The 288,358-nt window shown below is 42.7% G+C and overlaps 4 protein-coding genes across 8 annotated transcripts in view; 1 reads left to right on the top strand and 3 right to left on the bottom strand.

The window, feature by feature from the left end:
• Window positions 1–122,017: 122,017 nt before the first annotated feature.
• On the bottom strand, window positions 122,018–214,308 carry RPS6KC1 (ribosomal protein S6 kinase C1). Of its 4 annotated transcripts, XM_075412979.1 has the most exons (17): window positions 214,159–214,308; window positions 209,388–209,423; window positions 205,047–205,167; window positions 195,595–195,710; window positions 193,470–193,563; window positions 189,017–189,076; window positions 187,825–188,187; window positions 172,541–172,659; window positions 164,834–164,926; window positions 153,177–153,224; window positions 151,464–151,596; window positions 140,850–142,427; window positions 140,489–140,578; window positions 128,595–128,677; window positions 127,790–127,885; window positions 124,538–124,644; window positions 122,777–122,892 (listed from the first exon to the last, which is right to left on the bottom strand). In XM_075412979.1, exons 1-17 carry the CDS (start codon window positions 214,261–214,263, stop codon window positions 122,874–122,876), a joined length of 3,261 nt encoding a protein of 1,086 aa, XP_075269094.1. In that variant the 5' UTR covers window positions 214,264–214,308; the 3' UTR covers window positions 122,777–122,873. The 4 variants fall into 4 exon arrangements, with proteins under 4 accessions (XP_075269097.1, XP_075269094.1, XP_075269096.1 ...); XM_075412982.1 differs by lacking the exon at window positions 124,538–124,644 and having other exon boundaries at window positions 122,018–122,892; XM_075412980.1 differs by having other exon boundaries at window positions 122,877–124,644.
• A 140-nt stretch (window positions 214,309–214,448) lies between these two features.
• On the top strand, window positions 214,449–235,650 carry ANGEL2 (angel homolog 2). 2 transcript variants are annotated; one of them, XM_075412975.1, is made up of 10 exons: window positions 214,449–214,864; window positions 218,386–218,596; window positions 220,929–221,356; window positions 223,516–223,769; window positions 226,446–226,515; window positions 228,266–228,687; window positions 229,675–229,801; window positions 230,447–230,507; window positions 232,159–232,322; window positions 235,165–235,650. In XM_075412975.1, exons 2-10 carry the CDS (start codon window positions 218,484–218,486, stop codon window positions 235,317–235,319), a joined length of 1,794 nt encoding a protein of 597 aa, XP_075269090.1. In that variant the 5' UTR covers window positions 214,449–214,864; window positions 218,386–218,483; the 3' UTR covers window positions 235,320–235,650. The 2 variants fall into 2 exon arrangements, with proteins under 2 accessions (XP_075269090.1, XP_075269091.1); XM_075412976.1 differs by lacking the exons at window positions 214,449–214,864; window positions 218,386–218,596 and adding an exon at window positions 219,070–219,177.
• A 1,892-nt stretch (window positions 235,651–237,542) lies between these two features.
• VASH2 (vasohibin 2) lies at window positions 237,543–273,181 on the bottom strand. Its single transcript, XM_075412977.1, has 7 exons — window positions 272,672–273,181; window positions 267,918–268,006; window positions 265,583–265,639; window positions 256,838–256,912; window positions 247,689–248,070; window positions 245,657–245,772; window positions 237,543–240,245 (listed from the first exon to the last, which is right to left on the bottom strand). Exons 1-7 carry the CDS (start codon window positions 272,972–272,974, stop codon window positions 240,176–240,178), a joined length of 1,092 nt encoding a protein of 363 aa, XP_075269092.1. The 5' UTR covers window positions 272,975–273,181; the 3' UTR covers window positions 237,543–240,175.
• Window positions 273,182–282,678: 9,497 nt separating this feature from the next.
• Window positions 282,679–288,358, bottom strand: part of FLVCR1 (FLVCR choline and heme transporter 1) — a 14,579-nt gene continuing 8,899 nt past the window's right edge. The window contains exon 10 of the mRNA XM_075412974.1: window positions 282,679–287,019. Coding sequence (XP_075269089.1) covers window positions 286,957–287,019 — 63 coding nt within the window. The 3' untranslated portion in view covers window positions 282,679–286,956. The remainder of the gene's footprint in view (window positions 287,020–288,358) is intronic.

The raw sequence follows: 288,358 nt of genomic DNA, 5'->3' as shown, positions 1-288,358 counted from the left end.
AAATTGTATTACATTAATTAAGAGACACTAATCTCTTTATGATACGGAGCAGAGTTCTGTACAGTGTTGCTATATACTATGTATGCCATACATTTTTATTTCTGGAAAAAAGAATAATCACAATGAGCAAGTCCTATCACCAGATAACGGATGGATGCTCTGAGATAGTCTTGGAAGAGACATAAAAGAAGGAATGCACCGCATACAGTGATATAGGAAAAGGCACAATAGCAGAGTGTGGATCAGACTTAAGGAGGCCGTTATCTAAGGAACTAACAAACAGGAGCTGCACTTGATAACAACATACAGCTGGATAAGATGCATGGAAAAAACCACCATGAGCTTCCACAAGATATGATGGGCAGACAATGGTGAGTTGTAGCTGTGGGATAGTGTTAAGCAGTTTGAGTAAGCTGTGTGTGTGTTATGGTTCCTGGGCCAGATTCTGGCCCCTTTGTGCTAGGTCTCAGGAGTGCCCTACAAAAGCTGGGGGATTTTCCTCCAAAAAAGGAGCTTTGCCAGGTGGCCGAGTGCCAGAATGACTCACTCTGCACTACCCATTCCTCACAGGAAGACAGAAGTTCCTGAATAGGAAAGGATGAGGCAGGAGGGCACATAAATCCAGCTTCCCTGGACCCCAGAGAACAGGTCTTGCCTCTCTAGCCCTGTTTGGGAATTCACTCTTCGAGCGTTGAGGGAAACCAGGCCAGTCCCTTCCATTCCTCTAGCTTGCAGGACTTCTCTATATTCCTAGACCTAGGGGCATGGGGGAAAATAAGGCCCAGGGCCGTGAAGGAAGCTATACTGATTAATTCTAAAACATGCATAGAGAAAGGGGCCTCTTTCAGTGGCTTCCTGAAACATGAAAGAAAGAATAATAAAATTTGCCTTCGTGTGATGAACAGCAGAAGTTCAGAGGAAAGCTATGTTTGCAGTAGTGAGAAGTCTAACCAGAGAAAACATACTCTGAGTTTGGACCATGGACCCATGCTATCTGTGCATGGTAGAAGGCATTCACAGATGTCCTGTTTGCTTGTTTGACCTCTCTAAGTGTGCAAAATTAGTCGCTTCACCTCCCCTTGCTGTTTGAAAGCAAAGGAAAAAAAAAATTCTTCTTCATCTAACCCACCTTCTGCAGAGGGGCAAAAGCATGAAAGGTGCAAGAAGGGATTAGATGAATTCCAGGCTGCTAATGTCAGGATTAGCAGGGGCAGCTATAAACTACATAGCTTGGATGCAGTCTCCAGCTCTGGAAATTGTTTGCCAGAAGCTCGGTAACAGGGGATGGTCTCTGGGTGTAGATATGGACACGTGTATATAGAAAAAATGGCGAGGCAAATGCCTCCCCAGCCTGTGTGCTTTACACAGCATACACTCTACTGGCATTACTGGCTCTTCGTGTGAGTCAAAGCACTGGGCTACATGGATCTTCAGCCGGACTCAGTATAGCACTTGCTATGTTTTAATACCACCAGCCTAGCTGTGTTTCTCAACGCTGGAATCTCAGAGGTTTACTCATTTAGAGGGAATCATCATACTGAATGAGTACAAGAGGAGAACCTCACTACCATTTGATTTCCCCCAACAAACTCATGATGTTATTTTAAACATATTTTGCCAGACAAACACTTTCAAGTCAAAACATCTTGCTTTTAAGAGTGTCTCAAGAGATATTAGCAACAGAGGGAAAATGACATTTCTTTATCAGTTATAATACATATAATGTGACATTCAAACACAACAAGTGCTACTCAGTAGCTTGTAAGTCACAGAAGGTGAATAAAAACACTTATCTCTTTTGTAAAAAAAAAAAAAAAAAGGAGGTGGAGAATCCTCAACAGAAAGATCCACTTTGACTTAAAATACAAGGTAAGCAGCATTACAAATTTACAAGCACAAAGCCCATCTATTAAGATTCTGAACAAACAGTAAGTCTAGCTAGGAAGAAGTGTTCCCATTAATGTATGGTTAGTTATGTCAAGGACAGTAAATGAAGCTGCCTTTCATATACCAGATTGATCTGTCTAAACTGGGGCAAGCTGTGCCACCAAAAATGCATTTTCATCATGTGTTACAGAAGACAAATGTTAACAAATTCAGAAGAACAATTAAACAATAACTTCCCACTCCACCTGTAGCTGTTTAACTCGCACACGCTGTTTATACGATACTTAGCTCGAATGCTCTAGTAAACAAATTGTACATGTAAAGCTACAGACCTCCAGTGAAGCCAAAGAAAAGAGATTTGCAGTTTTTAAGAAAAGCTTGGGTTGAAAAAACTATTGCTATACAACTGTTACAAAGCAACTACAGGTACTCCGTGAGACCATGCTCCTATCATCTGCAAATGAAAGCTAGGCAAATTCAACTGAGAAATAAGGTGCATAATTTAACTTGAGCACCTCTTCATGTGCAAGTGCTATAGTCATAGGATTTTTGTGAGAAAGTGATACTTCCTCTCATCCTCTCTAAGAGAACAGTGTTCTCTATCTGCAGAAAGATTCTGAATTCCTCATTTCCAGGGGTACCTGCCTGCGGTTCTAAATTTGTTACCATAGTTCATATTTCCAGACAAATTATCTCATCTGCAATTCCCACCAGCTGGTAGAGGTGTCTCAGAAGTTACTTGCAGGTGATTCCCTGTCTAGAATCCTAACTCTCCCTCCTACACTGTTTTTGGACCATAGGTACTGAACTCCGCTCCTGGGACCAACCACTTTACTTTTTGAGCCTGCACATCGAGGTCTGAGGATCTCCACACCTTTCGTGAATCAGAGCTGTAGTTCTTCAATGAAGACTCCAGTCAGTTGCTTTTATGGGCAGAAATGCACCCCAAATTAATCGACTGTATGATCAATGCGAAAAACCTCAGGAACATCCTGTTACCTGATTTGGCCTCTTCATCATCAGTTTAACTCTTACAGATAAGAATTCTCCACAGACTCAAAAAAAACACAAGATTTTCCCACAGCTGGATAAAAAATGGCCTTGCAAGAGGACTGTCATGCAATGGTACCAGCTGCCTGAAAACAAAATGTAGGCTAGGTCAAGAGTAATATATTCTTAGTAAATATACCCAGAAAGTCTGTAAGTCTGTACAGACTCTTAAGCGTACATTTAAGTGCTCTGCTGGGTTACAGCCTTAATTACACATTTCATAACTACAAAAGGGTTCATTTAAAATATAGTTCAGAACAGAAATGTTAAGTGTGCGTTTTCTTTGCCTGGAGCAAAATGCACGCAGAGTCTGTGGAAAGCTGTTTAAATGAATAGCTCAGAAAAAGATGTATGCAATGTCTACTGTAACGAGCCTACCCAAAGGTTAAATACAACAGAAAACAGACTTAAAATAGATTGATTAACATTCACATTGAGACCCGTAGTAGTGTTAATTGCTGTGGCTCCAATGAAATTCCATAGTCCTGTTCTAGTTTGCATCAGGCAATGATCTTAAGATACTTCCCTGTGTACTTTAGAGAAATGCATTGTGTATTTAAATGGAGATGTATGAAAGGAGTATTATGAAAAGGTAAATTAGCTTTGCATTCTGGCAGTCTCTGGGATAATGTTTCTGATGATCTGTTGAGAAAATAAAAGTGGAATGTTACTATTCCCAGCAATCATTTATCTGTTGAGCCAGAACTTACTTTCCAAGAGCTGGTTCTCAGGGTTCCTAATGTGGTTTCCTCTTGTTTATACCACCAGGGAAAATCTGGGTTGCAAAAATCAACTGGAAAATTAATATCATCTCTGGTGTTTTCACAAGCATCACATGCAGCTGTGCCTACTGAAGGCTGTGAAGCACTAACTGAAAACTGTTGCAGCTTGCACAAGACCTGCCTAGGCTGGGCCCGTGGCACAAGTCACAGCATAAAGCACCATCAACACTAGACTGTGGCTTTGTGTCATCAAAGTCCAAGACTCAGGTTTCACCTGGATAAGCTGAAGAGTGGACTTGTTCACTTGACAGATTTGCAGACTTCCAAGTGATCGTTGTTAATGTTTGGGTACCTTCACATAGACATTGCTAATCGAGCTGCACAAAGGGAGTATCAATTTCAGGGGTGAAGTGAAGGTAAACGGAGAACATGAGTGAACTGATGGAATGCAAAGGTCCATAAAGTAATATGAAAATGTCTACATTCATTTTACATTAATGTAAAATAAAAGTAAATATCTTTTATATCACTAAAAGTTGTTAATGGGACATACAGCTTTTGAAATTTTGACACTCTGCATGTGCAGTTTCCATATTTCTCCTTTTTTTTTTTTGCTTTTGCCACAAAGTACACACACTTTTTTATCCTCTGAGAAAACACATCTTGGACATCACTGATTGCATTGCACTTGTTAGCAAAAAAGGTAAATGTTACTGTGGAGAATGGACAAGGGAAAAAACAAAACTCTAAACTGAACATTCACATGCTTTGGTAAATGTTAAGAACTTTTCCATAAAATGAAACTTTCAGGTGAATACTTCCTTTGAAGTAAAACATTTCCTACATTGAAAATGTCTTGTTAGTGGGGAAAAAAAAAAAATCTGCTTTACCTAAGAGGTACTTCTATGGTTGTGATCAATACACTATCCAAAAATATAATAAGCAATGATCAGCTCATCTCCATGCCACCTGTCCCACCTTGCAGGATTGTAACATTTTTCTTATCTTGCAGAGAAGAAATTGAGACACAGGAAGAACAATGTTAAGATTTTTAAAAATTCATTGTGATTTGCACCATCTTGGAGTTTGAATGCTTAGCACAAGACACCTAAATATTATTAATCCAAATTTCCATAAGAAGTCCGAATCCAGATCTCCTGAATCTGCATCCAGTGCCCTCACTAAACACATCGGCATGGATGCTTCCCAGAATGGCTCACTGGGACTGCAGTACTGACTGCGGTGATTTAAAGAAGCCTCAAAACTCCTTTAAATTGCACCATGGTGTCAGCAAAGTTCCCATTTATACCAGGGAGGGCACAAAGTGGAGTACACACACACATAGCCGCACCTTCAGCCCATCTGTGAAGGAGATGTCATACTTTCTTGCAGAATACAGTGAAATGCCTGAAGGAGTTTTCCCTTACAAAAATGCATTTCTTAAAGGTAACATATCAAAATTATTTTGGAATCACCATACTGTGCTGTTCCATTCTTCAGATGCTGTTGTCAGACATGCTTACAATCAGTGCATCCCGTCAGTGCTAGCTGTATGGCAAATTTGAGTGTCATGTAACATTATTAGAAGTCTTGCAAAGACTTGATAAATTTTGTAAATATTTAGCAAGAGAATTATTGTAATATATGTAAAGATCTGCACATATTTGATAATCTTGAACCAATTTAATAAATCCTGTCCAGTTCTAATAAACATTGGATTAGGGTTAAACTTCTTACAAACAATACATCAATAATGAAAATTATTAATGTGGAGTTCATATACAGTACTTTTTAAATTTTAATTGTCTTTCAAAGATCAGGAAAATACCTGCAAGCCATGTACAGTTTTAAAAACTTTGTTATCCAGGAAAATACACACACAATCCATACTGTTAGCAACATGACTATTTCTAACACACTAGAAAAACAGGGTTTTACTTACCTGTACAGCAACAAAACCTTGTTAGAATTGCAGCTGTATTACAGGAAACTAAAATCAACATGATTATAATTTGGGTGAAGAGAGGACAATCCGGGGGGGGACGGGGGGGAGAAATGCTTACTGAATGTGTGAATGTATGAATTAACAGAAGAAAATGCAACTAGAAGCATGTTCTTAAATCTACCTCTGTTTACATGTATAGCCACTTCTCAAGGGCAACACATCTGACATAATTAATTTGTAGTGAGGCACAGCATATGCATAACCTTGTACAGGGCCATCCCAAGCTTCTCCATAATGTTCACCCTGGGGTACCTCCAATCAAATGAGGAACTACTATTGTTGGAAAAATTAGACCATTACATTACTTACAGAAACGTACCAGTTTCAACAAAACTTTAATTGTGGAAGGTTTTCCACACCCCCAGTGGAATGATTAGTGCATGTAAGAGAGCCACAGAAAAGCCACAGTACCTTCCATTTTGAAAATTAACAAATGAAATGCAGTAGAGTGGTGGTTTGGGAGTTTTGAAAAGGGATTTTTTAAATCATATGAAACTTGACTTAAAAGTTCTTGGATTTCTTTTTTTTTTTTTAATCACAGGATTTAAGAAAAAAATATCTAAGTCTCCTGGTACGTCTGAGCCAAGGGTGCTTGGTGCCTGTATTTCTGGGAGGTCCTTCAGAAATAAAAATAAGGGAGGACCTGGGTAAAATCCAAAAGGGCGCTTTAGGCAATAGGGAGTATAAGGTGATAACTGAAAAGAGAAGTAAAATACAAGGTAAGGATCCAGAGAGAATGCAGGAAAGTACCTAATCTATAAAACAGCAAAATATAGATCCAAAGGATCTGGATGTTAGGAAATCTGGGGGCTGGAAAGACCAAAAAGGAGAGTTTTGAAGAATATCTGCCTCTATGGAAAGACAAGGTAAAACACCAAACAGGACACTGAAAGTATCTTGATGACAGCTGAAGACGACTCTCATTCACCCTTTTTTTCCTAAATAACATATTTACCACAGCACATGAAATACTATTGCTGCTCTAACGAGACACACGCCTGCTGCAGAGAGGAGAGAAACGATGAGCTTCATGTCAGACCAGGACAGCTGCAGGGCAAAGTCCATGCTAGTCTTGCAATTTGATTTCCATTTTATACTTCCACAGATAATTTCTTTGTGTTTGGAAACCAAAGGCTTCTTCTGTAAATATATCCCATTATAAAACAGTATCAGGAGAAATGGCTTATCCTATGAGCAGTGACTTGATTCCTTAAGATATTCAGGAGGGAGCTAGCAAGATCAGTCATTGCTTCAGCTGCTTTTCACAGTGGAAGCTGTCCTAGAGATATGGAGAGCTGGCCGCTCATTGGAACTGAGAATTAACCACCTATTATTAAATAATTATAGGAACCAAACCAAGGAAATCACAGTGACTCTGTAAGCAGAAAACCAGGATACATTCTTCTCTGGGCTCTTCTAGTAACTAAACAGTTAAATGATATCATGCATATAAAAGTTGAGTGGAACTAAATATTCACCTTAATTAGGCAGAAAGATGGAGCAATATTGTTTCTGCCTATCTAATTTTCCGCTGGGTAATGTTCTTCTTTTTCATGGCAGAACTAAATATCTGAAACAATTCATTATGAAACTTGGTTTATGAAAGCTAAGAATTATTCTGAGGAATATACAGCAGCGTAAGTGAAGAAATGTCTATTAGAGAAATGAAGAGGAAGACTATTACTAACTTGAGGAAGACTATTACTAAGTTGAATTTGCTGTAAATGAGCCCTTTATTGCCTGAGATTTGAAAGCCCACCAACCATAGCATCTCAATGTAGAAAGAGCCAACAAAGTTTGCAAAAATCTTCCATGGCCTTCCTGCAACAGTGATTTCTCTGGTTCTTCACAGGCTTCCTTAGTCTCAGTAAACTGGCATTCTAACAGAGTTGTTTCAGGCACTTAAATCTGCAATGAAATTATATTGATTTTAACAGTCCCTCAGCAGACCTTTAGAATGTATTCAGTTGTTCTATCCCACAGTGCAATAGCCCTTGTCCACCTTCAGGTATGAAGCAGCAAGAACTGCCTTTTAACAAAACTGCTAATCTGAGCGCCAGCACCATTGTAGGGAGGGTTTTTGCATCAGCATAGCTAAGTTTGCCCTCCATGCTGCTATAGATCAGTGCCTAATAAAACCTTTCCTGAGTAAATACTGACAGTGAAAGTCCTAAACAGATTGTTATAATCCATCAGCTACAATTCTCCGCAGGACAGGCATCCATTCCCCACACTTTCCTTTGTATTTGGCCCTTCCCATACAAACAAACTGGAAATGGCATTTTGCTTGGCAGGAACAGGGTTAACTCTGTGATACACCTTGATCACCAGCAGGTATCAAACTTTGTCAGAAAAGGAGATATCCTCCAAACAGGAAGAGACACAGCATTGCTGAGAATCCCCCATCAAATACAATAGAACATGAAGGTACGGCTCAGTTTTCAGCTCTGGCATCCAATAACGAGTCAGAACCCCGAGGATATTGTCTTACTCAGAGATGTGAAATGCAAATGAACAGTAACATTGACAGCTCACGACCAGGCAGAGAACTAAGGACTTCAAAGCTACCTGCAAAGGTCTTCAGTGAACACACAGCTTTTTGCGCTTTTTTGGGAGGGGGGAGGCGGGCATGGGGAGGGCAGAAGCATTCATTTATGTGACGAAGTTACATGGGCAATTTTACTGATCACTGGAGTCCCTGAGAATGTTTTAGCAGAAAGAAAACCTTGAGATGGTAGCGTACAGAAATCATTTAACAGTGAAAGTCACCAGGAGCTCAGAAAAACTGGTTCAACATAAAAAGTTGTGGTGTGTGAAATAGAATGGACAATTACACTTTCCCAAAACTCAGTCACAGGACTTTCCAAAATATTTTTCTTCTTGAAGATTTATTCTTTAAGGTAAGAAAATCTAAGTAAAACCTTCCTGCCTGCCTCTAGTGCCCTGTTCTAAATTCTCTAAGAAAGCCAGAGTAACACTGTTTCTACCTGTCTGATTCTCCTTCAGCTCATGTGTTTGTGCTCTTTTATAGTAGAACTAAATATCTGAAGAAAAAAAAAAAGTATGAATCTTGGTTTATGAAGGCCAAGAATTATTTTCAGTATGCAGAGGAATATTAGCAAAAGTCACATAGATTGAGATGCAAGTGTTTTGGTGATACCTGTTTGGCTCACTCAGCAAGACCCTCAGCGATGCCACACAGATGCTTCATGAGAGGGATATGTGAGCATGCTGGCTGCCCACGTCAGCCCCCACCATGTCATTGGCAAGGCCAAGGCAGGAGGAGGGACAGCCGCCATGCCGAGCCTTCAGCCCCAAGATATGATCCAGCCTGACGGGACCAGTGACGATTCCCTTCTCCAGCCTGGGAATACAGAGCAGTTTTCCATCAGGGTACATACCAGCCCTCCCTGTCCCCACCGTGGGAGGAAACCTGGGCAGAGAGGGAATCACCGCACAGTGGTCCATCGCAGAGCCATCTACCCACTGTCTAGGGAGAGACCAAGAGAACAAAACAAGTGGATGAACAGCCGCCCCATGCTCAGCACAACACCCGCACTCCTGAAACCTATGAGGAGGGTTTCCAAAAGATCTAAAAAACAGCTGGTTCTGGGTTGGATGTTTGTTACACAATGAAAAGTCGTGTCATGTTTACAAACCTTTAAAGTGGAGCCAAATTTCAGTAATCAAATGTCAAGGCTGAATTTACCTTCTCAAGACAGGGTAGAGGGCAACTTGTGTCTTCAGAAGGAAACAGGACAAAAGTCATCCTGAGACAATACTGCCTGCTATAAGGTGGAGGACATGCAAAAAACAAATGCATTTCACATTATTCCACCCCAGATACGACTGTGTTCCCAGCAACTTGGGGAAAAAGATATTTTATTAGAAACTGAGGCCAGGGTCATTCAAATTCAGCCTATGTTAGCTGAAATGTGAAGTATATAAAAACTCACAGGAAAATTCAGACCTAAGACTAAAAAAAATACAGTCAAAGTTTTCGTGAACCTAAAGACAGGAGTGTATGAGGAACAATAGCTTCAAAGCAAGGGGAAGGGTAATTAATTGCTGTTAAACCGGTAGAAAACGTAGTGGAAGCAGTGGCTGGGGGAAAGATGTCAAAGAGCAGTGAACTAATAAACACGTGGAAAAGAAACAGTGAGAGGCCTTCCTGGACTGCAAGCAGTCTCCTCTTCTTTCCCCAGCAGCTGGAACATTTCCTGCTTTCTTGTCCTGCGTGCGTGTGCAGTCACATCTCTCAGGGTTTTTTCCTTAGCTAGATCGCTCAGAGGTAAATTGGGAAGTTCAAACAAAATGTTTCTTTGTTGAATGTTGGAGGGACAAAAGAGAACAGAAAGTGGTTTTATGGCACAGCAGGCAATTCAGCAGGGTAAAGCACCTGGTATTTGGCAAGTCTAATAGCTGTCTTGCATGCGTCCTAGAGCAAGCATACGGATACTTCTTTATTCCGGTCAAGAGACTTCTTGAAGGTTTTGTCACTCAGTCTCCCTCCTTTTTCCTATTCAAAGAGACAAAATTCCTTTGCTGACACACAGGCTTTAGTCTGAAAGCCAGAGACCCTCAGATGCCCACATGTACCCCTACAACTAGCTCTGTTTTTCACTGATACCCTCCTTCCCACAACAGGAAGACTGAGTTGTGAGCTGCTGAAACTGTCACAGCTCATACAGTGTTTGGCTAGTTTGCACTCTAAGCCTAGCACTTGCTGCTGGTGGCACAGCATCCGAAGAAAGCTGGCTGGTCGGACAAGTCAGATACGTAAAGAATTTTGGGCTGAATGCCTCATCCTAAAACCAACTATCAGAAGTGTCTGACTGATGCCACATGACAAATTGCTCTCTCCTGGCTGCACTGACGATGGAGGGAGTCTAGACACTTGGCTGAAATGCTCTGAAACTCTTTGCAAGGGCCAAACACTTACCTGCCTTGTACTGCAAGGGCAAAGTCAGGCTCTGGATGGGACAGTCAGAATCTGGCCCATTCAGCCTAGTAAGTCTACAAAAACTGTGTCTGTTCCTAGTTCTCTCTTAGGATCTGGTACTCAGAAAAGCATGGCACTATGCAAACAATATATCTGAGTAATTCCATGTGCTCTGCCTACAGAACGTGCCTAAAAGACCCTTGAGAACTGCATGGGGGAAAGCATACACCGTTTAGCAGATACATCACTACACACAAATATATTTCATTCCTTTCACAAGAAGGCCTTTTGAATTTGTTAAAAAGTATTGCAGAGAAAATGAAAGGAGCCCCTGGCATCAGGAGTCCTTGGAGAGTGAGCTATGCACTGGCTAAAGCCTCTGCTGATCACAGTTGGAAGGACAGCCTGACTTTATCAGGAGGATCAAGGAGAAGAAGAGAGGGAATATGGGAAAGGTTGGAGGAAGATAAAAAGAAGGAATTTATCCATCAAGGTCAGCTAATTGGAGAGAGGTTTCTGCATTGGGGTGGCTGGAAGCAGTACTAATCCAAGCCAAAATTTTACCCTTTGGAACCCTGTGCGTTCCTCCTGTAAGGCTTTTTACACTGCCGTAGAAAAGAAGGGTCTATTTTGGTACTGAATCAGTCTGGGGCAGGTTTTTCTCTCCATATGTTTGCATAAATCTACAGAGGGCAATGGAGTTACACCACTGCATGTTGGTGTGAGATCAGAGGCAAGCTCAGTATCTCTCACCTTGTCTGACAGACTCTTTGACCCATTTCACTCTTTTTCACTCTGTCAGCGTTCCAGGGTCAAAGACCGTGCCCAAATCTAAAGCAGATTGTAACTCAGATGCTGTAGTTTAAAGATCTAGGCTGCCTTTTTTTAATAATGCATTATTTAAAATACTCTTTCCTTTGTGTTAGCCTTACTACTACTACGTCCAAATGATCTTGACTTGGGCTAGGGGGCATACGTGTTTCCAGGAGGAGGGATCCCATTTCCTTCACACCAGTTTCCGTGGCATCATCATCATCATCATCCACTTATTTCTGCCCTTGATCACATCCTCTGAAAAGCTGGCAGATGTGAAACCTGAGCTACCCATGGGCCTCCAGACATCCCATGGCAGTAGGTATCCAAAATGATTCAGATCATCTCTAATTTCTCTGTGGATCATATGTCTCCTTCAGAAAAAGGGTGGGGAGCAGATGTGCAAAACAGAGGGACAGAGAGACTACGATAATCGTATTTCTCTTTCACAGAAGGGAGGGGTGAGTATGTATATTGGGGTGGGAAGGGAGAAGGCGAGATTATAGGCAGAAGAAAGGCATAAATTTAAAACACAGGTCAGATTGGACACGCTAACTGTGTGCAAAAGTTTCCTAGTGAGAATATTTCCTTTTGGATGATTTAACAAATGTAAGCTGGATCAAGACTCCATTATGCAAGAAATATGTTAGGTTTCTTCTCTAGCTATGCACAAATGGCTGGGAAAAGCTGGATATAGTCCCATCCTATAAACTGGAATCAGAAATAAATTGAAAGATTTATAAATTGGAGGTGCAATTCTTCAGCTACATTGCTTTAAAGATGGTGAAATGAGTGACTAAAGCATTCACTCACAGTGTTTTATGAAGCAGATCTAATGTGCAGGTTTTGTGACCTGCAGTGACTTTAACTTCTCAGTAAATCAAAAAGCTTAACAAATATTAAGATGGCAAAGATTACCTGTGCGTGCCAGATTTTATCTTTTATCCGTTATCATTTAGGAAATGAAAAGCTTGAGTCGGAAATCAGACAGCCAGTCACATGACTCGGGCGGTCTGGCAGCCCCAGAAGACAAGAACCTGCAGGAGACACAGAAACTACACATTCGCTGATTAGTTTTTAGTCCTTAAGAAATGGCTCTTTTTATTGTTATTATTATTAGCAACCAATGAGCTTTAGAATCAGAGCAATTCCTTCCTATATTCCACAGTGATGAAAATTCATTATCACACGCTAGAGGAAGCAGCTGGGTGTATCGTTCAGCTCATGGTCAGGCTTAGGGGCAGCTCCATAAACAAGTAAGCTTTGGAGGTGTTGAGGGTTGGGGTACAGCAAACCAGCACCCATTTGACAACACAGTGGCCAGAGAATTCTCCTGTTTCGGCCTTGGCCCACAGCAGCAGGAAACTGGCTGCCAGATGGCACCTTGGCTAAGCCACAGGTTCGAGATCCACAGCGCATGGGAGACCAGCCGCAATCCCAGCCCTCGATGTAGCCCATAAGACTGTCTTGCAGTTCCTTCCTGAGAGTACAGCAGGTAGCTCCCCCAGCAGAGATGCCAGCTTGTCACATCTACAGCCCTCCAAATATGCCAGGGACTTTCAAGGTGAAACAAATATTCATATTCTACCCCAGCTCCTAACATCTTCCAAACTAAGGGATGAGGGAGTCAGCATGAGATTAGTATTAGTGCTTGAGTTGGACTTTTTCAACACATTTTTAAAACATTCACAGATTTATTAGATTAACATCAGGTCTATGGATGGGTTATTGAGGTGGAGTGGATAAGGCCTGCTTCAAGACCACAGAATAACGTAAAGACCAAATCACAACAAGAATTATGAGCCTTTCTAAGGTCTGGCCACAAACCCCCCCAAAAATTAACCTCGTCAGCTCTATTAGCTTGTCACAAACACATGCTATTTTCCTTCCTTTTCCACAGAGAAATGAAGATAACCCCAAAGGTTTAGACAACCTCCATAACAAAATCAGACCCGTAACAACCACATCTACTACGGGTGACACTGCAGGCTCTAAGGTATGCATAAGTTGTCTTTGCTCCAAGCAGGTCTTCCCATCCTCCCACAGCTGCAGCCCCTTGTCTCAACTATCAAACGCATTTGTGGCCATCCTTTCCTCTTCCATCACACAGCTGTAAATGAATACATGTTGAACATACATTGAAGCACAGGGAGAAAGAGAATAGAAACAGAAAAAGTTTCATAAAATGGAGTTCCATTTTTTCCTCAGAACGGAAGATCTCAATTTAAAAATGGCATCAGTTTTCTTCAATTCTGAAGTGACACTATAGCTGTTTAATAGCAGGGAGATGTTGATTTAAAGCACAGAAAATAACAACCCATTTCCCCTTTCAGTCGATACAAAAAAGAACAAGAAAGATAAGAAAAGCTTTCAGTGTTGGAAAATAGAGCTGAGTTTACACTGTTATTTCCTATGCAACTGTTCCTCTGTCACAGCCTAAAAAGGACCATCGGCTAGAAGCTGACAAAGTCAAGTGCACCACTGCCATCACTTCTTCTTGATGCGCACTGGTCAGAAAAAAGAAATAATGCCAAGCAACCCTGCAGCTGAGCAAGTCAGCTTCATTCCAACAGCCTAAGCAGTTCATCATCAAGCAATATTTGACCCAAGTGTAATGCAAAAATAATACTACATCCAACATAAATTACCAAGCTGTTTGCAGGTAGATCAACAGAGAAGCTTATATATTAACTAATAAAGGCCAACAACTTATCGCAACAACAAAACAGTTCAAGTAGGAAGAGAATCAAACTTCAAAGAAACCGTGGGAACATATATGTTAAGTAAACTGTTTTTCTACAGGTCTAAATATGTATTAGTCCTCTGTTCCACCAGATCCATGCTAAAACTACAGTGCAAACTCAGTGTTAATGACTAATATTTGTCCTGAAAGTCAGGCCACCTCCTGTGGAAAAGATGGAAATGCAAGTCTCCAGGACTGTGCAGACAGACATCTGTATTATAAAATCCTTTCATATTGTATTATATAATAGATATATTTGATATAATTAATAATAATTACATATTTATGGAATCCTTGCATCTGCCTTGTATTTTTAAACTTCTAGATTTAACTTTAAAGGAAGTTGTGTGCTAATGTCCCTGTATTGCAGTGTGAACACAACAAACTGTCAACAACTAGCAAAGGGCTAAAAGGTAACTGTACAATCTGCTCTGAGCAAGGGGTGCTGTGTATCTCTTTTCTGCCAAAAGCAGATTGCAACTCAGCAAGTCAGTTTTCTACCCTGCTCTCCCTGACTTTGGGAAGTTATTTCACCTCTTCTCACAGCGTGCAGTCACCCTGCCACATGCCTAGCCTGACACCTCTAGCCAATGGAAGGTGTATGGGTATGAGGGCAGCTTGCTTTCTATGTCCTACCCAAATTCTGCCTCCCTCCTACCATGACTACTGTGGCGTAAACCCTTGCTCTGTGCACCAAAAACATGGCATCTGCATCAAACTTAACAGACTCTCTTACTTCACTTACCAGCCCTGGACTCCAAAGGAAGGTAGTAATAACTAAAGCTTAAAAAAAAATTAAAAAACAAGCAAACAAACAAAAAAAAACCACAAAAAAAACCAAAAAACAAAAAACCCACCAAACAACAACAACAAAACCCCACACCTCCCCCCCCGCCCCAAACCCAACAGAAAACCAACCCTGTAGTCTCACGACCACTGCCTGCAAACCTTGCTCCAAGGCCTGTAATTACATGTAAAGACTGACCAGTTATTAAGACACCAGTGTTAGTTTGTGAACAGAGCAGGATGGAGTGAAATCCTCTGTTTCGCCAGGGGGTGGGACAATATTCCTTAAAGAAGCACAGCTGTTTGCATTAGTATATGTTTCTGAGCCCTTACTATCACAATCTTTGTTTAAGCTCATCTAAGAAAGGACACCACCATTTTGCTCTCTGCTCCCACCATTAGCAGAACATGTTTTAAATGGTGTTCACTCACCTGCTGCTGACCTTGTAGAAGCTCGTGAATGAAGCCTTACTGATCAGAATCAGAAGCTGTGGCACAAAAGCAGAGAACCTGCAGAAACAGAGGAAAAGAAGAAACTAAGTTAATAGATACAAGTAGGAAGCTTCCGTCTTCCACGTGGACAAGTCTAAGTCAAGAGTATGGCATGTCCACAAAGACTTTTACACAAACTACATGCAGTGGCGCTGCAGGGTAAGTCACTTTAATTATGAAAGTTCTTCTATTAAATGGGCTTTAATAACTAAATGCATTGCTGTTTCTTCAGCTCTTATTACAATTTACCTATTAATTTTCTGTTCTTGGAGTTCTTAATTAAATGAATAGCTGGCATCTCCTAGGCCTGCTCCCTTTTGTATTTTTGCCAATAGAGTAACATCACAGCATTTTGCAGTAATGCTGTGTGGTCTGTTAGAGATAGAAAATGTCAAGTACCTTTTATATGCAATTCTAATATTTGTTTTACTTTCCATTGTTTCTAATATCCCCTGAGAACCTTGAAAGTAACATTATTTCCTTAACAAGTTTGGCCTTTCTTCCTTCTACTTAGCAAATTATTTTCTTGGGGCCTTATTACTTGTTGTTATAGAACACAAGCAACTGCCACGAAGTATTGCTACTCATGTACGTCTGGGCTAGCAAAAAGAATCTAGACATGTTTTGTTTTCTCTCTAATTTATGGACACTCTGCAAAGGAAACAGACAGAGATCATTTCCCTGGATCCTGTGTTTTTTCCACCTCAAACTTCTATTGCACTTGAGCAATCCCTTAACACTTTGAATCTCCAGCTATAAAAATGCCCTGTGATGATAATCCTGTCCCACCTTGTTTTTAGTTAAAATAAGAGGCGCAATAGCATTTATTAGCAAGTCTTGTGGAAATCTCTTTAAATTTTGAGAAAGGCAGGTCCCAGCAGATAAACTCATACATGGGAGGCCAACATGCAAGATTGAAACTAGGGACTACTACAGAGGCATAATTTAAGTTGATCAAGTGAAGTGGACTCATTTTTTCCTTTTGCTTCATTTTCTTCAGTAGTTTTTTGTTGTTGCCACTTTGTTTTTTTCCAAAACAAAGATTTTCACTTGGAAATATCTTTGTAGTTACCATATGTCTTGTAGTTGTTTGGTGCTAGGGATTACATTCCTCAGAGTAAAACAAGACATATTAAAGCCCTTAATCAAATTCCTTTAGTACATGGCACGTGGGGTTTAAAATCTTTCCATCGGGCTGCATGGGCTTAAACTCTAGCCATTAGGCCCATGAGATACCATAGAGCTGTGCGTCACAGGGACTTCGAGCGTACCAGCCTTTCCGTTCCCTGTAAACCTATTTGCAAAGCATTTAGAGGTCTTGAATCCCCTGGGTCCCCTCTTATCTGTTCCTTTTTTTTTTTTGCCTTCTAGCCTGCCAAAGAGAAACTGTTACCAGACTTTTGCGTCTGCAATATAAGTGGCAAAACAGGCAAAGGTAGTTAACATAGGAATTTACTTGTGATAGCACATCTACATACACAGATTTCTGGACACTATCTTTTTAGCACACAGTAATTTTTAGGACTTGCATGTATTTAAAACCACAGAGACTGGAAGCTGCCAGCTCTTCTTTCTTTCAAGGTTGTGGCTGGGGGAGGGGAGGAAGGAGGCTGAGCTGAAGTGTTTATGGGAGGCAACGCAGGTAATTGAATCTCACTAGCATGCACACACACTGTCCAGGACGCTACTTGCACAGGCAGAGCGACAACAAAGAACAGAACACCCTGTTCGCATTTCACAGACCTTTATTGGTTTGCTTAGAAAGCTGCTTTCTAAAGAAAGGACACAGCATAAGTAACTCATCCGACAGGCCAAAGGAGTCACAATGGCTACTTAATTATGAAACTCTTCTAGGCACTTATATATTAATTCATGGTCTAATGTGGTGTCAAGCTGAGGCGAATAAAGGTTAACATATTCTATTAGTCCCAATTGTCACAAGAATTTCATCGAACAATATGGTTCATTAAATGCTGAATCTAATAATTATGTTCACCATAATAGAAATTATTCATATGAACATGATCTGAATAGTTGTGATTTATTAATTTAGACATAAATTTAATTAGCAATTGATTTCAGTTGAGTCTCACTCTGAACAATAAGTTGTGTTGTAAGCCACGTACTGGAAGCAATACCCAAAATGAAATAGGGAATTCCAAGGCAGGATGCTTGTCGGTATCCTTGATTCCTATCCCTGCCTCTTGCTGCATAAGAACAGCACTCCTGTCCAGCACAGAATTCCATTTTTTCCCCCGCAATACAGATGGGAAAACCTGGCTCCTACTGAATTCCAACAGTTCAAAATCTCTTTTAGAAAGTATTGCCGAGTAGAAGTGGGCTGTCCCAGGACAGAGACCAGAGTAGGACAGCTCGGCCACCCTGGATGGAAACCGCTGTGAGAAGCCCACATTGAGGAGCTGCAGTAAAACACATCACAAGGTAACAAGATGAAAGAAACTGCAAACTCTTAGCCATGAAACGCCAGCGCCAAACTCCTCCTCCTGAGGTTCCCCTTGACTGTATCCCTACAGCTCCCAGCGGCCCGTCCCACTCCCCACAGTCACGCCTGTGCTGCCCTAAAGAGCTGTACTGATCTGGGAGCACCCCGTACAACACCACGCTTTGCTCTTGCAGCAGGGCCACTTAAATTCATCGTGACTCGGTTTTTCCACTCTATGAAACAGGGATAAAACTGCAGTCTTGGCAGAGGTCTGAGAACCTTAATTCACTAATGCCTATAAACCCCTCTGAGGTTCTTATTTGGGAGGCACTGTAAAAACGCGAAGAATTATCACTGATTCAAACTGACCTTCCCCTTGAAATATCACCATTTGAGCTGTAATTCCAAATCCTGACTCTAACCAAGTGCTACGCTGTGGGATTAACCACACTAATGCTTAAAGCTGTTGCTCTTTTTTTTTGTCCACAATCTAATGCTTGTAGGGGTCTAATCTTGGACAATTCCTTAATGATAGATTTTCAGATGAAAATTACTGCTAAATATTCCTGACTTATAACAGATTTTAGTCTCACTGCATGTACAATGTTGAAAGGTTATTTAATTATAAATATAACATTTTCTGGATAGCCCTTCCTAATTTGACTGTATCTATCTGTTGTCTGCACACAAACTGTAAATCATTGTATTAAGAGTGATTACACACCCACTGACACAGAAAATTCATGATCAGGTTGTGAGACATAAGAGGTTTACCAGATTGAATATGGCATGGCCACATATTCTACAGAATTTATTATTATTTCTAATCAACCCTCCTCCCCTAAACCAAGATCCCTTAACTATAAGGCTCTCACTATACTTCAGAAGGACATTTCAAAAAGATGTACTTTTAAAATATACTTACATAGCTACACACAGGAATGCTGCTATCACGTTTTCAAACAGAAGGCTATCATCATTCGGCCAAATCTGGCTTCACTTGTACAGGTCTAGGATCTGGTTTGAGTCTGTGTTGGCCATTTTACACTAGCAAAATACCCCCAGTCACGGGACGCAAGGCAAAGGTGGTATCAAACTTGCTTTTTGAAGGTGGTGATCTGCCATAGGGCTCTGCCCAGGCAGCGATCTGCCACTGCCATTCAGGCTGCCTCCAGTGAGGGGCTGCGAGCCTGTGCAGTTTAACAGCACTCCTCACCCCTGCAATGCCAGGCTGCTGTGATTTTATTAGGTGCCCAAAAATTAGCACAGGGGGGGGTCATTATTATTAAAGGAATAAATAGTCTTGAATCTTGCTAGCCTATGAATCTTGATAAATAATCAGACTAGACACAGGTGGTAAAAGATATAATGCTGATTTTAGCAATGGCAAACATTGCCGAGGAAGAAGGTGCTGCCCAGCCCTGTCCTCACAGGAGCCAGGATGCCATGACAGAAATGTAATTGTTTAAAACAAGCATACTGGTGCCATTACATTAATGCTAGTATAGAAGAGGTCACTCCTGGGAGGGGACAGGCCCAGCCAACCACACTCTCTCCTTGGGATGGGCAGCTACGCGGAGGGCAGGTTTACATCCATTCCTGTGTGCTGGTGAACTTGTTCTGAGGCAGAGATGCTGTTCTGGCCACCAGACTGTTTGGCTGCTGTGAGTGATCAACAGTTGACTGTTCTTAAGGGTCCTCAGGGATCCCTGCAGTGCACAGCAGCACTGCTTTGTGCAGATCAGTGCAAAGCCATCCTACCAGAGATGTGATTCAACATTTAGGGGAAAAAAAGGCAAAGTGGCCCCTGCACCACAAGCAACAAGGTAATCTCTGCAGTGCACTGCATTGTGCTTTCAGGCCTGCCGTCAGGGTGCTCCAGAAATAACTCATGAAGCAGAACTTTCTCTCAAGAGAAATAACTGTAAGAGATTTGGGTTTTCACCCATCTATTAAGTTCACTGGTTTTAGAGTGCCCAGAAACTTGGCATTTCAAGGAATATGCAAAGTACAAAGACGTCTTCATATTTTGTCCCAGAATCCCAGACCACAAAAGTCTGACAAAGGGACAGCAGAGGATGAGCAAGATTAACAGGCCAAGTAGGTCAGAACCAGTGTGATTCTCAGGCCAGTACAACACAGCACATTTAGAAAGCTTCCAAGAAGCGTAAACAGGAATGGATGTTTGAGACAATGAATGCCCTAATTGGATGCCCATTCTCACCGCTTCCCTCAATTAAGGAGAATCATGGATAATTCTGCCAAGATATTGATGGACAATGTAAGCACTGGCTTGAAAACTTTTGCATTTTAATGAACCAAACCCTACCGAGTCGTGAATTACAAGCAATCCAAAAATAAATCCAGCAGAAAACAGTCCGGTGACGGTTAAGTCAAAAAGTTACAAAATGATTAATCACTGAATCTTAATAACTGCTCATCAGAGATAGTACAATACAAAGCCATTGATTTCATGTGTTGGCTTCATCACGTTCTCTCAAACCTTGGAAGACTAGTTATGTTCCAGAAGACAGAATAAGCAGCTGCATTATCACTTTAAATTAAGAAAAAGGAGAGCCAACATTTGCTTGAATTGGAGAGGTGTAATTCTGCTGACAGTCTCACGAAATAGCTTACAACATGAATACTGAGCCGACTGTAACCAGCTTCTCAGCCCTGAAGTGAAAAGGTAACCAATACAAATTCTAGACAGACAGATCTACAGTGACTAGTACATACACTTAAAGAAACAATAGCTGAAGACCTGTTGGAAGAACAGTGTGACATTAACATGGATATGACACATGCTGTAGATGTTTTAGTCTCTTCATCAATCAGCTTGGTGTCCTGCTATGCCATTTTAATGTGAGAACTTCGTGGCCACTTGGGTTTTATCAATGGCTTTGAGGCCAGATTTACTCACTGCCCAGGGTGAAAATCTGGAGCTGGTTCTTTCACAGCTGCACTGGAACTGCTGGAGAAAGTTCTAGGATGGTTCTGGTATTTTAGAGGCACCGAAGAACTCCATCCCTGAGGGGAAAAGGCTCCAGGAAGTCCTCTGTTTCATCTGCCCTTTGAAGGACATAATTACAAAATCAGCCCAGGCCTTGGCATTGCCTACAAACCCCATCTTCCTCTTGCAGCAGGAAGTCTACAAGGGCAATGAGAGCCCAATACCAGGGTTTGGTACAACTATTTTCTTCAGTGCCAAGAGAAAGCTCAGGAACAAAGTAGATATAGGCCGTATGTCTAGTGGAAGAACTTCAATGTGGTACAGTTAGCTGTGCCATCTGTATGATGCACTGGCTGTCAGCAGAAGCAAGAGTGCATTGAGAGATGCTCTTCCACTGGCATAACTCAGTATTACACATTCTAAGACCAAATTAAAAGGCAAAAAAAACCGCTTAAGGTATAAATGTTTGTGCTGACAGGAGCTCAAGCATGGATAAGAGGGAGGAAAAATTAGAGAGCTTCCAGAGTCAAAAGTGACAGCACATTTACTCAAAAATCTGCTGCTCTGATTTCATTGCAGACCAGGCGGTATTTGGCTGTTCCCAATACAGAGTGGTTTTATGCTAGTTGAGAGCAGTCAAACCCCTTGCTTCATAAAAGAGAAAGGAAGATTGGCTCAGCAGCAGCATTTAAACTTGCCCTGAAATGTTTGCAGATAGACCTTGAAAGAAAGGACATATAAACACATGACCTTGTGTAATAATCCCATTCCCCTGGCTTCTCTGCATAAAAACAGACTCACACAGATTTAACAGTATTATATTGAACACATTTCTGCAAAGGTTCTTTTCAGTCTATCAAAACCTTTCACTTCTGAAAGTTGGTGCGCAACGCATCACCGTGAGGTCAAAATGGCAAGAGCAGAGGGTTTGAGTTTCCCAACAGTCAATAATACCACTCCACCACCTGGTACTCTCACTTGCACTGTTGCTTTGTCTGATGTTCACACAGGAGTATTAGAAAAGTACTGGAAGTTCATGACTGCCCTGACTCCTGGGAAGCCTGACAAATCGACAATGATAGGATTGCAGACTGCTGACAGCAGCAATGAGAGATGTATTTTACTGAGCACACCAGGGTGATGAGCCTCTTAAGTTAGAAGAGCTGACCAGAAATATGGGAAGAGGACACAATCAGCAACTTAGGGAGTGCTTACTTAAACAGGAACATCCAGAGAGCACTAATCAATGAGCAGAATAAAGGGGAGCGGGCAAGAGAGAGTCTTAAAGGTGGGGCGCTAGTTCCATGCACCAGCAGGCCTGGCCGGCAGCACAGCAGTCAGAACGAATCTGAGAAGACAAAGCTGGAGGACTCCCCAGCAGCCACAGCTCAGGCAGCTGGTACAAGGTCTAGGTCTATCTTTGCCCTAGGTGATGGAAAGAAGGAGATATCGCACCAAGAGCACCAGTGCTGCAGCAGTCACTGACTGCTTAGTCTGTAAACAAAGAGGAGAGAAAAACAAGATGATCTGGCTCACAAAGATGCCACGAGGTATCCAAAAAATAAAAATAATGGGCTTGTACCTTTGCTAGCATATGCCTTGGTGCAAGCATAATCTTTTGAAATAAAGGACTATATTATTCATGTTTGAACTTTACTAGTATGAAAGACCCGAAATGTATATTATCATTTAGTGTAGCTACATACTTAGGACAGAACTGAACACCATCAAACATTTTAAATCATAAAAAGTGGCTGTTGGGCTGTATGATTTAAAAAACTTGAAAGCGCTCAGAAGCTAAACCACTTCTGGCAGTCATTTCACCCGTATTTTCCTCTACTCGTCAGCACACTAAGGTGTTCATGAATTGGGAGGGGTGAAGTGTTGCAGATTTGGCAAATAGTTCGTGCAAAATATTTCTTCCCATACACAGTGCATTCAGCTAGCCTACTAACTTCCATACCCTATTGCTCAGGGCGCATAAGGGTCTCCTAAAGTAGATGATATCATTACTGTCCCAGACTGGATGATGTCTAACACCACAAAACCAAATTCAGTCAGGTTCTTAAGCCCGTGTCTAAACTAAGTACATAAATAGTCGCTTGAGCCAGACTCATTTATTAGACAAATTACTCATAGGCTACAAGATCTGTGTAAAGGCTCTCTAGAGCCTTTAAGATAGCTTTGCAATAATAGGCAATAATATCTGAATAAAATGTCAATGCAAAATTACAAATGTACATCAAAATACTTCATTTTATTCATATAAAATGTTTCCAAGTGACTGTGTGAGTATTTGTGTGCACACATACACAAAGTCACCATTGTGATTTTAAAAAAAAAAAAAAAAGAAGAAGAAGAAGAAAAAGGAAAAAAATGCTCTGGTGAGTGTTTCCAGAAAATAAAAATCATTACAGATAACAAAGGATAAATTCATATTTTTAATTCACATGAATACTCTCTGTTCTTCCCTTGCCTACATCTGATACTGAGTGTCCTTATCATATGATCATAGAAAAGTTCTTGCTACCAAACATTGCTTTAAATTACTAGGTTTGGAGGGTTTTTTGTTGGTTTTGTTTTGCTTTTTTTAAGTCTCGTACAAATTCTACATGGCTGTATACACTTAGCAGGGCTCCATTTTCACACATGTCTCTCTTTCATAAAAGCTGCTCACTTATTTTAAATATAGCTACAAGCCAAGAGAAAATGATTACAAAGAGAACTATCATTAGTTTAGTACCATCAAGACAATGTTTATATGAGTTTATACTACAGAGGAGCTCATATTTGAATAACACATGCACATTGTCCTCAGACAAGGAAAAAAAAAGATCCAACCAACCATGTAAGCCAAGTCACAAAATTTAATTAGGAAGATAAGCGTTGGGGTTTTATTTTTTTTAGGTTACGGAAAAAGATAATTTTAGGCAGAGAATTAGCATCTTCTAATAATCTTAGACAAAAATGATTTTGTTTTGCTTTGGTTTGTAAATTAGCTCATGATTAAAGTATCTCTCTAGTTGAGCTTCATTGTCTTTTTGTGCCTATTTTCTGAATGCAACCCTGACCTGAATACTCTTGTAGCTCAAGTACAAGATTTGAGAGCATGAGAGGAACAATTATTATAAAGTGAAGTACTTACAGTTTTACTGCAAAATCAATGAACTTTCAAGTGATTTTTATCATATTTTGCAGCTGTTCTGTTTGCTTTGAATGATGTTTATCACGTCAAAAACTGTACTTTTAAAGGATGCTTTCTCTAGAAACTTCCTCCACCTTTATTTTGTCACACCACCCAGTGCTGTAGATGCTGCTTCCCAAGGATATTTTTATTTTGTGATTTTCCCATGCCTCAGAAATTATCGCTCTCAACACTTCGGCCAGTGACTTTGCTCCGTCCCTGCCCTGTTCTTTCTTACAGTTCCTTAAATGAGGAAAAGTTCCAAGTTCCCAACTTAATTCACAGTTTTGCAGCAGTTCAGTTGTGTGTCACCATTCAAGGCTACCTCTCTGACACTTTTACTGTCTAAAGGAATGGCCCCATGTGATCTAGATGTGCAGAAGCTCAGACCATCTGTCAGGAGTCATACAGTGGGAAGCAGGGAGGTGGCACTCCTCCCATGGGACCTGATCCAGAAGGTCACCCATGGACATTAGAGGTAAACGTTCCACTGACTTCATTGGTATAGGGTTAGAAGACCAGCTCATCTTACTCTCAGATATGTCTGTTTCTAAATCCATCCTCCACTTCAAGCAAAGCCATGTCCTTCCCCAAACGGGATTGCAAAAGTCAAGACCTTTATGCGAAGACCTGCTTGGTTACCTTTCCCCACCTTGACCCTTCCAGCCAAAGCTGTATGCTCAGGGCAATATTTACCACGTATCTGCTGCTCCTTCCCAACTGCTATGGATTCTGCTGGATATTAACCAACCTTCTTCCCTGAGCAGAGCTCCATTAGCAGTCCCTCACACTCCAACACGACAGACATAATTATTGTGGTACTCCACTGTATCAGCCACTACACACACACTTACTAAATGGATGGCCTCTTACCTCAGAAAATTTACAATCCAGGTTATAACCAGATGCAACAGGGGCAAAGCAAACATGAGGCGAGGGGCAAGACAAGAGAATGAGGTGACAATAAAAGGCAAACAAACAAAATAAACCTGAAATATGTATCAACTGGCATAGTCTTGTAGGCATTGCAGCAGAAGAGAGTTTATTCATGGTGCTATACCCAGCAGCACTGTATAATAAAATTATATTTCGTACATTTAGCAGTACATAAAATTAATGCAGCTGTGTAATTCCTATTATACTTCTTTATGTAATTCATATCACTCCTATCTCCTTTCTGTTTAAATCAATAGAAATTTAATTTTACTAAAATGCTTACTGATCACCAGTAAAACCTTTGCTTTCTTTTTTTTTTTAAGCCTGAATTATTTGTCTTATCAGAGCTAATGCAAAGATGTACTCGCACTGTTTCACAGTTCAAGTAACTGGCAGTCACACCTACTTTTAAATAACATTCACTGACCTTCTAGACAACATCTTCGCATGCTTCTGACTGAAGCACAGATTATGGAAGTTTTCCAATGCACCATTCCACCGCTTAACTTAGAACAGGAAGAAGTGAGCCTTAGTGTTGCTACTCCATGGTACCTGAGCAGATAGTACCTCTGCTATGGTGAATAAGGTAAAAACACATCAACTGAAACCAAAGTGAAGGTGATGACCACAGCCCATCTAAGACATGGTAAATTGATCGTACATCTGAGCCCAAAGGGAAGAACAGAGAGAGACTTTACATACAAAACATATGAAACACCCTGTAAGTTACATAAATACCTAAAACATGAAGCTCAGAGGAAAGGCGACTTTGAGGATGTGTCTTGGCAGTTATGCCACTACAGGGGCATTCATTTAATAGATCAGAGCCTGGAGCACTTGGTCTATTGCTTGTCTTCTGACCAAGCAGGATGATAACAATTCCCTTAAATCCCTCCCCTAGGGCTGCCTAATTGATCTTTATTTAAATTTACCTGGTTATAGCCTTGCAATCACAGTTTCCAGCCTTTGTCTGATTTCATCTAGAATTTCATCTTTTCACTTCTTTTTTCCTCTTTTTCAAAACTGCTGCTCATTAAATTCAACAATTGACAAACCTGAACAAGAATGTAAGACATCCAAGTGGGATTTTATCTACAGTAGAAGTGATTTCAAGCGGGAAACAACGAAGTTTGAATCCTTGGAATGCATATCTCACCCTTCCAAGTGCAAAAAAAGTCACACTAACAGCTGTTTGAAATTGTAATGTTACATAGTTACTCCTACAAACATAGCCATATTGATGCAAATAGAAAAAATATATGGATTTTGGTGAAAATTTCATCATAAAAAAAGAACAATAAAAATTTAATTTTGAATACATTTAGGAATTCATAGAATCACAGAATCATAGAATGCTTTGGGTTGGAAGGGACCTTTAGAGGTCATCTAGGCCAACTCCCCTGCAGTGAGCAGGGACATCTTTCACTAGATCAGGTTGCTCAAACCCCTATCCCAACCTGGCCTTGAATGCTTCTAGACATGGAGCCCCCATCACCTCTCTGGGCAACTCATTCCAGTGTTTCACCACCCCCACTGTAAAACATTTCTTCCCTATACTCAGTCTAAATCTACCCTCCCTTAGTTTAAAACCATTACTTCTTTCGCTGTCACAACAGGCCTTACTAAAAAGATTGTCCTCATCTTTCCTCTAGGCCCCCTTTATGTACTGAAAGGCTGCAATAAAATCTCCCTGGAGCCTTCTCTTCTCCAGGCTGAACAGCCTCAATTCTCTCAGCCTTTCCTCATAGGAGAGGTGTTCCATCCCTCCGATCATTTTTGTGGCACTCCTCTGGACCCCCTCCAACAGGTCCATGTCTTTCCTGTGCTGAGGGCTCCAGAGCTGGACACAGGACTCCAAGTGGGGTCTCACCAGAGCAGAGCAGAAGGGCAGAATCACCTCCCTCGACCAGCTGGCCATGCTGCTTTTGTTGCAGTCCAGGATACGGTTGGCCTTCTGGGCCATGAATGAACACTGTCAGCTCATGTCCAGCTTTTCACCCACCAGTACCCCCAAGTCCTTCTCCTCAGGGCTACTCTCAAACCCTTCTTTCCCCAGCCTGTATTGATATTGGGGGTTGCCCCAACCCAGATGCAGGACCTTGCACTTGGCCTTGTTGAGCTTCATGATGTTCACACAGGCCAACCTCTCCAGCTTGTCCAGGTCCCTCTGGATGGCATTGCATCATTCTGGCATGTCAACTGCACCACTCAGCTTGGTGTCATCTGCAAACTTGCTGAGAGTGCACTCGATCCCACTGTCTGTCACTGATGAAAATAGTAAACAGTACTAGTCCCAGTACAGACCCCTGAGGGACACCACTTGTCACTGATCTCCACCTGGACACTGACCTGTTGACTACTACCCTCTGGATGTGACCATCCAACCAATTCCTCATCCATTGAACAGTCCACCCATCAAATCCATATCTCCCCAATTTAGAGAGAGGGATGTTGTGGGGAACCCTGTCAAAGGCCTTACAGAAGTCCAGATAGATGACATCCATTGCTTTTCCCCTGTCCACTGATGCAGTCACTCCATCGTAGAAAGCCACTAGGTTGGTCAGGAACTGCTTAATTTCAGAACTGTATTTTGAGTTCTTTTGATGTTACCTTAATCTATTGGTATTTTCTTTAACATGTTAATATTCATAGTGCATTACACATACAAACATAGAATTCTATCTTGGTGGGTTTTGTACTTCACTCTAAAAAGATTCAGACAGTTGCTATTTAAACCTGCCAGAACAGAATCTTCTTCTCTCCAGTTTGGGGTTTTAAAACTCTTTAGCACTAAAACAGGACAGCTCTTTCATGTTTCTTTTAAAAAAAGTTATGTTATTTTAGATTAGTAGAAACTCTGCGTATGTCAATAACGAAATAAAAAATGTAAAAATGTAACAAAACCTGAAGTTTTTGCTTCTCACAATAATTCTAAAAGAAAACATATTTATTGTGCAAATCAGACTTGATTAATTTCATAGATTTTTAATAGTAGACAGGGTTATCACTTATTTTCATCTCTTCCATCGTGTCTGAATCCCTGTTATCTCCTGTTTTGAATCCAAAAACCATGATTAGACTGGAGCACATCTTACAGCACAACTTGCAATATTTTCTAGTGGCAGAGAAACCAGTTCAGCCCTTAAATTGTTCCAAGAGTTAATTATCATCCCTGATAAAAACTTGCCTTATATCTAGTCTGAATTAGTCAAACCTTGCCTTCCAGCCCTGGACTCTGTAACTTTTTGCTCACGTCACTGCTTCTATTTATTTCCCCAGTAGATATTATCACTGTTTAATCTTCTCTTTGATGAACAAAATGTATTAAGATCCTTGACTCCTTCATTCCAAACTAGGTTTCCATTCAGGTGATTCCTTCTGTTGCTCTTCCCTGCACTCTAACCTTTTGAACTTCCTTGTGAAGTGTGGCCCCCCGGAGCAGACACAGTAAGCAGCTGCTCCCCCTTAAAGCTTTTCCCTCTCTCCAAGTCCAGGGATTTGTTCTTCTGGCCACACTCAGCTATTTGCCCACCTGTAATCCAGAATTTCTTTGCCAGGCTTTCAGCAGATTCCCAGTATCACGTAACATGATTTTGGCTTCTAGAAGAGCCAGGTAAAAAGAAACAGAAGGAAAGTTGGGAAAAAAGGCAAGTCTGAGTGCTTGGTTTGTTTCCACTGCTGTCCTGAACTCAGCTGTGCACAGGTGCAGCTTAGAAGCTGCTTTCTGCAGCTTTGAGGCTTATTTCATTTGTATCGCTAATGTTACAGTGGAAGGAGCCACAGCAGACCTGTAAGCACCAAAATCTGAGTACATGCAGCATCTCCTTAGGTAGGCCCCCCATCTCAATTGTTCCCCACAAACTATTTTAGATGAAGAGTATAAGAACTCATGATCAAAATCTGCAGGAAAACGTTCGATATAGATAGTGTACAGCTCTCGTAATGAGAGCACTAAGTTTGGGAAAACCTGTTATCTGGCACAAATTCTAGAGTGGAGTGCTTATTTGAGCTAGTTGCAGCACAAAAGCTTGAAAGAACAGTGAGGATGAAAATGACAATGAAAACAGTTCCCTCTGCAACATTACCTGCTCTCAGCTGAGCTAATACCCTCTGTGGTTTTGTGAAGCATTAGTCAAAAAAAAAAAAAAAAAAAAAAAATCCAACAGCAAGTAAAGAGCCCTCAGGGTCTGGGCCAGAAATTCACACTAAAACAGCATTAGTAGTGACTATGACTGTCTCTGCAGAAGCTTTCAGAAAACAGAAAAATAGTCAAGATGCTTATAATTTTTAATGGGTTGTTTGTCTTTTCTAAGAAATAACTTGCAGGGATGAAAGCAAGCCCTGCAACAGCTGGTGGCATAGGTCTTGCTGGCTAGCTGCTCTGTGTCCTGTCCCTACAGACTCCCTTGTTAGCTTGTGTGTAAACGCAGAACTGAACCAAAGCCTTCATGCGGTGCCAGAGGATGCTGCAACCAGTCTTCTAGAGGAGTTTTAAAAACATACATCTCTCCCAAACCAATTTCTGCATTGAGGAACCAGTGAGGTTTTTTACATAAATGTCCTTGTATAGATCAATGCTGTCATTCACAAACTTTCAAATATCTTGAATTAGGTTCCCTAAAATCATTGTATTGCCTTAAAAAGCTTCTACACTTGATATATTTGATGCTGAAGTAATGTATTTGAATGAAATTTCTATTTAGATGATGAATTCTCAGGTTATGTACGGCTTCTGTTAAAAAAGTATAACTTGAAGGCCTGAACCACTCTGGATCACACAGACCTCATATAAAGGAGTGGGCTCTCCCTTACGCTGTGTAGAAGACGATGCTGGGCTATGATGGTGCACGTTTGAAACGTTAGGGAAGGCAGACTCCAGGTAAGTAATAAATTGCTGAATGTATTGCCTTAGGAGCAGGTTAGAAATTTCCCTTGTTCACTGTCATTTACAACCCCCCTCAAAGGACAACACTTCTGAAAGCACAAAGTTTAACACGGTAATAAAAACACATCTTAAAAGCCCAAACCCCTGCGTTTCAGTGCTTTAAAAAAGTGGCAGCTTGACAGACCTGGAGACTGACAGCAGCAGTGTCAGCCTTCCTCACACTTCTCTGCCAAAGCACCTCAACCTTGACCTGAGGAGAAAACCACGAAGGGTTTGAGTGGGATTTCATGCCCATTCACTCTGGCATCTCTGCTGAGATTGCCGACAAGGGGGCCAATTAGCGCCTGCTGCAGAGGATCATTTTTTTCACCATGTGGAAATGACACCTGTCCACTGGAACTGGGCAGAGACCCACCAATTCCCTGGGTGCCAGCAACGGCACAGCCACTGCACAGGTTACCACTCCTGGTTACTTCCCTTGCACCAGGCGTGCAGCAGCTCTGAGTTGTTGTCCAGGTGGGACCAAATGCATTTTCCTTTCCAAACAAGTAGCCCTTTCTCATTTAAAATAGCAGCCTTATGTTAAAGATTGAACTTAAAAAGGGATTCTCACTATTCAAAGTCCTGGGGCCTCACTGAAGATCAAAAGGCCAGTTTTGCTGTGTAACCAAGTAAAATCCCATCAAGAAATTGCACCAGGGCAGAAGGAGATGAAGAGAGAGGGCTTCAGCCCTTTCTATTAAACAGAGAGAAAATGCCACTTTCCTGCTCGGATCTTTCCCTCCTCACAAGACCTAATTGGTGAAACTCTTGGGTGCTTCCTTGCCCTTCCATACAACAGCAGCTGCCTTATCTGTTCATAGAAGAGAAAGTATTACCAGAAGGCTGTCCCCTTATCAGGAGGTGGACAGGCTTGAATAAGCTGGTACAAAACATGGGACTGTATCATAAAGCAATCAAATTGGTCTAGTGGCTGAGAAGGGAGCAGTTACCACTGTAATTGCGTAGACATAGGTCTCTTCAACTTAGACACTATAAAAGTCATCACACTTATTAATTAGTGACTTAGCAGTGCAGTTTGAATAGGAGCCCATTTGCAGTGTAAACTGTTGAAATATTAATTAATGTAATGGGAAACTTCATTATGGATTAAAATAATTTTATACAAATTATCCTTCATAAATTCCTGTTCATTCAACTTCATTTTGTCAGACAAAAAAATGTTAAAGTCATTCTCTTTGAAATCAGACATCACCCTCCAGTTCATCTGTCACTAAGTCAGGCTTGCTAACCTCTCTAAGGACGTCATCTGACTAGAGTTTTCTATCACTCTTTGGCATTCCAGGTGCACTTCTTGACAATTTTTTTAGATCCCTGTCCAGAGTCTCCTCCAGGAATCTAGAAGGACCATGAAGATTGCATCAAGGACTTGATTAAACAACAGATAACATGTACCCAGCACACTAACCTCATTTGCAAGCTCTCACAGTAAATGATTGACAGCTGATGCCCTAAGCAAAACTGCTGTTTATGAAGTCCTTTTCAGTCCAGCTACATTAGTCTCTCCACACAGCAGAAGTCAGTACACTGCTATCAAAACCAAGTCTGTGACTGATACTATTGAACTCTTCATTACCCCAAGTGTTGCTGCAAGTAATACCACGAGTTTGGACACCACTAGTCAATAAAGGCTCATTATTATAAATATTCAGCTTATGTCATGACGAGAACAAACAGCTTTGGAGCCAAGGTCAAAGTGGTGAATTGCAAATAGGACTAGGTTATGATAGTGACGGTGCCCTATTTTTATGAAGTGACCTTGTAGCCTGGCACCAAACACAAGTTCGGTGGAATACACTGGATCCTGTGTATTCAAACAGAACTAGTTTGATGTTAGCAGTTTAGAAAAACTAAATTATGGAAGGAAAAAGTGCTGTCAAATGATGCAGAGCAGGGGTCTGATATCTTTAACACTTTAGTAAGGTTCAAATCTAAGCAAAGTTTTTTCTTTTGTTTTTTTTTTTTTGTTTTGTGGTTTTTTTTGGTTTTTTTTTAAATCCTGTAACAGTTTCTTGAATTAGATAAGACACAACAGATAAATTGTATCTGGCATTACAGTTCATGTGACTTATAAGAACAGAGACTTGTCCTGGCCTCCTTTCCTAAATTCACGTTCTCTCCACTCCAGAAGTGGCTGCGTGCGGTACTGGCTGTTCAGAGCTGGCCACGCACCAGAATCTCTCAGCAAGAGAGCTGCTAATCTCTCCCTGGGAACAGCACCCAGATTGCTCTGCCTAAAGTCACAACACACCCTTCTGGTTCCTTTGTCCACTCTGTATTTCAGCCTAATTAACCAACAGTTTCTAATGATAAAAATAATAGAAGAAAGAAATGACTTCCCAGAACTATGAATACGTTGATTCACATGTGCTGGGCAATTGCCCTGCCAGCTTTCTTGCAAGAGGAAAAAGGAATAATGAAAAAGACGACTTTCATTTGACCAAGTTCCTTTTTGCACTTGTGTGCTGTGTGAGTCAAATTAACGAAGAACATCACTGGATCTGCTGATATGTTGTTCCCTGAAAATTTGGGAATAAGGGTGCTTGACCATCTAAGCTGGACTGTGGCAATGGTCCATATTTACAAAATGTGCTCAAATCCTGCAGAACCTCTCAGAAGGCAGCAGAGACAAGGGACTCCAGGAATATACACACCATACCCCCATCCCTTTCAGATTATGTCCTTTACATTTATTACCTCTGAAGGGAGCCCATTTTCACTTGCCCCAGGCATATTTAGGGTCCCTCTTACCTCAGCATCTGAAAAATCTCATAACTACATGAAACACGCACCATTCAAAGAAAGTACAAGTGCTATTATGAGACACTAAGTGTTAAGGCGGGGACCCCAGGACAACACCAAGACACTGTGGTCAGACAGATAACAGAACCATACCACCACTGGTGTAACTTTGCAGAGCCATTAGGGAACAGGTCATACATAGCTGAAATACTGATGGCCAACAGGGAACAGAACTCATAGGAAACTCGGAGCCAGAAGAAAGGAGGATGAAGCACTGCCTTGGCTTGCTAAGAAACAACTATAAAGGCCAGCCTATCCCTCATTCATCTGTAAAAGGAGAGCAAAATTAATTTCCTGGAGGAAGCAGGAAAGCAGGCAAAAGAAAGAAATCACTTTTTTTTAGGGAACAGTAAACTCTTGCATAGGAGTACAATGAATATGCAGACAGAATGGAACAATTGAATCCTGCTTCAGCAAGAAAGTCCCATCAATATCAGACATATCTGAGAAAAAAGTTTAGGCATGAAACTGAGATCTTAACTTCTTATAGACTTTTTCTAAAAACCTTAAGCATCTTCCTTCTCAAGAAGGAAGAAAAAATGTGTGCTGAGAATCTTTAAGTAATCCTTTTAAAGACTAAATCCCTCGAATATTTTCCTTTCTACCTCATCAACCATCCCCCCCTTACAGAACTGAAAAAAAAAAATGTCATTCTCCCCAACTGATTCCCCCTACCAAAGTTACTGATCTTACGTGAGTTGCTCAGAATAAGACGAGCATCACCCTTTAGCTGCTGAAATTTGGTGTGGTACCTCTAATGGAAATAGACACTAATACACTCAGTGTGGCTGATGAAGCATGGACATGCGTTTCAGGTGAGTCAGGAGACAGGCATGGGGCTGAAGAATGAGATTTGTGACATTTTAACCTGGTGCAACTCATCAACTAGAGCTCAGTCAGAACCCAAACTCAACAGTCATTTAAAACTAATTGTTTTTCTTTTTATTTAGCCTGACAAACATACAACTCCCAGGTGAGCACAGAGGCTGGTCTAGAAAGACGACTCTTCCATGATACATTCTCTAAGCCAGAGGGAACAAAAGAGGGAGAGGAACATTCCTGTCAGGTTCTCAGTGTAAACCAAGAGCTATTTTCCCTAACCTGATTCAGTACAACTTTTGAAGTCTTCAATAACCACTAGGCCACTATATGTTTTGACCACCTCATGTTATCCTGTTCAGGACCCTCCGGTCTGACAGAAGTCAAAAGACATGGCATGTCCACTCCTGAAATGTCAGTTCCATGTGCATGTACAAAGTTCACTTCCCTGTCAGCACACAGGGTATATGCTCAGCCATAACAGAGGCCATTCATGCAGTTCAAGACACCCAAGACAGTCCCCATCATCAGCTTTCACACTCAATTAGTGCCAGTTAATGTGTATGTATGTCTGAAAAGGGTGGTCATATTCAGCAAGAACATCTGAAGAGTGACTGGGAAGAAACTTTTTGTTGGTCCAACAACATGGTTTTGTCACCTGTAATGTCATTCTCAACTCAGTCTTCGATCTTTTCAAACAACAGGCCCGTGCATGGCCAGCGTAAATCCCCACTGTCACTGGTAGGGGCATAACACAGCCATGGAGCAAAAAACAGAGCAAGTTTGAACTGCACTTGCCTTCAGCTGGGACGGTGCAGTGATTCCTGCCCTATGACACCCGCCTGTCCCTCACCCTGAAATTACCAAGTCTATGACAGAATAACAACCTCCCAGCAGAGAAGGATCAGCTCTTGAACTGCTGCAATTTACAGGCCAATGTATGAAAGAAAACTAGAGCCAATGTCAGTTTACTGTAATATGCTGGGCTATAAATGGTAACAGTTCAAGTGCTGCTGGGCCATCCCTGCTCTGGAGCCAGCAACCGCAAGAGAAGGAAGCATAGGGGAGGACGGGTAGTCGGGAGCAACAGCACTTCAGCCATACCAGTTTAATCTGAAGCCATAAGTGAGTCAACACCTCTGCTGAAGAGATGTGTCTCACCGAAGATTGCACAGCCTTTTCCCCCAAAGAGGTCACTAGAGAGAAGGTGAAGATAAAACACCAAGAGCACAGGCATTTGAAATAACAGTCTCACAGTCCTTATTTATGCAACCATACCCTGAAGAGCGCAGTGCCACCTGAGTGAGGATGACATGCATAAGTAAGAGAGCCAAAGTTGTTTAAGGCACTGTACTCATTTTGATAAACAGGTGAACACTGAAGCAGTTGACAGAGCTACACAGCACTGCCCAAGGCCTTGCCTCCATTTTGCAGTCGATAAAACAGGGACACTATTTCACAGAGACGCAGATGGGAATCCCTTGATGGTATTTGGTGAAGATTTGGGGAGTGTAAAATGCTAGGTGCCTTACAGCTGCAAAATATTATTTAATATGACACAATTAGCAAGCAGCAAAATACACAGGACCTCACGGAATTACCAGAGCTGTTTCTGTGCAAAGGCAATGCAGGCAGTTGTCTGTGTCAACAGACTGCCAGGGTCAGCGAAACAGGCAAACAAGGGTAGCATAGACTTGGCTACGTCAGTTCTCCAGAAAGGCAGACTAGCTGTTTCTGTGTCCAAGAGAAATACCTCAGTGCCCAGGGCATTTGCTGCTGCTGAAGGGAGGAAGACGGTTCCCCTCCCAGGAAGAGCCACCGCTCCTTCCACTCCCGCTGTGAAAGGCCCTGTCGCTGGAACCAACCCTGCACGGCCATTTCTCCTGCCTCTCTCCCTCTGGGGACAGGGGTGGCCTCTCCTGGCTGCTTACACTATGGACATTCAAATTCAGTGCTGCCTATGCTGCTGAGAAACCTTGAACTAACCCTGCATGCAATCATTTCCTATGTGAACGTTACTCATGTGAGCCACCCGTGAAGGTAAATACTGCGATTCACGTGACAAAGAACTATTACCTTGAGTAAGCCTTATCGGATCAGGTTCACAGATCATCCATGATGGCCTAAACATTTAACGTTTATGCGGTATCAGAAATAGTCATGAGAAGAATTTGCAGTTTAGGGCCCCTATCCAGCAATCCATGCTGGCAGACCTGTAAAGGGGTTTGGATATAGTACAATGAGCGATAACAGTAAACAATGGGAGAGAAGAGAGTGAGGGTCATAACTGCAAGACCATCTGGTTGTTTCCATTTGCTGTGTACACATCTTGCTGGTCCTGCAGATAGAAAGACAGAGAGGGTTGTTGGAGTACTGAGTTACTAATGAACAGTTGCATTTGTGTCTTATATACTGTTATTGATAACAACAGTTATGGCAGCTTTTCAGATACTGGCTTCTGAGGAGGCCAAAGCATGAACAATTCTGAATGGAAATATATCAATATGCAAAATAATTTGGTACATGTGACAATTTTGTTACAAGAATTTTTAAGCAATATTTCATGGGTGGGTGTCTTTCCTTATCCTCTAAGATTTTCTTTAAGAGTTCTTAATTCCCTTGCCAGAATCATTAGCACTTGGATAGTGAAGCCCGTAACCGGCATTCTAGGTACCAGGACAAAAAAATAAGTTACAATAAAATAGTGTATGCTCTTTGATAGGACACATGAAGAAAACTCGATTATTTGCAATTAGTCAATATGGATCAATACTGGATTTATCTTTAATAAATCTCCACTAAGCTTCCAAATCAATGAAAAGAAAACAGATTAGGCAGCTGCATCTTGCTCTGTGCTCTACCTGCAACCAGCTGTGGGCTTTACTAAACCACATGTGGGAGTGAAAACAGAGCCAAGGGCCCTTCTCAGAGAATCACCTGCCACTTGACCATATGGTTTCAACCTTGGAGTCAGGTAGCAAGGGCATTCCAGCCTTTTGCAGTCTGCGAGCTGACCGAGTGGGAGGCATGCTCAGATATACTGTGAACTATCCAGGAGGGGCAGAAATACTGTGAACTATCCAGGAGGGGCAGAACCAGGGCTGGAAGTAGAGAATGGCACCTCTCTCTGCTGAAGAGGAAATCTCAGATTTGAACATGTCCTCACTTAAATTAGGATAGTTTGGCAATAGATCCATGAAGGTCAAGAGGGTAAAACTGCAGGAAATAGAAGATTCAAGCCTGAGGTTTGTTTGAACATCCTCCATTTGATTTCTGAAAAGGCTGCTCCCCAGCTTAGGTACCCAGAAAACTTTTTCTAGCCCATGAAAACAAGTGAGGGGAAACTTTGAGCTGCTCAGGAGATAAATCCCACTCTCCATACCACTATTTTAGCAGACAAGAGGATGTAAAGCAAACTGCCACGGGGCTCAAGGGGCTTTCTTTCCTGACGCTCGTTTTTCATCACCAATCCTGAACAGACCCCAAAATGCAGACTAATTAAAGACAAATAATTAAGCACATTCAGACTGGGAAGGTTGGCAGACTCCCACTGTATTGTGAGACCACCTTGGCACTTAAATGGTTAGGGACTATATCCCACAACATCATGCTCATCTCATTGTGGTAGAGAGCTCTTGAGAATGTTATTAGCTGGGTGTTCGCCTTGCCGTTTTTCCACATGAGGCAGATGGGTAATTACGAAGCTAATAGTCTGATTGAGAGAAATCAGATGCAGTGGTTTGCCCAATTAGATGATACATTAGCTTCCTTCTTTGTAAGCAGCTAATGTGTGAAGCAAAGTGGTATTTTTGAGGGTCAGAATCCTTAAACAAGTGCCGAGTTGCAGATTATTGTGTCTCTCTTTTTTTTTTCTAATGGAGGAAAAGTGCTAAGTCTTCATTACTAAAAGCATAGAAAATGCAAATCAGGCTCTGAAACAAAAGAGTGAAGGGACAGGCGAGAATATTTGGTGTCCAATGTGTCAACCTACAACATCAATTACATTGAAATGCAATGCATGGGAGCCTAATCAAGGATAGTATAATTGTAATAATTGCATGCTTTTGTTGGAGAGCTGCTGCCATTGTTATTGTCGACCATTTGTTTTTCTCTATTGTTTAAGGGGAGAGTATTTAAAATATATATATATATGTGTGCATACATAACTGTGTATAAATGACTGGAGAACAGCATAGGTAGAAGGTTGTGTTACTGCACACAGAGTGTATGAAGTCTTTCTTATTCCTGTTCTTCATATGGTGGAAAACCAAGAGCCTGAACTCTGTGAGGGCAGGTAACGCCCAAAACTGAGAAATGGACAATGATTTATAATCTGTGCCAAACAATGAGAGTTACTTTTCCTTTTGCTGACACATCCCCTGGTCCAGGGAGGTGAGTTACTCCCAGGGACTGGCGAGTCATGAAGTGAGCCAGTAGTAAATCATCCAAACAATCCCCAAGGCACCTCCTGTCTGCCTTCTTCAGAATAAAAAGGGAAGAGGTCAAAATAAATAATTTCTGTCTTGTTGTATTTCCTCCAGAGCTGCAATCTGCTTCTGCCATTTAAAAGGATTTTTAAAAATCTACAATCTTGACGAAGGCATTCAAAATAAGTGAACACAAAGGAGAGTATTGCACGGAAAGAGAAGACAGCATGAGTTTACTCAAGATCTTATTAAGGGAGAAAGAGGGAGTAGGAGGCTCCTGTAAATAAACCAACGACATTTTCTGTATCCTGAAGCTGGTCCGGAAATTCTTCTTATAGCAAAGTGCTCAACATTCAGATCAAATGAGAGGTTTATTTTCTCGCATCACTTGGGCTTGCCAATAGGTTGAAATGGAGGCACAATAGAAACGGGCTAAAACATTTAACATAGCTGTTAAATCTCATTCTCCACAGCTAAAAAAGAACAATGCCGTACCGTCTTTACTGAGAATAGACTCTCCTGCCATAGGAGGCTTTTCATGTATCTCTAACAATCCTGTACACACTCCAAAACTCACACTAATTAAAAGCAAATAATCAAATACATTCAATTTGAAAAGTTGGCAAACTCGCTTGTATTATTGTGTTAGCACCTTGGCACCAAAATGATCACATCGTGCTAATCTCATTGTGCAGGAGAGCTCTTGAGCATGTTATTCAGTAGGTCTGCTTCCTGCCCCCCACCTCCCAGACCCATCCCATCCTCCTCCACTGCCAGTACTCTCTTTCTTTAACTAGATAAAGAAATGAAAACGTAAGCAAAGATAAGCAAACCCAGGACAGTATTTTCATCATGTTTCACTTGGAGGCAACCAGAACTTGTGCTACCTTTTACAGAGATTTCCTTTTGTCCTGGTTTCAGTTTGTCTCCACAGATATGGCTGGTAAACCTGAGAGATGCTTTAAAATAAACTAAGCAGACTGCATTTGTTTCTCACTAGCTCTCATATAACATTATTGTGTTATTGTACAGAGTACTTGGCTACCACAGCAATGTGAAGACTGTCAATGCAATAAATAAAAGACTACAAGAGTTAGCAGCTTATGACTGACCAGATGAAGAAACACAGAAGGAAGCATTCTTCCCAGAAGGAAGAAATCTTAGGATTTCTTCTCTTTGGAAGTTTTATTTTGCAGATAAAATTTCTTTTCACTTGCTGTGCAATAAAAGCAAAGCTGTCTTTGCTAGCAGCAACATAATACAAATTTAAAAAAAAAAAAAAAACAACAATGGTTTTTCATACACTGTGCAGAAGAAGGCTTTGTTTTCTTGACAGGCTTAATTTATACAGAGAAAAATGTCTCTGTAATGACACTTGTAAAAACATGCCTGCCCTCTTGGTGAGAGGCCACCACTTTCTGAAGGACATGATATATTGTAAACTTAGAATGGATATTCTAGAAATGCCAGTAGTTTTATGGCTGAAAAAAGTTGCGCAGGACAGCTTGTACATATGGCATTATTGAAGTATTAGCTCTCTCTAGGGACTATGTTTTAAGGTTGTGAAGTCTTTCGTATACAGGCCTGTGCATCCACCTGAAGCTGACTGACACCATATAGATTCCCACTTGTGTGCTATGAAGAAGTATCAGTTTAATTTTCTGCAACTGTCTAGGAGGTATTTTCCCTAGACAGTCCAACATATCAAGACTGAACAAACTCTCATGAATAAAGATTTATTAATTCCAGTGTTTCTAGCCACTGTATTTTTTACAACTGCAATGTCCACCACAGTAGCTATGACCAAGGGCTGAGTATGAACATGGGTCAGGTTAGGTATGACCATTCAGCACTAGATTTTCTGCCTTGATGGAAAGATAGGCTAGAATCTGTATATTTCTCCCAGCATTGTCCTGCTTTGGGCTAAGGGGAGCATTATCCTTTCCCACAAGTTGTTGACTGGTGTCTTGTGTCTGTGCTTGGATACTTATTTGGTTATTAAACATATGATCCTTACAGGTCCCTTCCAACTTGAGACATTCTATGATGTGGCCTGCCATCCTCCATCCAGCACTTGCTGCTCAGTTGGTGTATTTTTGCCTGGGTTCAAGAACCTCTTCTGAGAAAATACAGCCTCTAAAGGACAGTACCTTAAAGGTCAGTGTCAGGAGAAATACATACTTTCTTAATTCCTTAACATTTATTGGATAAAAACACATTAAGGTTAGACAACTGTTCATGCTGCAGAAGTGTAGTGCTGAAGACTGCCACATTTCATGGGGAAGAAAAAAAAAACTAAAAGAGGAAAAAGGGTCACTGAAGGACCTTTCTGACAGTACCGGAAGGGTACCATTCAGCTTTTAACACAAAGACACTCACAGAAGAAGATGGCACAGTAATATAGTCTTTAACTGGAGAGGGTGGTACATAAGAGAGTCCAATTAATTTGTGACCTTCAAGACAGTTAGTTCCTAATTGCACATTTGCACTTCACAGACTAATAATAAAGGAAGCCCATATGGCTAAGCCTCTTACAAAACAAAAACAAAACAAAAACTGTTGGAGAGTCAGTCCCACTGAATAGTCCCTGAACTTCATAGAAGTGACTGTGCTGTGCACTGCACCACCTCATATGCTCCATCCGTTCTAGCAGGGTCTGAGGACAGCCCCAAAGCCTGCAGACACACCTACATCTAGTGGGCCCATGGAAGTAAAGCCAGACTCATTTTAGAGTGAGGCAGCACAGGGTGCCCAAATTGTCCCAGGGCAGCATGGTGAAGAAACACGGCTTCCACAATACGCTGCTCCTCTGACTGGAGGTTTTAGATAACTATAAGCCCGACATCTTAAAAGACACATTAATCTTCCTGTTGACTTCAGCACATTTAAATCAGACACCATATACGGACAACCCAAAAGACATATATTGATGTTATTTACATTAATTACTATTACATATTCATAGTACAACATTTTGTTCATAAAGCTTGCAGTTAAATCTTTCTAAAAGGAAAACTGTGATTCTCAACAAATAAATAGTTATTCGACTAAGCAAGTTTTACTTCGAGTTGTTCCTAAATTTCTGTCTGTCATGAAGAAAAGTTGATTAGCCAACACAAGAAGTATCAACAGCACTGCCCAAGTTTGGAAAGCCCTCAGTCTACACAGGGAGGGCTCCCATTGATACTACCAGGAGAAATGCTTGTAGACATCAGGATAGCATATGGCCTCTGAAATCAATATTGGTTTGCAGCTTGACATATGGATGGATAGATAACCACAGAGAGATTGAAATAAATATGACAAACTCAGTCATACAAAGAAAAACATGTATACATACTCACACTCAAACAGATGCTTTGGCTTAAATAGGCGATTTAGAGGAACACATTGTAGACCTGAGAAGTGGAAAAATTAATCTAAAACTTACAGTAGCATAATGCACTTTTGCAAGCAAAACTGAAGGAGGATTCAGAGAAACTCCTCAGGGATAATGCTGAGAGAAGATACAGGTGAAGAAGTTGCTGATGAACCTGCTGTAGATTTAACAGAAAATCTGACAGAGTATTTTCCTCCCCCAGCTTTCATATCAATTGGAACAGAGAGGTTTCAGAAAAACAGCCCCATAGCATGAAAAAGAATGAGAAGGTGGATTTCTCCTAGGCATTAAAACAGGCTGATGTAAACAATTCAGTTTTGTTTGTGGTTTAACTCATTCCCCCAGGGATCCGAATGTGAAATCTGGACTTCAGGAAGAAAATCCTCATTTAGCAAAGAAAGCACTGCAATAGCTATGTGTGAAAGTTCTTCCAGCACTGTTTTCTGCTTGCCATATGGCCAACTTCACCCACATTAATAACAACTACTGAGCAAAGCCTCAGCATTTTGAAAGAGAGAGAGACAGAGAGAGTTGCAAAAGTCTCAGCAACCAGCATCGCCTAAGGAACACCCACTTGCCTGTTTACACTGATACTTTATCTTTGTCTGATGCTAATAAAACAAAAGCATCAGGAAGTATCAATCCCAGATAATTTGGAATAACTTACATACTTCAATAGTCTTGCAGCCATGTTCTCAGCTTCAAACCATTTATACTATTCCAGCACCTAGTGTTGCAGATCTGGTGACTTTTAGAAGTCCTAGGGTCTTTCTATAGACTCATACGGTTCAGGGGCTAGCAGAAATGCCCTGTTTCTGTTACACACATATATGCCTCACCCCCCCACAAGGAAGAGAATTCCCTCCAGCCTCCCATCCCACAAAAAACACTCCTCACCTGTGCTTAGCCCTGAAATGCAAGGGAAGAGGTGTGTTTCTTGTTTTCAGGGTAAATAGATACACACCCTTCACTCAGACTCAGAATGCCATGAATTTACCCTCACAGGAAAGAATTTTTTACCTCCCTTGTTTCCGGGGATTCAGGGGACTGTTTGCTGTTAGCTGAGCCACAAAACAGGTTAATGCCTCCCTCTAAAATCCAAAAGTCTATATTTACAACAGGTGATACCGTTTACCTGAAACAGGCTGCCTCACACTTTTCCCCACAAACCTCAGCAGCACAGTGCTTGGAAGATCAGCCCCAAGCACAACCCTGCCCAACACAGGAAGGAGTGAGATCAGCACCCACAGCTGCAGGGGCAGCTTCCCTGATACAGACAGAAGTCCCCAAACCTGCTGGCATCATCTGCTCAGCAACATCTATGATTAGCCAGGCTCCTATGTCCTCTTTGTCTTACACACCATCTTTCAGGTGAAAGACTCCTTGGCTAAGGCTTTCAAGGATTGAACTTTCGCGTTGCAACAAGTCCTGAAAGAGGTCTGAAATAAAAGACCTCACGTATGATCTATTGTTTTATATTGCTTTCTTTTTACCATTTGCCAATTATTGAAGCTGCTAACATCTGAGCATGTGCTTTCTTCCCTTGAGCCTCCCTCTCCTGCATTTAGATCTCGCAGCAAAAGCCAGAGTCCTGCCCATGCCACAGTATAGCCTGTTGACACCTTGAACATTACAGCCAGAGAGCACTGCAAGTTCATTGACACATCAGTAGAAAGAGGGGGGCCTGCATCAGTTAAAAAAAAAAGCTTTATTCTGTTTATAAATGAATGCGGTGCTCACAAATGGACTCATAACAAAGAAAATCAAAATCTGATTTATTCAGAGGGCAGGTACTCCAGGAACAAGGCAAGCATGTCTGAAATTGCCCTCCAGAAGCACACCTCAGTCCTGAGCTACAGGAACCAACTTTAATGCCTCCATATCACTGAGATTTTCCTAAAAATTTCCAATTGCTGTTACTGCTGATGGGAGCTCTAGTGTAGACAAGACATTCATCACTGCCAAGATTTTTATGATTATGTCTTCTAGTCTTTCTGTTTTCCGCATTGGATGACATTGCTTTGCTTATTCATCACTTTTACTTCTGGGAGCTGTGCTTGGACCTATTTAGTAACAGTAGGAAATTTTAATGCAGAAAAAGGCTGCTCTGCTGCAATATCTGCTTAGCACTTGGCCTTTCTGGTGAGAGCATCATCAAAGATGGCAGCTAAAGTAATGTGCAGATTAAAAATCGAGCAGAGACCACCCATTCATTCACCTGCCTCAATGAATAACCTTCATACAGTGTAACAAATTTCAGGCTCGCAAGAAGGCTAAACCAGCTATAGTTCCATAATCTATCCCTAACAATCCGGGTCCTGAGAAAAGTAAACAGAAATTCTTTGCATAGGTGGGAATATTCTCGTTAGGAATTAAGCAGAAGGTAAGCTTGTGTGTGAAAATCAAAGAAAACTAACACTGGTACCATTCAAATCCAGATTGTAGTTATATTTTTTATGGTATATGGAGAATTTTTCAGTTTTAAGTTTTGCAAATAAAAAAAGTTTACCAAGGTAAAGAACAGCTATGTTCAGTGAGTGCTGAAGCCTGGTAAATATTCAGTTTTTAATGGCATCCACTTCTATTTTGTTCACTGAATTATTGGGCTGACCTTAAATTAGAGATCTGGATGGAGCTGAATTGAATATTTTGAAGATGAGTGTAATTACCTTGTTTCCCTTTATTCTAATTCATTTTTATTTTTTTTTAATTCTTCATCTGTGTGACAAACTGAATGTCAGAGTGCTTGTGGATTTATACTCACAGTAACAGAGAGCCGAACTGATAGGCCAGATAGTAGCACAAGGAAAGATACATCTGCATTGCGGTCAGGGGTGTGACTGCAGAACCTTCCTGCCTTCCTCTTAGTGAAACAGCTGCCATTGTATATACTGTCCAGGCTTCAACATATGCAAAATAAGACTGCCAGGGTTCTGGCACCTGCAATTAAGGCCCCCGCCTTCCCGGCGCTTTCATCTGAAGCAGCCACACCTAAGGCTAACTCAAGCGTAGCTGCCCATCTCAACCCACAGCACAGGCCTTGCCTTGGGTTGCTTTTGGTCCGCAGTCCCTTCGCCGGCCCTGCAGAGGTGACCCTTGCAAACAAACAAGTGTACTCGGTCGTGCACTGCTCCATAGAGCCAACCCAGCCCACACACACCAGTTATAAGGATGAAGGCACCTATGCTCAGCATCACAAGAGTCATTCTACAGGCCACCTTTATGCTACTACCAGTATGGTAGGCTTGCCTTATGACTGACTAATGGATCTGGAAATCTGGACAAAGAAATCTATATCAGACTTAAGTGTTCTTATCACCCTGTCTTTGAGCCTCGGTTTCACCACTTACAGTCAATATCTCTTTGTACCTTCTAATTTACTTCAAAAACTTTCTAAGGTATTTTTCAGGTATATATTGAAACCTTCAAATGTTTCCTGAGCTCCTCTTACAATTAGTGCTGTCTGGCCTCTCGATATTTGGCCACTGACATCTTCTTTCACAATTATTTCTCTTCAGCCCACATTATTTTGTGGAAATACGACTCAGTATTCTTTGGTAAGCTACCAAGCAACAACAGCCTTCTCTAGTTGGACAGGGAAACTCACATTCACTACTATGTGTACGGATGCCCAGTAGAAGAAGACATAGAAACAGAGAGACTCCAACTGGCTAATGAATATCTATACAGCAGGCAAAAAGGAAGAAGGCCAACAGGAGCTCTTGATAGCCCTAAGAAAATGTGCAATGGCCCTAGCTGTGTTTGATGGTAGATGTCACATCTCATGTCACAGCCTGCCTGGATAAATTACCCCTGAAGAGCATATTGCCTCAGAACTTAAGTATTAGCAGCTGCATGCATGTCATTAACCCCTCACCTGCCACACAACTTTGTACTTGCCCAGGGCCAGATACTTTAAAGAAGGGTTGACTGACTTCAGAGCGTGTGAGTAAGAAAGCTGCAGGACATACAATGTACAGTAAAGAGCACCCATGTACGTGTGCCCTTTTGTAGGACATTTGTGATGATGGCACTGAGTATTCCAGCACTTTCAGCTGATTTGAAGGGTAATAGTCCTATTCAGCTACTCAGCTGAATAACAGGCTGTATTCCATGTTCTCCCAAATATTTTGTAATTAAGTTTAAGTATATTGCTTTATCATAATACTAAAGGTATGGGAAGATTTGTCTACATTGTCTTAATTGTTTCTCGGCTGCATACATTTTTTTATTTAGTAAACTTGAGAAGAGTATCTTGACCCATAGTGATTGAGAGAAGTGTATAGCGACAGTGTCAGTAGGAAGCCTCAATTACAATATAAAAGGCAAATCTGCAGAACAGTTGTACTGTCCACAAAAAGCCATTTGGAAAACAAAGGACTTCATCATCCTAACCCTCAGTGTGAACCCAGGTTTTGTCCACAGACAGCAATTCAGTAGTGAAAGCAGCCTAGAGAAGGGCATTGGACTCATAATGCCTAATGTAAAAATGTAGAAATATCCATATCAACTCCAATCTGAGAAAATGGTGTCATAATTTAATGCCAGCATAATATACTGTGTCCAGGATTTTCTATTTTAGCCTTCCCATGATGTCCAAGACTTCACAACCGTATTTCTAAAAGCATAAGGTCCTCTCTTTTGCCTGCTACTCTACAGAAACTTTTTTAAAGTTGGCTAACTAAGGGCCATGGCCATAAACTTTGATCCACAAATGAATTCACCATAAATGTGAAACAGAATGGGAGGGACGTACACTGTCTAACTTAAAAATCTAACTTCAGGTGCCCACAGTAAGACCCTATATTATCAAAAGAGAGAGGTGAAACAGGCATTTTCAAAAGCAGTGAACTCCAATGTTTCACAATTACCTCTAATTTTTTGAAAGTTTTCGTTCTACTTTTCCTTTTGCCATTTTTAAACTGCATTTAAATAACAAAAAAAAGGGAAAAGCAATAAAGAAAATGGCAAACTATGAAAAAGGTACCTTCTGAAATGAAATTAAAATTTCAATTCCAATGAAGTCAAAGGACATAACCATTAATACTAACTAGTAATTAATTAAAGGTGGTTTCCTATGAGAAATGTTGGTCTTCAGTAAATATATAAATACCTACATATATATGTACATATATGGCTGGAACTTTGTGTTACAGCTTCAAGTAACGCAGAAGACCTTCAAGGAATCAAATGAAACACAGTTCAGTCCTAACTGTCACATGAAACAATCAGAACAACTGATCTCATACCCCGAAATGTGGAACAGTCAACAAAACACAGTGAAATAAGACAGCATTTTCAGACATATTAAACAGAAGAACAATGGGAAATCACAAATCCTGTGGTCATGGAATGTTAGAAAAGGCAGAAGGTAAAAGTTCATTAAAACTGTGCAACAAACCAAAAGTCGTATCTGACAACAGTGATGACATTGGTACATGATTTCTGAAGTCATACAAAAACCACTCCTTCTACAAATCCTACTAAGTAGCCTAGACCTGAAAGCAATGTCCTGAAAGCAATACGTGCTCTCCTATATGTAACATCTAATAACGATCAGCCCATATGGGTAAGATTTGGATTGATACTTCAGAGTTCATGTTTTCAGAACAGCATTCTTGGGCTTGCTGATTCACACTCGTACTTTCCTCTCGTATTATCTCATACAAAGTCCATGTCATCTCTCTCAAGTTTAATGTCCTAGCATGGAATTATTTTGGTGTAGTATGATAGCATCGTTAGATAAGGATGAGTTCAATGTGATAATTTGTTTTATCTCTTCCTAATACTCTGTTTAAATAAAACCACAGCCTGATCTGAACAAGGGGATATAAGTCACTAGACGCAAAATAAATTCTACAGTCAGAGAAGAGAAAGTAAGTGGACCTTCATTGACCTCAGAACACCCAAGACAACAGCGGGCTTCAGAACATTTCCATAGACGGGAAGTGGAAGAACTGTCTGCATAAACTCTAAGCATACTGTTGGGCCCCACTGTTACAGTCAAACACGAATCATCAAAACACACTCTGTCATTGCCCAAGATAGAAACACACCTGCTAGCCTAATGTCTAGAGAACATACTCTGCAAGACAATACAGACAGCACAGACTGAGCTATGGAGGGAAGGGAGAGAGCAGAGAAGAAAGGAGAGAACTGAGAAAGTAGTATTTTATCTAAGCCAATCTTTTTTTGAAAATCCTTGATAGGCACAGCCCATAGAAACTTCATTAGCAAAACCAGAGAGCTGTATTCAGATACAGTGCAGATTTGCCTCTCTCCAGGGATACAATGTCACAGCTCTGCTGAAGCATAGGCAGATGTTGGTCCCAGTGAGCCAGGTGGGAGGGTTGGTGGTGTACACCCACCCAAGATATACACACTGCTTCTCTCTGCGTGGAAACCAGGGCAGTGAGGAAGACGTGATGCCCCAAGGTCTGGCCTCAAGGTGGAGTCAGGAAGTAGTCAAAGCTTCACACCACGAGGGAACTAGCCCCAGGCCTAGCAGAAGAAAACTTGGCTACCATAATGTATCCTACAATTCCATGTCACACATTATTCCTTAACAAGCAGCTCCCTACTTTACTTAAGTGTGGTCAGCTTTGGAAGGACGCACCAGTGCCAACACACTTGTTGCACTTGTGACTTGTTCAGGTGTGACATGCCTAGCAGAGTCTGACTGAAAGATTGTGACCCACAATTTCAATATTCTTCCACTTCTTAGGTTATCACAGAAAGGGGCACAAAGATGCTGCCTTCCTCTATTCTGTTTTAAAGAAATAGCTGGGAAGTGGAAAGTCTTCTTGGGCTGTCCAAATTAAAGCTCTGCTTCTGGGATCTTGCAGAGGGTTCATGGAAGAGAAGAATCAAAGCAGACCTAACTGATGCATCAGTAAATGCTCAAAACTGGTGTGAGAATATCAGAAGCAAATACAATTCAAATAACATGCACGAAAATTATGCATAAAACCTTGTCATTTTGCACCATTATTTCCTTCAAAATCTACTACAAGCTTTTGAAACATAAGATTACTCCATTTAACAGAATAAAACTGCTCCATACTCAAAGCTTTTATTATTAATGGATCCGAACATGTTCAGCTATGTCAAATCTGTAAGCACTCAGTGGAGAAACACCCATTTCCAGCAGCAAGCTCCACAAACAAGAAAATAGTGTCAGATCTAATTCCTCTAAATCAAAGAAGCAAGTGCACAGTTTATCATCTTTTCTAATTCCCATTTAGGAATTAATGGAGAGGCTTTTAATAGATTCTTTTGGGATTTTTCTAGAGCAAAACAGGAAATGACTAATAAACTGGGATTTATTAACAAAACATACAGGAAAACATTAGAAAAGCCATATTTCATATCCTTCATCCTCCTTGAATGGTAGACCTGAGTATGAGCAACAGAACAACTTCTTTTCCAGATGAACAGTGTTCACCAAAACAGAAAAAAATTATTACCTACTGCTTGCCCACAAGATGACCTGCAAGTCTGCAGTCTTGTAGTGTTCAGATACTCAAACGCAAGGATCTACCTCAAGCATCTGAACCAAAATGCATGCTCCATAATTCCAGATACTATTTGAACACAGGATCTAAGTTTTACAACAGAAATTAATTGGCTGACATTTGTACACGGCTGAAGATGCAATCTTAGTTGAAAAGTCTTCCTTCTGAATCCAAGACACAGCAGTTCTCTCCAAGACAAGGTGATGTCCATCTGAGCCCTTCCTGCCTAGACAGCACGTCTGGCCCATCAGTAGATTCAACTAAATATTTTTGGGGGCAGCTTTGTGTAGATGTGAGCTTAAATCGAAAAATCTGGATTCTCAATTAATAGGTCACATCTGTAAGCAAATGTAAGAATCAAATTGTAATGAAGTTTGTTTTGTAAGTCCCTATGAAAATGCAGTCACAAATGCTTCATTGTATATATTGTTGCCTCCACAATTCTCTTCTGTGTTGTTAGTAAACTCAGAAAAAGGGGAGATGCTTCTTCAGTGGATTTCTGGTTTATTTCTACAGTGCCAAGGCAGTAGTTTGTCTTACTACCTTCAGAATTCCCCTCTGGGTATTGGTAAGGTTTTATTACCAAGCAGCAATCTTTAAAAAATAGCTATTGATAACTACTTTGCCAACAGATTTTAATTGAAATGGCTAAAAGATGGTCAACTGCTAAGCAAATTGAGAAACATAGAATGTATTTCTAATACTCCAGTGCATGTACCCATTCAGATCTTCATCATGCAGCTGAAGCCTGGATTGCAACCATCCAGGCTGGCTGTTCTGTGGCCACTGGAACATCCCAAGAGTACACGCGGTCTCTCCACAAGACCAGACTGAAACTTTACAGTATGAAATTTGGGCATTTGCAAAGCTGGCTACAATCTTTATTTCCTTTTCTGCTGTTCCAAGCCACACTGAACATACAGGAAGACAAGTTGAAGATTTGTAGTTGAATCCCAAATTTGTCAGTGGGACAGATTTCTGTCACAGCTACAGATTAAGTGGCGTATTTTTGACTTCTTAAAATACAGCATGATAAACTGAAATGCCTGTAAAGAACTTGCTATGGTCTAGTAGATTCACACAGTGACCTGAATTATTTTCAGCATTAACCTGTGTTACCACAGTGGAATTATTGGGGTGAGAGCAAGTTCACATTTCTGGTTGCCTTTGTTTCCAGTGGTCATTGATATCAAATGCTATCCTGCATGTGCTGTGAAAACAAATGTCATCATTGTATTAGGCACTTTTAAGATATCTAAATAGATATTTTCCCTAATAGACAGAGTCAAAGCCTAAATTCTAGATGGTCCATTTCACTGATTTGGTCAAACAGCAAGTTCTGTGTGTCTGAAAACTTATATATTATTTTCTATTTTATCAGTTCATCTAATACAGGTAAGACCTCTCCCTACAAATCTCTCAGTTCTCTCTAATATTCAGTCCTGTCTCATATTCTTAGACTATAACTCAATACTTCATGTCTTTTCAACTAATATACTCCTCTTGTTTCAAATAAAAGCTAAATAAATAATAGAAAATAAGCTACTCTTGTTGTGCTAATAGACCACATTCTGAACTTGTTAAAAATTTGGTCTAAACTGAATTGCAGGAAAGTTATGTCAAAGAGGGGAATATAGTGTGCTTAACCACGCTTGAGCCAGCAAAGCCAGAAAATGCTGAAAACCTTGGTAGGTGGAAGGGTCAGCTTTAGCCTTCTGATGTTAATTGAGAGATGTCTTTCTATTTATTGGTGGTAACTCACACAATTAAAGCAATGGGAAGAGGAACAGTGCATTAGATACCTTGCCAGAGTCCATTACTTTAGAGTGTAGAAAGCCAAGATCGACAAGCAAAGTTCATTGTGTAGAAGGCAGGTATTTCCATTAATGGGTTTGCACCACCATAGATTTTTGAGTTTGAGAGTAATTTTTCTTGTCAATATTCACCTGGCTTTAAATGTAGCCAGACATATTCTGCTTCTCTGATTTCCTACACTGCATCCAGTCATAAGAACTGCAGCAAAACCTGGCTCTAAATAGAGATATTTAAGAAATCATTGAATCTCTATCTCTGCTTAAAAAACTTCACTATATCTAAAGACATTTGTTTCTGCAGTGAAAGGACAGGGTTGTGCAAGGCTGAACTCCCAGGTTCTCTCAATCACATCTATCTCCTTGTACCTCAGATTATTTCTGCCAGGATGGTTATATTTTTTTCCAAGCAAACCCTAACTATCAGGGAGGTCTAACACACTGTTCCTTTACCATCAGCTTTGTTTTCAAACATACAATGGTTTGGCATGACTCCAGTCACCACCAGGTGATTTCTGGCCCTTGCCCTTTTTATTATCTGGTATCTCTTAGGGAACCACAGATGAAACCGATAGAAAAGGAGAGAAAAAGAAAAAGCAGGAAAAAGAAAGAGCTTCTCCTTTGCTTTCCTGGTAATGTGACATCTTGCCCTCTTGCATTATATTTTTTTGTCCAGCTGATGCTTTGTCCTAGTGGAATCATGGTTCTAGTATTAGCTCCAAATGGTAGGCAGGCATTTTCATTAAAAACAATTACTATTTCCAAACAGGAGCTGGTTCCTCAGTTCCAGCCATTCTTGCTGTAAAATGTTCAGCTGAGAGGAGCAGATTGTTCCTGCTGAAAATGAATGGAATCTGGCAGGAAAACCTCATGTTTTTCCAATCCTAGTTTTTTACAAAGAAAACACTGGGATCTTGTTGAAAAATTACAATTGTTTTGGTGGCCACATTATTTTTCTCAGTTGAACTGTTTCCAGGTACAGGAGACAAATTTTGTGCATACGTGTATATATCTACCCATACACACAAGTTTTTTTATATAATTGCTATGTAGAAAATCATTAATAAGTCAAGGAAGAGTAAATATTTTTTTGTTATTAAAAAGCATTTATGCAAATTGTTTTTTTCAAATGGCTTCCACATTATGAACCTTCAAATGAAAGTCAATGAGTAAAATACTATATCATAATAACAGCTAGCCTCATTTTTAATACTAGGAGAAGAATGAGGCCAAGGTGACTGAACTGTTTATCCCTTGGTTTTTCTCACTAACTTAAAAACATTGTCAGATTGAATTATTCTGATAAAAATATCAAAGGAGAGAAAACAGAAGACACTATTACATTCATGAGAGGAACAAGCCACAGAGGTCCTCATATTGATCACCCTTATGGATGCTGCCATTTGGTAATAAGCAACTTTGTTTAACTCAGACAGAAGTAGATAATAGGTCAGGCTGAGGTGGAGGTGGAAACACCTCTTTCTACTAGTTGCTTTTCTTTCTTCCATATGAAGCATTCATGACAGAGCCAGAAGACAGTGAGTGAGATGGGATGCTGATGTGTCTTGTGCCTGCTGCTTGTTGAGAGTCTAAGGGCACTCCCTAGGCAAAGTTCAGCCGCCGAATTAGCAACAACGCATTGCAACATTCAAGTCCCCCTCCTCTGTCAGGTCCCTCTGCACCAACAAACAGGCAGGATCCAGACACCTTAGCTGTGGCATCTCCATCCACAACCTTCAAGCCAATTCAACTGCCTTGACCTGCACCTGACAATCAAATCCAGAACTGGATGGGAAAGGGAAAGCAATAAAACTTTTTCTACCAAAAATGTGCAGTAACCTAGTACGGTAGCATAGACCAGCCCAAAAGCTTATCACCTCAAGCATGTGCTTCCCAGCCTTCCGATGCACTCAGATCACGGCTGCAAAAATGTATCAAGTAATACAAAACCCCCTTGAATTTCCTGAGGCTGAGAAGTTCAGTGCCCAGTGAAGCCAACTGTAAGTCACTGACTTTCACTAGCCTTTTGGGTCACTTTTTTTACCTAACACCAAGAAGTGACAAAGAAAATCATAATGGAAAGGATGCCAGTATTACAGCAACTGTTCATTGTAAGAGAGATCATCTGATAGAAAAAGGAAAAACGAGAAGCATTTCCCTTTTCTGTTATTGACCAGCTAATAGAATTTCTTGTCTCCCTTTCAGTTGTTCTTGCCCAGAATTTCATCATTATAATAATAAATTTAGATAAGTTTACAGCCAAAAAAGAACCTCAAGAGATCTGCTGCCCCAGCTTCTTGCAGCCAGGCAGGATCAACTACACCTAGACCTTCTCTGATGGATAGCTGTTCAACTTGGACTTAAAAACCTTCACAGAAGAGTCCAAAACATCCCTTGTGAGTTTTCAGTTTCAATTGTTTGTCCTGGAAATTAGCCTGCAGATCTACCCACTCAGCACAAAAGCTACAGCAAAACTAAGTGTAGCATCTCTTCTGCCCTCTCTGCTGTCTTCCGGCCTCAGCACACTGCTTTGTCTAAGCCCTAAAACCTCTCTGGGTGAGGAGGGGTCAGCAGCCTCACACTGTAGGGCTCCGGCACACTTACTGCCATCCCAGCCCTAAGATCCCAGCTGTCTTGCATTGCACAAGGGACATGGTTTCATTGCTCTGATAGAATACAGGACTTCACAGTCAGAATTTGAATGGCACAAAGTACTTCGAACAAGTTCACTACTCTTCTCATTTCTTAACATAATTTAAAATCAGACATTAAATAAGGTGTCAGCAGGCTTCCCACAAGGATCCAGCAGTTAAATCTTTATTGTTGTGCTTGCTTTGAAGTCGAGAGGAAAAAAATTCTTGTTTGCCAACTTATAATTCAAAAAATGCCAGAAGAGCCTTCTTACAAACAAACAAGATGCAAAAGAAATGCTGGCACTGAAGTGGCACAGTCTGTGAATTATAGAGTTATGGATTCATTTTGAAAGTAAGTTGTATGATACATAAATGTTCATAAATTCTTTCTTTGTATAAGATTAGATTTCTTCCATAGAGCTATCAAATGCTGTTTATGGTCAACCATCAAGGACTCTTCACTTTGTACATAGGTATGCAGCACACAAAAAACAGGACATGTTAGCATTGAAGAACTATACAATAAAAATGAGGGAAAACCTCTTTTTGTGAAACACGCTGAAGGCCAAAGTCCTGCAACTCATACTGTATAACAAAACTACTCCTGTGACTTGCAAATCAAGAAGTCTATGTTTGTCAGCCATTTGTACATGTAAGAGATCCAGTCAGTGTATTCCTCAAATGAGACAGTCATTTTCTTGTGAAATAATTTAATGCTCTGATCACTGCTGAAGGAGTCCTTTTGTGTTGTTCCAGCAACTTCTTTATATTTTCTATTTGTTTTGGTTTTGTCTGTTCTCCAATGATTTTTGTTCTCCAGTGATATTGATCTCCAATGATTTAGCCAGCAGCATCCATTTTACAGAAAATCAGAATATGACAGGGGCACTAAAATGGCAGACACCTGATACCAACCCTTCAGTTCAGTTACATGCGCCAGAGCATTCACCAGCACCTGAACTCAGCTATGCCCACCAGAGCCTTGCACTTACTTGTGGAAAACACTTCATTGTAAGTGCTGTTTCTGTTTTCATTGTGCGTCTGTAACCACACACACACATTTTTCTGCAAGCACCTAGTAGGCCTGAGGGTGGCTCTTAAATGTAAATGTGGAAAGCTGTATTGCAGGTTGCTCTTTGAAATGTCCTTTTGGAACATTATGAAAAACAAGCAGAAAACAAAAGCTACATTATGGTAGATAGAAAGAGCTTGACATGGCTGTTGCAACACAGCTGTTGTGAGGTATCTCTCATCCTCTGAAGGTTGGCTGTGCCTGAAGCACAAGAAAGTATCACTGGCTGACCACCCAACCCACCAGCAGACCTCACAGCTTGAGAGCCTCAGCCTATGGCAGCAGCTCTGTGGGACCACCAGGACCAGCACAGAAGGAACACAAGGAATCACAGAATCACAGAATCACAGAATAGTAGGGGTTGGAAGGGACCTCTGTGGGTCATCTAGTCCAACCCTCCTGTCAAAGCAGGTTCACCTAGACTAGGTTGCACAGGACTGTGTCCCAGCGGGTTTTGAATATCTCCAGAGAAGGAGACTCCACAACCTCCCTGGGCAGCCTGTTCCAGTGCTCCGTCACCCTCAGAGAGAAGAAGTTCCTCCTCATGTTCAGACGGAACTTCCTGTGCCTCAGTTTGTGCCCATTGCCCCTTGTCCTGTCACTGGGCACCACTGAAAAGAGCTTGGCCCCATCCTCCTGACACCCACCCTTCAGATATTTGTAGGCATTTATAAGGTCCCCTCGCAGCCTTCTCTTCTTCAGGCTGAACAAGCCCAGTTCCCTCAACCTCTCCTCGTAGTGGAGATGCTCCAGTCCCCTCACCATCCTTGTAGCCCTCCGCTGGACTCTCTCCAGTAGCTCTTCATCCTTCTTGAACTGGGGAGCCCAGAACTGGACACAGTACTCCAGATGAGGCCTCACCAGGGCAGTGTAGAGGGGAAGGAGAACCTCCCTTGTCCTGCTGGCCACACTCTTCTTGATGCACCCCAGGATCCCATTGGCTTTCTTGGCAGCCAGGGCACACTGCTGGCTCATGGTTAACCTGTCATCCACCAGGACACCCAGGTCCCTCTCCGCAGAGCTGCTCTCCAGCAGGTCCGTCCCAAGCCTGTACTGGTGCATGGGGTTGTTCCTCCCCAGGTGCAGAACCCTGCATTTGCCCTTGTTGAACCTCATCAGGTTCCTCTCTGCCCAACTTTCCAGCCTATCCAGGTCACGCTGAATGGCAGCACAGCCTTCTGGTGTATCTACCACACCTCCCAGTTTGGTGTCATCAGAAAACTTGCTGAGGGTACATTCTAACTCTTCATCCAGGTCGTTGATGAAGAAGTTAAACAAGACTGGGCCCAGTACTGACCCCTGAGGGACACCACTTGTCACCAGCCTCCAATTAGACTCAGCGCCGCTGATGACAACCCTCTGAGTTCTGCCATTCAGCCAGTTCTCTATCCACTTCACCGACCACTCATCCAGCCCACACTTCCTCAGCTTCCCCAGGAGGATATCATGGGAGACTGTGTCGAAAGCCTTGCTGAAGTCAAGGTAGATAACATCCACAGCTCTCCCTTCGTCTACCCAGCCAGTCATGTCATCGTAGAAAGCTATCAGATTGGTCAGGCATGATTTCCCCTTGGTGAATCCATGCTGACTACTCCTGATAACCTTCTTTTCTTCCACTTGCTTGATGATGGCCTCCAGGATAAGCTGCTCCATCACCTTTCCCGGGATGGAGGTGAGGCTGACCGGCCTGTAGTTCGCTGGGTCCTCCTTCTTGCCCTTTTTGAAGATTGGAGTGACATTGGCCTTTCTCCAGTCCTCGGGCACCTCTCCTGTCCTCCAGGACCTCTCAAAGATGATGGAGAGTGGCTCAGCAATGACATCCGCCAGCTCCCTCAGCACTCGTGGGTGCATTCCATCGGGGCCCATGGATTTGTGGACGTCCAGATCGCTTAAGCGATCCCTCACACAGTCCTCCTTGACCAAGGGAAAGTCGTTCTCTTTGTAGGCTTCATCTCTTACCTCCGGGGCCTGGGATTCCTGAGGGCCAGTCTTAGCACTGAAGACTGAAGCAAAGAAGGCATTCAGTAGCTCTGCCTTCTCCGCATCCTCCGTCACCAGGACACCCTCCTCATTCAGCAGCGGCCCCACGTTGTCCCTAGCCTTCCTTTTGCTGCTGATGTAGTTGAAAAAGCTTTTACACCATGAAAGTCAGACCCAGAAGTCAAAGTTCTTCACTTAGCCCTAGGAAAAAGACTTGATTCAGGCAAGCTGTCCAACCCCATATAGCCCTCTATCATTGTAAGGCTCTTCCCGAGAGTAATTAGACCATTATACCTCCATGTGCATACAGCTCTGGTAAGTAGTGGTCTTCGGCCATATCAAGCACACGATGGAGCAGTGTGGCCGTGGCACTCTTCTAATGACCTAAACTATGGGCACATGTCCTTTCCGTGACCCAGAGTCTCACAGCCAACTCTGCACCTCCTGTTTCTCACCTTATCTTGATCAGTGAACTACGTAGCATGTGTAAGCACTCCCCAATTCACTCCAGGTCAAATATGCCAGCTGAAACCACAATTTCCAGTTATGTAAACTAACCTGGCTAATTTTCCCTTAAAAAATTTAAAGAATCAGGAAGCAGTAACCTCTGAGAAGGAGGGCTGTAATTTCTCCTATTGGCACACCTGGATTCAGAGGACAATAAACCCTCTTTGGTCATAAAGGTGAAAGATCTGCAAATCCATGGAGCTCTTCCATCCCCCAAGTAGGAATCTGAGTTGTTTTCCTGCAAGATATCTCCAATCCTAAGCTCGAATGGAAATCAGACATCACCAGTCCTGACCCCATTGAAGTCAAAGACAGTTTTGTCATTGACTTTAACGAAACTAGGATTCACCCTAGGGTAAGGGGCATTGTGTTTTTCAGCAGCCACCCATGTGGAAATTTTGCTTAGATGACTGACTGCCTGGAAGGTAGCAGTGCCAGGCCACAAAATACCAGAAATATGTGTGTTAACCCACATACTCCAGCATTTGAAACTGCAGCTAACAGAGTACACTTTTGTCCTCTAGAAAGAGTATGTTCTTATACCCTTGGCTTCTTTACTTCACCTGAAGCTGGTTATGCACCTGATGTATCTAACCTGTTGTTCAGCTGTGCTACTGGATCTGACTGTTTATCAGGAAACATCAGAGAGGTTTTATGTTCTCACATTGTAAATAATGTGACAGACCTTGAAAATATAATATGTCTTTTTATAGCTACTGTATGCATTGTGAATGAAAACAGCTCCTGAAAATACAGTTGAAAAATAGGCTATTACATTCATGCTTCATGTTCAATCAAATTCTGATTAAAAAATGCACTTACAATGTATGTTTAGAGCATAGGAAAACGAATAAAAATATATGAATCAGGAAGCTAAAACATAATCTAAAAGCATGCCTAAGAAATTCCGAAATTAATTTCAGGAATTCATCTGGTACTTAGGCTTCATGCTGAATACTCTCCTGAGCCCAAAAGAACCAACATACATATACAAAGGTATTAAAAAAATGCATTTCTGAGCTGTGAATCTGAACCAGAGTGCTTGTTATTACAGAAATGCATTAAAACTTGGCAAGTTCGCATGCTTGTGTGTTGGCTTTTCAGTGTAAAGAATTGCACACATGGTAACAGATGCATTTAAATTTGTACATATGCAGATTTAGTTTGGTATTAAAACTGCCATGAAAATGCATACTGAGAAAAGTTAAAAACCACACTGTAGTACAATAGATCTTGTGCTTTGCAGACTGTTTTTACCTGCTCTATTTAGAGAGGGCTTCACAAAAATAAAAAATTAAAATCAGAGGTTGAAGCAAACAATCAGATAATGCAGAAGGGTTGTGAAAAAGGAGGAAAGACAGAGAGAGATCCAAATTTCAGGCTTGGCGTCTTGGACTTCTTTCTAGTTCAGAAGCATCCACAAAATCTTCCACAAGGTAGGTTGCTTCTTTCGGTTTCTTCAGTCTAGAAATTAAAGCAGGTATCTATCCACAGGAGAAAGAATGCCTCACAAAATTTCACCGTTTCCTGCTTCTCCCATCTGCAATGGACTCCTTCAAAGCCCTTCTGTGCTTTCACTTTCGGGCCAAGCCACCACAAGGCGGTTCAGCCATCTAAAAAATTAAATCTATTGTAGCAGCTAGAGGTGAGCATCCCTTTCTGCATAAGATGCAGTGGACGCTACATTTTATGGTTCTGAAGTGAGCTAAAAAGGAGTTTGGGGATAGAAAATGAGTCAACCTCCTTCGCCGCACCTGGCTGCGGGCACTGATCTGAAGGGCAGAATTCATGGCTGTGACTGCATCTGTGCAATTTACGCAAAAAGGAGGAGAAACTTTCCGCAGCTACACACAGGCCAGTCGCGGTCTTGCCCAGTGGAACTATCATTGACACCAACTATACCAGTGCCTTGCACTCCCCCAGCATCATCCATCAATGGATCTCAGAGAGCGTTAGAGTTCCCAAAGAATGAAGGGATGAAGAATGACTCAGTAGCTTTTCAAACAGCAAAGTGTTATTTTCGTTTTAAAGACATAAGGCTGAGATTAAAGGAACCTGAGTGACTTTGGCCCACACAACAGGGCCAGACATAACCTTGATTTTCCTGAACACCATTCCTAAAGCACAGGAAGGGCCACTTGGCTCCTTCACTTTCCTCACCCCCACAAAGAATTTTTCCATCACTATGCAAATCAGGGAAGATATTCTCACACATCCATTTCCCCACTTACACACTGCCTCTCTTCAAGATATATTTTGTTTCCATCCTCTCTTTAGCTGCCACAGAGCTTTCTACCTCACTACTAAAGCCTTACAGAGCAATCGCAAAATCCTGCAGTACAGCAGAGCAGAGGTTATACGGCCAAGACAACTGCTATTTTCATCAATTCTTCAGCAAACCAGCTGATCATAAAAGCTATTCTTGACTAGCCTGCCTTTGTAACACCAGTCGCCAGGAGAACACAGCACATACTATTGGCTGTGGCCCTCACTAAAAATACACTGCATTCTTGCACAACAACAAAAGCTTCCACTAGGGCCAATGGACAGCAGACTAAAAACAGTAACCAAAGGCTTTAAATTGCACAAATTACAAAGGTAGAAGAACCGAAAGCAGCATGCCACTAAAAGCCATCTGCCATCTTGGCCCGCCCATGTGTCCCTTCTCCCCAGCAGTGTTTTATATTAGTAATGATGTCTCTGTATTATGTATGACAGAGTCTCTGCTGCTTTGAGCAAGCAGCAATATAGATGCTCCTTCAGTCTGGTGCTTTGCATATACACACTAGCTGGAGGAGCAGAAGATCTGACTTCCAGTCTCTCTCTCTGAAGAGAAGTTCAGTTGGAAGGCAATATTCACATTCATATTTTCTTCAAATCACATGTACATACTGTATTGTCAGGACTCCCATGTGCATTAATAATACATAAAAATACACAGAAATAAGCATGGTTTCAGCCACGATGTGAATTAGATGAGATAAGAATGGACTACATAGAAATAAGGAAGAAAATCAGCAAATGGTTAGTCTGATTATGGGCCTGTTTCCAGGACATATAAAAAATGTGGTGGGTTTTTTTTTTATGAGTTGCTTTCATTAGTAGGTTAACAACTTTACTTGTCACTGAAACTGTCACTTACAAGGGTCTTTGAAGTGAAGTCTCAGAAGAGTTTTGAAGGAAGAGGAAGATGAAGCCAGCGCCTGGGATAGCCTGAAAGAAGCTGCAGAGATGGATGTGGAGAGCAGGCTGGGACACAGCAGTTCTTCACAGAGAACTACCTGAGGTAACTCTCAGTGGTCAAGTGCAGGTACAGGAAACAGACTTCCCAGCTTAGCACACCCTGTGAAGAAAGAAAAAAAAGAAGAGAATTTGTTCTGTAAAAACTGCTTTCACTACCTGAGCTAACAAGCTAACTCCGGTGTCTTCACGCTGCCCTGCAGATAACACCGAGGCCAACAGACTGTACTGAGAAAAGAGAAAGACCAGAAACCATAGAAAAAACAGAGGAAAAAGTGAGATTAAAACAGGCAGACTGTATTATGCAATGAACAGGCAGACCGTACTATGAATCAGAGAAAATAGCTTATCAGGATCTGGTTTAAGTGCAATGACTACTTTTGCAGCTAACCTCAGAAACCATTGGAGGGAAATGAAGTCGGTTATTGGAAAGTTGGTGGAAAAGTTTATTTGCTAGTTATACAAGTGCATTTCTTCTGAGCATTTTGTTAAATACTCTGCATAATGCATTTTGGGCTGATGCACATTGAAAGTATGCGAATACAAAACAGTTTAGCTTGGGTTCAGTGGGTGTTCTCACAATTTACAGTGCTTGTAGCACTCCATTACCACATGACTACAGGCATTAGTTGACCTCAGACTATCTGCTCATAGAGATCTTTCCCTGCTCCAGTTACTTCCTCAACTTTCCTGGGGACACTTATAGAGACCCTGAAAGGCATCAGAGTAACTAGGAGGTCCAGAGTAAAGGGATGTCCCATCACCACAGTTCAGCCCTTTGACAGGCTGAAGGCGCAGGATATAAGGGGAGATACCTAGGGTGAAGGCAGGAAGGATTGAAGAGGTGCCTAGCACACAGAGGAGGTGAAAAGATGAAAAAGCAAAGGAAGGAGAAGACAAGGAAACCATGCAGAGAGAAAGATGGAGGGAGAGGAACAAGCAGAGAAGGAGGAAAACAGCAAACCAAAGCATGACAGGTAGACTCAAATGTAATTGTGGATAACCAGCAGATTAGGGAAAAGCAAAGTCTGCAAACAATAGGAGGAAGAGATGGCCCCATGGAATAGCTGAGCCCATGAGGAATAGGACAGTAGAATGAGCTCTCCAGGTTCAGAAAGACAACAGCAAAGGATATGTAGTAAACATACTTTTCTTTCTCCCTGTTACAGCATTTATCACTGTTAGAGCAGACAGATGATAGGACCCGAGAAATATTCCACAGCTGAGCTGGGGATCCCAAGCCAGCGCAATCTGTAATTCAGCACAGGATGTTTTATATTAGCAGACATTCTGATTTTTAGAGGTCCTGAGCTCCCAAGCGTAAGTCTCACAGCTATCAAAGGCAGCTGCTTTCCCCTAAAAATCTGTCCTGCAACACTGCATCTGAAAGTTATTTTGCTGGACTTTTACTCCTGATTTGGATGCATCAGGCCTCAGCTCAGAGGGCTGCTGGACGGGAACAGCTATTTGGCTAGCACACAGTATGGGAATAAGGAGAAGTGAATCCATTCTTGGAGGTAACGTGTTTCAGGTATTCTCCTAGGCAAGCTGATCAACTGTGTGGTGCCTCATATATGTGAGATGAGAACATCTAATTCCATAATTCACAGGAATATTGGCCTGGGTGTATAAAGTGCAATGAGATCCTCAGAAGAAAGGACTAATTTTAAGTCCAGAGAGTTGACATTTACTTGTTTTTCCCAATCTGCTGTTTCTTAGAACTGCAAATCTAAAGGGATGGGATGGTGCAGGCAACTGGCGATATCATTGTCATAACAGCGACATCATGGCACAGACAGCCCCGGCTCATAAGGCGGTAGGAAGCACACGAGTTGGTATATAAAAAAGGACTGGCAGCACAATGCTGTGTGCGGATGCCAGATTCATTGCTCATTGAAAGCTGCATTTTCAAATCCAGCATTTGCCTCATGTCTGAGTTTAAGCTGTTATAGGGGGAAAAAAATACAAAAAAAAATTCTAAACTCGAGACTTTGCGCTGCTCTTGATTCTTGCAGCACAAGGAGGAAAGCAGAATTTCTGTGCTGAAATACCATTGAAGTGTTTGTCATAACTGAGCTTTCTCTTGGCATTCTGGCTGTTCCTGCCTTTGTAAAAACTATCAGACAGGGTTTGTTTCTTTGTGAGAGATTTAATGAAGCTGCAGACACCCATTTTAGCCAAAGTGACTACATCTCTTTTTCCTCCAAGGCTGCCCAGCTGAAGAGTTATCATCAGAATTTTTGTCTTCACGATTGCTAATGTCACTGGTTGGTACCAACCTACTATTCACTTCTTCCAGCTCCTCCCTAGACTTGCAAACATCTAACAGTTCAGACATTGATCAGAAAAAACAGTATAACTAAAAACTAGTAGAGAAAATAAAAGCTCAAGCTACTCTTCATTCAGCAGAATGCATTCTGCTTCACACAATGTATTTAAGAGAGAACCCACAGACCACTTCCTGACTGCTGGGAATGCTGAGATTCAGAATCACTGTTTGGCCTCATTTTTAGCCAGGCTAGCACAACTACAGGATGGAAGAAAAATTGCCTAAGAATCTGATTACAGGACTGAGAGCTAGGAAACCATGAACATCAACATTATCACCAGAATTTTCCTTCATACATCACTTAATTTCAATGCCTCCTCATTCCTCTCTCTCTATGAAGACAGACAGGCTTGCTTACTCTTAGATAAGTCTCAGAGTTACTGGCAGAGAAATCCTGATGCCAAAGTGCACATTTGATTCTTGGACACTTGTCAGGAGTTCAGTATGTAGAGTACTGAGATCAGAAAGAGGAATTTCAGGCAAAAGGGGACCTGTTTGCAGGCTCTGAAGATCTGTCATGGAAGCCTGAACAAGTTCAAACTTTGTAGGCAGGAAAGTCCTTCTATTACCAGCTTGAGATTTATGTTCTTGCTTGGATGACTGGACCAAAGCTGGGAGCATTTCCTTTCTGCCATTTGGGCATGCAAAGATGATTTCATGGAAAATTATTCACTCAACCGTCAAAAAATTTTTTGGCACTGAGAAATATAAGAAATGTTTGGTGATTAAGTCCCAAGAAACAGAAATATTTCACTTCTTTACATAGGGCTTTATTTCTGACCAGAAAAAATTAAATAAGGCTCAATATTGGATTATTCACTCTTGTTCTTTAGCTCTCGTGGGGTATTACAAAGAGTTAATGCAAGAGTTGTGATATTACAAGCTGTGCAACCTTAACTTGAGATTGAAAAATTTGCAGAATAAAACAAAGAAGAAGAATGAAAATTTTTTTATTTTTTTTTAAAGAAAGCCTGTCAACCATCATTTATATCTGGTCAAAGACTGGCCCAAGAGATGTTAACTTTACTTGACAAACTCAGTGCAGAATGTCTTAACTTGTAATCAAAAGAAGTGAAAAGTAGGGGAAATCTATATAAATTCATAATAACACAAAATTATTTGGCAAGATTCATCACATTTTTTAATGATATGTTATGAAGTAACTTTGCTCAATGTAAGTTACAGTTATAAGCAGATATTTGAACAACGTAAAAACATGGATCATCGATCCACCAGCATCAGAGACATCATGATTTACTTAAATCAGTTGCACTGCCAAAAGACGGGTCTTCAAAATTTGGAATGATTAGGTGCTGTCCATACGCAAGAGGAGCAGCCAGCTGCATGCATTTTCATGAAGATCGCTAAATGAAGCAGGAAGATCAAGATGATGGTGCTGAAAACTGTGTACAACTGATTTAAATCCTAGTAGCATTTGCTAAGGACTGAAAATAATTGTAGAAACTGATTTGAAACTAATGGAGAGTTTGTTTCAAAAATTTACTTTTCAACACATTATGTTAAATTTGCAAAGATACAGTCCAAGCGTGAAATACTGCTGGGGTGTAAAAATACCCCTTGCGCACTTGGAGAGGGATCCATCTTACATCAATGCAATGTAAACAAATATAAAACATGTAACATTGCAGGTCTCTTGCTCATTTAAATGAGCAGTGTTCCAAACCACAGAGAAGTAGTTAATAATTCTGTAAATACAGACTAGAGAAGCAACTGAATTAAACTCCAAAACAAGATATACTCATTATTTATTGGAGAAATGTTTGCTGAAAACGAAAGACTGGTTTCTCCAGCAGTGTTGGAAAAGGACACGGGCATTGAAATAAAAAGCAATATTCAACATGATGAAAAATGTAAGCAAAAGCAAGAGGTTATCACAGAATCACAGAATCACAGAATCACAGAATAGTAGGGGTTGGAAGGGACCTCTGTGGGTCATCTAGTCCAACCCCCCCGCCGAAGCAGGGTCACCTACAGCAGGCTGCACAGGACCTTGTCCAGGCGGGTCTTGAATATCTCCAGAGAAGGAGACTCCACAACCTCCCTGGGCAGCCTGTTCCAGTGCTCCGTCACCCTCAGAGGGAAGAAGTTCCTCCTCATGTTCAGACGGAAAATGAATAAGGCTAGTTATGTTCTAGCTTGAGATGAAGTGTTTAGATAACAGACAAAATAGCACTTTGTGATATATGTAATTGCTCCTGAAAAGCACAAGCAGAATGTGAGGTTATGAAATCCCCCTAGAAATATGGAAAGGCTAACAAGAGACGTTGCTGAGCATAATAAAGTATTTGCACTAATCACTACTCTTCAAACATGGATGTCCAGAAAGAGTGAAAACATACCCAGTTTATCGAGGATAACGCCTCTTGTTTTCTTCAAAGGACCCCCAGCAGCTACTGCCCCAGCCAAACTCATGTAAAACAATTAAAGAAAGTAAAATTGAAAATGAAAGGTGAGTCGATAAGTCCTTAGAAAAAATCAATAAAAGAATAATAGCCAGTCACTGGGATTAGAAAGTACATATTCAAAAGCTTTAAACAATGACATTACTGAATTACTGATGGAGGGCTGTAACAAGTCCTCATTTCTGCCTCAGTATCTCAAGAAAGAAAAGATGAAAAATGTGAAAACACTGGGGTTTTTCCAAAGGACTCCATAGAAGAGTGAGGGAACAATGGATCAGTAAACCTGATCTCTGCAGCAGACAAATTGCTAGAAACCAAAATAAAGAATAAAATTAGTATACACATATAACTATAATATGCTGGGGAAAGATTCAACTGTTTCTGCAAAAAGAAGTCACATCTCACTAATTTGTTATATATTCAATAAGCATATGGCCTAGGACGCTACGTGGTCAATACAGTGTGAAGATCCCTTCTTGCAATGAAGCTAAGCATTCCCAGAATAAGAAGATCTCAGTAGCAAGAAATAAATTATACAATTAGTTTTCCCAATGGAAAAAGGTTTCAAATATGTTGTCCACTGTACTCATAAACAACCTGCAAAAGCAGTGCAAGTGCGGTGACAAAGTTTGCTGATGATACGGCATTGCTCAGAACAGTCAAAGCTGAAGGTAATTGTGAAGAGCTGCAGAAGGATGTCGTGCACTAAGATGAAACTCAGTGGTGGTGAATGCCAACTAATGCATATGGGGAAAAATAACACTAGCTATAGGTACACGATGATCAGCACTGCTCAGGAGAGAAATCTTGGAGTCACTTTGAATAATTAGAAAAGGTCACCTCAGTGTTCAGCTGCTGTCTGAAATGCCCAGAGGGGCTTTTAGGTACTGCTAGGAAAGAAGATGAGAGAAAAGCAGAATGGAAAAAAAAAAATACCGTCTTGCTGGATAAATCCACAGTGCACTTGCATCTTGAATACTTCTAGTCTCTATCTCAAAGCACAGAATGCACAGAAATGTTACAAAGCGGGGTGGAAAAGCTGACCATAGGCACAAAAGAGCTCTTTTCCAGTGAGGAACAAGACTGTAACTCAGGAGATTGGAAAAAAGACAGCAAAAGAGGGATGTGATAGAGTTTACAAAAGCATGGATGGTATTAAGAAGGTGAACAGAGAATGATTATGTTAATACACAGAGTTGAAGGCACTCAATGAAATTATCAGGTAGAAAAATTTAAATAAACGAAAGGAAACTCTTCTTCATGCAACACAATTAAATTGTGATATTTGCTGCCACGGGATTTTGTGAAATCCAGAAGCATAAATGGGTTCAAAAAGGGATTAGATAAATTAATTGAGAGATAAGTCTATTGTGGATTATTAAATAAAACGTAGCCAGCAGTTCAGAAAGTTTCTAAAGGCCTGATTTCTGAAAGCTTGGAGAGTAAATCTTTGGGGTGCCTCTTAGAGGTTTCAGAAGGTGATGCTGTTATTGCTTTATATTATGGTTGCTCCTCGAAGGTCACAAGTAGATGTGGGATATCTATTATGCTAAGCATGTACTCATATAACACAGAGGTATTCTCTGCCCTCAGAAATACATGCTCTGCATTCTAAATACTGGGACCAAAGATCTAAAATCAGGATACTCAGTTCCTACTTGCTGCTGAATCTGAGAAAGCACAACCATGGATTTACATACACTTTACACTCTGAATTTCTCCATTGGCACTGAGGGAGTTACAATGACTGAACACAAACTCCAAATTAGCCGAAAGGTTAAAATAAGCAGAAACCAAAAAGGGAAAGGGCTTATATTTTGGCAACACTTTTTAAGTTCTGCCTTTAAAATACAAACAAAGCACTACTCATTGGAAACTTCCCGTCTCTATTAAGACAGTCTAACATCATCATCCTTAATTCTAAATGGCAACTTTAGTTATAATACTCTGAACAATCTCCTGTATGGGCCAGAGACAACTTCAACAATATTGCTATAGTATATAGGCTAATAATGTTCAGTGTGGTTGCTTGCACTAGGTAATTGGAAATGGTGGGACTAGATAAAGGATAGCAAGATCTTGCAAAGGGGATGACTGTCAGAAGTATCAAGAAGCTGCATTTAGCTTGGACTTACTTTAAGAAATAAGAGAGAAGATCAACCTATAGGAATACTTCCACACCACAATAAAATGTGAAGCAGCAAACTTGTAGTTCAACAGTGTGAATGAAGGAACGGGCTCAGGTCAGGACTGGTTGGCGCTGAGTGACCCATGTTTTAGTACATAGCACACAAAGTGGCCTGAACTGTGTTAATACTGCAGTAAGGATGTTATGAAGTGCCTCATATGCTGCTTCTGTTGTGCACAGGAAAACCATGCAAAGCCAAAAGCTCTCGGTTCAGGGACCAGGATCTGAGCTGAGCATCTTCCAGCAGGGACACTCCCACCTGCCATCACCTAACACTGGACAGGCTTCACAGAGGGTAGGTGTTTTCTCTCAATGACTACACCTGAGTGAAGGCTCAGTGCTGCTAAGGATAGGAGCAGGCACTCTTTTCCCAGAGAGATAATAGACCCAAGCTTGAGTGTACCTCCAGGCTGCAGTACCACAGGCACTTACTGACAAAGGACTGCAGGCATGATTTGACGCAAAGGAAATGGGGAAGCAGCCTGGTATTGGGACCTCTCTTATTGGCAGCTTGCCGTGGGAGGTAAGGCACCTGCAGAAGTTAAATTTAACATAAGCGGCTGTTTCAGTCATCATTCACGTGTACAGTTGCTGCACATCCAGAGAGATGCTCTGTTCCCCTCTCTCAGGGAGGGTTTTCTGGTTTTGTAGCCAGGAGTAAGACGATCAGCATGTTTCAAACAGACCACAGGTGATGCACAGAGAAATAAGCAACTTAGGAACTGATCTGAAAGGAATCTAAACAGTGTAAGCAACCCAGCGACAGATGGGGAAGTAGAAGACCCTCCTGCTCTACGTCACATCTTCTGTCACCTTTCGCCCTCCTCTATTAATCGTTTCCCACGCACGTGATCCTCTTAGTTCCTTGCTCAGTATCTGATATCACTTCTCCCTTACTGACAGGTAAACACTCACCACCTTAAATTCCCCAGGGTGGATTCCAACTACTGACCTGGAGAAAAAGGTTTCTAAGTGTGTTAAAAATGCCCTAAGCTACTTTGCCCTTCCTCTATTTAATTCATCTGCACTGCAGGGCAGTACTTGTTCTATTCCCAAACACGGATATCATTCAAGGCAACAAACAAATAAATCACGATAGATGACAAAAAAAAAATCAAAATCTTTCTTCGGTCTCAGGACCATTTCCGTTTTCAAGAGAAACAACGTCATGTGGATTAAAGCAATGTATTGACAGAAATTGCATCTGAAACAAAGCGTCAGTAATGAGCAGGAGAACTTGTATTGCCACGCTGCCTTTCATCCCCTGTGAGCACAGACTGTCTTATAAGGAAAAAAATCAATTTCCCTTCTACTGATGTGCTGCTGCTTCTGGGGTGGGCTGAATACGGGCCTCAGTTATTTGCAACAGCACTAGAAATTGGTTTTGGTACAAAATGCAAGAAGCATCCATTCAGCTCAAATTGCAGTTACCCTACATTGACTTGGCCCAAAATATATGTGACATCTGCCAGAAATGCCACAGGGACTGAAATAACTACCAACAACACTTGAGTCTTACTGAAAGAAAAGCCCAAGGTGTACTGTGAGAAGGGAAAAGAAAGCAGTTGAGTTCCTCCACCGGAGGAAGCTGTGTCCTGCCATCCTGTATTCCCTCCCAGTCCATGATTCAGCTGGCACCCCTAACATCTTCTGTAGTGGCACCACAGCTTCCTCTTTCACTCTGCTTCCCCATTCACCCCAGATCTCATACTAAGCAGAGATCCCCTTTCTAACTCTCTCATATATGGATGAATGGAAAATATCTGTACTTATTTCTTGTGCACAAACAGAGCATTTCAAAAATATTCATACAGGATCGATCTAGGAATATTCACAATATAGATTTGATGTATGGGTATAAGTATTTCAACGCATTTTTCAATAGCTTCACCTGGACAATCATTACAAGCACCTGAAGGTTTTGGTTGCGGATTTCAGAGCTGTGTATTAGCATTTTGGAAGCGTACAGCCAAATCACAGACACACCACAGCACAAAACAGGCTACAGAGTCCCAGCTGCAGCCGGAGAGCAACTAGAAATGGATAAGAGAATACTTCTTACTGCACATAGGCATGGAGTTCCCAAGGGAGCTGCCAGAAATATTTCCACCATAAGATTTTGACCCTTGTATTTTTGCACCTTTTGGGGTGAGCATAGCCACAAAATGCATTGAAAAAAAATGACATTTTGGCAATGAAAGCATAAGGAAGTCAGATTTAGAGTGTTACATTTCAAAAGCACATTTTCTGTCAGGATAGGTCTCCTCTCATTAGGGAAAAGGAACCCATTTTACAGAGAAAAGCTCACAAGCCGTGCCAGTGTGTGTGGTAGAGAAAAAGAAAGAGGCCTATTTTAAAGTTCAAAACATCATACAAAAGTAAGGTCATGTTTCCAGTAGTTTTGTTGGGGTTGGGTTACATCCAGTTGCAGCAATGCTATACAAGGCATATCAGACATTAAAATGATACCTCACTTGATCTTTCTCAACAGAAAAGGCAAATCATATAAAACAGGTGCTAGACAGCGATGCAGCCTCCCCATAGTTATCTGGTTTACAAACAGCAAACTCTTTAGCCCTATTATTGTTTCTCTCATTTGCCACATTTTAGCTCCAAAAGGCACTCTAGTTCTCTAAATTGTTAGCAGCTTTTATAGCCAAAGATAAGTATCCATCACTTTTAATTTTCATCGTTGCATCTGTTTTGTCATTTAGCTGCAGCAGGTTGTATTACAATGATTAATGAGGAAATGGATACAAACATTTTTATTTCAAATAGCAGCTCTCGGACAAGATCTGGAAAACAGGACCAAGCCATATGATTGTAAAATAAATAAACAAATAAATAAATACACACATACGCAAACCTAAACAAGTGGGCATTGTGCCACTATGTGTGAACACCCTAGAAATACAAATATCTCTAGCAAGGAAGAAAAAGGTACATTTGCCCATGTGGTGGTTTGTTCAGATTTTTTGTTGGGGGGGGGGGGGTGTTTTGTTTTACAATTAATTTGGCCCTTTTTATTTCTCATAAATGTCCAGCTCAAGTGTGGCACATCAACAAATATGTCCATTTATCTTTCAGGGAAAAGACAAACACTACATTTCTATTCAGAAAAGGCAGTATATATAAAATATACTGCTAATAACGAGCTCTTTAGAATGAAAAATAATAATTTTTATTGCTCTCTCTAGGACATTGTTGTAAACAGTGTTCATCTGTAATTACATTCAAAAGAAGTACTATTTAGTATTGTAGTTACCTACAGACCTAGAAGCCAAAACAAAAAATGTTTTACAGTTCCTGCTGGATGAAAAGAATGCGAGCACTTTCTGCAGAAAGCAGAGAAGTCTTTCAGATGAAACACCCTTCAGAACAATCCCTCAATTCAGAAGAATTAATTCAATTTCTTTAATATTAGTATTATATTCACTTAGTTATAAGATTTTTCTAGGAAAACAAGAAAATTTATAATATAGTCACAAGAAAAAACTATTCATCTAATGAACAGAACATGAAAAACACAGATGAAGACTATAATATTAGGCTGAGATAAATAATCTAGCTGGAGACCTATTGGATTCTGCACTTTCATGTCAATGAAGCATTTGGCCTACCGATGTATTTTTGCCTACTCTGCCAGGCAGGGCTCAGGCTCTGCAGGAGAATACAGCCGTGGATCTCTGCAGGAAGAGAAGACCTCTTTTTTCCAAGTAAAATGTTCCCTAACTCTGCAAGGGAGGTTGGCAGTAGATCTCAAACTCTGGCCTGTCTTTTTAATACCCCTACAATAGCTCAGTTGGATTGAGACCAGCTGTTGGTACATTACCATTTGTAAATGCTTAAAGCAACTACTCCTTGTTTTCTTGGCAACATGTAGTGTGGAGGGAAAAAAAAAAAAACACTTTCATTCAGACATTAAGAATTGCTGGATGCCAGCTTTGGCTTACACAAGCTATTGTTTGCACAGCTCCCTTCAACAAGTTTTCACCAAAAAAAAAATCCTGTATGACTAAATTGAACCCCTAAAATTCTGATTTATACCATCCACTCGGCCTTCATTGGAAACAAGATTCTTTTTTTAATCCAACCATTTCAGGTCACAGGTCCTTCTGGGTTTCAATTTCTGCAACACCCCCACAAAATCACACAGATTGTCTTAGGAATGACAATTATAACTTCTTAACTCACTGTTTAAAAATAACAATGACTTTTTTTTTGCCTGCTAATCTAAACATAAGAAAGAGATCTGAGCTTTCAGTACCATGTTCTAAAATCAGAGTTTCAGCATCGAAATCTTGGGAAAACAAAAAGAAAACAAAATTACGTTAGGATTATACTTAGCATTTGAGAAATACTAAGAGTCTCAAAATACCAGAAAGATCCCTGATTTGGTTGCTACGGTAAAAAGAGCCTAGTAATAGCAGAGAACATACACCAACATTTTTTATTGTTATTATTCAGACAAAAACAGCTCCAGTGACCTTTCATTGCCTCATCCTTTCCAACCACCCCTACTAGAGCTTGGTGTACTGGAAGTGTCTAAGTATGAATGCTAGCATCTCCGTGGTTGCAGCTGCTAGTACAATAGGATTAATTTGCCATCTACCAACTCTAATGCCCTTCTGTTTCATCTTCTTTCCCCACCAGGGGCAGTGGTGACAGCATCTGTTCCACTGCTATTTTAGTGGCGCCTCTCGTGCTGTTATAGTTAAGGGTCTGTCAGCATTTCCATTACACACACACACACACACACACACACACACACACGCATTTCTTCAGGGAAGGGACAGCTCAAATCAACCTCCACTTAAAATAAAGAATGAACGCATTTGGGCTGAAAATGGTATTAGAATCTTAGAAGAAAGCTTTTATATAGTGGATTTTATGGTATTATTTGAGGAAAAAAAATGGAAATATGAGAGATTCCAAGTAACATGTTTCACATTTATTAATGAAAAATAATTGTGAAAGTTGATTCAGCTTGTTCTGTGAACTTAGAGAAAGCAACCGTGCCAAAAAGAAAACAGAGAGAGGAAAAAAAACCAAAACAGGTAATTGTTCCCTACAAAACACCTTTTATTAGTTTCTAGGTAAATGATTTAGATAATAGGCTATTACTTTAAAAGCATCCCAGACAAGATTTGATGAACAGGCCCTTGATTGTGGGTGACCAACTCTAAATACAAAACAGTAGTCCCAGATCTCTTAAGTTGAGGGTGGAACCTGGTTTTCTGCAGGCACTCAAGCATACCAAGAGGTAAAGAACATATCCACTACCAGAAGTGGTTTGGGAGCCTACAGGTGGGTGGTCCCAGCCCCACTGATATGTATGGGATACAAAGAGTAACACTTGCTGCAGCCTGCAAGATATGGGCTCATCCCACTGTTGCTCTGTGGGAACTGTTGCCCACGAGCAAGTCCGACTCATGAGCACTGCTTTCTGTCCACAAAAGCAGAGAGAAAAAAAGCAAGTGCAGAGGCAGTCAGAGAACTGGTCAACTTGTTTCAGCAATGAAAACCCCCTGGAAGATAACCGGTATCAGGCTAACAAACACAGGGCTGCTTCACAGACCCCACAGGTGTTTTGACTCCTCAAGCTTTACCAGCCTTTCCACATGAAATGATTATGAACGTGCAGGTCCCAGTCCAAGAGAACTTTGAACTACCATAATTTCATCTGCATTCTCAAAATAAACTCCCTCTTGCATGGTATGCTTCACCACTGCAGAGAGGTATGACTTCTGCAACCGAAGGAAAGAATTACATTTTTTCCAGAAATCTCTTCTTACAGAGAGAAATTCATTGGCAATTTAGAGGGCCAGCACGGGCCTGTCCTAGCACCGGAGTACTCACCGCAGGATTGACATAATCTGTAATGCCAGACGTGAGCCTTCTATGGATGAATTAAAATTTGCCTCCAGTCCTACCAACACACTACCATTTACAGCACTTTCTGTAAATCTCTTCAACATTCTGACATAATTATGCATTTGTTTTCTTGAAAAATACACAAACAAGGAGATTCAGAGGTAACTGGGGATTTTCAAATGCACAGCATATTAGGAAAAAAAACCAACAAACAGCTAAGCAATAAATTTGGAGGCAAGGCTCCGAAGCCATGCAAATTTCTTTAGTCACATTGATGGTAAGCACAGTCTGGTGACTATGATGGGAAACAGATTAATAACATGCTGTTTCTTTTTCAAGTTACAATATCAAATACCTAGGTGTCCTTTGTCACATCACTTAACTGCTCTGCATTTCAGCATCCTCATCTGTGAAATGGAATAGGTAATTAAACACTCATGAATGCTTTGGGACTCTTTGGTGGAAAGAATTATTATGGTGTCTTATTACTGTGAGACAACATGCAATTGTCTCAGGTCTCTGTAACAGCTGAGCCTAAATGGTAAAGAAAAAAACAATCTACAAGCTCAACAGAGATCTTCTGACCTATCCTCTGCAAGATGCAACTAGTACTTCAGTCCATTTTCCATGCTGGGGAAATCATTTCGAGGCTGATCATGCTGCCAAAATATTATCATGTTACAGTACTTTCAAAACTAGGCTGGATTAGAAATGAGGAAGAGAAAGGAGAAAACAAGAAACGTATCTCCCAGAAATATTATATTCATGAACTGTAGGAATTATTTAAGAGATGACTGAAAAGAGGAAACTCTAAAGAAGAGCACAAAATATAAAGCCTTCCCTTCACAAAAAAACCCACCCTAAAACCAGCAGAAATCCACCCCCCACAGTGCAGACAATTTCCCAAAAGCCCATAGCAGTGAAAAACATTTTATATTGCCCTAAAACTTGCCAGCAGAGAGATCTAGGTGGCTATTGCCCACCTCACAGCACTGAAAAAGCAAGTGCCCAGTGAGTATCATTCTCCATTATCTCCCAAACCTTTGCCACCAGCGTACAGATAGAAGCGACGGAAAAATGAAAAGTGTGTATATTGTAAGCGTTGGTTAAACAACCCCACAGTAATTCTTATTTGCTGGAGGTTTTAGAGAGCAGATGTAGGATTGGCAGGGGCTGGGAGCTGGCTATATTGTTCTAGCACATTTAGAGCCAACACGGAAAGCACACGGAAAGCTGCATTTTTTTTGTGTGTGTGCATGTGAGTGTGTTTGTGTACGTGCATGTGTGTGTGTTTGCCTTTTGCCATCAACTCATCTAAGGTTTCTTGGATTCACACTGACACATAACAAAAAACCCACTAGGCTGGTTCTCTTCCAAAAGAAATATGACTTATATCAGCTGCTGCATGAGAGTCTCTCAATTGCCACTACTAAGCTGCCTATTTTGCAGTAGCAAGTGGCCATGTGCTGTAACACACTGATTGCCTGCTTTGGTGGTATCGGTTGCTAGAATAAGGGCAAACAAATGGGGAACCAAATATAAAAACCAGCCAGCAGCGCTGAAGAAGCATTACAGCTGCCAGGCAATAACTTAGATAGTTACAGCTGCCATCACCTAGTTCACGCAAGCTTTTTAATATCTTTTGGCAGCGCTTGGTGTCACAGCACAAAAGGAAAGTTGGCACTTCCTAGCATACTTTGTTTGACATAACTGTAGGCAGAACCCAGCTGATACCTTCATCAATGTGTATGCTTTTGCTCTTAAGGTACGTTATAGCAGATCAAACATTGTTTTTCTCTTTCTGTTGCACACACCACTGTTAAATCATAGGTTGGGAACAACACCAGATAAATGGGAAAGAGCTCAGTAAGCTGGAGCACAGGGCCAGTCCCAGCAGCACCTCAGATAAGGAACACAAAAAAAATCCTAAAAAAAAGAAAAATATAGTACGGCAGGAGGGGCTGTGGAGGGAGGTTTAAAAAAATAAATATACTGCTTTGCCAAAATGTTCTCCTGCCTCGCCAGTAGCAGCAGCAGCCTCAGAGCCAGGCCAGATTCTCTTCTCCATTTACCGTACTTATAAAAAACCCACAAGCACAAACACATAGCCCATCACATACACATAATTAAAGCATCGACATCCCTTACTGTGATTTACAATCCACACCACCAGAAGTACACAGGCGCTCCCAGGATTTCATCAATGTCTCATCTGGTGCTCTTGGCAAATCCAACCTCTTCCTTAGACACAGCGCATGCTGCACCTCATTCTCTCAGAAATGGGGATGCAGAGCTCTTTCCCTTATGTGAACTAGGGAAGATGAGCACTAAATGTGTCAGCTCTGTGATTTGCTGCTGTGGGACCTCATTTTGCAGGAGATTAATAAAAGACTAGCCTGCAGCATCGACTCTTGAGACCGCTTTCTATCACCACGAGCCTTCTCTGTGGCCCACGAATTTGGGTTACAATATTGTACAAGGAACTGGACAGCCTCTGCATAATGATACTATTTTACGGCTCTTACAAGCAAATATACAGAGAGAGAAGACTCTGCCCCCAGGACCCTCCATTGGCTATGAACAAAGCAAGCCTGTAAACCTCTACATGAAGTCAGCCCAGGGTTCTAATAATGTATTGAGTTTACTTGTAATTCTCCCCACAAAACAAATGCACTCATCTCTTAGGCCTCTGGCACTTTAACAGTCATCAGAAAGCTACAGAATTGAAACAAACAGCTCTACAAGGTTTTTCAGGTGTAACACCACCAGGAAGAGTAGTAACTAAATTAATAGGAGGAAAAAAGGAAACAGCAAATATCATTATCTTCATTATAGAAATGGGAAACTGAGGCACATGGACATAAGATGGTTGTTCCAAGCCTGGCCCAGACAACAGGGCCAGGGCGAGGGTTCACGCTCAACACCTCACCTTGCAGGCCAGTTGCACCGCTGAACCCCAGCGTGAAGTGGGCTCCCCTCCAGGGAGCAGAAACGGCTTCCTGATCTAACCTTCCTGCGGCTCCACAGGAGCTCAGGGCTTGAGCTGAACGTGGAATCCAACTCCACAAGCACCAAAGGGACTCTAGGGAGGTGCTTGCATATTTTTGTAACACATATTATCTATAATTGACATTCTTTAGGTAGGTCAGATATTGACAAATAAATGTAAAGGCATGTCAAGATTCACATGGATCTGAATTTTTATTTGAAGTTGATTTTGGACCAAACTGTTTTCCATGGCAGCATACAGTATAAGGGAACTGGCAGTGGCCAGGAATGGAGAAAATGGATATGCTGGGCCTAGATAAAAGGTGCCCCATGGGAAGGACAAGAAGTTTTTACTTTGCAACCCCAGGTGATCCTTTTGCTGTGGCAGAAAAGGAAAGCTGATCCACAGAACCTGCATGTGTCCCCCTAGGATGGTCCAGGCTATGAATACATTTCAGAAGCTCCTAATATGATGTATAAAGAAACAATCATTCATGTACATGCACACAAAAGGACAATTTCGGATTTACAGCCACCCACCAAGGTAGAACAGGTGGCTGTAATGTAGTAAAAATTCATTTCAAGAAACTTGTCATGAATTTTAAAAACAAAGACGCCTACAGACATAATAAAATTGACATGACATTCAGTTAAAGCTAAAGTTTTCACTTATCTTAAAATGACAATGCAGGGGAATTCAAGGAAACGGACTGTTCCCTTCATCGCTCACGCAACAGATTGTTTCACTCAGTTTGTGCAAGTAATCTGATTGATCTCAGCAATGAATGTCATGGCTTACACCTGCCACACAGGTAGGAAATCAGGACCAACGACACCCAGCAAAATCACCTCCAGACAATTGCTGTAGAAAAGAAACACTTCAAGGTCCTGGCAAAGAAAGCCAAGTCCTTTCCTTCCTCTACCGCAGGATATGACATCTTTTCCTTGATTATTTGAAACATTTCAGGGGAGCTAATTCCAGCTGTTAGCCCAGAATTGCTTCCTCTTTCCTCCAGTATGTTTTTAGTGGCAGCATACAAATTTGGAAATACTATAAATCCAAGTCTCTTCTCAATAGTATGGGCACAATAAACTGACAGACCTCTCCGCTAGCCCCAAAAACTAAACAGGGAAAAGAAGGAAAATCTTGATTTAAACTTTGCAGGCAAGATACATCCATCTCTTTTGAGATGTGGATCAACAAGTTAGTCAGCCTGACAGTAGTTTACCGTATCTTCTAACTGGAAAAAGAAAAGCTCAGTTGCAGTGGGATAGAGAACAGAAACTGGGATAAAGAATGAAACAGGGATAAATAGTCAATTATGATAAACTGGTTTCCTTGGTAGCTATATTTATAACTGTAATGACGTGGCTATTCTTTTAGTAATGAACAGAAAGGTTTGATACAAAGTTATATAATTCAGGCATACAAACCAGCATCTGTTCCATTGCTAAAGCTGAATCCATGTCTTAATGGAAGATGACAAACTTCAATAGATTTGTAAATGCTTTGAAACAGCTTCTAAATGTTTGTAAACTTCCTCCTAAGGACAGGTGAGCTCATAGTGCTGCATTTCTACCCTCCACATCTGTGTTTGGCTGTATGTAATCACCTCATAATCATTGTGCCTGGAATAATGTTCCAGCTCGGAGAGACAGTAGGCGTAGGAGCAAAGGACAGAAAGAAAAAAAAAAATCAAACGAGAAAATCTTGGGGATGATATTTGAGTCATTGAGCACATTAGTGCATGTGACCTTTACCAAATACATGTGCACAGTTGCCATTATTGTACATCGCATCCTGACTGCTTCCAGAAATTATTGTGCTGGTAAACAGCCCCTTCTTTTTCAAAATTCACTTGAATTTCCACTACTGACACCTGAAAATGAGGTCTACAGATACCTTTCTCTGCCATTTTGACTGTTTTGGGGAGTCTATTGAAATCCAGGTATAAATTACACTCCATCCCATAAAGGGTGCCCCCAAGGCGTCACATTAAAGAAGCAACTGGGGGCAGCACCTAAATGAAGGGTATGTCCACCCTGTTCAGCATGAATCTCTGATTCTGAGAGCAGGCCATGCACAGGATCTGGCTTCCTCCCTCCCCATGTTCCCAGATTTTCCCCCAAAGAATGCCAGGGTTTGGGGATGAGGGGGGAATGAAACCCTCCAGGCTTCACCTGGACTTGCCATCAGGATGCAGCTGGGCAACACCCCTGGGTCCCACAGTACAGATACTTTGGCTAGCACCAGGGCTGAACCCCAGCAGTGACGATCCCCACAGGAGCTCTGGAGGGTGACAGAGCTGCTTCGGCATTGCCTCTCCACACTCCTGCAGTCTGACATCCCCCGAGACCTGGTGCATATCGCATATTCCTACTCTGCAACACCCTTAATCAGGTTTTTGGGCAGTTGGTGTTATTGCTGCCCTCCATTCACATGAAAAAAGGAATGGAAACGGGAAGAACAAAGCAAACCAAATCTTCCAGCAAAACACAGTCGATGCTCAGTTTGCATTTGGAAGGAAATAACCCTTCTAATGAACTACAGTCTGAGATGTGGGCTGCCTGTGTGTCTGAGTGTGTGAAATACAAGCCTTCCTTGCCTGACTGAGGCAGGCTTTTCAGTTAGATGCTCAGTACTGATTAATGGAAGTACTACAGCTACAGCGCTATAATGCTCACAAATTTTACCCTCTGCTGTCTCTTTAGGCCATTGCCCCAAAGGCTTTCATGTTCCTAAAGCTGTCATTTAAACGTTTGTGAATCAGGATGTGTGGACAATGGAAGAAGCTGGTAGAGCCAGGGAGTGCAGATGTGAAATAATTTAATCAACAGCAATTTTTCCATTTACTTCAATGGGCTTTGGATCACCCGCCTTATGAGTGGAACATGTATTGAGGAGGAAGCAACCCGAGCCAGATAAAGAGCCAAGATACCAAAGTAACAGAATTCCACCAAACAGGAGGGTCCACAGCAGCTGCAGCCTGAGATGTATGATGTAAACATGGACTTACACTCAGCTAGCAGACTGGGAAAAGGATGCAAGGGAAAATTGAAAATAAGCGAGGAGTTAGCCCTTCAAAAGAGTGCCACATGAGTCACTATTAAGAAAATTTTTGTGGGAGGAAACATTTTACATAAAGTACTAGTAATTTTCAAAAAGATTTGCAGAATTTATCTGAGGATGAAATGAAGGTACAAAGCAACAACATGAAAACTTCAGAGCACAGACTTCTTGGCCAAATCAGAAGAAAAAAATCCTGAAAGGTTTTATTCCCTATATGGCATAAGTATCAGGCTATGATGCTCACTGTAATAGTTAAATCACACAGTGGTGCTGATATCATTGTGTGCTAGTTGACAATGCTTGCCCTAATTGGTGCCATTAAGTAATAAAATAATAATTGTACCTCAGATCATTGGCACTTCAGAAGTGGCCATTTCTAAGTACAAGCCGCTGTGTGTCCCTGGTGCACAGTTCGGGTCTGAAATGGTTAACACCATATATTATATGTCAGTAATGAAAACTAGCACTCAAGCAAGGAAATTCAAAGCTAAGGCTGACACACCATCGTTAACGCAGCCCTTTGTGCTTAGCTACCACGGGAGTCTTGGAGCAGCACATGGTGTTGTACCCCACACAATATGTGCTACTACAATACCACATTCACAACACAATGAATTGAGGTCAAGTGAGTGACCTTAAAAAGAGCTTTCTTTTAATTCTTTAAAGAAACACCCCATGATATGTTGGAGCCCATTAAACAAAGCTGCAAGAAGATACAGTAAACTTTAATTAGCAGTGAAGGCAATAACCTCACTTTATACTTCATAATTTCTCCCACCATGTTTTATTACATGGAACAGTCATTTTAGTACCTTTGTACCTAAGGCAGCATCCATGTGGTGTGGAAAGGGATGTGTTGTTGGATATTTATTGTAATGGGGCTTCATGTGGTTGGAGGTCAAAGTGTAGGACTTTCATTTGTACATCACTGCTCTACTATCTGCTCACGTCTCTGGGTAACCTGATGTTCAAACCTTTTGTAAGGCAATTGCTGAGGAGGTTGTTCTTATTGTTATGAGAACTTGGAGAAAGGATGCTGGGCCCTGGCTTCGGCACAAGCCTACTGTGTGACATAGGGTACTCCGCCAAAATTCTTCTTATGCTGATCTCAAGACACTTCCATTTTTAGGGGACTCAGACGCAGCTCCTAGGGTCTGCTCGCAGAAAGCCTGGGAATCAGTAGCTCCTATTGGCTTCTCAGGATCACTTGGAACCAAGGTTGGAAAAAACGCAAATTTGTCTCCCCACGAATTTCCTGCAGTTTTGAAATGCTAGCCTTTTACCTCTCTGCCCTTCAAAACATCCCACATCAAGTTGGAATGGTATTTGCCCACCAGTTTGCAGACTGAAACTATTAACACTACTAACTTTTCTCTGTCCTTTTTATGCTAGATGTTTATCTGATAATGGGGCATAACACCTGAACTCCTTGGGTAGACAAGGACACTATCTGCACTTTTCTGGTGGAAAACTCCAATACGCGCAGAGGTTCTGGACCAGACCCACAGCAGGGCTTGGGCAGTTCTATTCAGCTTGCATGGAAAAGATATAATCCTCAGAACACCCAGGAGTCTTTTGGCACATCAATCAATTGCATTACATTTTCCCCAGTTTCTACAATTTTGTTTCTGTGCATGCCTAGAAAATGCTGTCTTGAAAAGGCTCAATCACTCGGTGGTGGATCAAGTACTTATGCCCCAGCAGGCATCCACACACCTCCACCTATCTCAGAAGAACGGCCTGGCCTTATAGCTGCCTTTGGAACTTGTCTTCTGGAAGGAGCTCCACACAAAACCATCATTGCTCTCCGTTTCCTGTACACCATGGCTACACGACGGAGGCATGTCTAGCAGTAACCACAGCATTTGATTTCTGTTACCTACTTCACACTCTTTGCTGCAAAAGCTTCCTTTCCCAAAAGGGTGTGCTAATTACTATGCTACAGAGTCAGGTTGTTCTTTCGACACCGTCTCCCATAACATCCTCATAGGAAAGCTCAGGAAGTGTGGGCTGGATGGGGGGACAGCAAGGAGGGACTGAGAACTGGCCAAATGGCAGAGCTCAGAGGGTTGTCATCAGCAGTGCTGAGTCTAGTTGGAGGCCTGTAACTAGTGGCATTCCCCAGGGGTCAGTACTTGGTCCAGTCTTGTTCAGCTTTTCATTGGTGACCTGGATGAAGGGACAGAGTGTACCCTCAGCAAGTTTGCTGATGACACAAAACTGGGAGGAGTGGTGGATACACCAGAAGGCTGTGCTGCCATTCAGCAAGATCTGGACAGGCTGGAGAGTTGGGTGCAGAGGAACCTGATGAAGTTCAACAAGGATAAGTGTAGGGACCTGCACCTGGGGAGGAATAACCTCATGCACCAGTACAGGCGAGAGGCTGACCTGCTGGAGAGCAGCTCTGTGGAGAAGGACCTGGGTGATCCTGGTAGATGACAAGTTGACCATGAGCCAGCAGTGTGCCCTGGTTGCCAAGAAGGCCAGTGGTCTCCTGGAGTATACTAAGAAGAGTGTGGCCAGCAGGTCGAGGCAGGTTCTTCTCTCCCTCTGCCCTAGTGAGGCCTCATCTGGAGTACTCTGTCCAGTTCTGGGCTCCCCAGTGCAAGAAAGACAAGGAACTGCTGGACACAGTCCAGCGGAGGGCTACAAGGATGGTGAGGGGACTGGAGCATCTCTCTTACAAGGAAAGGTTGAGGGAGCTGGGCTTGTTTAGCCTGGAGAAGACTGAGAGGGGACCTTATAAACGCTTATAAATATCTTAAGGGTGGGTGTCAAGAGGATGGGACAAGACTCTTTTCAGTGGTGCCCAGCAACAGGTCAAGGGGCAATGGGCATAAACTGAAGCATAAGAAGTTCCAGCTGAACACAAGGAAGAATTTCATTACATTGAGGGTGACAGAGCTCTGCAACAGGCTTCCCAGAGGCATTGTGGAGTCTCCTTCTCTGGAGATATTCAAAACCCGCCGGGACACAGTCCTGTGCAACCTAGTCTAGGTGAACCTGCTTTGGCAGGGGGGTTGGACTAGATGATCCCCAGAGGTCTCTTCCAACCCCTACCATTTTGTGATTCTGCAAGATGCAGGAATTACAGTAGGAGAAAAGCAAAGTGAATTCAGGATTCTTGGATGAATGTGCTAACCAGTAAAGTATCAGATAAGGTACTGCTGTCTCCTTGTTGGTTCTTGAGAGAAAAGTCAGACATGGAGCTTCACGAGAGACTTTGAGGCTGCAAAGCCCAAGTACAGAGAGGCGACAAATAGTGCTGTGCCTGGAGGGAAGCACCTTGCAATGGTCGCTCACTGGCCAGCTTCTGAACTCCAGATAGATTTTGTAACAAATCTGTGTATCTACCTCCAGGCTGCTAATTTTGTTGTGGACACCAGGCCACTGAAGATAGGTTTTGTGACACTTGGTGTTGTGGCACTCAGTGTTGTTGTATCTGTGCAGTGGGGCCAAAAGACCTTGCCAAAACTAGTACAGAAATTGTTCCTGAGGGGTGAGGGATCTGAACCCAAATGTCCCAGTGCCATGGCTGAGACTTAAATACTAGATCAATCTTTCCTTCTTGGAGCTTATTACTTTTTCTTGTACACACGGTTGCAAATAAAATTTTTCTCATAAGAGTGGGAAGTGGCTAACTTGTTCTTCTCTAAATATGTGTTTACTTTCTGCATTTCATGGACAAGTTCCTGGTCCACTTAATGCTTTCGCTTTATATAACTGCTTTTTCCAGGTGCTTTTCACACAACAAGGAAAACTACTTAAAGACAAGAGAAGTTGGCAACCATAATACCCAAAATTTACTGGGAGGCCTAAGCAGCAAGTCTAGGAACTGAACCTGTTTTAATTAACTTATTTATACTGAACAGATTTCGAGCTGATGGTGCCATTTAGCATTCACTTCTGTTTTTAAGAAAATAAAGATTCCACTTAAGTACAAAATGTCAATATTACTTCTACTTCTTCAAAACACACGTATGATGTATCTGAAGTAAAAGGGCTCCCAATGCACTTATGTCTGACTGAAAACAGCAACATATGCAGTATCAATATCAAATAACGTACCACAAGGCTGGATTCCCTTCCCCCACCTTTACCCCTGCTGTTTAGCACCTTATTCCAGAAGGATATCCCACAGAAAGCCTCATTGGCTGAGAGGGACTAAGAACCTCAAAGACAGACACGTTACTTACCACCAATCATTTGAGTTTGCTGATGTTTTGGCCCTTGTGGAAGAGGAGAACTAGTCCTGTCCAGGTTCATAGCAATAAGGAACAACACCTCTTGTGTATCCGAGCCTACATTCACAGTCCTTTAGAAGTCTAGAAGAGCACGGCCCTCGTGAAATAACAGGAGATGTGTACTCCATGCCATCCAAGATCATCTTTCTCAACAGCTGTATCTACACCATCTGAAGGCCAGAATTTACAGAGCCCAAGCATGGACACATGTGGTTCTACACAGCAACACATCAGTAGCTTCAACCAGCTGGTAGGCACACACACAGAGCTTGCAGAATATCCAGAGATACGATGCAGATGGCTGGGAGCAGGACACAGGGGTTTCTGCGTGTAGAGTCCCTCTAAAGACTGTTTGCTCTTAGCAGGGCTGATACAATCACTGAATCCACTCACAGGTCTGCCCTGGTACAGAAGCTTGAGTGATACCTTGCAATTTCAGGTTTTCGCATGAGTTAAGAATAACACATTTAGGACAATATTATGATGTGTGTGAAAAGCAGAAAGGCACTTTTAATAATGTGCTGTCCATCACTCCAGCTGGTGTTACTTAGCACAAGTACAGTAACATACCTCAAACTGTAATATATTCCCACCAGTCCTGGACTGAAAAGGAGAATGCCTACCAGAGCACTATGATTAATTAAATGAAAGGCACAGTCAGCATTATACGAGGGGAGCCTAGAGGTTTAGAGAAGAAAACAAGCAATATAACCTGTAGATGCTGTTTATATCTTTTTGTTTTTAAACAACTTCATTCTTAGAACTCCTCAAATCTTTTTGCTGCAAGTCATGCAAGGATTAAAACAGTAAGGGAGGAGAAAATACGGAAATACATACAATGTTCCTTTGCCTTTTTTCATTCTTCATGACAAAACATAGTCGAAACCCTCAGTAATTAGAATGGGTGAAATATTAACGGTTTTTCTTTTCAGTTCAGGCAATGCTAGTGCTGCGGTGCTGTTTGGCTCCACCTGACAGAAACATTGCAAGCAGCACCTGGAATAAAACTGGAAGATTAATACAATTCTCTCAACACAGTCCTTCAAGAGGCAACGCATCTTTATTTCGCTTTGACTTAGAAAAGACTCCTGAGCATCTGGAAGGCTACACACTGCAACTAGCACGTCCACAGCATGTAGACCTGCATTAACAGCAAGTGCAGAACACAGGTGCAGCATGCTCCCGGCAGCACGCCCTCAGTGAACGCTGGGCATGATGCTCTGCTCCAGCACAGGCTTCTGAATTGCCTTTAAATGTAGCTCTTCTTTGAGTATGTTACAGCAGCCTAGCTACACAGTGACAAACAAGTAGATAAGTGTCACAGCTTTACCTTACAGGAGAGGGCCAAATCCAGACAACCCAACACAGACACAACAGGCATGTTGATATCAAAGCAAGTGAGAAAATTCAGCAGAATTAACACAAGATGTATGAGCACTTCTTCCTTCATAGGTTTGGCAAAAGGAGGAATGATGATTAACGGTAGTTTTATTTATCTGGTTTATTTTTCCCACTTTATGAAAGGCAGCACAGTGACTCATTAGGTGCCAAGTGAGAGTTCCATTGCGAGAGTCTTTTCAAAATCTGTGTAGTGTGCCTAAATCTTTGTTGCAATCCCAGCAGGCCAAGTACCCAGACAGTACTGTTATCTCGCTGTACAAAAAATATCAGCAGAACTCTGTAAGTGTTCTAAAATCACCAAACAAATTCCACTATAAAACAACACCATTAATAACTCCCTTTCACACAACACCTTTATTCCTAGAAATTATTAAAATATACTCATTTAGATTCATCCTTGATGCAACACTACCAAATTTGGCTGTGACAAATTTATATCAGGTGTGATTTTGGCCCTTAGGCAGCATTCAAGAAAATTTCAGTGCACTGAGGCTTAAATACACCAAGAGGAGAAACAACCAATCAGCTTCAGGAATTCCAGGGGTGCCTTCATCTCTGTGTTTTCCCTGTGTTTTTATAGTATATTGTTGCATATGAGTTACAAATGTGTGAAAACATTAAAGTTGAGCCAACTACAAAATAAGCTAATATCTTGTGTTTTCTGAAAAATGCAAGCCTAATTAGAGTTTAGGTAATTAAAGCTTTCACAGTTATAAAAAATACAATACATTCATTTATGCAAATCTGCCACTGAGTGCGATTTCAGTAAAATACCATGTAATGCGCATAACGTCAGAATTTTGCTTACAATTGAAACGTATGCAAAGCAAGTTCTCTTCCTAAATTTCGGGCACATGCACTGTAATTCTCTTGCATTATGGATTTAAAATTCAGATTGCTTTGTCTTCATTTAAAAATGATTAGCACTTTACATAGGATTTATGTGCTGGCATAGCCTTTGTATCATTGAACAACTACAAGCTGATTTACAAAAGCCCAGATACACTATGTGTATATCTATGTAACTACAAAGTAATAAGTGATGGCAGGCATACCCAGCACACATAATTTATAATTAAGTGATTAGCAATATAAGCCACTATTATTAATTAATGTGTAATGCTGACATTGTGCTTGGGGCTGTATAAACTACAAGCATAAGGCAATCTCTGCCTTGGAGTGGCAATAGGCTAAAATGACAGGCTCTGCCTCCCGGCCCCACAGCTTGTGGGGAGCCGGGAGGAGAAAGCACCCAGCGGGAGTCCTGAATCTGGCGCTGTGCAGCCAGAGCAGCACAGCCAGGCACAGGCCACTACAGGCTGCCACAGCCACTGACCCCTCTGAAATGACAGCAATGGGAAAAGCTAAGAATCCTTTTCTCTAGTCAGAAAGCAACAGAGCAATACCAAATACACAGAGGTTCTCCAGCCTCTATAAACCTGAGGCAAAGACCCAGTGAATCTTCTAAATACAGAGCAAAGGTAGGCCTAGCGCCTTTGCCCCTGCTCATTGAGGAGCAAGTGGAGACCAGTCTCCCTGGGGGCTGCGCAGATCACTTTTGCTCCTCTCTGCCACTCTGCAGATTTCAGATCAATTCTTGGGACCACAAAACCTGACTGTGCTTCCTGAGGGGTCAAGAAGGATTCACAGAATATGAGGTCCCCGAGCACCATCATGGCAAGTTTCATGGAACAGCACCCAAGTCACATTTGGACAGCAAAAGTGGAGTGAGGAAGGTGGTTCAGAAACATTGCCCCGAACGTGAGGTGCCACAGCCAGAGTAGCTGAATAACCAGGGTATGTAGGAGTGCGAGAACAGCCACTAAATGTTTGAGGGAGAGGACATTTTCCAGACAGTGCATGCATTTGAGTTTGATCATTTCTTTCCAACATACACTGAGATTTTAACAGAAGCAGCACATAGAAAAGCAAGTTCTAGTTCACAGCGCCCGCAGTGTTGTTCTGCCACTCATCACATTTCCTTGAATACGCAGAAGGACAAGAGGTATGAAACTTCTTGACATGAAAGTAGTACAGCTCCACCAGTGGTTAACTCCCAAGAAGGAATAAATATCCACTTCCACATAAAGGAGGGTGGGGAGAGTTTTTAATATCTGCCCTACAAATTAGCCAGGCGAAATTTACAGTAACTAAAATTGGGTTTAAAGCTTTCTTGGGGTAATTAGGCTTTGGAAAAATGCTCTAACAGATACTGTCATTAGTTTTGAATATCCTCTGCTTCTTTAATGCTCAGCAGCCTAAACGGGAAAAAATCCAACCTGGAAGCGTCCTTCATTATTATTTACATAGAGCCTTACCTGCTCTTCTGTTGATAAATCGAAAAGCTGTATTTGCAGCAAAATAATGATAATATACAGCTACATGGACAGATTATGAAAAGCAAAGCAACCAGACAATTATTTACTATGCTGCAACAAGACAAGTACTAACTTTCTTTACATCAACAAGTTTTAAAACTGTCACGCAGCTTTTAATTGCCATTAATAAGGTAGAGATAAAGCCCTCTGGGTCTTAATCCCATCATCATGGAGTTGCAAGTTAATGATATGTTAGCCAGTGCTGTATATCACTAGCTTACAGAAGGGTCAGAAGGAACATTTCATCCTAGGCCATCAAGGCTGTATTCCATGGGTAACCTCTAACCTGCTGGGGCTGTCAATCAATGAGCAGTATGCATGAATATCATATTTCAGGTAAACTTCCTTTCACACCTATGATTTTTGCCAGTTATCATCCATTATTAACAATTCTTTCAGTTGCTACAGCTAGACTGGGTTGTCAGATCTTTTCAGGATAGCAGAGGGCAATTTGCTGTTGATCTTATGCAGAATTAGTGATCTATTCATGGTTTTGGGTAGCTGATGGCACTGTGGAAGGCAGAAGATTGTTTGGGTTGCTGTGAAGGACCTCAGAAGATTACAAGAATACAAGAACTGTAAGAAACGTGTAAAATATTAAAGACACTATCAAGGAAACACAGCTTCAGATGGATTTAGTTAAGAGAAGAACTGGGATCATAAAAGTCAGGTCATGGAAAGTAGCTGGGCCCCAGTAATGAGCAGGACTTCCGAGAGGTATTGTCATACAGATAACAGAGATCTACATCCAACCTACCACAAGATTCATTGGCACTTTGATCAGATCTATGTCTCCTGTATAGATGAGGGCAAACTAAGAATCCAAAGGAAAGGCCATTTTCCCTCGCTTGCTATTGAAGTCTTTTCACAGAATGATACTCTGGAGACTCTATAGGGGCTCTATTGAATAGTTTTACATAGGAAATAGGACTGGAAGAGTCCTCCCAGGTCATTCCCTGCTACGTCTGATACATCATATCTCAATGATATCACAACACCACAATCTCATTGACAAATTTCTCAAATTTTTTCCTGAAACCAGGTAGTTTTCTTGCCCCTGTGACTCCTGTCGGAAAGCTGTTCCAAAACTTCATATTATTAAAAATCTTCATCCCTTTCCAAAAAACATTTACTCAGTTGGCTCCAATCAGTTGTTCCTATGGCATTCAGTACACTCCTAATTTAATCAGTTCTCTCTCACCCTTACCCTAATGATATGTTTATAGGCAGCGATATACCCGTACTCACTTTTAGTTTTTCTAAACTAAAGACACAGTCTTTTATTCCCCATTTCCTATCTCAGTTTAATAGCCCTTCTTCTGGACTCGGTCTTTTTCTGGATCTCCCCAGTGCCTTGTACAAAAGTAGTCAGGAATCCCACGTTTCCTGGATATGCTTCCCCTGATGCAACATCCAGGGGAACATCTCAGGGAATATTTCCCTTCCCTGCTGTTGCAGAGCTCCAGCAGTTGTCAGTCATTGTGAGATTCAGCAAAACACTTCTCTGTTACTTCCAGCTGATGAGCCTCCTGCTCAGAGCAAAAAAAAAAAAAAACCCATCTGCACGACCTTGTGGCTTATTAGTACTTAATTTTACCCGTTTTCCATCTCTCCTGTTGTCAGGGTCAGTCTTTCTCTGAATTGTCAAGGCCTCTCAGCTTTCTTTCTCTTACAGACTTTGTATTTGCACACTTTTTCTGCTGTGGCCACAATTAAAAATGTTCAGATAGATCACAAGACTGATTATTAATAAACTCTGCTAGTTACTGTTCTTGTCCCTTGACGGTTCTTTCAGCTCAGTTCTCAGCAATCTTCCTGTAGCCGTATATTTACATTTCTTGTGCCCTATGTTCTCCAGCCCAAAATATTTTCTTTCACGTAGCACTGCATTAAACATTTTACAGAAATCTTCATGAATTTGAGCTACTATATTTCTCTTGGTCACAAATCCAGAGAAAGATATCACAGCAATCTGACAACAATTTATCTTTGGTAGCCTATCAACTATTACAGTATTCACTAATTAATCTTTCTTCCAACAGATCTAAGCAAAGTTCAGTGTCCATGTATTACAATGATAACAAAGGTCAGATCCCCTCAATCTCACACTGCTAGAAATGAAGAGCTTAAAAAGTTAGTGGAATTACTTCAGTACAAAAAGGATTTAAGACCTGATGTGCCTTGGAACATGAGTGACAGTGTAAACTCATAACAATAAGATCATTTATACAGATGCAAAGGATTAACCATTTCAGAATTATGACACTATCTATCTAGAATCTAAGTAATTTGAAAGGTCCCAACAGCCCTCGACAGGTTTTGAAGTTTATGGCAAGAAGCATCATTGGCTGCTGTTGTTGGGCTGAGAAAATTCGGTTCAGTTGCATGCAACTACTTGCCCTGGAGTCTGCAATGAGAGTATTGCAAAATTTGTTGTATTGTCCTAAATCATCCTTAGCTTTTATACCTTAGTGTAGATGTCTTAATGGAAATGGGATTTAGCAGGGAAAGATTTGCCTTCAGTCTTTCTTTAGCATGGCAGGACGTGCAAGCCTGCAGAATTCCCAGGTGCCAGCCCAGCTCTAATTACAACCTTGTTCTGCAGGACGGTGACTTCAGTATTGCAAACGTGCACAGAGCCCATGGTGCTGTGGGCCCTTCCAGACAGCTAGTCATGATGTCTGATGGAAACGTAACAACATGGACAACTGACTGAAAATTAAATTACTTTCTGAACTCCATTGTCTCACTAGGTCAATTTAATTATTCAGAGAAGATTACCAAAGAGAGAGAAGAGAACCATCGCTAGACCCCAAACCATGTGCCACGTCCCTCTGGCAGAAGAGAGGATGACTTTGTGATAAAAACAAAGCAGAGAGAGTTACAGTGGGACTCTCAATGTTCTTCATGACATTGGACAAGTCACTTGAGCTCTTTGTGCCTCAGTTTTCCCACCAGTAAATTCTCCATCATCATAGTTCACAAAATCAAGGTCTCATTTTGATACCTTACCTATCAGATCTTTTGAGACACTTTTAGATCCTTAGATGAGAGTTACTAGAAACTATCTTTGATTCAGTAACTATGTTTGGAAGCAATAATTCTCTATTTCAGCTGAGTCAGTAGGGCTGCTTCTCATATAAAGCTCTTAGCTTAGTGGTTCTTATGCGGTTAGAGAGCCTGAGTTTCAGTCTTGTTGAGGTAGCATAAGAAAAGGATAGCAACGTGCAGAGCACATTAAATGTTGCCACACTCTTGTCATTGGAACCTGGTGGATTTAGGGGAACATGAAGATGATAGCAGATAGATAACCCAAACCCTGACAGAAATAAATGTTAGGAAATGCTTTAGCAAGGATCAAGCATTTGCCCATGGGTCCAACACTGTGAAATGCAGGGCCCAGTTTCAATGAGAGCCATTCCCCTAACCCACAGCATCAATTCACTCAAAGCTGCCTAAACAGTCTAAATCATTGTCTTAGCAGTTATACAATTTCTTCATTAAGATTATCAGACCTGGGCTTGTCTGAAATCCAAGGGTAGCCACCAAAACCTCCATATGTAACTTGCGGATATCTGCTGCATGCTCAACTGTCTTCCTGCTAGGTATGCGTAACTCCAGTTGTCTGGCCTTCTCTAAAGAAAAAGAACAAGAGGAAAGTTCATTGTTTTCCCAACAATTTGCAAGAATATCCGAATTAAAAATGGAAGTTTTGTCATTTGCATGGCAAAGAGAGCAGGGAAAGAGAGGAAGTATTGTTAGGTATTGGTAATGTAAAAACATAAGTATGCTGTTATTTATGTAATTAGTTATTGCTTTCATTATGGGTGCAGTCTTAATGGTTATAGTATTTATGTATAATTACCTTAATATTCACTGAAATTTCCAAGTAGCTCCCTAATTAACTGTCTCAAATATATAATTACATTGCATCTTTACGCAAGACTTGCCTAATTAATGTAGTTACACCACTTCTTTGTGAATGTGCATTATTAAATGCTCCTCACATCATTCTTCTGACTTCTTGTAATTCACGCTTTACAAAAATTAAGACCCTGAATTAGAAACCTTCATGAGCAACCAGCTCCAAAAGCAAGCGCCAGATGATCTTTTCTTAACAAAAAAACAAATCTTACTAAGCCTCATTACCACTCCCTTTAACAAAAGCTTTCCATCTGGATCTGAAAGAAATCCCAGGTACCATTGTCTCTTAAGAGGGCATACAAAATATATTATACATTTAAAAAGAAGAAGACTTTGCTGCCATCAACGGTCCAAACTCCTGGACTTCCTACCTCACCTGCCAACATGACCATCCAGCAAAGGAATCAGGTGGCTGTATGATAGCACCCCAATCACTTGACAATGTCAGGTGGCATTTTCAAAATACGGAAAGTAATAAGGGAATTAGGAAGACTATCCTCCAAAATCATGTGGGCCGTGAAATCCTTTTTGCCAAGGGTTCCATCTCTGCGCTTGCCACTCTACCTGCCACTCTGAGGTGCCTTGCATGTCACAAGTTACCATTGTGTCACAACTCGGGAGCTCTTGCTCCAGCATGCAGCTCCTCGCTCCACTGGCAAAGGACTGAATGCCAACCATCGATCAGCAAGACACGCAAAGGGAAAGTTTCAGCTCTGAAGAATTTAACTGCATTTGTAGACTGAATTCCTCTGATCCTCAGCATCCTGGACCACTCAGGTGGAGGACCTGAGAAGAAAGGGAGTAGGAAGAAATTCTTGGGTCTTGTCTTGTCGCAAAGCTTTTTTCAGGGGCCATTTATGCCCATCTTCAGCTGCCATTGAGGACATTACAAAGCTACTGAAGTGGCAGAGAGGTTAGGCCAGAGGCAGTTTCTCTAAACAGGAGCAGCTGCACTGAAAATTAGCAGAGCTAAGGAAAACTCCACAGAGATTTTACATAACAGAACTAAATCTGAATTCACTGAAAGGTAAGGATAAGATTTACCAGAGTGCAGCTAGGCCAGATGCCAATGAGGAATTTGATTCTGCTGATTTCATAGGTCAAACTTCCTTTACATTGAACCCACTCAGCGAATCCTGTTGGCCATGTGGGCATGACAAGCCTAATAGTGCATTCCAGCAGCACTGAACTCACCATTTATATGTGGTCAGCTTGTTCAAAGGCAGTATGTTTTTCACATCCTGGGGTTTTTTAAACAGTTGGGTATGCCCCACATTTTCTGAGGATTTATGTACTGGTTAAACGGTTACCCCAACAGTCAGGATTTGGAGAAAATTTTGCCCGGTGCTATGATAAATATAGTTACTGTCTGTTCCAAACAGCCTGTGTTTTAAATTAGTTATCTATTTCCAATGTGAAATTTTGCTTGACACTTCTGCATGGCAACTAAATCTCAGTGGTAAATGGACAAAATCTCTGGAGCTTAGGACCCAGAGGTATCTCTATTTACCATTGCTAAGTTTTCAGCAATGAGCTATCAAAGACAGGCAATACAGACATGTAAAACTAAGGATATCATCCCATTTCAGCTCCCACAGGAATCACCACATACTAGTACAATGGTATATTACACATAAACTATGCCATACAAATAAAGACCCTAACCCTGACAACTCTGCATGGATATAGGTAGAGTTACTTCGGTAAGCAAAGAGTTGGCATGACTGAGCTTTACTATGCAGGCTGACACTTTCAAGTGTAGAAATGTGCAGTTAGGCACCTCAATAAATAGCCTGACTTTCAGAAGTGCCAAATATCAGGAGGTTAGAATAAGAGCTACTGTGTGCATCTTCCAATATCCTGCCCTACGTCCATACATTTTGGCCGTTTAAGAAGTACCTCATGTTTTTCCACAGAAGTTCATAGTACTAAACTACCTATATCAAACAAACCTGTGCTTAAACAGGTTCAAGCACTGAACAAATATCAAATCTGTCATTGCAAGCAAATCATCGTTATTTTAAAAGAGCCTCTTGCTTTTTGAAATAACAGATACCAACTCATATACTGAATGCATACACTAATTAAGCCCTTTGTACTGCAGTATTTTAGGTGGATGTTTAACCTGTCAGTTCAACGTGTTTCGCCCAACATGTGACATGTGCATGGAAAATACACTATCATTCCAACGCGGGATTTTTCCACTTGCATTTTTTTTCAATCTCGTAGTACGCAAAGAGTTACTGAAATAGCTGGCCAGACAACATCTGGGAGACAAAAAACACACACAGGAAAATACAGCAGAAGGGGAAGATTCATGAAAACAGGAAACATTAAGAGGAGAGTGAAAATATGTCAAAACAAAGGAGATAATAGACTGTCAGGACGAATGAGTTCACCATTCGGCAGAAGTTCCTCAAGAGCCTTCAGAGACCAGCAAGGTGACGTATTGCCACTCCTGACACAAAAGGACAGCAACCTTTTTAACCTCCATTTTGCACACACATGAGGTGTGGTGGTCTACCCATAGACATGCTAGTTCCACACAGAAAGACTATCTCCATTTTCCAAGCCTGCACCTTACTCTGATAGGAAAAGCCAGCATTTAAAGAATGCTGCTAATAGCAAATGCAGATACTTGTGGCCACTGGTGCCCAGCGTAGGTGCTTAGACCTAGTTAAAGCATAATTTGCAAACATGCACGTTGCAGAGACTTTTTGCTTCAACTGTGTCCATAGCCTTTTTACTAATGTTTGCACATACAGCCTTTTATTTGCCCAAAGCTTTGACAGTGCTCCTGTATTTCCAGGCATAAAAGAGTATTCATTTGCATCCTTCACCTTCCCTTGTGCTTCCATTCAGAACAGTTTAGTCACTCACTCAGATGCTAGCGATAATATTCTGTGCATTGGGATAGCTAGTTTCACAACAGAATAAAAAATGGTAAATATCCAAAGTGAGCAGCCCTCAGACCGAGCGCCGTTCACCCAAGCTGCTCAGGCAATGTTTCAGTGATACACAGCCATAGAAACCAGGACATGGTGCAACATGAGGAGCTGTGAAAGCAAAGGCCATTCTGCGAGAGATTACACAGACTTTAAAGCCTGTCAAAGCAAAGCTTCCCCCGCCTTTCTGAGGGGACCCTCAGATAGAGGGAGCCTTTGTAAGACATCATCAGCTCTGGAATCTCTATAACTTTAGACGGAAAAGCAGCCTGGTATCATCTGTACAAAGACAGATTCCTTGTGTGGATTTTCTCAGTCTTCTTATCACAAAATAATCTAGGAGGATTTTGACTGAGGAGATGAGGTATCGCAACGCTTTGTAACAAACCAAACCCCAGCCTGTGAGAAATGAAGGATCTGAGGGCATTTAAAAAAAAAAAAAAAAAAAAGCCAACAAAAAAAAAAATAACAGTTCAGTGTAGCCTCACCCATTGGCTTTCTTATCACTAGCAGCAGATATGTGGGCTCTCCCAATTTCACAGTGAATCTTTCCCTCAGACACAAAGGCCATTTAGATGTGTAACTCCCGTTGACTTTCAAAAGAGAGGTAGGCACTTAAATGCGTTTGTGCCTTCAAAAATCTCCCCCTAGCGACACAGTAGTAAAATTAAGTTTCCAAGACTTGCAATAAAACGCATTCACCGGTGCCCTATGAAACACCCCAAATAAAAATCACACTTACTCATGGGAATGAAAGCAGTGCACAGATCAGGGTGCTACTTTTGCTTTTTCAGCGGGCCCAGCCCTCGTTTCTGTTCACTGACAGTAAGGAGGAGATGCTCCTGGTACCAGATTTGCCCCCCCAAGGCAAGGGGATCCATCGGACGGGCCCCGCTGCTCCCCAGGGACATGACACTCTTTCCCCTCCTGCCCACGCAAAGGAGCAGGGAAACCTTGGGACCAAAGCCGCAGCGGGCCACAGGCACCATGGAGGAGCTGAGGGGAGGACAAGGAGGACAAGACAGCCACTGCAGGCTGTGCAACAGGGGTTCTGGCCAGAAATTTCCATCAGCTCCAGTCCCAAAAGTAAAGTTGTCACCTGAAGGGCTCACCATCTTCATGAACCTGTATCAGCGCATGGCCTCTAAAAAGACCACAGGAAGTATCTCAAGCTCCTTGGGATGGCTGCACCTAAAGGGCAATGCAAACAGTTGTTAGATGCCAGCCTTGGCAAGAGGTGGGACTCCAGCATATCTCCTTGTCTCACAAGTCTCCAAGAAGTTAGGACATTTGGGGTTTGCAGCTCTGATGCTAGAAATTGTGATCTTGAGCTCTCCCTCCAGCATTGAAACTGCACTGCTATACCCAAGAGTGTTTAATTTTATTTGAAAAAAATATTAACGCCTTTTACAAACTCCAATTTTGGCTTCAAAGGCATCCAAAATGCCTGCATTTTGCACTCAAGACCTAAACATGATCGCAGAGTGAAGCAGCATTCCTGGACGTCTGTCATGCTACAACAGATGTTGGGCCAAAAGAGGAATGAATACAGACCCTAAAAGTTCATTGTAACCCAGGACCACGTCATATTACATAAAGACCTGCCCTCTTTGACCACAGATCCCCACAATAACCAGACAAACGAGGAATGCCCCAGCTTTCCCAGCTGAAAGACCCATAGCAGGTGTCAAGGCTCTCCTATGAATACACACAGAGCAACATGCACTTCAGACCCAGCGATCAGAAAGTGTGCGTGACTCCGCTCCAGCCCCCGTGAGTGAGTGGTGCTGCGGAGCAGCACTGTGTTCAGAGGGACACCCGGAAGGTGAATCCTGAACCACACATCTCATTTTTAAAAAGTTAATGTTAACCTTTACCTGAAAGGCAGCTCTTCCACAAAGTGTTGATCATTCACAACAATAATGAAGTTAGGAAACATAGAGGCGTTTCGGGGAAAAAAAAAAAAAAAAAACCACTTAATTACATACAGTGCTGCATGACTTCACAGAGCAAAGCTTTTCTTTAAGATCTTAAGACCACCCACAAGCATAACACATGGCCTGGAACCTGAAGAGAATATCTGAACAGGGGTCTCGGCATAAGGATGGGAGGCGGGCAGTTTTGCTTAGGCATATGCAAATGTTTGTTTCTATGGGATCAAATAAAAATTAACTATTTGTTCTGTCTGGTTATCATTTGTCGGAGCTGGGGGCTGCTTGGTAAAACAGGGAGAAATAAGCCTTTAAAACCTGCGACACAGGAGGATTATTTGTCTGTTGCAAGGCTTCAGTCACGGGTTTTGGTGTTTTATGTATGGATAATGTGCGGGAACAGGACAACAAGGGCTTTGTTCAACTTGATCATCTCATCAAACAAGGCTAAAAGAATAAAAGTTGGGATGCAAGACTAAATGGATATGATCTGAATGCATATTTGTGTTACATCTAATACAACTAGCATCATAGATGAACAAGATCAAATAAATGGTAAAACCTGACAAAGAGAAGAATAGATGGTGTGTGGAGCCATCTGTTTTGGAGGACACCCAAATCTGTCTGAATCAGGAAGGCCAAACTACCAGCTATTCTAAGATCCTCCATTCCAAGAGTGGCCTAATACGCAACTACACAATCAGCTTCTCTCACCATCACTTTGGCTGCAACTTTTTTGTGCAATTAAGTAATTTATTCCTTTCTTCATCCTCCTGATTCTAATGAATCCAAGCCACAAACAAGCCCCAGTTGCTCCTATTCAAGGAGTCTGATTGCATCTGGCAGTAATTGCTGAAAATCCTGAAGAGGAAACAGGGAAGGAAAGCATATTGTTTGTGGGGGTAATAGGTGAAGACCTGCCTCTCTTGACCTATAATACATTAGTGTCAGTGAACATTTGGCAGCCTTCAGATGATTAGCAATGAAGATGAATCAAGCAAAAAAAGAGGTAGAAATCTGCCTCATCTGAATCGCCAGAACTGCATAAATTTGCATGTTGATTAGCTGTTCTTTTGTCTGTGTTCCTAATTATTATGACACATTATGTCTTCATCATGCAAGATTCTGATCTGTCTTGTTCAAAATGCATGTAGAAAAAAGTGCTGTTTATTGATTCAACATGTAACTTTAATTTTTATGTTTGCTTTAATTAAATACATATTTGATTGCCTTTGACTGGTGTCTCAGATTTTTTTAACTCTTATTTACTTCATCTTGTTGACAAACAAACAGGTAACCTTTCTTTATTCTCAGATCACTTGCTGATTAAAATCCTCCCCACCCCCATCCTTGTGTTCGCTCACAACAACCTTTGCTTCCTTGTTAGAGCAAAGATTACCAAAAAAAAAAAGTCCTTAGGTAACAAAAGAGTGGTGAAGCGTGGTACCTACTGCACTGAGCAGGATTGCAAGGACCTTAATGATGTTAACGATGGCAAAGAAGTGCATGTAGTAAAGGGTCAAGGTAACTTTCTTATACCATAGATTCATTAGCAATAAGACCAGTAAAGCACCTGGATATGCAGATCTTCTGATTCACAGGATTAGTGACAAAGGGCCAGATCCTGTCCACACATTTTTCCACTGACTTTCACGGCAGCAATATTAAACTCCAAAGTTCCCAATCCCAGAGGAAGCAAAGGCCCCACCATCCCATTGACTCTCCTACCTGGTTCCAACAACCAGGACGTTTTATCCGTTTCTGGGAACTGGGAAACATGAAATTGACATTTCTTCCTGCAAGATTTGCTCAAGTAGCTATAAGAAGCAAAATCAAATCAAAGTCAAATCAAAAAATAAAATGTAATCATTCATTGCATTGACCTAAAACAAGTTTCCAGAAGGTTTTCTTCGTAAAAAAAACACAGAAAAATGTAGCAAAGAAAGACTGACAAATTATACTCGTGACTTATGTTGTTTGACAGAAAACTGCAGGTTTTAATGAAGAATTCAGTTTCAGATTAAACATTTGACCCTCTCCTCTGCCTGCTAATATTAGTTTACCTTCCTCACACCTATACTGATTATGAACACTGACCTGTTTGTAGTGGGGCAAACAATACTTTGCTGGAACTTTTGTTTGTTAAATAAAAATAAACATGGTCAGTGCTGTAATTTGGAAAACTAAATAGCTCACAGAACTTTGCAAATAATTCTGCAGATTGTGGGTCAAATACGAGGATCATCAACTTTGATGGACTTCCTCTAAACATAAAAATTAGGTAAACTATTTTATCTAAAATCTACTCCTTTGAGAAAAGTAGTGAACAGCCTATTAAATTTTCTCTAATGGCAACAGGAACATGCCAGTCAGTGTACAGATATTAATGAAAACTGTGCTGATAAAGATGCCTGAGGGTGAAAAAACCTGTATATCCAAGCAATCAATTCAGCTGTTATTTTTTTACCATTGTACCCTTGCCAAACCAAACGAGATTTGAAACAACAATGCCTGCCGTTTTTCACTGTTAATGGCACATGATTGGCTGCAAGTGTGATCAGTTGCTTGGTACCCACTAATCATCTTGAAACACAGGTAAATATAAATCCGTATTTGTAAGAATATAAACACGTAATTAACACGTAGCTACAGAAAAGCTACCTGAACATAAAGACTTAAAGGTTTTGACATAAAACCACAAGGCAGGAAGGAAAAAGTAGCTGCATATTCAGGCTATTCATGTTTATTTTCCTTCAGTGCCAAGAGCATTTGGTCCCAATCTAGCAGTAAATAGTAACCACCACCCTGGACTTCCATTACAGTATTGACATCCAGAAGTAACGAAGGAGCCAAAAGAAATCTCACCCATGGAAATAAATAACCATAAGGGAACTAAACCGGGGCAGCTAATAGACTTTCCTTTTTCTGTAATACTCTTCCCACGGTGCTTCAGCACACACTGCTCTGCACAGAAGCACACCACCTTTGGGTTCCCGCAGCCTCCGCAGCAAGTGAGCACAGCCGGAGTCGGACGAGCGTGCTGCAAGTCAGGGCACAGCACAATGGAAAAGCGGGTCCTGCTGGCGTGGGTGATGTGGTGCAGGGCAACACGCCTCGCCCCTGCTCTGGCAGCACTGGCCAGAGGACTGGGTGCCCGCACAGTTACCATCACAACCCTGGGGCCAGGACCACCGCTGTGCGCTGCCACCACCGGTATCAGCACAGACACCTACGCAAGTATCAGAGCGGGCACCTGGGTTTCATTGATCTCTCACAGGAGAGATCGCACTGGTGAACGGATGCAATGCTGTCCCCTCTCACAGTCCTTCCCTACACCTTCATTAACAGGAGGGAGCTGGCACTTCCTCTAAAGTGGAACTCAACTCGACTTCTTTGATCTGAAGACCAAACAGTTATATCTTCTGTAAATGCTTCCCATTCCCTCCTCCCCATCCTGAGAAAAAGCAAAGGCATTCTTTTACGTCTGGACAACTTATCTTCATTTTAAAAATCCTAGCAAGTGCTCTCACCCAGCTGATCGGAGGAACAGGCATTTACCAATGTGTTGACAGGACAGGGCTTCTGGCTGCAGTGGTTGCACCTCAGAACTCGTGTTTCAGTATCCGTTTGTCCTGGATTTAACCCAGAGACACTGTCTGGCTTCCTGATGGTGCCATCTGTCCAGGATTGCTCCACAGCCCAACCCAGAAGGCGGAAGTCTTGAAAGAGAGGAGTCAGAGTACACCAACCGAGAATTATCAGCATGCTGGGAATTCACTGTCACCCAGCCTTGAGGAGATCTACCCTGCAGAGATGAGTTCTTCCTAACCAACATCCAAGAGGGTTTCCAGTTCCCAAGAAAGCTCCTACAGCTGCTAGCCAAAGGGCTGCTTGGACTAAACCCGCTAGAAATGAATCTCTTAGGTCTGGCACGGTCTGGATTCAAGCCAGGGTGTGGAACTGGAACTATTCGAGTGGCATTGATGGATGACACCCTCCTGTCAGTGGGGAAAGGGCAGACATCCATCCTCATCCTCCTTGACTTCAGCATTAACCATGAGATATTGCTGTCTCTCCTGATGGGTGGCAGGAGTCCAGGGTAATGTACTAAAATTATTTTGACTCATTCCTGTTAGACACACCCTATGACTTGTGAAAATACATTATCTCCAGCTCTATGCTCCTCTCTCCTGTGGACTGCTGATCTGTATTCTTTGTGGTGCTTCCCTGTGTCTATCCAGAGCTGCTAGCTGATATGGCATGGACTGAATTGCCAGGAACAGGCAGATGAAATACAGCTATACCTAAATTTCTTTGTGTATACGCACACTGCTACTGCCAACATGGCAGTGGAAGAAAAGCAGTTGGTTAAATCCAGGCAAAACAGAGGTAAGACAAATGGGAGATGGGAAAGCATCTTTAAGAGCTTGTCAGTTGAGCGCACTATGCCTGGCATGAGGGTGCTTTTCCACAATTGGTGTGTTTGTTTCACAATTTAGGAGTGCTCTTCGATTTGCTACTGATGCGAAGTTTTCTCATAGCAGCCGCTGCAAGCAACACTTCTACTCTCTTCCATTGGCTAGCAGGCTCGCTGCCACCCTGGCAGTTGATGACCTTGTCTCCATTATTCATGGCTGTGCCACTTCTCAGCTGGACTATAGTCATTTGAAATATGCAAGCATGCAGCATTCATGCTTAGAAAACTTCATTTACTGCTGCAATGCATCTCTTCAGTGACAAAGGCACATCAAACCCAGCATTGGGCCTGGAACCAGCTTCCCATGGAATTCCTAATTGAGTTGAGGTCTTGGTTGTTATCATCCTTGTCACATCTAACACTTTGTATAAAGCTGCAGAGAAGGAAACATTTGACAGATTCGCTCCACTAGCCCTGTGAGCTCTCTGCAGAAAGAATCGTACACACCTGCTCAGAGCCCTCAGCGTGTGGATTGGGCATCTTCAGGGAATACAAACCTTCACCAAGCTTCCCCTCCATCATAAGGCACATTTCTCTGACTTGCATGAATAGTAACATCAGAAACACAAAACCAAGACACTCCATTACATCCACATCTCCCTTGGCAGTAAGGTGGGAGAGGGAATCAATGCGTGACTGATGCACGGGGTACAAGGCTCATCATAGGGTGCAGGGAGCTGGCTATTATGGGGATCAGCCATGTGAGCTCACTCCCCAACAGCTCACTACTGACCTCAGCCACCAATGACCCTTTCCTAGGCATCTCTCCATGTAAAAATCTCCATGTTTTGCTGCATGATCCCATCAGAAGGCTCTGACAAAGGGTGCAGGGTCCCTTCCTGGAGGACTTTTTCCACAACGTCTGTTCCCCATGACAGAACCTCCCTCTCCAGGTAGCACCAGTCCCACCAGCAAAGCCAAAGCCTGGTCGGCATGGTACAGCTGGCTTGGCATGGCCCTGGCACCAACTGTGCTCTGCCTCCCAGGGCAAGGTGGGTGCCCGGGGGGTGAAAACACGCAGGGCACATGCTCGGGTCAGCAGTCCATGTCAGACCTGTCATGCCTGGGAGTTAACCTGGATCTGATGGGAAGGGGACCAAATCTGTCTCACTCAGATATTAAAGTGCATTCACTGTCTCTATTTTTATTGTGTATGTTGTCCCTGTTCGGATAAGGAATTTGCATTCATTCTATACCTTGCCAGCTTCTCAGTGTAGATATTATTGTAAATGTTGAAACTGAGAGTTTATATATTCTTCTCAGCATAGTAAATGTGGCTTTAAAGGATGCTGACAGGTCATTTGGCCTTTAAAGTCACATGTTCTTCTCTGAAATATGAACCCTAATCCAAATAAGACTTTTTTTTAATTGATTTTTCAAGTGCTGCAGTATTTTCAAAGTGTTATTGTAAATCCCATCTTCACATAGTGAGCTATCTCTGAGTCCTGCAGTCTGAAAAGATCACAGCAGATTATAGTAAGGTCACGCTACCAGGAAGCACATGGAAATTATTTACTGTATAAAAACTAGGTAATATGATGAAGATCTGCATAAGGGATGAAAGCACTTTGCTTAAGAGCAGTGTTTACTGAAGTTCCAACTGATTAAATTATTGTGGCAAGAGTCACTTGTTAGAGGCTTCCTTACCTGAGGCTAACTTACAAGCTGCTCATAATGCAGCTGTTCCTAAATATGTCTGTATCTTGGGAATTGAGTGTTGTATTGCACCTAATTATTTGCTGTAAATACTCTTTATGTTCAGGAAAGACCGACGCTTGTTCCATACTCAGATTTCTAACAACATAATGGTCAGTTAGAGCTATAGGTTTTTTCAGTGTATTCAAACTGGTACAACTCCTAACGTACACCAGAATAAAAGTATTTATACAGCACAGCTCTACTTGTCTTGATTCTGTACTTGCAGTAAGAAATCACTAACATAGAGCATCTTTCTATCAGCTGAATTGCATCCACACAGCGGAGGTTGTGTTAATTTAATCAGGCTTGTGTGGTCTAAGACAGATTAGGCAAAGCTTGATTAAAGTGACTGCAGCTACCTGCTCGTGATTTTCCTTGGGGAGAGGGATATCACCAAAGCCACCACCAGTACCCATGGCACAGGCCTCTGCTATGAAAACCAAAGGAGAAGCAGATAGTCTTTGAACAGACCCAGCAAAAGAAGTTGGCAGAGAAGCTAGAAGTCACAACAGGTTCTGTTTGACCACACATGTTTTCCAACCCTAACAGCCTTTCTAAGATTTTGGTGAACTAATTTTTTTTAAAGTTCAGGTTAGCCAGAGCATTTTCAACTATTTTTGTTAATGTGACTCTAAAATTTCAAAATCAAATGAGAGGAAAAAAAAGTACCTTTCTTTGCAAAGGTGATGAGAGTCACATTGAAACTTTTGAAAGCAGGACTTGGCCATAAAGTTTTCCAGATATGAGCTACCCACTCAATAGAAGAAAGTGCAGGACCTGGGGGAAATGGTGGTTCCTGATGTTCCCGTATTCCTGCGCAGGGTCCTTACCCAGCTTCATCGTCCGTCAGGCTGTCAAAATCGCACTACCGCCCACTCTTCTCTTTTTCCCAAAGCCTGGAAGAGATCGGAGACCATGCGGCTGCTTCATTCTCACGATAATCATTATTACTCTGTTCCCGAGGTGAGGAGAGACCTCTGAAAACAGCTGGCACAGGCCGTGCCCTGCTGCCCTGGCCCTGAGGCAGCCGGAGCGGCCGTCACCTCTGCTAGGGGACCCACGGGGCGAACACAAGCCAGTGGGCTCACCCCCACCCACCCTCCTTGTCCAAAGTCTTCAGAGGAAAGGGAAAAACACAAACCTGAAACTACCTCAGGAGCTGATGAGCATAAAAGCTGCAGGGAGCTGTGCGGACGTCGGCCATTACAGCTTCAAACATGGACTCTAACAGGGGGCAGATATAACACTCCAAGGATCAGAGTTACTGATGAAAACGTACAGATAAGAAGCTGGCAAATTCCTTGGAATCATAGAATTTTGGGGGCACTTCAGCATTTCTGCTCTCGCGGGTCCTCAGCGGCCCCAGCGGGAGGGTTCCCTCAGTGGGCCGCCGCCATGTCCCCTGGGCAGGAGGGCGAGGCGCAGCACCAGCACGGCTCCTGCCCTCGGCGCCGGGGCCGTCTCGGAGAGAAACACTGCTTTTGGGTACAGATTATTGTTCCTCATATTCCTTTGTTTGCCATTGTAATCTCCATAGTCATTCTCCTTGATAAACAAACAAGTGAAAAGATGCAATGAGGTGTAAGAATAGATTTGCACAGGGCAGACAACTGAACATTTAATTTATTTACCTCTCCTAACAGATACCTGGGGTGACATTTATTAATAAACGGCATTATCAGGTGTCTGATATGTAGCTCAGAGAAATTAATTACCCAGCCCATGGTAAAACCATAACAAGCCTGCAGTGCTGTAACATTTGTGCTAATTGAAAATGAGATAAGTGCTGTGGGTGCAATTTGCATTCAATGCAGTGTATTAATTATCTTCAGTTCTCTTCATGATAAATATACCTGACTGAACCACTCTGCTAATTTACCGGGTAATAGAGTCATAAGTGGATTCCCTTAGGTGACCAGCTACAGGCACTGGGCTCTTTGCAACATCAAGGCCTTCCTCTTTTCCAAGCACTTAAATGAGTTAGCAAACACCGTACGCCTTTCTCGTGAGCTGCGTTGGAAGCACACAGCGGCAAACTCTTTCTGTGACTGCATGGCAGCTCACTATGAAATTAGGAAAGCACACCCCCTCCCCCCAAGACTTCTGTACTTTGTAAGGTTGAAGAGGAGGCAGCTCGCCTCCGTTGACGGCACGCCGCGATGTTGGATGGCAGCTCCACAGCGAAAGAGCTCTCCCCGCCCCACTCCTCATCCCCCCCCCCCCCTCCATTCATTTCACAGTTAGGTTATCGTGGGATTTAATTACATTTTGTGTGAAATATAAATTAATTGACTCTTGTAATACCCGTAATGATCAGGAAAATTCAGATTTAAAGATACTGTGTAGTTCCAGCAGATTAAGGCACTAATTGTTCCACTCTCACCGACTATGATTTGTGTGGGGATCAGGTTACAAAACCAATATGTGCTCGAGTTAAAGCTCTGTGGTACCATACAATTAGGACTAAAGCTTTTTGTAAATGGGCCCAATAATGCAAAAAGCTCTTCGCTAATCCTGGTCTTTTTAATTCAGAGGTCACGCATTGTCTAAGGCAACCGCTCATACTGTATGCAACCACTGTCCTTTATTCACCCTCCTCCTCCTCTGCTGCTTGGGTATCTGAATTTGCCACTAACCTTGGACGTGCTGTTACTAATTTCAGGGTAGGTGATGGCAATGCAAGGAGATCAGGGCCAGCGCTTTGCTGTGCTGCCCCCGGAGCAGCCTGGGCACACTGTGACTGAGAGGTGATATCTGCCTCCCCCGGCTCCCCTTCAGTTTGCAGGCTGCGGATGGGGTCAGCTTTTGGGCTGCGCTGTCAAGTAAGCAGACATCCAGGGCGGCAGACGGATGGAGGTGACAGTCACTCTTGCAGCTGAAGGGGCCAGGAGGTGGTGAGCAAACACCTCAGCCCCAGGAACAGGCAGTCACGGCCCGGCTGGCTGCATGGCAGTCCTGCAGGCAGCGAGAAGGGGCAGCAGCAGAGGAGGGGGAACACATTTTTCTCCCCTTCATCCCATCTACACCACAGCCAGAGGCTCTTTGTTATCTTCATGAGGCCAGTTTTTGGTTTTTTTTTTTTCCATCATTTTGTCCTTGTCCATGGGGTGCTAAAATTCAGCTTAGCTTTCCCCGCTGAGTATTATCAGGACAGCTCTCCATCTCCCTCCATCACGTATGGGATACCCAGCGTATCCCACACATCATGAACGTGTGCTCACAGGGCAGGAGGCGGCATTGGGTGGGAATGCAGTCAGTGTGCCAGAGCAACAAAAAGGTAAGAAAGATCAATATGATGCCAGAAGAATCGGTTCACTTTTTCAGAAGAGCATCTAAGTGCAAAAGAGCTGAAGGGAAAGTGCACGTCTGCCAAAGACAAGTTCACGTGTCCCCTTCTAAAACAGCGAAGGATCTCCAAGCTCTTACCATGTCTGTTTCTAAACATATCAACTGCAAATACAAGTTGGTTTTCCAAAACATTTTGTGTGGCTACCCAAATACTTTGCTTCTTGAGTTTGGTCAGTTTAATATGAAAGAAGCACTGTAACATTTCAGAGCTATTTTTAACGTGGTGATATGATCTGTGCCAGAGACCGTAGCAGTGACATCTACAAAGGCATCAATTATATCTCCCCATCCCTTTTCTTATTCTCTGGTAAGCAATTCTTTGGAACTATAAAACCAAAGAAATCTTGTTTCTTAGAAAACTGAGGGGGTTAGCTTAATAGTATCATTTGGTTCAGATGATAGCCAAACATCAGAATTCTTCTTTTTCCCATTTAATGGGCAAAGGTGATGAAGAGGGATCTTACAGCATTCTGCAGTGGCTCCTCAGCCCAGAGCAAGGGCAGGGTGGCTATCCCACCCAAACCAGAGCTGTCTGACCTCACTGACTTGTGGAAACAGGCATGGGGCAAGGCCAACATGTACCACAGCCACCTTTACTTTACCATCCACTCCTTTTCAGCCCCCAGGCCCAAGCTGGGCTTCTCTTAGCTGTAACTCCCCATACGGGCTATAAATTCTTTTCAAAAGGAAGAAAAAGCCCAGTGGGGCAGGGGAGCCACAGCACATCTGCTGTGCCCAAGGAGCCCCAGCGCAGACGACCAAGCCGCATCCCAAGCAAAAGGTGCTGCAACGCCTGCATCTCTTACCACCATGCAGCCCACCAGCAGCTTCAGCAGTGTCGCAGCCCATCCCGGTGCGAGCTGGACGGCTGCTGCGTCGCACTGCATGGCCGTCAGTGTCCCCATCCCTTGGGCAAACAGGACACAGCAGAGCACAAACACACAGCTTGCCCAGGGGTGCCCAGCAGGCTGTGGCAGGACTACAGCAAAACCCTGCTCTCCTGCATCCCAGTTTTGTGCTCGATGTGCTAGGCCCCACTGCCTTTGCATGACTGAGGTGGCTAAAACACTTTCCTGCTCTTTCAGGAAAGCCAGCGCTGCATAGCGTAGGACGTGAGGTGCAATAGGAAAATTGGGGGGGAAAACATGAACAAAAAAGTCTTAACTTTTTGCGTGAAGCACACATTTACTAAATAGAATCCTAATGGCATTATTGTAGCTAAAAACAGAGACTTGAAAATGCTGTATACATTATTATGCTCATTATCTACCAACTGCAAGAATGCTGTGCTAAAACTAACTCAAAACACCTCAGGTAAGGTAATTGCTACTAATGGATTTGAAGTGTGCAAAATTGAGCGTTATTACACAGACATCACATTCTCGACTTGGTGAAGCCGTTGGATATTGTAGTCACTGGCTCACTCATCTCTCGATCAGGGAGAGATTTGAGGAAAAGGGCAAGCTCTCTTTCGTTCGCCACTGGAAGGAAAATTCAACAACACAATATTACAGCAGCCTGTTTGCACCTCTGTGGTTAAGATGGGGTCAGTGCTTGCTTTCTAAACCACTGCTTCAGAAAAACATCTGCAAAAATTCGCTCCAGAAGTAAATCTCTCAGGGAAGATCTGAGAGTAAACTTTGCCTTTGTAAACTTTTGCAACTTGTAGGTCTAAAGGAAAGAATGGGACAGAGACCTGCAAAATTATTCTGAATGAGGGGAGCCATGAGTCCAAGTGACATTCTGATGCAAATTAAGGCCTGGCTCTTCAACATATCCTAAGCCACTATAGAGCCCTGCTGCCTAAAGACAGAAGACAGAAAGTGATCTTAATAGACCCCCTCCTATGTAGGGGGGCATCTGCAGGTCAACGACTGCAAATCTGAACTTTGCCAAAGCCCAGGTGTGTTTGAAACAAGATACTCGATTCACCGGCTTGAAAAATCCCATAAAACAAAATATATCTAACACATATAGTTTGTTTGATATCTTTATTTTCAGGAAGGGTGGGATTTATTTTTTAAATGAATGAGTCTGGGTAAAGATCCAAGCATCCAAACACCAATTTAACTATTCGTAGCTACCTCAGCAGCCTCCAGGCAAACCTCAAAACAAGTGACTCCCAGGAGTTTTGTTCCTTTTCGTGAAAACTAACATTAAACTCCACTAAAACAATGCTTTTCTAATCTTTGAGAAGCTAGGATAAAGTAATTTCTTATTTTAGTTATAACACCAAAGCTCTGAATTGATGTTTTGATAAAATTATGTAACCTATTGTCATTTCAGTTAATATGTAGAAAGAATATGTGACCAGTGCCTAATAAGTTTCTGTTCCTTCTGATTATCTTCCAGGAAAGAAATTAAAAAGGCCATGTATGAACAGGATTAAAGCAGTTTCTATCCAAGTAAAGAAAGCGCAAAGAAATTTGAACTCACAGCTGCAACCAAAGGCAATGGGAGCTGTGCTTTGAACAGATAACAAGTTAAGTCCTCTGAAAAATCAGACCATGCATCTCAGATTGGGAACTTAAAATTAGTGAATACTTTTGTACTTAATCTCTTTCTGCCTCAGTTCTTCATCATGAAATGGGGATAATACTACCACCCAATGCTTCACTGCAGTGCAGTGAAAATAAGTTCATTAATGTTTATGAAACATTCAGTTACCATAGTGATGAGTTCTATAGAAAAGCCCATGTGGAAATTAATATTTCTGTCTTCAGAGCAGGGTTTGAATAGAACACATTTAGTAAGGCCTGGGACCACACAATGAGGAAAAAAGAAAACAGTAAATAAATTGCCATTGAAAAAAAAAAACAATAATCAAATCAAAATGGCCTGTTAAAATCAATTTTTTACAGAATTTTTTTATTTTGGTAAAAGTTACTTGGTAAAAAATCCAAGGTTTTTTGCTTTTAACTTTCTCTCCTCTAGCTTTTAGCTTTTGTCTTCCTAGCACCAGGGACAGGATTTTTTTAAGGAGACTGTTTAAAGAATCTGGAAACTACTGTCTTCCAGTTTTCAGAGAACAAGATTTTTACCAGTTTGGTTTCCTAAAAATCTGAAAAATTGGTGACCCCAAGATTTCCAAATTGTGTTCCTGAACAATCCTGACCCATTCAACCCAGCAAATCCTCTCACTATATGTTCGCAAGTCAGTTTGCAGAGGGAACGATGCGGGGTTTTTATTGGGTTGGTTGCTTGCATATCAGGCTGGAGCTGCAATAACATCATGGCATCAACACAACTAATCTCTCAAGTTAAGTCATTAAGATCTCAAGAACAAGTAAATCACAGGCAAACATAAACTTACTTTGTGTAATGTGTGCAGATAAGTAGGAAGATGGGAAGGCACCTGGTTTTAGGAAGAGAGATGGCTTTGGCATCAGAATGGTCTTACCAACAAACCACTCCCTCAGCCGATGGCAGGTTCCTATGACAGGTTATCCACAGCAAGCACAGGTCAAGGACAAGCTCTCCCAGGACTACGCTTTCCACCATTTCAGGAGCCACTGTCAAAACTAGAACTCCATTGTTTCACAGTCAAAAATGTGGTCTTTCCTTTAGGAGGGAACTTTTGTCAAAAAACAAGCAAGGAAGAAAAATCTGAATTCCCCATGAGAATATGCCTACCTTTCATTGAAATTGATTATTCAGGTCTTTCTCCCTCTTCTCAGCTTTAGTCTCTGCTCTCTTACACATGTCTGCCATCATATCCCATAGAAATACAATGGGAGACTCTTTTGTAACAGCTTTGTTTTCATTTGGGAACCATGCTGGTTTTTGAAAAATGCAGTTTTGAAATGTTACAAAATGACAAGGTTGAGGTGGGGAGAATAAATTGCTGGAAATATTTATTGTGTTCATTTATTAAATTTGATCCCAAGCTGGGTTGCTTACCTGCTTTTTGTTTCTGATGTAACACTGTTGTCCTGTTAGTATAACAGTTATTTTAAAACTAAGGTCGATAGAGCGTATTTCTAATGTTCCTATAATAGGAAGCAGAGGAACCTGTCTCCTCATGCTGAACTTCCACAAACCAGAAACCCAAAGGTGTGTGGCTACAACTGCTACAAAACCCTGGTTAGCCTGACTTGGGCAGGAGGTGCCTCTGCCCTCTTCGTTAGCCTCATTAGCTTGGTGCTTCTCCCAACGAAATGCTGTACACATGAACTGCTGTGGAGCTTAGCCCTGGAGCCAGCGCTCCAGGCAAAAGTTAGCATTTCTAGTTAAGCACAGCGTTAAATGGGCTTGTGCAATCCGCAATCACAAAATCCTGTTAAAACTAAGACATTAACAGGATTTTAAAAGCAATAAATAAATATTTTAAAACAAATAAATTTTAACAACAGGTCAAGCAGATCTAGTTAAAGCCATTCAACTAAACAAAGGTAAGATGGGTATAATCTTTCACATTTCAAAGCGAAGTGTGAAACTATATGGACTTTGTAGGTGGAGTTTCCTGCAAGAAAATTATTTCGTAGTTCTTTATTATACAGATACAATTCTCAGGCAGGCCTAGTGCTGAAAAACAGTGAAGACGCTAAGTTCAGCGAATACTGATTCTATTTCAGAATTCCTATGCTTCTGTATGGTGTCACAAGCTAAGGAAGCAGCAGCATCGCTAGTGCGGTGTGCTTGCTGGGAGTGCTGGGCAGAGGAAGAGCAGCTGTGCCTGGAGCCTTCAGCACCCTATTGTGCGGGTGGCCCTGCCTCACAGGCAAGGACCAAACCAGCCCACAGCTATAAACTTGCCCCTTCGCAGCAGAAAATAATGCTAGCCTTTTTCACAAACTTCAGGAAACTTCACCAGGACTACAGAAGCTTTAACGTTTTCCATTTGGAAAAGCTCTTCTAAACCAAGGAAGCCTAATTATGAAACCTGCAGTCAGCTACACAGAGCACTTGTACCCAGAAATGACGTGAGGGCCAATTGCCAGGACTAAACATTTAATGCATCAACAGGTGTTAGATGTTATGCATCAATGAGGTGTACATCACTGAAACATAAAGACCCGGCAAGCCGGCAGCACAACTATCAACCAGAACAACACAGCCATAAAATCCTAATTAGCCTCATACACTTGTTATGGACATTTTTTATTTATTGACATGGTCAAATTAACAGGCAGCAGCATTTTATTTTAATGACAGCCTTGAAATCAGCCCAGGAAAAAAGTTAGCATTAATGATCAGATATTGCATGCCATTCACATTTAGCCACATGAATGTGTATTTTAAAAAAATAATTAAGTATTGTCATCCTAATTAAGTTACCTTGAGCAGGTGAGAGAAACCAAGTTCTTAACCAACGCATATCCTGTTTGTTCTGTTCCCAAGCTATACCAAAAAACTACCCAGCAGCAGAAACTCAGCAAGCTTCATGGTTTTAAGTGTGCACAGCTACGGGCCTGATCCCTGCCTGCAGGAAGGAGCAAATTCAGGCAAGCGGGAACGAGTGCCAGGAATAAACAGTCTTTGTCTGAACACCACCAGCCAGGGGGGTATCTGAAAAGTGCCTGCAAGTTGGTGAACAAGATTAGCTGCCCCCAGAGGAATAGTATACTTACTTATATACTTCCAAAAAGCAGGTGCTTTACTGAATGGCAAGCTCCGGCTATAAAGATTTGCGTCCGTCACCACAGAGTGGCAAAGACACAAGATGCAATGGCCATTAAATATCGGTGCTAGCTCAGCCATGCAGCAGTTTACAAAGCAGGAAGGAATACCTTGGCGTGTTTATTATTGCAGTGGAGAATACAGACGGTCAGCCTAGTCGCTCCTTGAGACAGGTCAAGAGAAAGGAACTGGGCAACAGTATGGTTATCAACTGGATTAGAGAAAGCATAGAGTGTAAAGTAGAATGAAGAACATTTTACAAAGTATATTAAGCAAGTTTACATTTCACTGAAGATAGTACAAGTTTTTGGAAATTAAGCACTTTTGGAAATTAAATCATTGCTTCATGCATTTAAAACATACTCAGTACAGGTGCCTTCGCAAACCAGATTCCTCATTTTAAAATTTCTGGTTTATCCACCTTAAACAAGAATATTCCAGAAATTGCAAAGGAAAACTGGGAAATGATCTGTGTGTAATAGATGAACCAAGCAAATTGCATATTTTGCATGAATTACTATACTGTGTTCTACTTGGTAATTTCCATTGTATACAAAGGATCACAGTTGCAAAAAGTACCAACATCCCACATTCAAAAGTGATTCAGGAGTTCAGTTTTATAGTCCAAAATGCTGAGACATTTAAAAAATACAGCTTGATATCACCATTCACTTCACCGCACTAGAAAGTTTTATGCTAAATCCTGCTCCACGGCTTAGATGTGTGCTGAAAATTAGAAGAAAAGAAAAGCACTTTTAGAGGTTCCTTGGTTCTTTTGACTTGGCACTTACATATACGCGTGGATAAAACCACCTGAATCTATTTTTTCAAAAAAAACAGCAAAAGAACCAGAAAATCAATTTTCACTTCAATTTTCACGGAAAGATACTGTTTTTTCAGGGAAGAGCAGGGCTGCAGACTTACTTGAGAAAAAGTTTCACACAGCACTTTTTATAAAAACGAAGAAAAGGCAGTCACAACACACAGTGAAGATAGGAGAAGGATCTGGTTTCTGGCCATGAGGGAGAAGGGTGAGGGCAGGGTGGGCGTCTCGGGCTGCAACCGCAAGCATGGGGCAGGGCACAGGCGGGCAGGGCAGCTGCCCGTAGCTCCTGGCTGCTCTGCCAGCTTCTGCGGGGGCTCTGCGAGGAGCTGAATGACTGTCCCCAGAGCGCTTCCCTGTCCTGGCCAAGTCAGCATACATTTCTGTAGCCTTTCTTCAAGTGATAGCAATATCCGGGGAGGAGGGCCAAAAATGAGGGGTAGGGGACAACAGTTTCCAGTATTTGTCATTATTATAGGTTATATATACAGGAAGAAAGTTAATTAAGCTTTAAAAAATCCATCACACATCAATGGGTGCATTTTAATGAGTACAAAAAGTTGAGGTGTTTACTGCCAATTAAAGTGGTTTTTAAATAAGCATTAATTAACACAGAAATTCAGAAGAAAGTTATACCTTGTCAAAGAAAGGCCAGTGCAGGCTATGCCCACTTCTGCTCCCATTCATACTCAGATAGTAATTACCACCAACCCTATATTTTCCATAATAATGAGGAGAGGCTGTCATGACTGTCAAACAAAAACAAAACAAAACAAAAAAAAAAGGTAGTGCACAAAAATACCCTCAAACTGAAGTAAACTTTTTTCCAGAGCCGAAGCCATAGGAGCCAGCAGCGTGGAGCAAGGCAGTGAGCGGGGCAGTCAGATGGCTGCGCCGTGGGCAGCTGCCCACACACAGCCCCTTCCCAGTGAGCAGAGGCTTTGCCGTATGGGGGGAAGCCTCCCCGAATTGGAGTTATAGCCTCCATCCAACTGAAGAAAGACTGAGGAAAGGCCAAGGAATCCCTAGTACTTCACCTCATGGAGGAACTGGTTCCCCTGTGAAAGCCCGAGGAGTTGTTTTATTGCACAGGCAAGCACCAATAAAGTCAGGCCAAAGCAACCACTGAAAATAAGTTCAGGTTGAACGTGTACTTCCAGCTGGTGCAACTGGTGACGTGGAAAGCAGTATGGGCGTCACTTCTCCATTCTTTAAGGTTTTCTTAACAATTGTCAGGACTTCAGCTAGTGTCTGTCCCTGAGCGGGGAGCAAAGGAAGCGAATTCTCCCATCATTAGTCAGGTACATGTTTAAACATCCTAGGAAAAAACTTCCCTCCCCCAAAGTGCACCCTGGGCGCTAAATCAGGTTTTTAAACTGCCTTACTGAGAACGGTTTCTCTCCTCAGTTCCCCAGCTGTGGACAGACAAGAACCACACTGCCTTTTCAGACCACAGGAGAGGCAGGTCCCGTTCCCAGTACCCTAACAAGTTTTAGACAAATCTCCAGTGTAGTATTTTTAAAGTTAGTAATATAAAACAGAGAGAAAAAGGATGTAGACATGCACAGACTCCTGTTCATCGTGTCCCTGTCCCTTAGCAGGTCGCTCATGTGAGTTGTGTCACTCAGGCAGTGTGCAGCTCTAACTAAAGAGTATCTTGCTTACGCCTGTTGGGGAGTATCTGGGTGCCTTTTTCCTACACCATGTCCTCAGGCGATATCTGCAGTGAAATAAAAGCAGAACATTAAAGCCCAGGGAAGTTTTGTTGAACTTAGCTGGACAGGGCCTTCAGATCTTGCACTAATCTTTCTAACATATCCGATGGGACTGGAGAGGAATATTTTATTGCTAGAAATAGTTGAACGATTACTTCAGAGAAAGGACGGACGTAACACAAAAGAGTTTCCAAGTACCGACAGGAAAGAGTGTTGCTCATGTGAAATTCCACATTAGGCACTACAATAATAATAAAAAGACCCACCGGCCCTTGTGATGTCTGAACTCCCCGACACTGATATATGGAGAGGGGAACAGAGGAGGAAAACGACAGAGCAAGCAAAGCAAATACACCGGGATGCTTATGAGCAGAATACAGGAGCCAAGTGCCGCAAGTTGACCCTTTGTGTTTGCACTGAAATTTGACCACTCCAGGCAAAATTCCTTTAGCGGTTCCTACCTGGTTTGATTCTTTGTTAATAATGGCTATTTCTCACAGCATTGTGACATTTAATGCTGTTTAATCAAGACTTCAGAGAAGGACTTACAATTTTAATTACTAAAAAATCCATTGTAACACATTTGTGTTTTCCTTAGATGGAACTGACCCAGCTCTGATTAAGGGCTGTAATAAATAAGTGTTGTACATAGACACACAGCGGGAACGCAGCTTGCTTTGCAACAAATGAGCAGAACAAATCCAAGGCAAACGCTTGCTCCCCTATGACTGCAGCAGAGCCCCGTCGCGTCCTGTGCTAGAAAACCCCTCAGACCTCCTGAGAGCAGAGGTGCCCATGGCGGAAACCTCGGTGGCTTCCCCAGGGTGCTTGTCGTTGTGATCACCCACTGCTGAGGGTAGACCTGCTGTACATCGTCCCCTGAGACTCCCGGACACCAGCATATTCGGGTTTTTCATCATTCAGGAACAAGCAAAGCAAGTGGGAAAATTGTGGTGGGTATAAATCATCTACGCCTTTCTTTTTAGGGTAAGCACGGCACTGGGTTGGGAAGCCTCTGGTAAATATCGAGCACCTAAAGGAGGGATTGAAGTGCCCAGTCCCAGCATGATCAATAGTACCAAACGCTGTGGCTTCAGTTCCATTTTTTCAGGCCCTCTGATGTGAGGCTATTTGATCTGTCAGTTCTCTGAGGCTGGGGATGATCCTTCCCTCGGGCTTGCACAGGGGCTGTACAAGACCACAACATGAACACAAAACAGCGGTATCTCTCTGAACACAGAACAGATTCTTTCTCTCATCCACCAGCCTTTTGGCTTGGTGTCCTTCTCCAGCAGGTCCATTTCATGCTTGGTTGGGATGGGGACCACACCAGCCCCACTACTGGCAGGAATCCTTGGTGCTTTGGTTTTTACACCAAAAAAAAGTTAGCCTACAGCCAAAAATCCTGTTTAAAAAAACAGCAGGGACAACAGCCATGTTACCAATAGCAGGGTTGAAATGTGGAAACCTGAAGAAACCTGACCTGCTTTCAGCCATCCTCTAGAAGCTCTACAGACTCTGCTCTGAAGGTGGACTGCAAATTCAATCGACTACGCCAGATCTCTGCGATCACCTTTCCTCAGTCCCCCCCAAAAAAGGCTAACTTGTCTGTTGGGCTTTTTGGCTGTCGTGCACTTAATTATTTAAGTGGCCACTTGAGCTATTTTATTAATGATATGTAAAGATAGGTTGTTATTCCTCTTATAATGGTGAAAGATGAAGGACAGAAGGAAAGTTTTTGTTTAAAAAGACCTCTAGCTGAAGTCTGACTTACGTCCTGAGCCAAAAGTGTTTGTACTACTTCTGAAGCTCCTAATTGTTTTCAGGGTGTTGTGGGTTTTTTAATATTTCTCATTGATCTGGAAATATTTTCATTAGCCACATAAACTTGTACAGCTCTTGGGCCTCAATATATAACCTATGGGGATGCACTAAAAAGAAGTGAACACGCTTTTAAAATGCTTGCATGGAATGAAAACAAAAATCTCTACAGCAAACCACCCTTTCGGTGGTTAGGAGGCATGTAAGAAACAAATCCCCTCAGAAAAAGACTAAGAGTCAAAATTGACATCACATTAATGATAAAAACAACATTCAATAAATTACTTGGTTAATAATTGGAAAAGCCCCAAGAAGCATACGTACAGGGAGAGGAGGAGGAGGATGTAATTCCCTTGAAAGTAACGTAGGAGCTGTCAAGGCTCCGAAGGCTTTGAATGAGGCTGCCTGGCCTGGTCAATAAGCACAACTGTGCCATACTCTTAAGACTGTATATTTACAGTGGGTTTTTTTTTTGTGAAATCAGTGCAAAAAAGTACCTGTATGCTCTGAAATCAATGGAAACCTGATTTCTTCTGCATGCTGATCTCTGCAGGTTCACCAGAGATAGCTGTCCAGGCTAAGCTTCCTTACACAGGTTACACAGGATTTTTCACAAGTGTGCATCACACAGGTGTAAATCTGCATTATAACTAATGTCTTGCACTGACATTTGTACTTAAACAATTAAAAAGTCAGATAACATTGGCTTTCCCTGCACTTACTAGGAAACTGATAAAAAGTCTCAAAAACCAGCAGCAGCATCAGGTTCAGCTCCATCAGTAGTTACAGCCATAGGATAGACAGCTTGTCGCTTGCCAATGGCTTAAAGCATCCACAGCCTTATATGAGATCCTGAAAGAAATGTCCATCTCATTCACTGCCACATCAACATACAGTGATCGATCTCTCTAAATACTGACGTTTTAGTTATAAGTTTTTGTCTGACTGAACAACAGGTTCCCATTTCAGTGAGGCCTTCTCTTTTGGTCACCCCCCAGTAATGTACCTTTTGATTAGAAAATTACTCACACACCAGAAACATTTTGAAAGGACCACAGAGATACTACAGGTCTGCAGAAAGTCTCAAAAGATATTTCTTTTTTTTCGTCATTGACTGTCTGGCAGAAGCCCTGACTTACACCACTCTTCCCCCATTTAAGTGACAAAGGTCTATTTGAAATTTCCAAAACGGAAACAAATCTTTAATTTTAGATACTATATTTCCAGAGATGAAGCCAACAATGTGACAAGATAGTATGCTGGTATGAAGGTGGATATTATTGTGAAATGGGAGGGAGGTCAAAAAGCCACCCCCTGAGCTATGGACAGGAGGCGACTGGTAGCACAGGTTCCATAACCCCGTGCCAGAAAAGCCAAACCAAAACACACGCCCTCACGTGCCTCCGCGCACGTGCTGCAAACCAAGGTGTGGGACTCCTAGAGGGGCTGTGCCAGTGCTGGTGCCGTAGCGCAGACAGGACCTCGGTTCAGCCAGGACATCTCTACCTGTACTGTAAAGCCAGCTTGTCAGATTTTTCATTTGAAAAACAAAAATTACACCTTTTTTAGAGAACAAAAGAAAAAAGAGAAACTGAATTAAGCATAGTAAAAAAAATAGAGTACTATATTTCTAAGAATCTGAGTAAAAAGACACCCTGAAAACCTCACATGCAACAACTCTGAGCATTTACAGATATCTCATGCATCGTATTATAAAACAGCAGCTCATTCTTTTCAGAGCTGCAGAGGTAAGAGCACACAAATGATTAAACAAGCAGGTTTAACTATCTTGCGCGAAGAGGAATTTGTCAACATGGGCTCAGTATTTATGCGGATCTGCAGCAAATACTGTACGGCTGCAGGAGTCAAACAGCTGTCTGTCAATAAAGCCATTCTCCTCACTGGAACATAATAGCACAGACTCAACATGACCCTCAGAGGCCTCTTTAAGCTGCCTGGCTGTCTCCTCCTTCCCCATCCCTCCCGAGTCCTTCACCAGCAAGCTCAGAATTAAACGGGAGGAAAAAAACCATAAACCCACGTATTGGAATCCTTTCTATCCATCTTAATATTAAAACTGACTTAACCCTGGGCAAGTCTGTCTGCACGGGCGAGCCTGAGCTAAAGCAAAGTTAGGGAAAGACAGCTTTGATGCACTGCACGTGAAAGGCTACCAACAATCCCTTTTAATAGAGCTTGCAACATTAACATAGCCGGAGCCACATGCGACACCCATTAGGGCCAGGGAGAGCTCCCACGCATATATTTCAAGGAAGCAGTAGACTCCCCAGTCCCAGAAGCTGTCTTCATTACAAAAGTCTAATATATCAGAAGAGAGAGAAAAGCTCGGCTTTTAGAATGCATTTTTTATTATTCAGCCTTCAGTGGAAATGTCACCTTTCTAAAGCAAGCTGTTATCATGTGTTTCCCATGCCAAACACATGGCCTCTAAGGAGAGGGTTTTATCTCTACATTTTTAGTGATTTGTATTTCTCTTTCAAGGAGCTCCATGCCTTAAGGCACCCAAAACGCTCACAGCACAAGAAGGTAAGGTTACCCGAGATGCTGCTGAAGCGGACAAAAAAGAACCCGGGCCGGGAATCGGCGCAGCTTCTGACAGCAGCCGCCTTACCCGATAATTCACCTCCTTTAGTAGATTAAATTATTCTCCGTTTCCTTGGTTGGGACCATATTCTCAAAGAAGCAGGGCGCCCATCAAGCGCCGCCACCACATGACAGGCTGCGGCGCAGCCAGCACCACTGCCCCGGCGCCTGCCAACCAGCCAGATGCTGCCACATATTGGCATCTGGGGCCTGGAAACGCAACCGCAGTCTCTGTTTGGCGGCGGATCCTGACCCCGACGACTGAAGGAGACAAAAGAAGGATAGACGGGAGAGGGGGGGTGGAAATCTCTCCTGACGATTTCACTGGTAAAGATTTAGACAAAAACCTATTGTTTACAAGCTCTCCAAATGAATAAGTTTCGGGGGGGGGGGGGGCAGGAATACCACACCCGGCACGTTGTAAATGCGGTCAGAGTCCAGGGTGCAAGGACAAGGGATTATTTATGAAAAGAAATAATAAGGAAACCAGATGCCTGCCTTTCTCAGCTCTCTGTGCTCCAGTCATCCTAACGGGGCACATGCAGCACTGCTCATCAGAGACTGCTCAGCCTTAGAACGCAGGGCAGGCACTAACTCGCTCTGCCCATCTCTGCCCCTCAGCAATATGCCCTCCCTGTTTTACTGGGAGGCTCACACAATGCATCAGCGGCACAGCGAAGGCTGAGGGAGAAGAGTTGCAGACCTCGGCCCAACCAGGGACAGTAACTGGACAGCCATGTCAACCGCACCCACCAGAACAGCAAGCAAATTGGAGGAAAAAAAAAAAAAAAAAGCTTATTTCTCTAACACTGAGGCTGAAACTACACGGGTATGCTTAAAGTAGGAAAGCAAATAAGCTCTCTACACCTGTTTTCATGAAACTGGCTTCTCTCTGTAATTGAAGGGTGAGTTCCTGACCCCAGCAAAGTTAATGGGAAAACTCCCAGTGATGTTAATGGGGCTGGGACTTCACACTGTGCTCTCACTTTACCCCAGAAAGCCCATTAGCTCAGGTCTCTCTGCAGCATCACAGAGCACCTGCTGAGGAGCCTGCAAGGAGCCGGAGCAGCCAAGGAACTCATCTCTCACTTCACCTTACTGGGTCTCAATTTTGGTGGGCCTGGCAGGACATCGTGAGAGACCAGGGGCTGGTCGCGGGGCACTTCTCTGAGGTCAAAGCAGGCGTGAGGCTGGAAAGAAAGGAGCCCAAGGAGGCAGAGTAGTGGGGAAGGATGCAAAAAAAAAATAATTAAATCTGGAGAAAGGATATATGCCACTTGGGTCATGGTGTACACTGTCGAAGTAGCTCTTCTCCATGCCTGGTTCGTAAAGGAAGATTGTGAGCTGGCAAATATCAGACCACAGCGCACAAGCAAAACCACAAGCAGAGCAGAGCTAGCCAGCACCATGCTCTAAATCACAGCGCAGCACCGGCCTCTCTCGCGGAGGCTCCTTCCTCGTTATCCCACCACTGCGCGAGGTACTATAAAACTCATTACTCACACGCTGCTGGGGTAAGCAATTCCCTAACGCTTTTACAACCCTCACGCTTTCATTTTGTGGGAGTAATCCTCTCTTTTCTTTTTTCATTGGTACGTGAGGATAACAGCTGCATCTAATCACTCCTGGGTCCCAGCATTTTGGGGCAACATTTCAGAACCAAATGCACAGAAAGGGCAAGAACATCCATGACCACGGCCAAAGGATGTAACACAGGACATGGATGGAGGCAGCTGGGCAAACCTAGAACATACCCTGGGGACAAATGGCTCAGGTCATGGAAGGGGATGGGAGAAACTGGTCGAGGTGAGGTTGTGCCGAGGCAAAACAGCTCTGTCTTCAGCGCAAAGTAAAATGAGGTTAGCAAGGCTTTGCTGAGGTGGACCACTGACCCCCACAACATCTGCTCTTTCCCTAGCTGGCCCATCTTTATCCACCTCCACCACTTGCCAGTTGGCTTGTCTAGCTTATTGCCCCCAGAAGGACTTTTCCCAAACTTGCCAACCTCAGGATCTGAACAGCGAAGTATCAAGGTGGCTGCCCACAGCCTTCCCAAGAGGACACTAATTCCCCGCTGCTTGGCGCTGCACGCTCCCCCAGCACTCCTGCCCATCACAGTACCACCGCAGCCCTCCGGCAGCAGCTCTAATCCCTCGTGACAGGTCCCTGGACCAAGAAGATGGAGACAGAGCTGCTTTTGCAGGAGAAGAGCCTCCGGTCTGCCAAGAGGCAGCGAGGTCCTGTCGGGGCAGTGCGCTAAGCTGTCACCTGCTGCCGGGAGTCTGGAGCATCCTCTCTGCTGCGCCCCGATTAGCCACCGCTGCCCAGCAGCAGCAGATCTCACCGCACAGCCCTAGCAGGAGGTGGGACCGCTTCGCCACCCAGACGTTGGGATTTTGCTGAGGACACTTCACCTTCAGGCCAGGGCTCCCCGGCTCTGCTTCTGCAGATGGTTCAGGCAGCGACCAGCCCTCCACCGGTCCTGAGGCGCAGGAGATGGCCGTTGGCTGACAGTCTGACCCACCGCTGCCAGTAGCAGCTTCTCGGCACCTTTTCAGCAAGTCCCGTTCCCCCTCCGGGAGTTGGCTCTGCCTCCCCTTTCACAATGGCAGCTGGAGCTGGGCAAGGGACCCTGTCCCCAGGGCTGCCGGAGCCCCTCACGCATGCCCCACATGGTTGCCACCGTCCCGGCTGCTGCTTGGCCAAGTCCCTCGCTCCGCCATCTCACCCCCGCACGCGTTCACGACACCCTCACCACTGAGATCTCGGGGCAGCCCTCAGGCGCGCGGGGTGGCCAAAGCCCTCGCCGTGCCCCAGCCCGCCCTGCGTCGGGGGGCACGCGCCAAGCAGCGAGCGCACACGGTGCCACGCAGCGCTGCAGAGCGAGGGCCCACCCCGCCGCGCGGGAGGCTGTGAAGCAGAAGCATGGCGGAAGGAAACAAGAGGCAGCGGTCACACGAAGAGCCTCTCCAGCGGCATCCACCTGGGCAAGGTCTCCTCAGCCGCAGACGCTATTGGGGGGAAGAGGAGGCCGGGGCACAGAGGGAGTGGGCCGCAGGCCCAGGTAAGGGCCCCTCACGCAGAGCGCGGGGCCGGGCAGCAGCTGGGAACCACGGAGTTCACCTCACAGCACAGCCCACGCAGAGAGCACAAACCCAAAGAAATCAACAAACGTACTTTCTCATTTTACTGCTAAAATCCCTGCCATAAATCTCACCGGAGAGGAAGTTTCTGTTTCTCCAGCTTCCTACTAAGTGTCCTTGAGAAAACAAATGACACCACATTAAAAAAAAAAACACCCCACCCCGTAGCGGTTTACTTCGCACTTCCCTGTACCTTGTTATGCTGAGTGCTTCATTTCGAGCAGGCTGACCTCCCCCGCCGCCTTCATCCCAGTGCCCTTCGCTGCGGGGACACACCAAGGAACAGGTTTAGCACCAGCGAGGGGAGCCGGGTGGATGTTCCGGCGCAGGTAACCCTGCCGACTCAGCATCCCAGAGGGGCTCGGAGAGTCAGCGTGACAGCGACTGCTGTCTGAGAGGTGATATAGGAGCTGTGCTACAAGCACAGAAGCTGTGAGTACAGCCATTAAAAGTGAACAAAGTTATGCCCTTTGTATTTCATGAGATGCAATTTTTTCTGTAGGTCTGGGCAGGGCTCCTGGCTTGCCTCGCAGCAATTCTACGCAACGCAAGCTGTCAAAGGTTTTGTCTCCCAGTTTTTCTTAGTAAGGCACAAAAAACATCACAGAGTGGTTCAACAGGGTGCAATGAATTACCACTTTGAGATGTCCTAAGTGTGTTCTCTCTCTGCCTTACCTGAGCACCCACAGGAGAATAGGGAAATCTATCAGCTCATTTTACTGTTTTACATAGACTCTCACCAATTCCTGTGAACAAAATGGCACTGATTTGTTTTGCTATCAGCCATCAGGTGTAACAGAAGGAAGGTGGAATGGACTTTGCACCGCCTAACAGTCAGCAAAATAAAGGTGTGCACCACACGGTTTCAGAAGAGCCACCAATACCTAGGACATTTTCAAGTCACGAAAGCCAAGGACAAAAAGCACTGATTAGGTAGGAAGGATCGTTTTCAAGAACTAAATGTAAAGTTCAGAAACTCAAGGTCTGAATCAGGCTTGAAAGGTTTTGTTTATTAAAGGAATACATGTAAACACCAATACAACATAATACATGTTAAAGGGAAAAAACAAGATAGAAGCGGGATTTTTTTGCGCAATTAACTCCAGACTGTGCTTCCTTTAGCAAAATCATTACTGGAGTCAGCGGTAAGGTTACAAAAACCAGCAGCATCTCAAAGGCTTGTTTCTGGCAAGCCATCTTGCCAAATGCCCCATTCCTTCCAGTCTCCATGATCTAGATTTCCTCACTACTAATGTACTTGAAAAATAAATCTTTATGTGTCACTAACTAAACCAAATGCTTTTCAGTGAGAGTGACTGGTCATCTGATTTCTCTGCAAGAACAGCATTTTCCTGCTGCTGCTCACAGAAACCAGCTTGTGCTCCTGTGCTATCTTATCCTGTCTTTACCTGCAACCAGCACACGGGCACAACCTGAACAAGAGCATTTTAATGTAACATTGAAAATACTCCTTTTACAGTTGTGGCCAGGCAAATGCAATGGGACAGATCAACACTGGCAACGACACGATCTGGTGGCCGGGCTAGAGAGCCCCAGGGATGCAGTCAGGTGGCCAAGGGAAGAGAGGCTTCCCTTGAGCAACAAGCCCTCTCCAGAGTCACAGCCAGGGCAGGGCTGGAAGGAAGCTCCAGATCAGCTTGGTCTTTGCATCAGAGATTTCCGATCCGCTCGGTGCAGGAAGTTGTTCCTGTGGCTCACCTGAGGGAGTTCCTGTTATGAAGCCAGAGGGCGGTGGGTTGAAACACAGTTTCTGAGAGTGATGTAATCTTGGACAGCACTCCGTAGGCAGTGATACTAGTGACCTGGTTACAACCTGCGGTGTTGTTACAGCCCCTCTGCTGCCCTGGTGATCACAAGAAAGGGAAGAAAAAAAAAAAGAGGGGAGTGGAATAATTTTAAAAGGAAAAAAAAGTTTCCAGATTTCCTTTGTTTAAGTGAAGCATTTTCCTTTTCCACTTTATTTGAATACACCGACCCGGTGTCTAACAGATGGAGACTGTGCAGATGCACTTTTGGGAGTGCCCATAAAATACACTGCTAAAATACAAATGGAGGGATATTTTGTGTGTGTGTGTCTGTTGTAAATTCAATAATCATTGCTGTCACCTCACTTTCCCAAAGGAATTTGCCCTTTGTTCTCCGGATAAAGCTGGGGAGAAGAAGAAAAAAAGGGGAAAAAAAAAAGTGAGAGCAAAGGAAACATTTTGGAAAAAACCTACAGATCCATAATCTGCACAAGCATCACAGCGTACAGCATTTGTACACCAGGCACCCATACAAGTATGGCTGCTTAGCAGCAACAGCAGTGCACAGCGAAATACTCTGCATGTCTTCTATTCTTCTCCCATTCTCCAGACCTTTCCAACAAACAAACAGGTCAGCTAATTGGCTCATGCCCAAGTCTTACCCACTAGGGTTTGCTCAGAGATGTCACTTAGTCATTTGGCATGAGCAAATCCCAGGCTTCTTCCTGTTCAAGCAGCAGAGTGGGCGAAGGCTTTCTTTGATTTATTAAGACTATTAGCAAACAAACAGGAGAGTTCAGAAGCTTCCTCAAGCAGAAGAGCATGAGCAGAAAGGTTTTTTCCTGAAGTAGCAGCTAAAAATAGGACACTTAGAGGAAGTAAAGTTCATTAAGTGATAAAGTGGTGGCTGCAGTGATGAGAGAAGAGTTTTTCCTTTTTTAACCTATACTTGTATTTAGTATTCTCTTTTCTTGCTCCTTATTAGAGTGCTAAAGCTGTGTTTATCCAGCTGAGGAAAAGAAGATTTCCCCTTCTGTAGTGACTGTAACATGTAGCTCATCAAATACAATGGAGCCAAGAGTTTTAAACAGAGATTGCCAGCCAACAAAGTACAACATTTGACAGCATTATTTGCCTTTCATGTGCTCTTTCCACAGTGGGAAATGATATGCCATTTTCAAGACACATTCCACAGTATTATGCAACAGCTTTCTTAATTTTTAATAGATATATTATTTTTAACGTGTCAACTTTTGCATAAAGCATTTTCGTATTTTATTCAGCTTATACCATTAATAAATTATTCGCTCCTTCCACCCCCCGTCCCCCCAGAGCTGCACTTAGCATAGGGAAATGGTCTATTGACGCTACAAAAGACACTTTCAGCTGGCACAGCCTATAGACACTTCTATCATCAGACAAAGCACCAGAAGCGCATTCCTGTCTACTGAGCTGACAAGCTGGCAGTGCTAAACACGCTGCCCGGGAGTTTCACCACAAGCCACCCTTTGGTGAAAACACCTACACAGACACAGCAACCAGTGGCCACAAAAATAAGCTAGCACCCCATACAACCAGTGATTCCTGTTAAAAGTGTTCGCTTTTGGCCCAATTGCTCCAGCGTCCTTTAGTCATCCCGTCCAAATGGTTTGGAACATCCAAAGAAAACAAGTCAGGGTGCTTCTGTGCCAGAGAAACTTGTCCACTTGACCTGAGTGTGTTCAGAGGGCACGAATCTCTCACCTCAGCAGATCTGCCCATTCTATAAGGGCAAAAAACGGATGAGATTTGATGTCTTCGACACCAGCAACACCAGCACCAAGACGTTCCGCAGGATTGAACTGCAAAAGCTGGATATAAAAAGAAAAATATATATGTGATTCAGTGAGTAAGAACAAAAACAACTGCTTAAAAGTTCCAGAAAGGTCTAAGGTAAGGGACATCCTACCGTTTTCCTGCTCTATGAATTACTTTCAAGAGTGTGAAAGCATACTTGAAATTCCTAAAATCCAGTAAATGGAAGAACACTCTCCGTTCCTTGAGTCTCAGCGTTACAGTCTTCAGAGACTACTGATCACAGCATGCAATTCCCTGAAGCACTGCACATTGGGACTTCACTGTAAGTGTAACCTCATGTTAAAAAAAAAAAAAAAAAAAAAAAAAAGAGAGCAGCAGCCAGAGCCTGCATCAGTAGAACTCTGGACACTGCATTTGCTTCATGTTAACCTTTGCTCACACCACTGCATTACAGCAACATCAGGTACAGTGGTCTGTAACTTTCCGTTTCATAAATTGTGAGCTGGTCTAAAATACCAGGATATTACAGACAGTTCTCTATTTCCTAAAAAAAAGTTTTAAAGAGTCTTACAAATGGGCCAAAACTGAAGAATCAAAACCCCAGTGAAAGAAACAAAACAGTATAATGGAAATTTCCTGAAACTCAGCACCTCGTTTGCTTTTTAGTTGTACATCACATGCTGAATTCATGTGAAAAGGAAATCACAATATTTACATCTGTTTAAAGATACCAATCCATATAAAATGGAATGCAAAGGTAATACTCCAAAGAGACTAATAAAGACACACAAAAATATTTTGCAGTTTTAGAGAACTGTTTATACTCTATTCAATTACAGCCAGTACAAAGGCATGATTTCTTTCTTGCTTTTTCTGCAACAGCTAATAGGATAACTTCTCCCAGTTGTCACTTGAAACAATGTGTATTCATATCTTAATGCACTCAACATCTAAGTGAGTCTACATCCATAAACACAGGAATTTACACATTTTAAGATGGCTCTGCTATTTCCAGTCATAATGTCATGTAGTAAAGGTAGCTCGGTGACAGTGAATAGCGCTGCTCTGGTACCTTCCACAGGCCAGTAGAAAGATGAAGCCTGGGTCTCCCTGCCTTCTGCTGAAATACAGTCAGCACCAGCAGGGAGAAAGTAGGCACGGACAGCCCTCCTTCCAGAAGAACTTCAAGCTTAGAAAGCGGATACAACACAAACTGCAACAGATACCTACTGAAAAGTTGCATATTTTGCTGGTAGTAAAGCCTGGAGGTGCCTGAAAAAAATACTGGGTGCAAAATACCAAACCAACATAAAAATCACAACTTCATCTTTCACCAGAAACAAACAGATCTCTGTTTTCCTAGAAGCTGGCTAAATGAAGGAGGTGTTTACAATGAAGTCACCTGCACTGGAAGCCACAGCAGGAGACAACATCTGACAGTTTTCTGTATAGCTGAACATTGATCCTGGAGAGTTTTTCTGTGATGCTTTGACCTGCTTACCCTTGGCAGTGGGGGGAAGGAAAGTTGCAATGACAAATTGCTATCCATGCCAAGAGAGCTTTCTTCCTTTTCCTGACAAGGCTTCCTCAACAATGAATGGCAGCTTCCTCGGATAGTCACACAACAAAAATGTGATTTACTAGCTCCTATAGCCGAACCTCCACCAGATCAGTCACCACTCTACAGTAGAAGGCTCAATCTAACAGGCACTGGGGTGACTGTTCTCGGGACAGATATGGCCTTGTAACATGTCTGCAAGTGGCAGAGATGTATTTGTCACTTAAACCACAAGTGGCAAAAGAGCCACTCTTCAGCATATTTGAAAACAAGCAATACACTAGTCTACAGCAAAGACCAATCCTACATTGGCAGGGATAAGTGGACCAGACAACTTCATTTGTGTTTATTACTAGTCTTAAAGGGAATTCTTCCCATTATCAAGTGTAGTTTTGCTTTCCTTTAGCCATTTGAGTCTTGTAGCACCTGTGTGTGAGGGCAACAATTCGCTACCATCTAACAATATATATGTAGATTATACAAAAATGGGATTTTTCTTCAGTCCCTTCCCTTTCAACCTTTGCCAGAAACACACAGACACATGCTTTCACCTTCAGTAAATTCCTGTCACCTAGTGAAAGCAGGATGCCCAGACATCTAGTTCCATCTCCGTTAATCGTTTCACAGTAATGGCACAGACATACATCTGTCACTGGGTCTTCTGACTCACTGAGTTTTCAAAGTCTCTTTCCTTCGTTTTCTTCAAGAACAATTTTTGCCACTCTGCTCTGTTCAAATCTACATCTAAGTGATGTCATTATTTACACATCCACTAGCAAGATACTCCTCAAATCAAAGAACACAGTTCACACATATCACTTGCTCTACTCAAATGGAATAGGTCAGATCCAGGCTCCACTTCCTCAGCTGGGTCAAAATTAACTAGGAGGGGGAAGATAGCATTACCTGGCATTCAAGACCCTGTACTACAAGTTTATTCTCTCAGTCATGACTACCCAAAGCTAAGAGTAAACTAAAACTAGCAGTCAATACTATTCCCATTAGTTTGAAAACAGCGTATCAGTCTGGAAGGTTGTCTGTATTTCAAGGTTTCCCACTGTCCTGGTTTGTCTATTCGGCCTTCTGTACAACCTACCAGTTATCTTCTTTTTACGAATGTCATTATATTCACAATTTAAAGTACTTTTCTTAACAAATGGCATCCAGCAGCCTTCCTGGAGGACAGCTACAGATTTTCAGCCACAGCAAGGTCGTAACTTCTCATCAGCGTGTTACAGGTTTCATAGTACTTAGAGATGCCTTGCTGAATATGCATCAACATTTTTGAGTTTAATTCAATTCATTACAAATGTTTCCATGAACATTTAGGGCAGAATTCCTAAAACGGTCATACATCATAAGCAGGCATTTCCAAAGCACTCAGCGTTGGCCAGACTTGCTCTCTGAAGAAATGGCAAAGCACTCCAGTTTTCTACAGAGACACCTGGCAGCAGAAGTCAATGTTTCCAGATGCAACAAGACAGCTGGGCAAAATTCAACAGTGCTGACAAGAGACCCATCCATGTTCCTATCAGCAGCTTTCTGGTTTTACACTTAACTTCACCAGAGCAACTTATGTACCTAAGTATTTGTCCAGTTTACACACATACCTATGGACAACAAATTTTCCCCTCAATTACCTGCTGAATCAGCGACCTGGCCTCCTTTGATACATGGTCTGGTATACTCAAAGAAGTGTGAGTGTTTATTCCTGATGGATGGCATTCAACCAGAGTCTGGAGGGAAAGAAAGAAAGGAAAAAAAAAAAAAAATCAAAGCAGGCAGATACACTTATTAATTGAAAAATTGTAGTGTTGGATTATCTCTTAGTACACGTGCAAATTAGCACACACAGCTAAAATTTCAGTGCTTCCTAGCATGAAGTACTGATTCTGGGAGGAATGTCTGCAGGTACTGATATCCCCTTGGAGACATGGTTTTAGAACATTTACATCTTAGTGCTTGTGCTCTATTACCCAAACTTCAAAAGTCCGGGAATTTGGTGAACTGTGCTTTCTTCATGCAGAACTGTCAACTAATCACCAGTTTGATTTGGCTGAGCACTCTGTCTTAAAATACCAAATTAATGTGTAACAGCAACATACAGCTTCTACACTGTACCACGAAATGACACTGAAACTATTAGTGCAAAAAATTCTGTAAATGTACAGAAGGAATGCTAGAGAACTTTTATTTCACTGTGGTTAAGAGGGAAGCATGGTTTTTGGCTATTTTTTCAGTCTTGAGTTTGACATGGCTTTATCAAGTTGTTCTGCTGAAGCTTGAGCATGGTTAGTCCCATGCAGACCAGGCAAATTGAGGCTACTCAGGCTGGCAAAGCACATCTGAGAAAGACAAGCAAGGAAATCACAACTGAGCGCACCACTTACGAGAAACTACTGGTCAAGCTGCCAGTTTTACCGAGTAACTTGCCCCCAGCCTTACCTTCCCGGTGAGGAGTTCAAAAAGAATGGCACCCAGGCTCCACCAGTCACAGGCTTCTGTCTCTTCTAGGATAGCGCCAACCTCTAAACACAAGACATTTCAATTAATATTAAAAAGGTCAGTTACACCTTCAAAATTAACATATATTTACAAGGTGACTGTTTAATGCTGACAGAACATATACTAAACACCACAGAGCTTTCGTTATGCCTGCAATTTAGTTAGCCCTTTAGCCACCCACAGATTGCATTGTTCAAACACAGCAACACTATACATTTCGTGCATAATTTTCCTTTTCTGTGCATACACAGGCATTTTCAAGACTTGCAGGCATTACAGTTAGGATTCTTCTACACTGGACTAAAACTGGACAGTGACAAAAGCAAAACGTATTTAGAGAATTTACCCTGGTCAGAAGAGCTGGACTGAGCAGAGCGGCCTGAAACATCCATAAAAGCAGCACAAGGGAGGTTACATTTGTCTACTGCATGCTTTAATCTTGTCATAGAGGGCAGGATTTGTCTCGTGGCTAACCCACACCCTTTACTGGGATCACCACGGGAGGCTTATCACGACAGCCCCTCCTGTCTGTTGGGAACCAGGCAGAGATGCTAAAACTACTTCACAGACCCTAACCACAGCCAGCAGCTGCGCATTGCTGCAGCTCAGCCCAAACTGTACCTGGCCACAAAAAGTTGTTTTCCCTAGCACCCAGCCAGCACCCAACACTCTCTTATTTCTGTCCGTGCACAAGAGACCACAGAGAGGTGAGATGGGCGTTACAGAGTCCCTTGCCATACACATTCAGGCATTCAATAGCGTGATGCATGCAGAAAGCTTGGCTTTCACTGACTCAGGCTTTAAACTATAAAAATGATTAAATACAAACATACCACGCTGTCTGATCTAAAACAGGCAGAAAAACAGATTGCAATGAAGATTAAGTCTTCATTTTGATTGTCAAAAAAAAAAATGCAGAAGCTGCATTAAAACAGCTTTAGTGGCAAAAGCCACACCAGCTTCCCAGCAGAGGACAACAATTAGCATACAGTCACACAGTCATTGCTGTGAAAAGCATTGTGGCATGTTCAAAAAAAAAATCTTGCTCATCATTTTATGGAGCTTAGCATGAGCATGGCCAAGGAGAACTACAGGTGAGCCACACTCCAGGGTCAGGGGAAGGAAGGCGGTAGCCCCAGCCCTCCCGAGATGCGGACATGCACACACACGCCGAGCACGGGGATGCGCAGCCCCCCCGGGCAGCCACCGCACAAACTGGAAGATGCTCAGCACCTTTCAGGACTAGGCCGAGGGTGCTGTTCCAAGAGCAACAAGGAAGGATGGCTCAGATGTCGCTTCTTTAGGCAGGACATCCCTCACATTGAAAAGTTGATTACAGTTAATGGCGTTTGAATGCCCAATACATCACAATAAGGGTGCCACACATTAGAATTTATTCCATTCCTTACAGATTAATACTTCTATCAGTATTAAGAAACTTTTACAAAGATATAACTGCAGCCACATGAGGAACTGTATCAGCATAATTACATGTATTTTTGAAATGTTTCAAGATCCCAGGCAAGCATCTAGATGAAGTCAAAATTATGGTAAATTGAGAGAATTTATGTAAACAAAAAACAAACACAACATCTGCTCTTCCAATTTAATTTTACATCCTTTTAGAAAGACAGACCTATATAACTGTCACTTAAAAAAAGAAAAAAAAAAAAAAAAAAACAACAAAACAACCCCCCACACAATCCAAAACACAAACTTGGGCCTTTCCACATGAACCAGCTGGCAAAAGGTTTTCATAGCATCTCTCAGTGAAACCTACTGCATAGAAATGCCTTTCCAGTCTGACTGCAATTTCCTAGTGCTGTGTGTTCCAATTATGTACATTCAAAAACAAGGTAATATGAAAATGGAAAGTAAAATCTAAAAACAAATACTTTAGGCTTCTTTAGAGCAGTTTTCTTCCCTGTGTGGCTTTAATCCTGTGGATATTCTAGACTAAGAGAGCTTTCTTCCAAACAAGTGAAGATTTTTATTTTTAAATTAAATTGCACACTTATTCAAGAATAAGGACCACAAAGCCAAGAATTAATTAGGATTGACTGCTACATTCTCACTTTCTGTACTACCATTAACTTCTCTACATTGACACGTCTTAAATTTTAGAATAATGCTACAAAAGGAGATAACCCATTCTTCCCCAAAGACATTCATAGTGGGGATGGGTCTTTTGAGTTACAGCCCAATACAAAAAAAATATTCTGAAGATGAAAAAATCATCATTCTGAGCACAGGGAAAATAAATATTACAAAACATTCATTTCTGAGTTTTGGTATTATTTCCTTTTATGTTGGCAATCACAGATGCTGGCCCGGTTCTTACACTGCCTTCTTTCACAGAATCACACACTGTTCACTATGGGAAGTTGACGTAACCACACTTGCCCTGATGAAGAAAATGGACACAGAGTTAGAGTCAAAAGAGTCAAAAAGTTAATTAGAGTCCACTTCTCCAAAACCCAATACTTTCAATGTATGCCAGGTCAAAACAAATGTCATTGCAGATCTCTTACAAGGGCAGCTCTGAACTTTTCTATCCACTTCTGACCGGGACCAAAAGGACACAAGTGGGATAAAATAAGAACAGTCAAGTAATGCAGATTTCTCCCTGGCTGGAGGGCTCTGGCTGGCTTCTCGTGCACACAGCAGCAACTGTGTGACAAGTCATCTGAACCAACACAACAGAAAATGGAAACTCAGCTGAGGGGAACATCTGAGTATCCTCTTTCACAAAAACCAAATTTTAGCTCAACTTTTCTATTACCGAATGTCTGCGTTCCTGCTGCTCTCCCTAGGTCCCAAAGTTTCCTTAATTCAGATTAGAATAAATGTTTTCCTTAAAAAAAGCCAAACATTGTGAATACTAGAAATAAACATGTGTTGTTTACATTCCCTCACTTTGAACAGGTCACATTACTTCTGATACAATACACTGATCATAGTAAGTTCAGGATATCACATCAATATTACTGCATTTTATCTTGACTACACATCATGGAAAAATTTAGAAACTATAGATTATGAAGTGCTTTCAAGTGATACAGAGTAGCTAGCTAATATACCACACAGGGCATATGCTTTTTTTTAAGCTTTAATATTGCAATAAATCTGAACTACAATATCTGCCTTCACTAAGAAAACATTTTCATCTCAATCCATCAGCAAAGTAATTTAGACTATAAACGGTAGCGACCCATAAGCTTAAGTGAATACCATGGGGATATTTGTGTCAATTCTTTACTTCATGAACCTTGAAATCAAAGACCTTATCCCCATTTGTACAAACATAAATGTGCACACACATGTGCACGGTGTTGGTGTTTCTAGGACTAGCAGTACAAAATTTGCAGAAAAAGTATATAATTTTCAAAAACAAAATCCTTTTAAATCAGAGAAATAAAAAAACAGGGTGAAAAAAAAAAATTCAGTGGCTCTTCTAACTCTACTGCAACTCCATTAAAAGGGAGAGCTTTCTTCTTTCTCCTTTCCTGATGCAGGCCCATACAACACCCAGCATCAAGTCACACACGTCAGCAGCAATGCTAAATTCCTGCACAGAAGCAATATCTACAGCAGCCGTTGCGGTAACCAAAGGGAAGGAGATTTGTACAATGCTATCAGGTCCAGAGACAGATGGTACAGGTAAACACCTTCGCTATCCAGTGCTGTCCTCCTTCCAGAGCAGCTGGTCTCAACTGAAAGGCCATTTCTTTATGGTTTCCATACTTATCTCAATATTTGCATTACACACAGCAATGCCTTACTTCCTGATAAGGGATACGTAGCTGACAACGCTCTGTATTTTTAAACAGAAGTGCCAGTTCTAAAGTAAAAAAAGCAGAACTTCACCTCTCTAACACAGATCCTTGATAAATTTATTAACTGTAACACCAAGGCTGATTTTCTCATTCCTTCTACAGCACCTTAACCTGAAATACACCCTTCATGCTGAAGGATTTCAAAGGCTTTTACTACCACACCTCAAACATTTTCTCCCAAATACAGTTTCTTCAATAAGGCCTCCCACCCAGCGCACAAAAACACCAGTTAAAGAAGCCAGGCTTAAAGGTGGACTTACATATTCACCGTGCAACGCGGGCCAGATGGCTTGCGAACCACCAAGAACAAAAACTTTGTAGGATAAACTGTAACATCCAAAAAAATGCACCTGAAGTCACCTCACAAGAAAATACGCTCTAGGTGGAAGCACTGCTTCTCCAAACACCTAAGAGTCAGGAAGGGCTTTGCATTGAGGTGGTTTTCTGGACTTAAGAAGGGAATCATTTCACTCTTGGTGGATTGGTAAGAATTTCACAGCCTGAGGAGGCCCCTTCCCTTACTCCATGTTTCAAGCAGAGACAGCATACCTTCAAGTATCATTTCTGCACTGAGAAGAAAACAAGGAGACCCCTCTGAACTACCATCAGGTGTCTGAAACCATTCAGGAAGAAACAGACTTGTCCAACATCCTGAAAACATCAGACACAATGTTTTCCCCTTCTGCAGCCATTAAGGTAAACAGTATTGCACACAAAAAAACACATTAGAGTCCCTTCGGAAATTCTATTTACTTTACACTCATTTAATTTTAAAAGCTTACTATTTTATCATATTTTAATATCTATATATGTAAAGAAGCGTTTCCAGAGAACCAAGTAAAATGAGTCCAAGCTAATTTACTGTAGGCAGACTCAGTCAGCCACGGTATCGTAAGATACAGTCACTAAATATCACATCACACAAGCAATCTGGCCATAATGCTTTGCCTAAAATGCTTTAGCAATTTATAAAACAGAGTACTGAACCATCTATAGTTAAGTATAAAAAGTTTATCATGGTCTTTAAACAATAAAGTAGTGAGGCAAGTGTAAAGAACATCTGCTAAGATCAAATGGAGTATGAAAATAGGAAGTTTCATCTTAAAGGTATTCAAAAATATATGAGCATCTATGTTCCTCTTTGGAAGAAATTTCCTCATTTCACTAAAAGAGAAAAAACTTAGAGGGAACTGTATTTTTTCTTCCTTTTAGCAGCCCAAGACTGAATTAAAACTTCCTCTAGAATAATCAGGTGACAAAAGAGACAAAGAAACTTTTTACTGCTCTGTTATCAAAACAAAGCAAACACTAATTAACCTTTCAGCTATCTCCATTTACTTTCAAAAGGCATCTTATCTTCTATGCTATCTTCACTTTTTAGTTCCATCTGTTATTTAAAAAAAACCAAAAACACAAAAAAACACCCAAAAAAACCCCCACCAAAACACACAACCACCCACCTCATAGGTAATTTAGTTTCTTCCAGAAATTATTAACTGGCCTTTATGTCAGACAAACTAATACCAGATTTTTACAAATCAACAGCTTCAGTACATCTTCCTGCTTATTCTAGTTACAGAGCCTACAAAACCCACAAGAACGTGTACGTCACCTGAAGCATATAGTGTACTTGCAACAAGCCTGACTGCCAAACCACATCAGATTATTTTCAGAAAATACCTGATTCTCTCCCCAAACCTATGCTTTCAATTACCTACTCCAGGTTCATGACAGCTTGCTATTTCGGTAGCAGCCAGTTGTCGTTGTGCTCTTTGGGACACTCGGGTGTTTTTGGAGAGCTGTAACTGTACTCCAGGTGTACAGTTGTTACTGCCAGCTTCACCATAATCAGTACTTTTTCTGCAGGCCCAGACCTTTCCTTGTGACTCACACCAGCCATGTATTTTTCATGTTAATGTTCAGTCCTGTTTCCTATTGCCAGGGCTTTTCAAATCAAGCCAGCCCATCCTTCTATCTTTACTGCTCAAAGCCTATTCACCTGTCCTGTTTTTTCCTTTCCTTTTTAGGATCATCTTGAGACATTAATGCTACATAAAAGGCTAGGACAGAGTCGGAGATAAAATCTAGGAAGTCCAGTTTTACACTATAACCATGAGACCAGCCCACCCCTCGACACCTCTCAGGGTCAATGGCACTTTAATCTACCACAGTTATTTTGCTTCTTAAACAATCTACTCAAATTAAATTACTATAATACAAAATAGCAGATTTAATGAGTGCCTGCAAACTCCTACTGAAAAACACATGCACAAATAATACGCAGGTTTTTCCAGCATCAAATATCTATTTGGTAAACAGAGGCAGACCATTTTTCCTCATTCAGTAAATAAAAATTATAGCACACAGGCTAATAATAGCAACCTAGCAATTTTTATTTTTATGCCACATGCTTTAGGTTATCAGTTGCAGTTCACATCTATATTTTCAACTGTCTGAGAGCAGAAGTGACGTCTTCATTTGCGAGCATGAAAATCAGGTTTCACATTCAAACATTTTGGACTTTCTTAGGACAAAATCCTTTAAACACAAAGCCTTCTTTTTGCTTAGGTTTTGCATTGTGCACAATTAGTAGCAGGATAGATAAAACCAAATATACCATATATTTATGTGCGGGTTTCTGTGAACGCTAGTTTGTGTAAATACAGCTTGATCATAGCACACAGCTTATGAAAGCAGCAGAATAAGATGATGCATTACTGATGGCCAGTTTCCTACTTACATTTTCTATGAAGCTAAGGTCCCTTTGCCTTTATGGTCTCAACAAGCAAAACTTCAGTTTTTAGTAAACACAGTCTAGTGAAAACTCTTTGTCTGGACAAGAAAGAAGAAAGACTCCAAAGACAGCCCAGTTCTGGTATCTTGCCCTCCAGTAACACTACAGGTATGTGACAGAACGCATCCCCCCTGCTGCTGGAAGGAGAACTCAGAGAGTAAACAAAGCATCTCATTCACACATCGTATTTACATGAGATATTAGACCAGCAAGCCACTTCTACAATATGACACTTCACAGGTTAGATCGAAAAAGTACCGAAAAGATTTCTCTTTATGAGTAAATCCTCAACTTAATCTGCTTTAGTTGAAGACAGTCTTGACTAGGCTGTGGCTGTAGACAATTTTGTCTTTCTCACAGGTGTATTCAGCATACTATGCAGGGGCTTTTTAAAAAAAAAGTTGCCAATTCGATTTTAAAATTCATGACTATCAAGAACAGAGTATCATTATTACTCCATTTAAAAGGTAATGACTCTTTATATTTAAGATCACAAAGTTGGCAAAACCAATACTTAAATAACAGAAGGTGATCATTTGCATTTCAAAATTCATCTATCTTGCTTTTCCCTCAATTAGACCAAAACATGTTGATTCACAGGTTTGTGTGTGTGTTTGTTTCTTTTTTAAACTTATTTATAGAGCAGAATAATGGCCCCCCTGCTAGGCTGGCATTTGCTCAAGTTTCTGTCCATGTAAATTGAATCCGTTACTGGAATTTTCCCCCCTTCAGAATACCAAGGCACGTTAACCAAGAGATAAAGAGATACATTGCTGATACCATCAGCCACTGGGCAGGTGGATAACGCAAGGGATTTTTTGTTAGTTTTTGTGGGGTTTTTTGGACAAATATGTGATAAGAGTTCTCAGGGGGCATGGAGAGCAAAGGGCTGTTTAAACAGAAGTGAATCATTCTCATCTGATCTGCTAATAACTTTGTATTCAGACATCAGCTGCTTAACGCACTTTAAAACATTCAGAAAACAAAATCACTACGAAGAGGAGGAAAGTTAAAGAAAAGAAAAAAACCACATAAACCTCACATTAGTCACCTTAACCATATTAACGCAGCAGAAATTCTCAGTTACGAGTGCTTAATTTCTTTTAAAAGCAGACGGGTTATTCTTGGCCAAACCCCCCACAGTTTTACTTGAAGTGGTGTTGAGTTTATAGAGGATGATTTATAATCCATCATTTCCCTTGTGGGTTAGAGAAACAACATTTGACTTATCATAGGTGAACAGCAAAGATTTAGTCTGGCCATTAATCAAAGTGTAGCACAGGCGCTACTTTTAAGCATCAGCAGCTAGCTTTGTTGCCGCCGTAGTTGGTTCAGCGTGAACTTTTTTAAATTGAGTAGAGCTATGCAGGAGCACGGAGAGTTACCCAGCTTTACCCACAGATTCTACAGCACTACAACACACCACGACTCTGAGCGCGCGAGTATGATTCTTGACACGCAAATCATTGCAAACAAACCGCATCTTCCGTCTCCAGTTCCTCGCGGAGTCAGGCAAATCAGAGCCAGCAAGTGCAGCAGCAAAATCCATTAATGGTACAATGCCACCTGCCGCCAGCAGTGGAGAAGTGCCACTTCTTGCCGCAGATCCAGCCCTGCTCTTCATTTATGCACAATATAAAATGACAGTTGCTATTTCACACAAAATTAATTATATTGCTAGCAGGGAATGACATGCAGCTTTTTTAGCTATCTCTTCCCTCATCTTTCTGACACTTCTCCATTTATAATGTTTGCATTTGTTCTATTATTTTATATATATACCGCATAATCTCTTTCCTACATACGCAGTCACATTGCCTCTCCGCTTTTTGTAGGATAACAAGAGTGGAGCAAGTCCTTGCTATTCACCATGGGAAGGATCTGATCACCACTTCTGTACCAATACTACCTTGCTTTGCTCTACTACAAGGTTACAACACAGGGTAATAAAAGTCTCAAACACAAAATCCTAGATCCTGCAAACAAGCTCCAAGCAGCTGGATGTCTATTCTCCCCTGGGTCTGAAAAGCTTCAACATTAACACATTCTCATCCCTAGCCCCTCCAGGAATTAGATTCTGACTATAGATTCTAGAATCTGGATTTTGTATTTTCCTTGAACCAATAAAGCAACTTAAAATTTAAATGTGTCCACAGGCACTTCACTGTTACACACTTCGTACCTTGTGCTGTAAAAAAGTAACACCTGAAACCCTACCAACTGAAAAGATAAAATGGTTTCAAATCCATTTTAAATATCTTTTCTAAAACTCTGCAATATGATTTCCTACCTATTAATTTAAAATTGAAGACATCCTGCAATCTGTTTAACTTCCGCATTCATCCTCTCCTTTTTCTGCCTACAAAATTTGGTCCTCAAAAACCAGTGCAGAAAAAGAATTGTAGCCTAACACTCATCATCTGCTCTCAGTCTCTAACACCAGATCCTAAAAGACAGTGTTTGATAAAGACATCTTCCCTTTCTTGCATACTTTTAACGAATGCATTTAAATAACAAAACGTTGAAACCACACAACGTGTTAAGTTATCATATTCACATCCTGTTCTATCCTGAACTCTGATGAGGACACACACCAAGCTAAACACGTGGAGAGAAAATTTTACAAGCCAAATTTCACTACATTCTTCAGAGAGGGAAGGCTGAGTACCCAGAGGCAGGGCAACACAGCACACAACAGTGGAAACACCAGGAAAATTCAGAACAAGATAAAGACTCACTTTGAGTCACTTCTTTTAGTTACTGTGTTGTAGTATAAGAAATCAAAAGACCTGATTAAATTTTGTGACGATCACTTGATCATCTCTACAGAACTGCAGCCCTTCCTTCAGCAAGAAAAAAGCAAGCTGTGAAAAAGTTACCATCAGTTTTAAAAAGCAACTTAAAAAGAATAAAAAACAAAACAGAACATGTCAATTTCTCTTAGTGTACTGAACTGAAATGCAAGTATAACTTCAAAATCCTTACTCCAAGAAGCAGCTTGAGGAGCAATGCTACCATGACAAAGGGGAAACATGGGTTCCAAGGACATGGCACACTCCTTAAATAAAAAATGGTCATCCAAATAAGGTTTGTGGGTTTTTTCCTGTAACATTAGTAGGTCTAAAGGAATCCCACTGACACGATTATTTTTTAATACTGATCAAAAGTTCTAGAGCAAGATTTACCAGCAGCAGTAGCCCTAAGAAAGCTGCTTTGGACTCAGCTATACACCATTATTGAAGGCACAGGTATTAAATCATTGTTCAGAATAGAGTGGCACTTGGCTCCAAAATATATTGTGTACTGATAAGTTATATCAAGTATTACGCTGGTACACAAAAATTAGTATGAAATAGCTTCACTAAAATAAGAGTACACTTTGTACAGATAACATTAAGACCAAGAAATATGGCAGGTAAGAATCATATAGCAGTATCAATCCAGCCATCGTGCATGTATCGAATATTTGCATTTGCAAATCTTCATCTTGTAGCTCGCCTGTTACAGACACAAAGCAAACTGCAGCTTAGGGTAGTGCAGAGAGGGCAGAGAGGAGAGGGCAACTTGGCCAAGAAAAGCCCGGATGGATACCCCACCTGTGCTGTGAGGTGGAAATAACGACACTGCAGAAAACTTTATTCTTGCATTTGGGGACTTCTAAATATTATTTCAACTGCTCCCTAAACACTTAATTACTGCAGGAGTTGGCTGCTTGGGGCTTAGGGGGCAAAAAAGCCTCTCTTTGTATCCTCATTAAAATACAGAAAAATTAAGCTTTGACTTTCACAGCTCATTAATGGTGACAGGGTGGGAAAAGGCTGCACTTCCATCTTTGCTACTACTCAGCTAGGGAGAGCTTTGTACGAGGCTGGGTTAGGCAGGCAGGAAAACCCCTCTTTCTAACACGACGGCACACACATCGGCAACCAGGACACATTTCTCTTTCACAATCACAAGAACTGCCAGGATTCTCAAACACAGGGATTCCCCAGTTTTCTTGTTCTTGAATTAAAAGTGGGGTGAGGGTAGAACAAAGGTGTTGAGTCTTGCTTTAACAGGTAAAAATAATTTCTTTCCTGTTTCTCTGTGATATCTGCCATTTGCCTTCTGACTTGCACCTGGATAGCAAAGATTATTATTTATTATTAATCTCAAGAGGCTGGCATTGAAATTTTTGTTGAGATCCTGCCACCTTTCTTCACAGAGAGCACTTCCTTACTTTACTTCAGGCAGGGGACTAAGTCACAGTTTGGCAGCAGGTGTTTCGTCTAAGCTCTGAACTTCTGTCTTCCATTGCCAATAACTCTTCTTCTTTAACTATATTTTTTTGAGCGTATTTGCAGACTCTGACCTTAAGGACTACTTGCGTGCCAAGTTGCAACACCTAGCCAAACCATGTGCTCAGCAGAAAGACTACACTGGCATTTCAAATTCAGAATAAAACAGAGAAACTGAAAATCTGAATAGCTTCCCAGTAGTCATTTCAACTGTAAAAGTAGAGGGTTTTAAGCTAGCTATGAAATTATTAAAATGTGAAGTTACAAGTAAAACACCTGATTTTTGGCTGTCACTACCCCTTGACCACTATATTAGTAGAAAATAAATTGGAAAAAGGGAGAGGGAGGGCTCGGTTTCAGGTGCCATCCTTGCTATAAAAACCCAAGAGATATAGATTTTATCACCCTTGTGATTGATGAAAGCAGTTCGAAGAAAAGAGCTCTCTAAACTATTTCAAAGCCCACTGTAGCTCATAAAAAATGTCAGAGGCATCTCTGAGCCTATTAGGGTTGTATTTTTCAAATTTCTGTGGGGTTTTTTCCCCATGTTCTTTGCATGTATAAATTTTTATATCTTTAAGGTTCTTAGTGTCAGCTTTTCAGTCTGACCTTTCCCTTACTTGCTCTTTTCACTTATCACGATGGACTCACACATAGCAAATAACTGCAAGAAAAAAACAAGATTCCTTAAATTTGCTTAAACAAGACATTCAATACAATTACACTTTATGGAAATGATGTAACAAACACCACCACAGCTCAACAATAAAGCAGTTATGAGCCCTCTAGCTTTTCAAGTCATTCAGGAAAAAGCAAAGCAAATTCAGATATTGCGTGATCTCAAGCTCTGTGCTATAGAGGCTCTGTGAGAAAATGAAAGCTGCTCATCTACTTTCCAAGTGAAACATTGTAGGTGATTGCTCTAACCTGGGGCACAGTACATTCTCTCTACGGCATCGTTGTCACAGGAATCTTCAACCTCCCTCCACCTGCTAAAATACGTTAGCTGAATGTGTCCTAAAAACAAAACGACAGGAGAAATCAAAACATTTTTCCCTTCCATTTTCTGCAGAAGTGAACTGTAATTACTCCTTTTGTAGCTAAAAACAGTATCATTAAGAATAATGGCATCATTAAGTACTAGAAGCTATTACTGGGGGTGAATTTGCTGCACTGATAATGAAGCTCTAGACAGGAAATGAAGATACTAATTACAAGATAAAACGCCTACTCAGTTAATTGGAAGCAACAGCGAATAAAAAGAAATGCATTTGCAAAAGTTCCTGACCTCTATCATTCAATAAGATGTTGTTTGGGTTCAAATCGCGGCACACAATTCCTTCTCTATGTAAAGCATCAAGGGCTACAACCATTTCAGCTGCCCATCTTTGAATGCAGTCCTCTGGGATATAAAACCTGGAGGTTATCGCTAATCTTTCGTCGAGGTCCTGAAAAATTTGATGTATTTCCTTCTCCCCTGCTGCTGCTATTTTGTCTTCCCTCTTTGGTGCCGTCTTTTTACTTTCAGCTACTGGTAACAAAGCTGGGTCTGTTTCCTCTTTCCCAAAGTCTTGAGTTTGATCGGAAAACAGCAACACTGCGTCATTTTTTAACATGTCTCCATCCAAGCTAACATCTTGAGCACCTGAGAGTGGGTTGGAAACAAATAAACTTTCTTCTTTGCTCGTCACTTTTAAGGAGCAGGCTCCAAGCCCTTGAAACAGAGCCCCATCTTCTGAACTACCTACCTCTTGGTCAGATGTAAAGAGGTTCCCAAGAGCTCCCTGAGTGACACCGCTTTGTCCATTTGCTTCCTCGTGGGAAGGATCACCCACTTCTGGTGCCACATGATTTGGCTCTTGATCAAATGCTTTGCATGGCTCTGCAGAATTATTTAATTGTAAGACATCAGGTGTTTCCAATAACTTTACTTCCAACATGTCCCTATCAGTTTTTGTAAACTTTGCTGGCCTTGACACTGCTGCCTCTTCTGTATCATCAGACATACCAGGTAAGTTTATTAGGAGATCAGGTCTTCCTTCATCAACACTATTTACATCATCAAAAGCAGCATCCTTAAAGGAGATAACTGGCACAGAGTCATTTGAACCCCTGCTGATGGTGTCATGAGCTCTCACACCCATTTTATTCTCTAGGGCATCCAAGCTTCTGTCATGATCTGGGACAGAAAACAATGGCTTCAAAGGCTCCGATTTCAGGTTATATAATTTTTCTCCAAAATCAAGCCCCAGGAGCTCACTAGCACTATCTTTGCTATCTATCCTGAAGAGTTCCATGGGGCTGTTCTTTGATTTAGTTAATGAGTCCAATATCCTAGTAGGGCTAGCTATTTCCGACTCAGCATCGTCAATGAAAAGCTTTCGTTCCTGAGATGCAATCTGAGAGGTGAAGCTATCACTGCCAACGACACTGCATTTCTGTAAGCAACTTCTCTCTTTGGTATTCAGACCTTCGCTCTCCAGTTTAACCACTGGTTCCTCATTTAGACAGCCAGAATCAATTTTTTCTTGCCCATATTCATTGCATAACGTTAAATAACTAGTAGTGCACTCTTCTTCTGAGCTGGATCCTGAGTCCATCCACTTCGAACTCTCTTGGCCATCTTCCTGGTTGCTGCTGTCATCCTGAGAGCTCGGAGTTAGGCTGCTCTTCAGCGGAACCACCTTCAGTGTGCTCTCCCCGTAGCTTTCTCTGGAATCAATGCTGCTACTGATTTCTTTCGGACTAGGTGTCGGCCGCTCCAGGTAAATTTTAGTTGAACCGGATGTTCTGGGTTCAGGAATTTCAAAACTCTCTTCAGGACTTCTGTTTAAGAACTTACTGACGTAAGACCACAGTTTTCCTCCTGCAAGAAGAGAGGGGCGGGGGGGGGGGGGGGGAAATCTCTTAATTTCACTGAAAACAGGATCAGTTTCATTATTAAACAGGAAAACACCCTCATTGTCACAATACACTACCTCCTTATGCCCACAGAGCAAGTTGGATCTGCTGCCTCAGGAGGAAATAACTACAGGGACCATAACCTGCTTTTGAAGCAGATTTGTATTAATACATAAATATTTAAAGAGCTGCATCTGAGATTAAGCTTACTTTTTTTTTTAAACCTCTGTAACGTCTCATTTCAGAGTCTGTCTCAAGTTGCATAGTGGTGACTACTCTCCATCTGCTGTCTCAAAAGAAAGCAAGAACTAGGGAAGATCAAATGCTTTAGTGCCCATCACCACTTCTGCCTGTACTGAATACTTCTGTATCACAGCTCCAAGCTCATCAGCGGCATTAGGGGAGATGGACTAAAAGCTACTAATTAGCAAGTTTGGTAAGGGGAAGGGAATTACCCATATGAGTATGGTATTTTAAGGATCTGTTTCTCTGTTTCAAGAAGTGTTTTTTGTTAGTTAAATCTGGATTTATTTCTCCCTCTAACTTCAGAACTCAAGAAAGTTTTTTACGCCTTACTGCATTACACAAAGATTTATCAATACTCGAAGTCCTTTCACATCAAAGACTCTAAGAAAGTTACAGCTCCAAAAGTAATCATTAAATTTAAAAAACACAAAATAGAACTCTTCATGTTTCCAAATACCACACATATAAAAAAGCTTACATCTTAAAAAACGTAAGTTGCACAAAACAAATCAAGAAGTTACTGCATCTCTTGCACATGCCAAAGAATTTTGCTTAAAGGTAGAAAGCCACCGTTGCTAACATAAGGAAAAATGCAAAGTCCAGACATTTCAATTTAAAAGATTGTACAGAAATTCTAGAAAATGCAGGAGTTCTAACAAAAGCTTTGTAGAAGAAAAAAAATAAGTATCCAGCCCACTGGGCATCTACAAAGTTTTGACTGTTTTTTTTTTGGTTCTGTCTTTTTTTACTTACTTGGGTAAAACAGAGTTTTACATTTTTCCAAAATACAGCTTTAATAGTTATTTTTAAACACTCCTCATATCAGGCAAAATTCCTTTAAAAAGTACAACAAAAGAAGAAAGTGTTTTTCATTGCCTAGGAACAGGTTTCATATATTCCCTGGTATTTCAAAAATAACTTATCAAAGTCAGAAAAACCTTGATACTTTAAAAACGAATTTGAATAATATAATGTGGAGTTTTCTTGCTCTCCATCAAGTCAGAAAAACCTTGATACTTTAAAAACAAATTTGAATAATATAACGTGGAGTTTTCTTGCTCTCCATCCCCCTGGCTAAGACAGGACTTGTTTTTGAAAGGAAAAAAAAAACCTCATAGGTTTTGGTAAAACTAAGTATATTGAAAAATGAAGAGGGAATTCTAACAGCTTAAGTTCAGTGGTAAATTTGGATCTATTAATCCACGTGGTTTCTGCCTGTAAGCTACAAACTGATGTGGTAGGTCAGGATGACACTTGTCACCTTCTAGAAGATGATGAGATAGGATGCCAGGTAAACGAACAGGAGCAAACAGAAGCCATGGTTGCAGAAAAGGGAACAAGAACTCCTATACTGGCCACTGCATAGCACAAAGCACTTTAAATACTTACCCAAAGATTTATTCAGAACACCTACAGGCATGCTGTGCCACAGCAGCCAGACACGGCTCACCAGTCACTCCCAGCAGCACTGCAGCCCTCAGCCCAGTGAAGCCAGCTGCCTCCCTGGGCAGTGACCAACACTGAGCTTGCCAGGACACAAGCGACCTGCCGCCCTGCGTCGGCGAGACCAAGGGCCCTGGTCCTGCCTGGTGCCTGACGAGCAGGACCTTGCCTCCGTGAGAAGCAGTGGGTCCATTCAGACTCTTAAGATGAAGCCACTTGCCTTAAATACGACGCGTTACACAGCTGTTCAGCAGGGCAAAGACAGAGACAGGGCACTGACGTGCCTTCTGAACCCTGAAGCTCGCACAGGACTTCGGAATTGCTGGTTCTAAACTGATTTGGTAAAAAATTGGTCATCCCATAATCACCAATAATTCCTTTTCTAATATTACATTTATTTATGCTTTTGCTATGGATTGACAGGGAGAGAAAAGAACAGAAAAGAGAATGAGAAAGAGAGCGAGAACACACATATTTTTATATATGGGTGAAAGACTTTCTTCTCTTTTCCACACTTTCATCCATGACAAAAGAAGTAACACAAAAGTTTAATTTTACCCCAAGGTTCTAATGGAATAGTATTTTTATAACAATTAATTTTCTTGAAAAATTCAATTAAATTGCTTTAAGTAAACAGTGCCTGCCAAATAACTTTGCCCAGTTCATTAACTAGGCATGGAATTATTCAGGGTTGTTTCATACAAAACAATAAAATGTCATTTGACAGCCACGCCCCTGCTGCATTTAATAAAACACAAAGTTTCCCCACCCCACCTGCATTATATTAATTAGTACAAGCACATGCTAAATACTTCTGTCTTCACATTACTAGTGTTTATTAATTGTGCCTCACAAATTTCTTACAAAAATCACAAAGCTCAGGTTTCAAAGGGCATTCACAGAACATGACCCACGTTACATTTTTGCCGCTTTGGACAGTGCCTGGCACAGCAGCACCTCAGCCTCCAGGTACGGCTGTAATGCAAATATTAGCACCATCAGTCCTTCCTCAGATGCAAGTAGAAAGAAAAGGTCTTTCTAACAGAGGCTTGGGTTGAGCTTTGACCCAGAGATGTAAAAAGCTCAAAACCTTATCTCTCTGATCTATTGTCACGTTATTCTCCTGTGTCATTACCGGGCACCAGGTGTGCTTTTACGTGTGACACCTGAACGGTTCTCACCGACCTAAATGTTCCACACCTCTATATTAAGGTAGAAAGGGGCTGAGCTGCCCGACAGTATGCAAAGTGCAAGAGTTCTCCTTACATAACTTCACTTTTCGTCTATAGACAAGTCAAGCTGCTCTTGGGACAACTTGTCTTCTGCTCCTGCCACCTCACTTCATGCAGCCTCCACTAGATCTGAGCCTTTACTCAGAGCTTTAGTGTAGCTTAAGAAAGGAGACCCAAGAAGGATTAAGGAAGGAAAACAGACATGTTGAGATCAATCCTTCAAAACCCCACAGAAAAATCACTGCAAGAGTCGAGATGTTTAAGTGTTCAATTTCAAATGCTTTCAGCAAATCTAAAATTTGCAAAAGACAAAAAAAAAAAATCTCTCTTCATCCTCACAGGATTCAGCAATTCACCACTGTTCACCTGTGAAAACAGACAATACTGCAACAATGACTCAATTTCTATTTGTAAATGTGTTATCTTACCTTTTTAAGAAAAAGGTTGCTCATTAATAATCACTTGGACTTAGAAATCACAGTGGAAATGACTACTTACTGCAACTCTAATTTAGAGTTAAATGCAAGTAAATACTAAAAAAAAAAATTATTATGTCCAAATATGTTTACATACAAGGATTTCAAGACTGGCCTCCTGGTCAAGTGGAAATACGTAAATAAATGCTATTCAATAATTGTGTTCTATACTGAAAAACAACAATTTTGTTCCTTTCTGAAAATGTCCAATCCAGGGTCAAACAAGAGTGATATTTGTATCTGGGTATATAATTATGCCTTTATGAATGACATACTAATAATCTTTCCCCCTCTCCCCATGTGTTGTGTAAGATCAAGAAAACCCATTAGCAAGCCATGCTAATACAGTATCAGGAATCTATAAAAACTAAAATTACAGAAATCAATCCAAACAAGTAAGGTTCAGTCATTGGCATAGAGTCTAATATACTAACTAACTATAAAAACTACTATTTTAAGCTAAAGTTTATTAGTGTTTAACACAATTTCAGAAGTACAGTATTAACATAACTAATTATTAATATTATTTTCTTCTACCACACATTGACTCTACAACCAGTCTAGCTCACTCTTTGGTTTTATTAGCACATGAAAATCACCATGCTCTATATTCTCTGCAGTTATTCGATATAAAATTAGATGTGCCTTACTCAACCACATTTCCAGCACTCTGGAGGTTACCTCTGCTTGAAGAGGCAGAATCTAAAAAGATAGTATCCAAAATAATCAACAGGAAATTTCAGCATAAAGCGACCAAGTGATGAATCTAGCTAGGCATCTTGTTAGTTCTATAATTTTTTTTACATTCTTTCAATCGTTTCTGCATTTGACTCTGGACCATCAGCAAGAAGATACAGAGACTATATAGTACATTTCATACAATAAAATGAAACCTAACAGGCCAGCAAGTCTAGTCTCCTAAACATGTTTTTGTTCTATCCAACAAGAAAAATTCATGGCCTGTTTGATCTTTCCTTACTGGTGCTCAAACATTTACCACTTTGGCTTCACATTGTGAAAGACTGGCTGACTAAGGAGACATTCCAAAATACATCAATGGCTTTTGCTAGCTTGGCCCATGAGTTTACTCTGAAGGACAATACACTCCAATTCCTGCAGAACTAGAATGCAGCTAAGAATGCAGTAAATCACTGTATTTAGGAAATCCCAAACAAAGTCAAAGTGAACAATCCAGGCTTCCAAATAATTGTGATCACACAGGGAAGAAAAACAGCGTACTGAAAGACATCTGCTTGAATTATTCTCCAAAACCGGGCCCAACTCCCTACATCACTGCATAAGAATTTGTTTATGGCCAGAAGTACCAATCATAAGTCATGCACCTCATGCAAATCAATATTCTTCCTTGTTGGAAAAAGAAAAACCTTACAGTTTTCTTAAAATCATTGTACTCCTTTTCAGTAAAGACATGTCTACCAGTAAACATCATCATGTTAACATACAATGACTACATAAAATTATGCTTGTACAGTTTCTAGGCCAAAAGGGAATCAGACATATAGGCACTACCAGGATACAACAACAATGTTTCACAGCATCCCAATGGCAGCCACGGTTGAGTTGCAGCGTACACATGAACTGGAAGCTAATCTCCAACCTAATCTCTAACATGACATTAGTTACAAACACCAGAGCCTTATAACACGGCTGCTTCCACTGCTGCTGGTGAATCTCTGCTACAAGGTTTGCTAGTTTAGGCAAAGCTCCCACTTCCCGATGCACTTTGAGCAACAGCTATTATTTCAAAGCAGCCTCCTGAAAAAGTCACTTGCCAAGGACCGTATCACCTTTCCTGCATTTTCCGATTGCTGTCGAATCTTTACCGCTCGTACTATCTCCTTTCCTAATGACAAATCTCCAGCTTTGCAGCGCAGAATGCTACCGTGTTGCTGTCTATCAATTCCTGCGTGCAGCAAGCCTCTTCAGCATGAAGTTTCTTGAGTGCTCTCCAGATTGATAGGAACTGCAGCTTGTTTACGCTTAAAGAGATTTGACAGCTTCTAACAGCCACTTAAACTTTGATGTCCCATGGAAGCCCCCCAGCCTATTTTTGAAGCATCTGTTTCTAAAATTTCTGGAGTTAGTAGTGCCAAGAAGCAGCGAGGCCTTATTACCATCAGATTGGCTCTCTACCACACTAGAAATTGCCAAGTGCTTTCCAACAAAGCTACAAGACAACTTCATGGACTTTTGTGCTTCTGAGATGCCCTCGAAGCCTCCAACCACAGTCATAAGAAAAGCCTGTAAGAGAACCCAAGACCCCACTCACAAAATTGAGCATGTACTGGCATCATGATTTACCAAAAGAAAAAAAAAGCCTTCATCCTAAGCGAGAGTCTGCAGTCAAGTTTGCAGAATTCTATACAAAACCCAATAGTGCTGCACTTGATAATATAGTTAAAATCTACTACCAATAGGAAATAGCCAGCTGCTTAGCAAATACATAGTGTCCTTACATAACACTAAAACCTCCTCTGAATTTGCTGTAATTCAAGCCACTGTCCACTTAATATTTTACCATTGAACTTCCCAGTGGTGTAGCTAATATACCTAACACAGTAAATCACCACCGCTTATAAATTTGACTGGCAGAATCTTCTTTACTATTGGAATAGAACTACTTGTAGTATGACTGTTAACAGCATTCATAAAGTCATGGAATAAAATTTCAGAGACTATCACTTTGAAAGTACTGTCCTAGAAATTTTTATCCTTTCCCAAAACTAATTACAAGCACCTTATCTATTATATTTGGTCTGAGATGGCCAAAGTCTTAAGATAACTTTATCTATAGAGATTCCCGATATTACTATCCTTGTAATTTAAAGGGTGAGTGCTACTAACATGACTGACATGATCAAGATCATCATCAGCTGGGTGAGCAAGACTAGTCTCTGCACATAGTACAGCATAACTTCAGCCCTATTTTTATTCATGTTTTATTCATGTAGAGCTAGAAAATGAAGCCCTTCTCCTGAATCGCTTTCCAGCGTCAGTCTCCTGGGACAGGGTAAGGTGCACAGCCCATGCAGTTCTAGCAGCAACACAAAATTATTGCCCCAGTTACAGATTTGGGATCAGACCCTACACTTGCAATGTGCTTTTTATATGCATTTGTATTTTCAGGCAATTTACTTATCCCTTTGCACCGTAGCTATCCCTCTTTCGAACAGAATATATCGCTCCTCTCCCTCTCCCTTTGCCTGTTCTGAGCCCAGACAGCAAGTTGAGGAAAGTTCAGGAAAGCAGGGGGACTACCCTTAAAGAAATTAACCTTGTTAACTCTCTGATTATCAGGGAAAGTCCTTATAGCACATTGTCATTTTTCGTTTGCAAACAAGGATAGTGGTGAATTCATTTCTAAACTACTTGCTGCTTTATCAGAAAATGAGGGAAAACCCTATGCAGTTTATAACTTACATCCACAAGTGTCCAAGTCAAGTGAATCCATGTATCATGTATTACCAACAACAGCCTTCACCCACATTAAAATCCCTCCTGGTCCCCACAGCTCTCCCCCCACCTCCCCAGCACAGCCTACCAGTCCTCCATCCTCTCTGCAACCCTCCCTAGTTCTTCCCACGCTCCCTACCCCCTGCTCCGATTCAGAGTTCTCCCTGCAGAAAGCACTCGTATCTCATCAGCATCTCCTCTCCCAACTTCACCTCAAAATAACCCATCTCCCTCCCACCTCTCCTACTTGCAAGGCTTTGACCCACAGCTGGGAGAAATGCAACACGAGCTGTGGCTGCCTCCCAGTACATCTTTACTGCCTGGCCAGCCAAAAGGAGGATGCTTGACAGACACCATCTTCACTGCTGGCAGACCGAACAAACGGTGTGGGGGGCTGCACAGGGCTGTGTTGCACAAACTTGATTTAGAAAGGACTTAGTAAACTAAAAATCCTTCCCCCACAGAACTCAAAACATGTTACAGCCAATGTTGGTAAGAGCAAGACATTCAGGCCAAGCACATTTCACTGCATTTGTGACCATCTCAAAGATGACCAGGAGAGAGTGATTCCTTTTTAAGGACACCACCCCATCCATCCCAAATGTTAAGCTAAGCTTTCTGTTCTTAAATGAAAGAGGTCTGATCATGCAATATCTCCATTTTCTCCCCGTTGTCGCAATAAAATTATCACTTCCAGGGGATTATTTTGTCAACTGGTCACATTAAGCGTACCTTAAAATTTTTGTTCTCTCCATCTGACCACTAACTCCCCTAAACTCCATTACTTCCTCACCCAGTTTTCCATCTGTCTTGAGAAGAAATGGTCTTCCTGAAGAGAAGAGCAAAACTGTAGGTCTTCAGAATTTGCAAATATATCAGGAACAGGTTTTTTTAACTATTATTGTATATGGTCTCCAATTCTTTGATTATGCTAGCCTTGAGGGCAGTTGGTATGTGCAAAAGGTTGTGGGTGAGTTGTTTTTTTTTTTCTGTTTCGGGGTTTGTTTGGCGTTTTTTTTTTTTAAATATTATTTCTCCAAACAAAATGTACCAGCTTACGTGGAGGTTACAGTTCAGGTGAGAGTCTTCAAGTTATTCTGCTGAATTACACACCTCAAGAAAAGTAGCATTGTACAGAGCAGCACAGTAAACCCTTGAGATCACCATCAGGCAGTACTGTAATGTGAGGCTTTTCTTCATGCATCGCTACTCACGGCAAAATTAAGTCACACACAGCAGAAACAGTCATTCGTGTTGTAAAGTTAACTTTAACTGGCCTCATGTGACAAATTGTTCATGAAAAAAGCCAAAATCTAAGTTATTAGGAAAAAAAATAATAATCAATGTAATAAAATTATCTTTTCTCAGTTAGCTTAGTTTCTTCACATCATCCATTCTGACTGAAACATTAACACTTCCTAAAAAGAGAACTATTAGCAATCCCAAAATTTATATTCTGCACTCATTCTAAACAAATATGGGTAATTACATTTAGGGAATATTTAAATCCAGGTGTTAGATGAAAAAATCAAAATGTAATTATTTTGTGCCACCTGTTCCCTGTATTTAACAGGAATTTCATAAATAGTTTGAAGGCACAACTCTGTGGTTCTGCTTTGAACTCCTGTGTGATGCCACTAGCTATTTTCTTAAAAATCCAGATCAGAGTAACTATGCAATATTAACCAATAGGCAAATGTTCATGATTTTTAGCAGAGTTACTAAATTCTTTGTAAACACTTGTCATTTTAACTATAAGATGCTAAAAAGATTTACTAGCCAAAGACTTCCTCTCTGAGAGATGACTGTAAATACTGCAGATAGTTGTTGCAGGCAAAGCACTCATTTTCCTGTAGAAAATAAACAGTTGGAAGCTTTCAATATTGCTACAATTCAAGTAACCCATCAGGATTTAAGGCCATTTGAAACAGGAATCGGATCCACTGCAGAATGAGGGAGAAAAAGGGGGAGGGACAGAGGATAGGAGTGGGGTCTCTTACATGTCCTCTTAGGCACACTAAAAATATTCTAATTAGATGTATAAGAGATGAATTTGACAACAAAATGTACCATTGATTAAAACTTAAACCTGTGACTCTTTTCAACAATATACTTAAACCAGAGACAAACCTTCTGCGTGCTGTAACACGAGAAAGACAGACTCCTCAGAGATGATGTACTTGTGCAGACACACCATGTTGGGCACACAGCGGGGGATGATGGTCGTTCTGCTCCTGCTGTACTCACTACTTTTCCTTAGACCCTGACAGAGAACAAAAAGGTCAGTTGTACCCTCAGTTGCCTTTGGAGCCTGCTGTGCTCTGTGTTTATCAACCAAACTAATCTATCCGAGTTACTCTGGGCTTCAGAGAAACCACTCATCTGCTGCTCTATGCCCCTCGGTCCCCCGAGGCTGTGCTGATGGCATCTGGCGCATTTCCAGAGAACAGAAGATGGCACAAAGCTGCCATTAAAATCAATTACATGGGTCAATGTTTTTATTAGAATCTCTCTCAAACTAAGTCATCAGGATGACACTCAGTTATTTCCCCGTGACCTTTTCTTAAAATTTTATTTTTGTGTGTGACCAAAAGACACTATTAAAAAAATTCCATTCAAGTTCTAAAGACAAAAGAATGCCTTAGCCTTACAGGTAATCCTCACATTTCCATTGTACTTCAGTAAAGACAACAACCACCACAACAAAAAGGAAAGGATAGGATTAGTCTCCTTGAGAGGTAATGATTTTTGGGAGGCAGCACAGAGATGAAGTTGCCAGAAGTGAAAAAATTGATGTGGGAGGGAGGAAGGGAGGGGAGAGAGAAAGAGAAAAAAAAATTATGTCAATAGTGTGACCTATTACAATATTGATAAACATAAGCAGTTAAATGGGAAATTCAATGTTACCCTATCTGCCAGTAGATGAAGCGAGGTTCTAATATACAACATCCACAAATAATCCTTCCTGAGGAACAAACAGGTTTTCTGTACCCTGCACATACTTAACACAAACAATTTCAAAGGCCAGATGCACAAAGTCAAGGCAGGGTTGTAAGCCAGACCTGAAGCGAAGTTACAAAATGTTAACAACTAATTAGAGCTCCAAGTTTGGGACACAGTTTTTCAGCCCTTCCTCCCATCAGCAGTGGAATTCATATCCAGGGGAGCCTCAAATGATGGCCACAATAACAAAACTCATACTAAACTAATTCTCAGCATCACAGCATACTGGGATCTTGATTTGAGCACTTCCTGAAACACAAGAGAGTAACGAGAAAAATTTTATTCTGACCAATTAACTACTCGTTAATTCACTCATTTAGTAACATTAAGCTCGGTTTTCACAGTCTATTGATGTAAAACATACAAAGGCAATTTTGAATAAGACCAGTCGTCCATTTCATTCAGAATCCACTTCTGGCCAACACCATATGCTTCAGCTAAGGGAAGACGAAACAAAGTGTTGTGGATGTACTCGGGCTAAGGAGAACTTTCACCTTCAGCAGCAGTCTGCGCATATCCTGAGCCATCACGGTTTTACAGATGTTTTAAGCAGCACATTGAAACTGTGATTCTTTAACCAAGCCTGCTAAGGTGTTGGCCTCTGCAACCAGTGGCAACTCAAGTGAGTAAACCAGCCCATTAGAGCACTAGAGACATTACAGAGAAAGGAAGGGAAAGCACCTGAATACCAATAAAAAGAATTCCAGTGCACTTAATAGGGATATATGTATTAACAATATATCGCAGAGATAACTCTGTACATTAGATGAAAATTGATCTTTGTTGTGGTAGAATTCAGAAAGTCAAACTGTTTAGAGAAGTAATAAGGACTTTACTCACCTTCAGTATAAAAGTCTGCTGTGTTCTAGTGTCCATTACAAGCAAAACCTAAGCAAAAAGTATTCACAGAAATATTCAAGATTCACATAAGTTAACAAAACATGGTTCTTAAATCTAATGTTGAATATTCTTACAAAGAATATGATATAAGTAATGATTAAAAAAAAATTAAAGCCCTGCAGCACACCTTTCAAACAAGACTTTTTTTAGGAAAGAAATATGACTGAGGATATAGATCTCTAGAGAACTACCAGAATGTCAACTGATTCCCGATCAGCTAACTTAAAGAATGAATCCTAAGTTGCTAACAGAAATAAACAGTACTTTATAATTACAGCAATAAACTAGCAGAACTCAATTTACAGAAATGCAATGCAACACAATAAAGCAAAAAAAGTAACCTTCACATAGCATTACCTTCCCATGTCACTTCAATTCTCACCGTATCTACCTTCCTAGTGCAACACTTTTCCCCATCAAGCTTCCTATACACCAAACATGTCACCTATCAGTGGGTTGCCAGAGGGGTCTTTTTGCAGGGTGGCTAAAGAGCTTCTTTCCAGGAAGCTAAACTAAAAACTGGCCACACATATGCCCAGGACAAGAAAAAATATTTTACCAACTGTATAGTCACTGCCGCCTCCTTCCTCCACTGCCACTTCTGTTTTGCAGCACTCATAAGCCACAACAGAAGTGGCTGCAGGGAAGTCCCTTTGTGCCACTGTAAGCTAGTATTAAGGTAACAACAAAAACAACAAAAAAAAGGATTTATTTAGGAAGAAGAAAGTGGATGGGTTCACTGCTGAGGAGAACACCTACAGCTGCAGAGAGCATCTCTGCCAGGAGTGCATCACCTCTACTGAAAGCACTTTAAACACAGCACAGCAATGAGAGAAGTACTAAATAACGTCCTCCCTCTTAGCAAGCTCCATTTATTTATGTGTTAAAAACAAACCACACAAAAATATGTATGCATATATATATTTGGGAAACTGCATCTTTAGGGAGCTGGAACCCTCCGCATCTCCATCCTCAAATCGCCCTGCTCAGGAATTAATTGTTTTCAAACTCCAAGAACACAGATGTACTTCAAAAGCACCAGCTGAAAGACAGCCACATGAGCAGCACAAGCTCAGCCCTCCTCTAGGAACAACAAGAAGAGTGTGCACTCATTATTTACAACAGACATTTCCAGTATAAATATTCACATACAGCTATACAAAAATAATTAGGCAGCAAAATCAAACACCTAAAGGGCTGCGAATGCCAGCACTGGGGTTACCAGACTTTGAGTTCAATAGACAAGATGCAACAACTCCAAGTCAATAGACAAGATACAGTGAAGACCGAGCCAGCTTGCATCAGAAAAGACTTCTTGCAGAGGAATGACCGCCAGGAGCAACACAGTGTTGGATTCATCAGGCGACCGGAGAAGGACAACGCAGCAAACAGCATCCCTTACCTCCCCGCTGTGCGGGGCAGCCAGGCAGTCATGCCTGCTGTCCCTGCAAGGGTGAAGCCTACCAGGCTGACATGCTGGCTCTCCCCATGCGACGGAAACTGAGGGAACAGCCGGCCCACGCAAGCCAGAGACGTGCAAAAGGCCCAGGTGGCCGGGCCAGGAGGGGATGTCTCAGGGCAGGGTTGCGCTGGCTTCCCCAAAACAGCAGCTAGAGCAAAGCAAGCTTTGCTCTTTGGGATGGCCACGTTCCGAACACTGCCCTCTATCTCTCCCCATCACACCCTTCAGCATCTCCAATAAGAGGAGGAGAACTGGAGTCTTCTCTGATCTTTTCTCTCTTACCAAATTCCACCAAAAGAAATAAAGTGACAGACACCTCTCCATCTCAAAGACCTCCTCTTTTACTCGGGTTGCACTCAATTTTAAAAGCTGTTCTATATCTTCTAGCAAAAAAAAAAAAATATCCACAGAAGTTGGTGTTACTGAGATTTGTTTTGAATGACACAGTTTCCATGTCAAAGGCATGGTAAGGAAAGGCAAATGTCCCCAGGCCACCGAGTTTGCCGAACAACTTTTCAGACCACTTACCTGGGCCTTCCAGAAACAGTGGAAACAGCTGAATAAATAACAACTGTAAAACCGGTTTTGTTATCCTTGCTTAAACAAAAGGCATAAAATTAAAATTAAAACAGACAAACAATACAGAAAACCAAAAGAACATGAGAAAAATAAGAGCCACTTCACAAGAAGTGCCAAAAGATAAAAATGGTTTGGAAACAACTATGTGTTTACAGTCACTCTCCTCCATCTTCTCCCAAGTTTGTTTGTAGCTAGACACTGTTCACATTGAGGCAATAAATACGAGAACATATGTGATTTTTTTTTAAATGTGCCCTTTGACTGTCAATATCTCCCAAACAGGTGTTGGCTAAATGATTATAAATTGGCCTCTGGATACACCTCTTCAACTGAGCCGTACAGGACTGGCGATAATATAATTAGACCTAAAAACATCAGGCTGGTGAATGCTTTCCATCTGTTTGGCAATAATGTTTAGTTAACAATAGTCTTTAAAAGAAGCACCTTCAACTTCAGTTCTTAAAGTTATTTATAGGGCCATTCTGAACACACCAGCACTCTTGCTAACAAGAGCTTTAGCCACTTGGAAATTATTAGCCATACGGCTGTACATGAAAAGGAATGGCAGCATTTAACATCTGTATCTCTCCAGATTTACAAGCATCAACCTCATTTAAAGTCACTTCTTAATGAACAGTTCCGTGGTCTGTATTAATATTATAGTTGCATGCACAAAGATCATAAGGAGCCAAACATTTTTTTAATACCAACAGTAGGCCAATCAGTAATGAAGCTGTCAGCATAAAGGACAGAATAATAGCTTCTTTAACCCTCAAACGGGATTTGTTCATTTGTAGAGTAGAAGACACCAATTTAAAAACTGCTCATGGGTTTGCTCACCTTTATAAAGACAAAAATCTAATTTGGTACTAATTTGATACAATTGTCTTTCCAATAAAACACTCCTAAAGCCATCTTTTATTCCATGATAAAACAACTGCTATAACTAAAACTGTCATGAAATAATTACCTTTGATAGCATACCTTATTGCACAAATACAATTAATGTATTCCTCCCTTTCATTTTTCACACTTGCTTATCAGGACTGTATTAGCATATGGTGTAACAGAACAGATTACTGAGCCCTCGCCCTATAAGACGACATATAGAATGACTACTACTAACAAGAATAAAGCAGACAACGGGTCCCTTTAGGGCTAGCTTCATCTGTTGTTATATTACAACATCAAAATGAAAGTAGCAGCTACAGTTTTATAACTGTAATAACAAATAATATATGTGTGCCTTTGAGGTTAACTACCTAGATGGACTAACCACTCTTACTAACCAGCTTCTTTCTTCTTCCTTCCCATGGAGCATCATACCTTCCCCCAGTGATGCTCATCTACAGCTTCACTTCATTTCATCGAAAATTATTTCCTTGCCGATTCCATACCAACCTCTCTGCAAGACTATTTACTTCACAAGGGACTCCAAGAAGCCCAGGAAGAACCATAAATGTAACTTTAGAAATTCACCTAGTGATGCTCCCTTTGGCCCTGGCAGACTACCTTACATGGACCCACCAAACCAAAAATCTGCTTCAAGGAGCAGTAGCCTGCATGCATATTGCAAAAATGTGATTTAACCAGATTCACCCAAATCATTAAAGGACTACACAAATGAATAAATTACAGTCAGAAAACTGGCATTTCAGGAAGGAATGAGACCAGGAAAAGAGACTGTCACGAGCATATTTGCTTGACTTATCATCACACATTCAGAGCAGAAAAAAGGTGAGCAGCTCTTGGATGCATCACCAGTCTGCCGCAGAAGTGCATAACAGTCAGCCTGCCAATGACACAAGTGTCAACTCATTCTCCTCACCTCATGCTTTACAGCCAATTTGTGGACAGTAGTGCTAGTCCAACAAAAGTCCTTCCTGTTTGGACTCCTTCACACTTCTCCCCCACTGCAAAAGGAGCGCTTGCAACTTCTTCAGCAACTCTTTCTAAGATTTCTTTTTAAAATGCAAAGTGAAAAGCTTCCACCCTAACGGCTCAATGGGACAGAACAGGATTCCACATAGCATTCCCCACTGCGTAACTCTGTCCTTCTCCAGAGAAAATCACACAGAGATGCCCGTGTTAGACTGGGCTGTTCCTCGCTTGCATGAGCTGATGGAACCTGTTTCACTGATGATGACTACTGTGTAACTCGTAATATTTAATACCTCCTAACAACGAGCTGTCGGCTGTAACATTCAGCATCCTGTCTGAGGGGAGGGAGAAAAATGCACAGCAGGGCATTCCTGGGCACTGAGCAACTAGGCTGTGACACAAAAGGAGACAAGGCAAAATCCTATTTGTATTACTAATGTACGAACAGAGTCAAGGTCTACATATCATGCTGGCTTTTGCAGCACTGTTGCTTACTGGTTCTTTCCCTATTTTTCTGCATTGATGGCAACCTCAATGTGGCCAAAACCACTGACAGGCAAATAGCAATTGCTATAAATAAATTTATAACGTAAATGAGTGTATTCAGCAGCACAGACATCCCTTTTTTGTAGAAGCACTTCGGCTTCCAGGCACGTCACAAAACACAAGTGAACACAGCAGCATTGCACAGCAGCATCTCAGTAAAGTGCAGATAGCAATAACCCTTCGTGATGCCAAATAGGATTTTCTACTTGTGATTTTTACTTTTTTTTCCTCTCTAAGTCAAGGGTTAATTCTGATGCTGACAGCAGCTACTTAAAAAAATTAGCTTCTTAGATTTGATTTACAGTCTATCCAACAGCTTAGTGGAAAATAAATTAAATTCAATTCAATATAGTAGGTACAATTAATTGGACAAAAATAAAATAAAACCTGCCTGGTAAATAACCACAGTCTAGCTTTAAGAAAACAGTTAAATTTAGGACCCTTTAAATGCACAGAAATTAGCAAATGTTTCAGTATGCTAATTTTTTTTAATTAAAAGATATTTCTGCAGTAAAAGCTCTTTCATATGCACTACTGATTCTTCATCAAACGTTAAGTTTCCAACTTAACACCAGTATAGCCGGTGGCAGCCTGAAGGTTTACCATCTGCTGCCACCCAAAGTCACAGTGGCCACCTTCAGAACATATGCATCAAAGCCCTGAGATAAGAGACTGAAGGAATACTGCAGAAGTCAGCATAAGGGGAAATCACAAACCCAGAGGCAGGCAACAGGCAAGTCACCAGGCAAAAAGAATGTGGTGAACCATTAGTCATCCTACCGAGCACCCAACCAAGGTCGCAGGGGACAGCACTGGAAGAACTAAGGACTGCTCTAAATGCAGTGTTCTCCTGCCGGTGGCTTTAACACAAATGCAGTCCTCAACTACACGGCAGACACTTGCTTACCCAGACCCCATTTCTTTTCGGAGGTTTTTTTTTTTCCCCTTCCTTCCCCACTACCCAGCATCCAATACTGATTTTTTTTCCAGACTCCACACTTTCAGAACACTAGCACAGAACATACTTAAGCATTTTATTTACCTGAACAAGGTTTAACACTGATCAAAATAAACACCTTAAAATGCATTTGCTTACAACAACATGGATTTAAGGTCACTGACATAGGTTAAAAAATAGCTTGTGTCTGATCAAAGAAAATGGAATAGCATCTCCTCCTGCAGTACCAGACACCTGAAGGGTATTGAAGACACACCAAAGCTAAGGGATTACTTTAAAACCAGCTCTATGTTGTTATTAAATTGCTGTTATACACTGAAAATGCATCATGTAATAATGCCACAGCGGACCATCCATTAATTCTTAATCTCCTCTTTTAAACAAACGCAGTCTTATCATATACCAGGTTCTCTAGCAAAAGTCCTACAAACTCAAAGATGTATCAGATGACCACCTTGGATTTTTCTCCTCGCATTTGCCTCACTAGTTGGAATATCCCATTACAGGTAGTGACAGACAACCAGGAACAAGACAAGTTGGTCACCTGTTCCTAGCATGAGTACTTTGGACTGCAAGAAAACCTTAGCAGGGGCTGGCGCAGGGCTGGGTGCCACATTCAGAGTGCGGTTGCGGTGATGAAGCAGAAGCAGGCATGCAGTTCCCCCCACTCTCCTCAGCTGTGCCGGCTGTCAAGGCTACCAGGATTAAAAGATCTACTTAACATAGATTTATTCTTGTCATTTTTCAGATTACACCACCCTGACTCTTGCTCGTCTCCCTCTGTCGTTATAAAAAGAGATAACATTTGGCTAATATGTATGAAAAATGTGATTCTTGCTTATCCTTGTACCTGTGCAGTATGCATGATCTTCAGTTTGCAATTATTCCTCCTTTCAAACCATTATTCTAAGGAACTTATGGCTGGTATATTCTATGACTTGCAATAATAGTGTACTTAAAAGACAAACTGTGCAGCTTTAAATAATGCAAATGCTAAGAAAGCAGCATATATTCAAATTCAAGTTTTTAAATACTTTTAGTTAGTCAGACAGGAAAGTGCACTTTTTTAAAGCAAACTACAAACTGGCCAGTAAATGACAAATGGTGAAACATTAACCTAGAAAATATATCTGGTAGGTTATACTAGAGAATATAGTTTACAATATGAAATGCTACTAGGCATCACAGAGTAATTGCTAAGAGTAATTACTAAGCAACTTAGTCTATTTAGGAAGACAAACTTAACTTCAGTTTAAAAGAAAACATCTCTAAATTATTTCTTTCTGGATGCTGGAAGATACATATAGTTCAGGTTGCACTGGAATATTCAACAATTTAATTTCTATTTTATAGAGGGAAGGGCAAAATCTGTGTTACTTCACTCAATCTTAGGATGGTTTTATGTCAGATAAAACAAAACATTCACTAAAGTCAAAAGAAATTTTAGCGAGACAAACAAGAAAGAAGGTAGAGAAAGACAAAGGGTTATAACAACAAAATACCCAGAAATATTCAGACTGGCATACATGGATAAATGGAAAGACTTCAGGAAAACAACTGGCAGGTGTTCGAGGGCAGGGAAGAAGGGACAGTACTCCTTCTAGCTGGGAGAGAGACTGGGTTTTAAAGCTGAGCAAGCTTTGTTACTTGGGGTTTCAAACCCGACAGTACCTTAGGAATAATCCCACAGCAGTAGCCAAAGGAAGGTAGTGAGCCAAGAAATCAGTTTCGATGACAACGCTGTAGTTCATCTGACTTTGTAGGACTTGGCAAGTCGCGTAGATTTTTAACCATTTTTGCCCCTGCTATTTTCCATCATGCCACGTTCAGATGATGAAAATTTGCTAGTTGAATTCATTATAACATGTTTTCAGCCAGTTTCTCTTTCTAAGTGTCGTAACGAAACAAGAATGAATGTCTGAACTCAACCATGCTGTTTATTACAGCTCCCTTTTCCCCACACCTCTTACGGGCACACAGCTACTCATACAAACCCGTAAGACGTCTAAAGACACTTGGCAGTGTGCACCTGAGAGTCACGTCAGAGAAAACATCTGCTGCACTCAACTCAGTTTCACAACTGCAACAGTCTCTAACCTCACCTAATGATAAAATGTCAAATATTAACACTAACAGGACATAGTTACCTGTGTCCTGTTACTCATGCACAGCACACACACTGCCATAAAAAGTGCCCATTTCTCCTACCCTCTGATTATAAATTCACTAAAACTAACCATAACCTGTTTGAATTCAACTATGGGTCTGCAGATTATGCATGCAAACTCTACATACATTCTATATACTTCTGCTTTTTGGCACTTTCACTTACCAAGTAGACAAGTAGCAATCACACTTTCTAAATAATTAATTATACTGATCTGGTTCTTCTGCATATTTCTACGGTCAATTCATTCAAACGTACCACCATCAGTTACGACCTCATGATAGCATGACAGCCACAAGAAATAACCTCTACTCAAGATTAACAGAATTGCTTCCAGTTCTTCACAAAAGAAGTCACTCCTCTTCCAGAATCCTCTTCAGAAACTCCCAAAATAATTTTAGCAAGGCCCTGATGAAAGTATTTTATTTTATAAGGTTTCAAATTGTATAATAACGCTTAACAAACAGCGTAGTGAACAACAAGCTCAAACACACAGACATCTGTGGAAGATCTGATCACAGACACACCAGTGCCAATACAGACAATGTGGCCTGATGGGGGACCAGGGGAGGGGACAGAAAAGACATAAAAGACAGTCATTGGTTAGAGAGGCATAGTTATTACTTAATGCACTCTGCTTTCAAGATGACTCTTTAAATTGAATGAATCTAAATAACAGAGGGTTCTAACGAATAAGAAATTGGGTTTGAAACAGCATTGTGAAGGTATCCAGCAGCACCGTAACAAAGTCGTTTCTTTAGGGGCCAGCTGTAGCTTCAAATGAAAGATTTGCCTAGGGCAGAAACTCAGTACAGAATCTGCAACCCTGATTTTTAATTAGGAAAATTTTGAAAGCAAAAACCTTTGCTATTCCAAAAAGAAATTTTCTACTTTAAGGTAGATGAACTGATAAAATAATTGATCATTCTCGGCTGGTGATAACAGTAGCTAAAATATTTAGATATTGGCCTGTTTTCAAAGCAATACCTCTGGTAACACTAACAAGAGCTATGCTTGCCAATCAGCAGCACCTTGGAGTCCACAACACTGGCAGGACAAAAGCCATCTTTACAATTAAACCTCTACTTTCAGAAAGCTACTTACAGGTAGACTCTTCCCATAATAAACACATAAAATACCTGCAAACACCACCTAGTTAACCTTTGACATCATGAAATGAGCAAACACAGCAGCAACAGAATTCAACAAACCTGGTTTCTTCAAGCAAAGTGTACGTCCTCTTGGGTCCATTAACATAGTCAGATTTATACCACAGCCTTGCACAAGAACAGCAGCAGAAGGATGGGAAGAGAGGCACAGCTACAGTCATTCTGTGAATTTTCACAATATTTTAAGGAGTTTAATAACACTAAGATCTCTAACTCTCTCAAGATTCAGCAGAAAAGGGTCTATACAGCAAAAACCATTCAGGTGACAAGGAAGGTGGAAACGCAGACAGACAGGGAAAGACGGCACATTGGGAATAAACTAGGCTAAACTTAAATGTCTAATCATTTTGCCTAGCCTAAAACAGTTTAAAAAATCCAGAATATCGGGTAGTAACAAGAATTTTGTCTGTGAAAAGGAAGGCAACTCAAAACACTTCAAGAGGCTTCAAAAGAAGCACAAAGACTGACATTACTCTAAGGGAAGCCACCGAACCCTTCAGCATTTGATGGAGTGCAGGTTAACAGCTGGTTTTCTCCACGCAGCACTGCAGCAGGCAGACACCACTCTGGGCTTCAAGCAGCAGTGGGAGAACAAGTCTGCAAACCAACCACCACCATTTTTAAGCCAGTGTGTTTAAGCCAGTCTGGCACAGGATTAGGCAAGACAGCAGTGAAAATGCCAGTGGCTCATTATTATCCACAAGTCCATATTCTGCTGAAACCAAAGCAGCTACCTCAGAGTTAGGAGAAGAGTATTTTCAGGCAAAACTTTGCGTGATGCTGAATCAGACTTGTGCCCAAAAGCACGCTATCTTCAATGCTGGCCCTGAAAATCAGAATCCATTTTCAAGAACAAACACACTATGTCATCCACTTGGCTCCAGCGAGGATACTTACACATCTTTTTTGGATTTCTCCATGATGTGAGCTTTAGAGAGCTTGCAAGCAGAGGAGATGGCAAAGAACACTGATGGTGAGGAAGGAAGTGAGACGGTGTTTTAAACTAAAGGCAGCGGCATCATCTCCGGCACACAGATACATGTGCACACTTTTGCTTCGTATTCACACATATTTTGTGTATGCATTACAAAACCATATAAAACTTGCTCTAAACATTGGGTTTAGAGCAGCTTTTCATATGCCTCAGAACTTCTTTTGTATAATTTTGAAAGTTCATAAAGACAGCACACTCAGAACATGATTAAGTGCATAATAAGGAGAATCTGGAAGCAGGTACAGGGAGTACAAAGACAACTGAAAGAATATTGCTCCCTTTTTCATACAATAATTGGGTATTAACTCTGATCCCTATGATATAGTTTAGACATGAGCACGCCAGCTGTATACACAGGCCTGTTACTCCTCAAACACTTTTGCAACACTAAGATCTTGTATTTCTGTCATCACTAGAACTCTGTGTCCAGATCTCTGAGGTAGAGCTGCAAAGAATCATTCAGCTCGCACCTGGAACGCTTACTAGAGCTGTGGTCAGAGAGATCTACGAGATCTGACAACACCAAGGACTGCAAAAGTTCCATTCTCATCAAGCATCTTCTCCTGTTGCTGTTCATTAATTTTATACAAGAATGAAGGTACCAAAAAGGTCTTTCTTGGTTCATGTCCAACACTTCTGCAGCCTCACATTATCAGACTAATTCACAAAGTCCATACCTACTGCATCCATTTAGTGGCTATTAATTTCATTAGTGGCTACTAATCCAACAGACAGGTGCTCTTTCCAACCCTTTTGATACCTATCCAAAGAGGAACACAGGCTAAATTCTGTATGTACAACTGAGGAAAGAAGATACAATGAATATGAAGTCAGAGCTGATAAATCCTTCTGTGCTATAAAAACAACCATAATACCTAATGTATCTAGCCCTCTGAGGAGAAGTTATCAACTTATGCACATAATTACAACAAAACAGGCAAAGAAAACCAAGAATCAGTCCCCACAGCTAGGTTCAGTCCAACAAGAAAAAGAAACCGAGAAATACAGACCTTAAGAGACCAGCTACAGGTTTTCTGATGCATGTTACAAATGCATAAATTGATCATGCATCAGTACATCATGCACAAACCAGGTACTACATAAGGAACTATCAAAAGGCACAAGGGAATTGGCACCACAAAAAGGAAATGAGCCTTTAAAGTCTGCATTAGCCACCGCCACACTGCTGAATAATACATCATCTTAGAAGTATTTGGTAAGGTGGTAACTAATCAGCGTTATCAAAACAATGCAGCAATTCTTCTGGTCTCTTAATTAGGCTTGCAAAACATCCGTATGGTCCTTTACTGTTTACAGAGGAGTATTACCCTGGGATTTTGGAAGACATTATTCGCACAAGGCAAAAATAAGCTTGGCTTCATTGCTGAATCTCTGTCTTGGATGAGGATTTCAATTCCACATTCTCAGGGAAGAAGAACAGTCGTCACCCCCCCAGCCCCAATTTCAAGTGATAGTTCAAAAGCTGGAATTTCCACCGTTTTGTATATCACGTATCCACCAGTTTATTCAACTGAAAATACATCAACTCGTCCTTACCCTAGTATTGTAACCAGGACTTCATTTTTGAAAAACAGGCCTCATTCTATTGAATGCCACCAAACATGTACCTTATCCTTTAGCTCAAATATATTTTGCATGACCTTACATGAATTGCTTAGATAAAAGCCTTTTTTCTTCTACTTTTGTTATTTTAAAGTGCAGATGCATTTGAGTCATTTTCCTCTTTTGTTTCATATCCTTAAGATCCACAGCTTCAAAGACAAAATGTCAGCATGCAGTCGATTTATGACTGAACTCTTGAAGAGACACTGAAGAATTACCTTGTCAATCACCCCAAGGACTCTGAAGGCCTTCAGTTCCTCGGCAGGGCTCCTTAGGTTCCAAGAGGGCCTTGAACTTAGTGATCCTGGAGGCTAATGGAAGATATCAAAGATTATACATCAATCAGGGTGGTACTTGAAGGAAGACTGCCTGCTGAAGCAAATGCCAGGCCGAAGGAAACTAAATTTATCATAAATCAGAGAGAGTGAAGATGAAAGGAGAAGTTTTCTGTTTGTCCTTAGTGGGGAGAAAAAAACAACTTGCAAGTAAATAAAAATTGAGATAACACTGAAAACAAAAATATTAAAAATAAAAAATAATGAATTCTTATACTTTCTATGCTTAATGGAACTTGGAAATCGATTACTTAATTCTTACCCCATCACAATAATCAATCAAAGCCTTACAGGTATTCTGGATACAAAATAATTCAGAGATCACTGAGGAGGAGAAAGCAAATTAGAGGCTTTTTAAGGCTGAAGAACATAAAGTACAGAATTATAAACACAGTTCTCTTGCTCTCTGGTGAGCTTTATGAAATCCTTTTAATAACAAGGTGCACAACAGAAACAATTCCTAAAACTGCCTTTTGTCCGTGCTACGTTTTGTAGTTTCTCAGGGCAGACACAAAGCTTGCATGTCAGAGGAGGGAACAACGTTTCAACTGGAAGTCTTCTGGGACAAAGATCAACCTCTTAAGCATCATATATACCTCTGGCACGCTAACAAACATTTTCAGAAGTTTCTAGCTGCCAACTGAGAGAATTCATTAGATCCTCCTCCAAAAATTCAACATGCAGCTTCTACTAGAACCACAGACCTGGATCTCTTCCTCACAAATAAGGCAACTTCATTTGCAGAGTTGTTGATTGCCAAACTCCTTTCAAGCATAACCCGGCCTCCTCAAGTACACTTCTATTGCACAAAGGTAGAGGAAGGTGAAACTCCTCGATTTTTAAGCTTCTAAGAGGCAAAAGCTGTTTATCTAATTTGTCAGCATCCTGAGGCAATATTTAACAAATATGTCACAAAGGAAAACTGCTGGTAAGCACTTATGCTGTGGATGAAATGTTTCAGTATCAGGAAAAAGAAAGAAGTTTTCCCTTATGATCAGAAACTCCTAGAAAAACTGAAGATCCTGAACTAGGTAATTCTATTTGCTTCCCTCCCTATTGTTTCCCCTCTGGCATCCTTACTGTGCTATCCTCAAAGTCCAGAGGGCCTCCCCAAAACTGGTTCTCCTTCTTGTTGCCAGTCAACCACCTTCTCTCCTTCCAAATTACTTCCCAAAAAATCAACACTTATTTAAGCATTGCCTGCAAAATTCAACAGAAAGGGTCACAAACACATGTTCAAAAAGCACGGAGAAAAGCATGCCTCTTTTGTGTTCACCTGCGGGGCTCAGTGTTTAACAGTTTATTATTTATCTTTATTTGTCTGGGTCTTACAATTGTCTTGTCATGTAAATGCTGCTGAGCAAGAGTATCAACAGCCGTTAAGAGAAAACAGCCCAGATTCTACAAATCACTAAACATTTTAGCATGAAGAAGAAAAACCCCTACATGCAGTTTTTTCCTCCAAACCTAATTTAGGTTCCACATTCTAGCACGCTGTTGGAAGGTCGAAGGAGTTCTTTTGTTCACTTCTATTTTAAGAGTGTGCAATTTTTCTGCAATAATGAAATACTTGCTTTGAAACAAAGATTTGTGCTAACACAGAGTTTATTCGTGACAAGATTTCAAAAGCATTCTAAGGAATACATTTAATGAAAGAGAGTAGTTCCAAATCCTCTAGACTACTATAGAAGATTTCCACTTCTATTTGCATGCTATTATGTTTTATAACCAGTCCTCCATAATCAAGCTTTTAAAATTTTCTCTTATGCATAACATTTCAACCATTAATTAAGTTCATACATCTCTACAGAAGTTAGTAATTGTCTAACAATGCTACAGAATCAGAATTCTGCACCCATCATGTCTGAAGATCCCAGAAAAACAGTACATATTTTTGGGTCCCTCTCTAAAATATCACCAATCGTGGCACAGTCAGTAATACTGTGTACATGCACTGTTTTCCACATACACGTTCTATTGTCACTTCTTACCTTAAAACAATTAACAATCACTACCACATCTCCACAGCTCCCAATAGCTTCTCCATTTTTGTCAGTTGCAGGTTATTTTTTGCTCTTTATAGTACTTTAGTTTCACTGTTGCAAAGTCTAATAGTGGAGCCTGGTGATGGGGAGGCTTCACATTCTGTTCTGAAGCAAGCCGGAAGCAAACTCTAAATACCCAATTCCCAGAACTACGGCAATTACGCACTCTATGAAGCCGCCTGCTCCTCTGAATAGAGTGAAAATCCAAACTCAGCATCTAGCCAGCAATAAAAAAATAACTGAAAAACAGCGCTCTCATCAAACATAGAGGAATAAAAAAAAATACAGGAAGGAAGGTAACAAAAACTCAAAGGCTTAATGTGCCTTTACAAATAAGGCATTTATATTCTAAAGAAAGTGGCAGACTACCTCTGCCTGCAGAAGGCCTTCAACAGCCTGTCCAAATGCTCCCGCGTGCTGGTCGGGTATCCCAGGATCTTCTCTCCTGCAGCTAGGCCCTATGTGTTTTGAAACTGTTTCCAGACTACACTCTGGGCTGCACAGCTGGAGTTATCCGACTTGGTATTGGTGTCACCAATTCCTACAGTTCATTTCCCCCCCATCAACTTTTGGCTAGCCTGTGGTAATATGAAGTGGAGAAGGATGATGCCGGTTGCGATACTGACCTCTGCAAAGACCCAGCAGCTTGGGGCCACCACTTGCCTTCAGAAGGCTCTTGTCTTGCAAGCTACACAGTGAAATACTTGCCTCAGCTTTGGCATTACTGCTGGCAGTTGTAAGAGCAGGGGTAGAAAGAGAAGCACACCACCAGCCAAGCAAGCAAGAGGACAAGCCTCTCATGTTAACCTCTTTTAGGGCAACAGCACTATCCCTAGCCCAGTGACACAAGCACCATTGGACGGGAAGTGATTCCAATGCTGATGCTGCCACCTTTGACACCAGTCACCTGAAAACCTCAGGGTAAAAAAAAAAAAGCACTTTCACAAACATCAGTGCAGAGCTGCACATCAAAGCGTGATCTTCCCTTCCCATTTTGAGGTCTGTGCCTGATGACTTCAGCAAGCATCCCCCTGAAGCACGGCCAGATCCTTGATTGCAGCAAGGAGATGCCTTGTTTTGAAGCAGGTACTGCTGGCCTGGAGATGCAAGGCTCCACACCATAGGTGTGAAAGAGCTTCCAGCTCTCCTGGTCTGGCAAAACATCCTGGTCCCTTCTTCATTATGCACCACAGGAAAACAAGGTTGCACCTCTGCACGCATCTGAATGCAGACAGAGCAATGGTGTGCTTCAGCAGGCCTCCAGGGAACACCACTTTGGGACTGCATCTTCCCTGAAGCTGGGACACGTCTAGGGTCACGCACATCTGGAATCAGCAGCAGACAGAATGTGATCTTGGAAGCCTTGAGACTGAAGTTCTTATTTTATGCTAAATTTACATCTCACGGAACTACAGCAATGTATTTTCTTTATGCTTCATGTAGTTTTCATGCACATTTAATGAGAATTTTAGGAAGTAAGACACTGTATGGAAACCACAAAACATGAAGACTGCTTTTCTTGTTTGGGCATCTAGCTTGCATGTACCTCTTGTTACTAAATTGCTTTGAAAACAAAAAACAATTGACATTTTAAAAGACAACAGCTATTATAATGGTGCAAAACCAGACAATTTTGAATATAAAAAATTAGGCATAAGTAGAATCAGAAATAATTTCAAAAATTGAAGAAAAGCCATGCATTATCAAAGTACCAACAAAGCTTAAACGGACCCACACCCTGCACATGTAGCTGGGCTGGGCCTTGCAGCTGACAGCTATGTAAGACTGCAGCTTTCTGACAGTCAATCCAGGGTGATTCAAAGGCTGTCGTTCCAACTCCCACTCCGACTTGGAGGGGCAAAGGAGAAAATACAGCTTGAGAATCTGCAAAACGGCCTGCTGCTGCCGTTAGACAGCATTCTTGAGCGTTTGCTGTCGAGAAGGCTCTTGAGACCGCTGTGCTGTGCCAGAGCAGAAAGAGAAGGACAGTGTTTGCCGCAGCTTGTTTTTCCAGAAGGTCTACATGCCTGTTTACAATCTCCAGAAGCTATCTACACTTCTCCTACTGGTCACAGCAAGGCTTTTCTCAATGTTTACAAGAGCCTGTCAAGTGAGTTCCCAGTTCACGGGCAGTCACAGTTGCATCAGTTCCCTGTGCTTCTTATCAGCCTTAAGAAATTTTCTGTCAGTCCTTAAGCCCTCTATCTATAACCTTTTTTTAACAGTGCCAAGGGTTCTCCAAACACCTCCTCTTGAGCTCACCTTCACCACTCAGACTTGCCAGCAGCAGGGTGGTTGCTAAGGATGCTATCCTTGAGGGCTACACTGCTGGCTTTTTGTTGAGGCAAGAAAAGTAACAAACTACTATTGTTCTTTGGTTTCCATGGCATCAAAGATAATTTTTGATTCTCAGCTCTGAAATGCCAGGCCTTTGCCTCTAGGCAAATCTGGGCCTGGAATTTCGAGCCGTATAAGAATGGCTCACTTCCTTCTGCCCCAGGCTCCCAGAGAAAAGCCACCATGGTTTAACTTCACATAATGGGTGGCTTGGGGTGCATTTAGCAGGCATAGTCTTTTGCGATTGCAGCACATGGCTCAGCATATGGCTGGCACCCCGACCCTCCGGGAGATATGAGAGGCCAAGGGGTGCAGGACAATAATGGAACCTGCACTTCTGAGCTTACCTCTTCCCTTGCTGGCCTGGTAGAGGAGAAAGAGGTAAAATGTCATGTCTAAGAAGGACAGGTGAGCCTAGTTATGATGCTGATCACTGTGGTTGTTCCTTATAACGGCACAATAAGAAATACAAAGCTATCTACACCAGACATGGGTGACAAAACAATTCTGCACTGCAACATCAGGACACGAACAAGAACTCTGCCTTAAATGCCCACGCCTGCTTACTAGTCAGGCCTCTCCCTCCAAGGTGCAAACAGTCTCAGCATCCCCACTGCCCATGAAGTTTCCTGCACTGAACTGTGCTTCCCATACCAAAACTGCACTCTGCCAATCATAATATAGGCACAGGTACTGCTAGGGCACAGTGTTTGTCGATCATGTTCTTGCAAACCAATTTCAGTTGTATAGTTCAAACTGTGCTGGGCTACCACGTGTAGCAGCACTTGGCCACACTTCTAGGAAAGGCTTCCTACATGTGCAGCGGTTCTTCTCAAAGACTTAAGTGTCCCTCCAGCACAGAAGAGTTGATGAAAGACCTCCTTACAGATCCGTGTGGGCAAAGCAGGTATTGCACAGCGTTATTTAAACCTTCGCATACATATATCGTGTCCAACCACCAGTATTTGAACAAGAGATCATATCAGCATGACCTACAGCAGCAGGAGGTGCTAGTGCTAACAGACCAGCCTTGCCCCAGCATGGCCAATGGCATGTAAATAGCAGTTAGAGGAACATCAAACTGGTGCAAAGTGGTGGTGCAAGGAGGCATACGTACTAACCTTGTACACTATAGTCTGAATTTCTTTAGAAGGACACAAAATATGTGCATGTTTGCACTAGTATCTCCCAAGACTCACACTGTATAGTCATTTCAGTGCACTGTCTGCATGGGGTGGAATAATTCATGGAAACTCCAACATGAATCATCTTGGGCAGTAAAAATAATAAGCAGTAACTAAGGTGCAAGAATTCAGGTCTACTATGCAACCAGCGAGCAGGGAGAGTCACATTCCTCACTTTCCTCAAGACACTAAGCCAAAGCGCAGAGCATGGCAATTCTTAGTGGTTCCTACCACTACCCTTACAATAACTTTGGGAGAGAAGTCCTTCTCCCAATTAACTCTCAGCTATCAACTCAGAGACAAGCTGTTCCACACTGCAACTTCATGACCCACCAGCAGCATCTGTCCTTGACACCAGCAAATTCCAAAGCTCTAAGATAAAAGTCAGATTTATGCATTATGAAGAGCAGCAAAAAAAGGATATCAAAACACACATACAGACGTACACAAAACAAAGCCAAATCATGGAAACATGACTCTTTTTTGTGAAAAGAAGAATAAGTCAGGTGCAACTTTTTGCTTGTGCAAAGTCAGATTTGCTCCAACTTGTCAATTTTGAGTTTCAACAGAGAATGAGAATGGTTTTTATTCTCACCACTTTCTTTTTTTTCTTGTCTTATCCCAATTAATCCTGCTTTCCTTTGGATCAGCAAAGTAGGCATGCGCGTTATTCAGTACAGCATAAAAGAGGAAATACTTTACCTCTCAAGTTCACATACAAAAATGCAACCTACTTCTTCCTCCTTCCCAACCACAGTTACTTTTTAAACTTACAAAAAAGGCAAAAATAGGTTGTTCATGGTTTTTTTTCTTGTTCTGTGGTTTCCAAACACACTGAGGTTTTCATTCACTATAGATTCTTCCCCATTTTCAGGGGTGTTTGACCCAAAGAAAGACTACCTAGTAGGAGTTCATATCAGTCCAAAATATTAAATTGTTCAAAGTACAATACATAGCAGCAGCAAGACTCCAGATCTCACAAAATATATCCCATTCGGAACATCCTCAAAATTATACTTCTGGGCTCTCAAGATAAAAAAAAAGCTACCCTTCAAAACCCGTTTTTTTTGCTTTTTTAATTTACTTATTAGGTAGACAGATTTTATAAGGCTTCCTGTTTTTTGGAGCAGTGGCCTTCCTAAAGCATTTTTAGAACTGTGCAAAATAAGAAGCAATAATCTTCTGCCCCTTTTGTCCTCACTTGATATAAATGTAGAGAGATAGGAAACTGATAACTGTTATATTTACTACAATAGGGCAGTCATTGACAATCACACACAGTTTAGCATGACTGCAGAAAAAGTCTAAAGTAAGGACAGAAGTCCCAAAGGAACTGTTTGGGGAAGGGCAAAGTAGAAATTTATTGAGGGTATCTTGGAACAAGCTTTATTTGTCTTTTGTAGAAGTATAGATAAGGGTGTTTCTGCTTAAGAAGGTGGGAATTACTACAGAAATTCCTCATAAATCAAGAAGCAGCTGATCACTCAAGCATATCCAAAACAGACATTCGAAGGGATCAGGAAGAATCTTTGCTCAATTAAGTAGTTATTTTGCAGGAAATTCATCTCATCCCCCTCGCCACATGTTTGACTCACTTCTGATACACTATTATGTGCTAGGAATAAAGAAACTAACAGCCTTCTCCGTCTCTACAGGGCCAAGCAACATTCTCAAGGGAAAGTGAAAAGAAATGTTACGTTCTAATGTGTTTTTTTGCTTTACCTTTAAATTATTTTGCATGATTAAAAATGTTTACATCATCAACTGTGAGTAGAAGGAAAGTATGTGAAAAAAACAGGCCTGTATTAAATCAAGCATTCTTTGTAATGCTATGAAATGCAACCAACAAGAATCAAAAAAGAATGGCAACTTAACAGAAACATAACATCAAAATACTCCTCAGGCCTCCTGAAAGAAAAATTCTAGACAGTTTGTGAACCTCAAGCTCAAATATGCTTTGCTAAAACACAGGACAATTTAATTATACCAAATTCTGGTTCAGGAAAAAAGAAATTAAAGCCTACCATAGAAACAGATGTATCTTCAGAGGACTTATGGTAGAGAGTGGAAATTTTTTCAGCACGCATAAGGTATTCTGCAGTCTTCCTTTTCACTGCTTCTCGACGAGTTGGACTTGATTCACCTCAATGGAGAAAAGGAAAGTTGTTTTTTTCTACAGAGAGAGGGGTACTAAGTAATCAAAGCACATGACTGCTTTGATTCTACCTTTTTGATTTCCTTTGGGTTATTCATAATCAAACCTACAGATATGCATCTTATAAAAAGCAAGTATTATAATCCCAGAGTTCTACGAAAATAACAATTTAAGCCTTGCTACAGATCAAGGTAAATAAAAAGTCTTACCTCATTTTTCTGTGATCTGGTATATGTTCCTATGGTAACTTAAGTAAGAACTGAAACAAACCACTGATCCGAACATTGTACTCCAAAAAAAACTCCATTAGCGAAGACACGATAAGACGTTTACAACAAAACAATAAAGAAACTTGTTTTTTTCCTCATGTTTGTAGTATGGGCTTTCCTAAGTATAAAGGAAAGCCAGAAATGCTATTAATAGCCAGAAGGCAACATGAGAGACACCAAGAACTCTCGCTCACAGCTTTGCGATGCTAGCTGCTCCTTGGCTGCTAGCTTGGGGTGACACAGGAAGAAAGTAAGAAGCACTTGCACCAACTACTTCACTTCTCAGATGTTTGAACCACCACTGTGTTGTGTCTGATCTACCCAAGCTCTTTCAAGAGGTGAGAATCCTTTGATACCGCGCAAATTCTTTATTCACTCTAAATCTTACAGTTTATGTTTAGGCATTTACATCATGAGCAGTACATTGTTGAAACAGACTCAACTTGTGATGACAACACCCAACCAGCCAAACACCAAGCAAAGATAAAGAGACTCTGAGCCACAATTGTTACAACAGCAAATTGAGATTATTATGCTGAAAAATAGCTAGAGACAACTGTCCCAGAAGAAGTCTGAAGAATATCAGAGACTTACTATGCCCCTGACAGTCTCTTCCAGCCCAACCGAGGCCATCCAAGACTTGCAGAAACTCAACCTTGGCTGTGACAGGCTTCTGCACCGCCAGGGGCAAGCCAGCACCCCTCACAAACTGATGCTCCAACAGGGCAAGGAACTGTAAGGATATCTGCCTAACAGCTACCCAACATGAAAGCCAAGGCAAGGAACAGCAGAAGTAATAAATTAAACACAAATACACAAACCCTAACCAACAGCAGATAACAGAGACAATAACAAAGAGCAGAACTCATAAGACACTGATCAATAGGCCACAAAAGGAACCTCTGAGTGTAACCTTGAAGAAGTTCAACCTGAAACTTGGTAACTGATAAGAAAAAAAAAAGTGGGGGGATTATTGCAGTTAATCAAGAATGAGTCTCAAAGAGCAAACTTATTATGGGATGTCTGAGGGAGATTGGGGGAGAATTTACTGTGTAAACACGTGTGTAAAACATCGTGGGATGTTTTTAGTGGGATTGTAGGAATGCGTAAGTCACCAAGATTTTTAGGGGCAGGATTTTACAGGCAAGGAAAAGGAAGGGTCAAGCTGAAAGGAAGGCACAAGCATGAGAGAACAGATGGGAATTACACAGGTCAGCTATGCATAAGCAAGCTGCTGGTCAGTGCATTTGTCTGACTGAGCCCTGTACCTGACCACCATTGTCTGTCTTACCTTCTTATTAAACTCTGTTTCTCACTATTTTCTGCGTCAGTGTGCTCATTAGTGTCTGTGCCTAAGATACACCAACAAACTTCAAGCCAGATAAGCAAAGGCAAGTCAGACAAAATGTCTTGAGAGCTGCATCATGGAGCTGGGGGGCAGCTACCAGACAGACCTGAACAGCAGGTCTTTCCCTGACCAGCAACAGAGATTGGGCTGTTCATACTGCCTGTCGTTACATAGGTGTCTGCAAAGGCAATATCCTTCTGCCTGTGTCAACCTGTTTGTGGTCAGTCATGTCCATACAAAGTACACGTGCACACATGCAAGGTCCTCCCAGCAATGTGCATTCAGTTTCAGTACCGGTAGGACCCAAAGAAGGGGTAAGCTGCAGCTACATCTCTCCAGCAGCTCAGGGCAAGAAGAATTACTCCGATCCCTCAGTCAGGCAAATCTGACTAGCTGGAACACTGACTCCCTAATAAAGGAGAAGGAGCAGGTTGTCTGACTGTTTAGCTTTCCCAAAACACTTTGAAGACAGCAGAGAATAATGAAAACTCAGTACGAGGTCTCTTCAGAAAGTTCGTGAAGAGTTCCTCTGCTGTAGGCTCTCAGAGCTGCTGTTTTCCCCCCACTCCATGCAACAGGCTTTTAGCAATCCTTAAGACTCAGAGAGCGAAGAAGGCAGAGGCTCTTTTCCACTTCACATTGCCACGGTTTACTACTAGTCATTTGGACCCTGTTAAAACAAAGGTGCCCCCTCCATTTTATATCATGACTACAAACTCCCTAAACACACAGAACCATCACACAGACTCCATCAAGAATTAGTACAAAAGATCTGCTTCAAGCTCTGCTGCAAGTGAAATACTGTAAGTCTTATTATCCACCTCACAGAAGGACTTCCTTGGACAGAGACACACAGCCCGGCTCTGCAGACACCTTAGACTACACTTCATTTGGGAAGAAGCTGGACAGTCAGAAATTCAGTGCACTTTCAGCATATAGTATTATGGATATGTACCAATTTCTCAGTAATTTCTCTCATTTTAAAGGCACTTTGTACCAGGTCCAGCACCTCTAATACCAGCCTCCACTTGGTAGGACTCTCCGGGTGAAATTCACTCTCTGGGTGAAATTCCCCTAGATGAGACTGCCAGTCTTGTTCCCATCTAGGATAAAAAAACCAACACGACTCAATTATTTGAATTTGGCTTTATCAGAAGAGAACCGACACACGGTATTTTATAAATGTGTGTTGCAATTTCTTAAAACATGACTAACGCTCTTGCTTTCATCTTTACATTTAATCTTAGGGCACCATAAAACTTTCTTGTGCCGACTCACTGGTGATCACCTACATTCTCTCAGACACACCAAGTGGCATTCGCTCAAGGAAAACAAGAAATCTGCACAGCAACAATAAACTCTTCAGCCAGCACTTTCTTCAATCGGACTGGTAGAAAACTGCTAGGTTAGTGTCTAAGGTTATCATAAAAGTCAAGCTTACTGCTTAACTGTTAGTTATGTGTATTTAGTTTGGATGTTTATTGCCTTTTTGCAATGCTTCAGTAATTTTACAGTAATTAACGCAAACAAGCTAGGATGTCCCCTTAAAGTTGTCTTTGTTCTCCCTACTTTCACAAGACATTAATTTCAGTTTTCCTTCTACTCTTCCTTCCTCAGTAATTTGTTAGATAACATTTGCAAACTGTTTACTCCTTAAAATCTTCAGCCATAAAAGAGAGTGTGGATTCACAAAGCAACATTTACTCAACAAGATCTTGCACCCTATTTGTGAGTAATATCATTAACAGTTCAGTCTCTGAATAACAGGTGGATGTTTGAGAAGTGGATTATGGAAGTAGGATTTTGGCTTTCTATTCTTTGTATCAGTTTAACCAAGAAAATGTAAAAAGCTGTATTACAATACAAATTCCCATTTAAACAGCCAATGTCTCAGAAAAATCTGTAAAGAAATACAGGATATTAATTTAAATAAATAAAAAATAAATGTTGCTTAAAAAGCCTTAAACATGGGGTGATGACTAATAATAAAGACTTCATTAAACTAAAAATAATCTTTAGCATTTACGTCAAATTTCAGGTCATAGAACTGTACATTTAAAACCAAATAAATCACTAAAACACAGTACTAGAACAAACCCTTATATGTGACAGCTGTGATGCTGACTTTATGCTTTTTTTTTTTAAGTGCAGTATTACATTTTGTTATGGGACAGTGTTTTTACTTACAAAAAATGTATACTCTCAAAAGAATCGACTAATTTATTCCTAGTTAAGAACTTCTGATTTAAACATTCTGTGAGCATATTGAGCTCCTATTTCCATTTTGTGGTTAGCCCACAACAATCTAAAGAGGTATCTCTCTCTAATTACAATTTAAACTTGAAAGGCATTTTTCTTTAAATGGCAGCAAACAGGAAATATTTTAACTGTGTCAAAGCCTTTGATGAATCTTTACAACTGCTCATAAAAGATCATCCTGCTTAAAATAATATTGATTTTTCATTTATTTTCCTAGATACTAGAAGATTTATGTTTCATCTGATCAGGATCAAAGCTTCTCCCCTCTCCTGATCACTGGGATTAAATCAGCAATGTCATTTTACATGTTTAAAAACTACACTGCTAAAGCAAGATATAAAAGTGTAGCAAGGCTGATCATAGAGACCTTAGAATAAAACCCCCTCAAGATTCCCCATCTCTCTCTCTCTCTCTCCCCCTCTGCATTTGCTACAGAGCAGCTGTGCCTCACACAGATTCACATGAATGAAAATATTAAGGCAAGAAACCACCCACTTAGTTTATTTTCCATATGACTTTCCTGTAATTATTTTGTAAACTGTTCACACAACAATATATAAAAACATCTGCAAAAACAGGTAATTAATGTGTCAAGCCAAACTAATGCATTTTTTATGGTGTCCATGCTTCGTCAACTGTAATTATAACTCTTTTTAAGCAAATGATGATGTGTTTGTTGCAATGTGCAAGTGGTTATTTTAGATGCTCTGTTTACTATTACTGCAAACAGAATATAAAAACTCTACAGCTACTTTGTCGCACATACAAGCCTTCATCTACACAAGCACGAGCAGGCTGCTCCCTGCTTTTCCAAAGGCTTTGCCTATTTCAAAGAAATAAAAATATCTTAAAATGAAAATTGGCTTTGGAAAGGCTGACTAGGCCACCCGCTGACCAAAGTAACAGTAGCCAGGACATTAGGACAGCAGCCAATGATTTAAAATTTGTTCTTTAATTTTTATTTCTAAGGATGGTTCAGCTACAATACATTTACAAAAACAGACATTCCTAACAACATTCAAATGATCTTGAGGGTTTGATAGAGGAAAACCACAAATATCACAAATAACTGTGCTATTGAGTTCATCTGTGACTTGCCTGCTTGTTTGCCCACAGTCCATTGGTTTGAATGAAAAATACAGAGAAGCAGCATTTCCACACAACAGGTATGTGGTAGTAGCATCTGGGAAAAATAGCAACATTTTTGCTTGCTTTCTACTCAAAAGAGTCTTCTACTCACACCTCATACAACCTCAGAAGATTACACACCTTTGAAAGATCACCTAACTCAATGCTGAAGTGTTAAGTGCTCAGACCAGTTTGATTCAGGCATCAAATCTTCTGTAATTCTGTTGTGTAAGAAAATTACTTAAGTTCAGGTATTAATAGCTATCAAAAGCAGGCCATACCCATAAATTAAAAATAACAAAAAAAAAGATCTGGGCAGTAAGGGCCATGGAAAAATCTGTTCTTTTTCCCGAAATAATCTGGGGTACTAACAGAACACGTCTCAGATGCATAGAAGTGCTCTCAAACTTGCTCTGACCCTTAACTATTCTCCTCCACAGATCCAGGATGAACTCGCATGGAAGACGTGTATCTTGCTAGATGGTAACAAAGATAGCTCTAGCCACCATTTGCCACTAACATATACAATATCCCACATTCAGTAAATCACAGTATATAAGCACCCACCCATGAATTCTAGATACTCCTTCCTTTGTGTCTGAGCACCTCCAAACTATCCCCTACCAGGCATTACAGATTTTCCTAAGGAAGAGCCAATCTGTCAGGACAACAGCAGTGCACTCCCTGCCTAACTAGCTTCTTGACCAGGATCTGGGTATTTCCACAGAAAAGGTAAGGCTAAAAAGTTAGCATCACCTTTCCCAATCCTCTGTAACCTCCATATTCCAAATCTTCCTGCTTTTCTCTCAGAGTTACTAAAATTATACGTGGGCTGCCTTTATTTAAGAAGATATCAGAAGAGATTTGCTCCAGGAAGGAATGTCCTCTTGCAGAACAGGCTACAAGGAACTTGTGGGAGACTGCCTATTGTGCTAACCCCAAACTCCATGTTCTTAACAATTTAAACAGTAAAACTTTCTCTAAATACTGAAATCTTCAATGAAACATTTATAATTGCCAAATCTAACAGCTATAATACCATTTTTTATTTTTAAAAGTTTCTTTATCTTCTTCACAGTCTTCCTGCACATATCACCCAGCTGGACTGCTGAATTTTTCAAAGAATTGCTCTCTATAAAAATGCAAGGGAGTAAGCCTTAAAAGATTTATTTCTTCTCACAATGAAAAGAGGTTTAGCAGCACCTTCCTTATTAGTGGGTAGCCCAGCTGTTATTTTTGCCTAATTGGTTCAAGAGGACCTCTGTTCTTCTTAGGGCAAACACTTCTTAGATCATGTGAAGCAGACTCCTTTGTCCATATTAGCCAAACAAAAGCTCAGGCACACCGTAAGTGACAATGCGACTCATAATCCAGCACAGGTTTGTGACCACTTTGGACACAGTTTTATAACCCCGAAATTCATTTCAGGAAGGGAAAGAGCTGCTGAATTAGGAACGAGTTTCTACCAACTTCCACAGGAGAGTGGGTAACCTTTAATTTTCAAACAATTACTTAAGCGAAACATGGCAGGTGCTGAGGTAGATGGACACTTCAGCATCAAGGAATGATGCTACAGATTTTAGCAGCAGGTGGCAGTTCAGAATTGTGAAATAAGCCTGCTAGCTCATCATGTCTAGTATGCTATCAATTATATTAAAGGTGAATTACTTGGGGTGGTGGGCAAATTCTGCTGCTGAAAAAAGACTGTAAATATTAAAAAATAAGACCAATGTTGAGCCTATTACGGTAAAACAGTTTGAAGTGATCTCCCCCCACAACTTTTTTCTTTTTTTAAAAAAAAAAGACCCACACATTTTGAGAATGTCAAAAATTTATTAAGATGCACCACATTTATCAGAACTATTCTTTCTTGCTTTTTGAAGATTCAGGACAGTACTGTACTCTAGCAGCCAAGAAGAAAGACCACTTAAAAATTAAAGCTCTCATGCTGAAGCTCAAATGTGCAACAGTGAGTGAACACCTAAGAATTCTTCCTCCAACTTTCCAGCGTTACCATAACTATTATGTCTATATTTTATACATCATCTTCACTGCAGGTTGCTTGAGACACAGATCTAGACTTCCTGTGAAGTTTACCAATTCTGCACCCTGTAGAAAACCTAAGGTTACACACCAGTGGTATAAACGTCTAGGTAAACACCTCTCTGGAAAAAAAATGTTGGCATATGCGCCAAAGTTAAGATTACATGGAAGAATGGTGTGGGTGAAATGTGTTTGAGTGACCAGTAAGGCAGGAGTCAATAACACTCACGACAATAAAAAAACATAACTTTCCAGAAACACAAATCAACAAACAACTGTTTATAGAGAAACTCTCATGTTAAACCCACAAGGTGGTGGTAGCTTTTCATGTCCGTGTGTGACCATCTGGAAAAAACTAAAATGAATGGTCACGCAGCACACAGTATTTCAGGGAAGAAAAGCCTAACTTCCCATCCATCTGCTAAAACTTGTAGTCCTCAACTGCAAGGTATTTCACCAAAGTAAGACTTCATAATGTGAGAAATATTCTTGAACATTTTCCTGTAAAACTACATAAGGAGGGGAAAAAAAACCCCACCCTGTGAGTGTTGCAAGACAGAATAACAAGCAGTGGCACCTTAGCACGGATGAGGAAACAAAAGGGCGAGAGCAGCAGCAGGTCCTCCAACACAAGCACCATGGTGCAGAAGGAGAGCACCAACAGTCAGAGCAAGGAAAGAAGGCCGCCACCACCACAGGAGAGAGGAAAAGGATTTCCAAGTTCTCTGCACTCTTCCTTCTTAACTAAAAGGACAAGTCCAAATTCAAATTAGCAACCACAAACATTCCTTGTTTCAGAGCAGAGGAAACCCAGGCGCACAGACACCTACACCTTCAAGTAAGAACAAGTTACTGCAGTTGGAAGCACAAAGTATTACAGAAAGAAAAAAAGAAAAAAAAGACAGATGAAAAAACAATTATGAGATTCATCAATCCTGACAGTCTAATAGTACTCCTATCTATGTATTAAATAAAATTCATATGTACTTTTATGCAGTACTATGGGAAATGGTATCTTTCCATGAGCAATCACTAAAATCTCTAAAACAGAAGAGCCAGCGGCAGGCCGTGTAGAGATCAAACCTATGCTAGTTCTTCTACGCAGCTCTGAAGGTGGAGAAGCTATTTTAAGATACTTAAAGGGAAAAGAGGGAAAGAGGACAGGAAAAGAGAAAATGAGGACGTGAAAAGAGAGTAGCCGTACGTGTAAGAACTGCTGGGGGGGGGGGAAGAGGGGGAGAAATCAGAGCACTGATTATCATGCAGCATCATGCCCTTAAATATATCTACGCAATTTTTCTATTCCAGCTAGTAATTTCCCTCAGTTCACCTACACCGCCTGAGGCATTTAATTCTGCAGCCAGAGACTTCAATTTTCTCACCTAAGGACAGAAGCAGCACTGTAACCTAGATCAGTCTGTTCTGCCTACACTGTATGCTGGAAGAAGTGTGGCAACCCTACTATGTCTTCTAGTGGGAGGTAGAAACCCCACATAGCAACAGTCAAAAAAAGATTAATGCACTTAGCTGCAGCTAAGTGCTGGCTAACAACAGCGGAGATAAAAGGCAGTGCAGGCAGTAAGAGATGTCTGTCAGAGAGGCTGGGCACAAGCAGCAACCTGGAAAGGAGCTGCTATGAGGACAGACTCGGAAATCTTAGAAAGGTCAGGTCAACACCAAGCCAATGCAGCTAGCTGTGTCCCCCAGAAGAGGGAAGAACGAACAGATTTTTAAGGCCCACCTCATCACATATTTAGTCATTCTTTAACAGCCACATGCTAAGCAATGGCATTGCGAGTCATCTCTGCATCATGCCCTACATGTTGGCTTAAGAGTATTGCTACAATTCACCTTTACATGTATTGTAAGGCTCCAACCTCTGCAGCAGGTGCTATAGCCCAGACCTTCATCAGCCTCTCGGTGCACAGAAGTCTTGCAGCTTAAGTGGAACTTTGCCTTGAGTATTTCTTCACATAGCTGAATCTGGCTGTATTTATAGATTAACCAACTTCACCGTACTTTACTGGCAGATGCTGCACTTCACTGCTTCGCCACGATTAAGTGTCTAAATCCAGTACTTTTGCACAGGGAATGACACCACTTAGGGTGATCCATCCAGCATCTACTGCACAGTGATGGATCCTATAGCACTAATCTGCTCTGAAAGTCTATACAGTCTGCAATGGGCTTGGAAGCCAATACATTTCAGTTCCAAACAGCTCGTAGCCTGTATTAGCATGGGTTTCAGCATCACAGGCAGCACAGTGGGATTGGGTCACTTTTCTTTTTTTTTTTTTTTAAGCAAACTAGTACTTCCAACATCCCTTCTTAATCTAGCTGCTTGTCAATAGACAAGTCCCTCTCACAAACATCTAATCTTCTGAAACAGCAGCTGTGATTTCAAGGTTGTATGAAGTACTAGGAGAGAGGGAGCACTTTGTGTGGTTGCTTAGAAAGCCCAGCCCGAACAGTGCTACAGCATCCGAACAGTCCAACAGCAGGAAACAGAGATGGTTTCCACCTCCTTTGCAAGGAACCAGGACAGGAAGTTTTCATCTTGACTGGTTTCAGCCCAGTGGAAGCATAAAGCAACAACAGCACGTAAGGTGAGTGACGATACACCATAGGAGCACAGAGGTCTGAGATCAGGGTGGGGAGAATTACAGTTCCGTCAGTCATCCTGTCATTAACCTTTCCCTGTGCGGACCAGCACAACTCTAAGGTTTCCCTGCAGACATCAGCTCACACCCCAATACATGTCTCTCAGAGAACAGGGCTGTTGTTGCTCCAGTCAGGTACAGCTGCTCGGTAGATCAGAAACTGCCTAAGAGATTGTTACTCTCACTCAGAAACACTACTCAGAGGACTTAACAAGTGAAAGGAATGTAAAATAGCTACTGTGTTGTAACAGAAGTTGTCTTCATAAGTGCCATTCAACAAACAAAGCAAAGGTGCTTTTCACTCTGGAAACTAGAAACATGCTAGTGGAACAGCCATGGCTCCTCTTCCCTTTACATTAAGCACTGTCGTCTTGGCAGTCGGTCAAGCGTGCTCCTGTTTGCATCCCTGGCTCCATCACAAGTTCAAATCATAGCCCATCATAATCCTAGTAATTAGACACAAGTTGGTTTGTTTTCAGTATATCCAAAAACATCATCTAGTTGTCCAAAGTATTCCCAGCATTTCATTGCATATGCATTTCTGGGTTAAAAGTCAAAGTCATTTTAGCAAGGTTCCAGTAATTTGTGTTATTTTTGTTCCAGCTTTGTTTACTGGACAAACATTAAAGTAGCACAGAGCGGTGTAAAACTGACATTCGCAGCCTACTTTCAAAGACACCAGCAGCTTCTCTAGAAGTTATAGATGCTTCATGCAAAAACCAGATACCTAGAAAACTGCTTGTGGCTGCTAAGCTGGCTTAAGAGGCACCATATACTTCATGCAACAAGGTCCATGCTGCCTAGCTGAACCAGTCCTCTAAAACAAATAAATATTCATTGTGCCCAGCCACAGCTGCTACACATGTGAAAACAAACACCCCAAATGTCTGACAGAGTAAAAGGAACATCTCCCTTAAGATGTTAAATTGTAACATGGAGCCTTGTATGTAACAGACCAGCAATGAACAGATTTGCTTTCTAAACCACATGGAACAGATCCTGTACTTTTCTACATGAATTAGACTGACCACATTGTGAAGAATTCTTGCTTCATCATGTGCCTGAAGTTACTGAAACCAAGCAATAATCAATAGTGTTAACTCTGTTTATCACACAGCTCAGACTGCCCAGATCCATAATGGACAGAACGTGAGAAGAACTGGAGTTGGAAAAAGAGGAGCAGTTTATACAGACAAGACTCCCTTCTTTATTGCAAAAAAACCCTCTTTCCATAATTTTAGCCTCCCTATCTATTTTTTCCTAACACAAACTACGTCCTACACCAAAGTCAGGGAAAGCACTACTTCACACAAAACACAGTTAACTTCCAGCCTAGAAGTTGGTGGCTTGCTATCAGTAAGCGCATTTTTTCCCACCACTAGGCCTGAAGCAACGCATTGATCTCAAAGTGCTCTGGCATGCTAACAAAACAAAGGAACAGCTATAATTGTGAGCCATAGTTTTTACCAATTAATATACTTACCTTCTAGTATGCTTGAAAAGGCCGAAGATTTGAATTCCAGAAGGTTTCAGCTTCTGGAGAAATGTTTAACCAGCCTATACAACCCTTACAGACCTGCTTTCCAAAAGCTCCGAAATCCTGTACACAACAGTACCCAGAAAACACAAGAGGGCCAGCAGAATCATGGAATGGTTTGGGGTGGATATGTATTCAGAGGAAGAAGGAAATGATGGCAGCCATTCCATCTCACCGCATGCAAGGGAGCTCTGGTATAAATGAAGTGGGGAGGTACAAGAGGTACAAGTAGTTCAATAGATAGTCCAAGGGCTCTGCTGCCAGTCCAATAATGTGTTCTCCTTCCTGCTGACAAACTTCTTTAATATTAAATGCATGCACGGAGCAGAACTAGGCCCAAGATGTACAAAGAGCAGATGCCCAGAGTCCAAGGTATACACCAGCCCCTCGGAGCACAGATGGGAGTTCATTCCCCAAGTGATGTGCAGGTCAGGCCTTTTGGGAGGACTGTGAACAGGACATTTTAAGATTTAGTACTAAAACTCTACAAGAGACTAGCAGAGGAAAACACATATGCACCTTGCACCCCACTATACTTGTGAGAGCATGCACACGCAGCTGAAAATGAAGTCAAGATGTACATTTCTTTGGTGTAAGCATACGCAACGCCTGCCTTGTCCCGCGCTGGTGCCATCAGCTCAGAGAAAAGGACAGTCATCAGGAAAGTAACGCACCCAGGTGTGCTCTGACTGCCTTTACAAAGCCAGCTACTTCAAAATAAACAACACAGGCCTATAAACTTACAGTAATAAACTTACTTGTACACGATTTTGATGAGGCGGCCTTAAGAAGTAAATGAATCTTATTGAACCAAGCCTAACACAGCAGCTGGCAACAGAGACACCCTTATCTTTCAGATACATCTAACCCACTTGTAGAGGCAGTACATTTCCAAGGTAATTCTAAGACAAGTTTCAAACACAGAGGATGGATGATGTTTCTTTTCCCCCCTCCCCGTACACCGGTTACATTTCCCGATCGCAAGTCTTCAGCGTCAATTTTTATTTCCTTGGTGCCACCAAGTGGCAAAAATATGCGTTACCATTCTACATGCAAAAGCCACTTCCAGTCCATTCTCAAGAGAGGCCACACATTCTGCAATGGCTGCACACTGAAAGGCAAGGTCACTTTATACCTGTATGTAACCATATATGAATGCTGTGTTTCACTTTGAGACACTACAAAGGCTAATTTACACAAAATAGTCCAAAAATAATCAATGGCAGAAGATCATAGGCATTCTGTAACAATTGCACCATCCTTATCTTTGAAAGGAGCACATTGTTAGCCATGTGAAATATATAACCAGGAGTGTTTAAGTAGCTGACGTGATTAAAATTGGGGGTTTTTTTATTGCAACACACAGTGAATATTTACATACCAACATTGAACATATCATCCTCAAAGTACCTAGATTAAAAAGCGTAATACACAGATACTGAGGGTTTGGGGGGGGAAGGTGGGGGAGGTGTTTTGGGGGTTTTTTGTTGTTGTTGTGGTTTGGTGGGGTTTTTGTTTGTTTTACTGTCCTCATTGGTCCTGAGTAGGCACATATTTTTAGGAAGGCATTTGAAGCAGACCTATCATTATAGAGAAGGACATCAGCATCTCCTTGCTAGCTTGCAGAAGCTCCAAAGAGAAAGGACACAAGATGAACTGGATCTAGTCAAACCTAGTGTACATACCCAGCAGAGAACAAACATTCGTTTCCGTTCCACCTCCACAGCCATGCAGGGTAACACAGAGAAAGAAGAAAGAAGAGCTGACTGCTAAGAACTAGCCTGTGCACATTTCTGTTCCCAAGGGATAAGATGCCAGCTGAAAAGCAACTCACTCCTGTTACTCCCTGTGCTCTACAGATGCAATGTTAGAGATTGCACAGAAAGAGTTGCAGGTGCTGCCTACACATCTCTTCATCCATCAGGAATAGATGAAGACCCACACACACACACAGAGGTACTAACACTATAAATTTATTAATGACCCCCACTGTATTATCTGAGTGGCATCAGGCAAACAGGGCAGAATATTATACTTTCCTAAGACTCTCTGAATTTTCTCCTAGCCTGAAAAGCATGGACACCAGCGGGCAAGAGAAAATGATTAGCAGTCATCTGAGGTAGCTGGATGAGCAGCTAGTCAAAGAAGCAAAAGTCCTTATTGGAAATGTTAGCAAATATAAGTAAAAAGCTCACTCCACTCTAGTTTAAGTTATTATGCATCAGTTGAGCAAATCACCTGCAACACATGCAAGAATGGCCTTTCACAACTTCAAGATAAACATATTACCATAAGGATTACCACTGATTCAAAGCCAACATGTTTCAACTCTGCACAAGTCAAGTACACATGCATAGTTACCACAGCTCAACTGATGTGCAATAGCTTGACTTGTGTTCACGCCCTAACGGTTTGCAAATGTTTAATAAAGAAAGCTTTTTGAAGCTGAAACTCAAACTGTCAGTTTGAAGCCACATCATGGCAGCCTTGCATCACGGTGAGAAGACAGAGGTTGTTATGATGAAACAGGATATTCTTCAGAAGACCATAACCGAATGCCACACAGGTCTATGAAGTAGCGTGTTAGTAAAAGAATATCTGGGCTCTTCAACTGTAGGATTGCCAGCACATTCAATTATCACGAATGAAAAGAATTTTGATAACATAGGCAAGGAAAGATAGGATGCTATTGAAAAGCCACAACAAGCAGCAAAGCAGTAACCCTACTGACATCACTGGGACTTGAAAAGAAAGAGGGAGATTTACTTTTGCCGAAAAGTAAAAAGACACTTTAAGCAAAGGCTATGCACGTATCTTGGCCCGTACCTCTAGCTTTCCTCACTAACCTATCCATTATTTTTTTTCCGGCCCTGTTAAAACAGCTCAGCAGGTAACTTTTATTTCTAAAACTGGTTCAGAGGGTCTGGACCACTGCTGTGCATCCTACTGAGACGCAGCAAAGGCTGCTGCTTGTATGTGCTTTGCTACATTAGCATTTAAGTTCAGCTCTGCAGCAGCATAATGCATCTGTGCTGTATACTGTCAAACAAAGCCACAATTCTAATCTTACTCATTTGATCAGTGTGGGACAGAAGCACAATACACAGACCCTGAATTCACTCCAGGAAAGAACAGATCTTTTCCTGTGCTTTATAGTTTTAAGCCATTGTCCGACAAAATGCAAATATATGAGGTTATCACTGTAGATTCTCAAGAACTAGAGACGGAAGGGGAAAAAATTGTTCCCTGGCTGACAAGGTGCAAGGAGACTCCACAGAAATTCACATGTAGTTGCATCTGGTCAGTTAACAACAGCTTTTGCAGACATATATTCACACACCAAAGCCTTTTAAAAAAAAAAATACTATAATCCTGTTCTCCAGCAGTGCAGGCATGTAAGATTCTATGCATCCTTTAGCTAGAACAGGAGAACAGTTTAGTGGAAGAAGCAAGAGGCCGTGAGCCAAGAATAGTACTAATCCTGTTGTGACTGGGAAGTTAACCTGAGTCTGCCTCTCCCCATGCGTAAAATGGGGATAATTAATCCTCACTTAACCATGTAAATTAAATAATGTTTCAACAGTGCTGCAAGTGCCACATATTAATTACTGCCTAGGTAATAAAAAGGAAAGAGGGAAAAGTGGAGCACTTTGCTACTTACCTGCAACTCAGAGGTTGTGCTGCAATTTTATAAGAGAAGATATTGGGCACTTGGAAGATGAGACCCTAAATTATCATCCAGTCTTAGAGAGAAAGATTTCTCTCTCTCATATGCACAGCAGCTATCAAGCACATGAAAGCCAGGCACGCATCATTCTGCATTTCCTATCACCTCTTTGTAACACACTAAGGTAACACCATAAATACCCAGAACCAAAGGTAAGGCAAACAAAATGGGAAGATCCATACCTTGAACACCTTCCAGAAGCAGATCAACCCCCTTTCTATAAAAGCTGAAGGCGGTTTCATAATCTTCTTCCTCCTCCTTCTTCAAGGCCAGTTTTATCAACTCGCCTGCTTTTTCCAAGTAATCTTGTTTGCCAGGCTTGGTTTTTAAGCTTCCAGTAAACAAACTATGGCTTTCCCTTTCTCCTTCGGGTTTGCTCCGCTCATGCTCAGGTGCCAGCGTGCTTTGTACTGGGGGTTCAGAAGTAAGGCAAAGGCCAACAGCCCTACTGGGAGAACTTTGGTTGGATGCCATTCCATCGTCTAACTCAGCAAGAGAGTCTACATCAACTGTCAGAGAGATCAGGTCACTGTCACTGGAGAAGCCTGAAAGCACAGTCAGAAAGACATCCATTACTCTAGATTTCTCATACACCTTAGGAATCTCCAAAGTTCTTTACCCCATCCCAAGATTTTAGTTTTCTTCTCACTTATGCAGCTTCCCGAGACTTAGTGCACAGAAATTCCCTGCATGCAAAAGCTGTCTTAGAAATTATTTTTTAGTACCTACAGAAACCTGTACAGAAATTTGCTACAAACTCCACAGAGCAACTGGTCTTCATTTTAATACTGGGAATGAAGAGACCAACATCTAACACTTAACTTCAACTTTCAAAGCCTGCTCACCATTTTGCTCCAGGAAATTAGAAAACTAACCTCCTCTGAGTGAGTTCTGCTAGAAAAGTCAATCAGCAGAAGCCAGATTACTGTTGCAAAAAATCCCAACGTACTATTTTAAATCAGTAAAATGGAGCATCCCAAAAACATTAAATTAGAAGTTTGGATTAATACAGAGTTACTGTCAGCTTACATATCACACAGCACTCTAACCTACATCTACCATATATATTCTTCTTTCATTGCTAACACATGGTGAAATGAATTAGCTTACATCTCTTTCATTGAAATTTGAGCTAACACATTTTATTTTACATTTGCCACAAACTAAAAGCATATAAACTCCCTGCAAGCTTACCTTCAGTAACTAAACCACAGTAACTTAGCAGGGTTATTCAGAAATAAATGGCAAAGATAATTTACACGTACACATTTCATTCTGTATGCATTATCATCCATGAGAATCGTTCACTCAGAATTATGACTTTCTAATAATTTAAGATCCACAAATGTAGTGCAAACAACTTCTAGATCTCACCTCCGCATTCCGATTGGCTTGTAAGTGTCACGTCATCAAGCCCACTTAAATCCTTTCGAACTGAAAAGGACAAGAATGACAAAAATGTTTCTGACATCCTTTTGTACAACAGATTAGATTTCACTTGCTATCAAAATGAAAGGGCATGACCCTACTACAGGTAAAAGTACATTATACAAAACTGCTCTTTGACCGGCTATCAGAGATATCCATCTGGTAACACACCATTAAAACTGTGACAGTGGTATTAGATTTGCCATTTCTCATTGCCTCTGAGGTTAAAAAACAAAACACAGGTGCTCGTATAGAGGGGGCTAATTCAAACCTCAGCACTCCAACTCACCTAATTTCAATAGCAGCAGCGCTTTAATCCCTATCTCTCACTGCTCTGATGATTTACAGCTAAGGAGACTTAAAACAGAAGAGCCTTCAAAGCTGGGACCTACACACCAAGAGGAAGAAAAAAGCCAGCTTTCAGTCTCAAAAATGTCATTTCAGAACAGTACCCTGCATGAGACATATGGAGCAAGCCACGAATTTGGCAGTGCCACCTGGATATCAAGCAGCAGTTTGTTTTATCACCTTGGCACATGTACCCACTGAAGCAATAAAATAGGCAACAAGGTCAAGACATTTAGCTGTTTGTACTCACCGAGAAAGTAAATTCTGAACTAAAACCTGTTGTCTGCTTTCTTCCGTATTATCAACAGAGTCAAGAGTTTATCCACATTATCAGGTAAAGTGTTCTGACCTCTGTTCAAAAAGTAATGTGGCAGTAGCAAGGAGCTGACTCAAAGGCAACTAACTCAAACTTTCTTTTTGATTTTGCAACTCTAGAGTTAGAGTTTACAATTTATGGAAAAGGAGTAAGAAGGCACTGTAGAAATACTGCTTTTCTGAAAGCTAGCAGGTCCTTTAATGTGAGTTAGAGGAAAAAGACAGGAAAGAGAACAGATTACCAGCCACTCTCTCTGAAAAGCAAGGAACAGTGATACTCAGTGCCACAAGACTACTTGAGAGGAGGGGACAGCACACACAAAAAAGACAATGCTCCTGATCTTTTCAGGAGAGGAACATAAAGAAAAGTGTCTGTGCAGAGAAGAAAACTGCCTGTGTAACCCCAAGTTCTGCAAGAAAGAAGGCAACCTCACAACAAAACAGTCAGAAGAAGGCAGAAGATTCATTAATTAGTGTATTAATAGTGGGCCATTCACCTGCCCATTTTAGGGACAGCAACATCAAATTTGGCTGCAGAGGACTGAGAATTTGTGAAACAACATTTAGAGGAGGCGTCAAGTTATTTTGTTCAGTGAAGACAAATTGCTAGCTAAAGAACGTATAGGTAGAAGCAAAGCTGACTGAGGGACAAAGGGTGCAGATAATGAATGGAAAAGCTGGGGGTCTGGGGGAAGGGTGCACTGGCCACTTACACTAGATGGATCAGAGCACATCCACACTTCAGATTTCAGATAGACCCAAGTCCCCCTTCCTACAGCCCAAACAAAACTACGTTTGCTCTCCTCCTGCAGCCAACTTGAACAGAAGCTGTATGAACACAGCTAGCATGGCACAGAGCCTGACCTAATACACTTTGCTTAAGGTCAGGTTTAGAGCCTAGGTCTGGCACCACAACCACAGTCATGGGGCTTCCAGTCAGCCCAAGGGGTAGGAAAAGTCTGAACCGCATATGTTTATTTCTGGGAAGATAATGTTAAGGTGGTAAAAGAGAAAGAGGTGGAAGAAAAGAACGAAAAAAAAAAAAAGATGAGCTTCCTGGTGAATTTCTTTAAAAAATTTAGCATTTGGTATAGAAAGACTTTTGGAGATGAGGTTAGACAGACTATCATTATCTCACGTGCCAAGAAAAAAAGATCGTTTGTCAGGAATATTAGATATATTGATGCTGAAACTGAGCATAACTTCCTGTACTTGTCTCTGCCTTGTGCAATTTCACCAGGCATATGAGGAGTAAACAGAGTTTCCAAAAACAGAAGGATAGCTGAGGTAACCTGGCCTCCTGAAAAGCAGGTTCCTGTGAAAGCATGAACCGTCAAACTGTTTTTACGAGCAAGATACTTATTGCTTATTTTGGTACAAAAGCATTTCTACTACCATCAGTTTGCATCTTCTACCATTAATGTGCACACCTTCTACAGAGTGAACTTTGTCTGAAAAGGATAGATAAAAGTGAGAAAACACAACCCACCCTTATAAGCAAACACCAGCACCTGTTATGGAACGGGTTTGATACTTCACAGACCAACGGCCTGAAGGAGCAGTGCCCACGTGGAGGCCCTTGAATGTTCACAAAAAAATAACACAGTGAAAGTCACAGTTAACTACGATCATCAGACTGGGAAAAATGAGATGTAGGCAGGATGCCCTGAGGAGAGGCAGGGAGAAGACTCGGAGCCGAGTATTGCCACTGCCATCTAGAGGCCTTAAAGACAGATTTTTCTTTCTCTCCCTAGTCTCCTCCCCATCCAAAATGTGGTTTTGAACATAAGAAAATATGAACTGGAAGACTTACAGGTTTTTAGAAGAGATAACTCCACAAGTCACACTCGGCATCTGGGAATCCTGTGCTCATAGTTGCTGCAAGTATCCCCTAAAAACACTCCAGCCAATTCAGAAGAAGTGTATCAAAGAATTTCTCTACAGCATTTTTTTTCTTTTCAGCATTTTATCTCACATAAAGGAAGTGTTTTTCTTCTTCTAAAAATGAGGCCCATGTGAATAAAGAATATAAATGTTCACAGTAAGCATTTTTAGAAGCATTTTTTCCTTTATACGGCACAGCATAAAGTGAGTGCATTGTCAGAACGTGGAATGTCAAATTTCATAGAAATAGTGCCCCTTTAAAACCAGTTGCTGGTATTTATCATAACTACCCTCTGTAGTTAAACAGCTCTATACCTTTCCCTTCACAGAGTGAAATATTTTGGGAGCACTAGTTCATTAACACCACAGAAGAAAACGCAAAACTCACTGCTCATGTAGAATGTATTATACAACTAAGCACAAAAGTTATTGACATAGACAGATCCCAGTGGCAAGTCACACAACTTCAAGCAGAAAATAAACAAACAAACCAACCACTTAGAAAACACGAGCACTTCTTGTTATTCAAACAGAGTTTTACCAAAGCAAGTTCTATGCCAGCAAAAACAGAGGAAATTAAGTAGTTAAGAAAAAAAAAAAGCCTTCCAAATTAGCTTAATAAATGTTTGTATAATAACATGTACTTATACATGAGTGTAAAATAGTCCCAAAGGAAAAGCTGAAGGGTTGGAAAATAATTTCTTAGAAGTCACAAAGATCCAAACATAACTCAAAAATACATAAATATCTAAAAGACTGCACGGCACTTGGCAGATGATTATACACAGAGATGCTTAAGCTAACTCAGCCTCCAGAGGCAGGCAAGAAGCCCTAGCATAGTATTTATTTGGGCTGACCAACCCTACTTTACAGCTATACTATTATTTAGTGCAAGTGAAGTGCCACTGAAATTACTTTACACGTGGTATCCAAGTCAGCACGTACATCTCTACATTGTGTTAAGGAACTGCAATCACAGGAAAAAGGACATACCCTCCATTGGCACAGCACAACCAGAAAACATTAGCAAGTTATGGCAAGTATTGCCGGTTTTCAACTGAACATAGCACACACTGGCTCTGACACACAACCTCTCAGACTTTCAAGAATAGGGAGTTCTTTTCAGCAAAGAAAAACTGCCAGCATTTTTTCTCAAGAGACTTAAACAACTTGCTTATCTCCCTGAGCCCTGCAGTAGGCTTTAACATTCACCATTCCCATATGCTCAATCCAGAAGACGTACTAATACTCTTAAAATACGATACCAACTCTCTTCTGGGTTTTTACTAAGCACTGAAAGCATGGTGACACCCAGAGCATGAACAGCTGAACGGGAATCCTGTGAAGCATATGAGGCAGTTCAAATCTTAGACCTATTTTTCACGCTCCAGGCAATTTCAGACAGTCATCTTTATTTATTGATCAATCTCAAAATGGTTTTAAAAGTTCTCTGCAAATTTTTACAGCTTGAGACTTGGGTCATGATTAGTAGTGAACACTACCAGACTGTTTGCCCAACCTTTTGGAAGCAGGCAGGATTATGTACACTTAAACCAGAGGGTTCAGTTCAGCTAGCACCAAAAGCAGTTCTTTTTCGGCAATAGAGCACTAGGACTTCTAGTATGGACTAGACAAACTCCCAGCAAACTTCCTGCTAGAAGCAAGCTTCCAGCACTGCAGACAGAGCTCTGCTAAGCCCCACTTCTCTTTTGTCAACCCCAGCTCTGGCATTTCTGTCATACCAAGCAAACAGAAACTGGATGCCAATGCTCCTACAAATATGGCACTTGTCATTTACGTGCTGCTTTGAAACAGATCACGCTGTAAGGTTACATGAGAAAAGACAGCAAACCTTCAGAGCTGCAGTCAGACAGGTTGTCAGTCAGAGAGTCGGACAGAGGCTCAACAGGACCAATCAGTTCAGACCCATCATGCACCTCTCCACCCTGAAAAGAGAGAAAAGAATTATTTAACTGCAGTCTCTATGGAAAGTGTCATTGTATAGAAGTGACAGTCAATATTAAATTTCCTAACCAGTGAACGCTCCATTACTTTAGAGTTAATGCATTTAGTTAAATTATATAGGCCTGCAAAATTAAACAAGGGTTTTCAATTAAGCCACGCTCGGTTGCCACAGACTGCCTAGGTATCTGAACAGTTAGTCTACTGCAGCTTCAGAGTCCTGAACCATACAGGCTGCAGCAGGTCTGCCTGCAGACGCCAGAGTTTAACAGGGAGAGAACAGTGATACTCCTGCTCTCTTGTGGTACATAGAGCCTGTGCCCTTCAGTGGCATTCCCAAGCTCAGCAGGTCCCTCACGCAGGAGTGTTTGTCCCTCAAGCTAAATCCTACCCATGACCCACCATCTCGAGTTCAGTCGTAGTCAAGACTGGACACACAGGGAAGACAAGACCATCCCAGCATATAATGAGGACACTATTCCCTCACAGCCCTGGAAGGAATCAAAGGTAAGTGAAGTGACAACAGGAACAATTGCACTAGAAACCACCTAAATGTTTGGGGTTTTTTTAATTTCTGATTCACATCTCAGGTGAGCATCTTCCATGCATCTTTAATAGAAATGGCACTGTTTCCAAGGCAGTGTTACAAATGGGCATCGATAATCTGTCTTGAACTAGCCCAGCGCATTTTCACACTAGCCAGCCCATTTTTCCGGAGTCTGTAGTACACAGATACACACAGCACTCCCTTCAGTTGTTTCTAAGGCTTCATTGTTGAAGTCTACCTCTCCATGGCTATTTGCACAAAAACCTGAGACGGAACAAAACTGCCCATGAGCAGAGCTAAAGGACACGGGCTGAGCTGGTGACTGATCAAAACCTATGGCTTTCTTACAGCAAAACACAACACAACATCAGCTAATAAATAAGCCTGAAATATTACACTTGCATAACTCCCCTTGTAGATGTACTTGCTCCTATAAAAATTAACGTCTTTCTAGTTTTATTCATTCCCTCGCAAAGCCAGAAAAGGTCCATTGGAAGGCTAAAACTAATACTTTTGTTAAACAAAGGAGGGGAAGAGAGCTCTGAACAAATACCCTAAAACACGGAAGTATTTCCAAAGAACTGAAAAAGTGCAAACGCGAATAAACTGAAAAGTAAAATATTCCAACTCAGTCTCACACTCATTGTTGCCACCAAAGCGTGAAGAAAATAATTTGAAATATTTTAAAGAACTCTGCAATAACTACATCATGAAACAAGTGAATATTTTTCAGCTTCACTATAATTTTGCTTTTGTGTATGTATCATTTAAATATACTTAACACATTTATACACTTGGGTCCCATCTCAGCCAGATCAACATTTCCTTAGTTCCAGGGAGCTACTATCATGTTTACATGTAAATTTATGCTTATGCATTTCCAGAATGTTGGACTAAGCTACAAAAAATAAAGAGGTTTGAAGGAACTACTGAAAACAAACTCCTTCAGATGTAATAAAGAGGAAGTCTGGATGAATGTAGTGTCCTAAAATATGTTTTGGAGACTGGTTCTCACAACATTGTACAAGCAGCACATTTGACTAGTTCTATGCCAAATTTCTCGTCACAGACCTGAATCCATAACAGGCCACAAGAAAACAGTCTAGACAATCTTCCTTCCTTTGCTTTGAAACTATAAACACCTACATAAAATACAGAAACAGTGACAGTATTTTTATTACTTTCCCACTGAACACCTGGATTTAACATCACGGGTTTTGCTCATCATTCAATAAACAAAAATTCCAAATCCCTTCACCTGAAGTTCTTGTAAAACTTTCCACCTTGTAGAGGTGTAGCATGGGGTTTTTTTTAAAGCTACATCTCTAGAGTGAATGGAAAACTCCTAGTCACTTCACAAAGCATGTCAGATCAGCTCACTGTCACTCGGCAATTTACAAAGTAAAGCAGAATCAGCACTGTACTTTATTCGTATCAGTAAGAAGTACTTCTGCAAATACTAACAAACCTTAAAAAACTCTTCAAGCTGCTTGCTGTTATAGAGAGCAGGGATATTGGCAGAAAACTGCAACAGGTCTTCAGCACATTGCCTTCTTTCTTCAATCACGGTTTCATCAAATCGCCCTGGAACAGACACACGGATTGACAGGCTTAGAAATAACTACACATTTATTTTGCAATAATAACTACCACCAAAAAAAAAAAAAACACGACAAAAAACACAAAAAAAAACAAACCAAAAAAACAACCAAGGCAAAAGCAACCTTCTGGAGACAATGCCCTGAGTCTATGAAAATCATTCCAGTGCTTCAGGAGAACACAGCAAATCTTCAAACTTTCTGTTCTCAATTATCCCTAGAGTCCCGTCTTCTGCAGTCCATGCGGATGAAAGCTGGCAGTTACGACAAGAATCCTTCGCCCTCTCATCGTAAGAATATGCGAGGCAACACTCTTGATTAGCCAAGAGACACTAACGGATGTCCAGTGTTATCCAACAATAAATGATACAGGGACAATTTGACAATACGCCAGTCAGCGTCAGCCTTGATTATGGCCCAAATCCTGCAAGGAGCCGAGCAATCTTCACATATTCTCAAGAACAACGCACAATACGAGCGGAGAGTAAACAAAGTATTGCTAAAAGCCCCCAAACAGATCATCAATTCCAAGGTGCCATTTGTGGAGGAGACAAAGTGTAGGGGAGATGGTGAAGCCCTGCTACCAGGCATGGAAGCTTTCCTCTGAAGTAGCTCCATGCAGACGGGGTCTCATCTCCTCCTGCATTCAAGAGGTAAGCAGAGCTGGAAAGCAGCTCTTTTACTAAAACATATGATCCTTCCCTTTTCCCTACCCAGCACCCAAGCCATTCCAATTAGGAAAAAAAACATATTTAAAAAATAATCCCACAGTTCACCTGAAGAGATTTGCTTCTCAGAAGAAAACCCTTGGATTGCTACCTTAAATTCACATTCTTCACAATTGCGCACAACTTATTTTAGCTTTTTATATCAACATCACTTTGTTGTTGAAATAGTTACAAGTTTACAAAAGGAAAAGGGCAGAGGTTAACAGTAATAATTGGAGGAGAACAGAACAGATATTGGAAGAGCTACACAGAGGGGAAAAAAGGACTGGGAAGACAAGTTCAAGAAACAGTATTGCTATAACAGCATGACCAGAAAAATAAGAACCACCTGTGACAGCTCTGTGGCATTAACCTTTGAAAAGGACAAAAGAAACACTGAATACAGAAGCAAAATTCATTTATACTCAGAGCAAGCAAAAACATAATCCCAGAAGAAAGTATCAAAGCAGGATTCTTTCCAGAAATTCTTCAAGTAAATAGCTCCTGCCCATGCGGTACCAGAAAAAAAGAAAATCAAACTAGAAAGACACACACATACTCACAAGATCACAAACAAAGCTTTTGGGGGCTATTTTTCTACGAAAGGAAAAGAAAGACATCATTGGAGTTATTTTCAGCTGAATCGGTTCCGTGACTTGTTCACCCTGCCCTTTCAGCTGTACAAACATTAGCAGCTGTACAAAAGAGCGAGCAACAAGCAAGCAGCAAGAAGGCAAAGGCAATGCTACCACGTTGAGTGGCAACACTGAAATCAGGCTCTATTAAACTGCTCATCAAACTTCCTACGTCTTCACAGCAACACTGCATCAGGGCTTTTGTTTCATTCCATGGAAAATAGGACATCATGAATAAACTTCTCTTAGTAATGCACAGCAGCATGGGCCAGTTAAGTGAATCTATAAAATAACACGAACACTGTTACAATGCAACAGAAAATCAATCGCAAAGCAGTAAACACCTAACAAGGCCAGAAACAGGTAACTTTTGCAAGAAAGTAATTCTATAAGATATTTTTCCTCATCTCCCAGGGATCTTTCCCTGTTCTACCTCATCATCAAACCCAATAAAAGCTAGTTTTCCTCATCCACATCTTCTCAGTGCTTCCACTGGGAACCAGTCAGGACGTGTCAGGACCAGCAGCGCCAGGGTGACCAGCGCATGTTCACCGATTGCCCCGGCAGCTGCAAACCTCACGGCTACGAGTTGAGCCTGCCCAGCCTTTGGCAGCACCACAGCACACGCTCTCTTCTTACTCAGCTGCCATTTCACAGACTTTGCAGACACAGAATTACATTTGCAGCCGCCTTCCCTCTCAAATCTAGCTGATGCTAGCCACATGAGTAACAGGTTTGACTTTTTGACAACACAATTACATAAGCCTTATTTGTTTAGGAAGCTGGAGCTAAAAAAAATAAAGTTCATGTTTGAACAGAGCCGTTGAAATATTAGTCACTGTCACATTTTCCAGCTCATTAGCATCATGATACACTATCAGGACAATGACTTACAGAACAAGAGGAGTTTGGGGGAAGGAAGAACATTAATTCAGTATCAGTTTGTTCACAGACTATCTGGCATCTTGCTGGCAGTTTCATTCCCAGCGAATCTCTCCTAACTCCTTCCCCCCTCCCTTTCTTCATACTTTCAATCAATCTTGTATTGCTCAACACTTTCATTATCACCCTTCACGATCAGATGTTCAAAGATGCTTAGATGCCCAGCTGACTCTTCAAACATTTCTATCAGAAAGTCTTTCTGCATCTAAATCAGTGTTATTTCCGCTATTCTTCACATCTCTCAGACACACGGAAACTTTATTATAGGGATCATGTATTTCCAGGGTTTTGGGAAGTGTCAACTACAGTCTCAGCATGTAACAAATGCACTAGCACAGTTCTGTTATTCCTCCAGCAATGATCCATTCAAAATTTGCAATATACATGGAAGGCAAATGTAAATACCTGTGAAGAGAATCCACAATTCATTTTGTGAAAAAGATCTGAACAACAAAGCACCTAGAAGGTTTGTGTTCATGTTTCATTAAGTTTTTCACGAGACTTTCAACTGTACATGATACCCAATTCTTAAATATGCTACTTCGTTTGGTATTTTCAAATCCAAAAAGTACCCTGATCTGAGCTTTATAATGTGAATCATCTTTCTGACTCACTGCTAACAAGTTACCAATATCTGGGGTTTTTTTTGCATTCTTTTTGTTGGGGAGTGGGAGGTGGAGAGAGTATTTTTTATGGTAGAGTCCATTTCTGCATTTGTTAGATACAAGACATGCTGAGCACAGCTTTACCATGATTTGATAAAATGCCATGTATAGCAAAAATATGGGAATCCTTAAAGTATCCAACAAAAAAAGTAGTTTGAAAATACTGAAGAAATGATGTTGATGCATATTAGGGTAGGAGAGTAACCACTTCCCAGAAACAGGTACGACAATTACTGCATAACAATTCAGAGGAGTTTTAACAGCTAGATTTGTTAGGACATTTTAGATTCCCATTCTTGGGTTCATTATGTTTTCTCCATAAGATGGGTGGAAAAGGTTCAAGTGAAGTATAGAAAACGCAAGATGATTTCTCCCCCCCATAACAAGTTTCATATTTTGATGTGAGCAGCTCCATTGTAACAGCATAAAAAGACCTGCATTTGCACTTTATAATTATCAAAAGCTGTGGTGTAAAATATGCAACGTAGTTCAGTTCTGCAGATGTGGCATGTCCTTGGTTGCATGAAATATGGAAGCACAGCATGACTCATTCATTTATCAATACATCTCAGTTCTCCACATCATCTCCTGAAACTCTGAATGCAGAGCCTGAGATTCTGCTCAGGTTTAATGTTTCTACTACAAGTAAGTTTGACTGTCAGAACTACCAATGCTTACTGTGTAAAGTGCACTCTCCACAAAACAATATGTATACATCATTTAAAGCACATATATCCAAAAAGAAAAGAAAAAAAAATAAAAAAAAACCCAACCAGTAAGTTGGCAGCAACTACTGGCAATGACAATGAGTAACTAGTCTAAATGCTGCAACAAGTAAAACATCACCACAGGGAAAAAACACTGCAGAAATACTCCATTAAAGCAGCCTGAAGACAAAAGATCTTAACAGAGATGGACCTTGCAGCTCTCCGCTAACTGAATGAGACTGAAAACAAGTTTGTTAAAAACTCAAAATCCACTAACATCAGATTTTTTTCTCTAGTACAGAAAACACTATTCCTGATCTGAAGATAAATGCTTTAAATAAAACAAAACACACAGCAGTTACATGTAGAAGTCAGATGGAAGGACACATAGTAAAATTTCATGCTTTAAATAGAAAAATAATTCTTAAATTGAAGAGTCGGACATTTCTGTTCCTTTCAGCTACGTACCAATCATTTAAACTTTGTTTTTACACAGCCTCCTCTTTCCAGTATTCTCCTGTGGTTCAGTTTCATTTAAATGTAGTGGGGTTTGTTTTGGTTTAGTTTTAATTTCAAAGAACTTTTTTGTAAGTAACTACGACATTGAATATTTCTGTAGATTTCCTTCTCTTACAATGTACATTGCAGTCACTTTTGTTCACCAAATACAATAGGAGGAGGATGCCTTTCAGAAGGGATTTCACTCAGTTCTTCCCTCGCTTACAGAGCTAGTGTAAAACCAGCTAATTTGCATTTCTGGCAATTTAAAATTATAAAAGATATTAGAAGCCTGTACCCTCTTCCACCCTGATTTTCTTTTCTTTCTACCCCTCTCTTTCCTTCCCTATGCGTAGCTACCATATCTTCTACCTGAAATTCACTCAACGCTTTGCAAATACTAGCTTTTTAAACAATTTGTCCAGTGAGCACTCTACTCTGTAAATCACATATACAGTCCTCTCAGGATAAAACTAATACTACATCCTCTATTTAACCATTAGTGCACAAGTTCTGACACAGCACCGAAACTTATCCCACTTCCAACTTTTTAAATAAGCAAAAATAAAATTATGTAAGAGTTGGATACAATTTAGCTGATGTGAAAGACAATTTAAACCAGGAATTTTACCCAGCTGCGCAGAGAACCATGAAATCTGCATTAGAGTTCAGCTTCCTTGCCTCTCACTTAGCTGGTCCACACAACAAGGGGTTAAGTCACAGGCTCCTCCAAAGCCATAGGGGTCGATTGGACTTGGGTTATAAGCTAACTTCAACTTGTTCTAAGTTGTTCATGTTAGCATTGTTCATGTTAGTATATTCTTTAAAGCATCTCAGTGCCACGCCTACATGCAGGAGTCATAAAAAATGAACACTCAGTGACAAAAATCACAAGTCTGTGGCAGTATTTGGTCCCCAAACATCAAAAGGAAAATCTGTGCTTTCCAGGCTGAGGTTTTGCCTGCAGGGGAGTTTCATACAGTTTCTCCTGCAAACAAGGCAAAGGAGGGCCAGCAAATACAGAACCATAAACCCCCGCAGTATTATAGTGCTGTCACACAAAGTGGTGGAAAAAAGGCTGAATAAACCACCTCAGTTTTGGCACTTTGAAACTGACAGGCTTGACAATCCCAGAGCAATAGTAAACTCCAAAAAAAAAAACCATTCCAAAAAGCATAATACACCAAAAAAAACAGAATATTAAAAAAAACCCACCCACACAACAAACTCTATCACCACACAACAAAAAAAAACCTAAAAATGCAGACAAAAATGCAAAAAAACAGTGCTAGGGCACAAAGAAGCACACAAAAGCTTATGCTAAAAGCATGCAAAAGCTCTAAAAATGTTTTTGCATATTGTTCCACATGAAGCATGTAGTAGACACATGCCAAAACTGGCCAAAAGCATACCGGACGCTAAAACGCACTAAAATCATGAGACAGGGAAAAAATGTGCAAAAACATGCAATAGATGCATGCCAAAAAACGTGAAACACATGCTGGATGCTAAAACATGCTAATATGAGACACAGAGAAAAAAAATGTGAGAAAATATGCTCTAAATGCATGCCCAACACTGCTAAAAATGCTACACACAAAAAACCTGCAAACATTGCTGCTCGATGCATGTCAAAGGACACCAAACACTGGCTGGATGCTAAAATGTGCACAACACAAAAAAAAATGCAAAAACATGTATGACAATAAACATGGAAAACAGGCACAATGCATGGAAAACACCTGCAAATACACACAAAAGCACGCACTACACGCATGCCAAAAAAAATGCCAAACATGCTGAATGCTAAAAATGCTAAAACCTTATGGAAAAAACACGAAAATATATGCGGTAGCCAGGAGGGGAAAAAAAAAAGCCAAAACCCATTCTGGGTGCTAAAAACACTTAACAGCACATTATATACAGGCACATCAAAAAAATGCCGTGAGCTGTATGTTTAAAAACCCACTAAAGCATATTAGAAACAACATGGCAATGGAAAATAACATTGCAGCAATGCCTCAGAAATAAAAAAAAAAATTCCAAAAAAACCTGTGCAAAAACCTTGGGCAGGAAGGAGATGCATGCCGAAAACCACCAAACATGCTGGACGTCCAAATTACCGCTGCAGCAATGCCAAACATGCTGTGGCAACACTTTAGAAACCAAACCCCACACACAAAAAAAGGCAAAATCCACACCAGAAACCTTGCCAAAAAAAGAGCACATGGTAAACGCATGCAAAAAAATGCCAAGCAGGCCTGACTCTGAACACCACACAAGGTGCATACAAAAGCTATAAACACAGGCTGAATGCTTAAACAAAAAACTTAAAAACAAACAAACAAAAAAACCCCAACCCAAAAACCACAACCACCACACTAAAAACAACGCATAAACACCACAGAAAGGCCTTAGTAACCCGAAAAGGCCTCAGATGCTAAAAAGCCTGCCCAAAAACACCTCAGAAACTGAAAATCCTGCCGAAAACCACATCAAAAGAGCACACGGTAGACTCATGCAAAAAAAAAAAAAAAAAAAGCCAAACCCATGCTGTAAGCTTAAAAACCCATTAAAAAGCCCAATAATTGCACGTGGTAGATGTATGCTAAAAAAACACTAAATGTACTGGACACACAAAAAAATGCTGAATAACTCTTAAAAACCCACTGAAAATAATGCAGTATATGCATGCAAAAAAAACAAACCACCAAACAAATCCTGGACAGAAACAACATCACAGCCATGCCCCAGGAACCAAAACCACATATAAAACCACCCCAAGTCCACATCAGAAACCTTGCCAAAAAAGAGAGCACATGGTAGATGAGTGCCAAAAAAACACCAAACATGCTGGACACTAAACACCACACAAAGTCCATACAAAAAAAAAAAAAAGTAACAAAGGCTGGATGCTGGGGAGAAAAAAAAAAAACCAAACACCCAACCAACCACAAAACAACTTGTAAAATCCATGGAAATGCCTTACTAACCCCCAAAACACCTCACAAACCGAAAAATCCACCAAAAATGCCTTAGAACCCAAAAAACACATCAAAAAGACCATGTGGTAGAGTCATGGAAAAAAAAATAATCAAACATGTTGGATGCTTAAAAGCCCTTTAAAATGCCCAATAATTGCATGTGTTAGATGCATGCAAAAAACTGCCAAACACATTGGACACGAAAAAAAAAACCCAATACTGAAAAGCAGCACCAAACCTGTTCTGCAGTTAGCAATGTCTTAGAAATGCCTCATAAACACTGACAAAGCATATGGTAGATACATGCCAAAAAAAAAAAAAAAAAAAGCCAAACATGCTGGATACATTAAAAAATGTTCAAAAATGCTTAAAAGCCCACTGAAAATGATGCAGTATATGCATGGGAAAAAGGTACGAATGTGAAATGCTGGACGCCATAAAAAAACCAACCCACCAAATGCCATGGTAATGCCTTAGGAACCAAAAAACATATCCAAAAAAGTGCTGAATGAACACCAGAAACATTGCCAAAGAAGACAGCACATAGTACATGTTTGCCAAAAAATGCCAAACATGCTGGATGCTCAAAACCATGCAAGGTACATAGGAGGTTTAAAAAGAAAGACCAAAAAAAAAAACAAAAAAAAACAAACCACAACATACACCACAACCAAGCACGGGCTGAATGCTTAAAAAAATGAAAACATACTAAACTAACTTGTAAACGCCATGAAAATGCCTTGGTAACCCCAAATCCACTTTAGAAACTGAAAAGCTTGCCAAAAACCTCACCAAAAAAGGGCACATGGTAGATGCACACCAAAAAAAACCACCAAACATATTTTGGACTGTCAGCAACGCCTTAGGGATGCCTTCGAAACACTCAAAAAATAAGTGGCAGAGGCATGCCAACAAAAGGCCAAACATGCTGGACACTTAAAAACCTGCAGAGAACTGTGTGGTACGTGCATGCCAAAAACACCACCAAAGAAAGCCTGGACACAAAGAACGCCACAGCCATGCCTTAGGAACCAAAAACACGACAAAATAATGCCCAAAATCCACATGAGAAACCTTGTCAAAAAAAATAGCATGCATAGGAGCTGCATGCCAAAAACACCAAACACCACAGTAGGTTCATACCAGAAAAAAGTATAAACACAGGCTAGGTGCTTTAAAAAAATAATATACTAGAACAACTTGTAAATGCCATGGAAATGCCTTAGTAACCCCAAAAGCACTTTAGAAACCACAAAGCTCACCCAAAACCCAACCAAATGCACATGGCAAATGCATGCAAAGAAATCCCAAACACTTGTTGGACACCCAAAAAAAACATTACAGTGCTTAGAAAAAAAGGCTTGAAAGCCCATGGTTGATGCACACCAAAAAGTACCAAACCCACTCCAGAGAGCCAGCAACACCTTAGCAAGGCCTCAGAAATGCTCACAAAGCACGTGGCAGATGCGTGCAAAAAAAAGACGCCAAACATGCTGGAGGCATTAAAGAATGCTGAAAAACACTTTAAAACCCACTGGATATTGTGTGATATACACATGTAAAAATACAGCAACAGTTTGTGCTGAACACAACGAACACCTGATAAATAAAACAAACAAAAAAACACAACACACTGCTAAGAAAACATGTGGTAGGTGGAGCTCTACACGGAGTCACACCCTTCACTGAAAATCCACCTATAGCTCATTCATGATGACATACACATCAGGACTAAGTTAAGACCTTTGCCTTTTAAGAGTTAATTACTTATTGCCATGTGTTTCTCATGTAGAGTCACAACCCTCTTACAGGTTGTTTTGGTGAACTGGTTAACCAAATACGTGAAAAATCTTTGTTCATTGTTCAAGTGCTGTTCACAAAGCTAATACAAACTTTGTGCTCCTGAAAACAGGGAATGGATTTTGTAAAGATACAGAACATACACATCGGTAAATATATGAGCTAATATCTGTAACATGCAAGCAAGGGCATAACTACCCCTGTTAAAAAAATAAATAAAAGTATCAAGCTATAATACCAGCATGCATACAAGACACAACAAACCAAAAAGCTGAGCAGTGAAAGCACACAGAAAAGAGTTCCACGCAGCTGCAAAACAAGATGTATTTACAGACATAGAGTTAACCAAATAATTTCAGCAAGTCAGGAACAAATTGTGCTTACCAAATACTATCGCTTTGGCAAAAGGTGGAAAGAGCTCTGTGTGCCTGCATAGGTTTTTATGAATTTGCCAGAGATCTTTGTGCAGTTTCTTAAAGTCACTGTATCTCTTCCAAACAACTATCTGAAGTAGAAAAAGGGGAGAGGAGAGAAGTATTAGTGAGGTTCGTTGTTCACATTGCATCACACCACAGATACATTTTTTAAGCAAATCAGACCACTACCTTCAGCAAATACGTTTAACAAAAATACAGCCTGAACTGCCAACTGTAACAAAATACAAAAACGTAAAAAAAATGGTCATTATCTGTCCCCAACCCCCATTTTGGCTAAAAAGACTACAGTGAATAGAAAAAAAAATATTAATTAAAAGCTGGAAGAAGGAAATGGAGAGGGCAACGGCAGCATTGTTTCAGTTACACCGAGATCCAGAGCTACACAGGGAACCAGTAAGCGAGGAAAAAATGCCGAATGGTAATGTTGCACTATCCAAGTAACAGCATGCTATGCTTGGCGCAGCTGCAGGTATAGGGAAGAGACAACAGCAAAGGAGAAAACGAGGGAAAAGAAATCAATACAAGTAAGGGATTCTTGAGGACAGCACATTAAGCACCCAGGACTATAAACCAGCTTCTAATTTGTTTATGTAAAATGCTGACTAGGTGTTAATGCAAGCCCACATTTTAAATGGTTTACTACTAATAACTCTGATCAAAAAATGAATATGTTTCTTTTGTAATCTAGACATAATCTCCAGCTTCCAGAATGCAAAGACAGCACTGGTTCATTACACCAGCTTTTCTTGATCCATCCTTTCCAGAAAGCAGTATCCATCTCCCAGCCAGGTATCTACGTTATCCTTCTTCCATCCCATTCTTTTTATTCCTTCCATTCAAGCAAGGAGCAGAATCCAACAGGAAAATCAGATGAGGGAAAGAACTGAGCAGTAAAATTTACACTTGACTGCTAACAGATTCACTATCAGGATGAAAAAAAACACCAATCTAATACAAAGACATTTTATATCTTGGCCTCATTTTTGGTCAGACTCACTAAACCATCATAATAAACCTCAACACCGATGCAAAGTGATTAAAGTAGAACAGGAGGGAGGAAAAAAAATAAAAGAGACTGCAATGCATTCAGCAGTTGATTTCAGTGTTCCTTCAGTCAAATGTCTCAATTAGTTTAATACAACTAACCACAGATTAAAAGATTCCAAATTTTTCTGACTGATTTAACAGGTTGCCTTCTCATGAGCGATCATAATTGAAAACTACTTTTTTCAAGCAAACCAGATTTAGAGCTAAAGAAAAGGTTTAATTTTAGAGGATTTATTGCTGTTTTATTGGAGTTTTGGAGGGGTTTTGTTTGCTTTTTTAAAACACTAAGGTCAGAGGCCTTCTAAGTTTCAGCAGACGCAAGTCCTGCCTATAGAACAATGCAAATAGAAGGTAACATGACTGTTAACAGTGGATATGCAAAGCTTTAATGTGGCAACACTCTATCCACCTCACACTTCACTATACCGAAACCAGCAGTCCTGATTCAACCCCACCTATTGTGCACACATGTCCAGGACTCAGTTGCAACTAGTACTTGGTGGAGCTCAACAGACAAGGGAAGAACAATGAGAATTTCTCAAGAATGCCAACTAGTTATTTTGCTATAAGAAACAATAAACTTTCAATGCTGTATTTCCATCTAATCCAATATCCAGGAAATGGATGATCAGCACTTCTTGAAAAGTGTGTGTGCAGAACATAAAATTGCTTAAGATGGTGAAGTCGTGAAACATAAAGTTACTGTATTGTCAGTACTTGGAGACAACATGAAAAGCTGCCAGAAAATAAAAGCATGAGCCTCCATTCCACTAGAATAGTATCGTTTTTTACTGCTATAAGTGATCTCCCAATAGCCAAGAAGAAAAAAATAAATATCCATATGTAGCTTGCATAGCAAAGGCAGTCAAGGTCACCCTAAAACCTCTCACAAGCTCATGGAAGTCATGCCGTTGCATGCATGTGGCTCAAAGTTAGCAAAATACCCACACTAACATACTCATTAGAGATCAGATGTGGAGGAAGGATACACTGTACTTTGAGACCCAGCAAAGCACAGCAAGTATATCATAAAACATATGTTAGACTTGTAATGCAATAAGATGCTTGTCATGTCTAGAGCCAGCAGATCGCTATTAACTCATGTGACTCATCTTGTTCCACAATGAACAACCCCTTCTCCTCCATGAACAAGTAAGACAAAAAACTCACAAGACTACCCTAGTTAAAACTGCCTCACACGCCACGTTGCCACCATCAAACCCCAGAAGCAAGGAAACCAAAGGAAAGTCCACTAGCCTTTCTGTACCTATTAACTCCTCCACACACAACTACACACTAACTTCTTTCATTGTTTTGAGAAGAGACTTCTGAATGAGTAGGCAGGCACAGCTACGTGGTCCTACATGGGTGCGGAAAGCGGGTTGCACAAGACAGATCGTAAAGCAACAGGGTGGTTGCACGCACAAAATTTTGTCTATTGGACTTCTAATTGAGCATTCTAGAAACCTGAGGTAAATTTATTTTCAGCGGGAACAGGTCAGGAGCATATTATTTCTCTTTCAAAGGCTGCCCACAACCTTTTTTTTTATCATAAGAAGCCCGTGTAACAGAAAAGCTTCCAACATATGTGGTTCTCTGACTACGACTCACCCTTCTGGCAACTACTATCTAGGATATTTATTTTAAAAACTAGCTACTTTCAGATGCTTGCTTATAACAGAATCACACCACACCTAACATGCTATCACATGCAAAATAATTAATTTGGTCCAATGAAGGGTGGAAAGGGGCACTCATCAGCAAGTTCATGGCACATTTATGTCTTCTTATCGTCTAGAGTATGTGGAACTCTGCACGGCTATCCTACAGCCACAGATCAAAGCAATGACCAAAGCAATGACTAAAATACATGGTTTTGCTATAGTCTCAAAACTACTTCACATATACTCACGCAATACTCTAGCTGAAAGACACTTACAATATTTTTCTGATGAATGGCTCATCAACAGCTGCTATAAAGTGTTTTTCCCACAAATGAAGATTAAGGCAATGGCAGAATGTGCTCATGGATAGGTTCAACTCAGGAGTCTCCCTGGAAAAGGTGAACATCAAGCTACAAACTACAGTAATGCAGTTCTAAAACTAGATCCATGATCATCTATGATTCTGATAGGCTATTCTAATCTTCTAGAGATTAAAAAAAAAATGCAAAAAGCATAGATGCTCGTGTTTGTCTGATTCTCAAGATTTCAAAGAAGGATGCAACAACGGGGTGTTAGGTGTATTAGCCAGTTCTCACCTCTGCCAAGCCACTAATCAGTAACTCATGTTTGACCACACAGAGATGCAATGAATTCATTTACGGGCTCTTCTTTCATCAACTATCCATGTTCTCCTCAAATGTAGTAACATACTGCATCAGAAATTGAACATATGCATATGTTACACAATGTCTGAAAAGCCATGAGGTTGTGCTTTGGAAGGAAGATTTTGCATGTACATAGTATAATAGTATCAATGTCAAGACATTAGTCCAGAAGAAAACAAGAGGGGAAAAAAGTTTTCTAATCTAAAAAAAAAATCAAAAAAACAACACCACAACCCACACACTTGTGATGTATATTTTTTTGTCTTAGTAAAATGGTTCCTGACAGTCTTTTGAGGTATTAAAGAGGCACGAGAATACAGCAGACCCTTATTTCAGAAGGGGAAAACAGAAAGCAATTTTAAAGTTTTATCAAAGTATATCACTGGAAAATACTCAAGGAGCCTCAGAGAGATAGGCATAATAAATGACTTGCAGTCTAATCTCTCTCAACTACTCCTATGCTCCTCCATTTTCCCTCTTCACTAATAGACAGTAATGATGTAGGCTTTTCAGTGAAGTATTGGTTAAAGAGGAAAAGAATACCTACAGCTGAGACCTAAGACTTGGATTGCGGACTGATCTCTAATTTTACCAGTAGGAGTTAAGTAACCATCAGTTTGCCAATTCCAACCCTGAGAAAGAGCTTGCAAAATTATCAAAGCAGTTTTGTCATCAAAAGACACTTTACTCCCTGAGACTTTGTTTCAAGGCATGATTCATCACTGAGGGATGAATTGCAACATGTTACACTAGCTACTGTTTTCAACTGTGAAAGCTAAAGACAAATGGAAACACACAAAAAACTGCTCAATTACAATGACAAAACATACAGAAATTGCTAAAATACATCAAAGATGCTTCAAAAGGGATAGTGCGATACACAAAGACATTTGCACAAGTTTAAACTGTTACCTCCTGGACATCCTCTGGATTTTTCCTTGAAACAATCTGAAAAGCAAAACAAACAAAAAAAACATGTATAAGCACTCGGATTTTCAATTTGGAAGTTGGAGAGAGTAACACAATGATTTGTTGCTCAAGAGAAAAATCTGGAAAAAAGCACACAGCTGCGTTTTCCTCCTAAATGGAAACACTCAGAAGTTTTCAGGAAGTCTAACACCCAAACACAACAGGGTGAGGTGTTTTAGCAGCAGAGCCAGTTGCTGTGATTACAAATGCAGACATGCATTCTGGGCAAAATGGCACAGAAGGCATCTCCCAGAAGAAAGCTATTGTAGAGCACATCCCCCATCATCTTTCCAGTCTCTTCCTTTTAATTCATATTAGGGCCACATTATTCCCAATAAGCAGAGCTAACTAGGGCTACTTGGCTTAATATAAGCTGCACACAACCTCACCGTGAATGCGAGACTTTGCATCTACTAAGACAGTATTTCCACTTTACTTACAGCCATCAACGCGCACACACGTCTGACTCTATCCTTGTGTATTTGTTTCTCCTTAAACACTCTTTGCCTAATTAATTATAAATGACCGTGTCCAGAGGAAAACAGCAGTGAAAACGAGTCTTGGCTACACACCATAAAGAAGCCTGTATTTAGCCAGGATTTTTTTCTTTACATAAATATTGATCACAAAAGCCTCTGTAATCCAAGTTCTGTATTGGTCTTATAAACAGCAGTAAGAGAATATCCACACAAACAAACAAATTGAAGGCATCTTTAATTCATAACTTCAATTATCTCGTGCAAGTCAGTATATCCTTCATTATAACTCAGCCAAAGCTGTTTAACAAAATAATTAGCCTATTGTTAGCTAAAGCAAAATAAGGCATTCTGAATCCCAACTGACACTATCCACAGACTGACACACCCCAGAACAATTAATGCTGGGAATAGGCAATGCATACAGGCAAGCTCAAGGAGTCCACACTACCTGCACCCCACAGACCTAAAACACCATCCCACTGTACTGCAAGCACCACGCAGATATTGCTAAAATGGAAATCACTGAATCTACACTTCCCACTTGCTAAGCGACAATAACATACCCCTCACTCTCCCCACAAACTAGCTCTCTTCCTCCCTTTCATTTTTCAAGAATCCTTGCCAAAGCCTCTCAGATTTCGCAACATCAGTCTACTACACAGCCCAGCCACCGTAATCCTTCAAACATTTTGGAGGAGACAAGATAGAAAAGACAAGTGTTACCTTCTCTAGCAACCTCCCCAAAGACCGAAAACATTATCCTTCTCAAGTCTAAGATCTTCCTCTCGCCTTGCACGTCAAAGTCCTCTGCCTGCAGCATAGTCTACATTGATAAAACCTTCCTCAACTTTTCCTCACTCTTGAATAATCTAACGTCTGACAACTTTACCAAATCGGCGTCTCTTGCTCCTTCATTTGCTACCAGAGAGTTCATATGTAAAATTGGCGAAATATTTCCAACCTTCTTTTCTAATAGCTGGAGTACTTGGTGTAAGAAGCCTGTAGAGCTGGGGGAAGAAGATATCATAGGCATGGCTACTCATCACAGAAGAACGCCAAAGGGAGCGCACCAACTGCTTTGCTTTGCAGTTCACCTTTAGTTAAAGCCTTGCAACAGTTTTGGCAGCTAGATAAGTTACCAGATGGGCAGAAAGAGACCCAGAGAGATGAGTAATTACCCAGCCAGTTAGTAAGAATCTGGAATAAAACCCAGAGGCCCTGTTTCACACTTGTTCTAATGTTACATCACCTTCTATATCTACCAGCCCTGCCAACTTTAAGTCAGTACATAATAATTTATGTGTAGTCCTACATTGTTCTTCACACCCTATTCTGAAGGTCAACCTCAGAAAAGGTCTGCCCCTTCAATCTGACCTATAATCAACCTAGAGACTTGGCAAGGATGATCCAGTCCCCCAAATTTTCAGTGCACTTTTTTAATCTTCCCACAAGGATCAACGCAGTCAGCTCCTTCTGCAAATCTGTAATGCAAGCAACATTAACCTATTTTTAAAAATATCACTACAATACCCACCAATAAGCTAAGAAATGCATAATTACTGTGTTAGGCTCTGAAAACAGAGATCCTACAAGGATCCTTACCACAGAACAAAGTATTTCAGATTATCCTGTTCCTTGTCTAACCTGCAGATATCCAACATGTCTCATCAGAATTTTAATTGACATTAATAATTGTAATCTTCTAAATTATCTGAACTTTTATTAATGGCCTATATTTTCAGATATCATTAAAAAGCACTTCTAGTACCACAACTTGCTGATACCTCTTTCTGTTCCTTACCCTTTGGAAATGGATACAGAAAAGCCAATATTAATTTAATCATGTCTGTACTAGTAATTATTTCACAGTTTACAAGTAAATAACATACATATTCTCTGCTGTAGAAACAAAACCTTTAAAAAAAGCTGCAGTAAGGCTACACCACTTCAGCTCTCAGAGGAGACCGCACGGGTAGTTGTGCCTTTGGGTCAGATGGTTAGGACACATTGAACAACTGCTTTCTCATTCATGACTATTGATCTATCATGATACTGGAACTGCAAGTTCCTTCAACTTAACTTTGTTTCACAAAGGATTCACTGAGTGGAACCAGAAACCTCCACTAGCACGTTGTGAGTACCATAGATCTCAGTCAGAAGGGTATCCAATACAATAGGAAGATCCACCTCACTTTTCTCCTGGCGGTCCCCCAAAGCTGCTGAGCATCAGTTCAGCACATACAGCTGTAGTGCTGTGATATCAGCCGTGCAGCCAGATCGCTGCAGGAACAGGAGGAAGGAACAGAAGGAGAGAAAAAGGGAAGGTAACAGATATGTACCTTGAATTATTTTTATATCATTTTGTTCAGCATGTAACTCCCCAAATCCTCACTTCAAGTACTACGCAACAGATTACCAGATAGAGCCCTACTGAAACAAAGGTTATTTATACTTCTACATTTGTGAATCCAAAGCACCCTTTGCTGCACAAAAGAGAAATATTTTTTCACTTTGATGATTTTAGATATCAAAACACATTGAGGAACTAATGATCTCCGGGTAGCTCAGTGTCATTTGGACAGCTCAAAGACTGATCATCTCCTTGTTCTGTACCAGATCACGCACAGTCAGTACACTGCCTGATTTTGCACCACCTCTCGCTTGGAAAAGCTCCAGCACATCTACACCTTATGGGACACGAAGAAAGAGTGACATTCCTCACCAGTCAGCCACCTCTTGCTTTTGAACAATTCTGCATAAATGGAAATACTGCAGACTATTTTAATTGGCTTTAGCCAGTAGGAACAAAGTCACCAGAGTAAAAGAAGCAGAAGTCTTGGCTCATTCCTACTATTCCCTGTTGCACCGACACAACCTTTTAAAACACACATGCACACACACACACTCTTAACCCATCATGAGCTACTGCAGAAAGATGTGATGGCACTATTTCCTCCTTGCCCCTACCTCAGAAAAAGCTTTTTAGATTAAAACATCGCAGGAAAAAACAACTTTTTTTTTTCCCTACTCTTAATTAATACTACATTTTATTGGACTATAAAGAATGTTTTCAACATATGCCATATTTGTGTTTGGTGGACTTGTACACACACATAATTGACAAAAAAGAATAAAAAAAATATTTTTAATTTCACAGGTCACACAAAGTGATCACACTCAAACAAGTTTAGTGCTACAATATATACATACACGCAGAACGCTGTATTCCGTGAATTAAGGGAAGGGTGCATATAAACACACGTTGCTCTCATGGGCAGAATGTCTACAACTGCAGTAACCACAAGATCACAGGTCATTGAAATAAACCCTGTCCCTCTGTGACACTTTCTGAAGCTCTCAATATATCCCACCATATCTGTCACCCGAACCCCCACTCCTCTTGCACCTATCTCCACATACTTTCTCGCCCACTCTGTCTTTCGCTGAACTGGAAAAGCGGAGGAGAAAAGAAAGCAAGGAATACCCCTAGGGAAATAGAAGGAGCTTTCAGCAAAACTAGCACCAAGCCAGCCCTCTCCATATCCAGTTATCTGCTTCCACTTTCCTCCTTCTCCTGCTAGGCCTCTCTAACGCACCCAGACCCTCTTCTGCCCCAGCGGCGCTGAACCCTAGGCACAGGCTGCCCTTAAGCAAGGGGCTGTCCAAATACTCCGCGACAGCCCGGCGCTCCCCGTGCAGCCGTGCCGTGCACACGTCCTCTGCTCCCTCACCCTTCCTCCGGAGCGGACTGCGCCGGGGGCTGGCAGGAAGGCAGCGCACAGCTGTGACCCACCCCACAGCTTGTGGGGATAAATGGCGGGGGGGGGGGAGGCAGAGCTTTCTGGCTCTGAGCTACGCTCGCAGGCCCTGCAATAAACAGGAACGAAGCCGACAGCTCACTCCAAAGCGCGTCTGAGGCAATTCCGACGCTACGCGAAGCTGCAAGTTTGCAGGAGAGGACCGCGGTTCAGCCCAGGAGAGGCCGCCGCGCCCCTGCCTTCCCCCGCCCCCCCCCCCCCCCCCCCCCCCCCGTGTCCGTGAGGGGGGGTTTCACTTCGCGACCGGCATGGTCCGCCCGCATCCCCACCGGCAGCGCAGCCGCGGGCTCCACCAAGGACCGGGCGGCGGGCGGGCCGGGAGCGGGGAGCTGAGGCGGCGAGCGGCAGGGCGCCGGCCCGCGGCTCCCCGGGCAGACGGCGCGGAGGAGGCCGGGGCCCGGGCGGGCGCTGACTCACCCGCGCCGTGACCTTGTAGACGGTGTGCCCGCGGGGGTGCCGCCGCGGCTCCGTCACCGTGTAGAACCGGGCCAGGTCCCCGCCGCGCTCCCGCGGACTCAGCATGCTGCCCCGCCGCAACGCCGCCGCGGGCCCCGGCCGAGGCGGAAGCGGCTCCCGGGAACGCCCCGCCCGGGCGGGTGGTGCCGGGGGCCCGGCCGGGCCCGCCCCGGCGCCGCGGAGAGCGGCGGGCGGGAGGGGGGTCTTTAGTCGGGCTTGGCGGGTGGGCCGAGGCCGTACTGCCGCCGGGTTCGAGTACCCCCGGTTCCGCCTTGGATGTGGCCGCCTTTGCCGGAGCCTGACCGCCTTCGTGGCGCGGCTGAGGCCGAGGGGTCGCGGCCAAACCGCGGAGGCGCGGCCCGGCGGCAGCCCAGCCCCACTCAGCGTGTCCTGCTGCGAGGGATTCGCCCTCGGCGGAGACCAGCGGTGCCCCGTGGTGCGGTGAGACCTTCAGCTGGCAGAGCTGGCACGCCGCTTCCAGCGCTTGCTGCCGGCCGTCCCGAGGCGCGCCGCCCTGAATGGAAAGGCCCGTAACGCAGAAATGGCCCGCGGGTTCCAGAGGAATGCTAACGGCAAGGCAGGCTTGGCGGTGGCTGAACCGCCGTGTGTCTTCTCCGGATTCTCTCTGCGAAACGCTGCGGTGTGAGGAAACCCGCCGGGGCGCGAGGTGCGTGGCATCAGTCCAGTGCAGCCCAGCTTCACGCCGCATGGCGTTCTCCGTTCCTGGCTTCGGCAGGTCCCCAGTACCACCGCCCACCCAGCTGTAGTGGGACCTGTACCAACGTAGATCTGTACAAGTACAGACCACGCTTCAGATTATATGAACTGTTAAGATTATTTTTTTATCGCTGAGTTTTCATTCATTTAATAGCAGGTGTTAGAAAATCAGCTTTTCATTACCAGGTTATCAATATCTCTGATCTCACGCAATACTGAATTGCGTTTCTTCGTGAAAGATGAGAGACTCTTGTCCCGAAGCTCATAGTAAGCAAGCGTCTCCTTTGAGGATGACTGAACATACCTTTCACAAATCTCTACAACATTCCCAATTGTAGCCATGTAAATGGAAGCTCTTCTTCTACAAACACATTCCTTTTCTGAGTTCCTGATCAGACTCCCCTCTGCGGATCTGGAAGCACAAGGTCACCTTTGAGTCCTTCTAAACATTTTCAGTGTGGCACTGTTTGGCAGCACTGCTGCAGTTTCACCTCTTCCTAATCCTAGTGATTAGAAGATTATTGTTACTCTTAATTTGGACACTGCCCTCACTCAACTCTTACCTCCAGCCTGCGTAGCAGAGGCAAGTAGGCCCTGCAAGCATGCAGAGTCAGGGAAACAGGCATGAGTGGGCCAGCTGTTCCTCTCCCAGGGCTGCTCTGACAGCAAACAGTTGATTTGACAACCCTGGAGAGCCCAGTAAAGTCACGTCAGGGGAGCTCCAAACAGACGTGTGCTAGCATGCAGACACAGCTGCTCCTTTGAATAGTGCTATCCCAGAGAAAGGTCATTTTCCATGGGAGAACACAATGACTGCTCTTAACGTGTCCTAGGGCAGAAACAGTCCAAATGTGAGTTTTATAGTATCTTCCCTCTCATTTTTTTTTATTACTTTTACATTCCCAGCTATCAAGTTACTAGAAAGATTCTTCATCTTTTTTACTTCTAAGAATTGCTTGATAGGTCTAGTCTATTTTGCATGGGGAACATTTTCTTAAGGAATGGGGAAGAGAGAGGACTGATTCTTAGAAGCTTACTTGCCACTCTCACGTTCTGAAAGAGGAAGAGTGTCTCTTTTAACATCTTTTGACAAGGTGTTGGTACATCTAACTTCATGGAAGTAACTATCAAAAGGAGTGCCTCAGGGATAATTTGGTCTTGATCATCATTCTTCCAAAGCAAGTTTCTAAGTCCCAAAGATCAAATACTCATCAAACTCCATTAGATAGCGACTGTTTTCTTATACCAATGATGACGTGGTTGAAGTTTCATTGAAAGAGACTTTCTGAGAAGAGATCTTCTGTTTGGAGTAATTTTAATGTACAAATGAGGGAACCTAATCTGAGGTTTGTCTAGATACGAAATGAAGGGGTTGGACAGAATGATCTCAAAGACACTTTTTTATTCTCATCTTCTCTAATTTTAGCTATTGGAAGCTTGGAGCTACTCAGATGTCGTGGCACCACATCCAAAAAAAATGAACAGCCGGTTGAAAATACACTTGCTCAAGTAAACAAGGAACATTTTCTAGCATGGTATACTAATTACTTGCTACATCATGCAGGTCATATAACCCTTTAGTGTAACAACATTAGACAACCATAAATTTGCTCATGAAGCAGCACTTGCTTGTAAAGTCTCATAAGATGTAGTAGTTTTGAGGTTTCAATGGTATTAACAGAAATCAAAGGGATCGAAGCCGTCATTGACTAATCTCTGATGAATTATATAATAGATCTTATTTCAGTAGCCAACTGATGCACCTTCTGAGAAAAAAAATCCATCTTGAAATGCTGTCTAGCTCAAAAGTTAGCAATTTGGTGGGCGGAGGAAGGGAAAAGAAGCAGTAGGAGTAGAGAACAAGACAGAGAAGGGTATATTTCAACTGTATAACTCCATGGCTGCACCAAGGACAATAAAAATCATCGGATATATGGAATAGCTTCTTCTGGTGGAACAATGGAGTAGTCTGAGATTTTTCAGCATGGAAGAAGGAATAATGTGAGGGGAACATGACAGTGGTTGGTGAAATCACAAATAGCATGGAGAAGGTGGATTGGGAGGGACTGTTCAGCCTCTCTTAACACAAGAATCAGAGGCCAGTGAGGCTGGTATGAATGAGGTCATAAAATTAATAATAATAAAACAGTTCTTGACATGAGTGCTAGACCTGTAGGACTCTGGTCAAAGGATGTTGCTGATGTAGAAGGTTTGCCAATTCAAGTACTTGGGGGAGAGAGCCACTGAGAGTAGTGAGAGAGAAACACATCAGGCTTAGGAAATCTACTGAGCTCAAATCAACTAAAGACAGGGAGAGTATTAATTTGAAGCTTGCCCAGCCCCTGCACATCTCTAGGCATCTGCTGCTAACCACTTTGAGAAAGCAAGAAACTGAGCTCAGTGGACCATTGATCTGAACAACCACGGCTGTTCTCATGTGCCTTATAATCAATAAAAACGTTCCTCAGTGAGTCAGTAGCCTGCATTCAGAAGGGAGTATTGAAAGCTCAAATGACTCATAAAATAATTTGGCTACTAGTTACAAATCAGAATTTGGAGATACCTATTTTGAAAATTATCTCTTGAGATGGTACAGCCAACCTAGATACACAAAATAATAAGTAAACAATCCATAATTGTTACTGGCTTATTAAGACTTTCCTAGGTCAAGACAAGAAATAATAGCAACACTGAGATAAGAAACAATTGGCATCATATTAGCAGGTTAATCTTTTCTTATCTTCTGTTTTGTCTGTTACACAATTAACTTTTATGCTTATCAGCATATCTTCCTTTTCATTAAGGCTTAACTTAAAAAAACCCCACAGCTTCACCTGCTACCTTTTTCCAGCTGACAGTCTCACTACTGAGACTACTATTATGTAAATGCCTTTGAAGTGACAGGGTAACTTGGGTGTCTTATGCAGGTCAAAATCCACAAAATAGCTGCATTCCATGGGAGGATTCCCTCTGCTCCTAAAAATAACAGCAGTTGTTGTTGTTGCTACAGCAATGGCTTCCTTAGAAATATATCTAATACATAAGAATACTTCAAAAAATATAGACAGGAACAAATTACCAAAATAACGTAGGCCTGGAAAATGTGATTGGGAGATCTTTTAGTAGCCATGTATTATGGAGCTAGTAGCTTTGCTCTCTTATTATACCGTGAAGAAACTTACAGAAAATGGATGGGTATTTTTACCTTTTGCCAGTAAGTAACTTGTGTCCAAGAAGTAAAAAACACAAAGTGGATTTGACACATTGCCTAACTAGCACACTCTTAATGCAACTGTATTATTCCAGTTCCAGTCTTCACTCCTGGGAAAAATGTAAAATTATTGTTATTTAAAGTCACTTTTATGACACAAGTAAAAGGAATGCAGAGAAACGGTATTTTACTTGATTACAGTTCCTGCACAGCATCTGCACTATCGTATTTCATACGCTTTGTACTACGTTTCCTGACAGGACACGGAGCCAGCATTTACTCTGTCCTCAGAAGACCTCAAAAAAGCGTTTTATCTGCTTCTTCAAGCAACGTCGAGAGGAGACAGAGAGGATTGCTGATGCAGCTGGTGGGTAGCGGTGGGCCCGTCTCCCACCGTCCCTCAGGCCAGGGCTCCTCAGCAGAGCGTCTTCAGGTGCATTTTAACCCGAGAATGTTAAAATATTGCCTCAGGTGAGTGGGTTTTGGTTTTTCTGCAAACAGTAAACATGAGGCTGCCGCCCTGAAATGGCACCTTGAAACACACGGCAGCGATTCCTCGAGACGCTTTAGACCCCAGAGGGACACATAGTACATCATCTTCTCAGGGAGAAGACCGCGTACGGAACCTGCTGCCTTAGGGCAGCGTCACAGCCATTTAACAGGATGGCCAGTCTTAAATCAAGCCGCCTGCAACCCGCTGTGCTGCGCTCCGGAGCTGGCGCGGCCGGGGGACGGCTCCCTCCCGGCCGCCAAGGGCCCGGGCAGGCCGCCCGCCGCTACCCTGCCCTGCCCCAAGATGGCGGCGTTGGCTTCGGCGCCGGCCTCCCGCAACAAACATGGCTCCGGGGCGCGGCGCCGGCCCTCGGACTACAAGTCCCAGGAGCGAGCGAGCGGGCGGGCGCGGCGGCCGCCCGTGCCGGGTAGCGGCGGGCAGCGCGGCGGCGGGCGGAGCTGGCGCTGCCCTGGGATGACCCCCTCTGGGGGCGCTGGGCCTGCGCGGAGCCGGTAGCGGGGCCCCCCTGGGCCGGGCCCGCGCCCGGGCCCGCCGGGAGGTAAACGGCGGCGCGGGGGTTGGGGGGGGGGGGGGCGCTGGGCCTGGGCCGGCGGCCGCCTGGGCGCCGTCGTGCGCGGAGCCGTCGGCCCTCCTCCCCACCGCCAGCGGAGGCCGAGGCGGGCGGCGCGGGGGCTCCCGGCGGCATTGGAACCGCCCGCTGACGGTCCCGGCCGGGTGGCGGCCTGGCCGCTGCCGCGGGAGCGGAGTGTCCGGCCGGCTGTAGGTGGTTGCGGGGGAGTCCTCTCCCGGGGCTGGGCTCCTGGGGACGGAGCCCCTCTCGGCGCTGCCCCGCGGCGCGGGTGTCGCAGGAGTCTCCGCGAAGGAGAGGTGCCTCCGGCTGCCGGCCCCGCCGGGGTGCCCGGGGCCGCGCCGGGCCTGCGCCTGCCGAGCCGCCCCTGGCGCGCCGGGGCGGGAAGGGCGAGTTGCCGGAGGCGGTGCGCGGGCTTGCTCGTTGGGCCGGGTGGCGCTGGGGAGCTCTCGCTTGGGTTCGGCGCCAGGCGGACCAAGCGTTGGTGGCTTTTGCTTGTAAGCTCAGCATACGCCTCCTTACTTAAACAAGGAGGAAGCTGAGGCAGATTGATGTCACTCAGCCTTCCTTCCTGCGCTTTTGCTGAGACACAGTCCTTATTTTACTTTTGGGGAAAAAAAAATTTAAAAAAACACTTTTTCATGGCTTTAATTGCTAAGCTGTGGTTTTCCCACCTGGAAAAGAAATTAAGAATACAAATTTAGTCTATAAGCTGGTGCCGGAGGTGACGTGAGAGTCTGTAGCTGTTTCCCTGTCTTCTTGGCATTGTGGTTTGAGCCAAGTCAGCGGCTCTTCAAACAAATTTCTGACTGCTTGAAGGAAAGTGGCTTTCTGATCCTTTCAAATAGCCTTTGCATAAAGTTATGACATGAATGTGTTGGAGCAGGTCCAGAGGAGGCCACGAAGATAATCAGGGGGCTGGAGTACCTCTCCTATGAGGACAGGCTGAGGGAGTTGGGGCTGTTCAGCCTGGAGAAGAGAAGGCTGCGGGGAGACCTTGTTGCAGCCTTCCAGTACCTGAAGGAGGGGGCCTACAGGAAGGGTGGAGAGGGACTTTTCACAAGAGTGTGTAGTGATAGGACAAGGAGGAACAGCTGTAAACTAAAGGAGGGCAGATTTAGATTAGATATGAGGAAGAAATTCTTCACCATGAGGGTGGTGAGGCACTGGAACAGGCTGCCCAGAGAAGCTGTGGATGCCCCCTCCCTGGAAGTGTTCAAGGCCAGGTTGGATGGAGCTCTGAGCAACCTGGTCTAGTGGAAGATGTCCCTGCTCATGGCAGGGGGGTTGGAACCAGAGGACCTTTAAGGTCCCTTGCAACCCAAACCACTCTATGATTCTATTGCAGCATGCAAAAAATGAACTTTTGCAAAGGTCATTCCACTGAGCACTTGAAAGATCTGACAGTTGAATTCAACAAGGCAGAAAAGAAGCTGTAAATAGTTACTCGGATTGATAGAGCTTGAAAGTTAGATGGCATTTGTAAATCTGAAAGGGAAAAAAGATACAAGATCGTCTTGTAAAGTCTCATTTTGTATATCATTTCTATGTAGGTTTAATTATCTTGTATGTATCTAAAAAGGTTTGAATAACTTGTGTGTGTTAACTTGTAGAGAAAGAATATCTTGTAAAAGCCATGACTAGGGTGACTTGCGTCTACACCCTTCTACAAGCAGACGTAGTTGCGTGTGAGTTAATGAAACCTGTGCTTTCTTTGATAGACACTCCATGCTGCCCCGTCACGTGCAGAGGCTGGGCAGAGACTGGGTCGCCCACTGGAATGGTTCTCAGGTGCTCGCCTCGAACAGCCCAGTTTCCAGCTGTGTGAGATGGGCTGGACACTATCCCTGGGCCTCGTTTCCACTTCCAGTTCATTTCTCATCAAACTGGAGATTCCCTCCATTTTTTGGACCTTGGAGACAATTTCAGAACTCTAATTGGCAGCTTGATAACTTCATGCAAAGTTCTTGCTTTCACCTGCCGAACCCCAGTATGAAATCTGAGGGAGAAGAACCGCTGACAAAGAGGAGAAGACTCAGTGGCCAGCATGATGCTTCAACTCCTGCAGAAGAAACAAGCTTCTCTAATCAGCAGGAAGCATTGTGTATTTCTGCAGCGCACAATGAAGAAAAACATAGCAGCAAGAAAGGTAAAAGATGCTCTTTTCTCATTTTCCTGCTTCATTTATAATGCTAAACGTGTTTGACAAGTTATAAGCAGTATTGCCTGCAGCTTGTGAATTGCTGCTTTTCTTGGCACCTCTCTCAAGAAAACATCTGTCTTAAAAATGTTACAGCTTTGTAACACTGTGGAGTCTGTAAACTGGTATTTTGTGCTGTCAAACAGTCCGCCCACCCTCGGTTCACTGTGCTTGGTGGTAGAACACAGTCAATTCTGTGAGGGCTTGCCCAGCTGGTGAGTCCTGAGCTCAGGTCAGACAACTCACTCGGGTGTCTGTCGCCAGCTCGGGTCTGTTGACTTGAGAACTCTTTTAAAGCAAAAGGATGTTGCTAACTTGCTGTGGGGCTGAGCTGGCTGGCAGTTGTACAGCTGCATTGCTTGTACCATACCTGAGCTCATAAGCCCTGTTGGACCTGAATTGGCTTCTTTCTGAGCCAGTTGAGTTGTCTGTGACCTAGATAATTGACAATTAATGGACTGAGATGTCATGGCGTTTGCTTCCAGTGTGATTGTACGGTTTTGTTTTTATGACTGTATTCTGCCACTGGTGTGTTAGCAAGTTTTGTGTCAGACCGTGACTGGCAGAGCAAACAGCAAATCCAGTTACCCAGATAAGTACACTAAAAAGTGCAGAGAAGTCTGCCCATCTCAGAAACAGACTTTCATGAAACTTCAAAGTGTCTGTGTTAGCTTATTACAGATATAATCTTCTGTATAGCATCCAAACGTTTTACTGCGTATTGTGGATATGAACGGTTTTGTCTACTGTGAAACAGAGGGGCACGGTCAAAATTAATGCCCTCTTGCATAAATCACTTCCTTAACAAAATAAACTAGAAGTTGTATTATGACTGAGAAGGGGCAATGGATGCCATCAGCATCGCAAAGGGATTTTTGGATGCAAATATCCATAAGGCTTAGAAAACTCGTATCCATCTTCAGGAGCTGAAGGAAGGGAATTTGCTTTGTCCGTTTATTGCTGAGTCCTCTCTTAACCCCCCCTGGCCTTTATCTGAGAGCGTGGTTAGCATTGTGGTCCTTCCTGTTACCTTTTGCTCACATATTGTGAGGTGACAGTAATTAAAGATACCCGCTGAGGAGCAGTGCGGCCTCTTTCCCACTATAGAAACAGTACTTAAAGCCTTGCTGTATTCATTGCAAATACCAGGTAAAGTCCTGAGTAATGTAAGCACAGTGATGCAATTTACTACCCAAATAGGGCAGATACTAACAGCTGTAGCTGCCATCTGCCACTGGTTGATAGCACAGATGACTGGACCTCGGCAAGCTCTCAGATGAGTTCGGACATAAAGGCTGGAAGGCATCTTTGTTCATGAGTTTTGTAGGTGGAGAAATACATATCTGAAAAATAAATGGATGCTGAATGACGGGCAGATATATTCTTATAAAATTTCGTATAATGATACTACTAATAAGTATGAAACTAGGAATGGCAGAAAGGCAAAGTAAGCCTGTTCAGAAGTTTTTGATGATTCTGAGGCTTACTGATTTTTTTAATTCCTCACCCTCACTGAGGGAAATCGGGTTTGCTATCTGTTTTGGGACCCCTGTAATGGACCCTGTCGCGGCTTAGTTTTTTAGAGACTGCCCAAGCTAGAGGTGAACCCTTTGTCTGATTCCTAACCCTTGGTTAGTCACAGATAGAGAGATCAACAAGATGCCCCTATGCTGCTCTGGAGGGTGTATCCCAGACTGACATACCTCACCTCCACCGAGGAGGTAGTGGCAGAAGGCAACGTAAGACTGTCAGCAGACTGGATTTGGCTTACCAGTTTGACAGCCTTTCTGCAGGGTGGTGTAGTCTGGCTGCAACCATCTCCTTGGGAAACTGCATGTCCTAATGTCAAAGCAGTTTGAAATCCGTGGCATAGAATGGTTTTGTGCTGTATTTTGGGGTTGGTTTTTTTTGTTTGTTTTGTTTTTTACAGATGCTTATATAAAGTTCATCTTAAACAGAGGGTCAAAATCACCACTAACCAAATAAGCTTTTAGCATTGCTTAAGCAATTTGAAAGACAAGTAGTTGTCAGTAGAATTGATTTCTAAGAGCAGTATGAAGTCATATGGTGTATTACATAACTTTTTCTGCTTCATGTGCTTTTAACAGGAACCGTCAAAAGACACTGGGAATATTTCTGTCAGCACAGTAGAACAATGAAAATCTTTGAAAATAAAGAAACTGACCAAAGCATTACAGAAAGTGAGGCAAAGTTTGATTTTACGGTCATGTCCTACAATATCCTCTCACAGCATTTGTTAGAAGGTAACTCCCACCTGTACAAACACTGCAGGCAATGCTTGTTAATCTGGACCTACAGATTTCCCAATATCCTACAAGAAATCAAACAGCTGGATGCAGATGTGAGTAGAAAATGAGCATGTGGATATATCTTAAGAACTGATAAACTGGAGCAGCAATTCAAATTGTTGCTGTTCTTTATTTTGATAGGTGGGCTGTCCACTGAATCCAACTGAGCTTTCAGTTATTTGATGCTTAACAGTGGTTTTGATTTATGCTTATGCAATTAGCGTATTCTGTGTGGTATGAACTTACAGCAGAGGCAAACTCTGCAGTACACGTTGCTCATAGCTGCCTCTCTTGTCCATAATTTCCTGGAATGGTCTTTTTGACGTGACTTTGATGTTCTGCTGAGATGCTGTGATTTTTTTTTTATAATTCCAAAACCTTTTTTCTTCACATAAATTTCTCTGTGTCTAGAGCACACCTGAGTGCTGTAAATAAGACATTGAACATAAGAACAGCTATACTTGCATAGGCCAAAGGTCCACATAGTCTAGTGTCACGTTTGTGACAGTAGCTGATGATAGATGCTCTGAGTAGGAGAACAGGGCACCCTTCTCCAGGATAGCCTCAGCTTCTGGGACTGTATGGTTTAGGAAGCTCCAGAGCTGAAGGCTCTTTCTTTAATTGTGCCGTTATTTAGCGTGAAGGATGTGCAAGACTGAATCGTTGGTCATTATTCTCAAACACTTAATCTGGCATGCCAGGCTTTGGTGCAGGAAAAATAGTATGCATGCACACAGGAGGGTCAAATTAAGGCAACCTCCAGGACTGGGATTTTCTAACTTTCAGGTGTGTGACTTTGACTTCATATTAATGGTTTAGGTAGCAGTTACACCAGGTGTCTGTATACTCAGTAAATCAAAAGTCCCTTTCTAAAACTGGCTGCTTATCCTTCAGAGCCATTTGTTAGACCAGGTAATGGGGAACTTACGTCTGAATCCTTTCTTTAGAAGGCAGACTCAGATGTTTTACTTTGTGATTGTACGAGGACTGGAGTGATGAGACTGCTATGTGGATCTCCATTTTCTGGAGATTAATGTTCAAGGTTGAGAGAGAGATGCAGGTGTTAGTAGCGTTCCTGTGAGACTGATCCAAAAGTATTCCTCTCAGGCATTCATTTCTCTCTTCGTCTGGTACTCTGCACCATTTGGCTTGTGAGCAAGCTTGCTGCTCTTTACTGAGACATAACTCTGAACTTCTGTTTACATTGGGGTTTGAAAAAATACCTTACTGTGTTCTTGGTTGGTTGTGGGGTTTTCTGTTTGTTTCTGAGGACACTTATCACTTAGTATTAATCTTTATCAGGAAGTCAAGTCAGTAAGCTTTTTGCTTCAGTCATTGTTCAGGCCAATAAAAGTTCAGTGATAGAATCCAACCTGTTTGTGTCAGAAAACAGTATTGAAAAAATCAAAGTAGTTCTACTGGGGAAGCCACAGAAAAACTGCCTTGTACCATTTGAAAAATGCAGTTATGTTAGTATGTAGCCAGGAAGCTGGAGGTTAAAGTTCCCTGCAAGCTCTTTCTTTCCTCCTTATAAAATTGTATATACTGTATGTATGTGTCTTTACAGTGAGATACATTGGTGGGCTTTCTGGGAGGAGCACTGGGCATAGGGAACTCTGGTGAGGATCTGCCTGGTGCTGTGAGTGGTAACAGACAGTTCTCCAGCATGGCAGGTTTGGAGCCAAAGCCAGCCTCTCTAGCAAAGAGCAGTTCAGTTCAGGGTACTTGCTGAGGTCTGCAGAGCCACACAACACAGCACTGGCGTAAAGAGGAGATGCCTTGTATCATGCTCCTGACAGAGCACTGGAACAGGCTGCCCAGGGAGGTTGTGGAGTCTCCTTCTCTGGAGATATTCAAGACCCGTCTGGACGCGGTCCTGTGCAGCCTGCTGTAGGTGACCCTGCTTTGGCAGGAGCGTTGGACTAGATGACCCACAGAGGTCCCTTCCAACCCCGAACATTCTGTGATATGTGCGTGGAGTCATGATGGGCAGCTGCTCACAGACCCTAGTAAATGCAGGTGCCCTTTGTGCAGAGGAAGTTCTTGCTGAAGGACGTAGACTTTTAACCGATTCACTGTTTTGAACTGTAACGTTAAAGTGAAGCAGAGACTTCAGAATGTTGCTTGAGAGTTGGTTCTCCTTTGAGACTTTGAATGAGCTAGTGTCAGCTGGGTAAGGGACGTATGTTGCTGCAGGTCAGCAGGCAGTGCTAACTCATTCCCCTGCAGGAACTCAGTCCTTGTTCAGAGCCCCAGGGTGTTTGTAAAGCTGTGTGTTACTGCAGCGTGCAGGGAGAAGGCTCCAAGATACTCCATTAAGAGAGTTCTGAGTATTTTGAGGTTGGTCTTTTGTTCAAGTTGTAATAATATGGAAACTTGTCCACGCTATAGCTAATGAAAAGCATGCCCTTGACCTCTTCATCCCACTGCTCTGGCATTTAGTCTTCTCCTAAACTGCTGAGAATGTATAAGCAAGTCACTATTTGGATGAAATTTAACTTCACATCTGAAAATGTATGTCTGCCTAAGAAAGGGTGGGAGAAATTGGGGCCCATTTCACAGTCTTAGGGAACATTTTCTATAGGAGAGTGAATCCTTTCGTGAGATTATGGAGGCAAAAAGCATCTGAATTTTTTTTTAATACCTGTACAGACTGGCCAACAGAGAGATGATACGGTAGTATTTTGATGGACTTACTAATATCTTTTAATTGTAAACTTTTGCCTTAGGTACTCTGTTTACAAGAAGTCCAAGAAGACCACTATAGAACAGAGATCAAGTCAAGTTTGGAATCCCTGGGTATGATGAAACGCTTATGACCAATACATTGTCTTCTCCCCGTCCCAGTACTATTTTCCTCAAAAAAACTCTCTTAGATCATAGAATCAAGTTTCCTGTCATCACATGGAACAATGTTGTATACCTCCTTTTATAAATTCATGAAGTGCTCTCTTGAAACTACGTTGGTGTTTTCTGCCAGTTGGTAGAACAGTTTATCCTGTTGGATAGCTTTTTTAGGGTATGTTTTTTCTTGCTTGAAATCTTCCAAATATCAGCACTAAATTTTATCCACTGTCAGTTTATATTCACTAGTTTTTATACTGGTACTGTCAGTCAGCCTAAATAGCACTGTCTTATCACTCTGCCGTGTGAATTTGTGGTAAGGAACATGCTGCTAGGGATGTGATTCCACGGTGGTTTAAACTCGTCTGACTCTTTTGTGCCCTACGCCTCTTTCCAGTCCCAGGGCCCACTCTCTTCCTGACACTGGTATTTGTCTGATGCCAGGAGGAGCCCATTCAAGGAGCAGCACTGGACTGATACTTTTTCCTTTCTTGATTAGTTGGTGAAAGTCTAGCTCCCAGAATTGAGTGTTTGTAAAGAAGGTAGAGTAACAGCAGTACTAATTTAAATCCATTTCAAATGTGAAACAGCGTGGTAAGGCCAGACTCGTGTGGGCAACTGAGCTTCCTGCTGCTATACATGAGGATCTGAAGCTTGCTGTAGCTCTTCCTCGTCCCCTCCTACTCACAAATGCATGTCCTACCCCTTCTCCTATGCCAGTCCTGGCACTCACTAGACGTTCACCCTGGTGAGATCCACCAGTCCAGCAGAATGCTCTCCAGACTAATTTTATTTTCCTGGATTCGTTTTCTTTTGCCTTACTGAGATAACAGTAAGTGCCACAAGAAGTGGCAGGAGCGCGTGGCCTGCAGCCGGGAGAGAGGAGTGGCAGTCCCCTCTTCCAGCACTGGTGTGAGCTCAGGGGTCGACTCACACAGCTTCCTGAGGCTGTACTTCTTGAATTCATATGGCGTGGGCTGGGTAGAGAAGCATTTTAAAATGGCAAAAACTAGATACTGTTTCAAGGTCATTAGGGTTTTTTCTTACATAGGTAAGGTCTTGTTAAAATCTGCATTTCATCTCTATGTAAAATAAAGAACTTGGCAAATTACTATTTTCAGGTGGACTTGTGTGAACTGTGATGCTGTCATTTGATAAGTGTCTCAGTTTCCCTGTTGAAAGCTTGCCTCTTGCTGCTAACCGCGTCATTAAATAATTGTGTAATTATGTATGAGACCTTTGTTCTATGAATCATTTTAGACAATGATTTATGACTTAGTGATTATTGCTTTTGATTAGAATGCTTCACTGGTATTATTCCTAAACCATTGTGGTAACATCCAGAAAAAACTTCAGTACACAAGTCCACTTTTGTGTGACTTGTGGGGGTTTCCCTGTTGTTTTGGTTTTGGGTTTTTTTTTCCACGTGAGGAGAGAAGAACATGCCTGGTATCTTAAACTATGTCGATGCTTACACATCACAAAATGTACTAGACCAGGTTTCCTATAGTAGCTAAACTGAAGCTAGACAGGACAGAAAGTTTCACGCGTTCACTCTTCTATGTGAACTTTACGTGGTCTTTGATACTTCAGACTGGGCGTTGGCTGCCATGTGAGAAAAGTAGTGTAAGGCTTTTCTAATTTTTTTTTTAATAATCTCTATTTTTACAATAGTATTTTATGTTTTTAATTGCATTTCTTTCAGGGTATCACTGTGAGTATAAAATGAGGACAGGGAGAAAACCTGATGGCTGTGCTATTTGCTTCAAAACTTCCAAATTTAGCCTGATCTCATCAAACCCCGTGGAATTTTTTCGCCGTGATATTCCACTCTTGGACAGGGACAACGTTGGACTGGTGTTGCTTTTGCAGCCTAGATTTCACTGTAAAACTAATGCTGCAATCTGTATAGCCAATACACATTTACTGTATAACCCAAGGCGAGGGGACATCAAACTGACCCAGCTTGCAATGCTCCTGGCAGAGATTGCTAGTGTTGCTCCTCAGAAGGATGGTACCTTCGGTCCAGTTATCATCTGTGGTGACTTCAATTCTGTTCCTGGCTCTCCATTGTACAGATTTATAAAGGAAGGAAAGTTAAATTATGAAGGACTTGCTATAGGGAAGGTAGGCTATGCTCTTCACTTCTTACAAAAAAAAAAAAAAGTTAATGCAGATTAAAAAGCAGTATTCAGTTGAATGGTGCTAATATGCCATAGCTAGGCTTGTGATTATTTCCATTGCAGTACCAATCTTAGTGCCCCTTACGCAGTCTGCAAAGCGAAAGTTACTGTGGAGTTCCTAAAATGAGCTTGGGTGTATTAGCTATGCCTTACAGAATATTGTATCCGCTTCTAGCATTCTGAAATCAAAAACTTGCAAACAAATTAATTGTTCTTGGAAGGTAGTTATCCACAGGATGATTGTATCACTGTGTTTAAGTGTCCCGGTCTTTAAGTAGGATGAAATAACTACTTAAATACCTACTGTGCCCTTTATGGAAAGATGACTCTTATTTTAGATAAACTTTGAATTGGAGTGGCTAGGATAATTGTAAAAGGAAAAATGCAATTAGATGCTGAACCCAAACTGTTTCAGGTCAGATGGGTTTTGTTGTAAGCTCTTGTATGTAGCTGTTGGATGTGTCAAATGCTATTTAATGGAAAGTAACTGGAATATAGACAATGAGAAAACATGAAAAAATAACCCCACTGGTATTTTTTGCTAGTGGGTAGTTGTTTCAAGCCCTGCTTTGACTTGCTCTCAGAAGAATAAGCATCGTGAAGATAAAGGAAGTTTCTGCTAGGGAGCTGTATATACTCAGTCCTGTCACACTGCTAAAAGTGTTCTTGGTAGTCTCTCAGCATCACCAGAACTATCCTGAAAAATGGGGTAGCTGCAGAAAACTTGGTAAGAGTAGACAAAGCAGGTTTACATATGGGGTATTATTTTTAGAGAGATTTGTCAAGCCATTATAAAAGACTTACTCAAGGGGGCTGGGGGCTTTTTTGCTTAAACTTCAAACTTCACAAAAAATGTCTGCTCGTGTCAACTTTTTAAAAATTCTTTAAAATCAGATTTCTGTGTGAAAAAAGCTCATGTTGTCTTTCTTAGGTTTCTGGACAAGAAGAGTTTCCAAGGGGACAAAGAATCTTATCTATTCCAATTTGGCCAAAAAAATTAGGTATTTCACAGAACTGTGTATATGAAATAAAACAGCAACAAAAAGAAGAAAATGCAGGTCAGTTTCTAGGTTGATGAATTTTGTGGTCCTTTGAAAATACCATTCGGGTAGCACGGAAAACCAGATGATCTGTTCTAGGAGGGGAAAAACAGTGAGTCTTGAGCTTGCCAAAGTTCCTTGTGGGGCTCATATTCGTTCATGTAATCATTTGCAAATTTGAATCTTTAGAAGACAGTAGTTAGAAATTGCCACTCAGGAGCTGATGCATAATATTTAAACTACTGTGTTTGCATCATGAAAGCCAGTTATGCTGTGACTGGGAAAAGAGAGATGGAGGAACGCAGCACAGACATGTAGCCTGGGCCTACATTCTGCTTCAGTGTTTATGTATTATAGTGCAAGCACTTTATGGAGCAAGTGGGAAAAGCAAGTGATTCCTTGCAGAGTATTATTACATCTTTCATCCACTGTTTTTTCTTTGACAGAAAAAGCAATTTTAAATGAATGGGATGTAATTTAAAAGATTCTTTGGAGGGGATCTTGCTAATGGAACAAAAGAATTGTATCCAGCTTTGTGAATTGCATCTTGCCTGCTGCAAAAAATAAATGTACTTAAGGATATGTTTTTTCTGTAGCTTTTCAATATTGGTCTCGCCTACATCCTATTTTTAAATGTAAATTTAATGTATTTTTATTTTGCAGGAGAAAAATTGGAAGCGGCAAAACTGGACAACACTCAGGAGATTGTAATAGCATCTGAAAAGTATGTGTTGGGGGGTGGGGAAATAGAAGCGCTAGATTGGTTCCTAGTTTTGGGGATTTGTTCTGTTTTTAGACCAAACTTGTATCTGAGTCCAGACATGGATACAAGGTGCTCACCCAACCCAGTCTGCCCCATCTGGCAAAAAGTCACCTTCCATTTAAACATGAAAAGGCTGATCAGATAGCAGAAGACTAGAACTGGAAATAATGAAGGGGTGTGTGTTCCTGCGGGAACCTGCCGATACTGTTTCAGGGTGCAGAGCTTGGTGAGGTGTCAGTGCTGTTTAGAGGGTGCTTTCTGTCTGCCTATTAACAGAATGCTGTTGACATTTATTGTCACTTCTTGACAGACACAGGACATTTTGCTGTGTAGTGGCATCATAGGAAAGCTGTGAGCTTCAGTCCAGGTGCAGAAACGGTGTTTTTGAGAGGAAAAAACCCAAACCAACAAAGACCCCAGTGTTGTCCATCTGCTTAAGTATTGGCACTTCTCTCTTTTTACTGTTTTTGAGGTACTGGTTTATGGGTGCTAATAAAATCCTATAATACAGTGTGAAACTGGGATAAAGGAGGGAAGGGAACTGGAAAGATCGTAAAATCTTTGTTGTCAAGAGTTCTGCGGGAGAACTTCTTTGAGACCCAGAAACTTGGAGTATTAAGGATTTGGTAGTACAACTCTTACTTGGATCAAAACATTTGCTTGTAAAACTGAAGAGAGAAACCACCAGTGGGCTGCTGAGAAGGAAAACATAACTGCTTTTTGAAAGGAAAAATATATTTGCATTTACCAAAGTGGTAAAGGCATATAAAGTAAGGCGTAGAAGAGGGAAATTGCCCTAACTGTGTGTGCATGATGTGATGTCAGGCTCCAGGTCATCCACTTCTTACCAGAAATGAGATGTTGGTATCACTACAAATAGTTACATTAAAACACTTGGTGATTCTTGGTCATCAAAAAGCCAAGTAATGGCACTTCTGAGAAAAGTAGTAGATAACAAGTCAGGAAGCCCTATTCCACGGTGTAAATCCACTGCGTGCCAAGTGTTGAACCCTGCTTGCAGGGGGTTTTGCCTCATCTTAAAAAGGATGTCATGTAACAAAGGCTCTTCTGTGTTGTACTAAGTGGCATGTTTGTCAGTCTTCTCTAAATCAGGCAGGTGACATGCTGATTTTTTTTAACTGGGTATTAACCAGAACACATTGCAGCTCAGGTTTAAAATGCAGCTGTGCAAGATGAGGCAAAAAAGAGCCCTAAAAATCTTAATTTCTCTATATACTGATGGGCCTGGTTAGATGAATTCATAGTTTATTGCTTTCTTATAAGCTGCTCTCATGGACCCTTCTACCCATGTGTCAGGGAGACATTGCGTAAATGGAGGTGAAAGCTGTGTATATTGAAAGTGTCAGTTAAGCCAGTTTTGATAGGCTCTTAGGTTTCTGCCTTTTACTTGAAAAAGCTGCCTGCATTTTGCCTTCGGAGGTTTAGGCCACTAACACAAAAGGCTGTGGGACTGATTGCGTGAGAGAAATGCTAGTTTGCATATTCAGATAATTAATTTTGTGTGTAACCGGGAACTATGTGGTATTTCTTCATTGCTTATTCTTTCTAGGAAAGACAAAAAAAAAAAGTCTTTTCTTTGATTCCTGTTTAGGTTGTCTTCAAAATTGCAGCACCATTTTAAATTGTCTTCAGTCTATTCTCATTACTTTCCTGAAACTGGGATACCAGAAGTAACAACTTGTCACTCCCGAAGTGCTGTCACTGTGGATTATATTTTCTATTCTGCAGCAAACGATGATACTGCTGCCCCGCCAGGTAAAGAAACCATCTTTTAATTATTTTTCACAAATGCTAAATGGGAACATTTGGATGCTGTTCTAAGGGAAAGATAGTGATCACTTAATCCGTATGAGGTACCTCATGGACTCACCACAGCTGGACTTGTAGTGCCACAGAGGGCAAGCCTTTTCGCCTAACTGAGCATTCCTGTAGTTGCCACCGCAGCGTGGAGACAAGAGCTGAGGCTACAGAAAAGCAGCAATGTAAGTAGCACCTGAGAAACACTGCTGTCGGCAACTCACGCAGGCCCTTGGTGTCCGGACCTACAGCAAAGCAGCATTTCCAATCCTCCGATCAACAAAATGGTGAATGGCAATTTATGATGTGCATTAAAACTGATGAACGAGCTGTTTCTTAGGAAGTTACTTTTCAGATAGTCCTGATGGAATGCCTGTCAAACAAATGACCTTGGCCTGTGCTCTACGAGCAGTCCCTTGCACATGCCCAGCTGTCACTCTCTCGAGTGCAGTTGCAGCTAAACCTCAGCAGATGGTGCAAGGTAGACGTGGTACCTCTGCGGGTGCGTGTCCTGGTGGGCAGCACCGTGCTGGCCTTCGCTGCGTTGGTGCTCTTACCGGGGATGCTGCCGAGCACAGGGCGTTTTCCACGTCATCGTTAGGTCTGTGGTTTAGGCGCCGTCGTCAGAGGTCATTGCACAGTGCAGTGCTGTCAGATAAATGGCTCTGCAGAACTTGGAACAAAGAAACCTGGATTCCACACCTGCTCCCACTGTAGATTGCAACTGACTTTCATAAATGAGCATTGTTTTCAGTACGTGAAATGAAAATACCACCTTCATCTCTCATCCCTTGAGACTAGATTGTTAAAATTCATTGAGTCAATGCACAAAAGTCTCATTTGTCATAACGTGCACAGTAAATGCTATCTTAATGTAAAATATCAAATACAAAAGCTTGACAATACAGAAATAAAAGCTTTGACTGAAAAACTAGGATATGAGAAGTATCTAAACGGCTTCTGAATGCTGTGTGATTTCAGAGTGCATCCCTGTGCAAAATTTCATCCTAATTTGCCTGCTTATATATTTTGTTGCACCATCATTGCCCCAGCAGAGCTATAGCACTTTTTTCTTTCTGCAGTTGTTTTTCAAATAGATTCTTCACCCCACATCAGAGTACGGAATGGGACAAAACTTGAATTCTCCAAGTAGTTTAAACTGGTGTAGCTTTTATTCATTAGTTTGTAGAAGCTAAGTAATAGTCTGGATTTTCAGTTTTCTCATGACCTGGGCCTCTGTATGGAAGGCTGTCAAAGTCTGAACAAGTGAGTATGAAATGTGGTCTAGGCTGACTGATTTTTTTTTTTTTTTTTTTTTTTCCCCCCTCATTTAAAGGGTGTTTTTTTGAAAGTTTTCGTGCTTTAGTCTGTGGCATGCTTAGCCAAGTATTTGGTTTGGTATTCAGGATTTGCTGTGAAAGCAGGGTTCAGTACCTACCCGAGTCCTGCAGGACTCCGTTTTGCTGGTTCCAGAGTGCTCTGAGCTGACATGAATCGCTGCGTGCAGACCAGGCTCTGTGTAGCAACAGACTGCTCCTTTGTAGGCATGCAGGTGCGGTGCCAAATGGTGAGTGTGGCTCGAGAGCTGGGCAGGCCTGTGCTCTAGGGCTGCTGAGACATCTTTGCAGTAAAAAAAAAACCCTTCAGCAATAAGCAGCTGCTGCGTTGTCAGAGAACTGGAAAGCTGGCAGATGGCAAAGGAGTGAAGCTGTTGAACTGTCCGAGGAGTTTAACAGTCCTTTAAAACACACCTACTGGTAAGCCAGTACCAGGTTCAGCCAGGAAGTTCTGAAATTGCTTACCACTTTCCTACAGAAAACACTCTTGTCAAAGTTACAGCTGCTGTTTGGTGGTCCTGAAAGCACTCAGCCTGCTCAGAATCATCTCTGTGCTCTCAAAGCAATAGCCAGGGTTGCTGAATAGTTCTCATTCAAGTAAATAGCTCAAGAAGCCTAAAGGTTTGACACATCATTGAAAGGATATTGTTCTCGATGAAATTTCTTTACTTGAGTTGGGAAAAGCTTGTTACTCTTTACTGATGATGGTTTTCTGGGGTTTGTTTTTTTTATGACACAAACATGTTAAGTATAGTGTAGTAATAAGATGTAATAATAGCAAGGCTGTGAGTCATCTTCCCCTCTTCCATGAGAAGTGTTCTTGGGGCATGAGCAGGTGGTTCTTGGGGGGTGGATTTTTTTCTGGTGTGTTGTTTGTTTTGGGGGTTATTTAGGCAATTATAGGGATGGGTAGCAGGAAATAATGGAGGAAGGTCCCTTTCTTATGCTGAACACTTCGGAAGGGCAGTGCCAGAAGGCTTTCATCCTTATGAGCAAGAGTTCCTGTATGACTTGCCTGCTGGATAACGGTGTGCTTGAGGATACAGAAATAAAATGTTATGTGAACCAGTACCTTGCAAAAGATGCTTCATTTTGCAAGTGTCAGCTCTGCTGAGCAATGTTGTTGTGCTGGAGTATAGGACTGGATTGTGTGAGGCTTTTTTAGGGGAGTTACAATGAACAATTAAATCCCTTACCCTTCCGATATCAATTTATGCCTCCCCAAAATAGAGGGGTAGTCTCTTCCCAAGTACTTTAAGCTCTACCGATTATAATTTCTACTATGAGAGTAATAGTAAACAAGAAGAATTTCTGAACTGCCTTATTGGTGATTTTGCATGGAACTAATTACTTCTGCCATACTGTTTTCCTCCTCCTGCGTACGTATGAATGTATGATTTTTAGCCCACACTGATGAAAGTTTCCACCTTTTTTTTTTTTTTTTTTCTTTTTTTCCTAATCAGGAGCGGAGGATTCTTTTCATGGAGGTCTGAAACTTCTTGGCAGGCTGGCACTTCTAACAGAGAAAGATCTTTGGACTGTTAATGGTCTTCCCAATGAAAATAACCCTTCTGACCACCTGCCATTGCTAGCAGAGTTCAGGCTTATTGAACGGTAATATCCAAAGGACTTTTTGTGTAGGTAAAAGTTGCCTTCACCTTCTCTCTTCATGTGGTTATTTTTTTAAAGGTTAATTCAAGCACTGCTGGTCCAGTTTAAATAAGTTTGCATGCATGCTGATTTGTTAGTGTTGTTTAAAGTAGGCTTTTTAAACAGACTTTTTAAAAAATGTTCAAATTACTTTATGAAGTCTTTAAGGCAAAAAGATTTTAAAGTAGCTTCCTCTGATAATGGAAAACATCTGTGCCAGTCTCAAAATGGCAATATTTTTCAGAGATGCTGTAAATGGTTTTTATTGTAAATCACAGTAAAACTGATTATTCTGAGAACTATGTGCTTCTTCAAGTAAAGGGGAATGAGTTTGTGTGTATGCTACACTTCATATAAAGAGCTGAGGATAATGTTTTACTACAAAGTTGCTCTGTAGACACTTCTGTCTAAATACTTCCACAAAGGAATTTCCTCAGTTACCCAGAGTGCAGTCAGTGCAGAGGCTGCAAGATTGAACTTCCAAAGGAAGAAGATAGCTTTGCAGTAAGGCAAGTATTTATGTTCTAAAAAATTACTTCAACTTCTAAAAGCTTAAATATAGGTAGCATTCAATGGAATTTTTTTAAAAGTATCTGAAATAAAACCCCGTTTAATGAGCATGAAAACTTCTAGCAAAATTAAAAAATTTTAGGGGGAAAAAGTCAGTCCTCAACACTTGAGGCTTCATATGTATTGAACAGATGTTTTTATTCTATTTAGTTATTAAAAATGTCAAGTTGTATATTGAAATAACAGCTCCTGAGGTATTAAATGATCAAGATTTTATATTTACTCGCATAATGCACTGATAAACATTCTGTGCAAAATACCATTTACAAAATAAAAAACCCCAAAGAATGTCTGAATAGGAAACTTGCAGGGAGCCAGGGGGCCTGGAAACAAGTCTTGTAACTTGGTCAAACTAGAGATGGGATATGTATGTACGTAAAACTGACTTAAAAGGGGCACTTGGAAAACTGCCTTTCAGTGTAGTGCTGGAAAACCAGCACCCACATTCCTGAAATCACATTCAGATGCATTTGTCTCTCAGAAACATTTGTTCTTCTCCAACCTAATTTTTGGAATTGTTGTCTGGGTTTCCTTTTGCTGACGGCAGAATTACAACTGTGATTACTTCATGCTTTGAGAATAATGCAGGAAGTACAGTGGTAGTAATTGCAAACCCGTTGACTTGAGAAAGTATTTCAGTGTTACACTGAAAAATAGGACTACCTACCAAAACATTCAGCTTAAATTGCTTGGAAGTTGGAAGGGGCCTATTTTTCTCATAAGTAATTGTGACTGAGGAGCTTTCTTCTACTTGTTGCTAACAGGCAAGTTAATGCTGTAGATGACTACCTCTTCAATACTGTGCTCTACTTGGATACTTAAAAATCACATTCTCAAAGCTGGAGCTGATAGATGCAAACATACTTAACCAGCTGCAACAGATTTCTGGTAGATCCTGGTTACAGCTAAAAATGTTCAGCTGTAGCAGCCTGTGTAGCCTGTGTTAAGAACAAGGAGGCTTGCTAGCCTCGAGGACTGTGTGTTGTCTCCATTGTGGGGAGCAGCACAAGACCTCAACAGTGCTGCTCTAGAGCACTGCTGGCAAAGGGGCTGCTGAACAGGGCAGGGTGGGTTACAGAGAAGTTCTGCTATTTAGAATAAGCCTTAACTTGAGCATCACTTTTCAGGCTTGTCTAAAGCCTGAGGTTTCACATCAATTCCTTTCTCTTTTACATAGAAGCAGTTACTTAGGCCAGGCCAAACACCCTGATTATTTACAATGCTGGTTTGAATCTTAAGTTTTGTGCTCATGTAAAAGCAGCTGCTTTGGACTTGCTCATCCATGGTTTCCATATTGGGTTTGTATTCAGATACTGTGCATTGCTGTGACACTTTAAAATGGCCAGATTCCTCAAGGCAGTAAAGATGGCCATATGAAAAACATACCCCACTTCCCTGATACCCACATTAAACCATTAAGGCAGTAAAATATTTGTTCTACTTCATTAGTGTAGGTTATTACTATTAAAGGACTATGATAATTTGCTTTCATTTACAAAAGGGGAAGCTGTCACCTCAAGAGTTTTCTCCATTTTAATGACAATAACATGGGGAAAGGGCCAATCTACTACTGAAAGAAAAAAGCAGAAGCTGCTTGATGACATGATGCAGACATCAGTGCTTCTAGTTCAGGGATGTTTATTGTTCTATAACAATGTATTTTCAGCATGTAGAGGCTTGTTTCAGTCTTTCTTTGTAAAACCCGTTAATGGTTAGCTACAGGGTAGGTTTAAGGCCTTTATGTTCAGTGATTTCTTTGTAGAATAACAAATGAGGTAGCTATTTAACAATCTTAGAAAAAATCTGCTTTATCCTGTCTTGATTTTTAGAAACAACTTGATCTTTTCTGGAATAGAAACTGGGACAGGACCAAAAAAATCCCCTAAGTTATTAAAAAAACTACCATGATATTTTATTGAGGTTTCATGCTGTGCATAAACATACAAGTGATTAAAAAAAGTCATGCATGTTTTCTACACTATTATTTGACCACGTTGCAGTAACAGTCACTAGAACCACACTTAAGACAAATGCTATCATAGGCAAGTTTCAAGAGAATATTTCAGCTCAACTTCAAAACAAGAACCAAAAGCAATTTGTCACACACCTCTATGGCATTAAAAAGCTTCAGTGTAAATTAGAGGTTAAAGAAAATAAATTGTGCTGAACAGTACAAACTAGATATCAACCACCATTACTTAAGCTGAAGTAAACCATGGTTGCATAGAAAAAAAAACTTGCGACTTAGCAGATAACCTTGTGCTGTAGGATACAGCTGATCAAAGTAAGTTTTTCCCATCATTTTAGTCATTGGAAATCTAAGGAATACATTAAAAAAAACTTACGTCACAAGACACTGGGCAGCACAAAGTTGAAAACTAAAATGAGTACTTCCCTCTCTCCCATTTCACTCCTGAACCAAAAAAATTCCTGTTGTGAACACAGGAGTGGAAAAGTTTGCAGAAAGAAGGATGGGAAAGGCCTCCTTGTAATTGAAGTGGTAATCTTGTATAAAGAAGTGTAATACATTTGAAAAGTCATCTTTCTAGTCCTTCTGAAGCCTAATTAGCAGAAAGCCTTTTACTGTTTGCAGAAGGTTGCTGGGTCATGCTGCTGTCTTCCTGTCCTCAGTAGGCGAGATTCATTGACTTTTTCTGAGCAATGAGGTCTGCGTACAAGCAATCGTTTCCTTCTGTATTCACTCAATTGCTGGCTGATACAAGTGTTCTAGGAGCTCAAGTCATTCAGTCTGAGTAAGCATTATTGTCACTGCGTTACAATGTCCTCTCTTCAGCAAGATCCCAAAAAAGTAAATGTCCAGGAGGGGAGGTACACAAGGCCCATGGCAGTATCATCTATAAGCACAGCACAAAGGGTAGAGGCTGGACTTGTACAATAAACCAGTTTCTGTTTAGGCACCTAATAAAATATTTTCAGGAATGCAGCACTCGAATGCTTCCAGAGAAATTCACTAATGCAAATGGCAGACCCCAATGAAAGTCTTACCTCGTCACTTGGGAACGCTGCCGTCCATCACAGGTCCTTAGCTCAGTCTTAGAGCAAAAGGACTGAGTAGGGAGCAAGCAGACAAGCTTGATTTTCAGCTGTTATTTCAGACGTACAATTTGATTTATTGCTGAAGTTGTTCCAGTACAAGCTTCCTTATTCAGGTCTGACTAAGCCGTTGCTACTACAACACATATAGGAAAAACTCCCTACAGCAGCATGGCAGAAGGTTAACTTCAGCCTGCAATGACTGATCTTAATATAAGATGTCAAGGCATCACCATCTGAGACTGCTCAGCCTTTCAAAGACAAGGTTCAAAGTTACATACAAGTGTTGAAAGAAAACGTATAGACTCAAGTTAGCAATTCTGACATTTTTCCCATTATTCCAGGAACACATACGAGAAACTGACCAGTGGGTGAACGCTTGTCTCTACAAAACAGCAGTCTCTACATTTGTGCTTCAGCAGTGTAGTCCACAAAGACTAAAAACTTGTGACAAAGTATAAAAAAATTATGAAAGTTTAAAAATTCATTATTCATCAGTTACTCCCATTTTTTAAAAAAAAAACAAAACCTCATCTTTTTCCTAATAAGATGTCAGTGTTTAAGAATACACTTACATATTACTATTACTTAACATTTCTCAGCAACATGCACAAAATAATAATACATGTGGCAGTAAACATCCAGTGCTGGTTTAATACTACCAGAAATGCTGGGAAACAGTACAAATTAGTTACAAAACAATAATATTGACAGTTTTGCATATCTGTTAGGTTTAGTGAGGTAATGTTGATACTTTAAAAACTCATGCCACTTCTGCACTGCTTGTTTTTATTGCTGAATTAAATATTAATACTGAATATGATTTTCTTAGACTGCACTGCACTCCAGCACATCTTACCACTAAGAATATGATTTTTTAGTTGTCCCAACACTGCTTCTCAGCATAATGCCCAAATTCAATTGATACTTGCACAGGGAAATTATATTTGAAGAAATTCTCACACCACTGGAGTCACCTGCTACATGGAGGGGTTCTCTTCACTGACGCCTTTTCTATAAAATGAAAGAAAATAAATACTGCCACCAAAAAAAATTCCCCCCTTCTATTTTCTAGGTAAGATATTGATTATAAGCGTCCACAAGTTAATAAATAGTCCCATTCCTTTTTCCTTCCAACGGAGTGCAGGTAAAGTGCAGCGGGAAGCACCAGGGAAGCCCTCTGTTTGGCGTATGGCTTCGTTAGATGCGGAGCTGGTAACCTACCTCGTTGAGCGTGGCCAGGTCTCCTTTCTTGTCCACCACTGCAGGCCTGCGAGCAAAGGAGGGAAGAAGGCACCGCTCACCAGCAATCCCACACTGCCATGCAGGAGTGGAGAGAGCAGTTGTCACACTGGGAACAGTTTACTTCAAAGTAGGACTGACTAGATCTAATTTTTTCATCATGAGCACGATCCTGCTGAATTTGCCACATGAACTGGTGTGACTGAGCTGCCCGTGTGGGTTGCCTCTGAAGCCAAGCGCCAGCAAAGAACAAGTCGTCCCATCCTGGAGTCCATGATCTGAGCCTGAGAGTGCCCCTCTCACTCAGACTTGAGAGGGCCTAAATGAGTATCTAAAACCAGACACATCCCGCCCACAATCTACCCCAGAGCACGATTCAGGCTTTCAGAATAACGTGGAAGGTGCTGATGTTGTCCCAAAATCAGCGTTCTTTTACCTGGCGTGCAAAAAAGCCGATCACCACACAGAGTGGAGGTATTAGTTTATTTCATGTCTGCACAGAGGTGGGTGCTAGGTGGTAACTCCAACTCAACTGTGCTGTTTGACATCACCGAGAGCAAACAGGCAAGGCCCTTCACACAGCCGCAGCGCGTTGTCTCTCTCTGAACCTGCCCATTCCTCTTGGCTAGGTCTGTGCGAAGGGCTAGAGCCCACCAAACAGAAAACAGAAGATGAACTCCCTTCAGCCTCCCGGCATCTTCTATTCTGATACAGTCCAGCTCTTCGCTTGAATAGTCACACACATGCGTGTGCTGTCAAGCCCTTTAAGCATATCAACACCCCGAGCCAAAGGAAACCTTAAGACTGAGCAATCAGTCTCTCCCTGTTTAGCGAGCAACGGAACAGCTCCTGCAACAAAGTTGTCAAACCGAAACAATCCTGGTGATTTGCAGTCTATGGAAGTGTCTAATCTGAGAGCTTATTCCAGGCTCTTCGCTAATTTCACACTAAGCCGTATGTTTGCTTTTCTAAAGAAAGACATTGTTTAAAATAAACGTTTCTCCAAGTAGACTCTACAGCCTGTCAGCTTCACGGCAAAAACACAGCTAAAGCCCAAGTAGTACAACGCGAAGCTGGCAACGGCTCCAGCGCTTTCCCGCCGCTCCTCAGACCTGGCTTCCAGCTCTTGCGCTTACTCTTTTCTCACTGGGCGGCAGCTGGGGATCTACAGATTACATCTATATACACACAAACATGTGTGGCAGAGCCTTGGAAATATTCTTGAATTCTTCGATTCAAATTTTTTTTTTCTTTTTTTTAAAAGAGCAGTGCTGCTAACATCAGATCTCTGCTGAGAATTCACACAGCATTTGAGAGCTGGGGACACTGCTATGGACAACTAATGCTCTTCTGCCTAGTCGCACATTGAATGCAATCTGGTTTTTTGCCACTTATTTAAGCACCTCTGTTAATAACCCCATCATCTTCTCTGCAGTACTGCCCTGTACCCTGCCTCGTGTTTGTCCCAGTTTGTGAGTACTTCACAGAAGGGAGGGTGTCTTCACTGATCTCTCACTTGCAGGAAGGGATTGCACCTGAAGAAGTCATTCTAAGATAGTTTGGATTTTTCCACTTTATTGCTTCAGAGCAGATGGGATTTGACTAGCCAGAAAACAAGCTACAAGCTGCATCCCTCAGACCTTGTGCAGGACTCCGAGACCAGTGAGAGATGCACTGTATGAAATTTCCAGTGTCCTTCCTCCCTCCCTCCCTCCCTCCCTCCCTCCCTCCCTCCCTCCCTCCAATTTCGGGATCCTCTTCCCTTCCCACCCTTTTCTCCCTCCTTCCCTCTCTCCCTCCCTTTAATTAAAGCCAGAATATGGTTTTAATTAAAGCATGCCTGGATGGCTCTACCTTCTCCGATTATCCAGGAGAGATGGGGAGTCACTGGACACACATGGCGACTTGGCCATTTCCACTCCATGACAATTCTCTAGCACATAGCTACAAACAAGCTGTCCTCCTAAGTTTCTCTTCAGGGTTTTAGGAAGAGGATTTGTTGGAGCAGAGGCACTGCAGCCCCTGTTCACCTTGGCTGGCAAACGACCCGATGCCAAACGTCGCCGCTGACGCAAGGGACCTCTGCTGTACTGGCCCATCAGATCACAGCTCCCGTCCAAGGTGCCCTGACAATGAGCAGGTGAATAAGCTGTGCAGAGCTGCTGGGTACACACTATTCACCAGTTGTCTGCACTAAATCTGCCTGGTTTTGTACATTCTAATATAATCCTAATATAATCCTGCCCCCTTGCACATCCTAATATACTGGACTAACAGAATTTTCCTTTCAACAGCTACATTAGGCCAGAAGCACACACGGCCAGTGTTGCTATGACACTCACAGAGCATGCATGTATGAAATCAAAAGGAAATAGATCTGGTGAACTGACATTTAGGAGCAGAGATCGCTTCAGGCTGCCACATGATGCTCCCTTCCAAACTCCTATCAACTCTCCCAAACCCCTCCAGCTCCCAGCACTTCTGTTGAGGATGATGCCTGTTCCAGCACAGTGGCTTGCAATTTACTGCACCCTCCTGGTTTGGGACTTCACAGGATGGACAAGTGGACACAGTAAAGCTTCAGACTTACCAGACGGATTCACACCACCCTGTCTCCTCTTCATTCATCCTGTCTTCTGGCCACCCTTAGCAGGATCACACCAGCTGTGGGCTAAGACCTTACGTAGCTCAGTTAATGAGCTGCAATTTGACTACACACCAGTCTCCTAGACAGGCACGTACTGCTTACTGGCGTTGTCACCCGCGTCCTGCAAACATACCCTGCCTGCCTTGCAGCTGTATTTCCAGGCTAAAACACTACCTTGGCCTTGCTAGCAGCCACCACCAGTATTTACCTAACGAACTAGTAAGGAATCAGGGTGAGAAGTTCAAGGGTTGAGGCTGTAAAATCCACTTGTTTCTTTAAGTACCGCTTCAGCCTTTGTCCTGCAGAAACAATCCGACAAAGCCATTCCAGTTCACCATTCCAGTTCACATATTTTTCACTGGGATATTTGTCCCAGCAGGCCTGTATAATTTTATTGTTGACAAAAACCAGGCTGTAATAACAGCTTGTCAACAGCAGGTGAAGCCTCTCAAACGAATGTGTTATTCAGCCCCTGCCAGCTCATCCTTAAGAGCAAAACAGTTCTCTCCCTCTCCCCTGCAAGCTCTAAAGAGCTGTAATTACAGCATGTAAGAGGTCCACAAAGAAACAAAACACAGTGTTGGTAAGCACAGCTTTCTTCAGCTAGGATTTCAGCCTAAAGCCTAGAAAGCCTGAAAGTCTTTTTTCTTCTGTGTGTAACACAAAGGCCTCCCACTGCAACTGGGTTCCCAGAGATCCATCAATATGCCGAAGAAAATACCTGATTTCCCCTCTTACATTTCTCACCCCGCATCAACCGCTGTACATGCTGGCATGTGTCATTCAGCTCACCCCTAATGAGGGGGTGCCATTCCCCCTTCAGGTCTCAGAGACCTCCCCTTGCAGAAGGCAGCAGATCTCGATTTTGGAAATGAAAAGGTTTTATCACCAGAAGGGAATTCCCTACAGCAGCATCACTCCCCCTGGGGCCAAAGGCACAGTCAGCCTTTGAGCCACCAGCGCCACTGCACCGAAGCATCATTTGAACACCAGGAACCCTTTTCTTCTCCCTGGCATCACTTTTCTAGTAGTGAGCAGCCTCTTGGGTCTGCTCAAGGGCCCCGGACCTGCCAAAAGCTCCTTCGCTCCCCTTTTCCTTCCAAGCGTGCCGGCCAGGCTTGTGAGGGGGCTTTGCAGGACCCGCAGGGCTGTCACACAGCCACAAAGCACATGCTGAAAGAGCTCCCACCTGCTCAGAGATGCTTCAACACCTTCCACCAGAGCAGAAATGAAAGTTTTGTGTGGAGTTTGCTCTCGGTCTCCTGCTCCCCGCATCATGCTGGGTCCTAGATCTTGTACCATGGTGTTTATTTTTAAATAACATACAATTCACTCCAGATACAGAGCAATGTAGCAGAACCACCAAGCAGGTAACAGGTGCTGCAGCCACAGCAAGGCCACCAGTACTTCACTTGTCTTTCTGTCCTGGAAAAGCAAAGCTGCCAAGGAGGAACGAGGCACAGCAGAGCAGCCCTGTGCCCAGCAGCTCTCTCAGGAAACCAGCCCAGCTGGCAAGTCTCCAAGCCCAGTGAGATTCTCTCCAGACATACGTGACCCACTCCAGCAACTGCAGAAGCACTATCAGAAACCCAAAGACGAAACCATCCCTCAAAGCGAATCTAGGAGGTGAACAAGCCTGGAGCAGCCGAGCCGACTGCAACTATAATTATCCACGCACTAAACAAGGAGCTCTCAGTGATGAAGCCCAAAGTACAGCATCGTGGACTGAGTGTGAATTCACATGTAAAAATAAAAGCCTGCTGTGAAATCATCTGCTGCTAAAGTATCTTGAAGTTATCTTTAGAAGGTTAGTCTAACGTCTTTGTTAGCTGCTTTAAAATAAATAAATAAGTGCTGAGACAGTAGTCTGGGAGCCTATTTAAAAAACGATGATCATAAATATGTGACTAATCTGGGTTACGTATAGGCTTTCACAGTTGTCGGCTTCCTGGCGTGAAGCGGTACAGCTAAAACTCAACACTTCCATATCTGAGGTACGGGAGTCTGACTTGCCAGTGGCTGTAAAAGGCCTGTGATCCCGAAGCTCGGTTTTATCCATTTAGAGGTATTACATGCAGCTAGTCCATCCTTCCCCGCACAAAGAAAAAACTATTAGCTACGACACAAGGGAAGTGGTCTGGGTTTTTTTAAGCCAATTACAATCAAAGAATAGAATGCAAGTGATGCTTCCACTTTGGCAAGAAGTGAAAAAGTTTACTTTTACACCATCCCTGTAAGTTGGACAGTCCTCAGCAAAAACCACGTCATCAGAACAGCTCCGTACAAAGGCTCATCACGAAGAATCCGATTTCTGCCTCTGTGACCATGACAGCAGGGCACCCCACCGCTGCTAGCGGATACATCCTCCTGTTTTTAACACCTCTCTCTGAACACCCCTAAGTGTGATGAAACTACTTTCCCTTCTGTACAGGTCCCCTGCACCCCAGGCTAGGTTCATTTCTCCAGCAAGTGGACTGTATAAAGACTGAAAAGACAAAAGGCAAAACCCACGCTTCCACTTTCACAGTCACCCAACACCCTGTAGAATTTCACCAAGCAAAGGCCATCGGGGCCTCCAAGGACAGTGCGTGGAGGGGCCATCAGGCAGCAGTAAGCACAGTGATGCCCGGACATCAGCAGCACCGGCAGCTTCTGGAGCCTCTCAGGCAACCAAGATACCTGGTGCAGGTTTCCTATATATGCCAGTGCACGCATCTAAGTTTTGTACAGAAAAATAATACATCATCACCCTCCACTTCTGACCCACCAGTGACAGCAGCAGGAATACTCACGATTTGTCTCTTCTGCACGCCCGTCTCGGAGGGCTAGCTTGCCTTCGGCGAGGGGACAACGACTTGCCCCGTGATCTCTCTTTCATCGGAGAATGGGCACTTGAGGGTTTCAGAATCTGCAAGTGATGGGGGAGGGAAAAAAAAGGCGTTCAATAAAGGCAATGATTCACTGAAAATAAAAACTAAAAATAAAGAGCTTTATACAGTAGCGGGGACAGCACACAAACAACCTTCAGTCCCTTGGGGCTGATTCAAACCCTGCCCAGGTTAAGAGGAACCCAAAGCTGTTATCATGTGATAGCTGTTCAGGGGCACCCGGCAAAAATTAGTTGGTGTCACCAATTCAGTTCCCAGCTAAATACTGAACAACAGGTCTCATCCACAGCTCTCTGCAGAGCTGGCAACAGCAAGCGATCAGAAAAACGGCTTTGAGCCTCAGCTGAAGGAAACTCACACAGCCAAACAGCCCTCTCCAGCTCCCCTCTCTGCAAACAGAGGCAATCCCTTCCCAGGCTGGCAGCTGAACTCTGTACGACAGTGGGACCCTTCAGCAGGTCTCCTGTCCATTCACACACTTGCCCACATCCCTCAGGCCCTCCAACCTCAGAAGTCCATCAGCACGACACTCTCACTCTGGGCTATTTTTAAGACCTGATCCTCCAAAGTCAGCCCCCTCACAATGGGAGCCCTGTGAATCAAGTGGCTCAAATTCTGAATTAACTCAAGGGAAGAGGCAGGGCCTTCAGCCTTCAAGGGTACAGGGCTGTGGCCCTGGCCTTGAGGCACTTCAAGGACTGGACCCAGTGTCACAGATCAGCACACACACAGAGCTGGTCCCTCTATCAAAAGCAAGTACGAAGCTCAGTAAATCATCCACCCATATGGACTTCTTTAACTAGAGTTTGCTTCAGCTCTTTGCTCTCTAGATGGTATTAATAGCGCATGAATAGAGAAGAAGGGGGGAAAAAGCTTCATTACATCTGTAATCAAGCATATGTGCTTAAGGTGACGGTATGGTACAAGCTGGCCCTCAAAACTCCTTGGCAAGGCAGGCAAGGTGGCAGCAGGACATAGGGGCTATGATGCCACTGACGACACTCAGCCCAAGGTCAGGGCGAGGTGACAGGGGCCTCAGCCAAAAAGGCACGCGGCTGCAACGTAGGAGCCATTCCTCCGCAGGGCTGGGGACGGGAACCCAGAATAACTTGGATGCGATGCCGCATGACTCTCCATGAGAGCCAGCCCCATACTTAGCAACACACCTGCTCTGCTCCCGCTGCCAGCAGCGGGCTGGAAAAGCACCAAATCCCCTTCCACCACGACCACAACCAGCTCGTCCCCCACACCGGCCCCGGCGGCACGGTCAGGGACACCCCTCATCCCCAAGGGCAGCCAAACCCTCCAGGCCCCTGGCAGCCTGCCCTGTCTCCCCCGTTGTTTCCCTCCAGGCTCTTCAGTCCAGCCAGCCAGTGGGGAAGCACCAGCCTGTCAGGGACTTGCTTTACTCGCCTTTCCCATGTAACGCTCTTTGCAATTTAGCTGAGGGTGGTGGACATCAGGCGTCGCAGGGCAAGCCCACCGGCATGCCCTGCAAGGAGAAGCAACCACCAACACAGCCGTCCTATGGCACCACTTGTAGCTCAGGTGCAAAGAGCTGAGACCCTACCTGCAGCCAGGCCACCCACCCCACCAGCCCCAGCCCCACTGGTTCTTCCCAGCCACCTTCTTCTGGAGTTAGTGAGAAAAGCAAACTGGGCAATAGCTCCTTGATGGCCAGGGACGAGTACGGGTTTCAAGGGCTTCCCAGGCTGAAGGGGAGATCCTTGAACTAAAAGATAGCTATTGGGGCGTGCAAACACGTCAAACCCTGTGGGAGAACCACTGAGACAGATGTAAGCACACTTCCAGCCCACCTGATGCCACCTTAATCTCAGGCCGGGGTCAGTCTGCTGCCGTGGAGCCAGACCAACCTCTGCAGGATTGGACCAGGCACACCCACCTCCGAGTCCACCGCCCAGGGGCACAGACTTACCTTCATCCTCATATCCCGGGCAAACTTCTCCAGCTCCTTCCTGACGTCTGTGCGCGTCATTTTGGATACATTGAGGACCAGCTGTTTCCACTCGATGGGCTGAAAGCTGTGTGGCTCGTGTGGGATGTATAATCCAATTTTTACTTTTTTGACTGAATGCAAGTACTTTTTATAGGAGTCTTCAAATTCAAAGATGAGGTCACTCAGAGTTCGGTAAGTCAGAGGCTTGTCCATCAGATCTGATCGTCTGCTCATGCCCAGCGAGCCATACCGGCCGTTGCAGTAAATCCCGAGCACCACATGATGAAAATAGTTCCCTGAGAAGTGGGTTTTAAAGCTGATGGGGAATCGTTCTACAGAGGGCTGCCCGTTCGTTAGGTATCTGGTGTGCACTGCGTCAAGGCAACAACGGCACTGGGAAGGCAGCACGCACAAGTACACCTGTAAGACATCTTTCACAGGTTCTTTTAACTACCAGGACAAGTGCTTTCTTGCAAACACAAATTTATTCTCGCTGTGCCCCAGAAACAGTCAGTGCTGCCAAATCCCATTTCACTGCTTGGAGAATAAGATGCAACGGTTCAGACAGGGAAGTGCCTGACTCTTAACCACGCTTGGGGGGAAGGAAAAAACCACAACAGTGTTTCAGCATGCCAGAAGAGAGACCACCCTCCCCAGATCTGTGGGAACTCCCCCATTAGACACCAATGTCAAAATCTCACTCTCCTACAAGGGAACAGTGTTTCCCTCCATTTCACACCGGAGCTTGGTATGACTCAGGTTATTGATACTCATTTTGCCCACATCTACAAACGATACAAAAACATCTGAATTTATTCCTCTCCAGGGTGACAGTTTGCCTTTCCATCTCTAAACCAGCCCCCAACATGGCCACTCTTCACACAAGAGTGTTTTTGCATGTTACCCTTGTAATACATTGCTGAGATGAACAAAGTAAAGCTCCCAGGCGGATAATTAAGGAGATAAGCAGAGAGACGTGGTCAGGAACAAATGCTTTTAAAAAGCAAAACATGTGCCCCGAATCACTGGCTGGCCATTTCAAATGCACCACATGCACAGGCCAGGGCCAAGCTCCGTAACAGCGTAGTAGGTGATCTCAGAGGGGAACTACGCGTGGGTCCCAGGTCATCTCCTGGGGAGGCTGCTGGCCTGTGCCAGGGGGAAGGAGGACTGTGATTCTCTCACGCAAGAGGGTTTGCGTCAGTGCCTACGTTGCACGTGGCTCCCTGCTGCTAATCCCCGGACAGCTGAAACGCACCCTGGCTCCATGTGCTGACACCTGGCCCCTGGGACAGCAGGCGCCCTTCCCCTTGGCAGCTGAGACCCCCACCCACGCCTGGGGAATGGAGGTGGGATGACCAGAAAAGGCTGCGGCAAGCAGCTCCAGCCTGGGATTACTCCAGCCAGAGGCACCTGCTGTAACCCCGGAGCAGTCCCCAGAGGCAGAGAAGGTCAGGGTAGTGCCACTACGAAAATACAGCGGCCCGAGGGGCAGCACTGCCAGGATAACACCCGGGCAGCCTGAAGAACGGAGGAGTGGGATTGGTCTCTGAGCTGCAGGCACTGGCTCAGATGAGGGTCCTGCTTTGGGGATCTCCAGCATCCCCTCCTCCCCCCACCCCAGGCCCAAAAAAGAGGTCTTTAACAGCAGCGAAACAAGAGCCACTGCATAGCTGAGATGCCCTGAGATGTTAGTGCAGCCGGCCTTCCTCCCCTGCATGCATAGCACTGCTGTCCGACAGCTGCTGGGCAACTGAGAAGACAAAAAGCCTTTGCACCAGTACCTTAAAACACAACTCAGGCTTGGTTCTGGTTCTGCCCAGCCTGACACCCCACCTCACCATCGGTGCAACACCCTGGGATGCTGACCACCCACCCGCAGCCTGCATTGCGCCTGTTCTCTCTACAGAGATGCAGGAGAAGCATCCAGCGGCTCTCGTCTGTCTCTAAAGCATTTTCTCAAGGGGATTTTTCACCCACCTGACACTTGTTGAATTTCACATATTCAGACTTGTTCCTTCCAGGTGAACACAGGAACCTACTAGTAAGAGATTCGTGAACTGCCCAGAATCTGAGGTCGAGAGCAAGGAGTTAAACCTCCACACACAAAAAAAAAAAAAAAAAAAAAAACCACAAAACACCACACTGGCAAAAATCTTCCAGAACAGCCACAGGGAAGCTTTTTGGTTCAACGTCAAACATATTTAACTGCATTCAGTGCTAGATGTCATCAGCTTTAGCAGTCTGGAGACATTGTATTAGAGGGGATAGGAACGGACAACACCATCAGCCCACCTCCTGGTGCATTTCAGCATCTGCACAACAGCAAGGCTGGACAAGCGTGCAAGGCAGAGCGCAGACCTCCCTACCATGCACAGAACCCCTCGCCCACCCAAGGCTACGTGCACTCACCTCTGCCCATCTGCTGCCCCACCTACATCAAACATGAGCACCCTGCAGCAACTGTCAAAGATCACCCCCGGTATCAACTACACCAACACGGAACAGAAATATTTCTGTTGCCTTCGGTGATCTTGCTGGATCGCCGTTGCATTAGGACTAGCTTCTCCAAGAAAAACCCCACACCATCAGTAGAATTAAAGATTACAGATACACTTCAAGGTCAGAATAGGGCCCAGCGCCATTATATCAACTGCAGAAAACTCTGCCCACAGTCAACTCATTTAAAGGGTCACCTTGCTCCAGGCCTTAAAAGGAGCATGATGCGTACATCAAAGTCATGTTACAATAATTTGTGTCGTACAGACAGACTCGTGTAGAAGCCCATTGTATTTATCATTCTGTGTAACTGAAAAAGCAGTATCTTTTATTAACACCTATGAAGCTTTCAAACATCGCCACTATTTTTCCCCCTCATTATGAAAGGGTTTTCTCTCTGCTCCCCGAGTGCCTTTCTATTAAGTCCACACAAAGCTTTGGTGGCCACCTGCCATACATACACACTTCTGCCATGAGGTCTCAGAGAAGTTGCAATTTAATCTCATTAAATACAAGGTAGGAGTAAAAGAATCTTTTGAGGACAGAAATTACCCACCATCAAATAATCCAGCAACAACCGCTGTGGAAATTAACCTTTAGGTACAGGTTGCTTCTGCAGAGTGACTAGTTAATGAGAGTCCCCACCCGAGATGAAATACACAGCAAATGGGCTGGAAAGGCACGTCAGATCTTCCCCTCCATCCATGCATCATTATTATTTCTTTTCCTTTCTGCTCTGCCCAAGCAGAGCTGTATTGTGGCAAACAAAAGGCAATGCCACAGCAATGCCACAGCTGTAATCACACTTTTGAGCGGGGACTGTAACTGCAGGACAGAAAGTCAGGGAGTAAATTATGTGCCACAATGCAGACGCAGCGCAGAGCAGGAGAGGGCAAAAGCAGCTGCAACGAAAGCTCAATGGCCTCCCGATCCCGGGTCTTCGTGTAAATGAAAGCAGCAGAAAAACAGCACTGATGGATGCTGATCTTGGAGATCACACAAGATGGACCCTAATCTTCTGGCTGGCCACCTCTTGCCCCAATATCCCTCCTCTTCCCCCAGACCCACGAAATGCGCAAGGACAATACCTGGAGCTCCACCTGGGTTTCATGGGTTGGTACAGCACGTCCCCATCTCTCGGAGATTCCTAAGTACTGCCCGCCCTGACTCTCAGCTCCTCTGCAGCCTCATACTTGCTCTTCAACCTCAATTTCTTCCATCCCACAGAGACACTAATGCCTGCCAGCCAGGGCTGCATCTATCAGGTAACTGACAAATTCTGCTCTCGTACCCCAGGAAGGTGATTTTGAAAGAGACAGGTTTGGGTCTAAAGTAGTGAGAGAAGAATTGGGCCCGAATCATACAACATGCTTTGGGGGTGACAGTCCATTGGGGTAAACCAGTATGGCTCTATTAACAAGCAGGCTTTCTTGAGCACAGCAATACCGCTAGCAGCCTGCAGAAAGAGCCGGATCTCCCTCGCCAGCACGCAGCTCCTATGGATCTGCGAGTCGACACAAGCACACCATCTTCTGAGCCGCAGGTCATTGTGCTTCCCATGGTCGCATCGCCTTCACCACTCGGGCTCACACACAGCCTAGCTTGGATACCTGGGAGACATTCAAATCCCAGACTCAAACACAAGCAAGACTGGGACACAAAACCTCCACTCTGGCCACCGCCTGGACCTTCCTGGGCAGTGGGGCAAACGAGGAGCAGCATCCTCAGTCAGTTCAAATGAGAAGGGAAGAATTCGTTAAGGTGCTAGCTGAGTCAACCCCCTAGTTTTAAAATTCTCGAGCAGAAAGCGTCTGGATGGGTTTTCTTTAAATCTGTACACTCACACAATGGCTCAACCAATGCCCTTCTGTGGTTTGTTTGGGCTTTTTTCCCCCCCACCTCCTGGTGAATGCCAACATCAAAAACATCCCACAAAGAAGTCCCAGCATCTTCCCCTCCAGCATAGACCCTTCCCTACACAGGTACCCCCACTGCAGAGCACAGAGCAGTTCCCAGCCAGAGGAAAGACCTGAAGCCCTCCACCTTCTTTATTTGCCAGCAGCAACTTTTAGAAAAAATGTTCTCTCTTCCCTTTTTTTTTTAATTATTAATAAGTAATCACAGCAGGATCTTCCCATGTGCCAGCACTGTGGCTCTGGTCTTCAAATATTTCTGGAAATAGGTCTTAGCAGCTGATAGCACCCACCAGACAGCAGCTGGCTCCCCATGGCTAGGTGAGCTTGGGTTGCTTGCCACTAGCATTTCACCCACCCCTGCTAAGAACCACAGGCAGCTGAACAGCAGGCAAGGGGACACGCTGTGAGGACCTCAGCCCACCTGCATCTAAACCAGCTTTAGCTGGGGGAAAAAGACCTGGTGCCTTTGCCAGGCTGACAAACACTGACTATGCAAGGAGTCTGCTAGTGGCAAGTGAGGAGACGAGTGCCATCCCTGCACCGTGCCCCATCCCTGCAGCACCAACAGGGGCCCAGAGCTACAGAGGCCTCCAGGGGCAGGGGATGTGGGGAGACCCTCCTCCTCAAAGCCCCAAAGGAAAAAAGCCCAGACGTAAGTAAGTCAGCGCAGTGAGGCCCTGCAGAGCCCACAGCAGTTTGAAATAACCAAAGACATTCTCAGGTTTCAGAGGTAAGTGCCAGCATCAATCGTTTCACCAGCCCAGCCCACCAACGCTGATGCCCAAGCAACTAAGCACCCAGCTGTCCCAGTGCCCAGACTGGCAAGTGCTTCTCTTCCAGCTGCAGCAGGACCCAGCATCACGCCTGACACCTTCTGGTGTCTCTGCTGCAAGTCCCACTCTGCCTTGCAAACCGAATACAAAAAAGGTACAGCCGGATGAACCTGATATTGAGCAAATGAGTGCCCATTGCACCGCTTTTGCTAACCAATTTGTTATTTATTAGTTTGAAATTCTCCCTTATTTAACTCAGACAAGATGATATTGCAGTGCTTCATGTCTCAGAGCCCAGCAAGGGTGGGCTGAAGTCTGGTCAAGATGAGCACAGACAGCTGCCAGGTGCCTGGTCCGCTCCTGTCCTGCTGCTCACAAAGGCTGGGGAAGCATGAGCAGGCACCCCGAGCCATCACGGCAGGCTGTGCCACAGGGCACAAGCGAGCTGGAGGGGATGAGAGCAGGTGAGAAGAGCGAGCAGGAGCTTTATTTATGCTAGCACTGCTGAAGCTGCTAGCTCAGAGTGAGGAGGTAGAGCAGGAGGAAAATAAACTTCATGCTTCAAAGCCATCAGATAAAGCTCCAGCAAAAACAGAGGAGCTATTTTTCCGAGCAACCAAGCCACTGCTCACAATGTCAGAGGGCCTCTGACCCCCACTAGTAAACACTCGGAAAAGTTTCCAACCACAGCCTGGAGTCAGATGGCATTTCCCACAGGCTCCAGGAGTGCCGAGATCTCAGGTTTGGAATTGCTTACTGTGAGGCAGAGTGCTGGCGAGCCCACATCTGGATGTTGTCTGCACAAAGAGCCCACATTTCCCCAGCAGCTACCAGAGGGGCTGTAGATCCTCCTTGCCCCATATTTCAGTTAGCGAGTGGGTCGAACTGTGGACCAGTGTGCAGGAGGTGCACTGCTGGGACATCAATATCCTGCAATGACCACAGCAAGAAACTGAAAACACTCGCTCCCAGCCCAGGGATGTACCTGCTAGGCAGGAGGAGCAGGATGGGCCCAGGTCTCCAGCAATGATAAACATCATCCGCTGATTCAGTGCGCAGAAGGCATAGTGCAGAAGCTATTAAATCACTTCTCCCTCCTGAGGCACTTCTGCTCTCCTCTTCCTCGTTTAATGATATTATTGGACGGGGGCGGTCTAATGCACTGCATGAGTCTGGCCGTTACCTCGCATGAACTGGGAAAGGCACTGAAGGCAAGGGGAGTGAGTTATGTTCACCCGACACAGACACGCTTTTCGAGGCTCCCTGAGGATGGATGCAACGCGCCGCTTCCCCCTCCCCCTCTGGTATTTTGCTCTTCCCATTTTAATAAAGTGAATACAGCATGGATAAAATTCCCTTGGCACTTTTGGCTTTACTATTCCTTTTCTTGAGCATGAGTCGTTTTGATCCTTGCTCAGAAAGAATGGGCTGGACGCACCATTACTCAGCTGATCTACAACTGAACTGAGAAGCGCCCTGGGGAAGACGGCAGGAGGAATGCCTCTGGTTAGGCACTGCGGAGCAGACCATGTATGCAGAGAGATACGAAGCCAGTTCAGACAGCTACGCAGAGAAGAAGAGCCGTGCAGATTATTACAAAATAATATTAGAAGATCTGTACGACCTTTTGGTTATCTCACAACAGCTGCTCCCTTGGTGTGTGCAGACGGGCTGGCTCTGTATTTTAACTCATTGCCCTATAAAAACTCTTCAAGAGCTAGTGCGAAGGCAATTATGCAAAACTTAATTCTGCATCAAGAGGGGTTACAGAAGCATTTTCTAGTAAGTCACATAGTAAAAGGCAATTGCACGAGCCAGCAAGCAGCTCAATTAAAATGACATGTTGCTAAGCTGCTCTGCGCCAGTCAGCCTTTGAATGAAGGCTCATGGCGAGGGTCCGCTGTAGTGGGCTGCGCTCTTTTCAGTATCCAAGCAACATGGCAAAGCCTGCCAGCACACGAATTACAAGCAGTACCTTATTTCCAGAGACAGAGAAGGGAACCAGAGGTTAACACACACACGCAGGGATGTTCAGTTCAGGCATCTGTGAAGACATCGGTTTGACAGTCAGGAGAAGGTAAGCTCATCTCTTATCTGGTAACTGCCTGACCTTGGAAAGCAAATCGCTGGCCCCACCGTGACTGCATCCAGATGGCAATGCTGAAGATCAAAATCTTACAGCTAAAAAAACCAAAAAAACCCCACAAAACCACACAGCAAAACTTTCCCATGTGCCATTACAAAAGATGCCTCCCAAAAACCTGCACGGTGCACATGCAGCACGAGGTTCTGCACGGACACAGGCTTCGTACCAGCCACTTTCAAAGCACACATACTCAGACAGCCCATCCACTCACCACTGCTGCAGTCTTCGCGTACCCACACCTCAAGCAAAATACTTCCGGTTTATATTGCATGGATCTTTTAAACTTTAACGCATCTGTTACCGGACCACCACCCCAGCAGAAACATCAGAAAGAAACATCAGAAGACACCAAATGGTGTAAAACAGAGCTTTCAACTATTTTGCTTCTCGCACTGCTCAAAAGGGAAAAAAAAATTGAAGTCAGGTTCGAGGCCAGCAGAAAAAACCCTCTTTCCAAATGAAAATAAAACAGTCAAAATTTTCAGATCTGCAAGAATGCTTTTAGGTTATCGTGGTCATCTGTATGCCACTAATCACCCTTTGCTTGCGTGGTATGTGGAATCATCCATTCAGTGCTAGAAATACAGCACTAGAAGCCACACTGACACCAGTACTGCAAAGCAGCATCAACTCCACCTGGAGATTGTTCTGCCCATCATTTTGGTCACCAAATACTTTGGGACACAACCCTGACACAAGGGCAAGCACAACAGATCCACTGACATCATTTCTGTCTCTGGGAGGGCATCAGTTTGAGTCTCACTGACATCAAGCCCCCAGGCCTCCCATCCCTCCAGCTGCATGCAGACCCCACCAGCATTTTCAGTGGAAGCCCCATCACCCAGAGCCACCTTTCAGACTCAGACGAGACGCCCCGTCCCTGGCACATGGCAGACCTCCGAGCACGACGGCGGGCCGCAGCCGGCATGAAGCCTCGCACACCACGCGTGCCACTTGCTCAGCCCACGGCCCCCTCCCACCCCCCTGGCACTACGCTCTACCCGCCGGGCTCTGCCAGATGCTTCTCCCACGAGAGGGGGCAGCAGCAGCAAGCAAATCGCCGCAGAGACGCGCCAGAAGCTGGTTGGCTTCGGGGTTTGAGTCGGGTTTTTGTTTTGGTTTAAATCAAACTTGATCAGTGGTGGCAAGACGTATCCAGCGTACAGTTATTCCTGTAACCCTGCCTTTCCCTCCCCTCGTGTTCTAGGGCGATGCAGGTTGGTTGATCAGTGACAGCACAAGAGGGTCAAGAAGCGAGTCCGTCTCTAAATGAAAATATCCTTGGGTTTTTTTCCAAGACTGAACAGGAAGCAAACATTATGTTAAGGTAAAGCTTAAATGTTTAACTATAACACACAAATGTTTCTGCACAAAGCACAGCTGTGGGCTGAGAAACAGAAGTTAACACGACTTTGCCATGTAAACATTAGACAAACATAGGACAGAACCTGCGCTCCTCAGGTGTTACCAAGCTCCGACAACAACTGGCAGAGAAATACTAACAAAGAAAACTGGGATTGTGTATACGGATACTTTTCTGGGCACTTTGGGTCAGATTCTGACATTTTGCAGATTACCAGGGCAGGAGGCAGTCAGCACAGCCAGAGCATGACACTTGTGAACTTGGCACACGGCATCCAAGCTTCTACAGCCAAGTCTATGCAATTTGGCAACTTGCTGGTCAATACCATACCACAGCAGTTCCCCAAGCTGCTGGCACTCACCTTTGGCTGTCACCATCTCAGACACCACCCGGGAAGGGCAATAAAAAACAACAAGCATGTGAAAGGATACATCCCCAGGATAACTGCTTCAAGGCATTTGATAGGTAAGGACTCCCTGGTCATTTCTTTCGCTGTCTCCATTAACCTAGGACAGAAACAAAAAGGTTTTCAGTCCTTTCAGTTACAGCAGTTGACAGGAGTCAGAGTCCTCACACACAGTCATGCACCTCCGGTTCTTCTCAGCAAGTGCCGGTGAACTTGATTCTCCTCTTCAGACTTGCCAGAGCCCTGCTGACAAAAGGTGTTGGGCATCCCAGTGCATTCCAGCCTCTGAAGATGTATTGGAGGAATGCACTCTGCCTCTCCAGCAACTCCACACGCATCACTTCAGACTGTAACACAAAGCCCTGCTGAGCTGCAAACGCTGGCAACCCTGCAAGCTCCCACAGCAGGACCAAGTTTAGCTTATTTTCAAAATAACCCTGGCTCTCCTCTGGAAAAAACAGGGGAGAGAGGATGGTTACATGATGGCCCCCCAAAAGCTACAAATGCCTCTGTGAGCCTATAGCTATAGGTGCAGACAAAAATTTAATGCCTTTTTACCAAGGCTGCTCTGCAGAAAGCTCTACCAACACAGACACTTCACACCACTGCAAGCTGAGCTATTGCCTTGCTGCTGCTCCCTGCCTCCTGTGGACTGGGAAAGTTGTAAAAACCACAGGATTTCCTGCAGAAGTGCAGGAAACTACATGCCCAGGATCTTGCAAGATCATGAAGTTTAGTTACAGTCTGGACTCTTATCTTTAGAGTTATCTGACAGGGAGAACACTGATGAGAAACAAACAACCTAATCTCAGCTCAGCTGAGAAAGTTGTCGTGCCAAACTAACACCGCACCATCAACCAACTAGGTATCCTGTCCCCTTCCACAAGCAGATCCCAAAATCCTGGAGAGTTAAAAAAAAAAAAATACCAGAACGAGATTGAAAAAGGCCAGAAGAGTCATATTCAATGACACACCAAAAAAAAAGGATAGTAAAAACCAAACCAAAGCATGACTTCTATTTTGAAGTTTTCTCTATCTGTATCCTTTCCCTGAGAAGAAATTTGTACACAGATCCCTACTCTACGGAAACACAACATTAAATGATAAAAAAGACTTGTATTAACGAAGATGATGGAAATATGCATTTGAAACCATTAGAGTTTGTTTTTCCCACTTTCTAATTCACCTCATGCATTTTAAACCTTGTATTGACTGCAAATGGCAATTCAGCTTCCACTGCTATTACAGCCTGTCACAGCTATTCCGTGTCCCATTTATCCAAGTTAGAAATTATCTTTTCATTTGTAAACAACCGCCCTTTACACTCTGCCTGCAGTACAGAAGACAAATTAGAGTTACCCTGCCTCCTGCATGCTCACAATCAGCCACAGAAACCCCGCTGCTGGAAGTGGGGAGCGGCTCCGGCGTGGGCACACAATGGGGCCCCTTCATCCCCCACGGCGGCTCCTCAGTGCTGGCCGCAGCAGCGGCCGCTGCAGAGCCCCGTTCCTGTCCGGAGAAGTACAACATGCGGACGATGCATGGGAGGTACCCATGAACAAGACGACCCACTGAATTTCCTACCTTCCAACTCCACAGGAGGAGGGAGGCGAAAAAGGGTCACAGCTGACTACGAATGCATATCAGAGGAAAAAAAAAGCTCAAGCTGTAAAGCCATTTGGCTTCAAGCTGTTTAATGTGGGGTACGCCTTGTTAACGTGGTCTGAGGGACCAAGCCAACATCTCCTCCTCAGGTCCACACCTATGCTGACCCCGCTGCCGGCAGGCAAACACAGTAACCGCACTGGAGCTGCCTTGTCACCACATGCAGCATCAGGTCTCCTAACACCTGCTTTTATAAGCTCAGTGCTGTCACGATTTCCACGTGTTGTCAGCATGGGGATAACTAACAACTCCACAGCCAGGGAGGGAGTCTGCAAAGTAATCGGCCTAAATGAGCAGCCAAATTACTACCGGCTTCTCTGTCGCAGCAATACTCACACTATTTAAATACTAAGCTGTATCTAACATGTACTTTGTTTGCAAGCCACATACATGCTGGTGCTGAAGCACAGCTCTCCAAGGTGCTCTATGGTTATTAAGACAGATTTAAATCAAACAGAAGAGGCATTTTGCTTGCTTAAAAACAGACTGCCTGCTAGTGCACAGGTACCGCAGGTGTCCCTTCTGAGGCTAGCAGCAGCCCTCCCTTCCCTTTACATGGTGTCATCAGATAGCTGGGCTCAGCAGGGACCCCGGGAAGCACTCCCGTCCTACCTCCTGCTCAAAGAACCCAGGTCCAGCAGCTGCAGCAGCTGCTCAGTGGCCACCCGGGACCTGACAGCTCAGAGATAGCCACGGCCTCCAGATTGTGACAGCGATGAGGATCTGTGCAAGGGGAGCATCGGTCGAGAAGCATCACCAACAACCAGCAGATAGGTGTCCATGTGCACCCGCAGGGCAGGTCGCACCCTCACACACACCCATCCCAGAGTCCTGGGGAATACTCCGCAAACAGCTCGCTTTTTCCTCTGCTTTTGCAACACACACTACAGGGTTTATGCGGATGACCCAGTTCTATAACCACTGAGAGAGTCTTCCTTCTGCTTCTAACAAGCTTGAGATGAAGCATGGCCTTCAACCCCATGCTTACATTGGACGCAAAGCCTTTGGAGAAGGCCAAAGTAGCATAAGCCAAATATAAATCACTCCTCACTGATAATTTTCCAACCTACTTTTAACTGGGTTCTTATAGGCTTGGGAACCCAACAGTTAATCTATCCTGTACTTAACCGCGTGTCTAAAAAGGTCTCCTAATGTTTAAACTAAATCTTTCCTTTTTGCAATTTAAATCAGAAGCTATTTCTGCAATCCACAGTAGGCATGGAGACCACTTATTATCTCTCCTCTTGCAACCGACATTTGTCTACATGACAGGCTGTAATCTACCCTCTCCTCTATAAACACAAGAAAGCAGACACAGATATTTTCTTTTCTTTTTAATCTCCCTCTTCCCCTCACCCCAAATCTTCCCTTAGGTCATGTTTTCTAGACCTTGGGCAATGTTTCTTGCTTTCATTTTAGATTCTCTTCAACTGACTCGCATCTCCTGGTACTGCAGCTGAGCCCACCACACCAATACAAACAGACCAATTTCCTTCTGAATCCAGCTTTCAGTATATTTTTGCTACCAACCCAGTGTTTTGTTTTTGTGGGGGTTTTTTTGTTTGGGGTTTTTTTTGTGATTTTTTTTGTTTGTTTTAAGATCAGCTCCATCTGTGCAAAACTAGCATTTTTTTCTCAACTGTGTATTCCCACAGCTTGCTATTCCCAAATCCCTTCTCTGTATTTGCCCTTACTCATATACCTCCTGTTTGTTCCAGCCCAGCTCTCTCTTATCCTTCAAGATCACTCTGAAACCCAATTCCGCTCTGTAAAGCCTCGTCACCTTGTCTAGCCCGGATCACAAAAAAACATCTATTAGGAAACAATTAGTCTTATCCGTACCATTAATGAAAAAACATTGACCTGGGATAGATATTGCACACCTCAACTGACAAACTCTGCTGGGCAAGAACAAGCTATTGGTTAAGTACAACTTCGTAAGCGCTGCTTTTCACCAGGTTGGGTCCTTATGTCAAAATAGTTTCATTTAGACTCCAGGTCCCTGTCTTCTCCGGAGGCTGCCAAAAGCTGTACTAAAGCAAAGAATCATCACAACTACAACTTCTCCCTGACTGACAAAAGCTCTATCACTCTCATAGAAGGAAATTATCAGAAACAAACCATGCCAAATTAAATTCAAGTTGCCGATCACTTACCACCTTGTTATGTTCCAGACACTTGATTATTTGCCCTAGCGTTTTTCCTGAAACCGCAGATAAATTCAAATAGTTTTTAAAGGCTTTTTTAAAGGCTGGTATCTTTGCCTTCCCCAGTTTCCAACAAGAGCACCCATCCTCCCCACACCCTCTATGAGAAGTATCAATGGTTTGGAGGTTGTTTGTCACTTCTCTAAGGGAACATCCAGCTCATTTGAAAATAACTAGTCACAACTGCTCTTTGACTTGTCCTTTCCCTATTTTCTTTCACTACTGGATTCTTACCATGCTGTCTCAGATGTTAATCATGACCAGAAAGGTTGCACCATTAAACTTGTGAATGAATATTTAAGGAAGGGTGGGAAAGAATTAAAAAATAGCACCAAGCATTTCATTTCCCTGCCTGTGCAGGGTCTGTTTCCAGGGTTTTCTTTAAATCTTTCCAGTTACCTGAACAGACTCCGTATCTGATACTCCAACGCAGGACTTTTCCATCTCATATCACCATTAGCTGGGAACTAGCCCAAAGCCACCCTCTCCACAGACCCCTGTGAACACAGGGGCAGCCCATCTCTTCCAGTATCTTGAGGGAGACTGCTACAGTCAAAAATAACCATCATGCAGCTTCCCTCTTCATGGCATTTATACCACTGTCTAAAGTCTGTCAGGCAGATCTCTGCTCCTGACCACAGTGAACATTCCTGCCTCTAACAGACAGGCTGCATGGTCCTCCTTCTAGATCTAATCGTTGGCAGACAGCTATATTTCCTTGTAAATTGACTCAAATTTCTGTCCCTTGCTTTCTGCACAAAGAGAAGGCCCATAAAGGAGATGGTTCTGCATCTTCTGGATGCTTTCTGTTTAAAATAGCAGTGACTGCAGTCATCTCAGGGGAACCATGGATTCTCTTTTGTTCCCAGATTTTTCACTAGGGCATCCGATCTCGTATACAAGTTAGAAGAAGCTTCAAACCTTCTCGCATGCCCAAAACTGCGGGATCTTACCAGCTGGCACCCATCACGCTAGAGTCACTTCAGAGATGACCACGCTTAGGAGGAGACGCTGCCCATTACCTTCACCAGAAAGACTCCTACAGACTCCAATAAACTTCGAGTTAGAGAGATCCTCCAGCATATTTTCTACTAAGTTCTCCTTCCCTAGGCCTTGGTACTTGCCTAAGGTATGTAAAATCTCCCCCTCCAAAGTTTTTCTAAGGCTCCTGACAGATTTATTCTTCCCAATGAAGCAAAGAGAAGTGAAAGGCACCAACAGGAGTAAAAGGAGATAAAACAGCAGAGCAGCTACTGCTCTCGTGAATCTTCTCAAAATCAGTTTGTTTCAATGGCAAAAGCACTTCTGCCACAGGCTGAACATAGCACCGTATCTGTAACATTCCCTGTGTGAGAGAGAAGCAGATGTTCAACTGCCTGCTGCAGTCTATTGTCTGGAAATGGTACGAGCCCATTTTTCTTTACAGCCCCATCGGGGTTCCTTAATAACATGGTGTGTTGAAACAGTATTATTTTCCACCCTCCCTCCCTTCGCTTTTACTTGGTTGCATTGTTCCCACGTGACTGCTTCTATCATGCTCTTTCATTGCAATTGATTACCCGTTATATCTGCAGTCACTGAATGTTTCTCCATCTTCGCAGGGCAGCTTCTGAGGTGTGATTTCTCAAAGTCCCCAGAACCTACCCAAACATCATTTTTTGTTTCAGTCGTAGGTCCCACTGATCAGCTGCCACTTCACTGGAGGGAGCAGCACAATACTGCACCTACCTACAACCTCCCCAGACACTCTGTGGAAGACAAAGATATTCGTTCCTCATTGTGGCTCACGCCTGCATCCTAGAACAGAAGCTTGCAGAGGGCATATTGCTCCTTGTAAAGCCAATAACAAAAGTTTGTTGACATTGAATGCATAGATATTACTAGGCATCCAGAAATACTTTTTTTTTTCCTAAAGCTCTTACACGATCTAGACTTGGGAATTTTAAAGAATGACTATTTCAATTAAAAGTGCCATTTTTTATCAGAATGGATCTACCAAACAAGCTGTAATGTAGGTTTTGCCAGCATAATCCCATATGGGAAAAGGAAGATCAGCTCAACTGGTGTCTGAAACACCTGTATTGCATGCATACACACATCACACACATCCCATGGACCGATAGCTGAACTCCATGGGGTGCCCCTTACCTACCTAGTACAAAAGGGTACATCACAAAGCCGATGTCAAGGACACCATCCCAGGTCAGGATACCTTGTATACTCTATTAGCAAAGCACTACTACAGTGAATGTAGCTACATCTGTAAATCTGGATTTTGTGCAAATACAGCAAACTCAGGCCAGGCGAGATGCATTTGCAGACACAGTTTGCTGGTACAACAGGAACACCACACACAGTTTGCAGGATCACAACTCTACCACCCAGACTCACACAGTTACGCCAACAGAAATCTAACATTTTCAGAAGTGTTATCTGTAGTCTAGACAAACCCACAGGGTGTCTGGCAGTCTAGAAGCAAGTTGATAGCTAACAGACTTTTTCTTAAGAGAGGTTGTAAATACTGGCTTATATCAAGCCTGTGTCCCTTAATGTTATGAGTTTCTAGAGAGAATTTATGCTCTTCTTCCTAAGCGCAGCCAGGCATTTTTATTTTCTCATGCATCACACTGATGCTGACAGTAAATCTCTACAATATCTAGTCATTCCTCCATAATAGAAAAACTCATTAATATGCCCCAGCTGCTTTAGGACACTTTCACATGAATTTATGAATATTCAATTTCCATCTAGTGCTCAGCTTCTTTGTGTCCAGCCATTGCTCTCTTGAAGAGAGGCTGCCAAAGCTCTCATAATACATCCATTAGCTTTGAGCCTTCATATTAAGAAATAAGCAATATGTTTAATGTCAATAAATCACACCTCTGGGAACAGCCTCAACTTCCAAGAGCCGGTGGCAATTGGAGGTGCTCAGCATCTTGCCTGATCAACTTGCAAATACAAACTTTGTCTTACAGCAAGCAAGGCCTTTCATACCACAGAAACTTGCTCAGCACAGCACTTGTCACCTCAGCACAAGACACATCACCACACTGGAAGCAGATTTCTTGCAAAGTGGAACACACCTCCCAGGAAAAAACTTGCAGGTGTGGGCAATTTTTCAGCTCTTATGAAAACTGGCCTGGCAGCTGGAGAATAAATTGCCAAGGTCAATGGAAGAGAAGACATCCTCAGCTAGTAAGAACAGCCACGCACCCAAGATGAAGGAAAGGAAAGCCTTTAGGGACGCCTCAATATTACAGGGTGATCAATGCGTTATTCCCCTTCTCAAAGTTGGAGAAACCAAGACAGGGCAAGCGCTTGAGCCCTGCTGCAGTACAACAGGATCTGGGCAGATAAGCGTGCCCTTAACAGCTCCACTGCTCCTAGCACTACTGTCCATCAGGCCAAAGAGCAAAGCAGCACAGGTCTTGGGACTTAACACCATGCAAGTCCAGCATAGACCAGGCACAGGGTACTGTGCCTGGCAAGTTGACAGCAGCTGCCCTGAGGGGTTAGACCATTTCCAGGGGCACTCTCCTTAACCCTGCAGAAGTCCTGCCACCACATACCAAGTCACTCACAGAAGTCCTCTCCTTGTCCTGCCGCTGTAACAAGTCAGACACGAGTCCCCAAGCCACAAACACTACAGCAGGCAAGCAGAGGAAACGGCACGCTTAGGAGAGGATCCAAAGCCACGGGTGCATCTCCAGCTGTGAGCACTGTATCAGTTCCCTTCCAAGAAAAAGTACCATACTGGTAAGACAGGCTTTCATCCAGCTCAGGAGGACACCAACCTTTCAAGTGGTGAGTGCTAAGCACAGCTCATTTTCATCCTCCACTTCCTTGGAAAAACGTAATGGGACAAATTTAAAAAATCAGTGTCCAGCCTGAAAACTGGTTTAAGCTTCCGTAATCCCATCTTATCATTCAAAGCACAAGATTTCTTCTAAACTAATTCCACTGGTGCAGTGAACATTATACAGAGAAAGGAAGTGGGAAAGATTGCTGTCAGCAAGATGAAAACTTGAAGCGCAGAGCTGGAATGGGAACTGGAATTTACAGTGACAGACCATTAGATTAATGACAGACAGCTGGGGAGAGCTAGAAACGGGCCAGTCTACAGGAGTAATTATATTCTGCTTATCTGAATTTCACCCTAAAATAAAAGCATAATATTGTCAACATCACTCCCCACCCTAACCTGCTAATTTACTGGGTCCTATTAAAGACCTGTCCTAAGTATGATGCAGGTCTTACATGCAAGGGATCCCAGCTCCCTGCTGCCAGGCTCCCTGCGCACATGTTCATACTTGCGTCACACAAGTCATCGCCACCCAGCACACAAGTCCATCACATGGAAGGAACAGCAAGATGAGCAGCAATGGGAGAAGCAAGACCACAACTTAAGATGGTCTGTTGTGATCCTCCAGAGGAAAGGACTGCGCCTGTGACAACGTCAAAATTCCTGCAGCATTCTGCGCAGTTGATCTCTTCCCATCATCAGCAAAGGGCATTACAGTGCAACCAGAATATCAGGACTCACATAGTTTCCATAAAAGCAGCCCAGCTCTCCTAACCCAACACCAACAAGGGAGAACTGAGAGTTTTCCCAACTGGTGTATTCAGCTTTGGCCTGCAGCTATGCAGCTCCCACGCAGCTGCTGAGCAAGACCAGCCCTTCCACTCACTGGCTCTTGGTGGGTCCATCTGCCACCTGGCAGCACGCTGGGACCCTCCTTGCAAAGGCAGCAACACACAGAGTTTTGGACCTGCCAGAACTGCCGTGGCATGGAGGAGACAGCCCTCCCATGCCATGGTGCTACAGTGCTTAAATGCCCAAAGTGATCCGCTGGCATGATATGGGACAAGGGCCCCAGACCACTTCCAGAGACACTTACCCACTTAGAGGTCTCATCTTTCTAATCTCAAAGAACTGTGTTCCTGTGTGATTGTATCTGAATTTTGTCTGTTAAAGGAAAGCAACTTGAACAGTCAAACAATAAAATAACAATGCTCAAAAGGTGAATTTCAGTTCCAATATCCTGTTGAAACATAAAACAAGCAATAAAAGCCATTGACTCTCAGAGATGAAACCCTGGCACGTGAAATACAGCAATTTTTCATTTGTCTTTTTATATGACATTAACTTGCCTTAGGTGGAGGGTCAAGCAAAAAGTTTGTCTAAAACGACTCTTAAAGTTGGCATTTGAGGGTTATGAATTCACTTTTCCTCTAGGTCCCACTATTAAGTCAAAAGTTTGAAAAAAAAGTCTCCCATTTGGGCAAGAGAAAGCTTTTATAGCGTAGCCGAACAAATCCTTTTAAGTTTTCAACTCAGTCACATAGCTGATGTATGACCTGTAAACCAGAAGCATGACAGGTGCATCCATTTACGTCTAGGAAATATAAATAATTCTCTAAAATATACAATGCACTTGAAATTGAAATAACCAGCGAAGTGCAACTGAGGAACATTAATTAATACTATGAGCATAGGAGAAAAGTTCATCCCAAAGGATGCCAGCAGATGGTCACCCATCAACAATACCTCTGCACCACTTGCCTAGGAGTGCAAGCTGCCATGCAGCAGCAGCAGCACAAGCAGCCTCTTCCCTGCTCCTTAAGCATAACTCTTCAAGCAGTAACAGATTATATCAGATCAGGAAACCGACCTGTCCAGCAAAAACAAACAAAAAAACCCCAACAACAACTTACACCATCCACTTAATTTTGCTAGGTTATTTTTCTGGTTGAATCTGTTCCCCAGCCTAGCTACCAACACTGCCATGAGAACATTCACGTCACCGAAGTTTTGGTGGTAATACCAGGGCAGAAACAAGTGACCCCGTGGAGGCAAAGGGTACCTTGAGAGTCATAAAAAGCACAGCTGCTGGCTGTATAACCATGGTCTAAATAAAAACTCCAGCTCACACCAGGATGCTCTGATCTGACTTCAATAAGAGTTCAGAGTTCTCCAGAAACCAGGCTTTGCTTCCCTCTTGCCTTCAAAACCTAATTCATGAGGCCTTTTCAGAGTGCTCTGAACAAAGCATACAGCCTCTTTTAGCCCACAAAGGAAGCCCAGACCCTGTTCCCCAGCCCACGTTGAAGCTTTTCTAAGCACAGATCCAAACCCCATGTCTAAAGCCTGATCCTGCTACGTAGTAGAGTACAGGATTTCAAGACCACTGTGGAGGGGGAAAAAAAAAAAATATATATATATATATATATATATATATATAACTTTTGGAGCTCTGTGTGAGGTGATCTCCTCTCTGGCACAATCCCACTGAGCAGCAAGCCTCTTGTCCTGCCCAAGGGGCCACCATGCAGAAGACAAATGTGCCATCCCCCCACACAGCAGGCTGGCCCCAGCCTCCCTCCCTACAGCAGCTGCCGCCTTGATCCCCACCACTACCCCCAGCAGGCTAACCGCGCCTGCTATTTTTGGATGCTCTTCCAGCTGCCACCCATATCCTTTCTTAATCCTTACCAGGACTTTACATTCATTCCTCATCCCCACAGCTTACATACACACACACACACACAAAAAGGGAGAGTTTAGAAAAAAGGAAAACGGAGAGAAGAGCAGCATCTGTGCCAGCAATTGTCTCCTCTGTCAGCAATGGAAACAGTCAGGTATTAGGCATGAGGCAGTGATAGGGCAGCTGAATAGATGTGTACATCTCTGATGAGCCCCCAAGGCAAGGTGGGACATCTGGAACAGGGGATTCCTTTGGTCAGTTCCTGTGCTACCTCGGAGTCAGGACATCTGCTTGTGCCCCCCACTCCAATGATGAGCACCCTCTGCAAGCTGAGCACATCAACAGTCCTCAGGGAGGACACAGGGGCTGCCAGGGCAGAGGGAGAAAGGGTTTGCCACAACACCAGCTCTCCCTTAGTCACTTTACGACAAGATGCCATATTATTTCTCCAGGCATCATGATCTGGTCACAATATCCTCATAAGCCAACTTCAAAATAAGCATTTCTACTTCCACCAACATCACTTCAGTTAAATTCTTATTAACATTTAAAGTTAATTACACATCCCAGAGGATTTCTGTGACAAGCTCAGTGCTGCAGGTGCTATCACAAATCCTTAGAGGCATCCTTTCACCCCTGAATGATTCCAAGCCCTCGCGACTAGCTAGTGCTTCGGTAAAGCCCCTGTTAATTCATGCCAGGCACAAGCCAGCCTTCTGTCAGGAGACCACACACTGGAGAAGGATACTGCAGCATCTTCATGTAGGTCTGTATTGCCTGGAGCCATTCTGGGATCGACATGGAGAGCTTGTAGTTTGGCACCGGTGGCACTGAGGGCTGGACACAGAAAAAAAAGGTAAAGAGGTTAGACAGTTACCACTCCCTGCAGAGCGGATAAGCGATTTACTTAGGCAGCGGCATGTGCTTAATGCAATGCAAGGTGGTAGCCCAGATGGCTCAAACCCCACAGGAACTCAAGCATCAGGCAAAGTCATCCCGCTGACAACGGGGGCTGCCTGCACACCGGAGCCGGGCCCATCCCTGCCAGCGTGGAGAGGCCAGCACAGGCCCCCGCCACAGTGGGCTGCTTGTCCCAGCCATCGACATCCTTCAAACACTGCCCGACATGGGCAGGCAGTCCAGCGCAGAAGGCAAACGCTTCCCATTTTTCCCTTCTAGCAGAGGGCAGTTTGGATGAGCAGAGTCCCAGCGTTGGCTCCGCTGTCACCCCTCCCATGAGGAGCCGTATTTTCAATCAAGACTAATTTTTGGTTTCCTCTACCATGAGAAAAAGATAAAAGGAGACAGGCATCTCAGGCTTCACAATTTCCCATCTGCCGCGTGTCAGCAGCATACTTGCTGGGCACGGAGCACATGGTACCTAGAAGACCACCTGGGACCCAGATATTTAGTGATATTAAGACACTTAAAGATATAGACTGGCACTGTAATGGGATTTTTCCAAAATCCCATAAGACATCTGCTTGTGCCTAAGCACTTTAAGAAGCCGGGCCCTCAGTCCATATTTAATCCCCACAGCTACGCGGCTCCTGAGCCTGTAACCACACAGGCAAGGGGTAGGGTCTTGTCCCAAACCCCCTTATTTCAGGGGCGACATTGCAAAATACAGGGTCAGCAGATGTCAAAGTGGGCAGAGCGGCTAAAAGAAGCTAAGAGAACACACGGGTGTTCTCACAAGTGGGAGTTACAAGCAAGATTCATTAGCACTTCTTAATCACAATTTCCACACCTAAGCTCTTCATTAGAGGCAATTTTTCAGTTTCCCAAGTTCCCCCTGCCCCCAGCCCCTTTGGCCTGGAGGAATTATTCACCCGTCCGTCTCGGCACTCAGGCCGGCCTGGACTCCACGCACGGACGCGGCTCGAGTTCCAGGAGGAGCACGTGGCTGAAGGAGGGAACACGGGCAGGCCTGCCAAACCCTTCCAGGGCCAGCCATCCCTGTTCCGATAGCAACGCTCCTCTTCTTCAGAGACAACAGACTCTGGGTACACGCCTTGCACACACGACACAACGCGCCAAGGCCATGGGATTCCCAGCCAGCAAGAGGCCTGGCTGCTGCAGAGCTATGGGGGGGGACAGCACCCCCTTCCCAGCCCCCCATAAAATGGAGACCCCTGCCCTCGCCCCGCTGTGGCATAGGACAGCATCCCATGGCGACCGCACCGGTGAAGGGACGCAGCCCTTGCTGTAACCCACAGCAGCCGCCCTCGCCGCGGGGGTCGGGTCTGGACCTCCAGAAGAGGTGCTTCCCCATCTCCAAGGCAGAGGATGATTGTGTCGGTCACCGGGGTGCGCTCGGGCAAAGAGAACCAGGGTCTCCCAACGGCTGACGCGTATCCCATCACCCATCCATCAAAGTTACCTCGGCAGGCCTGCCGAGCCAGGAGGCACAAGTCCCTCCAGATCTCAGGCAAGGACACAGAAGCAGCCATCAGTGTTCCCCTGCTCTCCTCTTTCCCATGACGGGTGGGCAGGACATGCCACCATGTTGACAGCCAGGCCAGGCGGTGGAAAGCCACCTGCCGCTCCCACTCTCTCCACGCAAAACCAATTTTTTCCCCCCCTCAGATCCTTGCCATGGCTGCAGGAGCACAGATCCTGGGCACCCAGCCAGCACGGAGCAGAAGCCAGGACTGCACAGCACCACGAGCAAAGGGAAGCGCGGTGTTGTCATGGCCCTCCAGCTGCCGGTGCATACCCCAGCGCAGCAGCCAGCAAGGGTCTGTAGCAGGAGGCCAGGGCCGCCGAGAGCCAACGCAGACACAGCACTACAGACCACAAATTTACAAAGCAAGTGAGACTCAGAGACCAGGCAGATGAAAGGGCCTTGACCCAGTATCAGTATTTCCAAGCAGCAGCAGCTCCAGAGACAACAGAGCCGCTGCAGTGCAAGACTTTGTGGCAGAGCTGGAGACCATCATCCTGTGACTGGAAACACCATAGTCTGAGTTCACCGCAGACATCCCGTGTGAACCTTGTCTTGCCTGACTCCACTGTGTCTCATTTAATGACCAGAAAGTCACTGTCTGCTAGCTCGCCTTGCAAGTATGCTGTTACTTAGCATGGATGAAGCTGGCAGGCTAGAGCCCTCAAAGTTGGTGAAAGGTTTAATTCATTAAGGTCTGCAAGTATCTTAAAGATCACAGACTACACAAAGGATTGCACAGCCCTTCCAAACTGGGAGCCCACACCCTTGCCAGAGACCAAGCCAAACGCCCGAGGTGGGGAGGTGCAACCAAGGGATCCCTCAGGTTCTGAAACTGCCCCCCCTTGCAGACAAGCCAGCTTTTCATAAGGACTCTTCCTCCCAGGAGAGATGCACCCCTGCACCCTTGCAATTTGCATTTGTTTCAGCAAGGATGACCTCACCCATACAGTAAGAAGCTACTTACTGCCCTGCGTGTGTGATCACTGAGAGTAATACCAAGATGATTAGAGCAATCAAGTGGAGCTTCTTGGGGAGGGGATGAGAACTCTCTCCCATCACTAGGGATTATGAAGAGATCAGATGCAAAAAATGGAGCAGCTGCACACACTGCTTGCTCAGCCTCCACCAACTAGTAATGCAAGCAGATTACAAACCATCTTCTCACGGACACAAGATTCTCTTCTTGCTCCCCATCAGCACTACTTGGTCTTTTGCAGGTTGCCACATACCCAGCAGCACAAGCCAGTTAAAAAAGCTGTACCAACATCTAAGGAAAAACTCTCCCCTCACATTCCTACTCTGACCCAGAAATTACCATCACAACTTCGGCAACCCACTACCACTTTGTAGCAAACCAACCTGCTCCTACCCTTCATCTGCTCACCTGAGCTGTGCCTGCCTTAATAAGGACCAGGTGGTCCTCATATTACCCCTTGACCCCAGAGGTCCCAAGCTTAGCCAGCAAGAGCTAATTAGTCACAGGGGACACCAGGCCCTTCTGCCCTTTAAGTTAATCACTGCAACAGGGAGCTTGCTGCTGGAGGAAATCAATACAACTCCTCTACAGCACCGTCCACTGATCACAAACCAGTAACTACCACCAAATGATTTATCCAGGCAGATTCCAAAACATTTTTCCTCCTACTCAGCTTCAGTACATGCCGCACCGAGTCAGCCTTGCGCTTCGGCACCAAGGAAGAAGCCATGGGTGACAGTCTCCAGGGCACTTTGGCAGGCAGCATGCTGGCACATCGGAGCCACTGGCATGTCTCTCACCAGATGCTTTGTCAGTCACTATGGGTATCACCAGTAAAAGTGACACGCTTTGGAGCTGGGAAGCAGGGGAAGAAAATCAAGTCCAGCATATGCTTTGCCGTATCATAACACCAAACCAGTCTCCAGGCTGTTTAGACTGGTGTAAGCTGGTCATGCTGCTGAAACAAGAAGTTCTGCCCTCTCTTTGCCCCTTCATTTCTACCTCAAGCACTCGTGTAAGTACAAGAGGAACCACACTGGGGAACTGCAAACAAACCCAGCAAAACCAGATTATTCTTTAGCTGGATCTGTTCCCCCACTCAAAGAAAGGCTGGTGCCAGCAGGAGGGAGGTGGCAGAATGGACAGAATGGAGATTGTCCCTTCTGCACTTATGCTGAACCAAAGACTGCAGAAGAGAGATGAAAGGCCTTTTCAGTTTGCATCTTCCTTGACAAGCGCCTTCACAAAATAGCCCTACTCAATGGGCTGTCAACTTCTCCAAGCACGGAATTTTTCCTTTCTAGTCCACGTAAAGAATAAGCGTACATATCACTGACAGCCCGGACTGTGACAACGCCAGCCCAACCACCTCACCCCAGCGCGCAGAGGGGTACAAATCAGCGCCGACTTCAGCGGTCAGCTCAGATTAATGCTGCCTGGCAGGAGGAGCGAACCAAGCTCCGAGTCTGCCAAAGCCGACAGCGTTAAAGACACTGTGATCAGTAATGCAGCGCAGCAGCCAGAAGCCTTGGAACATCAGCAGACAACAACATTTTATTTGCTGCCTGAAGGAAAAAAGAAAGGATTCGGGTCAGGCAGAGCTGCTTGGAGCTTGTACCGAGGAACACAGGAGACAAAAGCGCTTGGAATCTTTCCATGCACTGGGAACGAAACGTCTGGGTTCCAAATCCCTTACCGCATCTCAGGAGCAAGGCTGTGTTTTGGGAGACACCTGCGCTCTGAAGAGCTTTGCAGAACGCGCTCCTAATCGCACACAGCGCTTCGTCCAGTCCCCGATGATTTCCTTTAATTCTCGTTTTCCGCTTTTTCCTCCCCCAGACGAACAGAAAATAATTCTCTTCCCACTTTTTTCCCAAGACCCCAGCTGCAGCTCCTCGGCACCCCTTTTCGGGCCCTCCCGCACGGCAGCCGCTCCGGCAGGGGCCGAGAGCACCCCCGGGGCCGACCCGTGAGCCTCCCGCCTCCCCGTCCCCTCGGCGCCCACAGCACCCGGGGCAGCCCGGCCCCGGGGCACCCTCTCATTCTCGGGAGGGGGGGGCGGGAGGCCTCTCCTTACCCGGGCCAGGCGGGCGGCGCTCCGGATGGCCGCGGCCACGGCGCCGCCGTCGGGGTGGACGCGCTCCACGTGTCCCCACATCCGCTCCCAGGTCTGCCCGTCCATGGGGAAGCCGCTCTTGTTCACCAGGAAGAGGGACCCGCCGTCCCGCTGCTCCTCCTCCTCCGAGCCGCCGCCGCTACCGGGACCGGGCCCGCCGCCGCCGCCCGCCGCCCGCGGCTGGGCGCTCCGCGAACGGCCGCCCGCCTTGCCGACCACCGCACGGCGGGTGCTCCCGCCGCCGCCCTCCGCCGCGCCCGTCATGGCCCCGCGGCCATGCCCGAGCCCGGGAGCGCCGCAGGGACCGCTGCCGAGGTACCCTGCGGCCTCGCCGCCGCCCGGGCCCTCTCTCTCTGTGTATATTATATATATGTGTGCGTGTTACGTGTGTGCGCGGGCGGCCCCGTCCCTAACGGCGGGCGCCCGCCCGCCCCGCGGCACGGCAGCCCGCTCGTCCCGGGAGCCCCGGCCCGGCCCCGCTCGCCCCGGCCGCGGGGGCGCGCCCCGAGCCGCGCTCCATGCCGCCGCGTTACCGCGCTACCGGCCGCCCGCCCGCCCTCGGCGCGCTCCCATTGGCGGCCGCAACAAAGAGGGGCGGGGCTCGCGGGGCGGGACGAGCCGTGAGTGGCGGAGGCGCTGGCTGGCGGCGCCCCCTGCCGGGCGGCCCGGGTCACCGGAGCCAGGCTGCGCGGGCTGAGCCGTTTCTCCGGCGGCCGTCCGGCGTGGGGCCGCAGGTCCGGCCCGCCGAGCCGTGCCATGCCGAGTCATGCCGAACCGTGCCGAGCCGTGCGTCCCGGCGGCTGGAGATCAAACTCTTCACTGGAGAGAGCAGGGCTGCTCCATCCTTCCTCACGGAGCTGGAAAATTCGTTGTTAACCATCGAGTGTTCCCGGTGATGGCAGCGAGATCCCAGCTGGAACACGACGGGTACAGGGGTCCTCTGTCTGATGGGCAAAGGAGTGCCCCAGACCCGGGCGAGTCCCACCCCAGCAATGAGTGGCTGCAGGTCTCATCGTGTCTGCCCGCACTGCTAACGCCGCAGGAACAACGGCACCTGGTCCTCCTCTGCCCGTGCCCGATGTGATGGAGCTGTGGATGAGAGCAACGGGGAACCCGTCTGTCCCCCGGGGCTTTGCCCAGCCACGTCTGTGGCCTTGCAGCATTCCCCAGGCAGACGACTCCCTGGCTGCTGCTGCCTTCTCCACCACTCAGCTCCGTTCCCTGGTGCTTATTTCCATGCTCGGAGGGGTCTTTTCAGCTCTTGATGTCAAGCACAATGGTGTCAACCTAATACAACTCCTAGAGCTAGAGGTAACTCTCCATCAGGAATAAATAATCGCCTGAAAACTGTTGTTCCCTACCCCTGCCTGTGCACTCGGATACTGCTGCCACTCCGATCTCCCCTGCTCCCAGCCAGGCTGGGCGCGTACCTGTGCATCTCCTCAGCACCTGCAAATACTGATTTTCATCTCTCACCATAAATAAATCTCTCCAGTGCCCTAATCACCTTTCTGAAGGCTCTTGGGAGCCATGGGTGTTATGCTGAGTCGCTAATCACTCTCCGAAGGAGCTGACGTCTCTGTGAGCTCTACCAGTAATATTCCCCACCGTGTCCTGGCCGCATGGTATGCTTGAATCTCATCAGGAGGTTTAATGTATGGGAGGCCAGAGAAAGGCTGTTCCAACAGCTAAAGCAAACCAAGGTCTTCAGCTTTCACGGCTTGCCCAAGTGTCAGTTTTCAGCCTGGGAGACTTCGGCCTAGGGAGCCTCCCAAGCCAAACGTGGGGGCTCAGTGTGTAAATGGTGACGTGATACGGGGGTGAGGAGGAAAGGTCAGAGTGGGTTTAGAGCTGCTGTGAAGTCTTCACCTTCTCCTCTCTGTCCTGCATTTCCCTAATGATCCAGCAAACACTGCTACTGGAGGGAAAATGTGCCCCCCACGCAGGCCAGAGGCGATCCGCAGCACCCCGCTGGGTTTTGGAGCGGGATCCCAGCAGAAGCGCAGTCTCTCTCTCCTTCTGGAGCACAGACGAGGCTGTACGTCAGCAAGATGTGAGAGCAGCAAGATGAGCTCCAGATGGGAGCTGATGAAGCACAGAGATCCGGAGAGGCTGCAGATGGCTGCAGCCACAGAGGATAGGGCTCTTGAGAAGCAGGGGGAGGCACAAGCAAGGCAACATGAGGAAAGGGAGGCTGAGGAATGTCTGCAAGTTCGCTGGAGCAGAGCCAGGGGAAAGCCTGAAAATCATTCAGACCTGGATCTTAGGACTAATGGGACTGTGCAGGTGGTGGCAGCCATGTGTCAGCAGCCCAGGGGCACGCTGCCTGCGACAGAGCCTGGAGCACTGGAATTGCACAGCAGAAAGTCATCATCAAGGATGCTGATGCACAAGCTGGCAGTCACGTATGTCCCAGAACCTTGTTCACTTTTGGAACAGGCAACTATGGCGAGGCTGCCACAGCCTTGCTCCGTGCTGCTCCACTGCCCAAAGCAGCCAGAAACCCTCAGATCATTCTTTCCTACACCCACCCACTTCTTCACCGCCTTGAAAAGGTGAAGACCAGGGTGATGCTACGTGCTTTGCAGTTCAAAGCCTTCTGCGTCCACCACGCCAGGGTGTGCTCCATGCCAGAGGGAAGGACTCTCCCTGGCCAGACGGGTAAGGAGCATAGCAAGGTTGGGACTCCACAGCAGCCCTTTGCAGCACCCAGACCCCTTCCGATCAGGAATGAAAGAAAAAAAACCTTACCGGCTTCTCCTTGATGCTCAGGCTGACGAGGGATGAGTTGAACTCCCAGAGGGCAGCCAGTGCGTCTAAGGCCAGCTGTGGGCTGGACAGGCAGGGCAGAAGCTAGCAGAGGTCCTGAAGCTAATGGCAACTTCGAAATAACAGCTGAAGGGGATAAAAGCAGAGTCCCCAAGTCCCTACAGCTAAGGGAAAGCCTTAATTACACTCTTCCTAGCTACCGATGAGAGTAAAAATAGGAGAATGCTGCTTTGGTTTAGCCGGAGCCCTTTCCGGTATCAGTCATGAACAGACATTCAAGATGAGTAAGAGCAGGGTGGGATATGCAGCGTGCCCCCCTGCTTCCCCCCAGCACCCAATGGCTTTCACCTTGTGGGACCACCTAACTTTGGTATTGTAACTCTCAGTGGAGCTGCCGTCTTCCCTGCTCTGTTCACAGCTCATCCTCCTCCCTGGTGGTGCTGCCCTTCCCCTCGCACCCAGGCTGCTGCCCAGCCTCTGCTCCGGAGTGCCAGAGCCTTTTGATTTTGAAATACGGTCATTTTTTTGGAGGTACCTTTCTAAAGCTAGCTCTGACTAACACCTCTAACCTGTGGTCTTGTTCCTAATGTGGTGCTTGTTGCTACCACAGCTGCTTTCTGGGTCAAAGGAACTAATTTGATTGTAAAATCACGTAAGAGGGTTTTAACCTTCATTATTTCCAATTGCAGACTAATTTAAATGCAGTGTTCAAAAGGCCCTGCGGCGCAATTACACAACCAACTGCGGGAAAATTAGTAGCTCTTAATTGCACCATGGCAGCAAGGTGATATCAGCATCGGCACTTTTTCCAAGAAGGTTACTTCTCCAGAAGTGTCACCTCTGCACCTGCCGAAGAAGTCCCACTACGCCCTTCCCCAGCAAGCATCTTCTTGCACACACCGATGAATTCAGCCCTGCTGCGTAGCAAACCTTCGCTGCCCTGTGATATTCCACATGCACAGAGGCAGTTAATTTATGTATTTATCTGGGCTTATTTGGGAAAATACTTCCTCTATTACCCATTGTTTCCAAGCAGCCCTTCTTGCCAGCTCAATGCAGGCTCCAGGAGCGAGCAGGAGAAGTCTTCCCCGGCCAGCAGCTCCAGCCTGGCCAAGCCTCAGGGCAGGGAGTTGTGGCCAGGCTGGGTAAGGACCTGCTGGCTTTGCTGGGGACCACTGGTGTGATGAGTGCCTGTGAGGTCTCATGCACTGCTCATGCTCCCGCTCCGCTGCTTTGACATTTGGTGGTTTTCTGCTCTGCAGGTCCTCTGCCAGCACGACTCCAGCCTTTTGTAAGATCACAGTAAGGCCTTGCCCCAACTCAGCTATCAACAGGCCCATGTTAAAATACATCTCACCATGAACGGGAATGCTGGTCTGTGCTGCCAGGGCACACAAGAAAGCACCAAACCCAGAGCGGGAGCAAGACCGGCAGCAGCACCGCAGCGAAAGATGGGCTCGTTGGCAGATTGCCCCTGCCCTGCCCACCATCCCTGCCTCTGCAGCCCAGCCTCCTGGCCCCTCCAGCCCAAGCCATGTGATGGTCGCTCTGGTCCCAGCCCACACCAGCGCCCTGCTCGGTGCTACAGCCCTGCCACAAAGCTGCTCCCGGTGCATCTGCTTTGGTGCCTCTGTAGGCAGGCAGCGGGGAGTTGGCCCAGCAGCCTACCCGGCAGGGGCAGGAGACACCACTCACATTGTTCCAGCCGCTCCAGCTACAACTGAACTTCGCTTTTCTGCAAGAAGCCATGCTCAAATCTGCTGCCATCCAAGCAGGGCTGGGAAGCAACAGCCACAGAATGGTCTGACAGCACCTGAGCAAAAGCTCGACAGTTTATTTTTTCCTCTTTCCTTCCATCAGATAGATGCAAATTGGTGGCAGTGTGACAGATCTGGACGTGTGCTGTTAGCCAGGTCAGCAAAAGTGGATGCTAAGTGCGCCGCACTCACTGAAGGTCCCTGTACCACTACTGGTGGAGCAGGAAATACGCCCAGTACCTCCAGCTGGCAGCAGTCAGTGAAAAAGCCTGAAGCCTGAGTACCTTACAAGTATCCCCTGCTTGGGTGTACTCTTCTGCTAAAGCCGGGTCAAGTGAGCTTCAAGGCCTTTTCTGGAGTTAGAAACCACTGTGCATCCAGAAAAGCAGCAGCAGTAGTCCGAAACAGTTAATCCTACAAAGGTGTTTCAGCTTTGCAGAAGGGAAGGAGGAAAACACAGGTCAAAAATGTTTGCCTGCCATAAGTGAATTGCATTATTGCTATGCAAACATTAGCCCATTTTCTGAAAAGACCACAGTGACCTCATCTGATCCCTGTAAAGAAAAATAAAACTTGTTTTTTCAGGGCTTTTTCTCAAACTGGAAGTTATGCTGGAATTGGGTTGGGTTAGTAATGAAATACAAGGTTAAACTTTGATAAGGATGTAACCATGGTAATATGGTAATGGCTATTGATGCAAGTTTGCAGGAGTGATTTGCGTAATGACTAAGAGTGATAACTTTATGTATTAATCAATGTGATAATTGGGAAAATAAATATATAAAGTAGATAAAAAGAAAGCTATAAAAAGAATGCTTGAGGGCATGCTTCTTTGGAGTTTTCCCCAAGGTAGCCCTTTCTGGAAACCCCACACACTATTTTGCAATGGTCTAGCAGAAAAAACAGCCACCAGCTGCTCTGGCTTTAGCAATGAAGCACATCAGCAATATCTTCTGATTTCTGCCTGAGCAAGGAGGAGGACCTCCTGCAGTAAGTCCACTGCAGCAAATCATTACAGTGTTTATTTTAGATGGGTTTGTTTAACTGGGCTCCAGTTGATCTCAGGCTAATCCAACAGGCAAGATTTACAGCATAAAAAGCCCCAAAGTGTCAGGAAAAGCCTGTAAATCAGGCCTCCCCAAAAGTGGTTTGCAAGTTTTCTCTTTCGACCCCTCATTGCAGGTCAGCACGTCCTACTCGGCCTGAGCTTTTGCTGACAGTGAAATAGCCCTTCCTCTTCTGTACCTACTGTAGTCACCTCACTCCAATCTACAACTGATAGCATCAGATACAGATGAAATAATTGCTGTTTCTCACAGGTGCAGTGTCAGTGTCCCTGTTAGTCTGCCTTACTCTTTCTGTCTTGCTCCAGGTTTTCAGCTATATTGCTGTAGCTTGGGAAAATATTTCCGTCAATACAGTTTGCTGTGGAGTCCTTACTTGCCGGCATATCACATGATTTGGTCTGCAGCAAGCTCTGCTTCTAAAAACAAGGAAGCACTAATGTAACCTTCCATAAATCTCAGCAATCCATCTTTTTTTGGACTAACTACTTCCTCTTTAACCTTTCGCCAGAGGGTAAACTACCCAGCACAATCATTCCTCTCCAGGGGAACTGCATAATAAAAGTACATGCGGTAAAGAAAGGCAGCGGCTAAAAAAACTGCTGCCAGAAACCAGATCTCTTTTCAGCAACCGTCAGCACCTGCAGCCCTTGTCACAGGGGAGCTGCCAGCGATGGCACCAAAGGTGAGAGTCAGGACTTCACCTCCATGGCCAGGCAAGCACCTGAGTCACCCCCACCTGCACAGAGAGAGGAGCGTACTGCAACAAACCCCCTGCCTGCTTCACGTTAGAAGCACACTTGTCGGTACTGTTCAGAAACTGATGAAGCAACGTAGTTCTGTTATGGGACACCCTGTGCCCTCTAGGAATAGTACGATGCTGGTTAGGAAACGCTCTGAACAAATGTCGTCCTTGCGTATCAAAGTTCCTCCAATGCGTTGTCTTTCCAGGCAGTACTTGAAAGTGAACTGAAAAGATTACTAAGCTTAGCAATAGAACATCTCACAAGCCCGGCAACTACAAGTCCTTGAGTCTAAGTGCTGTGTGAAATGTGCGAAGAGATGAATGCACGATACGTTGTTATCAATGTCATGATACAACGAGATATCATCATCACGACACTGATGATTTCATCAAGCAGTTTTTGATCTGAAGCACCACTTCAAGCATACCTGGAAGGCAGCGTTCTGCAGATTAAGATTCCTCCTCTCTAGAGAACGACTGAACAGTAGTCAAAACACTGCAGAAGCCCCTGAAGGTGAGAGTAAAGTTCAAATATTGCAGTCAATTAAAAAACTTAGAGCTCTTAAAGGAATTACAGTCATCTTGGAGCAAAATTATTTTTTTCAATCATCTTCATTGTTTGCCGTCACGTGAATGACATTCGTTTTCAGAGCAAACTAGCAAACTCAGGAAGCCTGCTGAGCGTCTTCTGACTTTGGAATCAAAACCTCTGTCCTCTTCATACACACGGACATTTAAACCCCTCTCAGATTCTCACAGCTCAAGCCTGAGCAGACGGAGTAGGTCAGAAGAAAAATCACATCAAGCATGGGGATCTTTGCTCCCCAAAAGCCAATGGACTTCATACCTCCGCTGGCAACAGTCTGGTTCGGGTAACTTTGTCAAGTTTCTCAGCCTCCAAGGGCTCCTTCACACTTTTGAAGCTTCTGTGGAACCATGACAAAATGAGCAATCATGGGACTTCTAGGCTTTAGGCATTAGCCTCTAAGTGAATTTTCGGCTTTTGGCATTAGGCCCCCAAGGGAATTTCAGTTTTTCCCTGGGAGCAGAAGACACACAAATTCCAGCCCCACAGAGCCAGTTATTGACCCATGGGTGAGTCATTTGCGCTGTAGCAGGACTCCACCTCTTTGTTCAGCACAGGATGGAGGGTTTGTCGAACGCCAGTAGGGTTGTTCAGAATTACCTGGTGAATTATCCTGAAGAAATCAAGCTACCTTCCAGGAATTAATGGAGAAAACAGTATGTACAGGCTTAGAAACTGCACTGTTATATTTTCTTTTTCCCTTGGCAGCAGCTAGACAATTTAATTTCTAAAAGAATAAGCAACTTTGTAGTCATCTGCAGTCCCTCTTCTACCACATCCAAATGAGTGATCAGCATCTAAGCAACCTTAGGACTGCCCCAGTTTGAAAAAAAATTGGGAAGTTTCTGGTTCAGCCCAGCGCAGGCTGGGAAAACTTCTGAAGCCTTGAATACTTTCCTGTGATTTTTCCCAGCAAAGCAACCCCGTGCTCTAAGAACCAGGGTTAATCCTTGACATCCCTAAGTCATGCGGCTCACCAAGAAGCTGGGTGTAGTACATGCTACACAATTTTTGAAGCATGTACAAGTACAGGTAGAACATAAAGAGAGTCAAACCAGTAAGAAATTGCTACTACAGTGATAAAACAGACATCGTAAACCAAAGTCACCTAGGCATAGAAAAAGGTGGCTTTTAATTCTACCTTCCCGTTTTTCAAACTCGGCTCACTCGGATGCACATCCAGTGCCTCGTCTACAAAGCTGATGAACTTGGACCTGCAGAGCCGCAGCCACAGTGACAGCAATTCTGGGCTCACATGAGCCATCGTCAACCAGGCTTTTTAAAAACCAGTTGCTTTCATGATAGTTTTCTATCTGCATGGAGTTTATAGCTTTTATAGGGTCTTGTCTCTGTTTCTAGAAGTCATAACGCAAGGCCACAGTTCTGACAGTGCCCCTTATGTTTTATTTACAACCCTTTTTGATGGCCAAAGCACTGTTATCGGCAGAAGCGGTTTATTGAGAAAACACTGGAAATCAGCATCCTAGAGGCTGAATTTTTGACCCCATCTGATATTAAGCAGGTATGACCCAGCCTCACAAATCAGTAACTATGTGTAACCACTGCCAGTACTTAGCCCCTTTTCTTTTTTTTTTTTCTTTTAATGGCAGCATAGCTCCTGGAGTCCTTTCTACAAAGTTCAGGATATTATTGTTTTGTCTTCTGAAAGATGTTGTTTAATTGAAGATATAAATATTGATTTAGAACATGGTCAGATAAGGTTAGCTCATTCTGAAGTAGAGCTGGGAGAAAATCCAGCTGGCTTCTAAGAAACCTTTCCAACCTAGCAAGCAGCCGCACTGTTAGGCACATGCGTGTTTTATCCGTGCAAAAACAGCATCGGCATGACTTTCTGCAAGGGGTAACACTTATTAGTTTTGGATACATAATGCCTCCTCCCCCACCTACAGAAACAACAACAAAAAAGCTGTTTTCCCTCACAAATAGTTTTGACTAATCATAGCCATGACAGCTTCACATCTCCCACTTACCTGGTGAGGTTTCTGGTTTTTTGTTTCAAGAAAGACTGAGCATCTGCTAAAGAATGAACTTTTAGGCAACAATTTTCTGTGAGTATTCCTTCCCAGCTATGGGAATGTTTACATTGCAATGCTGAATGGGGATATAGCCCACAGCTTTCACAGAGATACTGTAAGAGGAATACGACCCTATAATCTTGGTTGTAAAATGACCAGCCCATCTGAAAGTTTATCCCACCGTTGAACTGGATGCTAGCATCGCTTTATGACAAAAGGCTTGTGCTCTGCAGCACCTGCAGTCTCCTCCTGTGAAGAATCTCATATAAAAACAGCGGAGGTAATTCCAGTTTTGTAGAGAAGGGAGATTAAAAAAAAAAAACACAAACAACCCAAAATGTTTTCTTACAGTGGCTCTACTTCCTTTGAAGCAGGTTCCTCAAACTCACCCGGCTCACAGCTGATGTGCTGGAGATCAACACCAAACACCCGAGTGTAAGCGCCAGAAGCCCTGCAGAGGGTTCACAAACGTCCCACTGTGCTCCCACTGAAGCCAGCTCTAGCTTTAGAGACAAAAGTTGGGCCATAACTGAATGCAATGTCTCACTCTGTCCTCTCTAAGAAGTTATTCTACCCTCTCTCCCTAGATACTGTCTCTACAGCCGAGTGCTCTACTAAGATAATATTTGCACTACCCTTAAGGAGATGACACTGGATAGCTCTGCTTTAGGCATTAACTGCATTTTCTTTTCCTCACAGACATTTTCCAAAGCAAAGGAGGACAAATCACTGTGCTAGAGCAATGCAGCTCAACTACTGATGCTAATATTTTAATTCCATGCCCTGAGAAAATGTCTCCGTAACCCAGTACTCCTGTGTATAACACATTTATGTACCCTGCATCCATGCACTCTGCATATACATGTGCATGCACGTTTATTAATGACACAGTATTATCATTCACTTATAAAATTTTCCTACATTAAATTGCATCTTTTAAGGAAAAACACAAATTGTTTTTAGACCATCAGCTGTATCAGCAGCTGTCAAAAATGGTAATCTTGACTCCAATCAAGTCACATGTTGTACACTTTATTAGTAACATATAACGGTAAGGAATGATGCCACCCATACATATGTACAATATTGCAATCAGAGAATATTCATAAGGAATTTTTAATTTTCTCTTGAAACAAAGAATGGGACACTAACAAAACCGAACTATTACAGTAAAAATCTTCACCATCTTCATGAGAAGAACAAAGACGCGAGCAGTAAATAACATGGGTCTTACATGGAAATAGATTTCTCTTAGGAATATTTTTTGCTTAATTCATGCTAGTTCATGCATTAACACCACTTCTCCCTCTTCACAGACTTCAGACCAAACGGTGGTGGTGGGGAAATCACATGGGATACAATAACTTGGCTTGTGGTCTATGAATCATTAGTAGCCTGTAACACTTACGCAGGTGGCGCATACACATACTGAAAGGCAGCAGACGAAAAGGTCACACGTTCCCATTCACACATGAAAACTCATGAGTTCACAGGACAGAAAATGAAAGCAATAAATGCTTACAGCTTAACCCAGTTTCACATGGTTGTAGACGCACAAGATAGTCCAAAGATTTCTCAGAAAGGATTTTTTCATCAGGCAGCATGGGCTGGCAGCTCTAATAACACACTCCAGTGATTGTCTCTGAAACAACAGACTGTCCTGAACAAAAGAGATGACCAAGAGGATGGAGTTAGGAAAGCCCTATTAACCCAAAATGATTCGTATGTATTACTCCCACTTCTTCCCTTGTTCTTTCCTCCTTGTAAAACATTAGCATTCAGCAGCAGAAAGAGATGTTATTCAAGGAAAGCACCCATCTACAAAAAAAAATGCTCTGAAGGACTTGTCTACCAAGCTGAAGAAAAAAGGTCCCCATCACAGCAATTCCAGACTACGCCATACAGGTCTGATATTTTTACACCCAGCCAACAGAAACAAGGGTTTTAAGGCCATGTTAGGAATCCTAAATAAAAATCAGTCCATGTTCTCTGGGTCTCTCCCACTGAAGTTGACAAGAGTTTAACATGGTTTGGGAGAACCAAAGAAAGATGTTTTAAAGGCTAATCTGTGAATCTTGTAGCTGAAAGTTAGCCACTCCACATGCTGGTGGGCCCCTGGAAACTTGGTAAGTGTAAGCAAGGGGGCTGCCCCCATTACATCAGTTCTCCAGCATCCTCCAGAGTTCTCCCAAAGCACTTAAAAGAAAAGCATATTGAAAAGCAAAAGCTGATGCATGGGACTGTGATGCCTCTCCTCACTTGATTTCCCACTCCATCCTCTCATAGCTGACGTGTAATTCCATTCATTAAGCCATTACCTCTTTAAGCAGTTACGATTTTTAGCGCCCACCTCTACTTGCAGTGGAGGGCTGAGCCAGAATCTCAAGGCTAAGAGAGTCGGAAACGCTATTTCCAGTTTCAGATAGATGTTTGATTGGGTGGATGTTGTTTGTTTAAAAACAAAAATTAAAAGAAAAAAGACCAAAGCCCCAACTACCCCAAACTTATTTCTGCCATGAGCTAGAACCTTAGTTTCTTGACAGACAGATGGTAAGATGATTCTATAAAATACTGGTTTGTTCTTTATTTGCTCTTTATTTTGCTGCCGAGCCTTTTATTTAAATGCTTTATCGTTGCCTGGAGATAACTCACAGGTTTCCAACTTTTAAGCTTCTTTTAGAGGGAGAGTATTAAATCCAGGATGTAATTAAGCCTTCATTATCATGAATATTTTCTTTCCAGGGAGCCAGCAGGGTTTCCAGCACGCCAAAATCTTGTTTGGACCTTTTCAGAGGGTAGCCAAGTAATTTGGCAGCAGATAAAAAATACAAGGAGCCAGAAGGGCTAGAATATTTTTTCAGTAACGAGCTGAACATAACTAAAGAAACTGGAAACTAATAGTGATGAAAGAAATTAAAAAATAAATTTTAAGGAGGAAGAAAAAGCTCAATCTCTGAATTTGAACAGCGTGCACTGGACATTCCAGAAAGCATTCCAGATACTACCAAAGACTTTCTATTGGGCATTTGAAAACACTTCCCCAAAACCATAAAGATTTTATCTTGTTCAAATTTTGCAACACCAGAAGTACAAAGCAACCACGGGCCATGAACACAAATATTTACTGAATCTGTACCTTGTGGAAGAACGTATACATTTTGGCACACATTATTATCATTTTTCCAAAGGGAAAAGCCACCCACAGATATCAAAAGGCAGGAACATTCACTTTGCTCACTCCGGCTGAAAACATGTACATCCCTTGATGGGGCAGCTTGTATCACAGCAAGTCATTACAGGTAAAGAACTGACATAATGAAAGCATCTCTACTTCCACTCCTATACTCTCGCCCGCCATTTGAATATCTACGAGTTACTTTTCCTGTTTTCAGCTACCTCACCAGAGGACTCTTCCTGTAGAGCTCGCCTCCCCAGGAGCAGCAAGGTGTGCCCATTTTCTCTCTAGCACTGGACATGGCAAAGAGACGTGGACCCTTTTTGGAAAGGCGAGTGTTCTAAGCACGCCTAGCTTATTCTGGTCTGTATACTGCCATTCAGTCCGCCCATGTCTGAAGCATTTATCATACAAAATGTTAAATCAAGATCATCAAGTTTAGGAGCTAAGTCTAGAAAGCTACGTTTACAGGGTCCTTTTTCTATAAAAGGATTCTCTAAATCTACAGTGAAACAAGAAAAAGAAAAGCATTTAATGATACTTATCATCCTGAAAGATTATCTTGGAGTTAAAAAGTTCCCCATATCCAACCGTAACAATCCGTGGAAAACTTCGAGTAGGGTTCCACCTTCTGGATGGCACTACCTCCGTGGGAACTCAAAGAGACCGCATCGCCGATGGTACTGAATCTGCAGGCTCAACTTACAGGCTGCTAAAGCTTAAAAGTTTGCAAAACATCTGCTAACTCAGGCCTGACTTTCCAGTAATAGTAGGGCCTCAATATTATTGTAGTGCTATCAGTTCTGTAGGTGTGTAGACAGAGCACAAGGTAAAGGGGAATATTTTCAGCAGCACTGCCATGAGAAATCCACATCCCAAATTCAGATAAATGTAATGACACAAGGTGAATGTTAATGAAGTCCGCTCGTTTTGTAGCTAAGATGCGTGACATAAACAGCAAACATTTCACCAGAAAGTGAATCATCGCTGTTTTCCTTTCAGTCATCTTTACAGCTTTTAACAAACTGCAAAAGACATGATTTAAGTTATACGAGCACAACAATTTCACAAGACAAATGATACAATTCATGACGCAGAGAAATAAATGCAAAAAAGGATAGAACACATTTTCTGATACTCCACAAATATTCAGAGGAGGTTTAACACACAAAATGGAATTTCTTCAGCAGCACTGATTAAACTCAAGATGAGGCAAGGATCTTCTTTACAAAGTAAAGGCACCAGCTCTTTGTAAACACGTACTCCTCTCACTTTAACTGAGAATGCACTCAAAATACTCCGTGGAAGCAACCTGTGTGGTAGTGTTCCATTGCCTATAAATACTTCACAGGAGAGATATCAAAGGCCTTTCTCCTCCTTTTTACTGTCTTTAATAAGAAATGTTTTTTCTTTGATTTATCTAGTGGGAAACTCTTAAATCTCCTCAGAAGCGTTACAATGAATCTACAAGACAGTGTTTTCTCTTATCTGCCTTCTGATATCTATCAAGAAGTTTCAAGGCAAAAGAAATGTCAGATGCCAGTATGAAACACATACATTTGCAGTCATCTCTTGTTTTCAGTATTGTGCTATAGACAGTTTCCCAGAAGAAACCGTTGGCTTATATTAAAAATACGGATACACTTTAAAAAAAGGAACCTGCGAACATCCTCCAGCTGTGCAGCTGCCTACTCTCTGACTTTTCAAATACACTAGCAAAGACTGAACAACAAATTAACTACCTCTCAATTCTTTGGGAAAAAGAAGATTAGACTCTTCTGATCAGGACGACTGTACTTCAGGATTCCGTATTTTTTCAAGCACACATCCTGAATGTACATGTCTGCCTAACGTGGAGGGTATTCACACAGTTCTTTACTAATGAACCTGCAAAACTTGAGAACTGTTAAAATAAATATTCAAAAAAACAAAGGTGAGTTATTTGCATCTTGGGCAAAATGAACTGAGCATCTTCATAGTTTCCACCGCACAACTATCACCAATACCACCAAACACATTTTACTACTCATACACACAAATCCAGTGATTACACTAAGTAATATTGTTCGGCATCCAACCAAACTTGTGCATTTGCAGGTCATCTTCTTTCAGTTTTATAAAGCCGACTGAATTTTTAACGTAGTATTTTCAGGTTCTACAGGACTGTCAACTGGTACCTGGAGAGGGGGAAAAAAGGCAGAAATTAAGCTGTTACACAGCAGAAGCCATTCCTAACCTCAGTATTCTTGGGTAATTGTCAGGTTTTACTCCAATGGTGTATGTAGTTAATTAGCCAAATTACAAATTTTTAGAAAGTCCTGTTTTCCTTTCTCTCTGTAATTAAAAAAAAACAAAAAAACAAACCAAAACCCATAGAATTTAGTTTCTCAGTATAACACACGGAGATTAATTCTCAATTTTTTTTCTCCATTACGTTCAAATACAGTAGAATCTTGATGATCAAGGTTTGGAATCAAAGTGCTATTGTACCTTATTGACACCAGCAGCTCTCAATTATTTATGGTAATAACAGAGCGCAGACTCCAGGCTTTTTTATATTCTGGCTAATACAAATGAAATTGTGCAACAACCTAGGCTAATTAACAAGGTGATAACGGAAAACAGAACAGTCATGGACCCCTGTCTCCAGTCAGCATGTACCCCCTGAGATCGCCCCGACCGAGGCTGGTAAACCCACAGGGTGCCACACTGTGCACACAGCTGCACAGGTTTCAGGTTCAGGTTAGCTCACACAGCACCAGCTTGGAAGTTTCTGAACCTCAGGCAGACACCAATAGCATGCACCTGACCACAGATTATCAAAAGCTGCTACACACGCAAGACACCTACGCATAAAAAGAAGCGTGACAGAGGATCTTGCAATATCTGACTCCAAAAAGCTGCTTCATTATCTTGATCCAAATGATCAAAAATCCCACAGCACTGAAAAAAGTTTCCAATGTCAGCCTTTTTTCTACTAGTGACTGTGATAATTTGGAAAAGCTGCTGAAACGTGGTCTTGGGACCTCCCGAACAGCAGAAAGAGCTATGCTCACTCTTCATTTAAATAGAGAGCGTGCTCAGCAGAAGAATGGACTCAGCTCTTCATGCAGCACAGTACAGAAACTGCAGCATCACTTCTGTTCATCAGACACTGATGTCACTTAAAGGAACTGCAGGTATTTCAAACAAAATATGTAGTCTATAGCACAGCCTCCTAACCTAATGCACAAAAAGGCTTCACATTTTACAATGCTACCTACAAATATGAAAAAGTAAGATTCAAGCAATAAAATCAGAGATTAATATTAGGCACTTAAAATGCAGGAAAATCTGAGAACGGGTCTTTTGTTTTTTTCACAGGAGCTAAGGGGAGAAACAGATATCCGAGGGCAGCATCCCATGTGGCTCTGTTGTACCAAAACAGCACGGAAACAGTCACATCACAAGTTTTTGTCAACTACTCTTGCTGTTAATACTATTATGCCAATAGAAGCCAAGCATTCAAGTACAGTA

Source organism: Opisthocomus hoazin, chromosome 2 (assembly GCF_030867145.1).
Source record: "Opisthocomus hoazin isolate bOpiHoa1 chromosome 2, bOpiHoa1.hap1, whole genome shotgun sequence".
In the NCBI taxonomy this organism is placed as follows: Eukaryota; Metazoa; Chordata; class Aves; order Opisthocomiformes; family Opisthocomidae; genus Opisthocomus; species Opisthocomus hoazin.
The sequence above is the reverse complement of the archived record's forward strand: the minus strand, read 5'-3'. Positions and strand labels throughout refer to the sequence as shown.

Excerpts from the sequence above, each read along its gene's own strand:
- VASH2 (XM_075412977.1), bottom strand. The coding sequence starts at position 272,974 with ATGACGGGCGCGGCGGAGGGCGGCGGCGGGAGCACCCGCCGTGCGGTG. Across the intron at positions 248,071-256,837 it reads GAAGCAGTTATCCTGGGGAT|ATACCTAACGAACGGGCAGC; the intron begins GTATCCTTTCAC and ends AGTGCACACCAG. Across the intron at positions 245,773-247,688 it reads CCCGGGATATGAGGATGAAG|ATTCTGAAACCCTCAAGTGC; the intron begins GTAAGTCTGTGC and ends CATCACTTGCAG.
- ANGEL2 (XM_075412975.1), top strand. The coding sequence starts at position 218,484 with ATGCAGCTGGTGGGTAGCGGTGGGCCCGTCTCCCACCGTCCCTCAGGC. Across the intron at positions 226,516-228,265 it reads GTCAAGTTTGGAATCCCTGG|GGTATCACTGTGAGTATAAA; the intron begins GTATGATGAAAC and ends CATTTCTTTCAG. Across the intron at positions 228,688-229,674 it reads AAGGACTTGCTATAGGGAAG|GTTTCTGGACAAGAAGAGTT; the intron begins GTAGGCTATGCT and ends TGTCTTTCTTAG.
- RPS6KC1 (XM_075412982.1), bottom strand. The coding sequence starts at position 214,263 with ATGCTGAGTCCGCGGGAGCGCGGCGGGGACCTGGCCCGGTTCTACACG. Across the intron at positions 193,564-195,594 it reads AGCTTGAAGAGTTTTTTAAG|GGTGGAGAGGTGCATGATGG; the intron begins GTTTGTTAGTAT and ends CTCTCTTTTCAG. Across the intron at positions 164,927-172,540 it reads AAGATACATCTGTTTCTATG|CCTCCAGGATCACTAAGTTC; the intron begins GTAGGCTTTAAT and ends ATCTTCCATTAG.